At 44.6% G+C, this 288,358-nt stretch overlaps 15 protein-coding genes, 1 long non-coding RNA gene and 1 other non-coding gene across 28 annotated transcripts in view; 12 read left to right on the top strand and 5 right to left on the bottom strand.

Moving 5' to 3' along the window:
- Positions 1-5,524: 5,524 nt before the first annotated feature.
- On the top strand, positions 5,525-5,599 carry trnaa-ugc. Its single transcript has one exon. It is a non-coding gene; the product is annotated as a tRNA-Ala (tRNA).
- A 36,609-nt stretch (positions 5,600-42,208) lies between these two features.
- On the bottom strand, positions 42,209-54,321 carry LOC120048718 (DNA-binding death effector domain-containing protein 2-like). Of its 2 annotated transcripts, none has more exons than XM_038994888.1 (5): positions 53,523-54,321; positions 53,233-53,361; positions 52,961-53,107; positions 43,962-44,349; positions 42,209-43,505 (listed from the first exon to the last, which is right to left on the bottom strand). In XM_038994888.1, exons 1-5 carry the CDS (start codon positions 54,007-54,009, stop codon positions 43,499-43,501), a joined length of 1,158 nt encoding a protein of 385 aa, XP_038850816.1. In that variant the 5' UTR covers positions 54,010-54,321; the 3' UTR covers positions 42,209-43,498. The 2 variants fall into 2 exon arrangements, with proteins under 2 accessions (XP_038850816.1, XP_038850815.1); XM_038994887.1 differs by lacking the exon at positions 42,209-43,505 and adding an exon at positions 43,512-43,733.
- A 5,234-nt stretch (positions 54,322-59,555) lies between these two features.
- On the top strand, positions 59,556-61,799 carry LOC120048715 (zinc finger protein OZF-like). The gene is made up of 2 exons (XM_038994884.1): positions 59,556-59,812; positions 60,023-61,799. Exons 1-2 carry the CDS (start codon positions 59,641-59,643, stop codon positions 61,228-61,230), a joined length of 1,380 nt encoding a protein of 459 aa, XP_038850812.1. The 5' UTR covers positions 59,556-59,640; the 3' UTR covers positions 61,231-61,799.
- Positions 61,800-62,322: 523 nt separating this feature from the next.
- On the top strand, positions 62,323-66,884 carry LOC120048717 (zinc finger protein 33B-like). The gene is made up of 2 exons (XM_038994886.1): positions 62,323-62,626; positions 65,266-66,884. The coding sequence occupies exons 1-2, from the start codon at positions 62,434-62,436 to the stop codon at positions 66,273-66,275; spliced, it is 1,203 nt and encodes a 400-aa protein (XP_038850814.1). The 5' UTR covers positions 62,323-62,433; the 3' UTR covers positions 66,276-66,884.
- A 3,581-nt stretch (positions 66,885-70,465) lies between these two features.
- Positions 70,466-72,979, top strand: LOC120048716 (zinc finger protein 23-like). Its single transcript, XM_038994885.1, has 2 exons — positions 70,466-71,116; positions 71,284-72,979. The coding sequence occupies exons 1-2, from the start codon at positions 70,921-70,923 to the stop codon at positions 72,429-72,431; spliced, it is 1,344 nt and encodes a 447-aa protein (XP_038850813.1). The 5' UTR covers positions 70,466-70,920; the 3' UTR covers positions 72,432-72,979.
- Positions 72,980-74,906: 1,927 nt separating this feature from the next.
- Positions 74,907-78,881, top strand: LOC120048725. Its single transcript, XR_005477037.1, has 4 exons — positions 74,907-75,094; positions 77,638-77,804; positions 78,127-78,234; positions 78,324-78,881. It is a non-coding gene; the product is annotated as an uncharacterized LOC120048725 (long non-coding RNA).
- Positions 78,882-109,003: 30,122 nt separating this feature from the next.
- On the bottom strand, positions 109,004-117,689 carry LOC120048719 (gamma-enolase-like). Of its 2 annotated transcripts, XM_038994889.1 has the most exons (10): positions 117,605-117,689; positions 117,290-117,385; positions 116,789-116,847; positions 116,587-116,656; positions 116,303-116,436; positions 114,237-114,459; positions 112,295-112,492; positions 110,983-111,184; positions 109,833-110,000; positions 109,004-109,708 (listed from the first exon to the last, which is right to left on the bottom strand). In XM_038994889.1, the coding sequence occupies exons 1-10, from the start codon at positions 117,687-117,689 to the stop codon at positions 109,639-109,641; spliced, it is 1,305 nt and encodes a 434-aa protein (XP_038850817.1). In that variant the 3' UTR covers positions 109,004-109,638. The 2 variants fall into 2 exon arrangements, with proteins under 2 accessions (XP_038850817.1, XP_038850818.1); XM_038994890.1 differs by lacking the exons at positions 116,587-116,656; positions 116,789-116,847.
- Positions 117,690-122,561: 4,872 nt separating this feature from the next.
- Positions 122,562-126,977, bottom strand: LOC120048722 (myeloid leukemia factor 2-like). 2 transcript variants are annotated; one of them, XM_038994894.1, is made up of 8 exons: positions 126,305-126,977; positions 125,778-125,889; positions 125,425-125,460; positions 125,237-125,290; positions 124,872-125,000; positions 124,577-124,736; positions 123,629-123,836; positions 122,562-123,046 (listed from the first exon to the last, which is right to left on the bottom strand). In XM_038994894.1, the coding sequence occupies exons 1-8, from the start codon at positions 126,346-126,348 to the stop codon at positions 123,034-123,036; spliced, it is 756 nt and encodes a 251-aa protein (XP_038850822.1). In that variant the 5' UTR covers positions 126,349-126,977; the 3' UTR covers positions 122,562-123,033. The 2 variants fall into 2 exon arrangements, with proteins under 2 accessions (XP_038850822.1, XP_038850823.1); XM_038994895.1 differs by having other exon boundaries at positions 122,567-123,046; positions 123,622-123,836; positions 126,305-126,949.
- A 5,450-nt stretch (positions 126,978-132,427) lies between these two features.
- Positions 132,428-137,988, top strand: LOC120048723 (cell division control protein 42 homolog). The gene is made up of 6 exons (XM_038994896.1): positions 132,428-132,482; positions 134,782-134,886; positions 135,162-135,234; positions 135,438-135,547; positions 136,681-136,878; positions 137,039-137,988. The coding sequence occupies exons 2-6, from the start codon at positions 134,782-134,784 to the stop codon at positions 137,126-137,128; spliced, it is 576 nt and encodes a 191-aa protein (XP_038850824.1). The 5' UTR covers positions 132,428-132,482; the 3' UTR covers positions 137,129-137,988.
- Positions 137,989-139,725: 1,737 nt separating this feature from the next.
- On the bottom strand, positions 139,726-143,695 carry LOC120048721 (protein Wnt-4-like). The gene is made up of 8 exons (XM_038994893.1): positions 143,607-143,695; positions 141,566-141,719; positions 141,188-141,272; positions 140,880-141,011; positions 140,568-140,710; positions 140,317-140,457; positions 140,021-140,183; positions 139,726-139,895 (listed from the first exon to the last, which is right to left on the bottom strand). The coding sequence occupies exons 1-8, from the start codon at positions 143,693-143,695 to the stop codon at positions 139,726-139,728; spliced, it is 1,077 nt and encodes a 358-aa protein (XP_038850821.1).
- An 8,072-nt stretch (positions 143,696-151,767) lies between these two features.
- Positions 151,768-189,828, top strand: LOC120048713 (chromodomain-helicase-DNA-binding protein 4-like). 3 transcript variants are annotated; one of them, XM_038994878.1, is made up of 41 exons: positions 151,768-151,947; positions 152,279-152,469; positions 152,999-153,120; positions 153,351-153,638; positions 153,799-153,917; positions 154,306-154,405; positions 154,586-154,793; positions 154,900-155,021; positions 155,143-155,269; positions 155,650-155,819; positions 156,297-156,545; positions 156,903-157,106; positions 165,303-165,514; positions 167,726-167,857; positions 168,106-168,205; positions 168,321-168,512; positions 168,991-169,191; positions 169,344-169,481; positions 170,961-171,082; positions 171,317-171,490; positions 171,775-171,916; positions 172,164-172,295; positions 172,381-172,498; positions 172,652-172,776; positions 172,877-172,969; positions 173,066-173,207; positions 173,407-173,582; positions 174,333-174,510; positions 175,100-175,186; positions 179,575-179,666; positions 179,882-180,015; positions 180,120-180,264; positions 180,346-180,502; positions 180,694-180,797; positions 180,894-181,140; positions 181,232-181,288; positions 181,377-181,544; positions 181,682-181,790; positions 182,526-182,658; positions 188,147-188,342; positions 188,512-189,828. In XM_038994878.1, exons 2-41 carry the CDS (start codon positions 152,415-152,417, stop codon positions 188,712-188,714), a joined length of 5,973 nt encoding a protein of 1,990 aa, XP_038850806.1. In that variant the 5' UTR covers positions 151,768-151,947; positions 152,279-152,414; the 3' UTR covers positions 188,715-189,828. The 3 variants fall into 3 exon arrangements, with proteins under 3 accessions (XP_038850806.1, XP_038850805.1, XP_038850804.1); XM_038994877.1 differs by having other exon boundaries at positions 175,097-175,186; XM_038994876.1 differs by having other exon boundaries at positions 174,333-174,522.
- A 961-nt stretch (positions 189,829-190,789) lies between these two features.
- Positions 190,790-223,963, top strand: LOC120048714 (tyrosine-protein phosphatase non-receptor type 6-like). 5 transcript variants are annotated; one of them, XM_038994882.1, is made up of 16 exons: positions 194,715-194,744; positions 195,728-195,749; positions 198,339-198,461; positions 200,499-200,693; positions 202,427-202,616; positions 206,760-206,876; positions 207,093-207,218; positions 209,665-209,761; positions 209,920-209,999; positions 210,185-210,331; positions 210,464-210,595; positions 211,034-211,188; positions 214,454-214,521; positions 214,689-214,831; positions 215,268-215,332; positions 223,620-223,963. In XM_038994882.1, exons 2-16 carry the CDS (start codon positions 195,742-195,744, stop codon positions 223,720-223,722), a joined length of 1,749 nt encoding a protein of 582 aa, XP_038850810.1. In that variant the 5' UTR covers positions 194,715-194,744; positions 195,728-195,741; the 3' UTR covers positions 223,723-223,963. The 5 variants fall into 5 exon arrangements, with proteins under 5 accessions (XP_038850811.1, XP_038850807.1, XP_038850810.1 ...); XM_038994880.1 differs by lacking the exon at positions 194,715-194,744 and adding an exon at positions 195,354-195,436; XM_038994881.1 differs by lacking the exon at positions 194,715-194,744 and adding an exon at positions 195,369-195,436 and having other exon boundaries at positions 195,725-195,749.
- Positions 213,895-236,890, bottom strand: LOC120048720 (tumor necrosis factor receptor superfamily member 5-like). 3 transcript variants are annotated; one of them, XR_005477036.1, is made up of 9 exons: positions 236,503-236,890; positions 234,283-234,408; positions 233,366-233,512; positions 232,836-232,929; positions 232,589-232,665; positions 232,159-232,269; positions 229,836-229,973; positions 215,216-215,433; positions 213,895-214,821 (listed from the first exon to the last, which is right to left on the bottom strand). XR_005477036.1 is itself a non-coding variant. In XM_038994891.1 (8 exons), the coding sequence occupies exons 1-8, from the start codon at positions 236,582-236,584 to the stop codon at positions 228,820-228,822; spliced, it is 957 nt and encodes a 318-aa protein (XP_038850819.1). In that variant the 5' UTR covers positions 236,585-236,890; the 3' UTR covers positions 228,573-228,819. The 3 variants fall into 3 exon arrangements, 2 of the variants coding, with proteins under 2 accessions (XP_038850819.1, XP_038850820.1); XM_038994891.1 differs by lacking the exons at positions 213,895-214,821; positions 215,216-215,433 and adding an exon at positions 228,573-229,001; XM_038994892.1 differs by lacking the exons at positions 213,895-214,821; positions 215,216-215,433; positions 233,366-233,512 and adding an exon at positions 228,573-229,001 and having other exon boundaries at positions 236,503-236,888.
- On the top strand, positions 224,634-227,875 carry LOC120048724 (retinol-binding protein 1-like). The gene is made up of 4 exons (XM_038994897.1): positions 224,634-225,046; positions 225,559-225,743; positions 226,316-226,417; positions 227,451-227,875. The coding sequence occupies exons 1-4, from the start codon at positions 224,971-224,973 to the stop codon at positions 227,502-227,504; spliced, it is 417 nt and encodes a 138-aa protein (XP_038850825.1). The 5' UTR covers positions 224,634-224,970; the 3' UTR covers positions 227,505-227,875.
- Positions 236,891-237,527: 637 nt separating the features above from the next.
- Positions 237,528-248,660, top strand: LOC120048711 (complement C1s subcomponent-like). The gene is made up of 11 exons (XM_038994874.1): positions 237,528-237,636; positions 238,658-238,856; positions 239,439-239,619; positions 239,767-239,892; positions 240,543-240,736; positions 241,188-241,338; positions 242,757-242,872; positions 243,060-243,126; positions 246,521-246,652; positions 246,863-246,937; positions 247,512-248,660. Exons 1-11 carry the CDS (start codon positions 237,623-237,625, stop codon positions 248,342-248,344), a joined length of 2,088 nt encoding a protein of 695 aa, XP_038850802.1. The 5' UTR covers positions 237,528-237,622; the 3' UTR covers positions 248,345-248,660.
- Positions 248,661-256,434: 7,774 nt separating this feature from the next.
- LOC120048712 (complement C1r subcomponent-like) lies at positions 256,435-272,954 on the top strand. Its single transcript, XM_038994875.1, has 9 exons — positions 256,435-256,560; positions 256,816-257,000; positions 257,152-257,226; positions 257,357-257,547; positions 257,707-257,924; positions 258,086-258,447; positions 269,738-269,949; positions 270,214-270,431; positions 272,460-272,954. The coding sequence occupies exons 1-9, from the start codon at positions 256,535-256,537 to the stop codon at positions 272,812-272,814; spliced, it is 1,842 nt and encodes a 613-aa protein (XP_038850803.1). The 5' UTR covers positions 256,435-256,534; the 3' UTR covers positions 272,815-272,954.
- Positions 272,955-285,869: 12,915 nt separating this feature from the next.
- Positions 285,870-288,358, top strand: part of LOC120048709 (complement C1r-A subcomponent-like) — a 9,025-nt gene continuing 6,536 nt past the window's right edge. The window contains exons 1-3 of the mRNA XM_038994873.1: positions 285,870-286,099; positions 286,563-286,776; positions 286,864-287,047. Coding sequence (XP_038850801.1) covers positions 286,074-286,099; positions 286,563-286,776; positions 286,864-287,047 — 424 coding nt within the window. The 5' untranslated portion in view covers positions 285,870-286,073. The remainder of the gene's footprint in view (positions 286,100-286,562; positions 286,777-286,863; positions 287,048-288,358) is intronic.

Below are 288,358 nucleotides of genomic sequence, written 5' to 3'. Positions count from 1 at the left end.
GGTGTTGGAGGGGATGGGAGGATGAGGGGGGCTCTAACACCTTCAGCATCCCCCCATCCTCCTCGCACTCCTCCGTCCAACTCTTCTCTTTCCTTTATCTGGAAATGTCATCGGATGTCATCTGTCATATGTGGAGCTGACAGCCAACCAAATAAACTCTGTGTCCTACCCAAAGCTGTACCCCAAATACCCACTCCCATATGCACCTTACTAAAACATTTATCTCATTTTTTAAACATAGGATTACATTTGGGCACTTGCTTTTTCAGTAATTACCTGCAAACAAACTTTTGCAAGACAAATTATACAAACGCAAGTAGCCAGCCAGCTAGCAAGACAGACAGACACTAATTTCCTACTTTGCAATTCATCTAAGAACTATACTGTGTATTGTTCTTGCCATGGCAAACAGTAGTCGAGCCTCAGGGCTATACCCAACCATACTATACACCTGATCCAGGGCTATACCCAACCATACTATACACCTGGTCCAGGGCTATACCCAACCATACTATACACCTGGTCCAGGGCTATACCCAACCATACTATACACCTGGTCCAGGGCTATACCCAACCATACTATACACCTGGTCCAGGGCTATACCCAACCATACTATACACCTGGTCCAGGGCTATACCCAACCATACTATACACCTGGTCCAGGGCTATACCCAACCATACTATACACCTGGTCCAGGGCTATACCCAACCATACTATACACCTGGTCCAAATACAAAACTCCTCTCTCTGTAAATCTTTGTGCCTCCCCTCTCTCTCTATGTGATAATGCCCAGGCAGGGAGCCTGCAGGGAGGCTGCTCCAGACTTCCCCTCCCCAGTGGCCTCCATGGACCCCTGGAGCCCAGAGAGAAAACCCCTGGGGGGCCTCACCACCCCTGGGGGGCCTCACCATCCAATAACCCCTGCTGCTCTGGACCATTCTCACCAGGGGCCCGGACGGCCTGGGACAGATTTTCCACTGATGGGACTGGTACTTCGTCAAACAGAGGAAATAGAGAGGCTCTTCTCACCCCCTTTTTTAATGAAGAAGGAAAGGGGGACACCTAGTTAGTTGTACAACTGAATGCATTCAACTGAAACGTGTCTTCCGCATTTAACCCAACTCCTCTGAATCAGAGAGGTGTAGGGGGCTGCCTTAATCGTCATCCACGTCATCGGCATAACAACAGATGTTTACCTTGTCAGCTCGGGGATTCGATCCAGCAACCTTTCGGTTACAGGCCCAATGCTCCTACCCACCAGGCTACCTCTGAGATAGAGATGGAATGGAGTCATTGTCACTGTTATTATTCTGTACTGTTATGTTATTGCATGGTACTGTATGGTAATGGCTATATGGATGCTTGATAATCAATAAAATTGTTTTAATTTACGTTTGTTTGATCATTAATAAGAAAGCATTACACTCATAGCCTGAAGAAAATTACATCAAATTGGCATATTTTCTCCTAACATGATATGTTGCATATTTTGAGGTATAGTTCATTTTAGATGATTGTACAATCTATATAAAACAATAGTATTAGCACACTTCCTTATGGTTATTCCAAACCTGCCTGTACATTTATTGAACGTATTCTTGTTACACGTTTCACCATCTGAAGCCAATTTCAATATTGGGGATTACCAGATTATTGGCCCCATTGTGGTAAAAATGGGATCTCAGATATTTTTTTATTTCATTACAATTGTATGACAATGTTATTACAAATACATAGATTTTATTGCTTAATTTGTGCAAAAATCTTACATTTTCTCTCCATTTAAATAGGCAGTAATGGATAGAAATAAAATGCCCAGGCTGATTACAAGGTTGTTGTTTTTTAATAGATGTTGCACACTTTATTGTGTGTGATAACATGTTCTGATTAACGGTTAGTTCATCTGCCATTTTCTCTGTAGAACGATATATTGCTATTTATAATCTTGATTTTGATTTCCAAAAAATAAATGAGATATTTTTAAACAATAAATCAAAGCTTCATCTATGCATTCAGGAAAAACAAATAACATCCAACAAAATTGACAACAAATTCTATCAATCACCAATGACATTCATAGAATGCAGAATGTTCCTAAAAATTTCAAAATGGTATATCCTTCTTGAAATATTCCAACAGGAAGCTGGGTGTTTAGAACCCATGAGCCTTCCAAAAGAAGTGTGTAACTATGTACGAGCTGTGTGTGAGTGTGTACTGCATGTGTGCATGATGTGTGTTTGACTATGTATTTGTCTGTGTCTACTGTCCATGTGCATGCCATGTCATGGTTATTGTTAAATGGTGATGTCACACTGACAAATGAGCTGGTTGAATTCAATTCTCACTCATCAATAACACCCATGTCCCCAAATCAATATCAGGCAACAGCTGTGTTACTGTCGCCGTCAAAGTGGTAACAAGACCACATTACAATGAACAATACTCTCTCACTGTGACACTGCCTAGATTCAATCCAATACCACCTAGCACCAACCCAGACCTCTCACATCCTCTATCACTACACTGTCACTCCAATACCACCTAGCACCAACGACGACCTCTCACACCCTCTATCACTACACTGTCACTCCAATACCACCTAGCACCAACGACGACCTCTCACATCCTCTATCACTACACTGTCACTCCAATACCACCTAGCACCAACCCAGACCTCTCACATCCTCTATCACTACACTGTCACTCCATTACCATCTAGCACCAACCCATACCTCTCACATCCTCTATCACTACACTGTCAGTCCAATACCACCTAGCACCAACCCAGACCTCTCACATCCTCTATCACTACACTGTCACTCCAATACCACCTAGCACCAACCCAGACCTCTCACACCCTCTATCACTACACTGTCACTCCATTACCATCTAGCACCAACCCAGACCTCTCACATCCTCTATCACTACACTGTGTCACTCCAATACCATCTAGCACAAACCGAGACCTCTCACACCCTCTATCACTACACTGTCACTCCATTACCATCTAGCACAAACCGAGACCTCTCACACCCTCTATCACTACACTGTCACTCCATTACCACCTAGCACCAACCCAGACCTCTCACATCCTCTATCACTACACTGTGTCACTCCAATACCACCTAGCACCAACCCAGACCTCTCACATCCTCTATCACTACACTGTCACTCCAATACCACCTAGCACCAACCAAGACCTCTCACATCCTCTATCACTACACTGTCACTCCATTACCACCTAGCACCAACCCATACCTCTCACATCCTCTATCACTACACTGTCACTCCAATACCACCTAGCACCAACCCAGACCTCTCACATCCTCTATCACTACACGGTCACTCCAATACCACCTAGCACCAACCCAGACCTCTCACATCCTCTATCACTACACTGTCACTCCAATACCACCTAGCACCAACCCAGACCTCTCACATCCTCTATCACTACACTGTCACTCCAATACCACCTAGCACCAACCCAGACCTCTCACATCCTCTATCACTACACTGTCACTCCAATACCACCTAGCACCAACCCATACCTCTCACATCCTCTATCACTACACTGTGTCACTCCAATACCACCTAGCACCAACCCAGACCTCTCACATCCTCTATCACTACACTGTCACTCCAATACCACCTAGCACCAACCCAGACCTCTCACATCCTCTATCACTACACTGTGTCACTCCAATACCACCTAGCACCAACCCAGACCTCTCACATCCTCTATCACTACACTGTGTCACTCCATTACCACCTAGCACCAACCCAAACCTCTCACATCCTCTATCACTACACTGTCACTCCAATACCACCTAGCACCAACCCAGACTGCTCACATCCTCTATCACTACACTGTCACTCCAAAACCACCTAGCACCAACCCAGACCTCTCACATCCTCTATCACTACACTGTCACTCCAATACCACCTAGCACAAACCGAGACCTCTCACACCCTCTATCACTACACTGTCACTCCATTACCATCTAGCACAAACCGAGACCTCTCACACCCTCTATCACTACACTGTCACTCCATTACCACCTAGCACCAACCCAGACCTCTCACATCCTCTATCACTACACTGTCACTCCAATACCACCTAGCACAAACCGAGACCTCTCACACCCTCTATCACTACACTGTCACTCCATTACCATCTAGCACCAACCAAGACCTCTCACATCCTCTATCACTACACTGTCACTCCATTACCACCTAGCACCAACCAAGACCTCTCACATCCTCTATCACTACACTGTCACTCCAATACCACCTAGCACCAACCAAGACCTCTCACATCCTCTATCACTACACTGTCACTCCATTACCACCTAGCACCAACCCATACCTCTCACATCCTCTATCACTACACTGTCACTCCAATACCACCTAGCACCAACCCAGACCTCTCACATCCTCTATCACTACACGGTCACTCCAATACCACCTAGCACCAACCCATACCTCTCACATCCTCTATCACTACACTGTGTCACTCCAATACCACCTAGCACCAACCCAGACCTCTCACATCCTCTATCACTACACTGTCACTCCAATACCACCTAGCACCAACCCAGACCTCTCACATCCTCTATCACTACACTGTGTCACTCCAATACCACCTAGCACCAACCCAGACCTCTCACATCCTCTATCACTACACTGTGTCACTCCATTACCACCTAGCACCAACCCAAACCTCTCACATCCTCTATCACTACACTGTCACTCCAATACCACCTAGCACCAACCCAGACTGCTCACATCCTCTATCACTACACTGTCACTCCAAAACCACCTAGCACCAACCCAGACCTCTCACATCCTCTATCACTACACTGTCACTCCAAAACCACCTAGCACAAACCCAGACCTCTCACATCCTATATCACTACACTGTCACTCCAATACCACCTAGCACCAACCCAGACCTCTCACATCCTCTATCACTACACTGTGTCACTCCAATACCACCTAGCACCAACCCAGACCTCTCACATCCTCTATCACTACACTGTCACTCCAATACCACCTAGCACCAACCCAGACCTCTCACATCCTCTATCACTACACTGTGTAGGACATACACACAAAAGAATTTGGGTTCTTCTAAGATCCTCAAAGTTCTTTGAAGAACCTTAGGGTTCTTGATACTGAAAATGGCCCCCAAAAGGATCTTCCAAGAAACCCATAGGAGGTGGGGTTCTTCGAGGAACCTCCTTAGTTGGCTGGGGTTCTTGTAGAAACCTGACTGCCCAACTGAAATACTTGGATTTGAATTTGAAATGACAGCAGGTGCAGGCACTTAACTGAAAAATGTAATGATCTCCTCAATGTAAGGTAAGGTTTGTCCCTTGTATGATCTAAATGTATATTGTTTTATGATGATACCATCTATCTTTTCATATTTGTGCAAATATTTCTAAAACAGAAAATAGACACAATTCAATGGATATCAATCAACAAAGAGGTGAGAATATGTAGGCTATAAGAATATGTTGGCCCCGTGTGGCTCAGTTGGTAGAGCATGGCGCTTGCAACGCCAGGGTTGTGGGTTCGATTCCCACGGGGGCCAGTACAAAAAAAGTATGAATGTATGTACTTGTAAGTCGCTCTGGATAAGAGCGTCTGCTAAATTACTTAAATGTAAATGTTGAAGGCTAGCTGTATTGGGTACAGATGACTGAACTGCTCACTTGTGTGTCTGTGTCTGCAGGTATACAGACGAGGAGTTATACAACGGTATGTCAATTGGTATTGGTATGTAATACAGATCACATGTACCATCCTCCTCCCTTACCTCGTCAGTGAATATCCCATAGGCCTCTACATTATGGACAAGGTGTGTGTATGAAAACCATTATCAAAACAGTTTTTTTCATTCACATTCACCACAAAAACCAAGGTATGAATTCTGTCGTGTGCATATTTTGTTAATCATTTGTAAAATGACAATTTTTTCTTCGCCCTCCCTACATCTCTGATGAATATAACAGGAAACCTGTTCGATCCCCATGCACTGCTAAATCATTCTGTCTATGGATACAGAGAACATCAACACATGAACATCAACAGGCCAGAGGATAAACCCATTAGACTTGGGGGCTGCGGGGAGTTTACCTCATATTGAGATCTTTATTCTGCTTTGCCACTAAAATCATAATAAACACTGAGAACTAAAATATTGTTGTTATTGTTTCGCATATTATTATTAATAATACTAACAGAGGAGGGGGGTACAATAACAGAGAGAAGATGCAAAATTCACACAAATCCATATGCTGACCTGATGTATAGATTTATCAAGATAATATGGACATGATGGATGGTGTTATGTTGTGTGTGTGTAGGTGGGGTCCATGTGTTGATCTACAGTATCTCGCGTTAGTGTACTTTGCAGAACTGAAGACACAAAGCAAACACTGGGAAAGAAATAATGTGTGAGCATACAGCAGACTTACATACTCCATGTAGACACACACACACACACACACACACACACACACACACACACACACACACACACACACACACACACACACACACACACACACACACACACACACACACACACACACACACACACACACACACACACACACACTCCTGATCCCTATCTCTGTCTCCCCTCCTCCTTCTATAGTGAATAAGCAGCCAGTCCATCTTAAGACCTTGTTCTTCCTGTATTTCTTGTCTTTTTTTATTAGTTTTTATTAACTTTGCCTCCCTCTCTCTGTCAGCACTTTCAATAATCAATGCTGATATATTACCAATATCCAGCCAAGTCCCTGGTGTCATCTTTCACTGAGGCTGCGTTATTGGGGGAGATTGGCCCAATAATAATGATATTTATTACGGATATTTATTATCTGGATCTTGGCAGTACTGAGGGCCACACCCTGCTGCTGACTTACATAGTCACACTCTCTCCTCTGACTCCACGCACTCTCCTCTCTGACTCCACACACACTCTTCTCAAACTCCACACACACTCTCCTCTGACTCCACACATTCTCCTCTTTGACTCCACACACACTCTCCTCTCAGACTCCACACACACTCTCCTCTCTGACTCCACACACACACTCTCCTCTCAGACTCCACACACACACTCTCCTCTCTGACTCCACAAACACACTCTCCTCTCTGACTCCACACACACACTCTCCTCTCTGACTCCACACACACTCTCCTCTCTGACTCCACACACACACTCTCCTCTCTGATTCCACACACACACTCTCCTCTCTGACTCCACACACACACTCTCCTCTCTGACTCCACACACACTCTCCTCTCTGACTCCACACACACTCTCCTCTCTGACTCCACACACACTCTCCTCTCAGACTCCACACACACACTCTCCTCTCTGACTCCAAACACTCTCTCCTCTGACTCCACACACACTCTCCTCTGTGACTCCACACACACTCTCCTCTCAGACTCCACACACACACTCTCCTCTCTGACTCCAAACACTCTCCTCTCTGACTCCACACACACTCTTCTCAAACTCCACACACACTCTCCTCTGACTCCACACATTCTCCTCTTTGACTCCACACACACTCTCCTCTCAGACTCCACACACACTCTCCTCTCTGACTCCACACACACACTCTCCTCTCAGACTCCACACACACACTCTCCTCTCTGACTCCACAAACACACTCTCCTCTCTGACTCCACACACACACTCTCCTCTCTGACTCCACACACACTCTCCTCTCTGACTCCACACACACACTCTCCTCTCTGACTCCACACACACACTCTCCTCTCTGACTCCACACACACACTCTCCTCTCTGACTCCACACACACTCTCCTCTCTGACTCCACACACACTCTCCTCTCTGACTCCACACACACTCTCCTCTCAGACTCCACACACACACTCTCCTCTCTGACTCCAAACACTCTCTCCTCTGACTCCACACACACTCTCCTCTGTGACTCCACACACACTCTCCTCTCAGACTCCAGACACACTCTCCTCTCTGACTCCACACACACACTCTCCTCTCTGACTCCAAACACACTCTCCTCTCTGACTCCACACACACTCTCCTCTCTGACTCCACACACACTCTCCTCTCTGACTCCACACACACTCTCCTCTCTGACTCCAAACACTCTCTTCTCAGACTCCACATACACACTCTCCTCTCTGACTCCACACACACTCTCCTCTCTGACTCCACACACACTCTCCTCTCTGACTCCACACACACACTCTCCTCTCTGACTCCACACACACACTCTCCTCTCTGACTCCACACACACTCTCCTCTCTGACTCCACACACACTCTCCTCTCTGACTCCACACACACTCTCCTCTCTGACTCCACACACACTCTCCTCTCAGACTCCACACACACACTCTCCTCTCTGACTCCAAACACTCTCTCCTCTGACTCCACACACACTCTCCTCTGTGACTCCACACACACTCTCCTCTCAGACTCCAGACACACTCTCCTCTCTGACTCCACACACACACTCTCCTCTCTGACTCCAAACACACTCTCCTCTCTGACTCCACACACACTCTCCTCTCTGACTCCACACACACTCTCCTCTCTGACTCCAAACACTCTCTTCTCAGACTCCACACACACACTCTCCTCTCTGACTCCACACACACTCTCCTCTGACTCCACACACACTCTCCTCTCAGACTCCACACACACACTCTCCTCTCAGACTCCACACACACACTCTCCTCTCTGACTCCACACACACACACACTCTCCTCTCTGACTCCACACACACTCTCCTCTCTGACTCCACACACACTCTCCTCTCAGACTCCACACACACTCTCCTCTCAGACTCCACACACACTCTCCTCTCAGACTCCACACACACTCTCCTCTCAGACTCCACACACACTCTCCTCTCAGACTCCACACACACTCTCCTCTCAGACTCCACACACACTCTCCTCTCAGACTCCACACACACTCTCCTCTCAGACTCCACACACACACTCTCCTCTCAGACTCCACACACACACTCTCCTCTCTGACTCCACACACACTCTCCTCTCTGACTCCACACACACTCTCCTCTCAGACTCCACACACACTCTCCTCTCAGACTCCACACACACTCTCCTCTCAGACTCCACACACACTCTCCTCTGTGACTCCACACACACTCTCCTCTCAGACTCCACACACACACTCTCCTCTCAGACTCCACACACACACTCTCCTCTCAGACTCCACACACACTCTCCTCTCAGACTCCACACACACTCTCCTCTCAGACTCCACACACACTCTCCTCTCTGACTCCACACACACTCTCTCCTCTCTGACTCCACACACACTCTCTTCTCTGACTCCACACACACTCTCTTCTCAGACTCCACACACACTCTCCTCTCAGACTCCACACACACTCTCCTCTCAGACTCCACACACTCTCTCCTCTCTGACTCCACACACACACTCTCCTCTCTGACTCCACACACACACTCTCCTCTCTGACTCCACACACACACTCTCCTCTCTGACTCCACACACACACTCTCCTCTCAGACTCCACACACACACTCTCCTCTCAGACTCCACACACACACTCTCCTCTCAGACTCCACACACACTCTCCTCTCTGACTCCACACACACTCTCCTCTCTGACTCCACACACACTCTCCTCTCTGACTCCACACACACTCTCCTCTCTGACTCCACACACACTCTCCTCTCTGACTCCACACACACTCTCCTCTCTGACTCCACACACACACTCTCCTCTCTGACTCCACACACACTCTCCTCTCTGACTCCACACACACTCTCCTCTCTGACTCCACACACACTCTCCTCTCTGACTCCACACACACTCTCCTCTCTGACTCCACACACACTCTCCTCTCAGACTCCACACACACTCTCCTCTCTGACTCCACACACACTCTCCTCTCTGACTCCACACACACACACTCTCCTCTCTGACTCCACACACACACACTCTCCTCTCTGACTCCACACACACACACTCTCCTCTCTGACTCCACACACACACACTCTCCTCTCTGACTCCACACACTCTCTCCTCTCTGGGGAAAGTTAGACAGAGAAGGCAGGGAGATATTAGTAGTTCACTAGCTGTTTCTATCCTAACCATATACAGTGGCATTTTTCTATAACACTTCTATATTGGCCTATTTGGGACCAGCAGTTAATCTGTGTAGTTGGTCCTGGTAGTGATACACATTTGAACAACTAAAGGAAAGACAGAGAGAGGACCGGTGTACACTGGGACCTGGTCTGAGGACTTGAGGCTGAGGACTGTACATCTTGCCCAATTTGTCTTCCCCCTCCCCATACCTTAGGTCGCCCAACCTCAAATCTCCAGTCCAAGGCCCCCAAAGCACCCCCCCAAACCCCCCTGGCCTGCTTGGCCCCCTGACGTTAATCCAGCCCAGCCCAGCGCCCCTCATCGTTTCAGTTATTGATTTCCTCTCCAGTGCCACGGTTACATGTCGCACCACGTCATTGGTCCAGGCTGCTGCTCCAGCCAGCCCCCCCTAACCTAACCTATCCACACGGGAACCAGGGAATGGGAGAGAGAAGGGGGAGAGGGAGGAGGAGGAGATGGGAGAGGAGAGGGCAGTGTCGTTGGACAAAATCGAGAGGGGGAGAGAGGGGGAAAAAAAGAGAGAGATGGGGAGACAAAATGGGGGAGAGACGGGGGGGGGGAGAAGAGAGAAGGGGGAAGAGAGGAGGAGAGAGGGGGAGCCGTAATAAACACTGCAGTATTTCAGCAAAGCAACCAGCGTTTTACAGGGATAGAAACAATCGGAAGCAACTAAATAAAAAATCTGCCCGGGGTGTAGCAGGAGAAATTGTGGAAATGATCAGAATGCGACACTAGAGTTCAGGGCGACAGATTTGTCTTGGGAAATGTATAACTGTTTGTCTTGCAGTTGTATACACATAATTATAAACTGGCTGGTTTGAGCCCTGAATGCTGATTGGCTGAAAGACGTGGTTTATGAGACCGTATACCACGGGAATGACAAAACATGTATTTTTACTGTTCTAAATATATTTGTAACCAGTTTATAATAGCAATAAGGCACCTCAGGGGTTTGTGGTATATGTCCAATATACCACGGCTAAGGGCTGTATCCAGGCACTCCGCGTTGCGTCCTGCATAAGACCATATACCACAAACCTCAGAGATGCCTTATTACTTAATTACACAGAATGAAAACGTATTGTGCTGCATGTAAGTGCATATATGCAAAGACAGGTATATTACAGTTTTTTACAATCACTTTGTCACTAATTTCAGAACCTTGATGTCATTTTTCAAAACTCTAGACACAAAACTCACAACCAATGTGTCACGTTCCTGACCTGTTTTCTGTTGTTTTGTATGTGCTTAGTTGGTCAGGGCGTGAGTTGGGGTGGGCATTCTATGTGTTGTGTTTCTATGTTGGGGTTAATGTGTTGCCTGATATGGTTCTCAATTAGAGGCAGGTGTTTGACGTTTCCTCTGATTGAGAACCATATTAAGGTAGGCTGTTCTCACTGTTTGTTTGTGGGTGATTGTCTTCCGTGTCTGTGTATGTCACACCACACGGGACTGTTTCGTTGTCGTTCGTGTATGTAGTCTGTTCCTGTTCGTGCGTTCTTCGTGTTAGATTGTAAGTTCTCAAGTCCAGGTCTGTCTACATCGTTTATTTGTTTTGTAGTTTGTTGAAGTGTTTTCGTGTTTCGTCTTTGCTTTAATAAACATCATTATGTCTACATTCCACGCTGCGCTTTGGTCCAATCCCTACTCCTCCTCTTCAGACGAAGAGGAGGAGAATGACCGTTACACAATGATCGAAATGCACATTTTTCAAAACTCTAACACTTTTTCCAATTGCTTGGATACAATACACATAAAGTGAAGACCATTTGTTCATTGAACTAAAATCACCTGTTCAAAATGACACAACTTAAAATCAAAGTATTACCATTTCAAAATGCAATTCACACCTTACATCTGAGAAGACTGTCTATTCACTTCATTACAATGATCTAACTATCAATTGATACAACTGCTCAAAATGATAAGTAACTGTTGCATTACTCTTAATGCATAGTTTTATGGAAACTGACAAACAATATTCCATGTTTAGATCATGAAAGTTTCAGGATAACGAGATCCATTGACCCAAATTACCGTGGAACATGAACCAATTGTACTATGGATGTAATATTTCATCATCATTCTTTATCAGACACTGTTTCTATGTACCACTCATGTACCACTTTTCCAGACCATGTTTTCTGATTTGACATTACTGTACACTCACCGGCCACTTCATTACGTACACCTATCTAGTACTGGGTAGGACCCCCTTTTGCCTCCACAACAGCCTGAATTATTCACGGTGTTGTACGTTAAGAGATGCCCTTCTGCACACCACTGTTTTAAACAGCTGTTATTTGAGCATTTGTGGCCTTTCTGTTATCTTGAATGAGTCTGGACATTCTCCTCTGACCTCTCTCATTAACAAGGTGGTTTTGCCCACAGAACTGCCACTCACTGAATGTGTTTTGTTTATCTCACCATTCTCTGTAAACTCTAGAGACTGTAGTGTGTAAAAATCCCAGGAAGGCAGCTGATTCTGAGATGCTGGAATCACCATGTGTGGCATCAACAATCATTCCACGGTCAAAGTTGCTTAGATTACTAATCTTGACTGTTCTAATGTTTGGTCGAACAACATCTAAAGCTCTCTACTCTATATACTGTATATATTGAGTTGCAGGCAGCCACATGATTCGCTGTTCGAATGTAACCTTCCTTGATGAGCTAAATCAGGTCTGTAGAGCTGATGGCATGGCCTATGTCATTGTGTGGGATAATGTCAGGTTCCACCATGCTCAAATGGTGCAAGCATGGTTTCAGGCCCAACCACAATTTACCACCCTGTACTTACCCCCATACTCTCCTTTCCTTAACCCGATTGAGGAATTTTTCTCCACATGGAGTTGGACGGTATATGATAGGCGCCCTCACGAACAAGCCACCATTCTCCAGGCCATGGAAGATGCATGCAATGACATCACGCAGACCAGTGTCAGGCCTGGATTCGCCCAAAGATTCTTCCCAAGATGTTTGGCTAATGAAAACATCCATTGTGATGTGGATGAGAACCTATGGCCAAATCCACAAGACAGGGTTGATGGAAATATAGAAGTACAGTAATCAATCCTTTGTTTTGCTTTTTACAGTAAGCCAGGTGAGGAACACTGCAGTTGATGTTTTACAGTAAGCCAGGTGAGGAACACTGCAGTTGATTTTTTACAGTAAGCCAGGTGAGGAACACTGCAGTTGATGTTTTACAGTAGTGTTTTTCTTTTTTGTAGCTAATTATTTTTGCTTTGATTCATAGAAACCTATGTTGTGATTTTATTGCATTTCATCAATACATTTCATATTTTGTTCAATGATTCCACTGTGTCTGTAGTTTTCTCTCTACTAGTCCTTTTACATTGATATATTTACGTGTAGTACCATAATGAAACATGCATCACATATTTTGTACTACAATATTTAATGATTGTACAAACAACTACACAGTGAAACTGTCGGTATCTTGTGTGTGGGTGATCTAAATTAATGTTCCTATGGTATTTCATGATAAATGAGTTATTTGAACCAATGATTCTGCAAGTGCAAGGTTTCATTAAAGATATGAATGCACAATGCAATGTATTGAACATTGGACAGCCTGTGTGTGTGTGTGTGTGTGTGTGTGTGTGTGTGTGTGTGTGTGTGTGTGTGTGTGTGTGTGTGTGTGTGTGTGTGTGTGTGCATGTGTGTATGCGTGTGTGATGAGGTGTGTGTGTGTGTGTGTGTGTGTGTGTGTGTGTGTGTGTGTGTGTGTGTGTGTGCGTGTGCGTATAAGTGAGTGTGTGTGTGCTGAGTCTGCATGTTCTCAGTTCTCATCTTGGAAGAGCGGTCAGGGATAGGTCTCTAATCACATCGTCTGTGTGTGTTTGTTGTAATCTTGGCAGCAGAGCAAACAAAAGTCCTGTCACCATCACCACAATGTAAAAAGCAGCTACAGCATTCTACACACTGACTGACTCCACACATTCAAGACAGACTGACTCCATGCCATATAGACAGCCTGACTCCATGCCATATAGACAGCCTGACTCCATGCCATATAGACAGCCTGACTCCATGCCATATAGACAGACTGACTCCATGCCATATAGACAGACTGACTCCATGCCATCAAGACAGACTGACTCCATGCCATCAAGACAGACTGACTCCATGCCATCAAGACAGACTGACTCCATGCCATCAAGACAGACTGACTCCATGCCATCAAGACAGACTGACTCCATGCCATCAAGACAGACTGACTCCATGTCATCAAGACAGACTGACTCCATGCCATAAAGACAGACTGACTCCATGCCATCAAGACAGACTGACTCCATGCCACAAAGACAGTCTGACTCCATGCCATAAAGACAGACTGACTCCATGCCATATAGACAGACTGACTCCATGCCATAAATACAGACTGACTCCATGCCATCAAGACAGACTGACTCCATGCCACAAAGACAGTCTGACTCCATGCCATAAATACAGACTGACTCCATGCCATAAAGACAGACTGACTCCATGCCATCAAGACAGACTGACTCCATGCCATCAAGACAGACTGACTCCATGCCATCAAGACAGACTGACTCTATGCCATATAGACAGACTGACTCCATGCCATCAAGACAGACTGACTCTATGCCATCAAGACAGACTGACTCCATGCCATCAAGACAGACTGACTCCATGCCATATAGACAGACTGACTCCATGCCATCAAGACAGACTGACTCCATGCCATCAAGACAGACTGACTCCATGCCATATAGACAGACTGACTCCATGCCATCAAGACAGACTGACTCCATGCCATATAGACAGACTGACTCCATGCCATATAGACAGACTGACTCCATGCCATCAAGACAGACTGACTCCATGCCATCAAGACAGACTGACTCCATGCCATCAAGACAGACTGACTCCATGCCATCAAGACAGACTGACTCCATGCCATTAAGACAGACTGACTCCATGCCATATAGACAGACTGACTCCATGCCATCAAGACAGACTGACTCCATGCCATCAAGACAGACTGACTCCATGCCATCAAGACAGACTGACTCCATGCCATCAAGACAGACTGACTCCATGCCATATAGACAGACTGACTCCATGCCATCAAGACAGACTGACTCCATGCCATATAGACAGACTGACTCCATGCCATAAAGACAGACTGACTCCATGCCATAAAGACAGACTGACTCCATGCCATCAAGACAGACTGACTCCATGCCATCAAGACAGACTGACTCCATGCCATCAAGACAGACTGACTCCATGCCATCAAGACAGACTGACTCCATGCCATCAAGACAGACTGACTCCATGCCACAAAGACAGTCTGACTCCATGCCATAAAGACAGACTGACTCCATGCCATAAAGACAGACTGACTCCATGCCATCAAGACAGACTGACTCCATGCCATCAAGACAGACTGACTCTATGCCATATAGACAGACTGACTCCATGCCATCAAGACAGACTGACTCTATGCCATCAAGACAGACTGACTCCATGCCATCAAGACAGACTGACTCCATGCCATCAAGACAGACTGACTCCATGCCATCAAGACAGACTGACTCCATGCCATTAAGACAGACTGACTCCATGCCATATAGACAGACTGACTCCATGCCATCAAGACAGACTGACTCCATGCCATCAAGACAGACTGACTCCATGCCATCAAGACAGACTGACTCCATGCCATCAAGACAGACTGACTCCATGCCATCAAGACAGACTGACTCCATGCCATCAAGACAGACTGACTCCATGCCATATAGACAGACTGACTCCATGCCATCAAGACAGACTGACTCCATGCCATATAGACAGACTGACTCCATGCCATCAAGACAGACTGACTCCATGCCATCAAGACAGACTGACTCCATGCCATATAGACAGACTGACTCCATGCCATATAGACAGACTGACTCCATGCCATAAAGACAGACTGACTCCATGCCATATAGACAGACTGACTCCATGCCATAAAGACAGACTGACTCCATGCCATAAAGACAGACTGACTCCATGCCATCAAGACAGACTGACTCCATGCCATCAAGACAGACTGACTCCATGCCATCAAGACAGACTGACTCCATGCCATCAAGACAGACTGACTCCATGCCATCAAGACAGACTGACTCCATGCCATCAAGACAGACTGACTCCATGCCATCAAGATGGCGTAGCAGTGTAGACGGTTTGTCATTGTCCCGTGTAAATTTAGTTTTTTTCGTCTTTTTTTGTATATATTTCAATATATTTCAATCTCTTTTTCCATTTTTAAATTAAATATACCTTCCGGCAACCCGCCTCACCCAATGTGATATGGCCTATTTATTGCCTCACCTCCTTACTCCATTTGCACAGACTGTATATAGATTTTTCTATTGTTATTGACTGTATGTTTGTTTATCCCATGTGTAACTCTGTGTTGTTGTTTTTTGTCGCACTGCTTTGCTTTATCTTGGCCAGGGCGCAGTTGTAAATGAGAACTTGTTCTCAACTGGCCTACCTGGTTAAATAAAATCCATCCGTCCATCCATCCATCCATCCATCCATCCATCCATCCATCCATCCATCCATCCATCCATCCATCCATCCATCCATCCATCCATCCATCCATCCATCTACCATATAGTTGTGCCCACTCATGAAATGTCGGTCTCTAGGTTAAATGGAATCTCTCTCGTTCTCTCTCGTTTCCCAGTTCATCCTCACATTCTCTCTCTGTTTCTCTCACTTTTAATGCACTGTAGTGTCTCTGGCCAGTCTGTGTACCTAACCCTCTCTCTCTTCCCCTCTCTCCTCTCTTCTTCACTCCCTCGTTCCCTCTGCGAGCAGCCAGGCTGTGTGTGAGTGAATGTGTGGGAGATTTAGAGCAGGGATCAATAAGAAATGTAAAAATCAATGCACTTAGTGCCAGGAAATCAATGGGACTAATCGGGATGCCAATCAGCCCAGTCAAAACAATTAGGGGGAAGAAAAATGTTTAACAACCTCCTCTCTCTTGCTTACACACAGAGGCAGGAAGAGAGGGATGGAGGGAAGAGAGGAATGGGGATATCAGAGGCAGACAGAGAGGGATGAGATGAAGTGATAGATGGGAAGGAAAGGATCAGGAGGGAGAGCCCCAAGCTTAGTCTGGGGGAAGAGAGGAGAGAGGGATGGGTGGAGCGAGGCTGGGAGGAGTGAGGGATGGGTGGAGCGAGGCTGGGAGGAGTGAGGGATGGGTGGAGCGAGGCTGGGAGGAGTGAGGGATGGGTGGAGCGAGGCTGGGAGGAGTGAGGGATGGGTGGAGCGAGGCTGGGAGGAGTGAGGGATGGGTGGAGCGAGGCTGTGAGGAGTGAGGGATGGGTGGAGCGAGGCTGGGAGGAGTGAGGGATGGGTGGAGCGAGGCTGGGAGGAGTGAGGGATGGGTGGAGCGAGGCTGGGAGGAGTGAGGGATGGGTGGAGCGAGGCTGGGAGGAGTGAGGGATGGGTGGAGCGAGGCTGGGAGGAGAGAGGGATGGGTGGAGCGAGGCTGGGAGGAGTGAGGGATGGGTGGAGCGAGGCTGGGAGGAGTGAGGGATGGGTGGAGCGAGGCTGGGAGGAGTGAGGGATGGGTGGAGCGAGGCTGGGAGGAGTGAGGGATGGGTGGAGCGAGGCTGGGAGGAGTGAGGGATGGGTGGAGCGAGGCTGGGAGGAGAGAGGGATGGGTGGAGCGAGGCTGGGAGGAGTGAGGGATGGGTGGAGCGAGGCTGGGAGGAGTGAGGGATGGGTGGAGCGAGGCTGGGAGGAGTGAGGGATGGGAATGGAAATAAACAGAAGTCAACAGGGAACAGATGAAGTGGTCACACCAAAGACAACTGGGTTCTGGCATGCATCAAGTATCAGTCTTTTACGATGAATTCATGTTAAATGTATCTTCTTGGCTTTTTCTAACTCTCGTGTAATGCTAGACGAAACCAAACAATAAAAATATGATCATAAAAGCTGATGCTTTTATCCAAAGCAAATATCCAGAATACTGTATGTGGCCAATGTCAGACACAAGCCCACAACTGTGGTGTAGTGAGAACCAAGCACAGGGCTCCACAGTGTCATCAATGGGATCATTCTCTTATCAAATGGTTTGATTCCTAAATCAGATCACAACCTGATCCCCCAAGTCATCAAATACAGTCAGGGTGGAGGAAGGCAACAATATACACGACTGGTTGGATTCTGACATACAGACAATTCTGACCTTCATTCAGTTGAGTCAATCTTCCAGGAAATCCAGAAATTCCCACTGTCTTTAATCCAACACAACAACACACTGAACCCCATGACACGATCCATCAACAACACACTGAACCCCATGACACGATCCATCAACAACACACTGAACCCCATGACACGATCCATCAACAACACACTGAACCCCATGACACGATCCATCAACAACACACTGAACCCCATGACACGATCCATCAACAACACACTGAACCCCATGACACGATCCATCAACAACACACTGAACCCCATAACACGATCCATCAACAACACACTGAACCCCATGACACGATCCATCAACAACACACTGAACCCCATGACACGATCCATCAACAACACACTGAACCCCATGACACGATCCATCAACAACACACTGAACACCAACAACACACTGAACCCCATGACACAATCCATCAACAACACACTGAACCCCATGACACGATCCATCAACAACACACTGAACCCCATGACACGATCCATCAACAACACACTGAACCCCATGACACGATCCATCAACAACACACTGAACCCCATGACACGATCCATCAACAACACCTGACTCACCTCCAAAAACAACCAGCTCTTTACAAGTCTGGTAGATCCAACCAAGAAACTCTACCTCACTGAACCGTCCAATCAGATTGAGTGTTTTTCAGGCCAGACGTCCAATAAGGAGGCAGGAATTGAGCGAGGAGACGTTGATGGGGGGGTGGGGGGTAATTTGGGGTCAATCAATAGAGCTGGCCTCCCTCTATCTTGTGGCTGCTCACTGTGCTAAAATCAATAGGGAGCCAATAGTTCCCAGGCTGGGTCTAGATTAGTGAGCACACAACTAATCAGGCAGTCTGTGACACTGACACCACGGCTATTAACCTATTGATACGCCAGGAGACACCAGTTGAAAATACACAGATGCACCAACACTGACACACGCATTCCACCACAGATTGACATTCTGTCAGACTCTGATTCCCTGTAAGAGAACTTCATACAATAGTTCAGTTTAAAGTGGCACTCCAGTCTCCTTTTCAGCTCATTTAACACCTGATCTTCTTAACAAAAGGCACATCTCAATAGGTGGTACAGGTAAGTCGTGACATGGTACAAGTGGGGGGGGCCTTCCTCTTTTGTTCCTCAAGAAAGGAGGGAGGCTGATGACATCAGAGGGCTTCATCAGACAAACTCCTTGAATGGCCTAATCCATAAAGTTACCACTTTCCTTGCTCAACACTATTTTTCACCCCTGGGTGTGTGTACATTACTGTATTTGCACGCGAGATAGTGTTTTTCAACAAGAAAAGTTCCAAAATAGCTGGAGTGCATCTTTAATACAGGTCCCATGTGGCTCAGTTGGTAGAGCATGGTGTTTGCAACACCAGTGTGGTGGGTTTGATTCCCACAGGGGACCAGTATGGGTGGAGTAAGAAAATGTATGCACTCACTACTACACGTTGTTCTGGATAAGAGCGTCAGCTAAATGACTGAGATGTTTAAGTAGATCTAATGTATGTCTCCAACCCCCCCACTGCTGTGCTCTGTATTCAGGCCTCATTGTCTCTCTAGTCAGAAACAGGATAGCATGGATGTTACCTCTGGAGCTAGACCGCAGGGTCAGAGAGGGGACTCAAAATGGCTGTGAGTAGATGGCAGTTTCACTCTAATGCAGGTGTCTCTGATTGGTGCACTGGCCTCCATTAAGGGGAGTGAGTGAGTGTGGACCGTAAATGTCTTCTCATAAATAGATATCCATGGGTTATATTTCTATGGTAGTAACTCTATCAATGGTAATTCACATAGACCACTGAAATAAATATTTAGACATTAATTATGTAATTGTCATTGACCATCATACCACATAGACCTATATTTTAATCAAACGGATAGAAATGATGGTCATGACATACAAATTGCTCTGAAAAACTGGAAAAATAGCATGTTTCAAATGTGTTACTACTGTGTTATTCAGTCTTCAGCCAAAACTAGCCACAGTGTTCTCAAGTAGCAAAACATTATGTACCACTACCTGTCTCTTTAGGGCTGCACCACACAAGGATCATTTGTCAAAAATAACAGCCGGACTAGCTTTCATCCTTTACTTTTGAAAGACCTCTTGTTTTTATAGATTGCCTCTCCTTCCTCTGTTCCTCTTCCTCTCCTTCCTCTCCTCCCCCTCTCTCTCTCTCTCTCTCCTCTCTGTCATGTTTTAGTTTTCATATGTTGCTTTTATTCTCTTCCTCATTTTCCCCTTGTGTAAAAAATGAAAGGCTGAAAACAGGATGAGTTACAACAAACACAGCAGCTAGCCGCAGTACATCAGTGAGATCGCTCTGACAGACAGCTACAGGCTACATCTAACAGTACAGCCCTGAATCAAACTCATATACATGATATTTAAAAAGCTCAATATTGATGTGCATGATATTTAAAAAGCTCAATATTGATGTGCATGATATTTAAAAAGCTCAATATTGATGTGCATGATATTTAAAAAGCTCAATATTGATGTGCATGATATTTAAGAAGCTCTATATTGATGTGCATGATATTTAAAAAGCTCAATCATATTCATATGCATGGTATTCAAAGGCCTAGCTATCTCCAGATAAACAGGGATCATTTATGAATTAGTTTCAATCTACTGCATTAAATACATCCTACATATCATATCTTCAAAGCTAAGTAGGATTCATGCATGTTTGGAAATAGATTTTCTGCAGATCTGTCAAATCATATTGATATTCATGATAAAGACAAACATAAATCATTTAAAAACATGATATCTCCAAAACGCAATAGGATCTGTGCATTTGTGTTGGGAATTTGATAATCATACAAACACATTGGACTGTGACAGCTCAGCCAAAGCACCCAACAGAACTCTCTCTTTCTTTCTGACATCCTTTTCACCAATCCCTTTTCAGACGTTTAACACACAGGGAAAATGAAAGTGAGAGGCGTATGAATTGAACTGGATTTATTTTCCAGTCAGATATCCTTCCATGGTGTTGTCTATCCAGCATAGGTCCATCATGGACAGCATGCAGCCAGGGCATAGCAAACATGATTCTGCTTTACAGCCTAATCATAACCCTTCCCTCTACGCTGCCATGGCTATGATGGGGAAGGAGACGTCAGGGAAAAGGGAAGAAGGAGAGAGAGAGAAAGGAGACAGGCAGGGGAGAGAGGGAGAGGGAGAAATGGTGGGGAGGCAGAGAAATGGAGAGAAAGAGAGAGATGGAAAAAGGGCCTACTGAGAGGAAGGGTAGAGTAGTCTAGAAGCATTGGTTCCGTATAACAGACCTATTTCAGTCTGACAGACACATGTTGCCATTATAAGGAAACGGAATCCCAATTTCTCGCTTTAGGTCCAATATCTGCACCATACAAAGTAGGAGGATATGGGGAAATGATCCAGACTCAGTATTTGGCTCTCTCATCCCTCTCAGAGATATTTTCCCCTTAAGCGTCTTTCTCCGAAGCTCTTTCGTCTCGAGTCTTTCATTGCTTGCTTTACACAATGAAATGCTGCACTATTGAAACCATTGACAGGTTTTAAAAACAACATTCCATTTGATATGATAACCTATGACTGACAGAGCCATGGATCCCACCAAATCAATTTAAAAAGAGCTGAGGTATATGTTTAAATCCAGTGTATTGTCACTAACCATAACCCTAACCCTTTTGAAGTGGCCATTTAGAAGATTTAATCCCAATGACACATCTCTTATGTTCACATAATTGATTATATAAAGGTAAGAACACTGTAATATCAATAGTTACGTATCTTTGTACCACAACAGAATCCAAACACAATAGAAAGCAACACTGGCCAACTGGAGAGACTGACGACTGCAGACAAATCACAGAAAATTGAACACATTCTACAAAATGGCTGCAGAGTCTAAAATGGGTGTGAGCTCGATATTGCCAGGCCAAGACAAAAACACTCTCCCCTAGCAGGTACACTGAAGAGAATGAGGTTCAGACTCTGGTAACAAACTCTGTAATAATTTATAAATGTTATAATTGGTTTGATTTAATTCACTTAAATAGCAACTGAGTCAATGGTGATTGTGGCATTTTTGTCACAGCCTAACAGAGTAATATGAACTACACATAGAGAAACAGAAGAATACGAGAGGTAAGCAGCGGGTGAGAAGAGACCAAAACAGTATGGATGGATGATGACAAAGAAGAAAATAATGAAAGACTGAAAGGAGTAGACGGCAGAAGAGAGAGAAAGAAAAATAAAGAAATGTGGAAAAAATAGACAAATGAGTTTAGTACAGCAACATTAACTGCTGCTACACTACTAGTATAACTACCAGAAAAAAAACATCATAATAACATATATGCAGTACTTGTACTATCCAATCATCAGCATCACTATATCTGAAGTGTTTAAAAGGGGTTATACTGAGAGGTGGCATGTTTGGGAGTGATAGAGGAGGAGTAGAGAGAGGCAGAAGCAGAACAATTGAGAGAGGGGTAGTGAGAGAGATATATTTGGGATTAAGGAACAAGTGTGTGGAAAAGGACGAGGATTGGGGGAGTGAGAAAGAGAAGGACAACGTAAGAGGAGGAGTGAAGGAAGAGACAGACAAAGAGCTTTGACAGAGAGGGCAGGGATAAAAATAGGTATTTTTCTGCTTCATCTGTTTTCCTTCCTCTCCTCTGTGCTGCTCCCTACCTCTTTACTCCCTTCCTCCTCTGTCTAACTGGGAAGATCGTTAGGAAACCTAACCGAGCCAGACCACCTGCTCTCTACTGCCACTCACAGGTCAGAGGCCGGTACTGCACCATGTAATGACCGAGGGACCATTGGACTGTTTATCACACAGTGTAACCATCAGTCCAGCAGAAGACAATGAGGTTAGGAGACTGGACTGTACTGGGGTTGGAGCAAGGGCATATTGAACCCAGGGCTTGAGCAAGGGACGGGACTTGGTCTAGTGCTAGGAGTGAGTCTGGGGATGGGTTTGGGCTGGGGCTAGGGTTTGAGCTGGGGCTAGGGATGGGTCTGGGGCTAGGGATGGGTCTGGGGTTGGTTTGTGGGGGTGACAGCTGCTTTACCTCTCTGGTCATTGCGTGGAGATAAGATTATTATTTTATGGCCATTATGGTCTAAGGCAGTGACACTGAGATCTCTCAGGATTGTGACTGTGGGATTGGAAGGCAGGATCAGGGGTTGTGACTGTGGGATTGGAAGGCAGGATCTGGGGTTGTGACTGTGGGATTAGAAGGCAGGATCTGGGGTTGTGACTGTGGGATTGGAAGGCAGGATCAGGGGTTGTGACTGTGGGATTAGAAGGCAGGATCTGGGGTTGTGACTGTGGGATTAGAAGGCAGGATCTGGGGTTGTGACTGTGGGATTAGAAGGCAGGATCTGGGGTTGTGACTGTGGGATTGGAAGGCAGGATCTGGGGTTGTGACTGTGGGATTAGAAGGCAGGATCTGGGGTTGTGTCTGTGGGATTGGAAGGCAGGATCTGGGGTTGTGACTGTGGGATTAGAAGGCAGGATCTGGGGTTGTGACTGTGGGATTGGAAGGCAGGATCTGGGGTTGTGACTGTGGGATTGGAAGGCAGGATCTGGGGTTGTGACTGTGGGATTGGAAGGCAGGATCTGGGGTTGTGACTGTGGGATTAGAAGGCATGATCTGGGGTTGTGACTGTGGGATTAGAAGGCAGGATCTGGGGTTGTGACTGTGGGATTGGAAGGCAGGATCTGGGGTTGTGACTGTGGGATTGGAAGGCAGGATCTGGGGTTGTGACTGTGGGATTGGAAGGCAGGATCTGGGGTTGTGACTGTGGGATTGGAAGGCAGGATCTGGGGTTGTGACTGTGGGATTGGAAGGCAGGATCTGGGGTTGTGTGTAAAGAGAACCCTCCTCTCAATCCACTTCCTCATATATTCACTATATAATTCACTACATTGGACAGCATGTGTGTGTGTGTGTGTGTGTGTGTGTGTGTGTGTGTGTGTGTGTGTGTGTGTGTGTGTGTGTGTGTGTGTGTGTGTGTGTGTGTGTGTGTGTGTGTGTGTGTGTGTGTGTGTGTGTGTGTGTGTGTGTGTGTGTGTCCAGGCTAGATAACACACTTTTGCTGCTGCTGCTGGGGGTAGCTGTGTGTAGCAGTGGGAAGGGGAGTGGGGTCAGAAGCCAGGGTCAGGTGTTAATTCACTGCATCTAGCAGCAGGAGCAGGAGGGACCACATCTAGACCAGACCGCTGCTGGAACATACATGGACAAACCAAGTTATATTCAATGATCATCCCTGTGGGTGGATCTCTCTGTGTGTCTCTGTGTGTCTCTGTGTGTCTCTGTGTGTCTCTGTGTGTCTCTGTGTGTCTCTGTGTGTCTCTCTCTCTCTCTCTCTCTCTCTCTCTCTCTCTCTCTCTCTCTCTCTCTCTCTCTCTCAACTCCCCATGAACTCCCCATCTCGCTTCTTCCTCCCTTTCTTGCCACCTTTCAGTCCCTAACTCACTCCTTCCCCCCTCTCTCCTCATCTCCTTCACCCTGTCCCTCGGTCTCCTACCCTTTCCTCCTTCTCCTGTCCCTCTCTCCTTTCCCTGTCCATCTCTCTTTCCCTGTTGTCTTCTCTCTCTCCTCCCACACCCCAGTTTAAACGCAGAGGTCACTCTGTCTCCCAGGGTCGTGTCTGTCTGGGATGATTCTGAACTCTAACCCCAGGCTTGATCATATTCTAACCACACACAGACCACAGACACACTCACAGAAAGGGCATGTGTGTCCTCACAAGAGCCTTTTCATTGTGGTCATTGTTGATCAATTTATCACTTCTTTCCTGTCACTTATTTAAAACCTATTGGCAGATAAAGCTGGTTTGGCAAGAAAGTCAACGCTTTTGCCAATGCGAAAATGTCGGGTGATTACAAGGATTTATCAAGCCAATCGATAGAGCAATGATCGTGATTTAGTCATGAATTTACTAGGAATCGGATACTATTCAATAGCAACCGACGCTGGAGGGTTCATGACATTTCTATCATGTGGTGTGGAGTGGAAAAATAACGAGCGATATGTTGAACAACCGCAGCATCAAAGTATCACAAAAACAAAAGCACCACGATCAATTACATTAACATATATTACAATAGGCATATAGCTTACATTCCCCCCAAAAATGTGCTTAATATTTCCACAGTTATTCCTTCATCCACTTTACCTATTTAATATTTCCACAGTTATTCCTTCATCCACTTTACCTATTTAATATTTCCACAGTTATTCCTTCATCCACTTTACCTATTTAATATTTCCCGAAAAATATTTCCAACTAAAAGCAATGATAGCCTACTGACTAGGGTATGTAGCAGCTTTTATAAAGGCATAGCCTACAACTTCTAACAAATATATATGCCTCTCTGCAGACATTTTATATTGCTAAATTACTTTATTGTAAAATATGGGCTCTTTATGTTAAATACAATCCAACAAAACGAATTGATTTAACCCATGTTATAATGTATTTTTAAGTCGAACAAAGAGAAGAAGTATGGTGGAAAAAAACCGTATAGCAATATGGCACATATCCCGAGGTCTAACGGTCAACACTAGTCCCTTCTTGTCGCAGAAAGGCTACGACGTGCAATTGCAATTTTTCCGCTTTAATTGAGGGACTGACCAAGCGGCCTTTGACCCGCGGGTCATTACTGCATTGTGCTCCGGGCCGCGGAGAGACCCAACACCATTTGCTGGGAGAATCGTGCGCAGAAAATTGATTCATTTTAGTACGGCCTATGGTGCTGATAATGATCGGAACTATAACGAAAAATCTATAGACAATGTATCCTCGTTTTATAAGTTATCTTAGCCTATAACTTGTAAAGTTGAGACACTGAAAATAGCTGGTGCAATAAACCTATGAGGATTTGTGAAGTACACCTGCCAACTGAGCTCTAATCTATAAGGTCCCAAGAAACGATTTAGGACTTGGTTTCAGATATTAGGCTACATTGCATAGCCCAATCCTTTTAGCCTGTTCGGTTGCATAAAAATATCCTATATAGGCTACTCACCAACCATATCCACCGTTTAAGATCAATTGAGGGTTTAGTTTTGAAACATCAAAAATAGCTTACTATACAATTAAAAGACTGTTTTAAAAACATGTGTAACCTCTAACACAACAGGCTACGTTTACCCTATATTTGGATAGGTAGCCGAAGTATTCTCTGACATACAGTAAGCCTATAGAACATATTTACAAAAGAACAGTCCAGGAAAATAGATTAACAACAGTTTGTTTCACATCAGTTTGATTGAATATTGCATGTCGTATGGTATGTATAACGACGTAGACTTGTAGGCTACACAGCTTTTGCTTATTGGAATTATAATATCGTAGTTCATTTAATTCAGATCATTAGTTCAAGTTCAAAGACATTTGGTCCGATAGCATCTATTGTAAATGACGTATCAACACATTTTAGTTCATGTTTGTGGTATATGTTTGGGGTATATATCTCAGAGATTTTTTTAGATCGATTGACTAGAGAATGAAGACTCTGACATTCCTTCAGAATTTGTATATATTTTTTAATATGCAAGTTTCGTTGCAAAGTGGTTAAAATTTGTCCCGTTATGCATGGTGTATATCTTAAAATTCGAGCAACAATAAATTAGTACAACCTGTGTAATTGTCTCCATGAATATTGCACTGGGAAATATAAAATGAAAGCATTTAAAATATATATATATGTAGATTTGAATATTATGTATAAACAATTCTCCTTTCATTCTCCAAAAATGTTTTCTCTGAAATATCTCTCCTGTGTCATTATGCTAAACTAATGCAGATCCCTTCCGACATGTTATAGGCTTTTTCGCACGTTATATGCTTTTTGCAGCATCTGGGCTTCATGCAATTATTTACGTCATGCAGGCTAAACTTTATAATTATAGGGTAGCCTATGTGAACAATCTGCTTTTTTAAGAGAAGTCCAATGTCTTTGAACGCGTGCGAAAGAATGCACACCAACAAATGGTGCAAAACACCTTCTTGCAGATAGTGTCAAAGTTACAAAACGCAAATGAATAAGCAGAATGAAACGTAATGTTGCCCTGTGCACAAGAACAAATACATATAAATATACAAAATGAATATAGGCCTACATAGCTGATGCTAACGAATATATATATTCATCTAACAGCAATAACATCGTTAAAGTCTTGTTTCATGGTTTTTAAATATTCCAGATATAGACATAAAAACACTGAATCTCAGAACAGCCATACTGTGGTTGGAATAACTCAGAACAGCCATACTGTGGTTGGAATCACTCAGAACAGCCATACTGTGGTTGGAATCAGGGAATTGAATCACATTGCCTAAGCATTTGAAGACATGCTATGTGGAACATTTAGTGTTCCAGCGAAAAGGAGGGCTTTTTAAAGCGCAAATATCGTTCCATATTCACAGATACATGGGTATTTTACATGTCTGCATTAGGAAATACAGCCTATTATAAAAGCATGATAAGGAAATCCTAACGTTCTCTGGTTAAGGGTTAGTTCGTCATTTTAGAGAAGCCTACTTTGTTCCTATGACTTTCCTAAAACCACAATAATATGAACATTCTGAAAATTACCTCTGGAAGTTCTGGGGGTTCTTGAAACTATATTACATTCAATGACTTTCCTTGTCTTAACTCTCATTTGCGTTCAAACAGGCCTATCGTATTAAGAGCATTACATTTTGCATTCAAATATTATTATTATTATTATTTTTTATAATAGGGTAGTGCAATTGTAAGACTTTTCTTTCTTTTTTTGTATTATCAACTGAATTTTGAATGCAAATATGCATATGCTATTACATAACCATATTCAGAAAATCGTGTTTAATTGTATTCCAGTGCACATATTCAGGTGCTTTAACACACACAGACACACACACACACACACACACACACACACACACACACACACACACACACACACACACACACACACACACACCATCGTTTTTCACTTAACGTTTAAACTTGACATATTGTATTCTCACTAGTTAAAGAGAGATGTATAGCATAGTCAAACAACCAACCCTCAAATTATCATCGTTAGTCAATTGACTGGATTAAGAACAGAGCAGAGTGGGTTTCCCCTTTACCGAATTTAAAAGAGATTGGGGGAAAACGCTAACCAGACTTGCTTCATATGCTTATTGAATACATAGCCTATGTATCTGCAGGCTAACTGAATACTTTTAAAACTCATCACCATCACGACTTTGAGATGTAAAAAATGAGAGAGCTATACAGTATAGGCCTACTTTATGTGGAATGTATTAAATCACATTGGAATATTCTAGGTGCACACAATTCTTTCTCCATTTTTACCAAATAACTAATACGCACGGCACCACACACGAACATTCAATATTTTTTACACCACATTATTAGATAATATTGTAGGCCTATGTAGGCAGATATAGAGATGTAAGCCCATAATATTAAAATAGCCTACACTGGACTGTAGACCTGTGTATTGTGTGGACTTTACCGAAATATAGCCCATAGCAGCAAGACCGTTAATATTTAAACATTATATTCCAGCTAACAAACTATCACCCAATATCTGATTGAAAGTGTGTTTGCGTGGTTGACAATTAGGCCTATCCTTAAGCTTCTCTCTGTCTCAGCTCAAACCCTGTCTGAAACATCTATATCTGACCGCTGACCAGTGTCTGTTGCGCATTAACAAGTGGACTACGGTTTGGGGGGGCTTCCTGGGGCATCTGGGGAATATTTTGTGTATCATGTCTTCCTGTCTTTTTCTCTCGAACCTGTCTGTCTGTCCCTCCAAGTCCTTGGTCCCTCTATTTACACCGCAAGTTGTCCGTGAATCAACCACTGCACGTGGAGCCACATAATGACCTCTAAATGGCAATAGGTTCCCCCGAATGTTAGCGGCCCAACACCAGTAATATATGGACACTTGCACATGCACGCACACACATAGCAACTGGGCAGCAGAGGTGTGGTGTGTGTTGTAGGCACACACTGCTGCCCAGTTGCTGTTATGTGTGAGAAGACTGTGTTTCAAATAGCAACGATTCCCAGGATATTGCAATTCTTAATATTACATTACATTACATAAAAACACAAAACATTACTAGCCTACGTGACAATCATCATTTCAACACAGTGATCAACACTGTATTTCATGAATAGATTTTGGTTAAAAGAGATAAGATCACACTGCCTTTGTTCTATTACATCATATGGAACGCTCAGTTTCCTAGAGTCAGGAGCGAGATGGAAGAGCAGAGCCGGGCGGACAGAGGATGAACCTCCGCCAGCCCTGCAGGCTGAGTGTGTCCGCCCGTCCCCAGCTCTCCTCTGCGGGTGCTCTGTCTCAGTGCTCGGCCTTATAAAGGCTCAATTCCCTCCTCTTAATTGATTTTCTCATAATTAACTCACTCTGTCCATCGATTTCCCTTCTGCGGTCTATCTGCCCTACAACCGCACTACCACTCTTACTGGCCGTGTAGGGGCCGTGTTATTGTGGTAGGTAGCCTATTATATGCGGCGATCGGGAAGCTGCCGAACAAATATCGACCACATTGATTAAAAATCCCACCCAATAACACTAAAATACACATAGTCTTTATACTGTCAGAGTCAAGGGCAAATAATAGCCTATTCGTGTCCATTGAGTGGGTGAACATATAGGCTTTTCTCTCATGGCAGACATTTGAAGACTATACACAATTAAACAACAAACGGCATCAAGGGATTCCACTGAATTCGGGTTGTAGCCTATTTCTAAAACGACTTTCAATAACCACTCACGGTTATGTAACGTTCCGGCTGGACATCTGAATCAAATGACTCCTCGCAAACCCCAGTCATGAAAGCAAAGATAAAAGAACTCTTGCTATGTAAATAGACATTATAATCCCAACACACAGCATATCATATCAATAAACGATAAGAGGAAACATTCTGTGCGTAATGTTCGCATTCAACGAATGCAAGCACAGACAGACACATGATGCACGTGCATACATAATGTAGAGCGAACTCATATTCCAAATCAAATATTCGCGCGATTCACAACCAGAAATACAGCATGCAGAGCAGGTGAATGACAGCGCCATTCGCCCACCGAGAGAAGGAACGCGGGGGTATGAGAGGGACAGAGGGAAAGGGTTGCCCACATTAATTTATTTATTTTCTAATCAATAAAAAGAAAATCCCTGCCCGCGCAAGAAATCATTAAGGCCGTTATTTCTCTGTCCATCTCCTTCTCTCTCTCCCTCTCTGTGACACAGGCAAGTTGGCCTCGAAATTGGACTAAAGTCTTTCTGGTTGTGGATTGAAACAGAAAAGCAATATACTTGAGAAGGTGGAGGGTTTAGAGAGGATGGGGAGAGGCAGAGGGGAAACATGGGAAGCAGAATGCAAAGATAAGTTATCACTATGCAAAGTTGAGCCCTTATATGAAATCTTTATATTTTTTTGGAGGTGAAAATTTACCAGTGCTTCCATCGGTGAACGTCTCGATCCCCGCCATGCGAGCTGCCTGTCTGAACACGAGAGGGATGGAGTGCAAAGATGGGGAGAGGTGTGTGTATGGGGGGCCAGGGAAAAAGGGAGGAAGGAAGGGCATAAGGGGAACATAATCTGGGGTGGGGGCTGTGAATTAGAAATTGGGTGAAGGTTAGAGGTGAAGGGGGTTTGGCAGTGTTTTGGGGTGCGGGGGTTGGGAGCACGCGCGCCCTAACACCCTAACCTTCCATGTCTCCCTTGCTGTCCTCATTGTGTCCCCCTCTCTCTCCTCTGCTCTCCTATCTCGCTCTTTCTCCATCTATCCCCACAACTCGCGTTCCCCTTCCCATCTCTCACTCTCGACGTCTCTCAGCGGTTTCCATGGCGACGTGGTGTTTGTGGTGCTGCTGCTGAGGAGAAAGAGGCGCGTGCATGTGAGACCTGGAGAGCAAGAGGGATAGTGTATGTGTGTGTGTGAGAGAGAGAGATGCAGAGATTGTCGTTTAAGAGAGTGTGAGGACAGATTTCAAAATTTCTAAGAAATCTAATTCAAAATGAACATTTCATAATATTGTAATAACACACAGTAAAATCATCAGTGTTGGCTGTATTCTGTATTCTGCGGAATAGTATGATTTCATACAGTATAAAGACGGCATATAGAATAACAGGTATACGAAAAAGGTTTCCTGACATGCTTATGAGAGGTGACACATTTGTTGTCACAGATCATTTTGAAGGACCAGTGGCGCTTAAAAGCTGGTTAATTAATAGACAATAACCTATTAATAGCATATCAATCAATTAATATTAAATTGTCAATATTCATGGACCATCAATTCCTAAAACGCAATGACCTGGAACAGAAGTTAGATCCACAGTTCCTATACCGGACATATAGGCCTAACTCTGGATATTCAGTGAGGCTTTTTCTATATGCAGCTCTCTTCAAATGGACTATTCACCTCATGCTGCCATCTGCAGGCCAGCAACAACATTATTTAACAGAACAGAAAAATAATGAATGAGCACCTTGTTTTCGGTGGATTTACTTATTTTTGTGCAACAAATTCCTTGATAATAATGGTAGACATCTGTGTGCATGAACATAGACACAGCAGAATTTACCGCCCAACTGGATGGGAGACAGCCTAGCCTGCTTCAGGTGGACATACAGTAATCCCTTCCCCAGAGAGCTTCCTGCTCTATTATCTTTAGACCGTTGAAGCCCTAGCCCCCAACAATTGTGAGCGCGGTGTGAAAAAGCACATTAGGAACACCTGCTGTTTCCATGACATTACAGACCAAGTGAATCCAGGTGAAAGCTGTGATCCTTTACTGATGTCACCTGTTAAATCCAGAAGGATTTTTAAGCTTTGAGACAATTGAGACATGGATTGTGTATGTGTGCCATTCAGAGGGTGAATGGGCAAGACAAAAGATTGAAGTGTCATTGAACGGGATTTGGTAGTAGGTGTGATGTGCACCGGTTTGTGTCAAGAACTGCAACGCTGTTGGGTTTTTCACGTTCAACAGTTTCCTGTGTTTATCAAAAATGGTCCACCACCCAAAGGACATCCAGCCAACTTGACACAAGTTTGGCAAGCATTTGAGTCAACATGGTCCAGCATCTCTGTAGAATGCTTTAGACACCTTGTAGAGTCCATGCCCTGGAAAATTGAGGCTGTTATGAGGGCAAAAGGGGGTGCAACTCAATATTAGGAAGGTGTTCCTAATGTTTTGTACACTCAGTGTAAATCATACAGTATAAAAACACACAACAGATAGAAATGTAATAATGAAAACAAATACTGCTTTTTATTCATTGCTCTGTTTTGCTCGACATGCAAGAGAAGAAACAGCACCCTCCACTCCAGCAGCGTCCAGGCTTCTCCTTCTTCTTCTCATCCCCCTCTTCCTCTCTCACTGCATTCTCTGGCTGTTCCATCACCAGCTGGCAGCACGACGACTGGGGCGCCATGGTCATCAGGCTCTGAAGCTCCTCCGCCTCCTCTCCTTCCACCTCGGTCACCATGACAACCACCTCATTGACCCCGGTGACATGGATGTGGATCTGGCCGGCGTCCCTGGTGCTCATTGACAGAGGGCTGCTGGGCTGGGAGAGAAGAGTGGTGGTGTCAGTGGGTTCCATGGGGTCGGAGAGATGCACAGTGGTGGGAGCCTGGGGGGTAGCATCAAACTTCACCATCTGGGGCCAGAGGTGGGATGGGCTAAACCCTGGCTCAAAGATGGAGTCACGGCAGAGCTGAGAGCGCTGAGCCTGTTCCACCTGTGGCAGGGCATGCTGGGATAGTAGCGGTGTTGTCAGGGCTGAGTTCGGGTCCAGACTGAGGTTGTTCATAGAGCCCCTGTTGGGTCCATCATCGCCCTGGGTGGATCCACAGGCTGGTGAGTAACCAGGAGGGGGTGTGCTGGTAGGCAGCAGCAGGTCAGTGCTACTTATACCACAGCCTGGTCCGAACACTTCAGGGAACATCTGTGGCTGGAAGAGCTCCTGAAGGGAAGGGGCAGTCTCAGCGGCCAGGTCCACAGGGAAGACAGTTGGCAGTTGGCTTGGAGAGCCAGGCTCAGGGGTGTTGGTCTCCAGGAGCATGGTGTTGATCACAGCAGGCTGAGGCTCCTCCATGGTTGAACATGTTGCCCCAGAGTTCTCCAGGACTAGATCCCCTAACTCTTTGAAAAAAACATTTTTTAGAGAGACAGGGTCATCTTCACTGTTCAGAGCTGGACCATCGAAGCAGCCTTTCAGTTGACCGTCCAGTTCTCTGCAGAAGTCAGAGTTCGTGCGCATGAGCCTGGGTGTCCCTGGTTCCTGGCTTTGTGTTGAGAAGGACAGGCCTCCAAACATCTCTCTGTTCATCAAGGGATACCTCTGGCAGTCTGGCTGGCCATCAAATAATACCTCCTCTGAGAAAGGCAGTGAAGGCCCAATCAGATTTTTCTCTGGGGGTTGGTCCCCCTTGCTGTTCTCCATGTCTGCTGATCAAACTATGGAGACATTTGAAAATTCCTAGGCTTTATTAAGGGTGGGCGTGGTCAGAACGCAACATTATTACCCATAACATTGTTACATCAACGTTGTGATCCACACTACAACAAGGTAGTCATCATAACTGTGAACCGCGAAGCACGTAATAATGTGTTTCACGGTTCTAAGACTTTTACCGTCGTGGCGGGAATGGAGAACAGGAAAATAATGAATGATGTTTTCACCGCTGCAGAACACACACAACATAGCCTACCTGTTACCCAAATTGCCAGAATATATGTTAATATGGTTGTCTAGGCTATTTTCGTAGCTTCACATTATAATAGCATATAGTTGCACAACTAAATGCTACTTTGGAACAGGCCCATAGAAAGGTGGTTTTAGGCAAAATGCGGAGCTTTTAGCTATTTATATGTAACCAAATTTACACCACATATTTTTTGTACAGTAAGTTTACACACAAAATGGATGGATCTTCCTACCTTTTCAAATTCACTAGTCGCTCGCACAATGACCACAGGCCCACCTGGAATGATGGGTAGTTTATATTTGAACCTAGGTTGTTTATATTTGAACTGTGCATAATATAGATTTCAGTACCTTGAGTTCAGAATGCTGCAATATTATTTGAGTCTTTCTAACTTTAGATAGTAGCCTATGTTGAACATTAGAAACGCCGTGGAACTAATTGACCAATATCAGTGAGTCAGCGCGCGGATTAATTGTATCGTTGTTGGACATCGGATATTATTCCTGCTGGCACCAGTCGAAAACCTAGACCCCTACAATTGTGAGCGCGGGCTGAAAAAGCCCACCTGTCCTTTCCGGAGATGAAAAGCGAGGACCAGAGTGGACAGACAATGCTTAATGTCCAGAATAAGACCAAGAGGTGAGTTATGAAATATACATATACATGTATGTTTAGCTTATCCTTTTTTATACATTGAAAACGTGTTAGCTCCAATTTGCATGCGTCTCGGCTCGGACCAAACATGTCCAGAACTGATTAAACAAAAGAGCAACGCTTCCGTTTCAGTTAAAGTTTGGGTATGAAATTAGAATTTATAAAATGGCAAGTTTGTAGGAAATTGCAGCCAACATTCATGTTTTAAGCACATCTGCTTTTTAAGAAGACGTTTGGACACAGGCGCTCCGGATCCTCTGACGATATCTCATCAAACAGTGGATGCCTTGGCACTAAAGAGTTTCTGTTTTAACTAAATGAGTTATGATTAAAGACCTTTACCTTTAGGTACAGTTGAAGTCGGAAGTTTTCATACACTTGGGTTGGAGTCATTAAAACTCGTTTCACAAATTTCTTGTTAACAAACTATAGTTTTGGCAAGTCGGTTAGGACATCTACTTTGTGCATGACACAAGTAATTTTTCCAACAATTGTTTACGGACAGATTATTTCACTTATAATTCACTGTATTTCAATTCCAGTGGGTCAGAAGTTTACAATCACTAAATTGACTGTGCCTTTAAACAGCTTGGAAAATTCCAGAAAATAATGTTATGGCTTTAGAAGCTTCTGATAGGCTAATTGACATAATTTGAGTCAATTGGAGGTGTACCTGCGGATGTATTTCAAGGCCTACCTTCAAACTCAGTGCCTCTTTGCTTGACATCATGGGAAAATCAAAAGAAATCAGTCAAGACCTCATAAAAAAAATTGTAGACCTCCACAAGTCTGGTTCATCCTTGGGAGCAATTTCCAAACGCCTGAAGGTACCACATTCATCTGTACAAACAATAGTACACAAGTATAAACACCATGGGACCAAGCAGCCGTCATACCGCTCAGGTAGGAGACGCATTCTGTCTCCTAGAGATGTACGTACTTTGGTGCGAAAAGTGCAAATCAATCCGAGAACAACAGCAAAGGACCTTGTGAAGATGCTGGAGGAAACAGGTACAAAAGTATCTATATCCACAGTAAAACGAGTCCTATATCGACATAACCTGAAAGGCCGCTTAGCAAGGAAGAAGCCACTGCTCCAAAACCGCCATAAAGAAGCCAGACAATGGTTTGCAACTTCACATGGGGACAAAGATCGTACTTTTTGGAAAAATGTGCTCTGGTCTGATGAAGCAAAAATAGAACTGTTTGGCCGTAATGACCATCGTTAAGTTTGGAGGATAAATGGGGAGGCTTGCAACCCGAAGAACATCATCCCAACCGTGAAGCACGGGGGTGACAGCATCATGTTGTGGGGGTGCTTTGCTGCAGGAGGGACTGGTGCACTTCACAAAATAGATGGCAACACGAGGAAGGAAAATTATGTGGATATATTGAAGCAACATCTCAAGACATCAGTCAGGAAGATAAAGCATGGTCGCAAATGTGTCTTCCAAATGGACAATGACCCCAAGCATACTTCCAAAGTTGAGGCAAAATGGCTTAAGGACAACAAAGGTTTTAGAGCGGCCATCACAAGGCCCTGACCTCAACCCTATAGGAAATTTGTGGGCAGAACTGAAAAAGCGTGTGCGAGCAAGGAGGCCTACAAACTTGACTCAGTTACACCAGCTCTGTCAGGAGGAATGGGCTAAAATTCACCCAACATATTGTGGGAAGCTTGTGGAATGCTACCCGAAACGTTTGACCTAAGTTAAACAATTTAAAGGCAATGCTACCAAATACTAATTGAGTGTATGTAAACTTCTGACCCACTGGGAATGTGATGAAAGAAACAAATGCTGAAATAAATCTTTCTCTCTACTATCATTCTGACATTTCACATTCTTAAAATAAAGTGGTGATCCTATCTGACCTAAGACAGGGAATTTTTACTAGGATTAAATGTCAGGAATTGTGAAAAACCCGAGTTTAAATGTAGTTGGCTAAGGTGTATGTAAACCCCAGTCCCTCTCTGAGCCAGACCCAGTCCCTCTCTCTGAGCCAGACCCAGTCCCTCTCTCTGAGTCAGACCCAGTCCCTCTCTCTGAGCCAGACCCAGTCCCTCTCTGAGCCAGACCCAGTCCCTCTCTCTGAGTCAGACCCAGTCCCTCTCTCTGAGTCAGACCCAGTCCCTCTCTCTGAGCCAGACCCAGTTCCTCTCTGAGCCAGACCCAGTCCCTCTCTCTGAGCCAGACCCAGTCCCTCTCTCTGAGCCAGACCCAGTCCCTCTCTCTGAGCCAGATCCAGTCCCTCTCTCTGAGCCAGACCCAGTCCCTCTCTGAGCCAGACCCAGTCCCTCTCTCTGAGTCAGACCCAGTCCCTCTCTCTGAGTCAGACCCAGTCCCTCTCTCTGAGTCAGACCCAGTCCCTCTCTCTGAGTCAGACCCAGTCCCTCTCTCTGAGCCAGACCCAGTCCCTCTCTCTGAGCCAGACCCAGTCCCTCTCTCTGAGCCAGACCCAGTCCCTCTCTCTGAGCCAGATCCAGTCCCTCTCTGAGCCAGACCCAGTCCCTCTCTCTGAGCCAGACCCAGTCCCTCTCTCTGAGCCAGACCCAGTCCCTCTCTCTGAGCCAGACCCAGTCCCTCTCTGAGCCAGACCCAGTCCCTCTCTCTGAGCCAGATCCAGTACCTCTCTCTGAGCCAGACCCAGTCCCTCTCTCTGAGCCAGACCCAGTCCCTCTCTCTGAGCCAGACCCAGTCCCTCTCTCTGAGCCAGACCCAGTCCCTCTCTCTGAGCCAGACCCAGTCCCTCTCTCTGAGCCAGATCCAGTCCCTCTCTCTGAGCCAGATCCAGTCCCTCTCTCTGAGCCAGACCCAGTCCCTCTCTCTGAGCCAGACCCAGTCCCTCTCTCTGAGCCAGACTCAGTACCTCTCTCTGAGCCAGACCCAGTACCTCTCTCTGAGCCAGACCCAGTACCTCTCTCTGATCCAGTAGAGTCCATCGAGCCACAGCAGGCGGGAATCTTCAACCCACCTGCCACAAAGCGACTGAAGAGGGACCAGGTCAGGTTACACTTTAGTCATAGTTATTTCATACTATATTCACGCCATTAGTTAGTTGAATCCCAATTTCTAATTCCACATTGTCAATATTGTTTTCTAGTCTAAGATTTTCTTTTGTGTCAATTCTACCTCAGAAAGTTGGAGCCAGACCCAGGCCATCTCTCTGAGCCACCAGAGAGCATGAAGTCAGCGGAAATGGAGATCCCAGGTCCACCTGCCACAAAGAGACTGAAGAGGACCAGGTCACTCTCTAGTTCTCATATTATAGTCACACTATTATGTAGTCAGTTGAATCTCAATTTAATATTTTCAGATTCTATTGTCCACATTGTTTTCTGTTCTAAGATTTCCGTTTAATTTGTGTCTGTTCTATCATGTTCTACTTCAGGAAGTTGGAGCCAGCCCCTCTCTCTGAACCTCCCGACACCAGGAAGTCAAAGAAGAAGAAATAATCCTTGGCCCACCTGCCACTCAGCAGGTGACGAGATCCAGATGTCCTCCCAGCCCCTGGACCCCTAACCTAGTGGAGATTAGACGTAGGCCACCTACAGCCACACCCCCTACCTGTGAGATAGGTGTAACTACATTTACCTTGAGATCTAAGGTAGCGACAAGCCCTACCTTGAAGTCAGGTGTAGCCACATCCCCATCTAGCGGTGAAGCCTTTTCCACATCCCCTGAGAGGAAGAAGATGAGGAAGAAGAACAGGAAGAGGGCCAGGTGCAGTGGTGCGGCCGTTCCCCCCCCCCCCCCCCCCCCCCCCTGAGAGGAAGATGAAGAAGAGGGCGAGGTCCTGCCCTGTCCCACTGAACAACCCCTTGTCTGTCTGTCGGTCGCAGAGGGCCACCCAGGGCAGGAAGGCCTGTGTGTGGTGTAAACAGGAGAAAGAGTGGATGACCATCTGGCAGTGTGAGGCCTGTCAGGTGGCCCTCTGTCTCATACCGGGCAGAAACTGCTTCAGGGCCTGGCACAAGACTCACAAGTGGAACGAGGAAGTCATCTTCAGTCTGTTTTGTTAAAAGTTGTCAAATATGTGGGTCTGGAGCCTCAGCATGAGATGTTAGTGGTTTGTGGTCAAAAAAGCCCACTTTCAGTTCCTGGTTCATATTGTTTTAGTAGAATTCAGGCATACATACATTAAATAAGAAATATTTCCTTTGTGGGTGTTTTTGCAAAAAAAGGAAGTTTGAAAAGTTTGCTACATTTTCTTCAAAGCCCTTTTCCTCATGTTGTTTAAGTTGACATTAAATACATTGTTAAAAAACAAATATGCCTCTTTCAAATGTGTGCACTTTGTACATTACTTTACAGTTCTTGCTCTTACAGCTAACAGTGTTCCAAACAGTATCTTTCAATGCTACTTACAAAGACAAGTGAAACCAAAAAACAACCATGCACAGTGCCTTAAGACTTATTCCACATGTTGTTGTTACAGCCTGAATTCTAAATGGATTACATCGATTTTTCTCACCCATCTACACACAATACCACATAAAGACGAAGGGAAAATGTTAAGACATTTTAGTGAATTTATTGGAAATTAAAAACATATCTCATGGGCTCCCGAGTGGCGCAGTTGTCTAAGGCATTGCATCTCAGTGTTAGAGGCGTCACTACAGACCCTGGTTCAGTTGTCTAAGGCACTGCATCTCAGTGTTAGAGGCATCACTACAGACCCTGGTTCAGTGGTCTGAGGAACTGCATCTCAGTGTTAGAGGCATCACTACAGACCCTGGTTCAGTTGTCTAAGGCACTGCATCTCAGTGTTAGAGGCATCACTACAGACCCTGGTTCAGTTGTCTAAGGCACTGCATCTCAGTGTTAGAGGCATCACTACAGACCCTGGTTCAGTTGTCTAAGGCACTGCATCTCAGTGTTAGAGGCGTCACTACAGACCCTGGTTCAGTGGTCTAAGGCACTGCATCTCAGTGTTAGAGGCGTCACTACAGACCCTGGTTCAGTGGTCTAAGGCACTGCATCTCAGTGTTAGAGGCGTCACTACAGACCCTGGTTCAGTTGTCTAAGGCACTGCATCTCAGTGTTAGAGGCGTCACTACAGACCCTGGTTCAGTGGTCTGAGGAACTGCATCTCAGTGTTAGAGGCGTCACTACAGACCCTGGTTCAGTGGTCTGAGGAACTGCATCTCAGTGTTAGAGGCGTCACTACAGACCCTGGTTCAGTGGTCTGAGGAACTGCATCTCAGTGTTAGAGGCGTCACTACAGACCCTGGTTCAGTGGTCTGAGGAACTGCATCTCAGTGTTAGAGGCATCACTACAGACCCTGGTTCAGTGGTCTGAGGCACTGCATCTCAGTGTTAGAGGCGTCACTACAGACCCTGGTTCAGTGGTCTGAGGCACTGCATCTCAGTGTTAGAGGCATCACTACAGACCCTGGTTCAGTGGTCTGAGGCACTGCATCTCAGTGTTAGAGGCGTCACTACAGACCCTGGTTCAGTGGTCTAAGGCACTGCATCTCAGTGTTAGAGGCATCACTACAGACCCTGGTTCAGTTGTCTAAGGCACTGCATCTCAGTGTTAGAGGCGTCACTACAGACCCTGGTTCAGTGGTCTAAGGCACTGCATCTCAGTGCTAGAGGCATCACTACAGACCCTGGTTCAGCTTTGTACATGTGGATTGTACATTATTTGCACATTATTCTTTAAAAAATTATTCAAGCTCTGTCAGGTTGATTGTTGATCATTGCTAGACAACCATTTAAGTCTTGCCATACATTTTTAAGCTGATTTAAGTTGTCTCCCAGTGTCTGTTGGAAAGCAGACTGAACCAGATTTTCCTCTATCATTTTGCATGTGCTTCGCTCTATTCAGTTTATTTTTATAACAAAAAACTTGCTAGTCCTTCCTAATGACAAGCATGCCCATAACATGATGCAGCCACCACCATGCTTGAAAATATGATAAGTGGTACTCTGTGATGGGTTGGATTTTCCCCAAACATAACGTATTCATGACAAAGTTAATTTCGTTGCCACTTTTACTTAGCCTTATTGCAAACAGGATGCATGTTTTGGAATATTTGTATTCTGTACATGCTTCCTTCTTTGCACTCTGTAATTAATGTTAGTATTGTGGAGTAACTACAATGTCCATACTCAGTTCTCCTATCCCAGCCATTAAACTCAGTAACTGTTTTAAAGTCACCATTGGCCTCATGGTAAAATCCCTGAGTAGCTTCCTTCCTCTCTGGCACCTGAGTTAGGAAGCATATTTGTAGTGACTGGGTGTATTGATACACCGTCCAAAGTGTAATTAATAATCATGCTCAAAGGGATATTCAATGTCTGCTTTTATTTTTATTTTTTTACCCATCTACCAATTGGAAAACCTCCCTGGTCTTTGTGGTTGAATCTCTGCTCGACTGAGGGACCTTACAGATAAATGTGTGTGTGATGCAGAGATGAGGTAGTCATTCAAAAGTCATGTTAAACACTATTATTGAATTATTCTTTTTTATTGTTTTACTCCTTAACTTATTTAGGTCTGCCATAATAAAGGGTTTTAATAGTTATGGACAAGACATTTCAGCTTTTCATTTTTAATACATTTGTAAAAACATTATCCCACTTGGACATTATGGGGTATTGTGTGTAGGCCAGTGACACATCTCAATTTAATACATTTAAAATTCAGGCTGTAACAACAAAATATGGAAAAAGTCAAGGGGTGTGAATATGTTCTGAAGACACGGTTACATCATAGACGCAATAAACCTTTCATAAATCATTTATTTTTATTTGAAATAATTCCAACTTTCCACTAATATACAGCACTTTTGCAGTGCCTAAATAAAAATATCCAGCTACTTAAACAAAAGTTCACCCTAAGTTAATGAACTAGAACACACAGTATTTTTGTTATTTTCTCTTATGGACAATACAAAGCTACACTAACGAATCCATATACCAAAACACGGAAAAAGCAAACACTACTAAGGTTTTCCTGAGTGCCTCCTTAGTCCTCTATCCCTGGTCCTATAGGGCTGTGTGAACCACACAGTGCTGTAGCAGACCAGGCAGCCTGGTTGCATCAGGAGACTTATCCTCCAGAGGATGAGGCGGCTGTCCAGGAGGTCCAGGAGCTGAAAGGCAGGATGGAGGTGGGGATCCTTCTCCCTCTCTTTCCCCTTCTCCTACCTGTCCTCTCTTTCCCCTTCTCCTACCTGTCCTCTCTTTCCCCTTCTCCTACCTGTCCTCTCTTTCCCCTTCTCCTACCTCTCCTCTCTTTCCCCTTCTCCTACCTCTCCTCTCTTTCCCCTTCTCCTACCTCTCCTCTCTTTCCCCTTCTCCTACCTCTCCTCTCTTTCCCCTTCTCCTACCTCTCCTCTCTTTCCCCTTCCTCTCCTCTCCCCCTTCCTCTTTCTCCTCCCACGGTGGTGGTGGAGAGACAGAGGGGGTTATTGATCCCACTCAGACGAGTTCAGGCATTAGTTCCACCAGGGTGACTAGACTAGAGACAGACAGCGCTCTGTGAGCCACTAGTGGGGCCTACAAGGCAGGGCTGAGTGGAACTAGGATGTATCCTTCTGATTTTGATCTCCTCCACATCAGTTTTATTGACTGAAGCACTGTCCTGTGCTCCAGTTCCAATGGGAAAGGCAGTGGCCTTGCTGGAAGCCGGGGTGAGCACAGCCTAGTGTGTGTTATCCCAGCTGCTGTTCAACAACTTGTGGTGATGTGATGAGTTCTCCATGGTTGGCTGAGGTTGAGAGGTAATCACTCCCATCATCTCCTGGCATCTGAGATGAGATGGCCACTGACCACAGCTATCAGGCCCTGGGTTAGCATGGCACAGTGATGGGACTACCAGTGGCTTGTGATCATGGTGTGTGTGTGTGTGTGTGTGTGGACTGGAGTTCTCGAAGGACCAGCAATTTGTCCACTACACTGTCCTCAGGTAGTCTTCCCTTCGCCATCTATTTCTAATTCTCTCCCAAAAGGTCAAAACATAATCTCATGCTTTAGTCATTTCCCCATCATCTCTCCCTCAGTGTCTGAGAGCTGCAGTCTCGCTCATCTTTTCAAAATCATGCATTTCAATGGAAACGCAAACTAATATTTAGATGGGTGAAGTTCGCCTTGCAGGGCATCTCACACGCTCCTCAAACATAACCAGAGATTCTCAGCATTAGCGCACAGTCTAGTTGGTATCTGGGCTGTCACTGTTAGCAAGAAATGTCTCTAGGCTTCAATGAGTCTTACAGGCAGCGCTGATGGTTCATCATGTGGATGATTTTACAGAGCGTGTATGTTTGATACAGTGGTAGTTTGTGTGTGTGTTACAGTGGAAGTTTAGTTTGTCTCTGTGTATGTGTGTGTGTGTAACAAAGGCAGTCTCTTCCTCAGTGCCCTGAGGGCATCTAGGCTCAGCGCAACTTGTGTTATCAATTCCAAACAGAACAGCGTGTCAAGTCTTTTAGTCCAGTTTGCCTTCACTTCAAGTCTGGCTGTTTTCCCTGGGGACTATTCCCCTGACCTAGGAGTGGCTGTATTCTCTGTTCTCAGCATGAGAGACTTAAAAAGGAGAAGAAAAAAAAAAATGTTCCTTTTCATATTTTATTCTCCTTTTCATTCCTCTATCCTTGGGCTCATGACCTGCAGAGGGAACATAGTGGAGGACGGTGGTTAGAATTACAACTATTATTCATTGTCTCTGAGGATTCTAGAACTGTTGTGTGAACTGTCGTGAGCCGAAAATGATTAACACAACCTCGCACAGCTGACTGTCTGTCTGTCAGAGCCGAACGTCCATAACCAGCTCTCTCAGGTTGGGTCTAGGAAGTATGACAACGTGAGACCAGGTAGTGTATATGGCTCTGATGCCTGTGGGCAAAGTTTGCTATCTAGTGGTTATTGGTGGCATTACATAGCCATTCCATGGCTATGTAATGCCACCAATAATGACCACCAGTCAAGTCCACATCTATGACCCCCACCCCTGTAGCGGTCAGCATGGCCCCAGTACATACCACAGAGTAGATAAGTACTTTAAGAAACCAGCTTACTAACACAGTATAACAGAACCAGAATGGAGAGCGCAGTGAGGCTCACCTGTCTCGTCCCCAGCAGCCGGCCTGTTGTTCCTGTGCGTCCAGCAGCAGTCTGCGACCCTCCTCGTAGTCATCCTGGTCCACACTGATCAGCAGCCGGACCCCCTCTCTCCCCGCCGCCCTCCGCAGAGAGTCTGTGATGAACACCCCCTTCAGGGCCTCTAGCAGCGCTCCACTCAGATAGTCCCCCCAGAAGGCCTCCAGGTTGTCCAGCTCTGAGAACTTGATGTCGCATATGATGGAGCCCAGGTCGCGGGCGCGCAGCACGGAGGTGGCACGACTGAACAGCTCAAACTGCCGCTCCAGGGGCTGCTGCTTGTCCGAGGAGACGCCGCCGCGCAGAGCCGACTCATGCTCCCAGTATTCTGCTCGCACACGCAGACGAATGTCTGTAGGGAGGGGGAGGGTGAGGAGATGGAGGTAGGGGAAGAGTGAGGGGAGGAAAGGGGACAGAGAGAGAGAAGAGGAATGGGTAGAAGAGGGAGTGGTGGAGGGGAAGGTGTAGGGGAGGAGAGAAGAGGGGTAGATGTAGAGTAGGAAACGGAGAGGTGGTTTTAGGGTGCAAAGAGGTGAAATAATCAAAAAGAGAGAGGGAAATGGTGGAAGCAGGAGATTGAGTGGGGTGAGATATATCATGTACACATGAGAGTGAAAATCAAAGAGGAGGAGGAGGGTGGGATCATTTAGTCAGAACAAAGGGAAGAGAGAGATGGAGGGACAAAAACACAAAAGAAAATGATAAGAAAACTTTTAAAATAAAGCCTTAATCACAGAATATTATCCGAAAAATTGGCAAGAACAGGCTATGGGAGGGTTGATAGACAAGTGCCAAAGTAAAGAATATTTAAGGGGAGCATACTACTTTCAACAGGACTGTATCTGACATTAAACTAGTAATTAGTGTAGGATACCACATAGAAATACTTACTGGTGTAGGACACTGCTGTATCATTAACTACAGTTGATAACAAAAGTCTGTCTTTAAGAGTGATACAGGTGAGGCAGAACTGAAGACAGCTGTGGAGCACAGAGGTGAATGTAATACCAACCAGGCCGTCTACCATCACTAACCTGACAGTGGGAACAAATATGACCTGGTCCGGTCAAGAAGAGCATCACTGAGGATTTACTGTATGACTAACCAGATCCATTTTTCACAACACCCACTACCAAGAGCTGTTGTTGTAGTAGTAGAGTGAAATCAGAGGATGGATAACAAGCATATTCATCAGGGAAAAACACCACCACACCACTCTGTGCAGTTCTAATAGTCCACCCCCCATCATTATTCGCCCAGGAGATTTCAGCCAGGCACTGTAATCTACACAAAACCTCTACGCACTGAAAGCTAGAGCTATAACTATGTAATCCATTTCTCTGAGTAATTACAAAGCTCGTTACACTGTAATTACAGTAATAATGAGTTATAGGTGGCACAAAACAGGCATAAATAAAATGCTACTTGTTGTGAGGGTTGTAGGATTTTGTTAGGTCACTCTAACACTGTAAACAGCCCTTGGGATGGATAGCAACCTTTCAGTGACATGTTTTTGTTCTGTTTCAGAAACAGGAGAATTAGCGGTCATGCAGCAACAGCACAGTGAGAAGGGTCAGGAGATACATACTGTACTGAGCAAAGGCAAGCAGACCTCTGTCTCATCCTCCTCTACTGCCATTATTCACCAAGCGCCCAGCAGAACCAGCGGCCTTCCGACTTTGCTGCAACAAAAAATCCAAACCTTTCCAGTCCCACACTACCCCACCCCACCAGAGATGTGCATAGATTGGCAAACTTTGTTTGAGATACATTAGTTTCACGGCAACATGTTAGCACCAAGCTTTACAAGAAAAAATATTCAAATTAGAATATTCTTGTCAAAGAATGTTTGTCGCCAACATGGAGGATAGTTTGTCAAACTGTATATCTGGATTTACCCAACCCACCTTGCCCTCCCCAACTTCATGTAACAAAAAATGGAGGAACGATAAAGAGTAGAACTGGATTTAAAAAGAGAGAAGGAATATGGAACGGAAAGGGAAGAAAGGAAAGGATGGGGGGGGGGGGGGGGGTAGTAGTACCATACACAAGGAACTGGGTACCTAAACATACCTTGGTCTCTGAAGACACTGAGCCAGGTTTGGGTAAAGGAGAAACTGACAAATAGTTGCTTCCTCTAACGAGGACACAAGGAATAGAACCAGACAATTTCAACTGGAATGTTGTACCAAATGAACCAGGGACATGACTGTGCCTTAGAATATGTGATTCATTTGAGTTCTTTGTCTCCATCCACATTATTGTTCAGGGCCATGGGGGACAGCCTCTGGAGGGGGCAGCTTTGGAAAATGCCAACATTAGAAATGCAAATGTTGAATTGATTATGAATTTCTTAACATTTGTAAGAGAGAAAACCAAACACTGGATCCTTCTTTCTTTGCTTTATAAGGTTGTAATGAGGAGGCTATACAAACACATACTTGGACCATCGGGGAGGTTAGACGGCAGGTAGCCTAGTGGTTAGAGCGTTGGACTAGTTAACTGTAAGGTTGCAAGATAAATCTCCGAGCTGACAAGGTAAAAATCTGTTGTTCTGCCCCTGAACAAGGCAGTTAACCCACTGTTCCTAGGCCGTCATTGAAAATAAGAATTTGTTCATAACTGACTTGCCTAAAATTAAAAAGACATCCTCAGGTTAGACAGATCTCCTACATTTACTGCCAACATTGAAAGCATGCTCTGATGTACAACACAGTGTAACAAAAATGTATCTTAACTGCAAGTAGATTTGTAGATAGCTAAAATATGTCTTATATCACATTAGGCCAAATATGATAATCATGATCATATTTCATGAAGTTCAACTGTTAGTTTGCACACAAAGAAATCGGATACAGAAGGTGTTTGGAATTTTTTTCTTTTTCTTCCAGGAGGCAAAGTTATGGTACAAGGAACATTTCTGTCTCTATTGATACAGCAGCTCTTAGGACATTTGTCAATGAGGTTGATAGAGAACAGTAAGACGCATACAGTCCCGAAAATAAGACTAAATGCACACAGCCCTATAATCTGACATGTTGTGAAAAATAGTTGAAGGTTTGCCTTCCCTCATCACTACTCCAACATCTCCACATTGTTACTCTGGAGAGATGTTTCTGCATGTAAAATCATGGACCATTTCAGGAAATACAGATACCTCTCGTCTAAATTGTCAATTTGGCGGCATTTCGTATCAGAAAAGACATGGTTTGTTCCTAAGGCAGTGTTTCCAAACTCGATCCAGGGGACCCTGGTTTTGGTTTTTGACCAAGCACTATACAGCTGATACAAATAATCAAAACTTGATGATTAGTTATTATTTGAATCAGCTGTGTAGTGCTAGGGCAGATACCTAAATGTGCACCCAGGGGGGGCCCCAGGACCCAGTTTGGGAAGCCCTGCTTTAGGGGATACATTTATCTCTCCCTGCCAGCAGGGTGTCAAATCAGCTAAAACAGGATGTGCAGCTGACAAGGCACAGTACTGCTCTGAGAGGAAACTGAAAGTCAGCTTCAAACTAATAACATCTGAAAGTTACCAGGACTGCATAATACCCCTGTCAATTGTCGATATGGTAAAACATGTCAGATAAATAATAAACTGAGTAAAACTGTAACAATTGTGCACTTTTGCAATGTACAAGTCTAGCGACATGGGTCACATACTGTGTGGGAACTGTGACATCAACACCTACTACACAATGTCCCCATACTTCTAAATGACTGCTCCTTCCTACCTACTTGTGAAAAATGGACTTGCTGAGAGCACCAGGAAGGCCCTTAAAAACAATGGGAACATAATGATTTTGTTAAGGTTACAGAATACTTTACGCTTCATCAGAGACAGATAGATCCATTTAGACAGAACATTAGGAGGGACAACTTTCATTTTCTCCCTTTAAAACAAGGAGTTGGTTAGATTCTCCATTCACCCCACAGAAAAGTACCCATTTATGAGGAGTCACTTGGTGCGAAGAGCTTCAACTCTTTATCGATCCGTTTTTCTGCTGAACGACAGACCAAGAGAGGGAGGGAGGGAGAGAGGTCGGGATAGAGAGAGACAGGTAGATAGACCTCTCTCTATTCCCCTTTGACCAAAGCTCTCTTTCTTTTTTTGGTTTGTGTGGTTTGAGCGTTTAGTGTTCGTTCTCTCCCTCTCAGTGTGTGTGAGAGGATGTTTTTTCCTGACACACGAGTCGGTCTGTTTTGAACTGCGAACATAGAGAAAGGAGAGAAAGAGAGAGAAAGAGACAAGCACAGTTGGATTGGATATCTGTCAATTTGGTTGTTTCTCAAGATCAAGCAGGCAAGCTTAACACTGGTTCAAAGGCAATCACTTGGAGTTTGAATTGTTTTTGATGCCTCCAAGTCCACTGTTTAACATTACGGCTTACGTGGACAGTTTTACGTCGCTTCTAATCGTAGGTTACAGTTTGGCATAAGAAATTGTAACCACAAATAACTGAAATACTGTAACTGAAACGCTTCAACTGAGAAAAGGAACTGATTATGTGAAAACAAACTGACTGGTAAGAAAGTAGAGGTAGTAATGGGTTTGGTCTGAATGCTGTGAGGCAGCATTGGACTGGACTGCCCCATCTATCTCTGCTCCCCACACTGGGAGCTCATTCAGGGGTCAGAGATGAGATACAGCATGCGGTTACACAGCCCTTAACACAACACTGTTGGGTCATTTTCCTCAGAACTGCTCGAGCAAAGGTTCCAGAGAAGCTGTCGGCGGCCATTTTATGTTCATATAAAGGATAGAATTCGAGTTCAGACTGACAAGAGGACTGAGATCAATGGATCTCTGAGACCAGTTTGACATTTTTTTATTGAGATTCCAGAATGGGTTTGGTCTCTTTTTGTTTTAGTAAACCAGAAATCAATTGTTGTTTGAATTCTGAGAAACGTATTTGTGATCACTGACCAGAGGTATCTACTGAAGTTGATGCCACAAGAACCATTGGGACCCAGTTAAAAGGCTCCATTTTGATGGCTGCTTTAGAAGAGTAGTTTACCCAAAACTAAAGTTAATCAGATGTTTTCGTTATGCATGTAGTGGGATATACACCAGACTAGACAGTGTGGAATATGCACTCAGTTATCACTTTTGAGGAAAACATCTGTCAAACTTTGGCTTTGAAGTGAACTACCCCTTTAAGAAAAAATGTTCAGGTCAGTTTGAGCTTTGAGTCATTTGGAGAGTCAGAGCATGGTATTCAGAAGAGGGGTCAGGTTCAAGGTTGCATTACGGTGATTAAGAAACTTCTGGAATATTCTACGCATATTTCCGAGGACACTTTGGTCAGTTCTGTGAAACACTGAGGCCAACACCCCTCTTTAGAGTAATAGACACAAAAAAAAAATATCATGGAACATTCCAGAACACTTTGTGGAGAGCATACTGTTTTTTTCTGAATGGGGTAAGGAGGAACAGGATAGCTAGAATAATACACAGGCATTGAACACAGAGCATAGTGGCAGCCCCCCCTCGTTCTGAGGGGGAGGGCCTCTTTACCTTGGGCATCGGGCCAGACTGACGAGAGAGCGAGCGACTGAGGTGAGCACACACTGCAGATCGTACGGACAGAGTGAAAGGCCAGACCAGACTTTTTTTTTTGTCCAGCCTTTCTCTCCGCTCTCTAGGTCCGCTCTCTAGGTTACTCGATCTGAGTCACAATCCTGAGTCAACCTGGTGGGGATCAAATGCGGAGTCAAGACAGCAACATGTTCAGAGGCAAAGCAACAACACTGTGTATGGTACATGGCTGGGACTGTGAGGGCAAGGCTACTGCAGAGGGCAAGGGGCAGATATCCCTCGGTAGATTGTTTTGGGTTTGATCACAGGGCACTTAGTGCAGTTGATTTAGAGAAGGCTGTTCTGATCGACGGGGACAAAAATGGCACATTTGAAAGGGTTGCAGTGTTATGTTTGAGCGCTACGAAGCCAGTGTAAAATCATAAACATCTTTGTCTCCCTGAAGAAGAGACTTCATGGATTGCGAAAAGTTGTTCAAATCAAATCATGTTGATAAATAAGCAGTATCATTCATCAGTACGTGTCAGGCTGTGGGAGTGGCTGTGTCTGGGATAGCCACAGTACGAGGGGTTAGTTGGCTGTCAGGTAGGGTAGGTACAGCAACAGAACTGGAAGGGCCAAGGGCCTATTGATCTGGGCCCGGTTTCATGATAGCGATTGAACTTAGGCTTACTAGTGTTTTAACGATGCATCTTTCCTATAACGGCCAAAGATCTAACATGTGTTTCCCAAAACACCATGCAGAGAGAATGGTCGCTAAGCGCGTCGTTGAGGCTTGTGTCGATACTGATAGGATCGAAAGACAGGCAACACTGCTCTCGGATCAGCTTTCTCCATTCAAATCTTACCTTAACATCCAAATTATTCCACAATACTGAAGACGGATCAGCTCCTAGAAGCTTATCACCTATGGCTTCCAATATTTAGGAGGCTGATTCTAATCCTTACCCTGTAATAATGCACTAAATCAAGATATGGCACATTATTGCACACATTAGGCTGCACAGCATGAAATAAATACAGACAAATTACAGACTGTAGCCTACAAGTACAGTAGCAAAATTGAACTAAATAAATGATTCAAATAGCCATTTAGCCTACTGTTTACATATTGTAATGTACACATCTGTTTTAATTTCAAGCATTTTTTATACGCTGCTTGTTTGTATCAATTGCAAAGACATTGCCAACTTGTATTTGTTGTCAACTTTTTTCTGAAGTTATCAGTGGTCACAGAGGCGGATAAGCCATGCGATTCTGTTTAGCGGAGCTCTTCTGTGTATAAAGTGACGCGGGAGGGCAAAAGAAAAGCATCTAACGAACCACTTAGCTGTTCTATGAGTGGTCTGAGACAGGCGTTAGATTACAAGTGTAACGTTAATAACGATGGTTTTGGGAAACAGGTCTGAGATTTAATAATGCCCCGACGAAGGTTCTAACAAACTTAGCTTTAAGATGCTTTTGGGAAACCGGACCCTGGTCTGGGAAGATGTCAGCAAGTGTGAGGCTATCAATTCAACTTATATGTTCAGTACACATTCAGAAATTCAGCAGGACTTTCTCTAAACTTTGTGTTAGGGATAGAAGAAGACAGACAGTACTACCAACATAAGAGACAGGAGACCTACCAGGCAGGGTTCTTAAGAACAGGTGCTGAAAAAAAATGGGTAAGAGAGAGAGAGGGAGATATGTCGGGGGAGATGAAAAGTGAGAGAAGGGAAAGAAAAATGGAGAAAGGGATAGGAATCTCTCTTTTTGGAACACCAGCAGTAGTTACGTAGCCTGGATACCAGTCTGTTTGAGATATCATTCCACTCCTTGTCATGCAAAATGAGTGACAAGGAGTGGCATGATCGCACAAGCAAATCTGGGACCAGGCTAGTAGTTATGCTATATGAAGAAGAAAGACAAGCTCGGCAGACAAGCGTATAGCAGACGTATAAAGTGAAAGACAGGTGGTTTACTGTCTTCTACACTAACTGTCCTTCCCCTGGGCCTCAGTCTGGACCACAGGCTAGTGATTACGAGGCAGCATTCCAACCATGTGTGGCAGCTATGGTATGTAGGTCTAAAGCATACATTTTTCCCACAAGTATTGTCACAAAAGAGCAAGGCAGCTTAACATTATTTTGGTCTGCACAGAACAGACTAAATTGTTCTGTTTAACGAGCTTGTGGGTTGACGCCGAAATGTCCCATTGAAACATAACACGCTTGTGAGTTTAAGGTTGAATGCCACATTGAAATGCCATGTCCCACTACTACACTAAGCCTGCTGTGCTGTGTGGAGCTCAGACAGAAACGCTGACTCACACAGCTGTGCATTGGGTGTGTGAATTCCTCTCAGGGTGCAATAGCCTAAAGAGGCTTCCTTCTATTGTTTCCTCCCCTTTATCTGAATGGCCAGGATAGGTAAAAGGCAAGTAATAAGGCTGGATGCTTATTTAGTTTGAGACACTAGTGGGTAATGGTGAAGACAATGGCTGACATAGGCCTAGTATATTTGATAGATGGGAGTTGTAGGCGAGCCAACCCAATTCCACTCTGTGCTACGGTCATCACGAAACAACAGACCAGATAGATTTCATTTCATTCAGTTTCAGGTTGTTGTTTTTTGCTTGGCCGTGCAAGCAGACTATCCTTGTGTGGACGTCTACAGAATCCCTCCATTGTGAGGATGTTAGTGTGGCAGGAGGCACACAATCAAAGACCCCGAGAATGTGTAAAACGCTGTCTGAAACCCTGGTGATGTTTGAGTGTGAGACAGTTTCACCACCACAGAGAGCATATGATGACCAGGTTGAGGGGTTAAGTCAGGTCAAACACAGCCAGTCAGTATGGGTTGTATTTACTGATGAGCGGTCACTCATTCACACATGCTCTGCTCTCACAGTATCGTTACAGCACAGCCCACTCAGTCCAACATGCCTGCAGGGTAGTATTGATCTCCCAGGAGGCCCATGCAAACCATTCTCAAACCAGCAAGGGTGGGACGGTCAGCTTATGGTCAGGGTATAGGCTGAGCAGAGGGAGCAAACTGAAGTCGTTATCTTATGTGAGGACATGAACACGGCACTGGCTGGATTTAAGGTTGCTTGATATGGACATTTTAAGTTTAAACTTACTGGTGAGACAAGGTGGTGCCTGGGACATTCTGATATGGCAGAGATTTTTAGTATCATCACTGTTATTAAGGGCTGTTGGGGTGATGGTGCTTACAGCTTCTCATTAGAAGTGAAATAGAAAATGGATGTAAGCCAGAGAGAGAGAGAGACTCAGACACATGTATAATGGCAAGAGAGGAACCAAGAGAGAGTGTGGTGAATGAGTAAGTGGGTTAAAGAGAGAGATGGAAAGAAAATAGAGAAAGAGAGATGGAAGGGAAACTAGAGAGAAAAAGAAAGGCATGGAGGCTGGTCTTACCGCAGGTCACTTTCTCAGGTATAGGTGGGGGAGGCGTTTCGGGGATGCCCGTTCTTCTCCTGTGGGCGGTGGGCTTGCTGGTCCAGCGGCGGCCTTTACCCCTCTTCTTCCGTAGGGGGGCGGGCGTTGGCCTGGCAGAGTCAACACCTATTGGACAGACACAAATCCAGCAATGCTTAACTGGTGCAAATCCAGACAATTTCAGAAACAGTTACTGACATTTCTAAGAGACAAGTTCAGGCATGCACAGATTGTACCGGAGTGTAGCTTACCCCCCCTCCATTGCTGTGTGGTGTGTTCGTCATGTGATTCTGTCTGTGCATAGGGGTCAGTCAGTCCAGATGTGCAAACCTGTCTTCTGTCCTCTGTCCCGTAGTCCACTCTGAAACGTTCTGGTGATACTGAGAGGCAGATTAAGGTCAGACACTGACACAGCAGAGTGTAGTCAGACAGGCAGATAACACACTGGGAGAAGTAGGCCTACAGGTGATTATGACAACATTGTCTCCATTACTGCGTGTTGGCTTCCAGTTATGAACAGCACTCTGTTACAGTCCCTTACCTGTCCTCCTTTTCTTGCGGGACACCAAAGGCAGGAGGTCATGCCGCGTCAAGACTCGCAGCAGCTGCAACAGGGGCTCCAGGTTACCCTCACTGAGGTACCCACGTCTCTCCAGCTCCAGCAGCAGTTCTAGACCACTCTTGGGCTTGTGGCGGGCAGCAGTAGGGCAGGCCAAGGCAGGACCCTTGGGCTGTAACCGCCGCCAGGCCTCCAGGAGCACTGGGCTGGGGGAGACTCCTTTACTGGCCTCAGGGTCTTCCTCACCGGGCTCGCTGGTCCAGCCAGCTGGGTCCAAGGGGTGCCCTCCAGCCGGATAGGTCTCATCCAAGAGGAATGACAGCACCTCAACGTCTGTCTCTGTCAGTTGAGAACCGACAACTTCAAACATCTCGTGTAGAGAGAGCATCCCATAGTACGTCAGGCACTCAGTCTCATCCCAGTACAGAGAGTCTCGGAGAGAGTACCTTGGACGACGCATGGTTGCCATTGTTAACAAGCTAGCTGTCTATCCTTTCCCAATGCACAACAGGACTGGCTAGGTTTATCAGGTTATGAAATAACAAGCCAGCCAGCAGCCACAACGCGAATGGACCATAAGATATTGGCATGCACTGTTACAGGCTTTAAAACGAAAGCTGCTGTCTAATAATAAGCGATGTGGAGATGTGAAATACAAAGCTACTTCGTTTTTCTTGTGACTACGTTGGAGAGCTCGAAATCTCGCCGAGCCACCATACCTTGCAAGTACAAACGGTGTTGACAGTGCAACAAATTACGTTACGTAACAGACGTTCCACTGCTGAAAAAAAAAAAAAAAAAGCACTTTACATTTAGATTGACAGCCCTTGAAAACGGTCCCTCATACATTGCTACATTTGTCTCGATTTGATAGCAAGCTAGATGGAAACATCAAAATAATTAGTTGCAGCTGGAGGAACCATTTGGGTAGCTAGCTAGCTAGCTACGAAATTATCGCTAGCTAGCAACAACAACAGCTGACTATACCATGAAGATGAATCAAGACGTTCAAATACATGTAAAGACTAAAAAGGCGGAAATTCATTATCAATATAATATTGTTAATCGTTGCAACAAGCTAAATAATGTGTTATTTTGTGAAACTCGCCTTCGTTGTTCGACGATGGTCAGTGTTGTCAACACAGCTGGGGTGTATTCATTAGTCAGATTCGGTTCTAAAACGTTTTGTCTGTTGCAAAACGGAAACCGTTTACTCTAGGAACCAAACGGAAGCAAACAGAAAAAATGGAACAGAAACGGAACGAAGCGGGGAGGGACCTGCCTAAATGTGTCCAATAGAAACTCTCGTTTTCGTTGCAAAACGTTTATCAACAGACAAAACGTTTTGCAACTGAATCAACTAATGAATACGCCTAGTCTCGCACGTAGAGCTGGCAGTAGAACAACAACAAGCAGTAACCAATCACTGCACTTACTTTTTTAGGACGTGTTGGCGAGGAGACTAAGATGATGCTGTAGTCAGGCCTACTCATTTTATACATGAAGAACGTGAATGAGGCAGTATTGCAGATTCAAAACAGTATAGTGACCTATCAGATCATTTTCCCCACAATATCTAATAAATATCCTCTCATGTACATGTTGTTTTCACCTTGTACTATGAACAGCACCGCTATGCTATTGCCACAAGAAATCCAGCCCTATCGTGTATTAATGCTATTTTATTGGAGGATTTTAAGGCTACATATAAATGTGCTCTATGTATGTGTGTGTCTACAGCTCCGAGAAGGGTTGGTCTCTCTGAGGGTGAAGGCACACACTGTCTCCCCTCACATTCACAGCACTGGGCTCTTTCTACCTGGGGGAGTCCAGAGATACATTGATTTTCTAGACATCCAATGGCCATAATCTATGCGTATTATATCCTGTATTAATACCAGAGTAAAGATTATCTTGGGGCCCAACCACCTTGCACTATAGATCTAACCCACTTCTGCGCATCTCCAACACAATGTCTCTCACCTGTTCCTCTGGAATGTCAATGACCACCAGGTCTCCGCCCTGTTGAACACAGTCGACCCGACCGCTGCTCCAGCTCCTCCTCTCAGTGGAGAAGAAGTAACACCTGGAGGATAAAATCTTCCAGCTCTTAAGACAAGGTGTGTGAGGCGAATATACACAAACACACACACACACACACATAAGAACACATTCATGCACGTTGTACACACACATGCATGTTGCACACACACATGCACAAACATACAGAAACACGCATACACACACAATAACATATTCATGCACATTGCACACACACACACACAAACACGCAGTATATAGTGCATATAGATGTAGAAGGACAGATAAATCAAGACACTGCTGACCTTGGGTGATCTGGTCTCTGAGTGGACAGTGTCGGTCCACAGGCAGGAAGTTGACCAGCTCTGTAGGCATCTTCTGAAGGGAATTTCTTTCCCTCACCGTGACAACAAAGTCTCTGTTCAAAATCGCCTCAGTTTCAAAGAGACTTATGAGATCTAACTGAAGTTGGTTTTTAGTCTCTGCGACCCTCACATGCTCTCACCTCAACTGGTCATAACTTCTTGATCACACCAACAGCGTCTTTGCGCAAAATGGTACGCAGCATCATCTGGATATGTTTGCAACAAAAGTTCAACATTTACCTTCTGCTACCATTTCTGTCGAGCAGTCTAGGCATACAGTTTGATAAATCCAACGTATGCACCACACAGAACGCACTGCAACTGCCTCTGCAATGCTGGATGGCAAACGTAGCATTCCATTGGAAATGAATGTGCTTCTGGTGTACCAAAATGCAATGACGCTGTCGGTGTGATCGAGGCGTTAAGCTGCACTGACGTTCAGGTGTTGTCTCTGTGACCGTTCCCTGGTTTATTTGAGATCTTTTATCTCTCTCTGTAGTTGGTTTTTAGATGCCGTCAGGTCTATGTAGTTTTTTTGCAATTGGTTGTTGGATGTCAGTAGCCCTTCATACTCTCTTTCTAATTGTTTATGAGAAGCAGCATGATCTCTGTGTTGCCTCTCTGACTGGTCCTTGGTTGCGACAAGTTACATGTAGTCTCTCTCAAGTTGGTCCTTAACCACAGCCACATAGCTGTTCATTTTCTGTAGCTCAGCTTGAGTTGAAGTCAAAGCATAATTTTGTCTCCAGAGCTGGTTCTTGGCTGTGAGGACAGTGTCGTAGTTGTCCCTCAGAACCTGAAATTATGCCTTCAGTCAGGTGCAACTGAGAGAAGCTGTGTAATCTGGTGAGATGGACACAAAGTGTGAGTGTTAACAATTAGTGTATAGTATATTGTCTTAGTATATGCTGCGTTTAAGGTTATAGTGTGGCCCAGAGCCATGTATTTAGATATTCTAAATACATGGCTCTGGAGTGGCCAAGGCCCATAAGGATGTGATGAAGAATATGCCTATTGTGTACTCCTGTAATCATAGACCTGAGATGGTTAGGATTGATAAAAGCAGTATCCAGGGGCTTGAGGCGTCACTACAGACCCGGGTTCGATCGGGAATCCCATAGGGTGGCGCACAATTGCCCCAGTGTCGTCCGGGTCGGGAGAGAGTTTGGCCCGGGGGGGGCTTTACTTGCCTCATCCCACTCTAGCAACTCCTTGTGGCGGGCCGGGAGCCTATAGGCTGACTTCGGTCGTCAGTTGAACAGTGTTTCCTCCGACACATTGGTGCGGGTGGCTTCCTGGTTAAGCGGGCGGGTGTTAAAAAGCGCGGTTTGGCAGGTCATGTTTCGGAGGATGCATGACTCGACCTTCGCCTCTCCCGGGCCTGTTGGGGAGTTACAGCGATGAGACAAAATCGTAATTGGATCGCAATTGGATACCACGAAATTGGGGAGAAAAAGGGTGTACATTTAAATTTAAAAAAATGAATAATGCATTATCCAGGGGCAACACTGACCTATTCAAATAAGAATCATTATACAGGTGATTGATTGAAAAATCCAGGTAGCCTAGCTGTTAAGCGGGTTGTTCCAGTACCCCAAAAGGTTGTTGGTTTGAATCCTCGAGCCGGCAAGGTGGGAAAATCTGCTGTTCTGCCCTTGAGCAAGGCAATTAACCCCCAACAACTGCTCCCCCTTACAAAAAATGATTGCGGTTTTGAAATTGTAGAAACTGCAGTTCACTATGGTATTTTGGTTACAGAATAACTGAACTGTAGTTATACAGCATTCTAACTGCAATTACACTGCAACATTTCTGCTGTAAAAAAAAAAAAAGCTGTTATTTTCGACGCAGTACTGCACACTGACTGCAATCTTTTTTCGTAAGTGCCGATGACTAGATGTCGATTAAGGCAGCCCCTCGCACCTCTCTGATTCAGAGGTTGGGTTAAATGGGGAAGACACATTTCGGTTCAATGCATTCAGATGTGCAACTGAATGGGGTCAATTTCACGCCACATGTATTGAGTTCAAAATAAAATAACTCGTTTACATGAAAGATTTAAGTTGAGAATGTAAACATTATATTTTCGAGGACGGGTGAAATAATGGATGTTGAAATGAAAAACAAAACAATTGAAAGCAAAATGTATAGAATTGTAAACAAAGACATCAAAAGCAAAACCCCAAAACTTGTAAGCAAATAATTTTAAAGCGAGAGCAAAACTCTCTGACAAATGATAAAAAAATATATATATTTGAAAACGAACGCAAAAATCGTTTTCGGTTAAACTTTCCCAGCAACCAATTATATTGAATACATTTTGCCTACGCTCTTGCCTGCATGTACTACCTTTTGGTTACGCTACTCGTATCTTTGTTTTCGATGTCTGTTTCTTTGCTTTCACTGCCAGTCTTTTCGATTGCGAGTTTTGGCATTATTTTCCGTGAAGGGCGTAAACAATGAGTCTCCATTGGTCCGCTAGTTTTGGAGTGACGGTTCGTCTTAACCCAATAAATAACATGATAGACAGGCTTACCTGTTGCACAGCGAACTAGTTACCAACACCTGCGCCGAACGTTGTGCAACAGGTAATTAATATGTTTACCGAAGTAGTTAGATGGTTTGTTATTAAACGTATTAGATAGACATGCTTCTAATATCCGTACATTATTGACCCGTGACTGACAATTTTGAAGTACGTTAACTAAAACCCTAAAACGAGGTGACGTCAGACCGTCTACCTAAGTAGGCAATAGGAAAAAAGCCTGTCTATCGTGTTCATTGACTGGGTTAAGACGAACCGTCACTCCAAAACTAGCAGACCAATGGAGACTCATTGTTTAAGCCTTCCTCTAAAACACGCCCTTCACGGAAAAATAATGCCAAAACTCGCAATCGAAAAGACTGGCAGTGAAAGCAAAGATACGAGTAGCGTAACCAAAAGGTAGTACATGCAGGCAAGAGCGTGTAATTGTAATGTGATATTGTACCCCCTAGCTCGATTGTCCATTATATATAATCTATATATACTTGTGTTCCCTTATGTACTTTCTGTATTGATTTGTTGTTAATCAAAATAAAATAATAATAAAATAAATAAATACAAATATTTTAAAAAGAGCGTAGGCAAAATGTATTCAATTTAATTGGTTGCTGGGAAAGTTTAAAAGAAAACGATTTTTGCATTCCTTTTCAAATATATATATATTTTTTTCTCATTTGTCATAGAGTTTTGCTCTCGCTTTAAAATGATTTGCTTACACGTTTTTGGGTTTTGCTTTTAATATCTGATTTTTGTTTACAATGCTATACATTTTGCTTTCAATTGTTTGGTTTTTGATTTCAACATCCATTATTTCACCCGTCCTCGAAAATATAATGTTTACATTCTCAACTTTATTTTTCATGTTCACGATTTATTTTATTTTGAATTCAATACATATGGCGTGAAATTGACCCCATACAACTGACTGACTATGTTTCCCGTTCCAAGCTTTTTGGGCGAGAAAAAGGACAACAATTTGAAGCACCGAAGTCGCATTCCGTTCCAGCAGGTGGCGATAGTGAAAAATGTGTTTGCCGCCGTGCTCAAAGGAACGCCCTCCTTTGTTAACCGCATAGTGTCTACGCTATGTTGTTGTAAATGTTCCTGTGATTATCCGCTAGCAAGCTGACACAACTTTTCTCCTCTAAAAATGTCTAAAATAGAGTTATTGAGAATGTTTCTCAGCCAGAGATTGACAATGGCAGCTGAGGAGATATTCGGCGTCGTTGAAGAAACGATAGCAGAGTACCAGGAAGAGAACAGCCGTCTGCGTAGCATGCTGGATATCGTTATTAAACCAGATATACTATTACACAGAATAGGTGTGTGACTGAGGCTGATAGCTGTTATATTTTAAACGTTCTTTGCATATGTCAAGTGATCAATGTCATGATTTATCGACCAATGACAATGTAGCTAGCTAGCTATGTTAGTATCTATCTAAATACCTAGATAACGTTAGCTGTCTAACTAGAATACTATTCATGTCAACATTTTAGATGTTTTATTTAATTCTCTATCCTTCCCTCCAGACATCCAACAGCCCACTCACCCTGTATCTGAAAAGGAGGTGTTCCCTGAGCAGCAACACTGTGAGCAGGAGTGGAGCCCCAGTCTGGGGCAGGAAGACCCACATTACATACAGATAAAAGAGGAACCGGAGGAACTAGAGTCATCTTTGAAAAATGACTCCAACCACCAGGACCTGACTCAATCCTCACTTCTTTATGAAACCCAAAGTGAAGACTACGAAGAGACGTACTGTCTTCCCAGCACCTCGACTGCACAGAGGAACTACTCTCTACACAGCACCTCCACTGAACAGAACATGATACAGATCAAACCAGAACTTGATGCAGAAGACAATGGAGTATCAGAACCATCCCGTGAGTCTCAGCCCCTCTTTGCAGAAGATACAGAGTCTTCTGCAGCTCAGAGTAAAAACATGAAATGTGTCAAAGGGGTAGAGAGTAGACCTCTGTCAGGTTCAAAGCCACTTAAATCCAAGAGATCACCATCAAAGAGATCACAGACAGTAAGAAAACAAAGTGCCTATATCCACTGTAAATTTTGTGGAATGTATTTCTCCTACTTAGCTTCTTTAGTGAATCATGCAAGAAAGCATGCACAGGACAAAGAATGTGTATGTGGTGTGTGTGGAATACACTTAGAGTCCACAGAAAGCATGTTAGATCATATAGAAACCCACGTTGGAGCTAGAGTTTGTCATGTTTGTGGTACATTTTTCCCTGGGAGTGCTGAGCTGAATGATCATATGAAGGTTCATCCAGGGGAGAAATCGTTTCGCTGTCCTGATTGTGGCAAGTGTTTCAGAAAAAATCCAGATCTCACAGCGCACAAGAGGATTCATACAGGGGAGAGACCGTACCGCTGCCAGTTTTGTGGCAAAGGATTCAGTCAGAGTGGAAACCTGGCTGTGCATATGAAGAGCCACTCTGGGGAGAAACCGCATTGCTGCCCTGTTTGTGGGAAATGTTTCAGCAGTAAATCTTATATGAACACACACATGAAGATTCACACAGGGGAGAGGCCATTTTGCTGTCGTTTATGCGGAAAATGTTTCATAAGAAACCCTGATCTGACAGTGCACATGAGGACTCATACAGGGGTGAAACCATATACGTGCCAATATTGTGGCCAAGGCTTCAAGCAGAATTATCACCGGAAACTACACATGAAGATCCACATGGGAAAAACCATATCATTGCCATCTTTGTGACATGTATTTCAGCACTAGCACCCAGTCAACCTGGCTTGAGATTTCACATGGAAGAGAAGGCGTCACTGCCATGACTGGCAGAGGCTTTGCATAGACTGGAAGTTTGGCAAGGCATAATGACAATGCACAGAATACTTTAGTGTAGAAAATACTGACAGTGGACCTTGTTTGTGATACATGTTTCATTCAGCTGCTTTATTGAGGAAATATTTTTCTTGCAGTTCAACAATTTTGCAACGTTCCTATATGTGGTTGTTTTACCTGTTTTGAATACACTGACTGTAAGTTGCTCTGGGTAAGAGTGTCAACTAAATGACCAAAATGTAAATGCAAGAAATCCAATTGACACAGGAGAGAAACCATACAATTGTTTTATGAAAAACATACATAATGCAATGATTGCTGCTAAATGCTTAAAATGGATGACCTCCCCTAGAAGATACGAGAAGAACATTCACACGAGGGAGAAAACATAATGACAACCCGACAAAAAACCTCATGACAACATGACAGTTGTCCCGTGTAGGGAGAGTCTTTCAGACAATATGAGAAGTGCATTAAAACATCTCATTCCCTAAATCTACTGTCATTCTTTATTTCTAGGAAATATATCCCTCTTTCTTTAATTAATTGCAGACATGAGAATGTTGAATTAGTGATAGCATTATGGTGTATTCTATTTTTAGTGTACTTTTGTGATCTAGGGAGGCAATGATTGATCTAAACTTCAGATTTGCACCAGCTGTGCAGTATACTACATGTAGGTCTATTTGCTGGATTAGATTTGAAATGTACAGACACTGGAGGAACTCCAACAAAAGATTGGGATATACTTATTCAATCTGATCAATGACGAGAGATTAATTAATTTTGCTCAGAAATCAGTGTCCTCTTCTCAAAGGCAGAATAGACTGGTGCAAACTCCAGGAGCTTCACGACCTGCGCCTTCCGCTCCAGCAGGGGACGACAGTGCAAAATGTATTATGTCGTCCACGCACAAAGACTATATAATGACGAGATGCTCATGTCTCCGCCCTAACAATGGGAAGGTAGGCGACGACCTTGGTTAAAAAAAATAAGCCCATGTAAACGCATTGGGCTTGTTTTGGACAGAGTTAGGGGAGAGTGAAACCTCTCGCTTCGCCTCAGCGCTCCTTATATTTTCGACTTGGTAGCTATCTAGCCAACTTTCCTTCTCTACAAATGTCTAAAATAGAGTTATTGAGAATGTTTCTAAACCAGAGATTAATAGCGGCAGCTGAGGAGATATTTGGTGTCGTTGAAGAAACGATAGCAGAGTACCAGGAAGAGGTTTCTCGCACAAGGGAGGAGAACAATCGTCTACGGCTCACGCTCGATATCCGTACTAAGCCAGATATCAAGTTACATAGACAAGGTGTGTTATATTTTCAACATTCATTTCAAATGAGACACGATAAGCCATCAATGAAATAAAATGTTGAGTGTAGATAGTTCCAATATCTGTAAGAAGATTACTCAATCTTAAACCCATCTAACTACCCGGCTAACAATTCTAGGGAGATGACTTTTTTTATTTTTATGTTACTCGTAATCGTCCCATGTTTGATTGTCCAGTTTTCCTTTGGTTATGGAAACATTCTATCTTTGTTATCAAAAACATTCTGAAAACCCGTTTCGCATGTTTTGGTGTTAAAGTTAGAACATTCCCTTTAATGTCACACAGATCTTATCAAGAACGTGGCTACAATGTTATCAGAATATATAACATTAATGTTCTAGACGTGCTTTATGGTACGTTGCAAAAACATTTATGTCCGGTTTTCTGAGGGTTAGGAAACTATTCCAGCAACGTCCCACAAATTATACACAGGACATGGTTGCCAAGTTCTCAGAATGTAAGAGATTCGTGTTCTAGACATATTTCATGGGAACATTGCAATAACATTTCTGTGTATCAGTTGTCAGTATGTCGGAAAGAAACGTTCTCCACCCAAAAACCATTACACCTTGTTACTGTTGCCAAACCCATTAAGACCCTGATTGGTAATCCATTCACAGCTCTTTGTCTGTTGGCAAAGGTTACTCACACACCCACAGTGCTTTTAACACACTGTTTTCAACTACCACATTTGACATACATTGTGCATGTTGATTTATACAGTAATTATTATGCAACATGTCCTCACCTGGGATTTGAACTCACAACCTATTGGTTCACAGCATTCAGATCTTCCTGCTACGCCACCATGTCTGTGTCAGTTATCAGTTAATTGGACTATTCTCTCATTGATTTGATTGACTTCAACAATTGAAGGGCTTTCTATATTATCTAATGTTTGTGCAGCATATTAACCTGTTTTGATGATACTCCTCAATCACTAGGATCAATACGTTTTTCTTGAGTGTACATTTAACAGAACTGAGAGTTACTTCAAAGTTCATTCACCCTCCTGCTTACACATATCAAGTTGTTTCAGGTCTACTCAAGTGTCTAGGGAGGAGGGTTAGGGTTTCTTCTTGACAGGGCCTAACTATTGGTGAGTGTTGGGTCAGTAACCAAAAGGTTGCTGGATCGAATCCCCGAGCTGACATGGTAAAAATCTGTCTTTCTGCCCCTGAGCAAGGCAGATAACCCACTGTTCCCTGGGCGCCAAAGACGTGGATGTCGATTAAGGCAGCCCCCTGCACCTCTCTGATTCAGAGGGGTTGGGTTAAATGCGGAAGACACATTTCAGTTGAAGGCATTCAATTGTACAACTGACTAGGAATCCCCCTTTCCCCAATGAGTTCATGCCCTAGAGCAGGGCTATCCAACTCTGTTCCTAGAGAGCTACCATCCTGTAGGTTTTCACTCCAACCCTAATCTAGCACACCGTATTATCCTAATTAGCTGGTGGATACACTGAATCAGGTTAGTTACAACTGGTCTTGGAATGAAAACCTACAGGAGGGTAGCTCTCCAGGAACAGGGTTGGAGAGCCCTGCCCTAGAAATAACCCTCATTGGGACAGTCGTTAGGTTGTTCGTCATTGGTGCTAGTGGCCTTGGTTTGAGACCCGCAGGAGAGTCGACCTACTCTCACATTCTTAGCAATATGTTAGTCATTATTTGGCAACAGTTACAACACAACAGTGTTTGAAGTAAATCTCTGTTAAAAGTACACCCAAGAAAATATTTTATTGATCATAGTGATTCAGAAGTATCATTAAAACAGGTTAATATGACCCATCAATATTAGGCAACTATAGAGAAAGCCCTTAAATTGCTGGAATAAGAAAATAAAAAATAAATAAGAGAATAATCAGATGAACTGACAGCCTACTTTACACAGACATGATGGCGTAGCAGGAAGATTGGAGTACTGTGAATTAAGGGGTTGAGAGTTCAAATCCCAGGTGTGGACATGTTGAATAATAATTACTGATTAATTGAACATGCACAATGTAATTATGTAGGTCAAATATGGAAGTTGAAAACACAGTATTTTAAAAGCACTCCGTGTAATAGTTTCCCTAACCTTGCCAACAGACAAAGAGTTGTAAATGAATCAGTGGTTTACCAATCAGGGCCTTAATTGGCTTGGCAACAGTAACAAGACGTGATGTGTAAAACATTTTATATTGTGGACACAAATGTTTTTGCAACGTTCCTATTAAACATGTCTCGAACATTAATATCTCATGTTCTGAGAACATGACAACCATGTTCTGTGTATGTTTGGTGGGACATTGATGGAATATTCTCCTAACCAGCAGAAAACTGGAGACATGAATGTTCTTGCAACATTCCCATGAAACATGTCTAGAACATTAATATATTACGTTCTGAGAACATGGTAACCATGTTCTGGGTATGTTCTATTTGACATTAAGGGAATGGTCTCTTGGAAACATGCCTTGCACATCCCGGGAACATTCCTAAGAAAACGTTAGTTAATGACCGAATGAGACGCTTAAGGAAATATTCAAATAAAGTTGTGGGAACATTTTGTTGTTAGCTGGGTACATCAAGTCAGCTCTTGAATTTTCTATTTCATCCCTCTCTCCTCTCCAGATCTCCAGCAGCTAACTGTCACCGTGTCTGATGAGGTGGTGTCCCCTGAGCAGCAGGAGTGGAGCCCCAGTCTGGGGCAGAAGGACCCAGAACCCACACGGATGAAAGATGAACCAAGGACCAGTCAGGAGGATGAGAATCCTTTCAATGAGTTTATAAACTCTTACGGCTGTGTATCAAGTGACTATTATCAGGACCCAACTCAGTCCTCACTTGAAGAGAGATACTCTCTACCCAGCACCTCAACTGAACAGATCAAAACAGAACCTTATGTAGAAGACTATGGTGTATCAGAACCAACCAGAGAGTCTCAGCCCTTCTCTGCAGTAGATAGAGAGTGTTCTGCATCTCAGAGTGAAAACAGAGGACATATTGACAGGATGGAGAGTGGAGGACCTCTGTCAGGTCTAACGTTAAAGCCACTCAAATCAAAGAGAACAAAGACGGTAAAAGGACAAAGTTCTCATAGTGTTCAGGACAGGAAATTGAACCATCTAAAATCACACTCGAGACCCAGTGTAAGCTGGGATGCTGCTCCTAGTTGTAAGGTATGTGGAAAGCAATTTGACTCCATGGCTTCTTTATTAAATCACGTGCAAACGCACACACAGGATAAAGAACATCTTTGTGGTGTGTGTGGAAAACTCTGTCAGTCCACAGAAAGTATGATAAATCACCTACAAACTCACATCGGAGCAAAGTGTTGTCATGTTTGTGGTAAATATTTTGCTTGGGATGCTTTCCTGAAAAGGCATTTGAGGAGTCATACAGGGGAGAAGCCGTTTCGCTGTCATCATTGTGGCAAAGGATTCAGTCAGAGTGGAAACCTGGCTGTGCATATGAAGAGCCACTCTGGGGAGAAACCACATCGCTGCCCTGTTTGTGGCAAATGTTTCAGCAGAAACCCTGATCTGACAGTTCACATGAGGACTCATACAGGGGTGAAACCATATAAGGGCAGTATTGTGGCCAAGGCTTCAAGCAGAATTATCACCGGAAACTACACATGAAGATCCACATGGGAAAAACCATATCATTGCCATCTTTGTGACATGTATTTCAGCACTAGCACCCAGTCAACCTGGCTTGAGATTTCACATGGAAAAGAAGGCGTCACTGCCATGACTGGCAGAGGCTTTGCATAGACTGGAAGTTTGGCAAGGCATAATGACAATGCACAGAATACTTTAGTGTAGAAAATACTGACAGTGGACCTTGTTTGTGATACATGTTTCACTCAGCCGCTTTATTGAGAAAATATTTTTCTTGCAGTGACTTGATATGTGGTTGTTTTACCTGTTTTGAATGTACTGACTGTAAGTTGCTCTGGGTAAGACAGTGCAATTATGTTTCACTGTTAGTCTACACCTGTTCCTTACAAAGCGTGTCACTAAAAGAAAATGGATTTGATTGCTGCTAAATGCTTCAAATGGATGAAGTCCCCTAGAAGGTACGAGAACATTCACAAGAGGGAGAAAACATAATGACAACCTGATGAAAATCCTCCTGGAAACATGGCAGTTGTCCCGTGTAGGGAGAGTCTTTCAGACAATACAAGAAGTGCATTAAAACATGTCGTTCTCTGAATCGACTGGCTTTATTTCTATGAAATACAGTGCCTTCAAAAAGTATTCATACCCCTGGACTTATTCCACATTTTGTTGTGTTACAGCCTGTATTCAAAATTGATTCATTTTTTCTCACCCATCTACACACAATACCCCATAATAACGAAGTGGAAACATGTTTTTAGAAATGTATTGAAAATGAATTACAGAAATATCTCATTGACGTATGCACACCCCTTAGCTCAGGTGCATCCAATTTCCTTTGATCATCCTTGAACTGTCGCTACAACTTGATTGGAGTCCCCCTGTGGCCAATTCAATTGTTCAGACATGATTTAGAAAGAAACACCTGTCTATATAAGGTAACACAGTTGACAGTGCATGTCAGAGAGGGCAGATAGGCAATCTAGGGCACTCAGGATGTGCGATGGTGCATTTAAAACTACACCGGTTGAGGCTTTACAAGTAGATAATGGGGAAATGCCACTATCCCTTAGCGTTAAGTGTACCCTGGCATACTGGGCAAGACTGAAGAGTAGTACGGTAGTGTTAAAGGAATTTCATTCCTATATGTTCATCAACCAATTCAATTAAAACACTCTGCCCATTTCTAAGAATTTGTAAGATACTTATTTGCATAAAATGGACAGAAACCAGTCTCAAAATCAATCAATCAATAGCGTTTATTCTCGAGAGTACTGCCCATAAAATCATGTACATTAGTTTATATACCTCATTATTTCGTCATAACTGTCTCTCCTCCTCTCGGATACAATGGCAATATAGTTCACAAGCCTTCCCACATTGTCTGCCACCTGTTAAACAATCTACTCCTAGCCCAAGGTCTCTCCCCTCCCTGGGTAGAGACAGAATGTCCTGTAAGGAACACAGCATTCCAGCCTGTCTGACGATAGCTCCATTCGTTTCTAACAAGGAACAGAAAGTCCTTGTTCTAATTCTTGACTAAAACTACACACATTATATTCAGTATTATGATTATAATAAGATTCATACATCCATACAGTAACATAGTAGTATTCTGTTTAGTTATAGTTCTAAGTTAAATGTATACATAATTTAGTCATTATTCATAAAAATCCCATAACAGGTAGATCATCCTACACTGACAGTATTGGAAGACTGCTGGTAATATGAAAGATATCAAAAGAGGGGTTTTGACCCAGAGATTTGGAAAAGGGGTTTATAAAGATGGACTCAGGGAGCTTGTTATAGGGCCATCTGTGGCAATAGGAAATGTATCACTGTGGTTTTATACAAGACCACATGTCAATTTTAGCCTGATCGAAGAGAAGAAACGGTGGTGTGAAGAAGATCATGGAGCAACAATAGTGGATCACTATATTACTAATCAGTTTTATTACTGTCTTGCAGTGTATACAGATGGTTCAAAGGATCCCATGAATTGGAAGACAGGAGCAGGTGCATTTATTCCTGAGTTCGATGTTAATCTATGCAAGAGGCTAACAAATGATTTATCTGTAGATTCAACAGAAATGGTTGTGAAAATTGTTGGATTGCAATGGATAGAGGAGGTGCAACCAGGAAGAATAGCAATATGTTCGGACTCTGCATCTGTTTTGTGTAGTTTAAGATCTGGAAAGCATTTCGCTACATCCACAATAACGTGCTAAATGTGTTTGTGACAAATAATATTAGATTTTGATTTGAAAGTCAGAACATGAGGATTTATGGGTAGAAATAATGCTGCTGTTGTTGGGCTTACAAAGAAATGGTATTGAAATTCAGTTCTGTTGGATTCCAGCTCATAAAGGAGTTAATGGAAATTATATAGTAGATATAATAGCCAAAAAAGCAGTGAAATGATATTGTGGATATACAGGTGCAGTTGGGTAGAGAGGAAATTAAAACATTGATTTGGAAAAATGGGTTAGATTGCTGGCAGAGACAATGGGATGAAAGTAGTAAAGGCAGACATTTTTATAGTACAAGGAAATCTGTACAGGAGATAGTGTCATATAATGGGAACAGAAGGGAGGAAGTTATGTTGTGTAGGATGAGATTAGGGCATACGGAATTGAATTCATCTTGGAAATTGATAGGGAAGCATGGTACTGGAATGTGTAATGGCTGTATGGTAGAGGAAATGGAACATATTATTTTGTGAAATGTGTGATGTAGAAAGGGAGAGGTTGTTTGACAGGGTCAGAGAGGTTGGACGGGAATAGGGAGAAGGTGGTATTTTATGTGGAGATGACGGGAGTAGTGAGGTATTTTATTTTATTAGAAATTCAGGGTTAGTTGAGAGAATATAGTGGTGTATATATAGGTCGTGACCGGCCTCACACTCCAGAACAGTAGGTGGTGGTGTATGCACCTGCCAGTTGGTTGCGATTCGCCAATAAAAACTTAAAGAAGAAGTGCATGTCAAAGCAGAATCTATACCATGAAGTCCAAGGAACTCTGTAGTTCTCTGAGATGCAATTGTGATGAGGCATATAGCTGGGGAAGGGTATAAAACAATGTCTAGAGTGTTGAAAGTTTCCCAGAGCTCAGTGGTCTCCATCGTTGGGAAATTGAAAAAAATGTGGAACTACCCAGACTCTGCCTAGAGCTTGCCTTCCGACCAAACGGAGCAACCGGGCAAGAAGGACCTTGGTCAGGGAGGTGACTAAGAACGCAATGACCACTCAGAGTTCCTTGGCTGTGACGGGAGAACCTGCCAGAAGGACAACAGTCTTTACAGCACTTCACCAATCTGGGCTTTATGGGAGAGTGGCCAGACGGAAGCCACTCCTGAGAAAAAGGCACATGACGGCATGCCTGGAGTTTGCAAAAAAAGGAACGTGAAAGACAGATCATAAGGCAAAATATTCTGTGGTCTGGTGAGACAAATTGAACACTTTGGCCTGAATGCAAAGCTCTATGTCTGGAGGAAACCAGACACAGCTCATCACCCGTCTAATACCGTCCCTACTGTGAAGCATGGTGGAGGCAGCATCATGCTATGGGGATGCTTTTCAGCAGCAGGGACTGGAAGACTGGTAAGGATAGATGAAACAATGAATGGAGCCAAATACAGGCAATACTTAATGAGAACCTGATCAGAGTGCAAATGACCTTGGACTGGGGTGAAGATTTGCATTCCAACAGGACAGTGACCCTAAGCAAACAGCCAAAGCAACATTGGAATGGCTTCAGAACAATAAAAGTTATTGAGTCGCTCAGCCGAAGCCCAAACTTGAATCCCATTGAAAATCTGTGGAAAGACTTGAAGATTGCTGTTCATCGCCGCTCCCCATCTAACTTAACAGAGCTTGAGAAAATCCCCAAATCCAGATGTGCAAAGCTGATACAGACATACCCAAGACAACTCAAAGCTGTAATCACCTCCAAAGGTGCTTCTACAAAGTATTGACTCAGTGGTGTGAATACTTATTTAAATGAGATATTTATGTATTTCTAAAAACATATTTTCACTTTGTCATTATGAGGTACTGTGTGTAGATGGGTGAGATTAATTTTTTTTTAAATACATTTTGAATTCAGACTAACAACAAAATGTGGAATAAGTCAAGGGTTATGAATACTTTTTGAAGGCACGGTACATCACTCCTCTTCTCTTTCTTTAATTAATTGCAGACATGAGAATGTTGGATTAGTGATAGCATTATGGTGTATTTTATTTTTTGTGTACTTTAGTGATCTAGGGAGGCATTGATTGATCTAAACTTCAGATTTGCACCAGTAGTGCTGTAGCAGCGCCACCAGCTCTGCAGTCTACTACATGTAGGTCTATGTGCTGGGCTTTAATAGAAATGCACACACTGGAGGACGTCCAAGAATAGATTGGGAAATACTTATTCAGTCTGATCAATGATGAATTAATTTTGCCTATTAATCAGCCCTCTTCTCAAAAGCAGCACAGCTGGCGCCACCTGCAGGATCGCGACGACCTGTGCCTGCCGCTCCAGTAGGGGGCGACAGTGCAAAATGTATTATACCGTGCACGCACAAAGACTGGCAGCGCTCTTTGTCTTGTTGACTTTGTTTATGTTGGTAGCTAGCTGGCTAACTTGGCTAGCTAGACAGCTTTTCTTCAAAAAAAATGTCTAAAATGGAGTACTTGAGAGTGTTTCTCAACCAGAAATTAATAGCTGCAGCTGAAGAGATATTTGGTGTCGTTGAAGAAACGATAGCAGAGTACCAGGAAGAGGTTTCTCACACAAAGGAGGAGAACAGCCGTCTACGGAGCATGCTGGATATTCGTTCTAAGCCACAGATCAAGTTACATAGACGAGCAGGTGTGTATTTCTTTTAATAACGTTAATTTCATATGAATTACGATTAGCTTTCAATTTAATTAATTTTGTACAGTATTTACAAAACCAAGGTCTGTAAAAAGATAATTATTGTAAGCCTAACTACGTCTCAAGTCAGGTTTTGAGTTTTTTCCCCCCATTATCTCCAGACCTCCAGCAGCTCACTGTCACCGTGTCTGATGAGCAGCAGGATTGGAACCCCAGTCTGGGGCAGAAGGACCCAGAACCCACACGGATGAAAGATGAACAGAATGAACCAAGGACCAGTCAGGAGGATGAGAATCCTTTCAATGAGTTTATAAACTCTTACGGCTGTGTATCAAGTGACTATTATCAGGACCCAACTCAGTCCTCACTTGAAGAGAGATACTCTCTACCCAGCACCTCAACTGAACAGATCAAAACAGAACCTTATGTAGAAGACTATGGTGTATCAGAACCAACCAGAGAGTCTCAGCCCTTCTCTGCAGTAGATAGAGAGTGTTCTGCATCTCAGAGTGAAAACAGAGGACATATTGACAGGATGGAGAGTGGAGGACCTCTGTCAGGTCTAACGTTAAAGCCACTCAAATCAAAGAGAACAAAGACGGTAAAAGGACAAAGTTCTCATAGTGTTCAGGACAGGAAATTGAACCATCTAAAATCACACTCGAGACCCAGTGTAAGCTGGGATGCTGCTCCTAGTTGTAAGGTATGTGGAAAGCAATTTGACTCCATGGCTTCTTTATTAAATCACGTGCAAACGCACACACAGGATAAAGAACATCTTTGTGGTGTGTGTGGAAAATTCTGTCAGTCCACAGAAAGTATGATAGATCACCTACAAACTCACATTGGAGCAAAGTGTTGTCATATTTGTGGTAAATATTTTGCTTGGGATACTTTCCTGAAAAGGCATTTGAGGAGTCATACAGGGGAGAAGCCGTTTCACTGTCATGATTGTGGCAAAGGATTTACTCAGCGCGGACACCTAAACTTACATATGAGGAGCCACACAGGGGAGAAACCACATCAATGCCAAGATTGTGGCAAATGTTTCAGCCAGAATACATCTCTGATAGTGCACATGAGGACTCACACAGGGGAGAAGCCATACATGTGTCCTGTGTGTAGGAAATGCTTTACCACATCAAGTATGTTAAAGAAGCATCAGACAGCTCACAAACATGTAGGTGTCGTGAATGTGGCCAATGTCACAATGGATTCAGACCATACCGAGCCACGTGAAGAGGGTTTACAAGGAGGAGAACACATGACTGATCCCTGTGTGGGGGGAGAGAATCAGACAGCAGACTGAGACACGTGAGAGGAGAATCAGGAGATAGCTCTCCTCAGGACACTGCTCTCTGATGAATATCATGTTCTTACAGAGAGCAGTTAGTGGGTTTCTGAGCAACAGGAGTCCCTGCTCATTAGTTATAGGATGACACAGAGGACATGATGTGATCCACTGTTCTCTGTCTGTATATAAACCTTGCATTGGTCTTGAGAGTAATATGTCTTGTTCATATATGGTAATATGTCACAATACATCTGCCCTGATGTTGCAAACAGCCTAGTATTCAGAATGTTTGTTCCCTTGTGTTTAATGTGGCAAGATCTTCCATACACCAAATGTCATACTTTCCTCTGAGCCTAATGCCAAAATGCACCAAGGGGAAAAAATCGATTTCATTTCATGTGTATTTACATGTATAGAGAATTGGTATGATACAGTTACGCTATGTTCAATGGGAACTAAATATACCACCTGAAATGAGAGCTTCTTCTTTCAACCAACCCAGATATTGTACATTCCCAGACATGCATTAAGTACTACAGAATAAATGGCTGATAATGTGTTCATTGAAGTGTCTTTTTTCAGCTTCTCTCTTCTCTGGCAGCGTTGTGGGATCATGTTGGGAACACCAACCATGCAACCATTATCTGATGAAATCAATACAAGTGTTAGGAACATCTTTAAATAAAAGCCCTCTGTAAAGGCAGTGGAAATATCTCTGAGCTGTCTATCAAATGGCTGCATCTACACACTAATCATTTAGAGAGTTATACTGGTGTGGACACAGACCCTGTTGCACGAAGAGTAGTTCCATGGGGTAGGGACGTCCCAAGAGGAGTTCGGTCAGCTAGAGGAGGAAACGCTCGCTTGGAGGTTGTGTTGTGATGCACAAGATTTGAGGTTTGTTTGAATGACTTCGTTCCTGGAGAATTGTGTGGAGTCAGAACTGGGTGAATGAGTTGTTGATGCGTGAGAAGTTTGGAAGTCTGACAGCCGAAAAGGAGGCAAGTAGTGTGGACGAAATGGAGAAAGGTTTGGAGAAGCAACAGCTGTGCTGGAATGTGAACAGAATGGGTGTCAGTTCTGATGGTCTGGAGTGGGAGGATGCGGGTCAAGGAATGGTCAGTAGTGGAAAGACGGGGAGAATAGAGCTGACACTGAAAGCAGTGGATTGTGTTTGATGAGACCACAGGGCCTCATTTACACCCTATCCAACTAACCAATGCAGTACAAAAAGAGATGGTTGAAGTCAGATTAGCCCAGTTCATTGGAAATGGTAGATTGTTCATATTTTGTTGTAGCCTGATGGAAAGCTTAATGGGAAGAATATTAAAAGTAATGTCAGGGGTGCCAATTCTAGGTTGAGGGGAGTCATCACTGCGGTCCCAATATCTATGTTCATAGATGATATTACAGAAATGTGACAGGAAGCAGAGTGATTGAGGCCAAAAGGGTGATCAGTAGGAAAGAGGGTCAAAGAAGTGAAAGCTTATCAGTGCTGCTGAGGTTTGAGAAGGTTTTACCTAGACAAGTACAGAAAGGATTCATCAGTTTCAATGTCAGAGAATTTGTCCCATCCCCATTGCTGTGTTTTAAATGCAGAAGAATGGGACATATAGCTGCTCAGTGTAAAGGACAGAAAATATGTGGGGAACATGGTTACAGTGAATGTGATAGCAATGTGAAGGTAATTGTGGGGGGGGGGGGTGCATATAGTGCAGCATTTGGTGGATCCCAGGTGCAGAGAGAGGCTCAGAGCTATAGAATCAGTCATGATGTATTGTATGCAGAGGCTGTAAAACAGATTGGTGGAACTACAGTGTGGAATGATGGAGCTTCCATGGTTGAGCTTCCATGGTTGAGCTTACTGTACTAAGTGGACCTAATGTCAGGCTGGTGCTTCTACTGGACCTGGCATGGTTTCGAGACCTGTTCATAAATCTTGTGCTTATGAATGTGCTGTGTCAAAGGACACTTTGATAGTAAATAAAGTTAACTTCATAGCTTTCATTGGTAAGGTTATCAACACGACTCAGGTTGTGGAAAGCAGAAATGCCAAGTTGAAGGTTATTGTGGATGCGGCAAAAGTTGTTATTGGGAGTAACATATGTTACTGTTGAAATGGTTGTAGACATGCTGAACAATCTTAAGGGTGGATTGTTTTAGCATGATATAGATCAAGTTTAATGGGTTGTGGTGGAGTGGCAGTTTTTTTGGGGGGGGGTAGAAGTTAGTTGGGATTTATTGTTTTATTTAATTAAATTTGCTTGGTAGTACAGAATTAGGCAGACCATGATTGATCGCATTCTCCAGCACAGTAGGTGGCGACATGCACTTTAAACGTTTGTTTTCGCGGACCGCCATGATATCATAGAAGAAGACTGTCGCATTCCACTCCAGCAGAGGGCGATAGTCAATTAGTGATGCCCTACACAGAGGGGCATGCGCTTCTGTGTTTATATTCTGCAGAAGTGCATGCTAATTTTGCATGGAAGAAAATAAACAATAAAAACTGTCTAAAAGAGAGTTGTTGAGAGAATTTCTCAACCAGAAATTAACAGCGGCTGCTGAGGAGATATTTGGGGTCGTTGAAAAAACGATAGCAGAGTACCAGGTAGACATGTTCCGTACGAAAGAGGAGAACGAACGTCTTCGTGGGCTGTTGATGTTGTACAAAGGAGGTATGTAGCTTCATACAGTCAATTGTTTGTAGCGTCTAACCACATACAAAATGGGAGGGGTAGCTACACGGGTGTCTATCTAATAACGTTAGCAAGCTTTCTACCCAGATCCAAAATGTTTGTCAATGGCGAATCTTCATTGAAGTGCCGGTTACAAAACCTAAATTTATAGTGAAGTCCGGGGAACTGGCCTTAGAGCTGAGATCCTCAAAGTGTGAAGCAGCTCCACTGCATTTGTTCCGGTTTTGTTTTTGAAAAGGAGGAGGGAGACGAGCATCCAGTAACGCAACCTGGTATCAACGTTTCATATTATTCTGTACGTAATTCCGAAACATTCCATTTAGTATTTGTTACGTTTCATATGGTATGTATTAATTTGTGGATGTCCATCATCCATTTTGTGTATGTTACTAATTCCAATTTGTGTGATGTTATGAATTTGCTAAATGTACAATATGTTATGAATTTGCAAAACGTTGTTACGAATTCCAATTTGTTTTGGCTAAAGTAGCTAGGATAGGGATTAGGGTTAAGAGTAAGGTTAGGGGAGGGGTTAGCTAAGTAGTTGCAAAGTAGCAAAAAAGTAGTAAGTAGTTGAAAAGTTGCTAAAATGCTAAAGTTGTCCGTGATGAGATTAGAACACGCTACCTTTGGGTTACCAGACGTTTCCATTATACGCCCATCCATCCACCCTGACCAACCACCCTCCTTTCGTTTTTGCCTGAAGTAACCTTCTGTCTTATGTAACCATACCAAACTTAACATATCATACTCATTTGAACATCCAGGATTTACTTTTACTATGTTACGTCTAGTCTGAGACCAGGCTGAGCAAAGTAATAGAACAAAAATAGTAGTAGTTACACTGCTGTTCTATCGCATGCAATGATGTCTGAGGGAATAAAATATTGTTGTTTGAAGTGACATCTTTGTTGTTGTAATATCTCAAACAGATGTGGCAGTTTTACCAAAACATATTCCAACTTTAACAGATCTACATGTCCAACTGTTTCTCATTCCCTCCAGAGTCAGACTGCCAGCAGCAGGCTGAAGCTACTATCACTTTGGCCATAGTGGAGTTTGGAGTGTGACTGTTTCAGGTTGTGGACAGGTGTCTTTTATACTGATAACAAGTTCAAACAGGTGCCAATAATACAGGTAACGAGTGGAGGACAGAGGAGCCTCTTAAAGAAGAAGTTACAGGTCTGTGAGAGCCAGAAATCTTGCTTGTTTGTAGGTGACCAAATACTTATTTTCCACCATAATTTGCAAATAAATTCATAAAAAATCCTACAATGTGATTTTCTGGATTTTTTCCCCCTCATTTTGTCTGTCATAGTTCAACTATAGTGTACCTATGATGAAAATTACAGGCCTCTCTCATCTTTTTAAGTGGGAGAACTTGCACAATTGGTGGCTGACTAAATACTTTTTTGCCCCACTGTATCACCAAGCCATAATATTGGTCAGTGGGCATATAGCTATGCCTTTCAGCAAACAATTTATTATAACACAGTCGTGCGGTTGTTGTTAGTTGTATTTTAGGTAATACTCTTCGAAATCAAGGGGCATTTTATTAGTGGAAATGATATGGAAATCGTACAGTCTGTGGCTTTAGGCCCTGCTGACGCTGTGTCCTTTCTTCAGATTTCACATTCCAAATGGAGACAGAAGGGTCTGTAAATGAAGCCATCAAACTGAAAGTCATCCTCAACGACAACAGAGTGATTCTGCCCTCTCAACCTGACTCACTGAATGAGCTGATATCAACGCTCAAGGAGAAACTGCATCTGAAGTTTGATTTCAGTCTTCTTTATGAAGACCCTGATTTCAACAATGAGCTCTTCAACTTAGAGACCATTGAAGACTTGCCTTCTCCTAGGGCCTAGTTTTGCAAATACGACGTGATGCAGACCTCAGTTTAGCCGGAGTCTCAGCCACCGAGTTACAGGACGCCCACCAGAGCGGTTAGGCAGGTGACCTGAAGTATTTGTCATACCCATTTTATCGATGGAGGTTGAGTTTGCTCTGAGAGAGGGCAATTGTGCATATCTGAGACATGAAACGGTGCTGAAAATAACAAGGACTCAAAAACACAACATTCTTGATCGGATGGCTTGGACAATCTTCAATTCCAAAGCGTACCCAAGTGACAGAGAAACTGGCTGGAGATGGTCCACGAGATGATGAAAGAAAACAGAGACCTGCCACTCATCAATCAACACATGCAGAAGACATATGCTCTCCGACGCCAAGAAATAGTTAAATCCAGTCCCTCGGTAGAGCATCTCAGAACACGCTGGCCAGCACTCTTCCTTGAAGCCCAGGTTAAGCAGACTAAGAAAAGTTGTCTTTGTCAATTCATGTGCTCATAACAATCTACATTTCCATTGCAGTTCAGACCTTTTTGATGCATGACACATGGTTGTACTCATGGTTGTACTTACAAATCATGGTTATCAGTAACAAAATTCTCAGGGCAGACTCAACTTGCCTGACTGCCATAAATTGGGATTTTCTGTGTGCTTTGTCTTTTGCTTAAGGTACATGCTGAGTTTCAGAGAATCACCAACCAGAGCCTGCAGCAGACGTTCTACGCTGCCTTAGACCACCACACACCCCGCCTGCTGACCCTGTTCAGGGAGAAGGGGGGGAAGTCCACCACCCATGGAGGGAATTCTCAAGCATCCTGAGAGTGTACAATGAGCAGGTCAGTGGGATTCACTTGATCAGGGATGGACAATCTTGGTGTGGCTGCAGACTCTTGTTTCAACCAAGCAGTGACACACCTGATTCAACTTGATCAACTAATCTTCAACCAAGACTTTGTTTACTGCTTGGTTGGAACAAAAGCCTGCAGCTACACCTGCTTTTTGTGCATAAGATTGGCCACCCATGTGCTACATGGACATGTGCTTCACCTATTATCTGTGACTGGAACCAGATTAGATCACTCCTATGTTGGGGTTGACGAGCTCAATTTACTGGATTATTTAAATGCTAAATGACATTGTGAAATGTGCTCTCTTTAGTTCACTTCACAGGGAGAAAAGAACATCACCGTGGCCCGTTCTGCAGTCCTGGCTGGTCTCCCTTTGTTGTTACGAGAGGATAGTTCTGATGTCTTCAAAATCTGCGAGGTAGCCACCTGGTTGTACAGCCTGTACCATTATCAACGCATTCTTTCGTATTGTGTTTTTTAAACTTAGTTTTTTCCTCTGTCATTAAGGTGGGAGAACTCAGCAACCCTGGTATTCTGGATGGAGTTTCCATTCTCTCAGTGGTGGGCCAGCACAATGAGGTGGTGGGTGGTATACCCATCAGACCAGCCCATGTATCCATTGTCCTTGAGGATAAGATCGTCATGACTAACTCCTGCTCCTGGCCAGACGCTCTCATGGTTGTTTTTGGGCTACTCTACTCCCTCCATCTGAACTACCCCAAGGCCCTGGGCAGCACCTTTGAGTTCATGCAGAAAGTCTTCCTGAACCTCGACGATGGAAAGCTGAAGCCCAAGCTGCTAGCACTGAAAAATGAACTGTTGGCCTAATTCAGTGACCTCCTATATGCCGAGTGAGTGGTTTGAAAACAATGGTTGTTTTTGTTTGGTTTGCTTTTTATATTTTTGTACCTTTTTTGTGAATGGATTTGATGTTGTATTTCAATTAACTTATAACCCTTTTATGTGCAAAGAAGACACAGGTCAGTCAACACATTAACTTATCAAATCAAGTTTATTTTATATAGCCCTTCGTACATCAGCTAATATCTCGAAGTGCTGTACAGAAACCCAGCCTAAAACCCCAAACAGCCAGCAATGCAGGTGTAGAAGCACGGTGGCTAGGAAAAACTCCCTAGAAAGGCCAAAACCTAGGAAGAAACCTAGAGAGGAACCAGGCTATGAGGGGTGGCCAGTCCTCTTCTGGCTGTGCCGGGTGGAGATTATAACAGAACATGGCCAAGATGTTCAAATGTTCATAAATGACCAGCATGGTCAAATAATAATAATCACAGTAGTTATCGAGGGTGTAGCAAGTCAGCACCTCAGGAGTAAATGTCAGTTGACATAGCCGATCATAAAGAGTATCTCTACCGCTCCTGCGGTCTCTAGAGAGTTGAAAACAGCAGGTCTGGGACAGGTAGCACGTCCGGTGGACAGGTCAGGGTTCCATAGCCGCAGGCAGAACAGTTGAAACTGGAACAGCAGCAAGGCCAGGTGGACTGGGGACAGCAAGGAGTCATCATGCCCGGTAGTCCTGACGCATGGTCCTAGGGCTCAGGTCCTCCGAGAGAAGGAGAGAATTAGAGAGAGCATACTTAAATTCACACAGGACACCGGATAAGACAGGAGAAGTACTCCAGATATAACCAACTGACCCTAGCCCCCCCCGACACATAAACTACTGCAGCATAAATACTGGAGGCTGAGGCAGGAGGGGTCAGGAGACACTGTGGCCCCATCCAATGATACCCCCGGACAGGGCCAAACAGGAAGGATATAACCCCACCCACTTTGCCAAAGCACAGCCCCCGCACCACTAGAGGGATATCTTCAACCACCAACTTACAATCCTGAGACAAGGCCGAGTATAGCCCACAAAGATCTCCACCACGGCACAATCCAAGGGGGGGCGCCAACCCAGACAGGAAGACCACGTCAGCGACTCAACCCACTCAAGTGACGCACCCCTCCTAGGGACGGCATGGAAGAGCACAAGTAAGCCAGTGACTCAGCCCCTGTAATAGGGTTAGAGGCAGAGAATCCCAGTGGAGAGAGGGGAACCGGCCAGGCAGAGACAGCAAGGGCGGTTCGTTGCTCCAGAGCCTTTCCGTTCACCTTCACACTCCTGGGCCAGACTACACTCAATCATATGACCTACTGAAGAGATAAGTCTTCAGTAAAGACTTAAAGGTTGAGACCGAGTCTGCGTCTCTCACATGGGTAGGCAGACCATTCCATAAAAATGGAGATCTATAGGAGAAAGCCCTGCCTCCAGCTGTTTGCTTAGAAATTCTAGGGACAATTAGGAGGCCTGCGTCTTGTGACCGTAGCGTACGTGTAGGTATGTACGGCAGGACCAACTCGGAAAGCTAGGTAGGAGCAAGCCCATGTAACGCTTTATAGGTTAACAGTAAAACCTTGAAATCAGCCCTTCTGATTTTTGCAATGTTACTTAGATGGAAAAAAGCTGTCCTTGAAACAGTCTTGATATGTTCGTCAAAAGAGAGATCAGGGTCCAGAGTAACGCCGAGGTCCTTCACAGTTTTATTTGAGACGACTTTACAACCATCAAGATTAATTGTCAAATTTAACAGAAGATCTCTTTGTTTCTTGGGACCTAGAACAAGCATCTCTGTTTTGTCTGAGTTTAAAAGTAGAACGTTTTCAGCCATCCACTTCCTTATGTCTGAAACACAGGCTTCTAGCGAGGGCAATTTTGGGGCTTCACCATGTTTCATTGAAATGTACAGCTGTGTGTCATCCGCATAGCAGTGAAAGTTAACATTATGTTTTCGAATGACATCCCCAAGAGGTAAAATATATAGTGAAAACAATAGTGGTCCTAAAACGGAACCTTGAGGAACACCGAAATGTACAGTTGATTTGTCAGAGGACAAACCATTCACAAACCATTCACTGATATCTTTCCGACAGATAAGATCTAAACCAGGCCAGAACTTGTCCGTGTAGACCAATTTGGGTTTCCAGTCTCTCCAAAAGAATGTGGTGATCGATGGTATCAAAGGCAGCACTAAGGTCTAGTAGCACGAGGACAGATGCAGAGCCTCGGTCTGACGCCATTAAAAGGTCATTTACCACCTTCACAAGTGCAGTCTCAGTGCTATGATGGGGTCTAAAACCAGACTGAAGCATTTCATATACATTGTTTGTCTTCAGGAAGGCAGTGAGTTGCTGCGCAACAGCTTTTTCTAAAATTTTTGAGAGGAATGGAAGATTCGATATAGGCTGATAGTTTTTTATATTTTCTGGGTCAAGGTTTGGCTTTTTCAAGAGAGGCTTTATTACTGCCACTTTTAGTGAGTTTGGTACACATCCGGTGGATAGAGAGCCGTTTATTATGTTCAACATAGGAGAGCCAAGCACATGAAGCAGCTCTTTCAGTAGTTTAGTTGGAATAGGATCCAGTATGCAGCTTGAAGGTTTAGAGGCCATGATTATTTTCATCATTGTGTCAAGAGATTTAGTACTAAAACACTTAAGTGTCTCTCTTGATCCTAGGTCCTGGCAGAGTTGTGCAGACTCAGGACAGCTAAGCTTTGGAGGAATACGCAGATTTAAAGAGGAGTCCGTAATTTGCTTTCTAATGATCATGATCTTTTCCTCAAAGAAGTTCATGAATGTATTACTGCTGAAGTGAAAGCCATCCTCACTTGGGGAATGCTGCTTTTTAGTTAGCTTTGCAACAGTATCAAAAAGACATTTTGGATTGTTCTTATTTTCCTCAATTAAGTTGGAAAAGTAGGATGATCGAGCAGCAGTGAGGGCTCTTCGATACTGCACGGTACTGTCTTTCCAAGCTAGTCGGAAGACTTCCAGTTTGGTGTGGCGCCATTTCCGTTCCAATTTTCTGGAAGCTTGCTTCAGAGCTCGGGTATTTTCTGTATACCAGGGAGCTAGTTTCTTATGACAAATGTTTTTAGTTTTTAGGGGTGCAGCTGCATCTAGGGTATTGCGCAAGGTTAAATTGAGTTCCTCAGTTAGGTGGTTAACTGATTTTTGTACTCTGACGTCCTTGGGTAGGCAGAAGGAGTCTGGAAGGGCATCAAGGAATCTTTGTGTTGTCTGAGAATTTATAGCACGACTTTTGATGCTCCTTGGTTGGGGTCTGAGCAGATTATTTGTTGCGATTGCAAACGTAATAAAATGGTGGTCCAATTGTCCAGGATTATAAAATGGTGGTCCAATAGTCCAGGATTATGTGGAAAAACATTAAGATCTACAACATTTATTCCATGGGACAATACTATGTCCAGAGTATGACTGTGGCAGTGAGTAGGTCCAGAGACATGTTGGACAAAACCCACTGAGTCGATGATGGCTCCAAAAGCCTTTTGGAGTGGGTCTGTGGACTTTTCCATATGAATGTTAAAATCACCAAAAATTTGAATATTATCTGCTATGACTACAAGGTCCGATAGGAATTCAGGGAACTCAGTGAGGAACGCTGTATATGGCCCAGGAGGCCTGTAAACAGTAGCTATAAAAAGTGATTGATTAGGCTGCATAGATTTCATGACTAGAAGCTCAAAAGACGAAAACGCCATTTTTTTTTTTGTAAATTGAAATTTGCTATCGTAAATGTTAGCAACACCTCCGCCTTTGCGGGATGCACGGGGGATATGGTCACTAGTGTAACACAGTAAATTCATCAGGCTTAAGCCATGTTTCAGTCAGGCCAATCACATCAAGATTATGATCAGTGATTAGTTCATTGACTATAACTGCCTTTGAAGTGAGGGATCTAACATTAAGTAGCCCTATTTTGAGATGTGAGGTATCACGATCTCTTTCAATAATGGCAGGAATGGAGGTCTTTATTCTAGTGAGATTGCTAAGGCGAACACCGCCATGTTTAGTTTTGCCCAACCTAGGTCGAGGCACAGACACAGTCTCAATGGGGATAGCTGAGCTGACTACACTGACTATGCTAGTGGCAGACTCCACTAAGCTGGCAGGCTGGCTAACAGCCTGCTGCCTGGCCTGCACCCTATTTCATTGTGGAGCTAGAGTTAGAGCCCTGTCTATGTTGGTAGATAAGATGGGAGCACCCCTCCAGCTAGGATGGAGTCTGTCACTCCTCAGCAGGTCAGGCTTGGTCCTGTTTGTGGGTGAGTCCCAGAAAGAGGGCCAATTATCTACAAATTCTATCTTTTGGGAGGGGCAGAAAACAGTTTTCAACCAGCGATTGAGTTGAGACTCTGCTGTAGAGCTCATCACTCCCCCTAACTGGGAGGGGGCCAGAGACAATTACTCGATGCCGACACATCTTTCTAGCTGATTTACACGCTGAAGCTATGTTGCGCTTGGTGACCTCTGACTGTTTCATCCTAACATCGTTGGTGCCGACGTGGATAACAATATCTCTATACTCTCTACACTCGCCAGTTTTAGCTTTAGCCAGCACCATCTTCAGATTAGCCTTAACGTCGGTAGCCCTGCCCCCTGGTAAACAGTGTATGATCGCTGGGTGATTCGTTTTAAGTCTAATACTGCGGGTAATGGAGTCGCCAATGACTAGGGTTTTCAATTTGTCAGAGCTAATGGTGGGAGGCTTCGGCGTCTCTGAGTAGAGGCAAGAGAAGACTCGGCCTCAGACTCCGACTCGCTACTTAATGGGGAAAACCGGTTGAAAGTTTCTGTCGGCTGAATGAGCGACACCAGTTGAGCATTCCTACAGCATTTCCCTCCAGAAACAATGAGAAAGTTGTCCGGCTGCGGGGACTGTGCGAGGGGATTTATACTACTATCTGTACTTACTGGTTGCACAGACGCTGTTTCATCCTTTCCTACACTGAAATCACCCTTGCCTAACGATTGCGTCGGAAGCTGGGCTTGCAGCACAGCTATCCTCGCCATAAGGCGATCGTTCTTCTGTATATTATGAGTACAGCGACTGCAATTAGAAGGCATCATGTTAATGTTACTACTTAGCTTCGGCTGTTGAAGGTGCTGACGAACCATGTCCAGATAAAGCGTCCGGAGTGAAAAAGTTGAATGAGGGAAAAAAGTTGTGGGGGAAAAACTAAAAATATAAACGGTAAGTAAAAAGTAAAAACCGTAAAGTTGTCAGCTAGCAAAGTAAGGTTGGCAACAAAACGCACAGCAACACGTCTTATAACCCTTTTATGTGCAAAGAAGACATAGGTCAGTCAACACATTAACTTATAACCCTTTTATGTGCAAAGAAGACACAGGTCAGTCAACACATTAACTTATAACCCTTTTATGTGCAAAGAAGACACAGGTCAGTCAACACATTAACTTATAACCCTTTTATGTGCAGAGAAGACAGGTCAGTCAACACATTAACTTATAACCCTTTTATGTGCAGAAAAGACAGGTCAGTCAACACATTAACTTATAACCCTTTTATGTGCAAAGAAGACACAGGTCAGTCAACACTAACTTATAACCCTTTTATGTGCAAAGAAGACACAGGTCAGTCAACACATTAACTTATAACCCTTTTATGTGCAAAGAATGCACAGGTCAGTCAACACATTAACTTATAACCCTTTTATGTGCAAAGAATACACAGGTCAGTCAACACATTAACTTATAACCCTTTTATGTGCAGAGAAGACAGGTCAGTCAACACATTAACTTATAACCCTTTTATGTGCAGAGAAGACAGGTCAGTCAACACATTAACTTATAACCCTTTTATGTGCAGAGAAGACAGGTCAGTCAACACATTAACTTATAACCCTTTTATGTGCAAAGAAGACACAGGTCAGTCAACACATTAACTTATAACCCTTTTATGTGCAGAGAAGACAGGTCAGTCAACACATTAACTTATAACCCTTTTATGTGCAAAGAAGACACAGGTCAGTCAACACATTAACTTATAACCCTTTTATGTGCAAAGAATACACAGGTCAGTCAACACATTAACTTATAACCCTTTTATGTGCAAAGAAGACACAGGTCAGTCAACACATTAACTTATAACCCTTTTATGTGCAAAGAAGACACAGGTCAGTCAACACATTAACTTATAACCCTTTTATGTGCAGAGAAGACAGGTCAGTCAACACATTAACTTATAACCCTTTTATGTGCAGAGAAGACAGGTCAGTCAACACATTAACTTATAACCCTTTTATGTGCAGAAAAGACAGGTCAGTCAACACATTAACTTATAACCCTTTTATGTGCAAAGAAGACACAGGTCAGTCAACACATTAACTTATAACCCTTTTATGTGCAGAGAAGACAGGTCAGTCAACACATTAACTTATAACCCTTTTATGTGCAGAGAAGACAGGTCAGTCAACACATTAACTTATAACCCTTTTATGTGCAGAGAAGACAGGTCAGTCAACACATTAACTTATAACCATTTTATGTGCAAAGAAGACACAGGTCAGTCAACACATTAACTTATAACCCTTTTATGTGCAAAGAAGACACAGGTCAGTCAACACATTAACTTATAACCCTTTTATGTGCAGAAAAGACAGGTCAGTCAACACTAACTTATAACCCTTTTATGTGCAGAAAAGACACAGGTCAGTCAACACATTAACTTATAACCCTTTTATGTGCAAAGAAGACACAGGTCAGTCAACACATTAACTTATAACCCTTTTATGTGCAAAGAATACACAGGTCAGTCAACACATTAACTTATAACCCTTTTATGTGCAAAGAATACACAGGTCAGTCAACACATTAACTTATAACCCTTTTATGTGCAAAGAATACACAGGTCAGTCAACACATTAACTTATAACCCTTTTATGTGCAAAGAAGACACAGGTCAGTCAACACATTAACTTATAACCCTTTTATGTGCAAAGAATACACAGGTCAGTCAACACATTAACTTATAACCCTTTTATGTGCAAAGAATACACAGGTCAGTCAACACATTAACTTATAACCCTTTTATGTGCAAAGAAGACACAGGTCAGTCAACACATTAACTTATAACCCTTTTATGTGCAAAGAAGACACAGGTCAGTCAACACATTAACTTATAACCCTTTTATGTGCAAAGAAGACACAGGTCAGTCAACACATTAACTTATAACCCTTTTATGTGCAAAGAAGACACAGGTCAGTCAACACATTAACTTATAACCCTTTTATGTGCAAAGAAGACACAGGTCAGTCAACACATTAACTTATAACCCTTTTATGTGCAAAGAAGACACAGGTCAGTCAACACATTAACTTATAACCCTTTTATGTGCAGAGAAGACAGGTCAGTCAACACTAACTTATAACCCTTTTATGTGCAGAAAAGACACAGGTCAGTCAACACATTAACTTATAACCCTTTTATGTGCAAAGAAGACACAGGTCAGTCAACACATTAACTTATAACCCTTTTATGTGCAAAGAATACACAGGTCAGTCAACACATTAACTTATAACCCTTTTATGTGCAAAGAATACACAGGTCAGTCAACACATTAACTTATAACCCTTTTATGTGCAAAGAATACACAGGTCAGTCAACACATTAACTTATAACCCTTTTATGTGCAAAGAAGACACAGGTCAGTCAACACATTAACTTATAACCCTTTTATGTGCAAAGAAGACACAGGTCAGTCAACACATTAACTTATAACCCTTTTATGTGCAAAGAAGACACAGGTCAGTCAACACATTAACTTATAACCCTTTTATGTGCAAAGAAGACACAGGTCAGTCAACACATTAACTTATAACCCTTTTATGTGCAAAGAAGACACAGGTCAGTCAACACATTAACTTATAACCCTTTTATGTGCAAAGAATACACAGGTCAGTCAACACATTAACTTATAACCCTTTTATGTGCAAAGAAGACAGGTCAGTCAACACATTAACTTATAACCCTTTTATGTGCAAAGAAGACACAGGTCAGTCAACACATTAACTTGCCACATACAGTAGATCTACGACACAGTTCTTTGTTATACAGCTGCAAAACCCCAAAATGTATTCTAGAAGATTTCACCTTTGCAGACATTCCGACTGGCACAAAATAAATGTTGATAAAATGTTTATTAAAGTGTCTTTACCTGTTATTGTCTATCTTCTCTGGCAGTGTTGCGTGATCCTGGCCTTCTATCTGAATTCTAAATGTTCACCAAGACACAGGACTATGTCTTAACTGTTCTAAAAAACTGAATATACACTGAGTGTACAATATTGAGTTGCACCCCCTTTTGCCCTCAGAACAGCCTCAATTCGTCAGGCATGGACTCTACAAGGTGTCAAAGCGTTTCACAGGGATGCTGGACCATGTTGACTCCATTGTGTCCACCAGTTGTGTCAAGTTGGCGCAACTGGCGCGATGTCCTTTAGGTAGTGGACTGTTCAGAGATGACGTCTGTGTGTGTTCTGTCTGACTCCTGTCCAGCTGAGGTTTCTCCACACTGCCGGCACAGCTACATGTCAACTTGATGCAAACACTGGTATCTCTGAGGCGGTTTCTCTGTCAACACAGCTCACTGGTTTGTCTGTCGTTGGTCTGTCTGTCTCTGGTATGTGTGTCTGTCGCTAGTCTGGGAGGTAGTGTTGATCGCCTTCAGGGTTCTCTCAGACACAAAGGTCTCTGTGTGTGTGTTTTTGTGTGTGTGCAAGTGAGTCTGTGTTCTTAATTACATGGCGCAACATGACAGCATATTTCTCAGCTTGTGAATGGATGAGTGAGTTAATGAGTGAGGGTTTATATGTGTGTTTTCCTACGACTAAGGGAGTAGTTATTAGATTTCAGTGTCATGCAGCCTGAGCCCTCCCCCTTTGACTGACACTGAGAATACTTCACCAGATTGGCAAAAACAAGAAACATTGAAACGCCTGTGACTCCAATTAGTATATAATCAAGGCAGCCTGTCAGTCAGTCCATGGCTCTGTGATCACATAAGCAGTTCACTTACCGGTAGAACACACAGCACCATTGGCAGAAAGTCTTGCCTGATTGAACGCCGAGGGAAGCCTGGTACATAAATGTCCATTTACTTAGAAATTACATGATAAAATGGTAATTACACTGTAATAATTTGTTTGGTGAAACTTCTGTGTGTTACACAAGCTGCAATTATGGACAGGCCATGTAAAATTACATCTATTTATTCTATGCAACCTATTTCTACATCTTTGACATTGTCCTTCTCACTTGCCCTGGTGAAGGATGGCTCTAAGAATATCTCCCTGATGTCATCAGAATGGAATGTCAGGATCGTCCTGTAGATGCTACAATACGGAATGCTGCCGACATACTTATCTAAGGTGACTTTAAACGCCACACAACCAACTTACCATGGAATTTCTCAGCTCAACATGAGGGCAGGAGAAGGCTAATAGCACTTGCCAGTTAAACACTGTGTGACACTAATATACCTCTGTTTACTTCTTTACTACTAATGAACTCTTGTTGAATGCATGTTATTCCTATGGTTAATACAGAGTACAGTAGCTTTTCTGAATGGTAACATGGCTGACTATACAGCACTATAAACAGAATATAAGGCAAAGACACACCCTGTCAGTTCCTATCTGTAAATACAGGTCAAAGTAAAATAGTTTTATGTGAATAGTCAGACCGTAGCATGCTAACATAGTACGGTCCAGCTGCATATGCAGTTACCATGTAAATATTGCATGGTTTTAACTTCACTTGGTATAAAGAGGGAATTGTAAGTCACACCATCACATGTACTGTATGAAGAGGATGAAGTTGCCTCTTAGTGGTTGAAACATTATTAATACAAACTATAAGAGCATTTATTCTAAACAGCACAGAGGCATTTGTCACATTTAGCCTAGAACACATTCAGCCCTGAGCTTCTAACAGCATCGGTAAATCATACGCTTCCAGCTCCTATCAGTTCCTTCTTTCTTTTACAGTGTGGTCTGGAATGTTGGCTGTACAGGGCTGGTGCTCACTGGTGCTACACAACTTTCATGTCTCACACTCATCCCATACATATGTCTCCTATTAGCTACACTCACCCAGAGGGAGGGAGGAAAGGGAAGGAGAGAGGGGGGGAAAGAGGAAGGAGGGGAGGGGAAGAGGGAAGAAGAGAAGGAGGGGGAGAGAGGGCGAGGGAAGGTAAGATGAGAGGGAGAGAGAGAGGAGCGATGAGAGGGGAAGGAGAGAGGGAGGAAAGGGAAAGAGAGAGGGGGGGAAAAGAGGAAGGGGGAGAGGGGAAGAAGAGAGGGAGGGAGGGGGCGAGGGAAGGTAAGATGAGAGGGAGGGAGGGAGAGATGAGAGGGGAAGAAGGGAAGGAGAGAGGAGAAGGGAAAGAAAGGGAGTGAGACAGTTGGGTGAGGGAGAAGAAAGGAATTCGATATACAGTACCAGTCAAAAGTTTGGACACCTACTGATTCAAGGGTTTTTCTTTATTTTTTAAATTTTCTACATTGTAGAATAATAGTGAAGACATAAACTATGAAATAACACATGGAATCACGTAGTAACAAAAAAACTGTTAAACAAATCAAAACATATTTTACATTTCTACAAAGCAGCCACTCTTTGCCTTGATGACAGCTTTGCACACTCTTGGCATTCTCTCAACCAGCTTCATCTGGAATGCTTTGCCAACAGTCTTGAAGGAGTTAACCACATATGCTGAGCAATTGTTGGCTGCTTTTCCTTCACTCTGCGGTCCAACTCATCCCTAACCATCTCAATGGGTTGAGGTTGGGTGATTGTGGAGGCCAGGTCATCTGATGCAGCACTCCGTCACTCTCCTTCTTGGTCAAATAGCTCTTACACAGCCTGGAGGTGTGTTTTGGGTCATTGTCCTGTTGAAAAACAAATGATAGTCCCACTAAGCGCAAACCAGATGGGATGATGTATTGCTGCAGAATGCTGTGGTAACCATGCTGGTTAAGTGTGCCTTGAATTCTAAATAAATCACCGACAGTGTCACCAGAAAAGCACCATCACACCTCCTCCTCCATGCTTCACGGTGGAAACCACACATGAGATCATCCGTTCACCTACTCTACACCTCACAAGACACATCGGTTGGAACCAAAAATCTCAAATATGGACTCATGAGACCAAAGGACAGATTTCCATTGGTCTAATGTCAATTGCTTGTGTTTCTTGGCCCAAGCACGTCTTTTCTTCTTATTGGTGTCCTTTAGCAGTGGTTCCTTTGCAGCATTTCAACCACGAAGGCCTGATTCACGCAGTCTTCTCTGAACAGTTGATGTTGAGCTGTGTCTTTTACTTGAACTCTGTGAAGCATTTATTTGGGCTGCAATCTGAGATGCAGTTAAGGACAATAACAATAACTGAACGTATCCTCTGCAGCAGAGATATCTCTGGATCTTCCTTCCCTGTGACGGTCCTCAGGAGAGCCAGTTTCATCATAGCACTTGATGGTTTTTACGACTGAACTTGAAGAAAATTTCAAAGGTCTTGACATTTTTCGGATTGACTGACATTCATGTCTTAGAGTAATGATAGACTGTTGTTTCTCTTTGCGTATTTGAGCTGTTTTGGCCATAATATGGACTTGGTCTTTTACCAAATAGGGCTATCTGCTGTATACCACCCGTACCTTGTCACAACACAACTGATTGGCTCAAACGCATTAAGGAAAGAAATTCCACAAATTAACACCTGTTAATTGAAATGCATTCCAGTTGACTCACTCATGAAGCTGGTTGAGAGAATGCCATGAGTGTGCAAAGCTGTCATCAAGGCAAAGAGTGGCTACTTTGAAGAATCTCAAATATATATTTGATTTGTTTAACACTTTTTTGGTTACTACATGATTTCATGTGTTATTTCATAGTTTTGATGTCTTCATTATTATTCTACAATGTAGAAACTATTACAAATAAAGAAAAACCCTTGAATGAGTAGGTGTGTCCAAACTTTTGACTGTTACTGTATGCTTTATGTGTTTTATATAAAAACCAAGACAGAAATGCACGTGTCTGTGTGTAGAGAGAGAGAGAGAGAACATACTGTACACAACCACAGAGACCCATATATTTTCCCCCAAAATTATGTAGTTTATCTTTTTCCTTCATTTGCATCTCGTTTCACAATAAAAAACTAAAGAAACCGCCATACCATGAAAATGTAATAAAATAACAATACAAATAATATGTATATAGAATTATCAACAAACAGACAATAATAATAACAATACTATTAATCGTTAACATAATATGACACTTCTTAATCGCTGATCTCATGCATACTCATACACCACCCATCCGTTAGGAAAGAGAGGGCGATTACTAAAAATAGAACCAGGAGTTCAACCAGTTCAGAATAAGGGCCTAGCTACATGCAATGACATAAAAGAGAGCCTCATGTACACATTCTTCCTGGCATAAGGTCATTTACACCAGAATGTACTGCATTATATTGCTGCTCCAACCTAGTATACTGTACAGGGCACAATACAAAACTGGAGTTGAACAACATACGCTGTGATGCGCCCAGAGTCTGGGGCTATGGTATAGTACAGACAACACAGACTGTGAGCAACGTTTTCACTCCTCTCATCCCTCTCTCCCTTTTTTCATCTGGTTTCTCAATCAGTTCATTTCTCCTCAGGTTCCTATGGTATGATGCTTCCTTCATTGTTTTAGTGCTTCCGTTTTGTTGTTTTCTTCTTCCTTTGCAGATATTTCTCTCCTTTCTTCCTCCTTTGGGGTTGTCATCCGTGGGCTTGTTCCCCCTCTTTTTCCTCCCTTACAGGGTCTTGTCGCTTTCCTTCTTTAAGTGGCTGAGGAAGAGAGAAGAAACTGTATGAGACAGGGTCAAGGATGACACACACACACACACACACACACACACACACACACACACACACACACACACACACACACACACACACACATATATCTCCACCAGACACAGTCTCCCCACACCCCACCCAGCTCCCCTGGTCCCATTAGTAGCTACCTGTAGTACTCGTCCTGGGTGAGGGAGTGGTGGTGGTGGTGGTGGATCCACTGCTGTTCCAGGGCCAGTCTCTGGATCTGCAGCTCTGCGCTCTGGGCCTGCTGCATGGCCTGGAGCTGGTGGGCCGCTGACATGGAACCTGTCAGAGAGGAGGGCTGGGGCAGCTCACGGAACGGAGCGCCTGGAGGGGGAAGGAAAAGGGAAGAGGAAAGGGAGAAGAGGAGAGAGGAGGAGTGGAGAAGGGGAGAGACAGATGAGAGGAGGAGTGGAGAAGAGGAGAGACAGGTGAGAGGAGGAGTGGAGAAGAGGAAAGACAGGTAAGAGGAGGAGTGGAGAAGAGGAGAGACAGGCGAGAGGAGGAGTGGAGAAGGGGAGAGACAGATGAGAGGAGGAGTGGAGAAGAGGAGAGACAGGTGAGAGGAGGAGTGGAGAAGAGGAGAGACAGGTGAGAGGAGGAGTGGAGAAGAGGAGAGACAGGTGAGAGGAGGAGTGGAGAAGAGGAGAGACAGGCGAGAGGAGGAGTGGAGAAGGGAGAGACAGGTGAGGAGGAGTGGAGAAGAGGGGAGACAGGTGAGAGGAGGAGTGGAGAAGAGGAGAGACAGGCGAGAGGAGGAGTGGAGAGAGGTGAGAGGAAGAGTGTAGAAGAGGAGAGACAGGTGAGAGGAGGAGTGGAGAAGGGAGAGACAGGTGAGAGGAGGAGTGGAGAAGGGGAGAGACAGATGAGAGGAGGAGAAGAGGAGAGACAGGTGAGAGGAGGAGTGGAGAAGGGAGAGAGGTGAGAAGGAGTGGAGAAGAGGAGAGAGGTGAGGAGGAGTGGAGAAGAGGAGAGAGGTGAGGAGGAGTGGAGAAGAGGAGAGACACGTGAGAGGAGGAGTGGAGAAGGGAGAGAGAGGTGAGAGGAGGAGTGGAGAAGTGGAGAAGAGGAGAGACAGGTGAGGGGAGGTGTGGAGAAGGGAAGCAACAGGTGAGAGGAGGAGAGACAGGTGAGAGGAGGAGTGGAGAAGGGAGAGACAGGTGAGAGGAGGAGTGGAGAAGAGGAGACAGGTGAGAGGAGGAGTGGAGAAGAGGAGAGAGGTGAGTGGAGAAGAGGAGAGACAGGTGAGTGGAGAAGAGGAGAGACAGGTGAGAGGAGGAGTGGAGAGACAGGTGAGAGGAGGAGTGGAGAAGGGGAGAGACAGATGAGAGGAGGAGAAGAGGAGAGACAGGTGAGAGGAGGAGTGGAGAAGGGAGAGAGGTGAGGAGGAGTGGAGAAGAGGAGAGACACGTGAGAGGAGGAGTGGAGAAGGGAAGCAACAGGTGAGAGGAGGAGAAGAGGAGAGACAGGTGAGAGAAGGAGTGGAGAAGGGGGAGAAGAGGAGAGACAGGTGAGAGGAGGAGTGGAGAGACAGGTGAGAGGAGGAGTGGAGAAGGGGAGAGACAGATGAGAGGAGGAGAAGAGGAGAGACAGGTGAGAGGAGGAGTGGAGAAGGGAGAGAGGTGAGGAGGAGTGGAGAAGAGGAGAGACACGTGAGAGGAGGAGTGGAGAAGGGAAGCAACAGGTGAGAGGAGGAGAAGAGGAGAGACAGGTGAGAGAAGGAGTGGAGAAGGGAGAGACAGGTGAGAGGAGGAGTGGAGAAGAGGAGAGACAGGTGAGCAGAGGAGTGGAGAAGAGACCGGTGAGAGGAGGAGTGGAGAAGAGGAGAGACAGGTGAGAGGAGGAGTGGAGAAGAGGAGAGAGGTGAGTGGAGAAGAGGAGAGACAGGTGAGAGGAGGAGTGGAGAGACAGGTGAGAGGAGGAGTGGAGAAGGGAGAGACAGGTGAGGTAGATAGTGACAGAAAGATAGTTAGGTATCATATTCATGATACAACACAGACAGACAGGCAGACAGAAAAATAAACAAACAGACTGAAAAAACAAGCCTTTCCTCACCGAAGAGCTGTTGTCGTAGCACCTCGCTTTCAGTGAGGGGGTGTGCCAGGATGGGGGTGCCCAGCGTTGCCCCTGGGTAGGGCAGGCGGGCCAGGGGAGACCCCGACGCCAACGGGTCCATCAGGGGGTGCACCCCGCCCGCCGCTAGGGGCCAATGATGTAACAGGAAACACAAGGAGATATTTAATAAGAGTCACAGAATCAACAACCACGTTAACATCAACATCTGTAACAGACAGGATGAGCTTTCTCAGGCCCAGCTCAAAAGAGCACTAAATAGTAGTGTGTAGATCACAGTACAAGATCACAACTGTGGTAGTGTTAGCAGCAGTGGGTACCTGTGTCTTGCTGGTGCAGGTGCAGGTGGGAGTGGATGTGTGAGTGCTGGTGATGATGAGGCGTGACGTTCAACATCTGAAGACGCCCCGGAATCTCTCCTCCTCCTGTTCCTCCTCCTCCACTTCCACCACTTCCACCACTTCCATTGCTTCCCCCTCTTTCTCTTTCTCTTTCTCTCTCTCGCTCCCTCTCTCGTCCCCTCTCTCCACCGGCTGGCAGCCCCGCTCTGTCTCGCTCTCTTTCTCTCTCCCTCTCTCCACTCCTCTCTCTCTCAGAGGTGGTGGGGGAGCGAGTGGGAGGGGGGTAGGTCTCGGGAGGTGCGGTCACCGGGGCCGGGGCAGGTGGGGGGTGAGATGGGGGGAGGGAGCTGGGAAAGGAGTGCGGTGCGGGGTGATGGAGGGATGAAACAGGGTTGGAGGAGGGTGGAGGAGGAGCGGGCAGAGGTGCAGCTGCGGGGGCCGGGGGTGGAGGGGCTGGTGCAGGGTGAGAGGGTAGCGAGGGAGGAAGCAGGGAGAAGGGGGGAGGGTTGGAGAGGGACTGAGGGGCGGGAGGAGGGTTAGGGAGGCGACTCACTGGGGCTAACGCTGGGTTCTGGAGGGGCGGTGGTGGGGGTGGAGGAGCCTGGGGAGGGGGGGTGCCATAAATGGACACCTCACCTCCACCCCCTCCCCCCAGCAGTAGGGAGTGAGCATGAGCGTGTGCGTGGGCATGCGAGTGGGAATGGGCGAGGGCGAGAGCCGTAGGATCTCCCAAGGAGCCCGGCTGGTACACCCTGTCCTCACTCTTAAACTCAAACCCCGGCTTCATGCGCTCACGGTGGGCTGCCACTGCATGGGGAAACCCCATCCCCCCTAACCCTGCACCACCCATCCCCCCATGTCCTCCTCCATGCCCCCCTGGCCCTCCCTCCATACTGCCCCCATAGAGGAAACCCAAGATGGCTGCCGCTGTGGCTGCATCAGCAGGCATGTGATGTGGGTGGGCCAGAGCATGGTTCTGGAACTGGGGGAGGAAGAAGGAGGGGTGGACATGGGGGTGGCCATGAGGGTGGCCATGATGGTGAACATGTGGGTGTTGGTGTTGGCGACTAGCCCCGAGGGGGGACATGGCGTGGGGCCGGGCGTACTCGCTCAGGGTCCGCAGTGCCGGGGTGTCAGGGCCCAGGTACGGCCCTCCTAACCCTATCCCCAGAGCCCCCTGTGGGCCAACCACCGTTGAACCCCCCATTGACTGCATGAGGAGGGAGTGTGGGATGTGTTGAGAGAGGGAGGGGTGGAGGTGGGAGGGGTGGAGGTGAGCGTGGGGGTGAGGGTGGGAGTGGTGCTGCTGGGGGTGAGGTTGAGGGTGAGACCCAGGGTTAGAAGAAGAGGAGTTATGGTCTAGGAGGATGGAGGAGGAGGAGGGGAAGAAGAGAGAGGATCCCTGGCGTTGTATATTTGCATTGTTATTGTCCTTCTGTTGCTGCAGGGAGAGAGGGAACGGGAGAGAGGTAGCATTTAAAGAGACAAAAAGGAGAAGGAAATTGAGCATTGTGTCCGTCTCCCTCGCTCATCGCCTCCCCCTCCCTGCCTCATTATACTCACTTGTAGATGCCTCTCCAGGTCCCGCTCCCTCTCTCTCTCCCTCTCTCGTTCCCGCTCTTTCTCCCTCAGGTCTCTGGCCCTCTGCTCCACCTCTCTCCGGGCTCTCTCGATCACCTCGTTCCTCTTCTTCCACAGTTTGGAGCCGTCCAGGGGGACGAAGAGAACGTCGCTGCGGGCACAGGAGTTTCCACTGCCCCGATCTAGAACCCTGTGGAACCTAGAACCACATCAGCAAAATATAACCAGTTTATGCATCAGATTTTGTTCCCATATGATGATACTATCTTTATTATCTGGCAATGTCTTCTGTGATAGGTGCTGTTGTCTTTGATATACTGTAGGCCTATCTACAAAACATCTTCTGTGATGTGTGCTGTTGTCTTTGATATACTGTAGGCCTATCTACAAAACATCTTCTGTGACAGGAATACATTTCTCAGCCCCTTTATCTAGAAATAATAGCTGACATATTATGATAAGTTCCAGCGACAAAAACTGTTGTTAGAGTGACATATGATGGAGCCCTTCTGTTGCTATGACACCTATCCCATCTCACCGTGCTGATTGGCTGGCGTGGATCGGAATGTCCACCGGCTTGGGCTCAGGGGAGGGACTTCTCAAAACAGGAGGTGGGCTTTCACTCTCCTCCCTCTCCTCTATTGGTTCCTCCTTGATGACAGGTGGGGGAGGTGGACCTGTGGACGAATCAGAATGCCCATCTCTAGGAAGTGAGGAGCTACAGCCAGGGGCCGAAGTGCCAGTGTTGTTGCCGGGGTTACTAAGAGGTGGGGGTCCTTTTGAGGCGTTTTGAGGTGAGAGGGACTGAGAGAGAGAGTTGGTATGGCTGCTGCCACTGCTACTGTTACTATTGCTGTTAGTCGGGACCAGGTTGTTCCCACTGTTCCCATTGGAGTGGTAGGGGCCGCTGAAGGGGGCGTGGCTGTTCAAAGTGCTGTGGAAGGGTGAGGGCCGACAGCCAGGTGACACACCAGAACCAGGAAGTGACATGTTGGCCCCGGAGGAGGAGCCTGGCGGGTAGGAAGGAAACCCTCCCATCTGATTGGTCGAGGGGTTTAGTAAAGGAGAGAGGGGTGTTGCAGGAGTCTGATTGGAGGAAGGGTAATTTGCCGGACGAACGTGATTGGGTCCCAGGCCAGAGGGAGGTTGGGGCTGAGCGAGGGAGGTTTGGGGAGTGGGGAGAGGGGGAGGAGGTGGTGGAGGAGGGTAAGGAGCATTCGGAGGGTGTCCATGAGGAGTGGAGGAGGAAGAGGAGGGAGAAAGGGATGGGGGTTGGGGGGGACCGCCACGGTTTTGGTACAGAGACGACTCTCGCTGGTTGGTGTCCCTCTCTCGGTCCCTGTCTCTGGGCTGCTGGGCTGGAAAGTGGGGGTGGGGCAGGTGGGGTATCTGAGGTCCACCTGGGTAGTCTCGGCCCAGGTTTGGAGTCATACCGGGAGGGCTGGGGTACTCACGGGCTGGGCCGGTGGAGGGTGGACCACCAGGGGGATAGTCCTTGGCCCCAGGAGGGTACTCTCTGTGGAAGTGTTCTGGTCCAGAGGGGGGACTGTGCCTTGTCTGTGCCTGGTCCATCGATGGGGGGTAGTCTCGTTTGGAGGTGCTTTGAGGATGTGGGTGGGGGGGTAGGGTAGGGTGGCTGGGGTTGTTTTGGGGTGAGGAGGGGGGGTCGCGGTTTAGCATGGGGGCTGCAGGTAACCCACTGGTCGAGCTTGGGGGGTTTCCTAGGGGGAGGGGGTTATTATTGGGGTTACCATTGCCCCCCGCCTCTCTCATCTGGCCTCCAAACTCGCCCCACCGCCCCCCGTCTTTGTCTCTGGGGTGCCCCCTTCCTCCCCCAGCACCGGTGGGTCCAAACTCTCTGTTCTGATTCTCATTACGATTCTGTAAAGGAAACTCCCTTCCTCCTACATCCCTCTCTCCCTCCCTCTCTCTATCTCTATCCCTCTCTCTTTCTCTGAACCCCCCTGGTCCAAATTCTCTTCCCCCAGGACCCATGGGGGGGTCTCTCCCAGAGCCCTGAGGTCCCAGGCCTGGGTACTCCCGGTTCTGACCCCCAAACTCCCTCCCTTGGACCCCATTAGGACCCCCCATCCCACCAGAAGTGCTGCTGTTACTACCACTACCAGCCGAGAAATCCCTACCTATCTCCCTCCCCCCATACTCCACCCTCACTCCCCCCCTCTCCCTCTCGCCGGCCGCCCCCCTCTCCCTTTCCCCTCCCCCAGAAGCGTACCTGGGGAGGTACTCCTTGTGGGGGTGGGGGAGGTAAGGGGGGTGGGAGGAGGACGAATGACGGGAGGAAGGGGGGTTGTAGACGGATGGCAGTTGCTGCTGCTGCACTGGGGGTTGGTGCTGCGGCTGGTGAGCGTGGTGGTTACCAGAGTAACGGTTGTAGCCCCAGCTCCCCTGGCAACCGGTTGCGGTGCCTCCCTGCCATCCGGTGGGGCTGTAGTGGTGGGGGTGGGGCGGGGGCTGGGAGGGTGGTAAGGGGCTGGTTTGGGGTAACAGAGAGGGAGGAGCCGTCTTGTTGTCCATCAGTTTCTCACCTTTCTCCATTTTCTCTCTCTCTACCTTGACTTCTGAGGGCAGGTTCTGCCCCCCTAGTTCTAAGGGTTTCAGCGCTGGTGGAGGAGGAAGGGGTGGTGGAGGGGGGTGTGGAATGTTGGGGTTGCCGTGGGGATAGTCTCCCCCGGCGACAGTTGCCTTGGTCACGCACTGCGCTTTAGCTTTGGAGTTCATTCGATTGCCACTGTGCACAGTCTCAGCGCTGGCCGGTCCATACTCCATCTTGCTCACCAGTTTGGAGTCCTGTGAGAAATAGGACTTCCTGACACTATTGTTGTCATTGGCTGAATCCCCTGCTCCGCGGAGAGAGGGAACAGGAGCAGAGGAAGAGATGGAGGAGGATGGCAGCTTCAGAGAAGGGCTGTCCTCTATTCCTCCATCCTTCCTTTCTCCATCTCCGCAAGACTCATCCCCTCTCCCCTCTCTGGCTGCTCTCCTTTCCTCTCCTCCTGTCTTCCCCACTCCTCCCTCTTTCCTTTTCTCCCGTTCCCCCTCTCCTTGCTTTGGTGAGTCTGGACCATCAGAGTCAGAGTCTAAACTGGCTGGAGGGGAGGCAGAGAGACTCGGGGAGGAAGATCGATTGTCCTGGTCGATGTCCCGCCCACTGCTCAGACTATTGGCCAAGCTCCCTACAACTGAGCTCCTACTGCCCTGGGATTGGCCATCCTCGTTGTCACTGTCACGTGACTGTCTGGGAGCCGAGGGTGGGGGCGGTATAGTGGGGGGAGTACTGTCAGTTGAATGAGTTGAAGTCGGTGGGTTGGTGGCAGAGGAAGAATCCTGATGACATAAGGTGAATATGAGGAAAGTATATATTAATTAAATGTTGACATTAAAACATCCTAATTCAACCTAGTGGTGCAGTTCAACATCACGTTACACTAACCTGGACTTTCTGCCTCTTTGGTGGAGGCACAAGTTCCTCCCCTTCACTCTCTGACGAATCATGGCCTTGCGATCTGTGATTGAAGCGACTGACAGCCAATTCCTCGCCAGCAGCTCTTTGCTACGATACAGAATATGCATGCATATAATTTTTTAAAGTAAGAAAGACAAACTCACAGAGATGACACTGCAGGTAAAGCAGTATAAAACACACCACATTGGCACTACAATTGTACGTATAAGGCAACCATGGTGGTGATGACTCATACAGGCACGCAGACACACGACTTCATTAAGGCTTATATGTAGATCAATATCTAATGACTGACAGCCTCTTCTCACTCACTCACTCACACACACACACACACACACACACACACACACACACACACACACACACACACACACACACACACACACACACACACACACACACACACTTTCCTATAGACAAATATAGATGGAAAGACTACATGACAAACACAGCCATAAGGAGAAAGAGACTGCCATTACTAGAGACGGAGGGACAACATAACAAGAGTTTCTTAGGGAGAACACAAAAAAAAAACAGACATAAAACATGATCGGCTCTCACCGTCTGCCTGTCGTTTCGTTCTGCACGAGAAGGGCTGGGATGCGGGCGTCTACCCCTCCTCTCCTCGTTGCTTCCCCCCCGTCTCCGCCCACTGCGCATTGGCATCTGACCCGCCAGGGGTGGAAGGGGCAAGAAGGAGGAGAAAAGGAGAGAGGAGGAACAAACGAAGAGCAAGAAGGGGAAATGGGGTATGAGGGGGGTAAAGCAGGGTAAAGGGAGGTAGAGGGTGGTTAAAGGGGGGTAGAGGTGGGTAAAGGTGGTAGAGTGGGTACAGGTGGGTAAAGGGGGGTAGAGAGAGGTAAAGGGGGGTCGAGGGGGGTAGAGGGAGGTAAAGGGGGGTCGAGGGGGGTAAAGGGGTCAAAACAATAAGTAAAGAGAACAGTAGAGGACAAAACCAAGGAGGAGGAGGGGAAAATAAAAATGTGAGGGATAGAGAGGGCAGAAAGGAGGGGAAAGGGGATCAGGAAGGGTAAGGGGGAACGAAGGATGATGAAATATGGAGGGGGCAGGAATGAGGGAGAAAGGAGAGAGGATCAGTAATGGGTGGGGGAGGTAAGAGCATGATGAGGGAAAGGAGAGAGGATCAGTAATGGGTGGGGGAGGTAAGAGCATGATGAGGGAAAGGAGAGAGGATCAGTAATGGGTGGGGGAGGTAAGAGCATGATGAGGGAAAGGAGAGAGGATCAGTAATGGGTGGGGGAGGTAAGAGCATGATGAGGGAAAGGATCAGTAATGGGTGGGGGAGGTAAGAGCATGATGAGGGAAAGGAGAGAGGAGAAGAGGAATTGGGAGGGTAGAAGGCGGCAAGAACGAGGAGAAAAGAGAACAGAGAGAGGAATAATTATGACATCAATGTCCAGACAGAATATACACACAGAATATACACACAGAATATACACACAGAATATCTTAACTTCAAAAGTCTTATTCATTATAAATTATGTCAAATATAACATCACTATCCATCTCTGTGCAATATAATACAACATATTAACAATAAAGACATCTGCAATCTGAGCCACACATGCACACTCAGCTACACAGGGGAACAAGGTTGAGATGAAGGAAGCCATTGAAACAGTTCATACCGATTCTTTGTGAGTTCGAGTTTTCATCGTTACTCCTTTATGATGTCCATCCCTCCCCACAGGCCATAGCAGTGAATGAAGTGGTGTCCTTGTCTTTCTCTGTAGGACTGAAAATCACCTCACCACCATCTGAGCTTCTACAACCTGGAAAAAACACCACAATGATGAATTCTCTACCTAACCAGGCCAGTCCCATTGAATTAGGTAGCATCAGAAAACACATACAAGTAAAATACAATGATACAACAACCATAAAACAACACATTATTTTACAGGACACGTTACAGTGCACCATCAATCATAATAACACATGCTGTACACATATCGAAGGATAAATATTGAATAATCAATATCGAACAGTAACATCAACATTACAACTACAGTTATAGGCAATTCATTGCAATGGTGGACTGATTAACTAGGCATGGCTTTGAGTGCATGTACAAGTCAAGGATCCTCAACACAGCGATGCTACAGGAAAAACGATATCTGACTCATATCACACTTCAATACTGAATGGATGCTTTGATGAGTAATACACCGCAGTTCAGTTCATTCTGAAGAATCACAGTTAAAGGAAAACTCCACACAAAACAATATTTTGATATTTGTTTCATTAGTCCATTGTTGATATAGTCCCAAAATGTTTTGCATGTCAGAAATCAAGTTTTCAAGATATATAACTTTAAAAAACAGAAATACAGCCGGTATGATGCATTTTGATTCATACTGCCTATATCAACAATGGACTAATGAAAATAATACCAAAATATAGTTTTGTGTGGTTTTCCTTTAAGGACATGGAATCTGTACACAGATGTATAGATACTGTTGTGTATCACAATAAACACATTTGGAAGAAAATATTGTGTGCACAGATTATTCCCTTATGTTGATGAACATTGGTACTTGGATAATGTACAGCACCTTCCCAAAGCAATTGGATGTGTGTTTGAGTTCAGAATCCACTCAGTTGTTGTTTAAGCCTGGGTCAGAAAGGGTTTAAGCTGTTATAGCCATCTCTATTCGATACTGAACCTCAGGTAACCAGCGGGGCTATACCAGAACCACATTAGCTCCTTACCTACCCTACAGGAGCCCAGCCCCAGACTAGAGGTCCACCGATTAATCGGAATGGCCGATTAATTAGGGCCGATTTCAAGTTTTCATAACAATCGGAAATCGGTATTTTTGGACACCTTTATTAGATCTTTATTTAACTAGGCAAGTCAGTGAAGAACACATTTTCAATGACGGCCTAGGAACGGTGGGTTAACTGCCTTGTTCAGGGGCAGAACGACAGATTTTTACCTTGTCAGCTCGGGGATTCAATCTTGCAACCTTACAGTTAACTAGTCCAACGCTCTAACCACCTGCCTCTCATTGCACTCCACGAGGAGCCTGCCTGTTACGCGAATGCAGTAAGCCAAGGTAAGTTGCTAGCTAGCATTAAACTTATCTTATAAAAAACAATCAATCAATCATAATCACTAGTTAACTACACATGGTTGATGATATTACTAGTTTATCTAGCATGTCCTGCGTTGCATATAATCGATGCAGTGCGTATTCGCGAAAAAGGACTGTCCTTGCTCCAATGTGTACCTAACCATAAACATCAATGCCTTTCTTAAAATCAATACACAGAAGTATATATTTTTAAACCTGCATATTTAGCTAAAAGAAATCCAGGTTAGCAGGCAATATTAACCAGGTGAAATTGTGTCACTTCTCTTGCGTTCATTGCACGCAGAGTCAGGGTATACAGTTTGCAACAGTTTGGGCCACCTAATTTGCCAGAATTTTACGTAATTATGACATAACATTGAAGGTTGTGCAATGTAACAGGAATATTTAGACTTATGGATGCCACCCGTTAGATAAAATACGGAACGGTTCCGTATTTCATTGAAAGAATAAATGTCTTGTTTTCGAGATGATAGTTTCCGGATTCGGCCATATTAATGACCTAAGGCTCGTATTTCTGTGTGTTATTATGTTATAATTAAGTCTATGATTTGATAGAGCAGTCTGACTGAGCGATGGTAGGCACCAGCAGGCTCGTAAGCATTCATTCAAACAGCACTTTCGTGCGTTTTGCCAGCAGCTCTTTGCTGTGCTTCAAGCATTGCGCTGTTTATGACTTCAAGCACATCAACTCCCGAGATTAGGCTGGTGTAGCTGATGTGAAATGGCTAGCTAGTTAGCGGGGTGCGCGCTAATAGCGTTTCAAACGTCACTCGCTCTGAGACTTGGAGTAGTTGTTCCCCTTGCTCTGCATGGGTAACGCTGCTTCGAGGGTGGCTGTTGTCGATGTGTTCCTGGTTCGAGCCCAGGTAGGGGCGAGGAGAGGGACGGAAGCTATACTGTTACACTGGCAATACTAAAGTGCCTATAAGAACATCCAATAGTCAAAGGTATATGAAATACAAATGGTATAGAGAGAAATAGTCCTATAATTCCTATAATAAATACAACCTAAAACTTCTTACCTGGGAATATTGAAGACTCATGTTAAAAGGAACCACCAGCTTTCATATGTTCTCATGTTCTGAGCAAGGAACTTAAATGTTAGCTTTCTTACATGGCACATATTGCACTTTTACTTTCTTCTCCAACACTTTGTTTTTGCAGTATTTAAACCAAATTGAACATGTTTCATTATTTATTTGAGGCTAAATTGATTTTATTGATGTATTACATTAAGTTAAAATAAGTGTTCATTCAGTATTGTTGTAATTGTCATTATTACAAATATATTTAAAAAATCGGCCGATTATTTGGTATCGGATTTTTTTGGTCCTCCAATAATCGGTATCGGCGTTGAAGAATCATAATCGGTCGACCTCTACCCCAGACCCAAACCTGCATGGGGTTAACAGTCTGATAATTCATTCATTCATAGATTTTTGATCAGTCATGGGAAAATAATATTGCAATATTGTCAAAACAATGCGATACAATATATCGTCAAAAATAATATCCCAATATGTAACTGATTTCCCCCCCATCACTAATAGATACAGGTAATTGACCATGACATGCAACATATATGTCCAACTCATTCACCCCTTCATTCATTAGGGTAGTAGACTATGAAATATGACACAGGTTGTACAGGTCCAACTCATTCACCCCTTCATTCATTAGGGTAGTAGACTATGAAATATGACACAGGTTGTACAGGTCCAACTCATTCACCACTTCATTCATTAGGGTAGTAGACTATGAAATATGACACAGGTTGTACAGGTCCAACTCATTCACCCCTTCATTCATTAGGGTAGTAGACTATGAAATATGACACAGGTTTTACATGTCCAACTCATTCACCCCTTCATTCATTAGGGTAGTAGACTATGAAATATGATACAGGTTGTACAGGTCCAACTCATTCACCACTTCATTCATTATGGTAGTAGACTATGAAATATGACACAGGTTGTACAGGTCCAACTCATTCACCACTTCATTCATTAGGGTAGTAGACTATGAAATATGATACAGGTTGTACAGGTCCAACTCATTCACCCCTTCATTCATTAGGGTAGTAGACTATGAAATATAACAGGTTGTACAGGTCCAACTCATTCACCACTTCATTCATTAGGGTAGTAGACTATGAAATATGATACAGGTTGTACAGGTCCAACTCATTCACCCCTTCATTCATTAGGGTAGTAGACTATGAAATATAACAGGTTGTACAGGTCCAACTCATTCACCACTTCATTAATTAGGGTAGTAGACTATGAAATATAACAGGTTGTACAGGTCCAACTCATTCACCCCTTCATTCATTAGGGTAGTAGACTATGAAATATGACACAGGTTGTACAGGTCCAACTCATTCACCCCTTCATTCATTAGGGTAGTAGACTGAAATATGACACAGGTTGTACAGGTCCAACTCATTCACCCCTTCATTCATTAGGGTAGTAGACTATGAAATATGACACAGGTTGTACAGGTCCAACTCATTCACCCCTTCATTCATTAGGGTAGTAGACTATGAAATATGACACAGGTTGTACAGGTCCAACTCATTCACCCCTTCATTCATTAGGGTAATAGACTATGAAATATAACAGGTTGTACAGGTCCAACTCATTCACCCCTTCATTCATTAGGGTAGTAGACTATGAAATATGACACAGGTTGTACAGGTCCAACTCATTCACCCCTTCATTCATTAGGGTAGTAGACTGAAATATGATACAGGTTGTACAGGTCCAACTCATTCACCCCTTCATTCATTAGGGTAGTAGACTGAAATATGACACAGGTTGTACAGGTCCAACTCATTCACCCCTTCATTCATTAGGGTAGTAGACTATGAAATATAACAGGTTGTACAGGTCCAACTCATTCACCCCTTCATTCATTAGGGTAGTAGACTATGAAATATAACAGGTTGTACAGGTCCAACTCATTCACCCCTTCATTCATTAGGGTAGTAGACTATGAAATATGATACAGGTTGTACAGGTCCAACTCATTCACCACTTCATTCATTAGGGTAGTAGACTATGAAATATGACACAGGTTGTACAGGTCCAACTCATTCACCCCTTCATTCATTAGGGTAGTAGACTATGAAATATGACACAGGTTGTACAGGTCCAACTCATTCACCACTTCATTCATTAGGGTAGTAGACTATGAAATATGACACAGGTTGTACAGGTCCAACTCATTCACCACTTCATTCATTAGGGTAGTAGACTATGAAATATGACACAGGTTGTACAGGTCCAACTCATTCACCACTTCATTCATTAGGGTAGTAGACTATGAAATAGGACACAGGTTGTACAGGTCCAACTCATTCACCCATTCACCCAGTCAAGCTCATGTATACTGAATGAGGATATAAATAGAATAGTGACACACTGGGTGAAATGAAGGGATATATTTAGCCAGGTAGTTAGCACTGACAATGAAGGCCCTTGTGTTCAACCCATCGAGCAGTAAACACACAGATTCAGTGTGTGTGGGTGTGTGTGTGTGTTTGAATTATCACAGGTACAGTAAATCCGATGGTGGCACCATTACTACATATATTAATTATTAGTGCATACTGCATATGTTGACTTATTCATACACTCACACACTGTATACAAACAGTTACAGCTGTTAGTTACAGATTCACACACAGACACACACAGTGTATAGTCAGTTAGCATGAATTCAACATCAGGTGAGTGTGTGGGACCGACTGGCTTTGAACCTGGACTAAGTGCCACAAGACTCTGTTATCCTGCTGAGCTAAAGCCTAGGCATTAGCCCGGAGAGCTAACACAAGTCCACGTCTCAGACTAGGCTACTCATCAGTCATCAAGCTATCTTGGTTCACAGAACCCCCTCCTTTACATGTGCAATGTGCATAGCGCTATAGTGACTTTTCCCATAGACATGTTGTCTACTATATTGCAATAGTTAAAGAATTCACAATTCCACACACTCAATGATAAACATTGAGCCATCACTTGTACTACGGAATCAATATTTGGAGAGTGTAGGCCTATGGGCCCAATGTAAAGCAGAGGAGGGAGGCTAAGGATCCCAATGACACATAGATACTGTATACAGTCAGTGTATATCTTAGTCACAGGTGGCTGGCTGCTACTATTCATGGATTCATTTGCTGGTCCCTGGCTGTGGTCCATCAACACTAAAAGCAAACACATTTACCATAGCTTATAATAATCACACAATGTACAGCAATGGTCAAACACAGACACACACATATGTGCACATTAACTGTTTCTCGCTCTCACACACATGAAATCATTCAAATTAAATATGTGATGAATCGCAGCATGTCTTTAGCCCGTGTAAGTATGCAGTTACACAACTCACATCACCGACAGACACCGAGAAGCAGGCACCGCAACGGTTCTCTTTCTTTCTTCTCCCGCTACTGTTATTGATACACAGGCAGATGCGACCGGCTCTGCTATTCTGTACAACAAGCGAGCTACATCGGAATAGACTACACCGACGATGTAGACGCTATGTGCAATAGCACATATTGGCTAACACTGATAATGCAGATTAGAATGGGTCCTGTGTCTATCTATGCCTGTTGTGTTTCTCCCATAGGGTACTATTTTTTTTCTCCATGTCTTGAAAAAATAATTCGGAATAGAATGGCGAATGGCATTCTTTACCAACTCACCGAGACGCCTTTTCTCGTTGGAATGTGAGTACGTCTGTTGTGCGTTGTAACCTAACACACATTTTACCCGGGAATGAATTACACATAACGCATGATTATTAACGCACAAAGAAAGGGGGGAAGACACAAACGTGGCCAACAAGAATAGCAAAAATATATAAGCATCCATTTTCCCTTCTCCTTACCTGATATCCAGCGATGCGTGTTCCCTTTCACTCTCCCTTTCTTTAACCGTCTCTCTCGGTTTATACTGTACGTTGACATACACACATAGGAGCAGCACGCGCACCTATAAACAGAGGCTGCTAGATCATATTGCAACGGTTCCGCATATAATGCAGAATTTTCTCTCTCCTTCCCAAATCGTTGCAGGAAAAAAACGGGGTGCCGCTGAAGACTGTACGAATTGATGCGTACGTTTGCCTCTTCCCCACCCCCTTCTCTTTCTCCCCCTTCCTCCGTCAAGACGACTTGCACTTTTTGCGGTCGGTACAGTCACAAAATCTACTGAGGGCGAGCAAGGGATGCACTTCGAGGGAGAGAGAAAGAGAGGGCGAGATTTGCATATTCTTAAGGAATGGGGGAGCGAGAAGAAAGGGAGGCAGGGAGAACGAAGAGGCGCAGAGAGGGCCAACACTCAGAAGAGGGAGGGGATGGAAGGAGAGAAGTCCCTTTTTCAGTTTTATCTTCCCCCACTCCAATGTAGGATCATTGTGCATTCGCCTACTATAGGCTACTTTTCACTTTAACTGTGCATTAGCCCACTATAGGCTACTTTGCATTGATCCTTTATACACACACTAACTCTCAAGTTACAGAATCTTACCTTTTCTCCCTTTGTTCTGTAACTTCTCCCCATCATTGTATTGATGGGCACATGGCTACAGCATGCAGCCCAACGTGTAGTCAAACAGCATCGAACTGCATCATGCCATTATAGCCTAGATAATAGTGCATTCTCAAAGTTTCCGTATCCATTCTATTCATGCCTAGAACAGGGTTCTTCTTTGTGTATAAACCTTTCCCCTAAAACCTAGGCCGAGGCCTACCCCGTTTCTTCTCCTTCCACCTCTCTCTCGGTCTACCTCTCTCCTTTACTCTGCCCAGTGTCGGGGGAGCTAGCTACAGTGTGTCCAGTCAAGCGGTTCTGCAAACCACCTCCCTACTCTCTCCTTTCGTTTTTTATTCCCCCTTTACACAGCCCCCTGTCCCGTCTCCTATTGTGTAGTAACCATAGTAACCATGTGGAGGAGCGATCTACTGCGCTTGCGCGCCTTTTACCGTGACATAAAAAGGCCACGTCTCGCGCTCCCTCTGCTGCTACATTTAGAACATGCAATTGATATACCTGCAACAATTTATATAACAGTGTAGCTACAGTTGATACATTGTTAATATGATGCAGCTTGTCACTGCATACAGTGCGCATTACACGTGTCAGCCACACCAGGGGTTTATTTAGGAGGATGCAATTTTACAGAGCTTTCAGATATACGAACAAAATCATCTATTTAATTATGAATGGGTAAATGTGGCAGCCCAATGCATTTTTTATTTAACTAGGCAAGTCAGTTAAGAACAAATTGTTATTTACAATGACGGCCTAGGAACGGTGGGTTAACTGCCTTGTTCAGGGGAAGAATGACAGATTTTTTACTTTGGCAGCTCGGGGATTCGATCTAGCAACCTTTCGGTTACTGGCCCAACGCTCTAGGATACTGTGTTGTTATGTGTTAATAACATTTAGACTACGTTACCCAGCAGGCTATGCGGGCGCGGGAGATGGTTAACATAACAAACATAACAGATACCTGCTTCCCCGCATTTCCATCTGCAAAGTTCTCAACGTTCCATCCTATTGATTGTGCCCCGTGTGAAAGTAGTGGCATAGAGAAGATGCAGTAGCCAATATAGCCTATAGCCAGCCTAAAGTAGAGCTTTCATTTGAATGATATCAAATAAAAAATATCCCATACAAAACACACAGACACAATTGTGGATGATGTTTACATCATAAGTGTTCATATCTTTATTGATTGGATGGTTTCTGTGGTAAGCTTTTAGATGTAAGTGGTAACAGACAATTATGTTGCAGGCTTTTACATGTAAGTGGTAACTGAAAGGTGGAAGGAGGGGAGGAAAGAGGAAGGGTTGGGCAATTGAGGAAATTGAGATGGGAAAACGCTTTGAAGTAAAGGGGAGGAGAAAAGAGAGGGATGGAAAAGAACGAGGGAACAGGTAGAGGAATGTGCATGTATGTTTTGAGAGAAACACTGCTTTGTGCAACACACTAATGTCTTGTTTAAAACCAATCAGTCCTTCTGCATTCTGCACCAGCCTCCAACTCATCATCTGATCAAACATATAACCTCCAATACATCAGTGCGTTATAAGTGATATAAAGGCTAATTCATATGAATGTGTTTCTCAGTGCATCTGTCTGTCTGGCTCTCTCTCTTTCTCTCTCTCTCTCTCTGTGTCTGTCTGTCTGTCTCTGCTTTACTTTTTAAGGGGGTAATCGGTAATTGATTATCGGTCTGCTCGCATTCTGTCTGTCAGTCTGTCTGTCTCTCTATCCTTCCAACCATATGTCTGTCCGACCTTCTATCTGTCTGAAGGATTCATTGTAGGTATTTATGTATATCTGTCTGTGTACATCTGTGTCTGTCCATCTATGTCAGTCCGTCTGTGCCCTGCAGTGATGTGATGTATGTCTGTGATTCTGTGTCAGTGTCTGTCAGCCCAAAGGAGTCTTAGAGGGCGGCGGGGTTCCGGAAGTTGTGCCCTGCGAAGCGAGCCTGGTCCCCTAACTCCTCCTCAATCCTAAGAGAGGATAAAGACAGAAAGAGAAAGTGAACGACAGAGAAGAATTCAGAGAGCAACAGACAGAGAGACAGTTATACATACTCATACAGCAACAACCACACACAGTGAGTAGGGTACCAACCTCATGAGTTGATTGTATTTGGCCAGCCGCTCTGATCGACAGGGAGCTCCAGTCTTGATTTGTCCAGTGCAGAGGCCCACCACCAGATCAGCAATGAAGGTGTCCTCTGTCTCACCTGAGCGGTGGCTCACCATCACCCCCCAGCCATTCTCCTGAGCCAACTTACACCTGGAGGACAGACAGAGAGACATACACAGAGAGACAGACAGAGAGGGAGAGAGAGACAGTGACAGATACAGAGATGGAGAGATACACAGAGAGACAGACAGAGAGAGAGAGAGAGAGACAGTCACAGATACAGAGATGGAGAGAGAGGGAGAGATACACAGAGAGAGAGACAGATACAGAGATGGAGAGAGAGGGAGAGATACACAGAGTGACAGAGAGAGAGAGAGAGACAGCGACAGATACAGAGATGGAGAGATACACAGAGAGACAGACAGAGAGAGAGAGAGAGAGACAGCGACAGATATAGAGATGGAGAGAGAGGGAGAGATACTCAGAGAGACAGAGAGAGAGACAGCAACAGATACAGAGATGGAGAGATACACAGAGAGACAGACAGAGATGGAGAGAAAGAGAGAGAGACAGATACAGAGATGGAGAGATACTCAGAGAGACAAAGAGACAGAGAGACAGAGAGAGAGAGAGACAGCGACAGATATAGAGATGGAGAGAGAGGGAGAGATACATAGAGAGAGAGAGAGAGACAGTGACAGATACAGAGATGGAGAGATACACAGAGAGAGAGAGAGAGACAGCGACAGATATAGAGATGGAGAGAGAGGGAGAGATATATAGAGAGAGAGCGAGAGATAGCGACAGATACAGAGATGGAGAGATACACAGAGAGACATACAGAGACGGAGAGACAGAGAGAGAGAGAGAGAGGGAGCGTGGTGGATGAGGTGAGTTCTCACCTTTACAATGTAAAGCACATTGAAAATCACTATATAAAGGTCTGTATATAGGGTTTACAATAACATAAAACCTGCTCTAAAATCAACACACAATCTGCATCGCAAATGGCGATCCCTATATAGTGCACTACTTTTGTACAGGGCCCATATAGCACTATATCAGGAAAAGGGTGCCATTTTGGACACACTCTAAAATACGAATCAGCTCCACACTCCCCTCCCTGACTCACGCCTGAACGGCTTCGGTGACAGAGCCGATCTGGTTGACTTTGAGCAGCAGGCAGTTGCAGGCCCTCTCCTCCAGGGCGCGCTCTATCCTCTTGGGGTTGGTGACGGTCAGGTCGTCTCCCACCACCTGGATCCCCACGGAGGCTGTCATCTGGGACCAGGCCGGCCAGTCATCCTGGTCAAACGGATCCTCAATGGACACCACTGGAGGAGAGAGGGCCAGGAGGAATGTTAGTGAGTGTTTGTGTGTGCTGCAACCATAATGGAGAATAAGGACAGGGGGAGAATGAGGGTAGGCTAAGGGTGACCTTGGGCCATGCCTCTAGACACTGATCTAAGGACAGTTTTGTATTTAAACCCCTAATGGTTAATGTTACAATTTCTGAGCAGTAGATATTCCTAGATCTGTCCCGAAAGGAAAGATCTACCTAGAGTGAAGGAAATGACTCTACCATGTTAAGGAGTTTGTGTGTGTGTGTGTGTGTGTGTGTGTGTGTGTGTGTGTGTGTGTGTGTGTGTGTGTGTGTGTGTGTGTGTGTGTGTGTGTGTGTGTGTGTGTGTGTGTGTGTGTGTGTGTATGTGTGTGTGCTTACTCTAGCGTATTAAGGGGTGTGTGATGGGAGTTGGTTGATTAGCTCAAGACCCACTCATGGCCCACGGTGGATGGGCTCAGAGGTACACTGTGTCAGTCTTAATGGGGATTTCAATTACTGCCTCTGACTGGACACGCGGTACTATCTCCCATATCTGCCATTACACTCTACACTCCTCAGAGAGAGAGAGAGAGAGAGAGAGAGAAAGAACGAGAGAGAGAGAGAGAAAGAAAGAAAGAGAGAGAGAGAGAGATTGGACAGCCTCCCCTCATTTCCTGACACCAGTTAATGAGGTTTTAATTATGCGCTACAGTGCACATTTGGCAAGGTGGGAGCTGCACTGATGTACCCTGTCCCCCATCACTGGTGCTTATCCATGTCTCTATGACTGTGTGTGTGTGTGTGTGTGTGTGTGTGTGTGTGTGTGTGTGTGTGTGTGTGTGTGTGTGTGTGTGTGTGTGTGTGTGTGTGAAACAGAGCTTCAGTACAAGACATCAGGGTTATCGTCGGGAGGGGAGTAGCCTAATCAAACATATCATGGAACAATTGACCATGTTAGGGTGACAGGCACGCACGCACGCACGCACACACACACACACACACACACACACACACACACACACACACACACACACACACACACACACACACACACACACACACACACACACACACACACACACACACACACACACACACACACACACACACACACACAAACCTGGGTAGTCATTGACAAAGCCCTGGTACATGTCGCAGAGCTCTTGGGCGCTGATGTGGCGGTCTGCGTTGGGCGGAGACTTGAAGTCCAGGTCGTACTTGCCCTCTTTGTAGAACTCAGAGGCTGCCACGTCCATCCCGATCACCACCTTGTCTGTGAAACCTGCCTTCTCAATGGCTGTCTTGATCAGCTCCAGTGCTGCACAGGACAGAGGGACAGGACAGAGGGACAAAGGGACAGAGGGACAGGACAAAGGGACAGGACATGACACGGGCAGGTGACAGGACAGAGGGACAGGACAGCGATACAGGACACAGGGACATGACACAGGGACAGGGGGACACAGGGACAGGACACAGGGATAGGACAGGGAAAGGGAGTGTGACAAGAAAGGTGAGCAGGGAGAGGGGGTTGTTATAAAACAGTGAGTGATATTGTGCTTGGGTATATTGGGTATTGTGCTTGTCTTGCTCTGTCTCTGAAAGACAATGTGCTGTGTTTATTTATGAGCCCAGTTCGAAAACAACCACGGGCTCCCACCCCTTCTGTATTTACAGTAATATTGGGAATCTTGCGCATTAAGAAATTATTCATACCCCTTGACTTATTCCACATTTTGTTATATTACAGCCTGAAATCAAAATGGATAAAATAGATTTTTGTTCACACCCATCAACACACAATACCCCAAAATGACAAAGTGAAAACATGTTTTAGACATTTGGCAAATTTATTGAGTCAATACATGTTAGAATCACCTTTGGCAGCGATTACAGCTGTGAGTCTTTCTGGGTAAGTCTCTAAGAGCTTTGCACACCTGGATTGTACGTTGTGTTTTAGGTTATTGTCCTGCTGGAAGGTACATTTATCTCCCACTGTCCGGTGGAAAAGCAGACTGAACCAGGTTTCCTCTAGGATTTTGCATGTGCTTAGCTCTATTTAGTTTATTTTTATATAAAAAAAACTCTCTATTCCTTACCAATGACAATCATGCCCATAACATGATGCAGCCACCACCATGCTTGAAAATATGAAGAGTGATACTCAGTGATGTGTTGCGTTGGATTTGCCCCAAACATAACGCTTTGTATTCAAGTTAATTTCTTTGCCACATTTCTTGCAGTTTTACTTTAGTGCCTTATTGCAAACAGGATTCATGTTTTGGAATATTTGTATTCTGTAAAGGCTTCCTTCTTTTCACTCTGTCATTTAGGTTAGTATTGTGGAGTAACTACAATGTTGTTGATCCATCCTCAGTTTTCTCCTATCACAGCCATTAAACTCTGTAACTGTTTTAAAGTTTCCTTCCTCTCCGGCAACTGAGTTAGGAAGGATACCTGTATCTTTGTAGTGACTGGGTGTATTGATATACCATCCAAAGTGTAATTAATAACTTCACAATGCTCAAAGGGATATTCAATGTCTGCTTTTTATATGTTTACTCATCTACCAATAGGTGCCCTTGTTTGCAAGGCATTGGAAACCCTCCCTGGTCTTTGTGGTTGAATTTGTGTTTGAAATTCACTGCTCGACTGAGGGACCTTACAGATAATTGTATGTGTGGGGTACAGAGATGAGGAAGTCGTTCCAAAATCATGTACAACAAGAGTGAGTCCATGCAACTTATTATATGACTTGTTAAGCAAATTGTTACTCCCAAACTAATTTAGGCTTGCCATAACAAAGGGGTTGAATATTTTTTGACTCAAGACATGTTAATATTTCTAAAAACGTTGACATTATGGGTATTGTGTGTAGGCCAGGCTGTAATGCAATAAAATGTGGAAAGAGTCAAGGGGTGTGAATACTTTCTGAAGGCAATGTAAGCCAATTGGAAGGCTGTTTCCTTCACATCTGAAAACACAAAGCTGAGGGTCTACAGAAGTTGTTTTCGGACCATGCAGTAGTGTCTTTGATATGTCTTTCCTCCTGTCTCTCTCACCTTCAGTGTTCTCCAGTATGTTTGGGGCGAACCCCCCCTCGTCCCCCACGTTGGTGGCGTCCTGGCCATACTTCTCCTTGATCACTTCCCTCAGCGTCTGGTACAGCTCCGCCCCCACACGCACAGCGTCCCTGAAAGACTCCGCCCCTACAGGAAGTACCATGAACTCCTGCATGGCCAGCTTGTTGCCCGCATGAGAGCCCCCGTTGATGACGTTAAATGCCTGAGGGAGAGGGGGACCAGGGGAGGAGAGGGAGACATACATCAGTATTTGTCAATGTACAGCATTTATTCATTCCTTTATCCAGTAGTTCCTTCATTCCTTTATCCAGTTGTTCCTTCATTCCTTTATCCAGTTGTTCCTTCATTCCTTTATCCAGTTGTTCCTTCATTCCTTTATCTAGTTGTTCCTTCATTCCTTTATCTAGTTGTTCCTTCATTCCTTTATCCAGTAGTTCCTTCATTCCTTTATCCAGTAGTTCCTTCATTCCTTTATCCAGTTGTTCCTTCATTCCTTTATCCAGTTGTTCCTTCATTCCTTTATCCAGTTGTTCCTTCATTCCTTTATCCAGTAGTTCCTTCATTCCTTTATCCAGTTGTTCCTTCATTCCTTTATCCAGTAGTTCCTTCATTCCTTTATCCAGTTGTTCCTTCATTCCTTTATCCAGTAGTTCCTTCATTCCTTTATCCAGTAGTTCCTTCATTCCTTTATCCAGTTGTTCATTCATTCCTTTATCCAGTAGTTCCTTCATTCCTTTATCCAGTAGTTCCTTCATTCCTTTATCCAGTTGTTCCTTCATTCCTTTATCCAGTAGTTCCTTCATTCCTTTATCCAGTTGTTCCTTCATTCCTTTATCCAGTTGTTCCTTCATTCCTTTATCCAGTAGTTCCTTCATTCCTTTATCCAGTTGTTCATTCATTCCTTTATCCAGTAGTTCCTTCATTCCTTTATCCAGTAGTTCCTTCATTCCTTTATCCAGTAGTTCCTTCATTCCTTTATCCAGTAGTTCCTTCATTCCTTTATCCAGTTGTTCCTTCATTCCTTTATCCAGTTGTTCCTTCATTCCTTTATCCAGTAGTTCCTTCATTCCTTTATCCAGTTGTTCCTTCATTCCTTTATCCAGTAGTTCCTTCATTCCTTTATCCAGTAGTTCCTTCATTCCTTTATCCAGTTGTTCCTTCATTCCTTTATCCAGTTGTTCCTTCATTCCTTTATCCAGTTGTTCCTTCATTCCTTTATCCAGTTGTTCCTTCATTCCTTTATCCAGTAGTTCCTTCATTCCTTTATCCAGTTGTTCCTTCATTCCTTTATCCAGTTGTTCCTTCATTCCTTTATCCAGTTGTTCCTTCATTCCTTTATCCAGTTGTTCCTTCATTCCTTTATCCAGTTGTTCCTTCATTCCTTTATCCAGTTGTTCCTTCATTCCTTTATCCAGTTGTTCCTTCATTCCTTTATCCAGTTGTTCCTTCATTCCTTTATCCAGTAGTTCCTTCATTCCTTTATCCAGTTGTTCCTTCATTCCTTTATCCAGTAGTTCCTTCATTCATTTATCCAGTTGTTCCTTCATTCCTTTATCCAGTTGTTCCTTCATTCCTTTATCTAGTTTGTCCTTCATTCCTTTATCCAGTTGTTCCTTCATTCCTTTATCCAGTAGTTCCTTCATTCCTTTATCCAGTAGTTCCTTCATTCCTTTATCCAGTTGTTCCTTCATTCCTTTATCCAGTAGTTCCTTCATTCCTTTATCCAGTAGTTCCTTCATTCCTTTATCCAGTTGTTCCTTCATTCCTTTATCCAGTAGTTCCTTCATTCCTTTATCCAGTTGTTCCTTCATTCCTTTATCCATTAGTTCCTTCATTCCTTTATCCAGTTGTTCCTTCATTCCTTTATCCAGTAGTTCCTTCATTCCTTTATTCATTCATTCCTTTATTCATTCATTCAATGACAGAGCCAACTGTCTGAAGCCTTCATCTTATCTTTTTTTACAGAGTAGGTTATGGTTTTTGGTCAAATGTATTCTATGACAGTCAACTGAATACAGGTGAAAATGTAACGGTAATGAACTCACAGGAACTGGAAGCACTAGCTCTGTGTTTCCTGCCAGGTCTGCAATGTGACGGTACAGGGGGACACCTTTCTCTGCGGCACCAGCTTTGCATATGGCCAAGGACACACCCAGAATAGCATTGGCCCCGAACTGAGCTGAAGGGAGCAGAACGAATAGGTATGAATTAAGGGAAAGATCAAATTGAAAAAGCACTAGTTAGAATAAAACGTTCACACGCCAGCTCTTGAGACCAGGACTGGTCCAAGCTGGTGTCTCATATGTGATTCATACAGGTTGTTACTTACACTTGTTCTCAGTGCCGTCCATCTCTATCATCATCTTGTCCAGTTTCTCCTGTTCTACCACACTGACCCCCTGCAACACAGCACATCTTAGAGAGCTGATGAGACATTTTTCTCTCTTTCTCTCAGTTACAAATATGCCCAAACAAACACACAGCAACACAGGGCACAACCCACACACACACACACTCACGACCGTACTCACCGACTGGATGAGGGCAGGACCGATGGTGTCATTGATGTGACCAACAGCCTTGAGCACACCTAGGAGAAGGAGGGATGTAGTGAAGGATGAGAAGAAACAGGATGAAGAAGAGGTGGTGGAGGAGGAGGAGGATACAGAGACAGGACATAAGAATGAAGAAAAGGACACAGAAAAGTAGTTCATTCTGCACCTCACTTAGTGTAGTCATCTTAATTTTCCTCCTCACAGTGCTACCATAAGTCAATATGGCTTACTGCTCATACCTTCTCTAGTACCCATCCATCTCGTAGCACATTTCTCTATCCCCCTTCACCTCCCCTCACACACACACCGACACACACACACACGAACGATCATACACAAACACACACACACACACACACACGAACGTCATTGCACAAACACACGCACACGCACACACACACACACACACACACACACACACACACACACACACACACACACACACACACACACACACACACCTTCCTCAGCCCTCACCTTTGCCCTTGTAGCGGCTCTTGTCTCCGTCTCTCAGCTCCAGGGCTTCATAGATGCCAGTAGACGCTCCGCTAGGCACAGCTGCCCTGAAGACACCTGGAAGGAGGAGGGAGAGATTTGAGGGAATGGAGGGGTGAGGGCATGAGGGAAGGGAAGGTAGGGTGAGGGAGGGGAAGACAGATGGGGGAGGGAATAGAAGGGTTGAGAAAACAAGGGAATGGAGGGGTGAAGGATAAAGTGGAATTAACCAGTTGATAATGGAATATCTCAAATAATCACACCATGTCGTGATGTTGAAAAATACCAGTCTCTCACCTTTGTCAGTGTGCAGGTCCACTTCCACTGTGGGGTTCCCCCTGGAGTCCAGGATCTCCCTGGCAACAATGATCACTATCGACATCCTGTGGGGAACACACACACACACACATACACACGCACAGTCAGAGGCAAATATAATACAGACACAATTCATTCTCACATCCAACAGGCACACATACAAATATACACACACACACACACGTACACACACACACACGTACACACACACACACGTACACACACACACACACACACACACACACACACACACACACACACACACACACACACACACACACACACACACACACACACACACACACGTAGACACACACACAGCACCTTTCATCCTCTCTTCTAGCACATACAGTACACGCACCAACCCTCCTTCTAACACAGCCTTGTTCTAACACAGCCATGTTCTAACACAGCCATGTTCTAACACAGCCATGTTCTAACACAGCCATGTTCTAACACAGCCTTGTTCTAACACAGCCATGTTCTAACACAGCCATGTTTTAACACAGCCATGTTCTAACACAGCCATGTTCTAACACAGCCATGTTTTAACACAGCCATGTTTTAACACAGCCATGTTCTAACACAGCCATGTTTTAACACAGCCATGTTCTAACACAGCCATGTTTAACACAGCCATGTTTAACACAGCCATGTTTTAACACAGCCATGTTCTAACACAGCCATGTTCTAACACAGCCATGTTCTAACACAGCCATGTTCTAACACAGCCTTGTTCTAACTCAGCCATGTTTTAACACAGCCATGTTTTAACACAGCCATGTTCTAACACAGCCATGTTCTAACACAGCCATGTTCTAACACAGCCATGTTTTAACACAGCCATGTTCTAACACAGCCATGTTCTAACACAGCCATGTTTTAACACAGCCATGTTCTAACACAGCCATGTTCTAACACAGCCATGTTTTAACACAGCCATGTTCTAACACAGCCATGTTCTAACACAGCCATGTTCTAACACAGCCTTGTTCTAACTCAGCCATGTTTTAACACAGCCATGTTCTAACACAGCAGAGGGATTTCTGCATGATCAAAACAAGCTTTAGAAGAAGGGAGAGAAAGATGAGAGGAACAAGGGAACGGTGGTAGAGATTCTAAAATGATTAAATCCCCCTTTGGCCAGAAATGATGAATATTCTGAGATGGGGTAAGTGATGTTCACAGAGTGAGAGATAAAAATGACCTCTTAAATGTATTTTCTGGAGACATAAACAGAGAATATAGAGACTAACACAGGCAGACTTCTACTCTCACAGACAGACAGACAGACAGACAGACAGACAGACAGACAGACAGACAGACAGACAGACAGACAGACAGACACAGCAAACTGGCACAAACTGACGCATAGTCAGGAGCAGATGCACTCTAAGCACATACAGCAACACACACCACACCGCAATTGACAGGCCAACCATCAAACACATTCAACATCGAACCATGGACTAGTAGGACACACACACAATGCGCTGTCATTCCTTGACACACACACACCGTCAGTGAGTTTAGACACATAAGCTGATGCAATGGTACCTGTGCTGTGCTGTGCAGTCAAGGACTAATCAGAGGATATGAGCCGGCGGAGGGATGAAATGGTGAGAGAAGAGAGCAAAGAGACAGAGGAGAGGAAACTGAGAAGGATGAGAGGAAGGAAGGAATAGATGTATATTGTTTTCCATTACCTGCAGTGTGTGTGAAGCCTGGTAGGGAAAGTGAGAGAATGTGAGCAAATGAGAGAGAAGGAGAGCGAGAGGGGCACAGGGAGGAGGTAGAAAAGGGGAGGCGGTGAGAACGTGCGACAGACGGGGGAGGGGGAACGCGCAAGTTATTGGAAGATGCAGAGGAAAGGGGAGGGAGCAAGAATGGGTCAAGGAGACAGAAAGAGGAGAGGAGAGAAGGATTCAGCATAGCAGCAGTAACCACCGAAAAAGAGGGGTTGTGTGTGTTCTCTGTTTGGCTTGAGCCCAGAGAAATGTCACAAAATAGAATAGGAGAGAATGCAACATGGAATACAAAACACAATCTCCCACAACCCCCCTGTCCCATCCCATGATGACACAGTCAACACACTGCACCACAGCTACAGCCCTAGGCACTGACGCTCAGTATATTGGCAAACACAACAATTACACATTCATTTATGCATACATTTGCTGGAACAATATTTCCACAGATGTCATGAGTACTAGTCAGTAGTGATGTAAGCCCTGATAAGCTCACATACACAGAGAACAAGCAGAAACAGACGGCAGGGTTGGCAGGAGTATATGCTGGGACATACTGTGGGATGCATGGGCTTAGCTTGCTGTGTGTATCTGCTAGCTAGAACATACTGGAGGATGCATTCACTTAGTTAGCATTAGCATTCATCTTCTAAAACATACTGCTGGCTGCAGAAATCTGTTTGTATGGCTATCAGCTTTGTATAGATACAGTATGTGGATTGGCCTTGTATAGACTGTTGTGACCAAACTGTAGGTTGTATTTGGCTTAGCCTTAGCATGCACAGTATAGGAGGGGAGATATTGAACTCCCTGTAGTCCAGGTTAGATGGCCATATGGAATAGATACAGTGTCTTGCAAAAGTATTCATACCCCTTGGATTTCTTCACATTTTATTGTGCTACAAAGTGGCATTAAACTGGATTTAATTGTAAAAAAAAAAATTCAACAATCTACACAAAATACTCTGTAATGTCAAAATGGAAGAATAAAAAAATAAAATAAAAAAGATTGATAGAAATTAAATATTTTAGTTGTTGCATAAGTATTCAGCTCCCTGAGTCAATATATGTTAGAAACACATTTGGCAGTGATTACACCTGTGAGCCTTCTTGGGTAAGTCTCGGGCTTTACACACCTGGATTGTGCAATATTGAATTTCATAATTCTTCAAGCTCTGTCAAGATGTTAGGGGTCATGGCCAGCAATTTTCAAGACTTGCTATACATTTTCAAGCAGATTTAAGTCAAAACTTTGACTTGGCCACTCAGAAACATTCACTGTCTTATTGGTAAGCAACTCCAGTGTAGGTTTGACCTTGTGTTGTAGGTTATTGTCCTGCTGAGAGGTGAATTCCTCTCCCTGTGTCTGTTGGAAAATAGACTGAACCAGGTTTTCCTTTTGCCTGTGATTAGCTCCATCCTGTTTCTTTTTATCCTGAAAAACTCCCCCGTATTTGCAGATGTCAAGCATACCCATACCTTGATGCAGCCACCACCATGCATGAAAATAAGTAGGCAGTTACTCAGTGAAGTATGTTGGATTTTCCCCAAACATAAGACTTTGCATTTAGGCCAAAAAGTATATTACTTTAGTACCTTGCTGCATACAAGATGGGTGTTTTGGAATATTTTTTATTCTGTATATTTGTATTCTTCATTTCACTTTGTCATTATTGTGGAGTCACTACAATGTTGTTGATCCATCCTCAGTTTTCTCCCATCAGATCCATTGAACCCTGTAACTGCTTTAAAATCACCAATGGCCTCATGGTAACATCCAAGAGCAGTTTAATTCCTGTCCTGTCCTGCACCTCAGTTCAGAAGGATGTCTATCTGGATGTGTCTGGGTGGTTTAATACATAATCCACAGCATAATTATTAACTTGACCATGCTTAAAGAGATATTCAATGTCTGATTTGTTATTGTTATCCATCAACCAATCACAACCCTTCTTTGAGGCTTTCAAAAAGATCCCTGGTCTTTGTAGTTAAATCTGTGCTTGTAATTCAATATTTGACTGAGGGACCTTACAGATATTTCATGCACGGGGGACAGAAGAAGGGTTAGTCATTAAAAAATCATGTCAACCCCTATTATTTCACACAGAGTGAGTCCATGTAACTTATGTGATTTATTAAGCAACATTTTACTCTTGAACTAATTTAGGTTTGCATAAACAAATAAGCTGAATACTTATGCAATGGACATATCTTAGTTATCACATTTTTATTAATCTTTTTTTTTTTAAATTGAATTTTTCTTCCACTTTGACATTACAGAGGAAATTGACAACAAAAAAAGACAATTAAATCAATCAATTCTAATTCCACTTTGTAACAATAAAATGTGAAGCAATCCAAAAGCTCTGAATAATTTTGCAAGGCACTGTATGTGAATGAAGGCGGGTAATAGAGGACCAGGGCCAGTAACTAGTGATGTGTAGCATTTAACAGAATACAGAGATGAAAGATAGAGAACGAACAATAAATCACACAAGGCAGCTATAAAATACAGAGGGAACCTCAGTGATGAAGGTGACAATTATGGAAGAGAGGGGGGAAGAGATATCCAGAGGGAATGTGCCACTGGAATGGGCAGAGGGCAGGGAGGATTTTGATTGGCTTCTTCTCTGGTGTGTTCCAGCTGGATGTCATATGACCATCTGCAGCTATTCTGACACTAGATAGTGAGAGCACGAGTTTACACACACGAGAGAGTGAGTGTGTAGGGATATGAATGTGTTTATTTGTGAGGGAGTATGTATGAAGGGATGGACTGTGCCATAGGACACACTATTTACTGTGGCATTTATAATATAAACAAAGTGTTGGGATGGAAAGGCATGCTGAATATTGAACAGATTCAACAGCAAAACAAAAATACAACCAAGTAACATTTTCACATGTACCAGGGTTGGGATCAATTCCACTTCAATTGTGCCAATTCAGGAAGTAAACTGAAATTCCAATTCTCATGGGTTTACAACAACAAAAATGTGTATTGGAATGTCAGTTTACTTCCTACATGGAAATGGGATTTTCAGACAAGACTGTATAAAAGACAGAAAAACACCAGCAAACTCCATTTCTCCTGTACCACCTTTAGTAATGTCAGTCCTTGTCAGGTCAAAACCTGTTCTAAAAACATAACCCATCCACTCACTATTCCATAACAAACCACAACACAGTGTGCAATTATCTAACAATGTTTAATGTTCGTTTTCATTAATTAGTTTAATTAGTCAACAGTATACAATTCAATTCACAGACACACTAGTGTCTACACAAACATATATGGACTGTACAGCACATGTGTAGTATGTAGTGTGGAAATGTATATATATTTATATAGTGAGGTGGGCAATTAACGCATGTAAAGTTGGAGGGTGGCTCTATATACAACTTGAGTGTGTGTAATCATGTGTGTACATGTGTGTCCGCAGGTGTGTATGTGAACAGTAACAGCAGAGGTTGAACCATAATTGCGGGTATTGAGTGTATTGGGTTCTGATGTGTGTGTGTTAAATGTATAGTTTATATATAGACAGTCCCATCATATCAAATATCTTCACGGTCAGTCGTGACCCTCTCCTCCCTTCTTCGTTCACAGCATCAGGCAGATCCCCTCGGTATCCTCTCCTCCATCCTTCTGCTCACCTTTCACCCTTGACCCCTGGCAGGAGAAAACACATCACTTCATCAGTGGGTGATGTGGATCTCAACTGTCATAGTGTCTTCTTGTCTCTTCTCCTACACTGATCTGAAAACACTGGCTATGTCAAAAGCAACATGGAGAATTCTTAATGGGACTGAGCTTTTGCCTGTCCACTTGTTTAATGTCAGAGCAGATGGAGTGGTGTAACGTAAACCACTGTAGACTATTGAGATCAATCAAATGTATTTATAAAGCCCTTTTTACATCAGCCGAAGTCACAAAGTGCTGTACAGAAACCCAGCCTGAAACCCCAAACAGCAAGCAATGCAGATACACCCATTGATCACAGACAAACTAACAACTGGGACAGGCCCAGTTCCAGACTGATCTCATCTGTTCCCTGGACCTTATTGACTCACCTAGTGGATTTGAAAGGACTGGATCGGGATTGGCGTAAGCAAAGACCCTATATCAGGGTTGATACCTATCCACTACTTTCAGATCAACAAAGGGTACAATAATTGATTTGGGACTGTGCAGTGCTATCCACAGTACACACACTTTTACAAACACACAGGTCATGCTCCTCCTACCTCTCACCAGTCGTAACGGGGGCGAGTTGCAGGTGGGAGGTGTCTGGGAGACTCATGGCGAGGGGCGGGCGGAGACGAGGGGCTGGGTGGGGCGGCGAGGGCCAGCTGTTGCCCACCTGCCCTCCTGTCCCGGCCGTAGTCTATCCCCCGTGCGTTTGGGGGAGGGTACCTTCCGGCTGTGCTCCTCCACTCCTCATCGAAGGCAGCAGCCTCACCTGAGAGAGAGACAGGGGAGGAGGGGGTCAGAAACATGGCCAGACATAACTAACCAGGCAAGTCTAGCAATGGAAACAAACAGTTGCAAATACAGCCATTTAGCATCCATATGCTTTTATACCCAAGGCAAATGGTTTATTATTACTTGGGGGTTAGAAACGTGGGTATAAGTCCTCCCGGGTGGCGCAGTGGTCTAGGGTACTGCATCGCAGCGCTAGCTGTGCCACCAGAGTCTCTGGGTTCGCGCCCAGGCTCTGTCGCAGCCGGCCGCGACCGGGAGGTCCGTGGGGCGACGCACAATTGGCCTAGCATCGTCCGGGTTAGGGAGGGTTTGGCCGGTAGAGATATCCTTGTCTCATCGCGCTCCAGCGACTCCTGTGGCGGGCCGGGCGCAGTGTGCGCTAACCAAGGGGGCCAGGTGCACGGTGTTTCCTCCGACACATTGGTGCGGCTGGGTTCCGGGTTGGAGGCGCGCTGTGTTAAGAAGCAGTGCGGCTTGGTTGGGTTGTGCTTCGGAGGACGCATGGCTTTCGACCTTCGTCTCTCCCGAGCCCGTACTGGAGTTGTAGCGACGAGACAAGATAGTAATTACTAGCGATTGGATACCACGAAAATTGGGGAGAAAAGGGGGTAAAATTTATAAAAAAAATAAATTAAAAAAATTAAAAAAGAAACGTGGGTATGGTCATACTGATTCTGGAGAACCGCAGTGAGTAGCACATGTAGCTCCATGACTTACTCTCCTCCAGGTTGATGTAGTCCTGCCGTTCTTCGCGGTCGCCGGTGTGGCGGTTTCGGGAGCGCTCCATCACGTGACCGCGGTCCCAGATGTGGTGGCCAATGGCCAGGCGCTCCAAGCCACTCTCGCTGTCACGCATCGATTGGCGCGTCTCACGAATCTGAGGGGAGGAGGTAGTGTTCAGCAGGGAGCTGGTAGTAGAGGCCAGTAGCTCTGGAGGATTGGCATTGTAAACCCCTACTGAACAATGTACATGCAATCACAGCAGTAAATTTAATTTGGCCTGCTCTCTTACCCCTCCAGGTGCAGTCCTCAGTTCGCTGGTCTGCTGGTAGACTTTAGGGGCTCCCATGTCTGAGGAGGAGTAGGAGATGACTGTGGAGGAAGAGAACGTCTGACAGTTTGGCGAACCCGACATTCTGTCCTAAAGGGAAAGATAAACATAATCCAGCTAGACAAGATGTGTTAAGTTTCAACCACTGTGAACTCATGTTGGGTCTTTGCTTTAGACTGAGTTGTTGCTGGGTCACAAAACGTTAACTCTAAAATGTGTTTTTTCTGGACACAGAGAATCTCCATTGAGGGTATTTTTTAGCCAAGGAACATGCTTGATCTGGGAAAGCAGGTGAGGGAATACCAGGAATCTCTGAAAATACTCACCATGTTCTCCATCATTCCTCCCATCATCCCAAACATGTCCATGAAGCCTCCCCCCTGGGGAAGGAACACATGAGGAAGTCAGTTATCTGATTTTGAAATTGAGAATTTGTTTTGAACATATTGGAACGGTGCATTCTGGGCTCTAAGAGGCAGAGATAACACCTTAACACACAGGGACAAGGACTCACCATTCCCATCATTCCAAATGGCTGCAGGGCTCCAGCCTGAAAAGCAGTAGGAGGTTATTTAACAGCAGACAACAAATATGCAGTAACAATGCAGTAATATAAAATTTGTCTACACTACATATAATCAAATAGCTATGGTGTGTTGTGGTGTATACCTACCAGGGTTGGGTCGATTCCATTTTAATTACAGTCAATTCAAAAAGTTATCCTAAGTCCAATTCAAATTCCAATGTTTACTCATTGAAGATAATTTGAATTGTAGTGTACTTCCTAAATTTGAAATGGAATTGAACCCAACATCACACACACTTACTAGAGATACTCAGAGTAGTGACACTCTCGCTCACACACACCTGAAGGTGGGGTGCACGGGGAGGCTGAATCTGAGGACTGAGGGGGAAAGGTTCGTAGCCAAACGACCCAAACAGACTCCTCATCTGTTGCCTGTGGGCTGCGAATGGATCCCTGCAAAACAGAAACAACTTATCTCACTGAGGATACAGATCATGAAAAAACCCCAGCAGTGAATAAGGAAAGGGATTGCTGACATCATGATGAAAACTCAGGTGAGAAATCCACCTGTCTCCAGGTGTACACTTGACCATGGTTACTCATCATGGAATGAGAATATAAGGGGTAAACACATACTTATGTAAAAAATAATAAGCTAGACATAACCATGATCCATCCCAGCCGTGATATAGTTAACTATGTGGTGTATGTAGTTACCTAATATATTCTGGCTGCCTGCCTACACATGGTGGCAGGAGATTAGGCCTTTAAATCTCAGAACAAACGACAACGACTGGGTTGATTCATTCAAATGGGTATAAAAGCAAAACATGCAGTTCGCTTGGATAAAAGGCAATACGATACTCACATCATGTAAGGGTTGTCATCCACGTCATTTAAATATCGAAACATGGTGTTTTGCTTAGCTAATTAAGCTAGCTGGGGCTAGCTAAAAACGTAGTTTCTTCGGGCCTCAGTACAAAAAATAATGTAAGAGGACAGTAAATGTACGACCTCTCATTCGGTTATTTCGACACTTCTAGAACAGCGTACCGACGGACAATAGTGAGAAATGTGCAGCAGTATTGTTAGCAAGTTAGCTATCCTTGCTAGCCACCTAGCATCCGTGTAAGGAAACTACCCTGAAAACTAGCTTACAAACCAACGTTGGAAATGAGCCCCTTAAAGCAGACTTATTTGCCGATAGAAAGTTGTATATTGCTCACGCCTAAGTACAACTTAATACATTGGCTAGGGTTTTCCTAGCAAGATAGCTAGCTATTTTTCCACTGTTGATTGCACATGAAAACGGAAGTCAAGCTGACAAAGGAAGCCAAAACGTCAGGAATCCAAAGGAAGAAAGATGTTGATGTCTCTACAATTTTCCAACAACCTGACACCTACAAACGCCTCTCTTTTGTGCAAAACATGCACCTATCCGTTCAGAAGCCGTGGTGCTAAATGTCACCGAATAAAAAACAAATGACCCTGCAAAACGCCTGTAGCCCGCAAGCTAGAATTAAGCGAAATGTCAATAAAAAAAAAGGGGGAGGCAACATCCGGAAATGACGCAGGCTCGTCGTCAATGAGGATAGAATGCAAAAAGCCCAACATGCCTTACCATTGCTAATGTGTAATATCTGTCAACCAATGTCACTTCTTTGGTATCTATTTACATAATTTTTTGTATTTTTTTGTATTGAATGTCATTAAAAAGAGCTGGTGACAGGGTGTCATTATGTCACTGGGTGACATAAGTTATATAGAGCTTAAAATCATCATCAACTATCTTTTTTTCTAAAGCATAGTCTTGATATGACTGTAAAAACAGAACATTTTAAAACAAGACTCAGAAAGAACTTTAGGAATCAAAATATTGCCAGAAGTTACAGAAATGTGAGAACACTGCTCTCTACAGGCCTTGCATTGAGGATCAAACTGCTGTTGCATGCATGCATGCTCAAAAGTTGTGCCAACTGTCAAATATGTTTTTGAAGTTAAGTTTGATTGTCACATGCACAAGTATAGTGAAATGCCTTCTTGCAGTTCCAAACCCAACAATGCAGTAATCAATATCAAAGTAGCACTAAAGATAACACAAGCTAGAACAAAAACGCATGAGAACTGAAAATAAGAACACAAGGTAATAAGCTATATACAGAGTCAGTTCCAATACCATATGTACAATGTGCAGGGTTACTGGAGTGATAGAGGTAGACACAGTGCATTCCGAAAGTATTCAGACTCCTTGACTTTTTCCACATTTTGGGACGTTACAGCCTTATTCTAAAATGGATTTAAAAAAATATATACATTTTCACAAAACACACCATAATAACAAAGCAAAAACAGGTTAAGACATTTTTGCAAATGTATTATAAAATAAAACACTACGTAAGTATTCAGACCCTTTACTCAGTACTATGTTGAAGCACCTTTGGCAGCGATTAGAGCCATCCAGGACCTCTACACCAGGCGGTGTCAGAGGAAGGCCCTAAAAATTGTCAAAGACCCCAGCCACCCGAGTCATAGACTGTTCTCTCTACTACCGCATGGCAAGCGGTACCGGAGAGCCAAGTCTAGGACAAAACGTTTTCTCAACAGTTTTTACCCCCAAGCCATAAGACTCTTGAACAGGTAATCAGGTCTCTCCAGAGATGTTTGATCAGGTTCAAGTCCAGGCTCTGGCTGGGACACTCAAGGACATTCAGAGACTTGTCCTGAAGCCACTCCTGCGTTGTCTTGGCTGTGTGCTTAGGATTGTCGTCCTGTTGGAAGGTCTGAGGTCCTGAGTGCTCTGGAGCAGGTTTTCATCAAGGATCTCTGTACTTTGCTCTGTTCATCTTTTCCTCGATCCTGACTAGTCTCCCAGTCCCTGCAGCTGACAAACGTCCACACAGTATGATGCTGCCACCACCATGCTTCACCGTAGGGATGGTGCCAGGTTTCCTCCAGACGTGACGCTTGGCATTCAGGCCAAAGAGTTCAATCTTGGTTTCATCAGAGGAATTCTGGAGCTCTGTCAGAGTGACCATCAGGTTCTTGGTCACCTCCCTGACCAAGGCCCTTATCCCCGATTGCTCTGTTTTGCCAGGCAGCCAGCTCTAGGAAGAGTCTTGGTGGTTCCAAACTTCTTCCATTTAAGAATGATGGAGGCCACTGTGTTCTTGGGGATCTTCAATGCTGCAGAAATGTTTTGGTACCCTTCCCCAGATCTGAGCCTCGACACAATCCTGTCTTAAAGCTCTACGGACAATTCCTTCGACCCCATGGCTTGGTTTTTGCTCTGACATGCACTGTCAACTGTGGGACCTTATATAGACAGGTGTGTGCCTTTCGAATTCATGTCCAATAAACTGAATTTACTACAAGTTGTAGAAGCATCTCAAAGATGATCAATGGAAACAGGGTGCACCTGAGCTCAAATTTGAGTCTCATAGCAAAGGGTCTGAATACTTATGTAAATAATGTATTTCTGTTTTTTCATTTTTCATCAAAACCTATTTTCGCTTTTTCATTATGGGATATTGTGTGTAGATTGATGAGGAACATATTTTATTTATCCATTTTATAATAAGGCTGTAATGTAACAAAATATGGAAAAGTGAAGGGGTCTGAATACTTTCCGAATGGACTGTATGTATAGGGGTAAGGTGAATAGGCATCAAGACTGTCTAAAGTCAGTATAAATGTGTGTGCATGTTACAGTATGTGTGTGTTGGAGTGTCAGTGAGTGTGTAGAATACTGTGACTGTGCAAAACAATTTTTTTTAAATTCAAGGGTCAACTCAGATAGTCCGTGCAGCCATTCTGTTAGCTACAGTTGAGCCAAATACATTTAAACTCAGTTTTTCACAATTCCTGACATTTAATTCAAGTAAAGATTCCCTGTTTTAGGTCAGATAGGATCACCACTTTATTTTAAGTATGTGAAATGTCAGAATAATAGTAGAGAATGATTTATTTCAGCTTTTATTTCTTTCATCACATTCCCAGTGGGTCAGAAGTTTACATACACTCAATTAGTATTTGGTAGCATTGCCTTTAAATTGTTTAACTTGGGTCAAACGGTTCGGGTATCCTTCCACAAGCTTCCCACAATAAGTTGGGTGAATTTTGGCCCATTCCTCCTGATAGAGCTGGTGTAACTGAGTCAGGTTCATAGGCCTCCTTGCTCGCACACGCTTTTTCAGTTCTGCCCACACATTTTCTATAGGATTGAAGTCAGGGCTTTGTGATGGCCACACCAATACCTTGACTTTGCTGTCCTTAAGCCATTTTGACACAACTTTGGAAGTATGCTTGGGGTCATTGTCCATTTGGAAGACCCATTTGCGACCAAACTTTAACTTCCTGACTGATGTCTTAGTTTATGCAGCAGTAGTTTATGTGTTGGGGGGCTAGGGTCAGTCTGTTATATCTGGAGTATTTCTCCTATCTTATCCGTTGTCCTGTGTGAATTTAAGTATGCTCTCTCTAATTCTCTCCTTTCTTTCTCTCTCTCTCTCTCTGAGGACCATGCCTCAGGACTACCTGGCCTGATGACTCCTTGCTGACCCAGTCCACCTGGCCGTGCTGCTGCTCCAGTTTCAACTGTTCTGCCTGCGGCTATGGAACCCTGATCTGTTCACCGAACGTGCTACCTGTCCCAGACCTGCTTTTTTCAACTCTCTAGAGACAGCAGGAGCGGTAGAGATACTCTCAATGTGATCGGCTACAAAAAGCCAACTGACATTTACTCCTGAGGTGCTAACCTGTTGCACCCTTGACAACCACGTGATTATTATTATTTGAACGTGTTAGTCATCTATGAACATTTGAACATCTTGTCCATGTTCTGTTATAATCTCCACCCGGCACAGCCAGAAGAGGGCTGGCCACCCCTCATAGCCTGGTTCATCTCTAGGTTTCCTCCTAGGTTCTGGTTTTTCTAGGGAGTTTTTCCTAGCCACCGTGCTTCTACACCTGCATTGCTTGCTGTTTGGGGTTTTAGGCTGGGTTTCTGTACAGCACTTTGAGATATCAGCTGATGTAAGAAGGGCTTTATAAATAAATTTGATTTGAGATGTTGCTTCAATATATCCACATAAATTTCCTGCCTCATGATGCCAACTATTTTGGGAAGTGCATCAGTCCCTCCTACAGCAAAGCACCCCCACAACATGATGCTGCCACCCCCATGCTTCACGGTTAGGATGGTGTTCTTCGGCTTGCAAACATCCCCATTTTTCCTCCAAACATAACAATGGTCATTATGGCCGAACAGTTCTATTTTTGTTTCATCAGACCAGAGGACAAAAAGTACGATCTTTGTCCCCATGTGCAGTTGCAAACCGTAGTCTGTCTTTTTTATGATGGTTTTGGAGCAGTGGCTTCTTCCTTGCTAAGCGGTCTTTCAGGTCATGTTGATATAGGACTCGTTTTACTGTGGATATAGATACTTTTGTACCTGTTTCCTCCAGCATCTTCACAAGGTCCTTTGCTGTTCCGGGATTGATTTGCACTTTTCGCACCAAAGTACGTTAATCTCTTAGAGACAGAACGTGTCTCCTTCCTGAGCGGTATGACGGCTGCATGGTCCCATGCTGTTTATACTTGCGTACTATTGTTTGTACAGATGAAAGTGGTACCTTCAGGCGTTTGGAAATTGCTCCCAAGGATGAACCAGACTTGTGGAGGGCTACAATTTTTTTTCTGAGCTCTTGGCTGATTTCTTTTGATTTTCCCATGATGTCAAGCAAAGAGACACTGAGTTTAAAGGTAGGCCTTGAAATACATCCACAAGTATACCTCCAATTGACTCAAATGATGTCAATTAGCCTATCAGAAGCTTCTAAAGCCATGACATCATTTTCTGGAATTTTCCAAGCTGTTTAAAGGCACAGTCAACTTAATGTATGTAAACTTCTGGCCCACTGGAATTGTGATACAGTGAAATATAAGTTAAATAATCCATCTGTAAACAAATGTTGTAAAAATTACTTGTGTCATGCACAAAGTACATGTCCTAACCGACTTGCCCAAACTATAGTTTGTTAACAAGAAATTTGTGGAGTGGTTGAAAAACGAGTTTTAATGACTCCAAACTAAGTGTATGTAAACTTCCGACTTCAACTGTATTTAGCAGTCTTATGGCTCGGAGATGGAAGCTGTTTAGGAGCCTGTTGGTTTCAGACATGATGCACTGGTACCGCTTACCGTGCGGAAGCAGAGAGAAAGGTCTATAGCTTAGGTGGCTCAAGTCTAACGATTTCATGGCCCTTCCTTTCACACCGGCTGATATAGAGGTCCTGTATAGCAAGGAGCTCGGCCCCAGTGATGTACTGAACCGCCATACAATCGAGGGTGGTGCTGTTGCCATACCAAGCAGTGATGTAGCCAGTCGAGATGCTCTCAATGGTGCAGCTGTAGTACTTTTTTGAGGATTTTAGATGGTGTGCATTTCCACTGTACTGCTATCCTCGTGGGGTTCAGTTTTCACTCCAGTCCATTCCATCCATTGGATTAAGTCACGTTTATGAAGTTGATTTATTTGTTGTTGATATTATGTTTACAAGTCACTGTCATACATACTACTGGCTAGATGCCGGCTACCACCCGGTCACTCAATCCTGCACCTTAGAGGCTGCTGCCTTATGTACATAGACATGGAATCCCTGGTCACTGTGATAATGGAACACAGTACACTTTATTAATGTTTAGAATATTGTTCTACTCATTTCATATGTATGTATTGTACTGTATTCTAGTCAATGTCACTCTGACATTGCTCGTCCTAATATTTATATAATTCCATTATTTTACTTTTAGATTGTGTGTATTGTTGTTAATTGTTGGATACTACTGCACTGTTGGAGCTAGGAACACAAGCATTTCGCTTCACCCGCAATAACATCTGCTAAATATGTGTATGCGACCATACAATTAGATTTTATTGTATTTATTGTCGGTAGGTGGCAGTACTGTCACAAGGACGGGGGGGGGGAAAAGAAAAAAATCCTCACTCAAACCCGGATGTAACCAACGCCTAATTGCCGGAGAAAACGGTGAGTACTTTTCTGAAAACGGGAATAATGAATTTGTTTTAGTTGAATAAATGTGAAGACAGTTGTAGTATAGATTAAGCCATCGTTATATATTAGTGCCTACTCACGTAAGAAACGTTGAATTGTTAACGACCATAAGCGACTTTTTAGGAAATTAGCAATCACAGGCTAACCGAGGGGCAATGCCTGCCAGCCAACCCACATTGTCATAACTTTGAAAACTTTCATGATATGCGGACTGTACAAAATAACCAACTGTCGGCAATGTTTTATGACAATCTAACTTTACCCAAAAGTATCTGGCTAGTTATATGCTTCACGTTAATGTCTCCCGAGTAGCCGGTAGCTAACGTTTGTTATGAAAGTATTGTTCAATTTTGCCTGACACTTCATACAGTGTAGAACAAATTGTAAGGTTTAACTTTCATTCATTTTTAGACTGACTGACTGAGGCTTTAATGGCTAGCTACAGATTGTTACACCAGATAATGTGTGAAACCAAATATTGTTGGTATCCATTACTGGGAGTTACAGGTTACTGTATGGTGTAACGTTAGCACAGAGAATTTGACCAACCTTATTGATATAACCTTTACAAACTTCGTTGTCAATTCGGCCAAACATGTATATTCTAAAATGTCTGTGTCCAGTTGCAGGTAGTGCGTTTGAATTTAGAAAATGCTCAGTTAATGTGTACGGCGCCATCTTAGTGTTGCCAAATTAAGGTTGGTCGAAATTTCTCTGTGCTACGCCAAACAGTACCTAACCTATAACTAACTCCCAGTAATGAATCCCCAACATCTGGTTAAATCGCATTATCTGGTGTAACAATCTGTAGCTATGCAATGCCATGCTTGCGGTCCTTGCATTTTTTTCTTCTGGGAAATATGGGTGCATTTAGACAAGCAGGTCCACTTTTTCCTATACTAATTGGTCGTTTGACCAGTCACATCAGATTTTCTTTTTTCCATTGCTGATCTGATTGGTCTAAAGATCAGAATTAGTCAGCCTGTCTAAGCGCAGCCTATGTCCGGTGCCCCGCAGTCCAGTTTACTTGCTGTCTGCCGAAGTTAGTTAAGCCATAACGGTAGAGCCGATTGTTTATTCACAATAAGAGATGCCATTTCCTTTCACATGTTTAGGTATAGACTAGCTGCTTTTAGCAACGCTAGCATTTACACACTAGCGTTGCTGGGAATTAGCTTGTAAAAAACCCGCCTAGTTCGCCAGAAGTTATACAATTAATTTCAATTTACTCTATCGATTGTCTGTAGGCTTGATCCTTATGCAGGGTTGAATTTGTAAGTGAAAAAAAACATCTATTCGAACGTATAATTAATCAGCATTTCCAAACGTGGGTCTGTTGTAGACCCATGTAGTTCCTCAGCGAGGTCAGTTTCTCTCTGCTTACATCATGTCAAAATAAAAATCCCCAACAAGATCTTGCTTTTTTTGTGCATGTATGGCACACGTGCATGACTTTTATTTTGACATGAAGTAAGCGGAGAGAAAGTGGTCTACAATTTTAATGTATGTTCTAGTGGATGTTTTATCTCAATTACCCCCAGCATAAGGACTAACCCTAAGGACAATCGGCAGAGTAAGTTTAAAATAATGTTATTTAACCTCTGTCTTCCGGTGGACTATCGCGTTTTTTTGCAAGATAATTCCCAGCGTCACAAGTGTGGAATACTAGCGTTGCTAAAAGCAGATAGGTATAGAGTAGCCTTTACTAATGTGTTAATCTAATTATTCAGCAGAAGTAACGATTTGAAATTAGAATCTTAAATCAGGCAAAACGGAACAAGTCATGACTGTACATCATGTCGCTTCCCTGTCCCTGTCATGTCTTTGCTATGCAAGTATGCGGACGTTGTCTAGCAGTAACTGGAAATAACTTTTTATTACATAAAACCAAGTGTGTCACAGAGACACATTTTTTGGGGTAGTCCAGGCATATTTTGATTTGTCTGGACCCCTGTCTGTTTACCTGTCTGTCTCTCCATCCTTCCGTTGACTAGTAGAAGTTCTTCCTCCCCACAATGAACATGTTTCCATTGTTTGTGGTTTGATGATCAATAGATGCCCTTGTTTTGAGCATTAGCCTAACACACCATGTACATGGCCTGAATGTACATCAATAGACTGCAGGCCAGGCAGACAGTGTTATTGCTAATCGGGGTGCTGTTGTTTGGTTGTTTTTAGTTTGTGGAGTCACAAGCAAGGTCTTAAATATGTCCTTCATGAGATAGTAACTCTACTTTGTTATGTCTGTCTTTCTCTTTCTCTCTCTGAGTAGATGCAGACAATAAAGTGTGTAGTGGTGGGGGACGGAGCTGTAGGAAAGACCTGTCTACTTATCTCCTACACAACCAACAAGTTCCCCTCAGAATACGTGCCTACGGTAAGAGGTGGGCAGGGGAGGGTGTAAGTAGGGTCAGACAAGTCACACCCTAAACACTGTGGAGGTCAGTGGGGTGATGTCCAGAGAGCTGAGTGGGAGGGTAGAATGGGCTTTAACACCATAACCAGCCAGTTGGGGTAATGTTTGATTTGAACCCTTTTTTATTTTTAATACGTTTATCTTATTGATTTTACATTTGCTTCATGAAATAATTTTTGATGGGTAACATCCCTTGAACTATTTTACTCATTATTTTGTGTGTCTCATGTGTGCAGGTGTTTGATAATTATGCAGTGACGGTGATGATCGGAGGGGAACCCTACACACTTGGGCTTTTCGACACCGCAGGTAATCTGTCTCTGTCTGTCAATTTATGCTTTTGTCTATATATCCTTTTAAGCAGTCTGTGTGCTACAACTAAATCCTAGTCTGCCTTTGTTCATTCTTGAGAACATATGTTGTCTTGTAAATGCAACTCAACCAGTTGAATCGTTCAATATCACATTAGTTTCATTGTCACCGCGTTCTCTCCCTCTGGTTGGTCGTCTCAGGTCAGGAGGATTACGATAGGCTGCGACCTCTCAGCTACCCGCAGACGGATGTCTTCCTCGTCTGTTTCTCCTGCGTCTCACCCTCATCCTTTGAGAACGTCCGAGAGAAGGTCAGTGTTGGTCTCTGAATCGACACACCTCAATTTTTTACCTTGTATTATTACCCATAGAGAAACTTCTAGATGACGGATCTGAACCCTTTCCTTAGCCTCTTCACCTTCTGTTATGGCAGAAGATCTCCCAAAGCCCATTGGAAGGCTAGGTGAAGTTCTCCTCATATTGCTTACATCAGGAATGGGCAACTTTGATGGGGCCGCAGTGGCACACGGGTCTGTGTACCCACATCCATTCCCACACATGCAGTCAGAACCGACCTAAGAGCCGGCCATAGCCTTTCGGGGGCCCTAAGTTTTCTTGCGAGCGAAACATTGAAGTTTTAGTTAAGTTCCTGCAATTCTACACATTTTGCCATGGAGTGTAGAGAAAATGTTGCAGTTTTAAAGTAAGTTTGCTTCAATTCTATACATTTTGCCATGGGGCGGAGAGAAGATTTTACAATTTTAGAACATTTCATGCAATTCTACTAATTTTGCCATAGGGTGGAGAGAAATGTGTAGTTTTACAGCAAAGGTTCTTAAATTCTACACGCTGCCGTAGTGTAGAGAGAAATGTTTGCAAAATGAATGGGGGCCTCCCGGTCGACCATGATTACTACAAGTTTAGATGGCTAGACTAACTTACCAATCTAAAAAATCTTAGCTGACATGGCTAATTAAGTGACTGTCAGTGACTAACATAACACAAGAAACTCCTGATTCACAACCACATTTAAAAATTGCAAATTGTATTATACTATTGTAACTCTCAACAGTAAGTTGAGTTCCAATTGTTTTGTTTTTTTTAAAACACATTTTGGGAAATTGATCCGCGGCACTCCAGTTGCCCATTCCTGGCTTACATCTATCTCTGTTGATATCTGCAAACAGAATGGCTAGGGGCTAGCTCAGGGTAAAAAAAAAATAAGAGCATGTACTACTAGCACTCACTTTGCTGAAAAATGTACTTACTACAACTGGGGTATGTAGTTGTCTCACCATGCTATCTTAAGATGAATGCACTAACTGTAAGTCGCTCTGGATAAGAGTGTCTGCTGAATGACTAACATGTAAAAATTATTTTGAATTGAGCATATGAACTGATTCTGTACACACTCTGACCTCTGTGTATCCTTTGACCCCTGTAGTGGGTTCCAGAGATTTCCCATCACTGTCCTCGTACACCCTTTCTGTTGGTGGGCACCCAGGTGGATCTGAGGGACGATAGCAACACTGTGGAGAAGCTGGCCAAGAACAAACAGCGCCCCCTGTCCCCTGAGAGCGGAGACAAGCTGGCCCGGGACCTCCGGGCCGTCAAATATGTGGAGTGCTCCGCCCTCACGCAGGTAAGAGGCCAAGGATTATGATGATGTTACATTGTTAGAGGGAAAAAGAGCTGATAAGGACTCATGGTGGCTGAAACATTGCTGTACTTCACAAAATAGGTTAGAATACATTTATAAACCATGAAAAGTCAATGCAAACTCCCTCTCTCCTCTCTCTCAGAGGGGGCTGAAGAACGTGTTTGACGAGGCCATCCTGGCAGCTTTGGAACCTCCTGAGACTAAACCCAAGAAACGCTGTGTCCTGCTATAAAGGGAGGAGGAGAGAGGGAGCGGTAGAGGGGCAGGGTTAAGAATGGGCGAGTTGGTTACAAATAAGAGAAGCAGATCAACAGCTTGAAAAAGGACAAAAAAGAGTGAAAAGGAAGGAGATGAAATGACATCGAGACTCCAATACATTCATGCACTGTGCCTTCTTAATATGTATTGAAAAAAGGAGAGGAGAGCGATTTGGTCTTTCAAGTAAAGAATACAAGAGGGGAAGGAATCAACAGAACTTTCATCTAGTCTCCTTCTCCAGATACACTTTAGACATCTGCAGTGTTTACCCTAACATTACTTCTGTGGGGCGGGCTCTCCTACCTGCCTGTCATGTTGCCTTTGTGCCTCGCTTAAATGAAATAAATACCTTGGGGAAACACTTAATTGACATTATTTTCTTTTGTTGCTACTTTGAGGAGGGAGGGGGAGAACACAAGATTTGTTTCCACTCCCGACCAGGCTAGCATGCTAGAATGGTCACTTTTCCTTTTGGGACACACCAAGTGCATTTTCGCCTCAGATTTTACTGTCTTCTGCAGGCGACACAGAGAACTGAATTTATATTATTTTTTATCTCTTTTTGTGTCATGTACGATGTATTCATTTTATGATTTTCTTTGGGGAAATTCTTAGCGTATATTATTTTTTTGTGCGTAATAAAAAAAGTTATTTGCTTGACTACCAACTTGATTGTGATTGGTTGATAGTATAACACATTAAGCTGTAGTATTTTGAATAGCTGATCTTAATCTTGAAAAAAACAATGATGGTGAGATTATAACCTTTTCCTAGTCAACTTCTGGATGTTTGTAATTGCAGAATGTTTGTAATAAAATAGTTTAACTGACACAGTTGGTCATTGAGTTAGTGTGTGGTTCTTATTATTCTATATGTTTCACGTGACGTATACAGCACACATCATAGAATAAACTGTAGTCAAAACAAGTTTATTTGATCAAGTCGACTGCAGAACACTGTAGCAACATGCATCACAATTGTTTCACATCAGCGTTGGACTAAAGCAACATGGATGTAGATGGACTAGGCGGAGAGGACAGGTATTCTTACTGGTGGAATCTGAAGGGTAGGAGGAGGGGCCACAGGATGATTGATGCACAAATAAATAAAAGAATAGGGGCACAAGACTCATACAGTAAATGTATAAAGACTGCAACTACCTACTACACTGAAATCAAACCGATTTTAAGAAAAGAGCTGTAATAATTTCCCTGTTAGTGGTTAATTTCGGCTTTAAATGCTTTGTCAGTTTAAGTTAATTGTGTGTGTGTGCTCGCTGTAGGCTGTGTGCCATTATGATCTAGACAATCACCTACACAGTGTAGGATGCTGACTTGCAATGCTGCGTTATAGTTCCTTTTAGGTTGAACGAGTACATCATGAGTGTAATATGTTCCATGGGAGTGTGAATATTGCTCTATGCAGTGAGTTTCCTTCCTTCCATGCTTGTTAGTATATCTCTCTACTTTCTGGCATTAGAGGTAATGGGAGAGGTCATTCCACCCTTTCTGCCTTCCCTTGCAGAGGTTTCTGTCATGCGTAGGTCCTCACTCTCATAATGCACTGGCTTATACTATCCACACGGTTCTTGCCAGAGTCTTAAAGTGTATGTCAGGTCAGTTTTGTAGAACATGTTATCAAAGTGTTGTTCTACAATGTCTGGACAGTGTTCTACAGCAGCGGTTCCCAACCTTTCCCCCAGGGCCCCACTTTTCACATTTGAAAAATGTAACTTTGTTTAGTTTCAGGGACCTAGGATTTTAGGTAGGCTCTTTAATGGTTATAATAATAATGGATAAGGAAAATAAAGCCTTGACCCGATTTTCCACAATGTTATTCCGCTACCAAATATGTTTTGTTTTACATGTATATGAACCTCAATTTAATTATAGCTATTCTCATTTACAGAAAGTGAATAGATCAATTGATAGCAACAGAGTCACACATTGTATAAGATTACTTCCCAAGCAAAGTCCAATTTCTTTGACTCCTTGACTTTAGGTCATAACTCAGATTCTGAATGTCATAGAGACAAACTAAAGATATTCCCAGAGTCGCATCTTCCTCGGGAATTTTACCCCTTGTTTCTAGCCTAAAGCATCACAGATTTATGCGTTGTTTTAGGTGTAAACAAAAAATAAATAATTACCCCTTAGGTCAAGGAAGGTCCTGTCCCCCCCAAAGAAACATTGGCGCCTCCTAGGTTGGGAACCCTGGTTCTAGAGTGTCTGGTCCACAGGAGGTTGGTGGCACCTGAATTGGGGAGGACAGGCTCGTGGTAATGGCTGGAGCGGAATAAGTGGACTAGTATAAAATACATCAAACACATGCCATTCCATTTACTTCGGTCCAGCCATTATTATGAACCGTCCTCCCCTCAGCAGCCTCCACTGGTCTGGTCATTGTAGTGTTCCAGAATGTCTGGGTAGTGTTGTGTTTTAGAGTGTCTGGGTAGTGTTGTGTTCTAGAGTGTCTGGACAGTGTTGTGTCTGGGCTGTGTTCTAGAGTGTCTGGACAGGTGTAAGGTTCTTGCGTGTCTTCTCAGTGCTCTGGGTTCTGCGTAGACTGGGTTCACTCTCGGCAGGTGTGGATCATCACTGTGTTCTTGCACTGCTGGCAGCGGACCGAGCAGCACCAGGAGAACTTACAGGAGCAGCGCTGCACCATCTCAGCCCGGCCTGCCCGGTACCCTGGCCCACAACACACCAGCTCACAGCCATCTGGGGCCAGCCGGGAGGTGCCTGGGAGGGGAGGATGGTGACGAGGTAGAGGAAAGGAAATAAGGATGTGAACATACAAAACAGCCTGATCACCTAATAAAACGTAAATGCTTTATCCCAGTGCTGCTGATGTGACTGAATCTCACCGTTACAGCGTCGGCCGGCCGTCCCGGGGATCCCATTGTTGGGGTCGAGACGGCAGAAGTCTGGCGAGACAGCGAGGTACACCAGGTCCCTGGCGGCGGGAGGTTTGACCTGGGGGTCCCGGGGCAGCAGGGCTGTCCTGGAGCCGATACGGGACAGACGCACCTGGGTGAGTGGGGGTATTTGTTGAATGTTAGAGATTTTGAAAAGACTGGAAGCAGTAAAAAACACTAATTTCCAATGGTTTGTCACCTATTAAATGAATAAGGAAGATGATATCCCAAATATTTGGCTGTACCTCTGTGGCTCCATCAAAGCGTTCCTTCAGCACGGCGCCGACGCGCCGAAATGGGGGCATGACTTTCCAGCAGGTCCTCAGCTCACAGGATCCCGAGACACCATGACACTTACACTCCACCTGCATGTTATGGAGGATAGCCTGGGGATGGAGGAATGTAAAAGAACGATCAGGAAGTCAAAGGAAACGAAGAAAAAAGATGATAGAAGTGAAGATTGATGATGTCAGCAGAGTGCCCCACCGCCACCAACCTTCCGTCCAGCCTCATGGTTATGGACATTCATGAGGGGTCGCCCTGCTGACATCCCCTTGGCACGCTCCGTCTCATCCACGAAGGTCTGGGAGAAGGCCACACCATAGGAAAGGTTATCACTGCACCCAGACCACTGGAAACCTGCGTGACAGAAAGAAAGATGTTGATAGCATCTGCACATTTTCCAATTATGTATTTCAAGACAATAGAGACAAAGTTTAACTGACAGACAGCAAGAGAGACAGACATATTGACCGATGTCTAGACACAAGCGTAGACAGAGGATCAGAGGCCCACACCCCAGACTCACCCTCGGGACTGACCCCTCTGACCTTCCTGTCGCAGCCACACCGCTCTAGCTCCCCCCGGCTGCAGCCTCGCGTCACTGCAACCGCCACCGCCGCCGAGGACAGGGCGTGCACAAAAGCCGCCTCACGCGTGCCTGGTTTTTAGAAGAGTTCAAGACAGCAATTGACTAATTTACCATGTCATCACATGTCCTTAGTCCTTCTGATTTCAGCCATGTGGAATCAACGGCCAGCATGTTACCAGCATGTTAATGACTGTGGTACAACCACAGAGTTCCACTGGTAACTAGAGAGGCCCTGCTGTCCTCACCTTGGCTCATGACTCTACCGAACACGTTGACTCCACGCGGGGTGGTGGAGCAGTTCCAACGGCGATTACGAAACTGGTGCTGGCACTGATCCGACCAACAGCCAAGCCAATGGGACCAAGGGTTCGGGGTTCATATAGACAGGCAGATAGACATTTTACATAGGTGCTGAGGAGAGTAAACTTTGGTCAAACAGGTGCAATTGTTTAATACTTTACTGAGTACAGATGAGGGGGATGTTAATGATGCTGGTTAAAGAGGAAGAAGAAGATGATCCATAATAATAATAAATACAAATGGCTGATCTTAAAAAAACTCTTCCACATGGACTTTACTACTTTTGTAACACAACCGATGACAGATCTGCCCCAGGCTCATACCTCCTCTATGACCATCTCGGCTGCCTTGCGCACAGACTCCATGACTTCTCCCCGCGCCCTGCACACCCCCACCTGCCCCACGGACAGTCCCCTCAGCCGCCCACAGGGGGCAGCACCCGACACGGGCCGCGAGCGCGGCATCCTCGCCAGGGAGCTGAGAGAGAGAAAGAGAGGGGAGGGGCAGAGGGGGAGATAGAGGAAGAGAAAGTGGGGGAAATGGGGATTGAGGGAGAGCGAGGGGGTAAATGGCGAGAAGGGGTGAGATAGAGGATAAGGATAGAGGGAGAGGAAGAGAAGGGGCGAAAGAGCCAATGATGGGTGAAAGAGGAGTGAACACAGGGAACAGGGTTTCAGAGAGAGAAAGAGAAGGATGGAGAAAGACCGGCAGACAAAAGGGACAGAGAAGACACAGTGAAGGAAGGGAGAGAGAGTACAAGAGAAAGACCGGCAGACAAAAGGGACAGAGAAGACACAGTGAAGGGAGGGAGAGAGAGAGAGAGGACAGGAGAAAGACCGGCAGACAAAAGGGACAGAGAAGACACAGTGAAGGGAGGGAGAGAGAGAGAGGACAAGAGAAAGACCAGCAGACCAACGGGACAGAGAAGACACAGTGAAGGAGGGAGAGAGAGAGGACAGGAGAAAGACCAGCAGACAAAAGGGACAGAGAAGACACAGTGAAGGAGGGAGAGAGAGAGGACAAGAGAAAGACCAGCAGACCAAAGGGACAGAGAAGACACAGTGAAGGGAGAGAGAGAGAGGACAAGAGAAAGACCAGCAGACCAAAGGGACAGAAAATACACAGTGAAGGAGGGAGAGAGAGAGGACAAGAGAAAGACCGGCAGACCAAAGGAACAGAGAAGACAGAGTGAAGGGAGAGAGAGAGAGGACAAGAGAAAGACCAGCAGACCAAAGGGACAGAGAAGATACAGTGAAGGGAGGGAGAGAGAGGACAAGAGAAAGACCAGCAGACAAAAGGGACAGAGAAGATACAGTGAAGGGAGGGAGAGAGAGGACAAGAGAAAGACCAGCAGACCAAAGGGACAGAGAAGATACAGTGAAGGGAGGGAGAGAGAGGACAAGAGAAGGACCAGCAGACAAAAGGGACAGAGAAGATACAGTGAAGGGAGGGAGAGAGAGGACAAGAGAAAGACCAGCAGACCAAAGGGACAGAGAAGATACAGTGAAGGGAGGGAGAGAGAGGACAAGAGAAAGACCAGCAGACCAAAGGAACAGAGAAGACAGAGTGAAGGGAGGGAGAGAGAGGACAAGAGAAAGACCAGCAGACAAAAGGGACAGAGAAGATACAGTGAAGGGAGGGAGAGAGAGGACAAGAGAAAGACCAGCAGACCAAAGGGACAGAGAAGACACAGTGAAGGGAGAGAGAGAGAGGACAAGAGAAAGACCAGCAGACCAAAGGGACAGAAAATACACAGTGAAGGAGGGAGAGAGAGAGGACAAGAGAAAGACCGGCAGACCAAAGGAACAGAGAAGACAGAGTGAAGGGAGAGAGAGAGAGGACAAGAGAAAGACCAGCAGACCAAAGGGACAGAGAAGATACAGTGAAGGGAGGGAGAGAGAGGACAAGAGAAAGACCAGCAGACAAAAGGGACAGAGAAGATACAGTGAAGGGAGGGAGAGAGAGGACAAGAGAAAGACCAGCAGACCAAAGGGACAGAGAAGATACAGTGAAGGGAGGGAGAGAGAGGACAAGAGAAAGACCAGCAGACAAAAGGGACAGAGAAGATACAGTGAAGGGAGGGAGAGAGAGGACAAGAGAAAGACCAGCAGACCAAAGGGACAGAGAAGATACAGTGAAGGGAGGGAGAGAGAGGACAAGAGAAAGACCAGCAGACCAAAGGAACAGAGAAGACAGAGTGAAGGGAGGGAGAGAGAGGACAAGAGAGAAAAGGTCAGCAAGGGAGAGACAAAGAGTGAAAGGGGAGCGACAGAAAGAGATTTAGAGGCACGTCACCATCTTTTAAAAGTTATAGCATGACAAACAAACTCTCTCTTTCTCTCCCTCCCAGGACGCCAGACTTACAGCCAGTTGGTTGCCATGGTCGGGTGGGTTGCCCATAGCAACAGCAGGAGGAGTTGTGCCGTGAGATTGACAGAGGAGACAGTTGGCATCAGACTGTCTGTCTGTCCGTCTCCGTGGGTCAGTGAGTGTACTTGGGCGGCAGTCTGCCCGTTTCCACGGTTATGCCTCGTTGTCCGTCAGTGTGTCAGTTAGTTCTATGTTTCTGGTTCCGAGCTTGGGGATGATCCCCTCATATCTGCAGATAGGAGAAGGACGACCTGGTTAGTTAAGTAATGTGTTCTGTCTGAGAAGCTCATCTCTCCCTCTTACAACTTATTCACAACCATCAGGTCTGTGATCAAGACTGTAGATGAGGGAGCTATTTCATTTTCTTTGAAAAATGCTATGTATAATACATAACAAGTTCTCTGGGTGAGTACAGCTTAGTAATAAACGTGGGTTCTTACCAGTTCATGTCCAGCACTGTCCAGTAGTTTTTCTCTTTGGAAATGTGTCTGACCAGATTGAAAATGAAATCAAATTTCTTAGTGAACGGTATCAATCTTATAGATGAACAATTTGCACCTCTGTAATAGCAGAGACATGCCTATAGGAAGGTATTGTCATGTCAGGTTATCCAGGTACACGTCTAAACAAACTCAGTTAGGAAAATAAAAATGGTCAAATCCAAATAGTATCGTTCTGGACCAAATCAAATGACTTTTTAGAATGATTTGGCAGACAGTGATCAAAATTATGACACTTTTTGTTTGTCTGTTTCCCGTCTCTCTATCTATCTCTCTCTCTATCTCTCTCTCTCTATAAAATTTTTGAGAGCGAGAAAGAGACTAATATTATAACACAAAGGACAAAAGTGAGGGAAACTCAACATCCAAAAAATACCCTAAAAGTTTGGTAGGTAAATATGTAAAAAAGCATTTTTCCTCTCTGCTGTTTGTCCCTTGGTTGCTTCCCCTTGTTAAGAAAACAAATGTGTGTCCAGTCCCGTAAAAGACCGAAAGAAAGAGTGAGAATGGTGAGATGGGAGTGATGGGTTATAAAGGAGAGAGCGAGGGAGGGCGGGAGGGAGAGAGAAGGGGTGTAGGGTGGCAGTCAGAGGGAGGGGACACTGTGTAATGGTTACACTACAGTACATTAACATTGACACTGATGAATGGCATGGGTTCCATTGTGCATGTTAAGTACAAGACATAGTATGTGACCCGGACCGTGTGTGTGCGTGTGCGCGTGCGTTCGTTCGTGCGTTCATGCGTACCCACCAGTTTCCAAGAACTTTAAAAGCACTTGTCAGAATATGTCTCTGTTCGTTCAGTGGCCCTAGCTACAGGTTCTTACTGATGCCACATTGTGTGTCTGACTGAAGCGTGCAGTGGTTACAGTGGCCTGTATGAAATACCCAGCAGAAGATGAAGGACCCTGGGACTAAACACCTCCCTCTGCAACTGGACTTCCTGACGGGCCGCCCCCAGGTGGTAATTGTAGGAATTAACACATCCGCCACGATGATCCTCAACACAGGGGCTCCTCAGGGGTGCGTGTTCAGTCCCCTCCTGTACTCCCTGTTCACTCATGAATGCACGGCCAGGCACGACTCCAACCTCATCATTAAGTTTGCTGATGACTCAACAGTGGTAGACCTGATCACCGACAACAATGAGACAGCCTATATGGAGGAGGTCAGGAGACCTGATCGTGTGGTGCAAGGACAACAACCTCTCCCTCAACGTGATCAACAACCTCGCCCTCAACGTGATCAAGACAAAGGAGATGATTGTGGACTACAGGAAAAGGAGGACCGAGCACGCCCCCATTCTCATCGACGGGGCTGTAGTGGAGCAGGTTGAGAGATTCAAGTTCCTTGGCGTCCACATCACCAACAAACTAACATGGTCCAAGCAAACAAAGACAGTCGTGAAGAGGGCACGACAAAACCTCTTCCTCCTAAGGAGACTAAAAAGATTTTACAGCTGCAGCATCTAGCGCATCCTGATCCGGGTTGCATCACCGCCTGGTTTGGCAACTGCTCAGCCACCGACCGTAAGGCACTACAGAGGGTAGTGCGTACGGCCCAGTACATCACCGTGGCCAAGGTTCCTGCCATCCAGGACATCTATACCAGGCGGTGTCAGAGGAAGGCCCTAAAAAATGTCAAAGACTCCAGCCACTGTAGTCATAGACTGTTCTCTCGGCTTCTAAACATCTTTTACCCCCAAGCCATAAGACTCCTGAACAGCTAATCAAATGGCTACCCAGACTATTTGCATTGCCCCCCCCCCCTTACTTTGCTGCTACTCTGTTATTATCTATGCATAGTCACTTTAACAACTCTACCTACATGTACATATTAACTCAATTACCTCGACACTGGTGCCCCTGCACATTGACACATTGACTCTGTACCGGTACCCCCTGTATATAGCCCCACTATTGTTATTTACTGCTGCTCTTTAATTATTTGTTATTCTTATCTCTTACTCTTTGGGTGGTATTTTCTTAAAACTGCATTGGTTAAGGGCTTGTAAGTAAGAATTTCACTGTAAGGTCGGCGCATGTGAAAAATAAAATTTGATTTGATTTGAAATAGAGATGACTACACCCACCTCTTGTCCAGGAATTGCGACACTAAGCTTTTTTGTGTATATATGTATGTGAGAAAGTGTCTTACCTAATGTTTAATCTTCCCAAACTTTGTTGCTCTTTTTACGAGTTCCCCCCCCCCCTCCTCTATCTCCCCCGTACTTGCCCTCTCCTTCGCTCTTTCTCTGCCTCTCTATATTGTCTTAGAAGAAGGGGTGACATTTAGACAAGGGGAAGAAAACACACTGGCAACAAATATTGGAACTGAGGCAAATAAATCACGAAATTGGAGGGGAGGGAGGGAGGGATGGAGTGAGGGATGACGAGAGAAACTACTGGGGTGTTAAACTGAGGTTAAGGGGTAAAGGGAAAGGGGGCAGAAAGGAACATTCAGAGATGTAGAGTAGAAGGAAAGTCTGATATTAGAGTGTACAGGACCATAAGGGAGCACCAACCCCTCTTCCTGAACTCTAATATCAGAGTTTCCCTCTACTCTACATCCCTGAATGTTCCTTTCTGCCCCCTTTCCCTTACGTGCGTGCTTAGGGATACCCCTGCGGCTGGGGTGTATTCCGGCCCAGCGCTGGAACACCTGAGTGAACTAATTTACTACTTGTGTTAGATCTCCAGTAGTTGATTTAGGTGTTTTAGTGCTAGGTAGTAACAAAAACCTGCACACTTTGGCTGTCCAGCCTATGCCCATCACTTATACGCCTATCTAATTAATCTAATAGTGCTGAACAATGTTTGGTTAACTCGTTGAAAGAGGTGTATGAGGCCCTTGTTGCCCATCTGAACCCTGCCCTACGACCTATAATGATATCACTATCTGATGGCATGGCATACCATAGTCTACCTGAACCCAGTGACACAAGGCCCTCTCCAAACAAACAAATAAATAACCTAATTCTGGGTTGGCTCCACCTCCCCCCTCCCACCTCCTCAAACCTCTCTCTCTCTTCGTTTGAACAGTCCCTCTCTCTGTTTCCCTCCTCCCTCCTTTTTTAACTCTACGCCATGTCGTATTCCTCCTTTGTGTCCGTCCATTTCTCTCAGTGACGTCTTCCGCTGTATCCCCCAGCAATGCCATGGCGATGGGCTCGTCACTGTCACGTCCGGCGCCTCCGTTGTGCTCATCCCTCCGTCCCTTAACCTCTCTCTCGTAAATAACATCCCCTCTTTTTTTATCTGTCTTTCCTCCTGTTGGAGCCCTTTTTATCATCATAGATGGCCTCACTTACACTCTGATTTTCTATAGTCACGTTGCAGGTGTGAACTAGCTACCTCAACACCTGTGCCTATTTAGTAGTTCTTAGAGGTTTCCTAACATCCAGGTGGGTGGTGCAGTCAGAGTTGTTATGCACGGCGCACCTCAAAGGGGCAACTGTGGCCAAATTCAATATCTTTGAATTAATTCTGTCTATAAAAAACTATATATTGGATACTTTCATCGTACAAAGAAATACAACTGATGGGGCACGAGTACACATTGGTGGTGGATATTGTCGTGAGTTCCAGTGCTTTGAGCATTGAAAAAGTGCTATATAAATTCAGCCCTATAGCATTATGATGTAGCTAGTTTAACAGGTAGGGCTGCACTGCCACTCCATCCAGATATCTCTACTGTATTGTTATATCATAGTGTGCTGATTATTACTGGATGGCCAGCTGACCTCATTCTCCCATGGTCGCCCTTGGTAACCATCAACTCTATCGCAAAGCCTTCTCTTAGGTTATTATGGGATGGAAATGTGATCCCTCCTTTTTTCGACCCTCTCTGGTGATAACTCTTTCTCCTTGTCTCTCGCTCTTTCTCAGGTGGTATCTCTCTCTCTCTCTCTATGGTGGTCTCTCTCTCTCTCTCCCAGGGGAAATGCTAGCTGTTTTCTCAGCCTGAGTATGAACAAAGCAGTCATATCTGACTTAGACTCTACAATATACTGTAAAGGCACACCCACCAGAGAGAGAGATTTCTTCTGAAGCTACCCATTTCCATTGTAAGGACAGGGGCTGAATAGTAAATTAGTACTGCTGAATGTACTACCATATGAAAGTGTGCTTGCGCTCATAACATGTTTCTGTGTATGGGCGGTGGTGAAGGGAGCTGTGAATATTATGGGATGGATGTGTTAGAGGGGTGGGGGGGTGAGCAGCAGAGGTGGGGGCTGTGAGGCTCTGAATATTATGGGATAGATGCGTTGCTAGGCGGTGGGGTGGGGTGGCGGTGGCTGTGAGAGGAAGGGAGGGGATTGTGAGTATTATGGGATAGAGAGGTTGACAGGCAGGGGCCTGAGAGGGGGAAGCTAGGGGAGAGTGTGTGGGTTGTGCGGGTATGGGGGGATAAGAGTGGAATGTGTGTGTGTGTGTGTGTGCGTGCAAGTGAGTGTGCATGTTTGTGTGTATGGTGCTATGAATACTATGGGATTCAGGTGTTATGAAATGGAAGGGGGGGTGTATGGCTTTGGGGGGGTAACAGAGCATGCAATCGCAGACAACAGACAATGGTCTGACATTGGGGCTTGGGGTCATGGCGAGGGGAAATGTTATGAGGTGTGCAGTCAGAAAGACAGAGAGCGTAATGGCTCACTACACCTGGGCTGGACACACTGGCAGACAGGTGTAGAGAGACATTGGGTTCCCTCCAGGTTCGGTGTGGCAACTCCATTTGAACAATAACAGTCATACCTGGAAGACATACACTTTACAGCTAAACAATAAAAACAATCTGAATTTCAATTGACCATTACCCCAGTAGAAACATAACTAATTAAACCCCACCCAGGCAGAGATTATTCTGGTGTAGGGCCTCTTGCATCCAGGGCACAGTCAGTGCACTTGACCTGTAGAGGGAGTAGGATCCCAGGCTATTTAGTACAGCACCAGAAGACATATCTACTGGACAGGTGTTTGTTCAATGTTTTTAAGGATCTGTCTGTCTACCTGTCTGACTTCAGACCGCCTCCTTTGCCCCCATTCCCTCCCCAACCTTCATCTCCAGGGGTTGGCTCAGAGGGCTACTATACATGGGTGCATCTCAATAGTCTAAAAAGGTCTCCTCTCCTAATCTCTGCACTGACCTGAAAACACAGGATAGGTGAAAGCAATGTACTGTAGGTGCATACTAAGGAGTTTCTCTCACCTGTCCATTTCTTGCACATCAATGCAGATCAAGGAAAGAAGACAAAGACAAGAAGGCACACTAGACTATTTACATGTTCCCTTTTATGGTCAGCAGGCTCCTGTTACAGAGACATAGTATTATGGGATGTTGTGCCGCTGTGATTCAGAAGGGGTGGGGAATATGGAGGGGGAAGGACAGAGGAAGGTTTACCCCCCCCCCCCCCCCCCACTAACCAAATTGTGATTGGTTGATACAGGGTCCCCCCCACCCCTCCTCAATCTCCATAGTGACAGAGCACAGGAGAGAAAGAAGGTGAGAGAGTGAGTTAATTCTGTGGGTTTGGCTCAGTAGCTTTTAGGAACTGATTTCCTAAGCATTTTCACCTGTTATTATCAGGGGAATAAAACATGAAAAGTAGAACAAAAAGATACAAGTGTAAATTGCAACAATTGTATTTTCTTTGTCTACTTATTTCCTCTGGGGAAAAAAGCAGGATATAAACTTTACAGTGGTACAAAAGCCTGGTTGATATGCTGATAATGTACTACTGATAAATCAATATCAGCGATACAGTAACAAAGTCACAAAATGAACCGTGTTTGGTTTCAGGAACCCTGGGCCAGGAAAAATTTCCTTGCAGAGACCTGACGGGGATGGTGAGAGAGGGAGGTAAGAAATTCACACACACACACACACACACACACACACACACACACACTACAACATGATACCATTCTATTGTCTGTCATCTAGAAAATGCCACCCCAAAAGGACAGAGTCCAACCATTCAGAGTGATGCATGACAGTCCACAGTCCATCCATGTAAACACAATGCATACATCACACATATCCCAGATGACTTGATTCTTATCACTGATTCAGTACTAACACATTAGGGTATAAATCAATAAATCGATCAAATCTAATTGATAAAGCACTTTTATTACATCTGCAGTTGCCACAAGGCGTTTTAAATGTTTCTGTCTACAGGGCTCCTGAGTGGCGCAGCGGTCTAAGGCACTGCATCTCAGTGCTAGAGGCGTCACTACAGAACCTGGTTAGATTCCAGGCTGTATTACAACCGGTCGTGATTGGGAGTCCCATAGGGCTGCACACAATTGGCCCAGCGTAGCCCGGGTTAGGGTTTGGCTGGGTAGGCCGTCATTGTAAATAAGAATTTGTTCTTAACTGACTTGCATAGTTAAATAAAGGTTAAATAAAATACAAAAACAATATGCTGATGCTGTCAGGTAGTGTGTTTGCAAACACGGCATCAAAACATTAACATCCCTGGTCAATGCAATCTATTGACCATCTGTTGCCCAATTCAAGTCTGAATGCATCTGTGTATACTTTAGATCTGTGGTTTCCAACCTGTTTCAGCTACTGTACCACCAGCTGAATTTTGCTCTGCCCGGAGTACCCCATCATGTGCATTTTTTCCAGTAGGCCTATGGTCTGATGAGTCTTCTGAGTGAAGACATGGTGGATGTCTTTCATGCCCGAGTCCCCCAGCAGCGGAGTCGAGCTCTTGGGTTGATGAGCACCCCCTGTGGATAGGCCAAGTGCCCTCAGGAGTCCTAGTACCCCTGGTTGGGAACCACTGCTTTAGATGCTCTTCTATATGGTTGAATTCTCTGTGGCGGTCAATGCAATTGACCCTGTTTAAAATTCTAGTTTCCTCTACCCTGTCCACAGCACTGCATGCTCTGAGGGCTATGGAGACAATAGACCCCAACTGTACTGTGCCATCCCATAAGTTGTTCTGTTGAGTCCAGAGACAGGTGCCTAACATGTGACACAGCAGTCCATCATTGACACAAGCAGTACATGTTTCTGGTATCCCTGTGTGTCCCGAACAATTACATGTGTGTGGCAAACCTGTTGTGTTGTGTTGATGTGTGTATTTAAGACTAAGCCATGTGTACCATGTACTTCAGTACAGTTGGCCTAGAGTTATTCCCATGCAAGTGTTATAAAGCAGTCCTATACTGTGAGTGCAGTCTGTAAGTACGCACAGTGGTAGCCTAGCCTACGTGTGGGCTTCCATAGGTCTTCTGGGTGCAGTGGTAGACATGCCAGGAGGACAGTCTGTGAATATTATGGTCTGTCACCAGTGGCCTAGAGTTTCCCTGGAGACCATGTGACTGGTATTTTTTCTCCTGTCTTTTTAGGAGTTGTGTTTATTATGGGATGTTGGTGGCTGGAGTATTATGGTCTGCCAGAGAGAGGGCGGGAGGAGGAGTGTCTCCATGACAACGGGGTTGCTAAGGGGCAGGGTGTGTGTGCAGTAGAAGTGTGTGTGTGTGTGTGTAGAGGGGGGAGGTGCGTGAAGGCTGAGTATTATGGTCTGTCCGTTGCGAGGTAACTATGCAGAGTTGTGTGAGTGTTACAGAACGCCGAGGGAGGGGGGATTATTCTGGGATGTCTGCCCCCTTTGTGTGTTTGTGAGGATGTTAGCTAAGCTCTGCTAGCCACTGAGGCTGGGGGAGAGAAGGGGGACGGAGTGTGCAACGTGTTTTGCGGGGTCATTAACGACATATTTTACTGGATATTGTTGCTCATTAATTTATATTAAAGACTAATACCATTGCTGAGAGACAATTATTACACGAAGGAAACCCATATCTAACAGGGACTACAGTAAGTTTCTCACAAGTCTTAGGGGTTTCACTTGAACCCTGACTGTAACTGTAAGTTTGCCTAAATTGAGTTTGTATCGCGAGTGGGGCAGTATTCCAGAGAGTACTATAATGCACCGATCTATTCAATACACGATGATTGACGGGTGCCCATTGCTACAGCTTCCTGTGCGGTGTGGACAGGCATGCCAATTGAAAACAAATGTTTTTCGATTTAATAAGATAGTTAACATGTCACACCGTGACCTGTCAATGTAATATATACTTATTATTATTCGAGAAATACCAATAGGATTGCTAATTCAAGCAAATGTTTTTTTTTCTTCTTACAGCGACCCCCCCTCCCCAGGACACCCCCGTTCCATTCTCCACCACCCACACGTCTTTTGCCCTCCTCCCTCACAAGATCGGGCAGGGTTCGGTGGAGGGATTAGCTCGCTTTTAATTTAAATTAATTATTATTGAAATATGTCTGGAAGCGAGGACGAGCGGGAAGACTTGGAACCTACAGGACTTGCACATGGTAAGACATCGTCAGCGATCTATTTTTTCAGAACAAGCTTGCAGGTTGGTAACGTTAGTTAACGGTACGTTAGCTAGTTAGCTAGCTGATTTGCTAGCTACTCTAGTCTGGTGCTAGTAGTGACAATTTACATTAGGCAGCCCAGTTCGCTAGCTAGCCGAATGTTTTGCTTCTACACTAGCTGGCAAACTTGTTGGCACGCTAGCTAGCTACCAATAGAGAGTGCGTAAATATTTGCACTGCCAATGCATGCGTGTTGTTGTTAGAAGTTGCGTCCACGACCATTTGCTGGCAAAGTCACACGAGTCATGCGTACTGAACTGGCAGCTGGCGTGCAGTGCATATCTTTATATCAAAATGTATCCAAAACACTGTCAATAAAGCTTGTCTGGAGTTGACAGTTTTAGAATTTTATACAAATCCTTCGGTAATCTATGAATATTTTTTATTATTAATATAATTATCTCGTAATTATCTCAATCAATTATGCATTATATTCAATCAATTCCTGTACCCTTTCCATCGGCAGATGAGGAGGAACCAGAAGAGGCTGTGTCTGACGTCGAGGTCCCCACCAAGTCAAAGAAGAAGAAGAAAGCCAAGAAGAGCCGTGAGAGCAGGATCAACAAGAGACCAAGACCTGTCAGAGAGGTAGGATGGGCATCATCCTTCCTTACATGAAGTATCCTAGTCACTGATATCAGGGATTTCTCCAAGGAAGTTGGGAGGGAAGAATGCATTTTGAAGTATATTAATAACAATACGGATAGCCCCTAGCCTTTGACCCTTTTGACCTGTCCTTAGTATAGATTTTCAGCATTTGTGAGATTTTTTTCTTCTTCATATTTGCATCTATGTTGACTCATTTTGTTTCCTCTCAGGAGGTGCCAGTCAGCTCACCAGAACCCTTCTTAGCAGTGGAGCAAGTAGCGAGGGAGGAGGAAGAGGGAGGAGGAGGTAGAGCCAGGTCAGAAAGCGAGGGAAGTGATTACGCCCCGAGGGGGAAGAAGAAGAAGCGCTCCAGCTCCTCCAAAGACAAGAAGAAGGGAGGAGGGACGAGTGGAGAGAAGGAGAAAGGTGGAGGCTCATCCAGCTCCAAGAGTAAACGCAAAGAACCAGAACTAGAGAAAGATGAGGATGATGAGGATGATGATGATGAAGATAGCCAGGTGAGGATGAAGGCTACGAGGATGTGGGTGTTGCAGGTGGGGTGAACGAGGGAGTCGTTGATTCTGTTTTGATTTGAAGCAGCCCCTGCAATGCACTTAATGACCCTGTTGGCTCAGTGACCCTGAATGTAATGATATCCTCACTCCGCCCACTCTCCAGGAGCCCAAGAGCTCGACTCAGCTGCTGGAGGACTGGGGCATGAAAGACATCGACCATGTCTTCACTCAGAAGGACTACACCACCATCACCAACTACAAGGCCTTCAGCCAGTTTGTCAGGTTAACACACCTCTCTCACGTCTCATGTTTTCTACTTGCTTTTTGCTATTCTCCTTCTATTTCTATTTCCACTGTAGCAGGTTTCAGTACCACTTCACCTGGATAGCGCAGCTTTTGTGGATCGGGGAGAAAGTTACTTCATATCTGTGTGTGACTGAGCTAGCTACGACCAGTCTGAAACTGCCCCTACTTCTACCCCAAACTTAAACTAACATAGCAGGCGTAAAAAGATGCTTGAAAGGAGTCCCCAAATCTGTTTTTCAGAGCAAATGGAAGTTATGTTGAAAATACTATATCCCTGAAAACCGCAAACATCCACTTTCTGCCGGCCCCCCTGTAGAGTGCCCCAAACTTAACCTCTGCCTCTCCTTTGCCCTCACTTCCCCAGACCCCTCATCGCAGCCAAGAACCCCAAGATCGCTGTGTCCAGGATGATGACTCTGATGATGGCCAAGTGGAGGGAGTTCAGCACCAACAACCCTCTGAAGGTAACACAACCCAATACAAGGCATTGCTATTACATTACATTGCTATAACATGACATGACATTGTTATTACATGACATTACATTGCTATTGCAATACATTACAAATGTATTTTGACTATGATTGCATGTTCTTTATAGCAACGGTCCTGATTACCATCCTGCCTTGTCTAACCCTCTGTAGGGCTGTGCCAGTGCCAACGCAGCCCTGGCAGCTGCCAACGTGGCTGCGGCCGTGGAAAGTATGGTGGTGGCAGGGACAGAGGCAGGAGGGGATACAGGGGCGGGGGGTAGTGCCGCTAAAGACTCCCCTCCAGCTGCACCCGCTTCTGTAGCTGTGCCCGCTGTGCCTGCACCCCCACTCCGCAAGGCCAAGACCAAAGAGGGCAAAGGTGAGGAACAAGTTAAAGGAATGCTGATGGAGGGAGCATGTATAATATTATTTTTGGGGATTCGTTGTAGAATAAGGGAATAATTGAACTCCATCTCCCTCTGCAGGCCCCAATGCTCGCAGGAGGTCCAAGCCCAACCCTAAGCCTGCCCCCAAGCCCAAAGCCAAGAAGGTGGCTCCGCTCAAGATTAAACTGGGAGGCTTCAACAGCAAGAGGAAGAGATCCTCGGTAAGAACACTAACTTGTCTGAGAATCAACTGATATGCAGTAAGCCTTGCCATACTTCTGTCCCACAATTCTATCATTGTATCTTTGTCTCTGTTTCTCTCTCTCCCTGTGTTGTTGTCAGAGTGAAGAGGATGAGCTTGACGTGGAGAGTGACTTTGACGACGGGACCTTTGAAGTGTCGGACGGCTCCAACAGCCACAGCAGCCGCTCCAAGAAGAAGGTCAAGACCGCCAAGAAGAAGAAGAAAGGTTGGCATGGAAACGCAACTGTCATCTCTTGACCTCTTATTCTATGTAATGGAGGTGTCTACATGCTATACCTTGGGGCTATAGCATGTAGACTAGTGTTCAGTCACATACCTTAGATCAGGAGAGCTATAGGGGTTTCAGGCTTTTGTTCCAGTCTAGCACTAACACACTTGATTCAACTAATTGTGTTGTTGATGATCATGTGATTAGAGGAATCAGAGGATTAGAGGAACCAAGGACCTGGCTCTCAGCCAATCCTTTGATAATATTACATGTTTTTGACAGGACCATCATCATGTACCATCCCCCTCCCTCCTAACTCCTCCTCTTCCCTCCTAACCCCTCCCCCTCCCTCCTAACTCCTCCTCTTCCCATCCCAGTTGAGGAGGATGGTGACGGCTATGAGACAGACCACCAGGACTACTGTGAGGTGTGCCAGCAGGGAGGGGAGATCATCCTGTGTGACACCTGTCCCAGGGCCTACCACATGGTCTGTCTGGACCCCGACATGGAGAAGGCCCCCGAGGGCAAGTGGAGCTGCCCCCACTGTGTAAGTACACAATGTGCCCAGTCTGAAGCCGGCCCATAGTCCAACCCATGGCTAGGTAGAGTTAACACCATATTGCTTGTATACACTGTATGTATTTTCTCTTTAATGACTAAAGATTGATGTGATATCCTATTTCTGATATTGACCTTTTTCTATCCTGGTCCTTCTCTCTTTCACTCCTCCTATCTTTCACTCTCCTTCCATTTGTCCTTCATCACCCCCCCTTCCTCCCCTACTCTCACCTCCCCTCTCTGGTTCTGCCCCCTTTCCCCCACTCTCGCTTCCCCTCCATCATTCCACTCCCCTCTCTTCCCATTTCCTCTCAACACCCCCCCACCTCTTCCCTCCCTCTCCCTCCTCACTCCCCTTCCTGCACTCTCACTACCCCCTCCACCACACCCCTCCCGCATTCTCCCCCCCCCCCCTCCCCCGCCTGCGCTCTCCTCCCACTCTCTTTTTGTTCCTCCCTCCCTGCAGGAGAAAGAGGGGATCCAGTGGGAGGCCAGAGAGGAGCTGTCTGAGGGAGAGGGGGAGGACGAGGAGGTGGGGAGGGATGAGGGATGGGTAGAGGAGGAGGATGACCATCACATAGAGTTCTGCAGGGTGTGTAAGGATGGAGGAGAACTGCTGTGCTGTGACACCTGTACCTCCTCCTACCACATCCACTGTCTCAACCCCCCCCTCCCCGAGATACCCAACGGGGAATGGATCTGCCCACGCTGCATGGTGAGCCCTGCCACCCTGTGTATGTGTATGTCTGTGAGAGAGAGAGAGAATTAATCTCAACGTATGGGTGTTGGATGTACATTATTATTAAAGGGAACATGTTCTGTTATACTTGTGTGGGTGGCTACACCTACATCATATGGAATTCTTGATTTGAGTCAGCTATACAGCTGCCATTTCACTCTCATTTCTGATCTCTCCTCGTATACGCTGGCATTGTTTTTTAAATGTATAATGACGAAAGATTGCAGATAGAGATGCAATATGTAGTGTTGACATGATTGACAAAGAAGGTATTTTTTTACACAAGATATTTCTTTGTGAATGTATATCTGATTGTTCCTGAATTTCCCTCAGTGCCCGGGAATGAAGGGTAAAGTCCAGAAGGTTCTGACCTGGAAGTGGGGTGAACCTCCGCCCCCTACACCTGTGCCCCGCCCACTGGACCTCCCAGCCGAGGCCCCAGACCCTGTCCCATTGGCCGGCCGACCAGAGCGGCAGTTCTTTGTCAAATGGTGCAACATGTCTTACTGGCACTGCTCCTGGGTCCAAGAGCTACAGGTAACATGCACAACCAGCAATATGCCACTGTAATATGCAGGATCAATTAGGGCTGTGGCGGCCATTACATTTTGTCAGACGGTTATTGTCATGCAAAAGACTGCTGGTCTCATGGTAATTGACCGTTAATTAACATAAACACGTTAGGGGACAGAATGCGGTCGGACCATCACATAATTGGCATATATATTACTCTTACAGAATTTCCACATGGGTGAGGATATTGGAAATTTAATCAAAGCCTACTGGATGATTAACTAGGACAGAAGAATTTATAACTGATTTTTTCCGACATAACATAGGTACAGCAGATCCCCTTATTGTATGGGACACTTTTAAATGTGCCTTTAGAGGCCATGCAATTCAGTACTCATCGATAAAACAAAAGACATTTAGATCAAAAGAGTCCATGTTAACAAAGGAAATTGAAGGACTAACAGTACAGATAGATAGCAATAAAAACTGAACCATAGAGGAAAAACAAAAAGAAATGGAGGAACTTATTCTAGAAAGATCCAGTGTAATATATTATAAAAATAAAGCGAACTGGATGGAATATGGGGAAAATGCACCAAATTATTTTTAGATCAAATTTTTTGGTTGAAAAATGTGTTACAAATGATGGATGAGCTGGTGCATGATATCTAAGGAAGTCTCGAGCAATTGCTCGTTTCAGGTAGAGGTAGAGTATCGCCTGAGGTAGAGCATCTCATGATAAGCTGTAGACCACACTACCTACCGAGAGAGTTTTCATCTGTATTCTTCGTAGCTGTTTACATACCACCACAGTCAGTGGGTGGCACTAAGACAGCATTGAATGAGCTGTATTCCGCCATAAGCAAACAAGAAAATGCTCACCCAGAGGCGGCGCTCCTAGTAGCCCGGGGATTTTAATGCAGGGAAACTTAAATCCGTTTTACCAAATTTCTATCAGCATGCTAAATATGCAACTAGAGGAAAAATAACTCTGGACCACCTATACTCCACACACAGAGCCACATACAAGGCTCTCCCTCGTCCTCCATTTGGCAAATATGACCATAATTCTATTCTCCTGATTCCTGCTTACAAGCAAAAATTAAAGCAGGAAGCACCAGTGACTAGATCAATAAAAAAAGTGGTCAGATGAAGCAGATGCTAAGCTACAGGACTGTTTTGCTAGCATAGACTGGAATATGCTCCGGGATTCCTCCGATGGCATTGAGGAGTACACCACATCTGTCTTTGGCTTCATCAATAAGTGCATCGATGATGTTGTCCCCAAAGTGATTGTACGTACATACTCCAACCAGAAGTCATGGATTATAGGCAACATCCGCACTGAGCTAAAGGCTAGAGCTGCCGCTTTCAAGGAGCGGGACTCTAACCGGGAAGCTTATAAGAAATCCCACTAGGCCCTCCGACGAACCATCAAGCAGGCAAAGCATCAATACAGGACTAAGATCGAGTCGTACTACACCGGCTCTGATGCTCGTCGGATGTGGCAGGGCCTGCAAACCATTACAAACTACAAAGGGAAGCACAGCCGAGAGCTGCCCAGTGACACGAGCCTACCAGACGAGCTAAACTACTTCTATGCTCGCTTCGAGGCAAATAACACCGAAACATGCATGAGAGCACCAGCTGTTCCGGAAGACTTGTGCGATCACACTCTCCGCAGCCGATGTGAGTAAGACCTTTAAACAGGTCAACATTCACAAGGCCGCAGGGCCAGACAGATTACCAGGACGTGTACTGCGAGCATGCGCTGACCAACTGGCAAGTGTCTTCGCTGACATTTTCAACCTCTCCCTGTCCGTGTCTGTAATACCAACATGTTTTAAGCAAACCACCATAGTGCTTGTTCCCAAGAACACTAAGGTAACCTGCCTAAATGACTACCAACCCGTAGCACTCACCTCTGTAGCCATTTAAGTGCTTTGAAATGCTGGTCATGGCTCACATCAACACCATCATCCCAGAAACCCGAGACCCACTCCAATTTGCTTCCCGCCACAACAGATCCACAGATGATGCAATCTCTATTGCACTCCACACTGCCCGTTCCCACCTGGACAAAAGGTACACCTATGTGAGAATGCTATTCATTGACTACATCTCAGCGTTCAACACCATAGTGCCCTCAAAGCTCATCAATAAGATAAACCTACAAACCTATTCCCCCTCAGGAGACTGAAAAGATTTGGCATGGGTCCTCAGATCCTCAAAAGTTTCTACACCTGCACCATCGAGAAAATCCTGACTGGTTGCATCACTGCCTGGTATGGCAACTGCTCAGCCTCCGACAGCAAGGCACTACAGAGGGTAGTGCGAACTTCCCAGTACATCACTGGGGCCAAGCTTCCTGCCATCCAGGACCTCTATACCAGGCGGTGTCAGGGGAAGGCCCTAAAAATTGCCAAAGACTCCAGCCACCCTGGTCATAGACTGTTCTATGTGAAGGTGAGGGTGACCGTGACCCCCAGCTTCTCCATAAAGGCTTTCCAGACCCGCAAAGTGAACTGGGGACCACGGTCGGTAACGATGTCCTCTGGAAGACTGTAGTACCGGAAGACCTGCTGGAACAGTGACCTGGAGAGTGGTAGGTAGTCCAGAGAGAGGGATAAAACGGGGGGATTTAGAGAATCTGTCAACAACAACCATAATAGTGGTAAAACCATCAGAAAGGTCGAGATCAGTTACAAAGTTTATGGACAGGTGTGACCAAGGCCGCTGAGGCATGGGAAGGGGAAATAGTTTTCCTGCTGGAGTGTGCCAGGGAGATTTGGATTGAGCGCCAGCTCATTCCATCTACTGGAGGCTGCCACATTCTGAAAGGTGAGGGCATACTCTGCAGTGGTCTGGGCACCCTGCTGGAGTTGGAACAGTCGCTCACTTCCCTCTCTGCCCTCTGGAGGTTGGTCGAAGACCGCCCTGAACAGAGCCATGAACCTCTCATAGTAACCCAGTTCCTCCTCCCATGCGGACCGTGGCAACCTTGGACCTCTCGATGATGGGGGCTCCCGTTTGATAGGTGAAGTAGAGGGAGCACTTGAGTAGGAAGCCACGGCATTTCGATGAAGTTCCGTCATACTTCTCCGGAAGGGATAGTCAGGCATCGCTGACCTGGGCGGACGGCTGGGTGGGCTGGGGGAGTGGCTCACTGTGATGACCCGTGGTAGGAGGCCCTCTGATAGGGGTATGGAGAACCTCGCTGGTGGTGTCGAGGCGGTGGAGAACATGGAAGTTTTCCCTCATGGTTGTACCCAGTTGCGACATTTGGTTGTGGTGTTGGTGGAGTAGATGACCCTGTTCATTGACCGTCTAGAAGAAGGTTTTATCTTCTGCTGCTTCCATATTGTGAGGTGGTATTCTGTAACGTATATGCCGGGAGTCAGGAAACAGGTGCAGAAGGTGAGTTTAATAATCAAATCAAATGTTATTGGTCACATACATGGCTAGCAGATGTTAATGTGAGTGTAGCGAAATGCTTGTGCTTCTAGTTCCGACAGTGCAGTAATATCTAACAAGTAATGTAATAATTCCCCAACTACCTAATACACACAAATCTAAAGAGCTGGAATAAGAATATGTATCATGACACAAGGCGAGCCCCAGATGCAGACACAGGAGGCAGATGGTTGGAGTCTTACAATATTTATTAATCAAATAGGATAAGGCAAGAGAATGGTCGCGGACAGGCAAAAGAGTCAAAACCAGTTCAGAGTCCAAAAGGTACCGAAGGGCAGGCAGAATCAAGGTCAGAGCAGGCAGGATGATCAGGCAGGCGGGAAAGTAGTCCAGAGACAAGCAGGGGTCAAAACCTGGAAGACTAACAAAAAGAGAATAGCAAAAGGAGATCGGGAAAAACACGCTGGCTGACTTGACTAACATACAAGACGAACTGGCACAGAGAGACAGGAATCACAGGGAAAAATACACAGGGAAAAATAAGCGACAGCTGGAGGGGGTGGAGACAATAACAGGAACAGGTGAAACAGATCAGGGCGTGACATATGTACGTATAAATATATGGATGAGCGATGGCCGAACGGCATAGGAAAGGTGCAGTAGATGGTTTAAGGTACAGTATATACATATGAGATGAGTAATGTAAGATATGTTAACATTATTAAAGTGGCATTGTTTAAAGTGACTTGTGATCCATTTATTAAAGTGGCCAGTGATTTGAGTCTCTATGTAGGCAGCAGCCTCTCTGAGTTAGTGATTGCTGTTTAGCAGTCTGATGGCCTTGAGATAGAAGCTGTTTTTCAGTCTCTCGGTCCCAGCATTGATGTACCTGTACTGACCTCGCCTTCTGGATGGTAGCGGGGTGAACAGGCAGTGGCTCGGGTGGTTGTTGTCCTTGATGATCTTTTTGGCCCTCCTGTGACTTTGGGTGCTGTAGGTGTCTTGGAGTGCATGTAGTTTGCCCCCGGTGATGCGTTGTGCAGACTGCACCACTCTCTGGAGAGCCTTACGGTTGCGGGCGGTGCAGTTGCCGTACCAAGCGGTGATACAGCCCGACAGGATGCTCTCGATTGGGCATCTGTAAAAGTTTGTGAGGGTTTTAGGTGACAAGCCAAATTTCTTCAGCCTCCTGAGGTTGAAGTGACTCTCTGACTGGCCACGTAGTCATGAGTGAACAGGGAGTACAGGACGGGGCTGAGCATGCACCCTTGTGGGGCCCCAGTGTTGAGGGTCAGCGAAGTGGAGATGTTGTTTCCTACCTTCACCACCTGGGGGCGGCCAATCAGATAGTCCAGGACCCAATTGCACAGGTCGGGGTTCTGACCCAGGGCCTCCAGCTTAATGATGAGCTTGGAGGGTACTATGGTGTTGAATGCTGAGCTGTAGTCAATGAACAGCATTCTTACATAGGTATTTCTCTTGTCCAGATGGGATAGGGCAGTGTGCAGTGTGATGGCGATTGCATCGTCTGTGGACTTGTTGGGGTGGTATGCAAACTGAAATGGGTCTAGGGTGGCAGGTAAGGTGGAGGTAATATGATCATTGACTAGTCTCTCAAAGCACTTCATGATGACAGAAGTGAGTGCTATGGGGTGGTAGTCATTTAGTTCAGTTGTCTTTGCCTTCTTGGGTACAGGAACAATGGTCTCCATCTTGAAGCATGTGGGGACAGCAGACTGGGATAGGGAGCGATTGAATATGTCTGTAAACACACCAGCCAGCTGGTCTGCGCATGCTCTGAGGCGGCGGCTAGGGATGCCATCTGGGCCAGCAGCCTTGCGAGGGTTAACACTTTTAAATGTCTTACTCATGTTGGCCACGGATAAGGAGAGGGTGGCACTGTATTATCCTCAAAGCGGGCAAAGAAGGTGTTTAGTTTGTCTGGAAGCGAGACGTCGGTGTCCGTGACGTGGCTGGTTTTCTTTTTGTAGTCCGTGATTTCCTGTAGACCCTGCCACATACGTCTCGTGTCTGAGCCATTGAATTGCAACTTCACTTTGTCCCTATACCGACATTTCGCTTGTTTGATTGCCTTGCGGAGGGAATAACTACACTTTGTATTTGGCCATATTCTCAGTCCTCTTTCCATGGTTAAATGCGGTGGTTCGCGCTTTCAGTTTTGCGCGAATGCCGCCATCTATCCACGGTTTCTAGTTAGGGTAGGTTTTAATAGTCACAGTGGGTACAACATCTCCAATGCACTTCCTTATAAACTCACTCACAGAGTCAGTATATATATCGATGTTAATCTCTGAGTCTGCCCGGATCATTTCCCAGTCCGAGTGATCAAAATAATCTTGAAGCGTGGATTCCGATTGGTCAGACCAGTGTTGAATGGTTCTAGTCACGGGTACATCCTGTTTGAGTTTCTGCCTATAAGACGGTCGGAACAAGATGGAGTCGTGGTCGGATTTTCCCGAAGGGAGGGCGAGGAAGGGCCTTGTATGCATTGCAATTGCCTTGTATGCATTCCTAAGGACTCGAAACGAGGCAACCATCTCTGTCGGCGCCATCTTCATGAAACGATACAAAAGAACAAACATGAGAAGCGAACTGAACATGAGAGAAAACAATACCACCTCATGACTGATGACAACTGAGGGCAAAATAAAGGGGGCGAAATTAAGGAGAAAATTATGACCACGTGTGTGTAATGATGAGGAACAGGTGTGCGTAATATAATAGCCTGTACCGGTGGTTGGTAGACCGGCGACGTCGAGCGCTGGAGGGAGGGAGCAGAAGTAGGTGTGACAATATGTTTATAAGTCCCGTGCCATTATTTTATTTTACATGATTTTATAGTAAGAAGGATATAATTGAAATTAGCTGAATAAAATAGAAAGGATATTTTCCCCATTTATGGAGCATATGAAGTGGCAATGTTGAGCGAAAAAGTGATCACTTGAAACAGGTCCTATATGCTAGATTTGAGAGTTATTTGGCAACTTTAGTTGTGAGTGATACAAACCATAGAATGTCTCAGAAATCAGGCTGCTTGGGTTTTATAGCGGAACATGTGCTTAATATGAGCAGCTGAGAAAGAAATATAACAACACTTATTTCACTCAACGCGGCAGGTAGCCTAGTGGTTAGAGTGTTGGGCCAGTAACCGAAAGGTTGCTGGATCAAATCCCGAGCTGACAAGGTAAAAATCTGTCGTTGGGCCCCTGAACAAGGCACTGTTCCCCGGTAGGCTTGCCTAGTTAAATAAAGGTTCAATTATATATAGATTAAAAAATAATAATAATAATGCAGTCCACACTCAAAGGCAATTACTCACATTTGTTAGGCTAGACCCAATATGTTCCAAAGACATCTTAAATCAGTTTGTTTTATGTTTTTCTGCCATGTGTAATATGCGGTAGGCTATGTATTGTAAAGACACAACAATCATCATTTCAATTTGTTGTTTTTGAGCTTGGGCTAATAAGCCTATGCATAAACTCAAATATGCGTTTGGGTGTTTTGAATTAGTCATCATCTGAGAAAGCGCTGTCCATTTTGTTAGGTTAGGCTTTGAAACAACATCCACAACAACCATGTTTTATACTGTTTCAACCTGCTGTTGAACTTGTTTCTTCAAATTGATCATCACAGTGATGTGAGTTTTAAAAGTATGATAGGCCTTCTGTTTTGATGATAAGTGTTTGATGTGATTTTCCATTGCATTTGCTTTGATGTCAGAGTGGTTAGAGGGACAATAGAGCCCTGAGTACCAGACCATTATGACCTGATGGAAGGACAATAGAGCCCTGAGTACCAGACCATTATGACCTGATGGAGGGACAATAGAACCCTGAATTCCAGGCCATTAGCAACCTGATGGAGGGACAATAGAGCCCTGAGTACAAGACCATTAGGACCTGATGGAGGGACAATAGAGCCCTGAGTACCACGCTGTTAGGACCTGATGGAGGGACAATAGAGCCCTGAGTACAAGACCATTAGGACCTGATGGAGGGACAATAGAGCCCTGAGTACCACGCTGTTAGGACCTGATGGAGGGACAATAGAGCCCTGAGTACAAGACCATTAGGACCTGATGGAGGGACAATAGAGCCCTGAGTACCACGCTGTTAGGACCTGATGGAGGGACAATAGAGCCCTGAGTACCAGGCCGTTAGGACCTGATGGAGGGACAATAGAGCCCTGAGTACCACGCTGTTAGGACCTGATGGAGGGACAATAGAGCCCTGAGTACCAGGCCATTAGGACCTGATGGAGGGACAATAGAGCCCTGAGTACAAGACCATTAGGACCTGATGGAGGGACAATAGAGCCCTGAGTACCAGGCCATTATGACCTGATGGAGGGACAATAGAGCCCCGAGTACCAGGCCATTATGACCTGATTGAGGGACAATAGAGCCCTGAGTACCAGACCATTAGGAACTGATGGAGAGACAATAGAGCCCTGCGTACCAGGCCATTAGGAACTGATGGAGGGACAATAGAGCCCTGAGTACCAGGCCATTATGACCTGATGGAGAGACAATAGAGCCCTGAGTACCAGACCATTAGGAGCTGATGGTAGTTAGTAAGTTGGGTACTACCAAAGCATGTCCAGAGTGCATAAAAGGAGATTACCGTGACTCAACGGTCTCGTGGAATTTTTCTGCCGTCATGACTGCCGGTGTGGCGGTAATACGGTCACCGCAACAGCCCTAGGCTCAATGTCTTCATCCTTATGTGCTAAATAGAGAGTAGACTCATCTTTTACCCTCTTCACTTTTTTCCCTCCCTCCAGTTGGAGCTGAACTGCCAGGTGATGTTCCGTAACTACCAGAGGAAGACGGACATGGACGAGCCCCCGCTGGTGGACTTCGGAGGGGAGGGGGACGATGACAAGAGCACTAAGAGGAAGAACAAGGACCCCCTGTACGTCCACATGGAGGAGGAGTTCTACCGTTATGGAGTCAAGATGGAGTGGCTCATGATCCACCGCATCCTCAACCACAGGTAGCGCACACACAGGCACCTGGGATACACACGCTAACACACACGCACACACCTGGGATACACACGCTAACACACCTGGGATACACACGCTAACACACACACGCACACACCTGGGATACACACGCTAACACACACACGCACACACCTGGGATACACACGCTAACACACACACGCACACACCTGGGATACACACGCTAACACACACACACACAGGCACCTGGGATACACACGCTAACACACACACGCACACACCTGGGATACACACGCTAACACACACACGCACACACCTGGGATACACACGCTAACACACACACGCACACACCTGGGATACACACGTAAACACACACACCTACACACCTGGGATACACACCCAAACACACACACGCACACACCTGGGATACACACGCAAACACACACACGCATACACCTGGGATACACACGCTAACACACACACGCACACACCTGGGATACACACGCTAACACACACACACCTGGGATACACACGCACACACCTGGGATACACACGCTAACACACACACGCACACACCTGGGATACACACGCAAACACACACACGCACACACCTGGGATACACACGCAAACACACACACGCACACACCTGGGATACACACGCTAAAACACACACGCACACACCTAGGATACACACGCTAACACACACACGCACACACCTGGGATACACATGCTAACACACACACACACCTGGGATACACACGCTAACACACACACACACACCTGGGATACACACGCTAACGCACACACCTGGGATACACACGCTAACACACACACACCGGGGATACACACGCTAACACACACACGCACACACCTGGGATACACACGCTAACACACACACGCACACACCTGGGATACACACGCTAACACACACACGCACACACCTGGGATACACATGCTAACACACACACGCACACACCTGGGATACACACGCTAACACACACACTCACACACCTGGGATACACACGCTAACACACACACGCCTGGGATACACACGCTAACACACACACACCTGAGATACACACACTAACACACACACACCTGGGATGCACACGCTAACACACACACACACCTGGGATACACACGCTAACACACACACACCTGGATACACACGCTAACACACACACACACCTGGGGTACACACGCTAACACACACACACACACCTGGGATACACACGCTAACACACACACACACACACACCTGGGATACACACACTAACACACACACACCTGGGATACACACGCTAACACACACACACCTGGGATACACACGCTAACACACACACACCTGGGATACACACGCTAACACACACACAAACCTGGGATACACACGCTAACACACACACAAACCTGGGATACACACGCTAACACACACACACACCTGGGATACACACGCTAACACACACACACCTGGGATACACACGCTAACACACACACACACCTGGGATATACACATTAAACACACACACACCTGGGATACACACATTAAACACACACACACCTTGGATACACACACACACCTGGGATACACACATTAAACACACACACACCTGGGATACACACGCTAACACACACACACCTGGGATACACACGCTAACACACACACACCTGGGATACACACGCTAACACACACACACCTGGGATACACACGCTAACACACACACACCTGGGATACACACGCTAACACACACACACCTGGGATACACACGGTAACCCACACACACCTGGGATACACACGCTAACACACACACACCTGGGATACACACGCTAACACACACACACCTGGGATACACACGCTAACACACACACACCTGGGATACACACGCTAACACACACACACCTGGGATACACACGCTAACACACACACACCTGGGATACACACGCTAACACACACACACCTGGGATACACACGCTAACCCACACACACCTGGGATACACACGCTAACCCACACACACCTGGGATACACACGCTAACCCACACACACCTGGGATACACACGCTAACACACACACACACACCTGGGATACACACGCTAACACACACACACACACCTGGGATACACACGCTAACACACCACAGCATAGGTAACATACTACCACCTCCTTACACAGTCAGTTCTGTAAAGGAATACAGATGTAAACCATAATATCATCATTCTCCTTCCCCTCTCCTCCTCTCTCCAGTGTGGATAAGAAGAACAACGTGCACTTCCTGATCAAGTGGAGGGATCTGGCCTACGACCAGGCCTCCTGGGAGAGTGAGGAGATGGACATCCCAGAGTACGACCAATACAAGCAGACCTACTGGAACCACAGGTGCACACACACACACACACACACACACACACACACACACACACACACACACACACACACACACACACACACACATAAAAACATGCACATACTCACCCATGCATGCACACAAAACTCTGACAACTCTGCCTATAGCAACTTATAGTAACCTATAGCAACCTGTAGTAAGTAACCTGAAGCAATAATCTAATCCTCTTCATGTCTTCCATCTTTCTCTACCTACCAACTCTTCCATCTCTCTCTCTCAGAGAGTTGATGTTGGGAGATGAGGGCAGGCCTGGTAAGAAGCTGAAGAAGATAGCTAAAGTGAAGAAGAGTGAGAAACCCCCTGCTAACCCTGTGGTGGATGTAAGTACGGCTACTTCCTTGTTCCTTTTCATGTGAATCTTCCAAATCTCCCATTCACATTGATTCATGATTCTGTGATGTAAATGAAGATGTTTATCTTCCACTTCCCCTCCAGCCCACCATCAAGTTTGACCATCAGCCAGACTACCTGGACACTACACGGGGAACGCTGCACCCCTACCAGCTGGAGGGTCTCAACTGGCTGCGTTTCTCCTGGGCTCAGGCCACTGACACTATACTGGCTGATGAGATGGGTCTAGGCAAGACTGTCCAGACCGCTGTCTTCCTCTACTCACTCTACAAAGAGGTGTGTTGTTAGGGTCTGTATTGGGGTCTGTGTGTGCTGGATAGGCAAAAGGATGTGGTCATCTGATTCCACAGCGATGTGTTTCAGAGAGTGTGTGAGAGAGAGAGCGATATCCTGTGTGTATGTAAGTTTGTGTCTCTCTTCCAGTCTGCCTTCCCTTATCAATAATTTCAGTGGGGGTACTGCCAAACCCTGGACAAACAATAAAACCGCCCATCAAAGTGGAAAAAGAGTCCAAAAAGAGGGACTCTGTCCTAAAGGCAGGCTGGGACAAATACAAGCAAAGTCCACATAGTCTTATCAGAAGGCTAGGTTGAGTTATTACTCTTCTGCTAAATACCTAGTGACGTGAATGATCAGTCCAGTGTTAGGGGATAAGGGCAGAGCATCTAAATCGGACTTAGGCACTTCTCTTTTCTGATTCACCTGAAGTGTTTTACTCACTCACCTATTAACCCCTGACCTTCCACCTCTCCAGGGTCATTCAAAGGGCCCGTTCCTGGTGAGCGCCCCCCTGTCCACCATCATTAACTGGGAGAGAGAGTTTGAGTTGTGGGCCCCGGACATGTACGTGGTGACCTACGTAGGAGACAAGGACAGCAGAGCCGTCATCAGAGAGAACGAGTTCTCCTTCGAGGGCAATGCCATCCGGGGGGGCAAGAAGGCCTCTAAGATGAAGGTGAGAGACGAGTGGGATGGGAGGATGGGGAAAGACTGATAAGGTGCGGTCATGGTTGTTATTGTTGTTGATTTTTTTCTATCTCCCTCATTATATCTTTATTGTTACCCCCTAATCCTCTGCCCCCTCCCTCTCGCTCTGTCCCCCTGCAGAAAGACTCATCCGTGAAGTTCCATGTCCTGCTGACGTCCTATGAGCTGATCACTATAGACCAGGCTGTGCTGGGCTCCATAGACTGGGCCTGTCTGGTGGTGGATGAGGCCCACAGGCTGAAGAACAACCAGTCAAAGGTCAGACACACACCAGTACAATAACCATTATAGTCATAACCAGTACCGTAACCATTATAGTCATAACCAGTACCGTAACCATTATAGTCATAACCAGTACCGTAACCATTATAGTCATAACCAGTACCGTAACCATTATAGTCATAACCAGTACCGTAACCATTATATAATCATCCCGAGTGGCGCAGCAGTCTAAGGCACTGCATCTCAGTACAAGAGGCGTCACTACAGTCCCTGATTCGAACCCAGGCTGTATCACATCCAGCCGTGATTGGGAGTCCCATAGGGCAGCGCACAATTGGCCCAGCGTCGTCCGGGTTTGACCGGGGTAGGCCATCATTGTAAATAAGAATTTGTTCTTAACTAACTTGCCTAGTTAAATAAAGGTTAAATAAATAAAATCAGAACCAGTACCATAACCGTTATAGTCATAACCATTATAGTCATAACCAGTACCATAACCATTATAGTCATAACCAGTACCATAACCATTATAGTCATAACCATTATAGTCATAACCAGTACCATAACCATTATAGTCATAACCATTATAGTCATAACCAGTACCATAACCATTATAGTCATAACCATTGTAGTCATAACCAGTACCGTAACTATTGTAGTCATAACCAGTACCGTAACCATTATAGTCATAACCAGTACCGTAACCATTATAGTCATAACCAGTACCGTAACCATTATAGTCATAACCAGTACCGTAACCATTATAGTCATAACCAGTACCGTAACCATTATAGTCATAGTCATAACCAGTACCATAACCATTATAGTCATAACCATTAAAGTAATATCCATTATTGTCATAACCATTATACTCATAACCATTATAGTCATAACCAGTACCATAACCATTATAGTCATAACCAGTACCATAACCATTATAGTCATAACCAGTACCATAACCATTATAGTCATAACCAGTATAGTCATAACCAGTACCATAACCATTATAGCCATTACCAGTACCATAACCATTATAGTCATAACCAGTACCATAACCATTATAGTCATAACCAGTACCATAACCATTATAGACATAACCAGTACCATGACCATTATAGTCATAACCAGTACCATAACCATTATAGACATAACCAGTACCATAACCATTATAGTCATAACCAGTACCATAACCATTAAAGTCATATCCATTATAGTCATAACCATTATAGTCATAACCAGTACCATAACCATTATAGTCATAACCAGCACCATAACCATTATAGCCATAACCAGTACCATAACCACTATAATAATAAGCAGTACCATAACCATTATAGTCATAACCATTACAGTCATAACCAGTACCATAAACATTATAATATGACATATCCTTACATACTGAATACAGTGTTTATTAGTATAGTTATGGTTATAACCAGTCAAAGATGAGAGATCACCCTGTTTTGTGAAGAGGACAGCTGAAGTATAAAACGCTGTCTCTCTCTCTCTGTGTAGTTCTTTAGGATTCTGAATAACTACCCTCTCCAGCACAAGCTGCTGCTGACTGGTACACCTCTACAGAACAACCTGGAGGAACTCTTCCACCTGCTCAACTTCCTCACCCCAGTGAGATTCAAGTCAGTATGCCTACACTACTGTGTGTCTGTGTGTGTGTGTGTCTTTGTGTGTGTGTGTCTGTGTGTGTGTGTGTGTCTGTGTGTGTGTGTGTGTGTGTGTGTGTGTGTGTGTGTGTGTGTGAGTGCTGCTATTGCTTAGTGTTTTGTAGTCCTGATGTTTCTTTTTGAACAAATCCAGTAACCAAAACAATAACAAAAGTCCCCCCTCCTCTTCTCTTGCTCTCTGCTCTGCAGTAACCTAGAGGGGTTCCTGGAAGAGTTTGCTGACATCGCCAAAGAAGACCAGATCAAGAAGTTGCATGACATGCTGGGACCACACATGCTCAGGAGACTGAAGGCCGACGTCTTCAAACACATGCCCTCCAAGACAGAGCTCATCCTACGAGTGGAGCTCAGCCCCATGCAGAAGTAAGTGATGAGGAGGACGAGGGGAGGGTGGGGAGGATGGTGGTAGCAATCAAATCAAATTGGATTCGTCACGTACACAGTTTACAGCAGGTATAAAAGGTGCAGTGAAATGCTTACTTGCTATCTCCCTCAACAGTGCAGTACAATCAGTGCTAGCACATGCTAATGAGAGGAGAAGTATAGAGAATAAGGAAATAGAGGATTGAATGTCAGTAGTGTAGTGTTGCAGAAGTCTCATGTTGGCTTCTATTTATTGTTTTCTGGTATTGAATTGTGTGATGCAGGAAGTACTACAAGTTCATCTTGACGCGTAACTTTGACGCCCTGAACACCCGCGGAGGAGGAAACCAAGTGTCCCTGCTCAACGTGGTCATGGACCTCAAGAAGTGTTGCAACCACCCCTACCTCTTTCCCGGAGCCGCAATGGTACGATCCCAACCCATTCTCTGAGACGTGGGCCATACCATTGATTCGGTGCTTGAAGGAGGGCATCAATCTGTGTGTTTGTATACGAGAAAATGTTGTCTTGAATGTATATGATTTTGTTGGTTATATTTCTAAACCTAACAGACTAAACAGAATGTGTTAAGATGCTTTGATCTGGATGCAGTCTGCTTGATGATGAGCTTTAATTCATTAATTGACTGATGTTTGATTGATTGATCTCCTGCAGGAGGCGCCAAAGATTCCAAACGGAATGTACGAGGGCAGTGCCCTCACAAGGGCTTCTGGGAAACTGACTCTGCTGCAAAAGATGATGGTTAAACTCAAGGAGGGAGGACATAGAGTGCTCGTCTTCTCTCAGGTACCCACACACACACACACACACACACACACACACACACACACACACACACACACACACACTAACTGTCTCTGTCTCCTGGTAGATGACTAAGATGTTGGACCTGCTGGAGGACTTCCTGGAGAACGAGGGTTATAAGTACGAGAGGATTGATGGAAGTGTAACGGGGGGCATGAGACAGGAGGCCATCGACCGCTTCAACGGTGAGACACACACGCATGGGTTCATGGATACACTAACAACAGCACAATTGGAACACTAACTTTAACTGTGAAAAAATATGAAATGGAAGTATCTATTTGTCTTTTGTCTCCTCCCTCCCTCTTTCTCTCCCTTCTCCTCTATCTCTCTCTCAGCTCCTGGCGCCCCTCAGTTTGCCTTCCTGCTCTCTACCAGAGCGGGAGGTTTGGGCATCAATCTGGCAACCGCCGACACTGTCGTCATCTACGACTCCGACTGGAACCCCCACAACGACATCCAGGTACACACACACACACACACACACACACACACACACACACACACACACACACACACACACCCCTTCTCTTCCAATCTCTTCCCGTCTCTCTCTCTCTCAGGCATTCAGCAGAGCTCACAGGATTGGTCAGAATAAGAAGGTTATGATCTACCGCTTCGTTACCAAGGCGTCTGTGGAAGAGAGGATCACTCAGGTAAACCCAGTATACCAAGGCCTACCAGACTCATACAGAGTGGTAGGTAAAAGACAGACACTAACTCTCCTCTCATCCTCCCCTCCTCTCCTCCAGGTGGCTAAGAAGAAGATGATGTTGACCCACCTGGTGGTACGTCCTGGGCTGGGCAGTAAGACAGGTTCCATGTCCAAACAGGAGCTGGATGACATCCTCAAGTTTGGAACAGAGGAGCTGTTCAAGGACGAGCTGGGAGAGGGTGAGTCACTAACTACTAACCATAACCAGATCAGTCCACTCCAAACAGGTAGTCATTCCCGTTGTCGGGGGCCGTAATGTCCGCTGGTTTTCCTTCAAACTAACAACCTGGGAACTATGTGTGTGGCCTCTCCAGTCTTTCTTTCTTACACACTCTTTCATTGTACGCCACTCTCTTTCCTTGTCCCTTTCCGTCTCAGGGGACAACAAGGAGGATGACAGCCAGGTCATCCACTATGATGACAAGGCCATAGACAGACTGCTGGACAGGAACCAGGAGTCAGAGTCCACTGAGGACACAGAGATCCAGAGCATGAACGAGTACCTCAGCTCCTTCAAAGTGGCCCAATACGTCGTCAAGGACGAGGAGGAGGAGGTGTGTGTGTGTGAGAGATACTGTGGAAGGTGATGAACAGGAGAGATGACCCATACTTCTGAGTCTGTGTTATTACACTTGAATGTGTTTTTATACAAGTTCTTCCATCATTGCTAACCTGTGTGTGTGTGTGTGTGTGTGTGTGTGTGTGTGTGTGTGTGTGTGTGTGTGTGTGTGTGTGTGTGTGTGTGTGTGTGTGTGTGTGTGTGTGTGTGTGTGTGTGTGTGTGTGTGTGTGTGTGTATACAAGTTCTTCCATCATTGCTAACATGTGTGTGTGTTAGTTCGTATATAAGTTCTTCCATCATTGCAAACCTGTGTGTGCATGTTAGTTAGTATACAAATTCTTCCATCACTGCAAACCTGTGTGGGTGTTAGTTAGTATACGAGTTCTTCCATCATTGATAAGGTGTGTAGGTGTGTGTTAGTATACGAGTTCTTCCATCATTGCTAACCTGTGTGAGTGTTAGGTAGTATACGAGTTCTTCCATCATTGCTAACCTGTGTGGGTATGTTAGTATACGAGTTCTTCCATCATTGCTAACCTGTGTGGGTGTTAGGTAGTATACGAGTTCTTCCATCATTGCTAACCTGTGTGTGTGTGTGTGTGTTAGTATACGAGTCCTTCCATCATTGCTAACCTTTGTGGGTGTTAGGTAGTATACGGGTTCTTCCATCATTGCTAACCTGTGTGGGTGTGTTAGTATACGAGTCCTTCCATCATTGCTAACCTGTGTGTGTGTGTGTCCAGGAGGAGGAGGTGCAGCGGGAGGTGATTAAACAGGAGGAGTCAGTAGACCCAGACTACTGGGAGAAACTGCTGAGACACCACTATGAGCAGCAGCAGGAGGACCTGGCCCGTAACCTGGGAAAGGGCAAGAGGACCCGCAAGCCTGTCAACTACAACGACGGCTCTCAGGAGGAACGAGGTAGTAGACGGGGTACAGAACAGCGCTGCACAATGCAACCTTTTTTTACCTACTCTGTGTGTGTGGATGTGGACGTGTGTTTATGTGTGTGGTAGGTAGGGTGTGTGGGATAGGAGTGTGTATCTTTTGTGTTATATTGGAGCGTGTGTGTGTGTGTGTTAATGGTTTGTGTTCGTACTACATGTTTGTCTATGTCCCATCTCTGTCTTCTGTGTTTTTTAGCTGTTTCTACTAGTATTCTATGATTAAGCATGGGCATGATGTTTCCTTCCTACGGTCTCAGTACTCTCTCCTATCTGTCTCTAACAAGATTGGGGTCAATTCCAATTCAGGAAGTGAATTGGAATTCAATTCATGTTTGACAATTTCCCATTGACAAGAAAGTGACCCCAACCTTGTTAATGATTTTGGTATTGACTAGTTTAGTTTTCTTGTGAAGTTGGTTGAAGTGAATTTCTGTCTATGTGATTGTATCTGTTCTTCACTCTCTCTTCCTTCTCCCCTGAAAACAGAGGGGTCTGTGTCCTAAAACTCTCTGATTGGCTAATCCTGTCTCTTCCCCGTACCTCTCTCTCCATTCTATAAGCAGATTGGCAGGAGGATCAGTCTGACAACAACTCAGATTACTCTGTGGCCTCAGAGGAGGGAGATGAGGACTTTGATGAGCGATCAGAAGGTAACAAACACTATTGTCATGAATTCAAATTGATTACAGTGCATTCGGAAAGTATTCAGACCCCTTCATCTTTTCCCCAAAATTTTATGTTACAGCCTAATTCTAAAATGGATTAAATAAAACATTTTGCTCATCAATCTACACACAACACTCCATAATGACAAAGCGAAAACAGTTTTTTAAAAACATTTTTGCAGAAATACATTATTTACATAAGTATTCAGACCCTTTGCTATGAGACTCGAAATTGAGCTCAGGTGCATCCTATTTCCATTGATCATCCTTGAGATGTTTCTACAACTTGATTGGAGTCCACCTGTGGTAAATTCACTTGATTGGACATGATTTGGAAAGGCACACACCTGTCTATACAGTGCATTTGTAAAGTATTCAGACCCCTTCACATTTTGTTATGTTACAGCCTTATTCTAAAATTGATTAAATCGTTTTTTTCTCTCATCAATCTACACACAATACCCCATAATGACAAAGCAAAAACAGGTTTTTAGAAATTTTAGCAAATTTATATATATATATATATATATATATATATATATATATATATATATATATATATATATATAAAAAGAATGAAATATCACATTTACATAAGTATTCAGACCCTTTACTCAGTACTTTGTTGAAGCACCTTTGGCAGCGATTACAGCCTCGAGTCTTCTTGGGTATGACGCTCCAGGTTTGGCGCACCTGTATTTGGGGAGTTTCTCCCATTCTTCTCTGCAGATCCTCTCAAGCTCTGTCAGGTTGGATGGGGAGCATCGCTGCACAGCTATTTTCAGGTCTCTCCAGAGATGTTTGGTCAGGTCCGGGCTCTGGCTGGGCCACTTAAGGACATTCAGAGACTTGTCCTGAAGCCACTCCTGCATTGTCTTGGCTGTGTGTGTAACAGTATAACTTTAAACCGTCCCCTCGCCCCGACACGGGCGCGAACCAGGGACCCTCTGCACACATCAACAACTGACACCCACGAAGCATCGTTACCCATCGCTCCACAAAAGCCGCGGCCCTTGCAGAGCAAGGGGCAACACTACATCTAGGTTTCAGAGCAAGTGACGTAACTGATTGAAACGCTACTAGCGCGTACCCGCTAACTAGCTAGCCATTTCACATCCGTTACATGTGCTTAGGGTCGTTGTCTGGTTGGAAGGTCTGAGGTCCTAAGTGCTCTGGAGCAGGTTTTCATCAAGGATCTCTGTCCTTTGCTCTGTTGATTTTTCCCTCGATCCTGACTAGTCTCCCAGTCCCTGCAGCTGAAAAACATCCCCACGACATGATGTTGCACCACCATGCTTCACCGTAGGGATGGTATTGGCCAGGTGATGAGCGGACCTGGTTTCTTCCAGATGTGACGCTTGGCATTCAGGCCAAAGAGTTCAATCTTGGTTTCATCAGACCAGAGAATCTTGTTTCTTATGGTCTGAGAGTCCTTTAGGTGCCTTTTGGCAGGCTGCCATATGACTTTTACTGATGAGTGCTTCCGTCTGGCCACTCTACCATAAAGGCCAGATTTTTTTTCCATTGATGAAATTCACACAAAAATCATCCAGGACATTTATGTGTGTATGTATTATGTAAGAAAGACAATATATATTCTTTATAAAGAAGCGTTTTGGTGGCAAAACAATAATTCATACAATGTTGGTCAGAAATGTGACATGATATGGTCTGGGTTCGAACCATTGATCTATTGATTGAACGGCAGATGAGTTACCGATTGCGCCGCCGTGGTAAATAAAATATTAATGACTGCAGATTTCACCCTGAATGAGCGACTCAAAATCTTGTCATAATCGTAAATATTTCCATGCTAAACGGTAAACACATTGTCAGAAGATTAATCTGGTGATGTTCACTTGCCTCAGTTGACGTTCGCGTCACAGAACATTCAGAGCGGATTTTATTACAGCGCGACAGATACAGTAGCTACTCGCGGTTACGTTTTTCGTTATTGAGGTGTTCATTTCGATCATCCGCCCGTTTCAATTGCGACAGTCAGTGAGTGAGTGCTCTTTCAAGATCAGATATATCGAGGAGTAGCAGCAGCATCGTCTGTGAATACGATAGCTACTAATTCAATTCAATTTGAAGGGCTGTATTGGCATGAGAAACATATGTTTACATTGCCAAAGCAAGTGAAATAGATAATAAACACAAGTGAAATAAACAATATAAAATCAAAAATCAAAAGTTCCAAAGAAATAGAGACATTTCAAATGTAATAGTATGGCTACATACTGCTGTTAGCTAACTTTCGCTAATATCAGGGATGTATTCACTAGGAACAAAACGGGGAGGTACCTATCTGAGTTTTTTCAATATAAACTTTTTTTTGTGCTACATTGCAAACCGTTTTCCGTTTGCAACTGTTTGCTGAGGTGTGAACTAATTATACACACCGTTGCCTCCTTGCAATTCGTTTTTTCAGCAAGTTCACTGATGATGCAGCAACAATGTATCAATATATGTCTTTCAGACAATACAGGGTTTGAATCCCTTATCATGTCACATTTTATGGTACACTATTTCAAATAGGTCTGTCTGCAACTTGTATCTGCAATTGGTTGTAAAAATTGCAAAGGCTTGCTAAAACAACATCCGGTAGAGGTAAAATAGCACACAATTCCATGCTGTTTTGAGGGGTCATTCAATCAAAATCTCATACAGTGATGTAGGGAGTTTACCCCAACTCTATTGCAGGATGAATTGTGTGTGTGTCAGTACACATTAATATGTGTGTATTTTCTGTGTGTGGGTGTACAGTCGTGGCCAAAAGTTTTGAGAATGACACAAATATTAAAGTCTGCTGCCTCAGTTTGTATGATGGCAATTTGCATATACTCCAGAATGTTATGAAGAGTGATCAGTTGAATAGCAATTAATTGCAAAGTCCCTCTTTGTCATGCAAATGAACTGAATCCCCCCCCCAAAAAATCCGCTGCATTTCAGCCCTGCCACAAAAGGACCAGCTGACATCATGTCAGTGATTCTCTCGTTAACACAGGTGTGAGTGTTGACGAGGACAAGGCTGGAGATCACTCTGTCATGCTGATTGAGTTTGAATAACAGACTGGAAGCTTCAAAAGGAGGGTGGTGTTTGGAATCATTGTTCTTCCTCTGTCAACCATGGTTACCTGCAAGGAAACACGTGCCTTCATCATTGCTTTGCACAGAAAGGGCTTCACAGGCAAGGATATTGCTGCCAGTAAGATTGCATCTAAATCAACCATTTATCGGATCATCAAGAACTTCAAGGAGAGCGGTTCAATTGTTCTGAAGAAGGCTTCAGGGCACCCAAGAAAGTCCAGCATGCGCCAGGACCGTCTCCTAAAGTTGATTCAGCTGCGGGATCAGGGCACCACCAGTACAGAGCTTGCTCAGGAATGGCAGCAGGCAGGTGTGAGTACATCTGCATGCACAGTGAAGCAAACACTTTTGGAGGATGGCCTGGTGTCAAGAAGGGCAGCAAAGAAACCACTTCTCTCCAGGAAAAACATCAGGGATACTGATATTCTGCAAAAGGTACAGGGATTTGACTGCTGAGGACTGGGGTAAAGTCCATTTTCTCTGATGAATCCCCTTTCCGATTGTTTGTGGCATCCGGAATAAAAGCTTGTCTGGGGAAGACAAGGTGAGTGCTACCATCAGTCCTGTGTCATGGCAACAGTAAAGCATCCTGAGACCATTCATGTGTGGGGTTGCTTCTCAGCCAAGGGCGTGGGCTCACTCACAATTTTGCCTAAGAACACAGCCATGAATAAAAAATGGTACCAACACATCCTCTGAGAGAAACTTCTCCCAACCATCCAGGAACAGTTTGGTGACGAACAATGCCTTTTCCAGCATGATGGAGCACCTTGCCATAAGGCAAAAGTGACAACTAAGTGGCTCGGGGAACAAAACATTGATATTTTGGGTCCATGGCCAGGAAACTCCCCAGACCTTAATCCCATTGAGAACTTGTGGTCAATCCTCAAGAGGCGGGTGGACAAACAAAAACACACAAATTCTGACAAACTCCAAGCATTGATTATGCAAGAATGGGCTGCCATCAGTCAGGATGTGGCCCAGAAGTTAATTGACAGCATGCCAGGGCGAAGGCGAATTGCAGAAAAAGAAGGGTCAACACGGCAAATATTGACTCTTTGCATCAACTTCATGTAATTGTCAATAAAAGCCTTTGACACTTATGAAATGCTTGTAATTATACTTCAGTATTCCGTAGTAACATCTGACAAAAATATCTAAAGACACTGAGGCAGCAGACTTTGTGAAAATTTATATTTGTGTCATTCTCAAAACTTTTGGCCACGACTGTAGTGTGTGTGTGAGACTAACATGACATGACCTGTGTTTCTCCCTCCAACCAGCCAACTCCCGCAGGCCAAGCCGCAAGGGGCTGAGGAACGAAAGGGACAAACCGCTGCCCCCCCTGTTGGCCAGAGTGGGAGGCAACATTGAGGTCAGACTGCAGCTCCTATCAGTCTCTCTCACTGTCTGTCACTCAAAAGAAAAATCGACATTGTTCTCTTCATATCTTCCTCTACAAGCAGTCTTTTCTTTCGCCATGTCTACTTCTGCCTGCACATTTTCCTCTCTCTCTTTACCACTTGTCTTTTGTCTCTTTCAGTGTGTATGTTGCTCTAACCCCCCCCCTCCCCTCTCTCTCTCTCTCAGGTGTTGGGCTTCAATGCGCGCCAGAGGAAGGCATTCCTGAATGCAGTGATGCGCTATGGGATGCCTCCTCAGGATGCCTTCACCACCCAGTGGCTGGTCAGAGACCTCAGGGGGAAGTCTGAGAAAGAGTTCAAGTGAGTCTGTGTGTTAATGTCTATGGTCTATCTATTTGTGTGTGTGCAGTCTTTATGTGTGTGTTCCCAGGGGTCCGTATAACAATATTCTCTCTCCCTCTCAGGGCGTATGTCTCTCTCTTCATGCGTCATCTCTGTGAGCCGGGGGCTGACGGAGCGGAGACCTTCGCTGACGGAGTTCCACGGGAGGGGTTGTCACGACAACATGTCCTTACTCGCATCGGCGTGATGTCATTGATCAGGAAGAAAGTAAGCAATGTGTTATCAATTGATCATTTGTTGTTTTGTTTTCATTTAATTGATGTATGTATTGATTGTATTGATGTCCAGGTGCAGGAGTTTGAGCATGTGAACGGCCAGTGGTCCATGCCCTGGATGATGGAGCTGGAGGAGAACAGGAGGCTGGCAGCCATCGCTGCTGGAGAGGACGTCAAAACACCTTCTACTGGAACCCCCGCTGACACACAGCCCAACACCCCCGCCCCAGGTACACACACACACACACACACACACACACACACACACACACACACACACACACACACACACACACACACACACACACACACACACACACACACACACACACAGACAGCCCAACATCCCCACCCCAGGTACAAACACAGTAAAATGGAAATATACTCAATCATTCTCTCACGCTCTCTCTGTCGCTAACAGAGGACCTCACTAAGTCTGAAGACACTGGCAAGGAGACGGAGGTAAAGAAGGAGGGAGAGGTAGAAAAGGACGGCAGGGTGCACAGCAAGACAGAAGACCCAGAGGTGAACATTCTTTATTACATTATACTGCACCCTCCGCTCAGATTGTGATGTCATCCCAACACTACCTGAATCTTCACCCCTTTTTCCTCCTCACAGATTATTGAAATCCCAGACGAGATGGAAAAACGCTCTGAAAGGAAAGAGGCAGAGGGAGAGTCCTCCACCACAAAGAACGACAAAGAAAAGGACAAAGACACAGAAGAGAAGGAGAATAAAGAGACTGAAGAGAAGGAAACCAAGGAAACCCAAAAGGAGATGGTAGACGAGGTGAAGGATTCCCCCACTGAGGTCAAAGGTGAAGGGTCAGAGGCCACAGCAATGTCAGAGGAGGCCAAGCCTAAAGGTCAGTCGGGACAGTCAGGGTGACACAGATACTGTATTAAGGTCATGTCTCCTGTGGTTGTGACCCCTGACCTGTGTTCTCTCTGTTATAGTGGAGGAGAGCAAAGAGGAGAAGATGGACACCAGTTCTCCTGCACAGGACAAGAAAGGTAGGTTCTTCCGTTCCATACACACATTTATGCACACACACACACACAAACAAACATGGTGCTAACCCAGTATTCTTCCTCCCTTCAGAGCAAAAAGAGGAGAAAGATGGTTTGAAGACCGAGGAGTCTGGCAAGCTGCAGAATGGAGAGAACACTAAAGAAGGAGTGGCAGCAGCAGCGGTGAATGTGAGTGAGGAGAAGAAGAAGGCTACCAAGCAGAGGTTCATGTTCAACATCGCAGACGGAGGATTCACAGGTACACACACAGATCTAGGATCAGCTAACCCTCCCCAACTCCCTAACCTTAACTAGTAACCATTGGGGGGCAGGGGGATGCAAAACTGTCCTTTGTTCATTTTCAGTCTCTCTTAACATCTCTCTCTCTCTCTCCAGAGCTCCACTCTCTGTGGCAGAACGAGGAGAGGGCGGCGACCGTCACCAAGAAGACATTTGAGATCTGGCACCGTCGCCATGACTACTGGCTGCTGGCTGGCATCATACAGTATCCTTTCACTCTGTACCAACGTCACTCTGTACCAACGTCTCTCTGTACCAACGTCACTCTGTACCAACCTCGCTCTGTACCAACATCGCTCTGTACCAACCTCGCTCTGTACCAACATCACTCTGTACCAACCTCGCTCTGTACCAACATCACTCTGTACCAACGTCACTCTGTACCAACGTCACTCTGTACCAACGTCACTCTGTACCAACGTCAGTCTGTACCAACGTCAGTCTGTACCAACGTCTCTCTGTACCAACGTCACTCTGTGCCAACCTCGCTCTGTACCAACCTCGCTCTGTACCAACATCGATCTGTACCAACATCACTCTGTACCAACCTCGCTCTGTACCAACGTCACTCTGTACCAACGTCACTCTGTACCAACCTCACTCTGTACCAACGTCAGTCTGTACCAACCTCACTCTGTACCAACGTCTCTCTGTACCAACGTCACTCTGTGCCAACCTCACTCTGTACCAACCTCACTCTGTACCAACGTCTCTCTGTACCAACGTCACTCTGTGCCAACCTCACTCTGTACCAACGTCACTCTGCTAATCAAAGTGTGGAGGAGTAGGTTATTAGTTGGATCAGGTATGTTAGTGCAGGGATGGAACTAAAACCTATAGGACCAGGGTTGGAGACCACTACTCAGCAGGATGTCAGAGGTTTGGTGGGAGAACTGTGAATCATTATGATGTCATGACCTTTGACCGTGGCACCTCTCAGACACGGTTACGCTCGCTGGCAGGATGTGCAGAGCGATGTGAAATATGCTATCCTCAACGAGCCCTTCAAGGGGGAGATGAGCAGAGGAAACTTCCTGGAGATCAAGAACAAGTTCCTGGCCAGGAGGTTTAAGGTGCGCTGGGCTGGCGGGATGTTTCTGGCTGCTTCTGTCTATTGAACCACTCTCTGTGTTCTGTTGAGACATCCCTCTCTCCCACTCTCTTCCTTTCTGTTAATCACTCTGTTTACCTCTTCCCTCTCTCCCACTCTCTTCCTTTCTGTTAATCACTCTGTTTACCTCTTCCCTCTCTCCCACTCTCTTCCTTTCTGTTAATCACTCTGTTTACCTCTTCCCTCTCTCCCACTCTCTTCATTTCTGTTAATCACTCTGTTTACCTCTTCCCTCTCTCCCACTCTCTTCCTTTCTGTTAATCACTCTGTTTACCTCTTCCCTCTCTCCCACTCTCTTCCTTTCTGTTAATCACTATGTTTACCTCTTCCCTCTCTCCCACTCTCTTCCTTTCTGTTAATCACTCTGTTTACCTCTTCCCTCTCTCCCACTCTCTTCCTTTCTGTTAATCACTCTGTTTACCTCTTCCCTCTCTCCCACTCTCTTCCTTTCTGTTAATCACTCTGTTTACCTCTTCCCTCTCTCCCACTCTCTTCCTTTCTGTTAATCACTCTGTTTACCTCTTCCCTCTCTCCCACTCTCTTCCTTTCTGTTAATCACTCTGTTTACCTCTTCCCTCTCTCCCACTCTCTTCCTTTCTGTTAATCACTCTGTTTACCTCTTCCCTCTCTCCCACTCTCTTCCTTTCTGTTAATCACTCTGTTTACCTCTTCCCTCTCTCCCACTGTCTCTTCCTTTCTGTTAATCACTATGTTTACCTCTTCCCTCTCTCCCACTCTCTTCCTTTCTGTTAATCACTATGTTTACCTCTTCCCTCTCTCCCACTCTCTTCCTTTCTGTTAATCACTATGTTTACCTCTTCCCTCTCTCCCACTCTCTTCCTTTCTGTTAATCACTCTGTTTACCTCTTCCCTCTCTCCCACTCTCTTCCTTTCTGTTAATCACTCTGTTTACCTCTTCCCTCTCTCCCACTCTCTTCCTTTCTGTTAATCACTCTGTTTACCTCTTCCCTCTCTCCCACTCTCTTCCTTTCTGTTAATCACTCTGTTTACCTCTTCCCTCTCTCCCACTCTCTTCCTTTCTGTTAATCACTCTGTTTACCTCTTCCCTCTCTCCCACTCTCTTCCTTTCTGTTAATCACTCTGTTTACCTCTTCCCCACTCTCTTCCTTTCTGTTAATCACTATGTTTACCTCTTCCCTCTCTCCCACTCTCTTCCTTTCTGTTAATCACTATGTTTACCTCTTCCCTCTCTCCCACTCTCTTCCTTTCTGTTAATCACTCTGTTTACCTCTTCCCCACTCTCTTCCTTTCTGTTAATCACTCTGTTTACCTCTTCCCTCTCTCCCACTCTCTTCCTTTCTGTTAATCACTCTGTTTACCTCTTCCCTCTCTCCCACTCTCTTCCTTTCTGTTAATCACTATGTTTACCTCTTCCCTCTCTCCCACTCTCTTCCTTTCTGTTAATCACTCTGTTTACCTCTTCCCTCTCTCCCACTCTCTTCCTTTCTGTTAATCACTCTGTTTACCTCTTCCCTCTCTCCCACTGTCTCTTCCTTTCTGTTAATCACTCTGTTTACCTCTTCCCTCTCTCCCACTCTCTTCCTTTCTGTTAATCACTATGTTTACCTCTTCCCTCTCTCCCACTCTCTTCATTTCTGTTAATCACTCTGTTTACCTCTTCCCTCTCTCCCACTCTCTTCCTTTCTGTTAATCACTCTGTTTACCTCTTCCCTCTCCCCCACTCTCTTCCTTTCTGTTAATCACTCTGTTTACCTCTTCCCTCTCTCCCACTCTCTTCCTTTCTGTTAATCACTCTGTTTACCTCTTCCCTCTCTCCCACTCTCTTCCTTTCTGTTAATCACTCTGTTTACCTCTTCCCTCTCTCCCACTCTCTTCCTTTCTGTTAATCACTATGTTTACCTCTTCCCTCTCTCCCACTCTCTTCCTTTCTGTTAATCACTATGTTTACCTCTTCCCTCTCTCCCACTCTCTTCCTTTCTGTTAATCACTCTGTTTACCTCTTCCCTCTCTCCCACTGTCTCTTCCTTTCTGTTAATCACTCTGTTTACCTCTTCCCTCTCTCCCACTGTCTCTTCCTTTCTGTTAATCACTCTGTTTACCTCTTCCCTCTCTCCCACTCTCTTCCTTTCTGTTAATCACTATGTTTACCTCTTCCCTCTCTCCCACTCTCTTCCTTTCTGTTAATCACTCTGTTTACCTCTTCCCTCTCTCCCACTCTCTTCCTTTCTGTTAATCACTCTGTTTACCTCTTCCCTCTCTCCCACTGTCTCTTCCTTTCTGTTAATCACTCTGTTTACCTCTTCCCTCTCTCCCACTCTCTTCCTTTCTGTTAATCACTCTGTTTACCTCTTCCCTCTCTCCCACTCTCTTCCTTTCTGTTAATCACTATGTTTACCTTTTCCCTCTCTCCCACTGTCTCTTCCTTTCTGTTAATCACTCTGTTTACCTCTTCCCTCTCTCCCACTCTCTTCCTTTCTGTTAATCACTATGTTTACCTCTTCCCTCTCTCCCACTCTCTTCCTTTCTGTTAATCACTCTGTTTACCTCTTCCCTCTCTCCCACTGTCTCTTCCTTTCTGTTAATCACTCTGTTTACCTCTTCCCTCTCTCCCACTCTCTTCCTTTCTGTTAATCACTCTGTTTACCTCTTCCCTCTCTCCCACTCTCTTCCTTTCTGTTAATCACTCTGTTTACCTCTTCCCTCTCTCCCACTCTCTTCCTTTCTGTTAATCACTATGTTTACCTCTTCCCTCTCTCCCACTGTCTCTTCCTTTCTGTTAATCACTCTGTTTACCTCTTCCCTCTCTCCCACTGTCTCTTCATTTCTGTAAATCACTCTGTTTACCTCTTCCCTCTCTCCCACTGTCTCGTCCTTTCTGTTAATCACTCTGTTTACCTCTTCCCTCTCTCCCACTGTCTCTTCCTTTCTGTTAATCACTCTGTTTACCTCTTCCCTCTCTCCCACTCTCTTCCTTTCTGTTAATCACTCTGTTTACCTCTTCCCTCTCTCCCACTCTCTTCCTTTCTGTTAATCACTCTGTTTACCTCTTCCCTCTCTCCCACTGTCTCTTCCTTTCTGTTAATCACTCTGTTTACCTCTTCCCTCTCTCCCACTCTTCATTTCTGTAAATCACTCTGTTTACCTCTTCCCTCTCTCCCACTGTCTCTTCCTTTCTGTAAATCACTCTGTTTACCTCTTCCCTCTCTCCCACTCTCTTCCTTTCTGTTAATCACTCTGTTTACCTCTTCCCTCTCTCCCACTCTCTTCCTTTCTGTTAATCACTCTGTTTACCTCTTCCCTCTCTCCCACTGTCTCGTCCTTTCTGTTAATCACTATGTTTACCTCTTCCCTCTCTCCCACTCTCTTCCTTTCTGTTAATCACTCTGTTTACCTCTTCCCTCTCTCCCACTCTCTTCCTTTCTGTTAATCACTATGTTTACCTCTTCCCTCTCTCCCACTCTCTTCCTTTCTGTTAATCGCTATGTTTACCTCTTCCCTCTCTCCCACTGTCTCTTCCTTTCTGTTAATCGCTCTGTTTACCTCTTCCCTCTCTCCCACTCTCTTCATTTCTGTTAATCGCTCTGTTTACCTCTTCCCTCTCTCCCACTCTCTTCCTTTCTGTTAATCACTCTGTTTACCTCTTCCCTCTCTCCCACTCTCTTCCTTTCTGTTAATCACTCTGTTTACCTCTTCCCTCTCTCCCACTCTCTTCCTTTCTGTTAATCACTATGTTTACCTCTTCCCTCTCTCCCACTCTCTTCCTTTCTGTTAATCACTATGTTTACCTCTTCCCTCTCTCCCACTCTCTTCATTTCTGTTAATCACTATGTTTACCTCTTCCCTCTCTCCCACTCTCTTCCTTTCTGTTAATCACTCTGTTTACCTCTTCCCTCTCTCCCACTCTCTTCCTTTCTGTTAATCACTCTGTTTACCTCTTCCCTCTCTCCCACTGTCTCTTCCTTTCTGTTAATCACTCTGTTTACCTCTTCCCTCTCTCCCACTCTCTTCCTTTCTGTTAATCACTATGTTTACCTCTTCCCTCTCTCCCACTGTCTCTTCCTTTCTGTTAATCACTCTGTTTACCTCTTCCCTCTCTCCCACTCTCTTCCTTTCTGTTAATCACTATGTTTACCTCTTCCCTCTCTCCCACTCTCTTCCTTTCTGTTAATCACTCTGTTTACCTCTTCCCTCTCTCCCACTGTCTCTTCCTTTCTGTTAATCACTCTGTTTACCTCTTCCCTCTCTCCCACTGTCTCTTCCTTTCTGTTAATCACTCTGTTTACCTCTTCCCTCTCTCCCACTCTCTTCATTTCTGTTAATCACTATGTTTACCTCTTCCCTCTCTCCCACTCTCTTCATTTCTGTTAATCACTATGTTTACCTCTTCCCTCTCTCCCACTCTCTTCCTTTCTGTTAATCACTCTGTTTACCTCTTCCCTCTCTCCCACTCTCTTCCTTTCTGTTAATCACTCTGTTTACCTCTCTCCCACTCTCTTCCTTTCTGTTAATCACTATGTTTACCTCTTCCCTCTCTCCCACTGTCTCTTCCTTTCTGTTAATCACTCTGTTTACCTCTTCCCTCTCTCCCACTGTCTCTTCCTTTCTGTTAATCACTCTGTTTACCTCTTCCCTCTCTCCCACTGTCTCTTCCTTTCTGTTAATCACTCTGTTTACCTCTTCCCTCTCTCCCACTGTCTCGTCCTTTCTGTTAATCACTATGTTTACCTCTTCCCTCTCTCCCACTCTCTTCCTTTCTGTTAATCACTCTGTTTACCTCTTCCCTCTCTCCCACTCTCTCCCTTTCTGTTAATCACTCTGTTTACCTCTTCCCTCTCTCCCACTCTCTTCCTTTCTGTTAATCACTCTGTTTACCTCTTCCCTCTCTCCCACTCTCTTCCTTTCTGTTAATCACTATGTTTACCTCTTCCCTCTCTCCCACTCTCTTCCTTTCTGTTAATCACTCTGTTTACCTCTTCCCTCTCTCCCACTCTCTTCCTTTCTGTTAATCACTCTGTTTACCTCTTCCCTCTCTCCCACTCTCGTCCTTTCTGTTAATCACTATGTTTACCTCTTCCCTCTCTCCCACTCTCTTCCTTTCTGTTAATCACTCTGTTTACCTCTTCCCTCTCTCCCACTGTCTCTTCCTTTCTGTTAATCACTCTGTTTACCTTTTCCCTCTCTCCCACTCTCTTCCTTTCTGTTAATCACTCTGTTTACCTCTTCCCTCTCTCCCACTCTCTTCCTTTCTGTTAATCACTCTGTTTACCTCTTCCCTCTCTCCCACTCTCTCCCTTTCTGTTAATCACTCTGTTTACCTCTTCCCTCTCTCCCACTCTCTTCCTTTCTGTTAATCACTCTGTTTACCTCTTCCCTCTCTCCTCTCTACACCTGTCATATCCCTTCCCTCTCTCTCTCTGCCTCTCTCATCTCTGTACCCCCCCCCCCCCCCCCCCCCCATCTGACTCTAGTTGTTGGAGCAGGCATTGGTGATTGAGGAGCAGCTTCGCAGAGCAGCCTACCTGAACATGTCTGAGGACCCGGCCCACCCCTCCATGGCCCTCAACACCCGCTTCAGTGAGGTGGAGTGTCTGGCTGAGTCCCACCAACACCTCAGCAAGGAGTCCATGTCAGGGAACAAGCCTGCCAACGCAGTACTGCACAAAGGTAGACTACACACACACAGACTCACTCTCTTTCTTTCTCATTGTCTCTTTTCTGTGTCTGCTTTTCTTACCCACTTCCATCATCTCTTTTTCTTATTTCTCCCTCTTTTCATTGTTTCCTAAATGGTCAGTTGGACTTTGGTGGTGGTAACTCTGTCTCTCTCCTTCAGTTCTCAAACAGCTTGAGGAGCTTCTGAGCGACATGAAGGCCGATGTCACCCGTCTCCCGGCAACCATCGCCCGTATACCACCCGTCGCCGTGAGGCTGCAGATGTCGGAGAGGAACATCCTCAGCCGATTGGCCAGCCGCGGGTCCGAGGTCACAGGGCAAAGCCAATCACAGACCACGCAGCAGATGCAGGTGCCACGCTGACCAATTCCGCCAGTCCTCCCCTAGGCGTTCTCCCACTCGTGTTTTGCAATCGGAGAGTGACCCTCATCTCACCCCCGCTCTGCACCTCTCCTGTCCCCAAACCAAAACTCACTCTCTGGACAGTAGAGTAAGGTCTCTACCCACCAACACCTCTTCTCTGGACACACAGCAGACTACAAATGTTCTGCTTCCTCTTCCCCCAAAGACACCTGGAGGAACACAGTCTGTTCTCCACTGGGATCTCACAGCTTCTCTACAGTATCTACCTAATGAACTGCAGCACTGTCTCTGTGTCTGTCTGTTATGTGTCTAACTTTCACACAGAGGTTGTTTTCGCTGTATCTTTCCCCAAGCCTGTCTCTAAAATAGACAGCCTTGTACCTGGCTCTGTCCCATAGAATTAGAATGGGTCAAATGGACTTTTCCACTCCAAGTGAAGGTTCTATAATATGTGGACTCGTCGTTCTATGGGTGTGCAGAATTAAATTCGATATGCAACATGTACAATTCAATTGGGTAAATATGAAATCATGTGGAATTTAGAACTATGTCTGTTCTGCCAATTCCATTTCTGGGTGTGTACCTCTTCTCAGTGTGTGTGTGTGTGCACGCTTGTGAGTGTGTGTGTGCGCTTGTGTGTGTGTAGGTGGGCACACTGCTCTATACTTCCCACAGAGAGACTGTTAATAACTATTAACTGATGAGGATGCTTTAGTAGAATAATATTGGTTCTGTGTTACACTCCTGCCCCTCCCCCCTCTTCACTGCTCCCTTCACCTGTACACTCAGGTGGTCCATAACACTAGCCTGTTATTGGCTCTCCCCGCTCCTCAGCCACGCCCCGTCCTGCAGCTCTACATTCCTGAACGATTGCGTCACAAATGTTCCCGGAGGCCTCGCCCCCTTTTTGCCCAAATAAGGACATGCAATAGCTCCACTAGTGTAGACACACGGGGCTGCATTGAGAATGATGGCAATCTCTAAATTAATTAAATGTCTTAGTCTAATGTTATGTTCTTTTACATTTTGGAATATTATTATGGTTACCAGCTTGTTGTTTTTATCGTTACAGTTTCTTCTGAGAACTCCAATAAAAAGGGTAACAGTTTGTGAAGCTTGTTTCTTTGCCCTTTATTATGTGAGGGCATTATTACCTGGGCACATTGCAATGTATTATAATCTGGGTGGGGTCGAGCCCTGAATGCTGATTGGCAGACAGCCGTGGTATATCAGACCGTATACCACGGGTATGACAAAACGTGTATTTCTACTGCTCTAATTACGTTTATAAGTTTATAATAGAAATAAGGCACCTCGGGGGTTTGTGGTATATGGCCAATATACCACGGCTAAGGGTTGTGTCCAGGCACTACACGTTTCATAGTGCTTAAGAACAGCCCTTAGCTGTGGTATATTGGCCAAATACCACACCTCCTCGGGCCTTATTGCTTAAATGACCAATGGTACGTGTCATCATTTGACCTACAAGGTCTGTGGAAGGACATCATCTGATTTAACTGCTTCTATAAAGTAATAAAACCATAGAACACAGGTACAGGAAGAGGAGGGAGTGTGGCTGTAAATATATCCCGGGAAAGGTGAAAAAGCTCATTTCCTTTTGCAGGAGAGGGAAGGAGAACACATGGACAGTTAGAGGGAGTCGGGCAGACAGTTAGAGGGAGAGAAGAAGAGAGAGACAGGAACAGACTTGTTTTCCCAGACAGAGAGAGGTGCAATTAAGAAAATTGCGGGAAATTACAGGGCGGGACAAAATACTGCGTTGTAATAGAGCCTGCTGATAACTTATCAGGACAGAGACAGGGACGGAGGGATAGAGAGGGAGGGAGGGAGGGATAGAGAGAGGGAGGGAGGGTTAGAGAGAGGGAGGGAGGGAGGGATGGATAGAGAGATAGGGAGGAATAGAGTGAGAGGGAGGGAGGGAGGGAGGGATAGAGGGAGGGAGGGAGGGAGGGATGGATAGAGAGATAGGGAGGAATAGAGTGAGGGCAGTCAGGAATTGTAGAGAGCAAGAAGGAAAACAGAGGGGGAACAACAGGGAGAGAGAGGAAATGAGTGAAAAAGAGGAGGTAGATAGAGAGAAGCAGCTGGAACAGCATAGTATACGCTAGTTAACTGGACAGTGGACAGACCACACTGCACTAACCTCTAGCTCATCTCCGTTCTGTTGTAAAGACTGGATCTATGAGACTGGACTGCTGTCTAGAACACCTGAGCAAAAGTCCATTCAATGTCTTGTGGGTAAGTACTATCTATAAACACAGTTAGCATGTGAAGCTCACAGGTGTGAAAGGGGAAGAGAGCCCAACTCAAACTGCTGCAGGCGTTTTGTTTCACTAACCTGTATGTTTGTGTGTCTGCAATTCCTGGTGTTAACCACTGTTCTAACACCTGCAGTACAAACGTCTGTTAGTCTGTGCATGTGTGTGCGTGCTCGCTCGCTCGCTCGCATGCTTGTGTACGTATACTCTAGCCTTCTGTAATGTTTGTATTTAAAATCACACGTGGGAGAACTAATTATGTTCTCATTGGCTGATCATTCTGTGTACCCCTTCCTATTTTTGAGTTGCACCTGCTTTTGCCCTAAGAAAAGCCTCAATTGGACTCTTGAACTCTACAAGGTGTCGAAAGCATTCTACAGGGATGTTGGCCCATGTTGACTTCCCACAGTTGTATCAAGTTGGATGGATTTTCTTTTGGGTGGTGGACCATTTTTGATACACACAGGAAACTGTTGAACGTGAAAAACCCAACAGCGTTGCAGTTCTTGACACAAACCGGTGCGCCTGACACCTACTACCGTATCGAGTTCAAAGGCACTTCAATCTTTTGTCTTGTCATTCACTCTCTGAATGGCACACATACACAGTCCATGTCTCAATTGTCTCAAGGCTTAAAAACCCTTCATTAACCTGTCTCATCCCCTTCATCTACACTTCAAGTGGATTTAACAGGTGACATCAATAAGGGATCATAGCTTCACCTGGATTCACCTGGTCAGTCTATGTCACAGAAAGCTTTTGTATACTCAGTGTATTTACATACATTTAAATCTCACTGTTAAATGTCCAGGCAAGAGAAATACGATTTGCAAGTCAAAATGATAGCCCTGGAAGATTCTTGTTGTGACAATAGTTACTGTCAGACAGGGCTCTTACTTTGGCGTCATTTATTAGTATTTATTTCAAACCCATCCCCCACCAGGCTGCTGAGGGGAGGACGGCTCATAATAATGACTGGAACGGATGTGTTGGAAACCATGTGTTTGATGTTGTTGATACTATTCCACTTATTCTGCTCCAGCCATTACCACGGGCCATCCTCCCCAATGAAGGTGCCACCAACCTCCTATGTCCCACACCCCTCCCTTCAGAGGACAAAAGCAACCTTGTTTTACACACTTTTTCCCCCAGATATTTTTCTACATACATGCCACTTTTCCCACACATGACAAAAATGCAGTTCATTATACACTGAGTGTACAAAACGTTATCACAATAGTTAGGTGCCGATATGATTAGTATTGCGGTACTTACGATTCTCACGATTCTATATGTATTGAGATACGATATTGTGATTTTACTGCGATTCGATTTTCCAAACATTGCTCACCAAATGTCTGCTGTAGAGGGACAAGAGAGAGCCATGGTAAAACATGTATTGATCAGTCATGGAAATAAAAGTGCTGAAAACAAATTGGTTCCCTATTTAAAAAGAAGATGTAAAACAAGATATGAAGGGAAAATAATGGAGTTTTGGTGCAAGTACAGCCTACTATAGCAAAAATAGTATTACAATATTGTCAAAACGATACGATATATCGTCAAAAATAATATCCCAATATGTAAATGTATCAATGTTTTCCCCCATCACTATTAATCAGTGTGAGAGTGTGTACATACGCTGAAGGAGTTACTGGATGAAGGCATGTCATCACTTGTATGTGTGTGTTAGTCAGTGTGTGTGAGAGTGTGTACATACCCTGAAGGAGTTACTGGATGAAGGCATGTCATCACTTGTATGTGTGTGTTAGTCAGTGTGTGTGAGAGTGTGTACATACCCTGAAGGAGTTACTGGATGAAGGCATGTCATCACTTGTATGTGTGTGTTAGTCAGTGTGTGTGAGAGTGTGTACATACCCTGAAGGAGTTACTGGATGAAGGCATGTCATCACTTGTATGTGTGTGTTAGTCAGTGTGTGTGAGAGTGTGTACATACCCTGAATGAGTTACTGGATGAAGGCATGTCATCACTTGTATGTGTGTGTTAGTCAGTGTGTGTGAGAGTGTGTACATACCCTGAAGGAGTTACTGGATGAAGGCATGTCATCACTTGTATGTGTGTGTTAGTCAGTGTGTGTGAGAGTGTGTACATACCCTGAAGGAGTTACTGGATGAAGGCATGTCATCACTTGTATGTGTGTGTTAGTCAGTGTGTGTGAGAGTGTGTACATACCCTGAATGAGTTACTGGATGAAGGCATGTCATCACTTGTATGTGTGTGTTAGTCAGTGTGTGTGAGAGTGTGTACATACCCTGAAGGAGTTACTGGATGAAGGCATGTCATCACTTGTATGTGTGTGTTAGTCAGTGTGTGTGAGAGTGTGTACATACCCTGAAGGAGTTACTGGATGAAGGCATGTCATCACTTGTATGTGTGTGTTAGTCAGTGTGTGTGAGAGTGTGTACATACCCTGAATGAGTTACTGGATGAAGGCATGTCATCACTTGTATGTGTGTGTTAGTCAGTGTGTGTGAATCTTTGTGAAAGGTGGTCATCACTTTTGGGTGTTAGAAATGATACACAACAGCAATATGACTGAACAGGGAAAGCCATTCTCACCATCAGCTCTCAGCTCTGTACATGTATCATCAGAGCCTGAAAAGCAGAGAGAAAGATGGACAATTTCACAGCTGTCTTCCCGTGTAACAAACTTCACAGGTTCATCAGCCTCCACCTCTAGTGTTCAGATCGTAGATTTTACAGTGTGAAAAACACAATGGGGTTCTGACGTTCCTCTCTCAGCTCCTACGTCTCAGATTTAATCAGTCCCCACAAACCCCAGAAAAGTGGGTTTGTCTCTGTCTCTCACTTCCTCTCCCATTGGTGGGGCTCTGTCCAAAAAACAAATGTATTTAACCTTTATGTGGTATTATTTGATAATAATGCATATTATATATAACACCACACACAAAAAGGCATTCAGACATATGCAGCCCCAGCCACTACAGATCAGGATCTTTAAATCACACCTCTCACCTTTTTTTTATTTTCTATACATTGAATTAGGCAAGTCAGTTAAGAACAAATTCTTATTTTCAATGATGGCCTAGGAACAGTGGGTTAACTGACTGTTCAAGGGCAGAACGACAGATTGTACCTTGTCAGCTCGGGGATTTGAACTTGCAACCTTTCGGTTACTAATCCAACGCTCTAACCACTAGGCTACCCTGCCGCCCCACCTACGCTCTGCTGCTTTGCATGTTGGTTGTATTGAAATTTGTAACACTAACTTGAACAGGCAGTCAGACTGTAACATCAAGCTGTAAACAGCCCTGCTTGGTTGCTATGCCGCTTCTGTAGCCACACCAGCTGGCTGTTGCATTGTGGGAAGAGTAGTTTCAGTTTCAAGCTCTAACAGACTTCTGTGGACAAGCCTTTAGTATACATGTAGCCCACCTCTTCTTGTAGCTCACATGTCTTGTATTGCTGCTCACATGAACAGTGTTTTCTAGTTGCTATCCTGACTGTAGTTATGTGTGTGTGTTGCTTGTTGTTAGTTTGTAAGTTTGTTGTCATGACCTCACAGTTGTAAATGGTTTGAGAGCGACACACGGGGGGAAGGTCGCACTCTGAAAATAAGGAAGTGTAATGTGAGCATGACCTTTGTGCATCAAACACAAACGGCACACAAAAGGTTAGACACACACACACGTGCACACACACACGTGCACACACACAGCTGAAAGAAGATAACAGACACTCAGACAAGAGGGGAGGAGTGGAGGACAGGTGGGTTAGAAGGAAAGAGAGAGAATGAGAAGGACAGAGAAAAATGTATGATTAGTTTAACCAGTATATACTGGAGGGACTAGTGTGTTTTTCATTCCTGATAGTGGTGGTGTGCAGATGTGCAGCTCCTTAGTTTACCTTTACCTTACCCCTCTCTCTCTCTCTCTCTCTCTCTCTCTCTCTCTCTCTCTCTCTCTCTCTCTCTCTCTCTCTCTCTCTCTCTCTCTCTCTCTCTCTCTCTCTCTCTCTCTCTCTTGTTCATTATCTCATTGAAGAACAGTGTATGGTATGACATATTCAGAGTAATCTCACTGGACTGTGTCTGTTTGCAAAACACTAATGGTGCTATGATCCTTCTGAAGGGATAGAGAGAGAGATGTCACATTAGATTGAGGCAAGGAGAGAGAAAGAATTATAGTTTAATTTTAAAGATGAATACTAAGCTTTTTTATTGCGTTGACATTTATGAAGTATCTCTATCAGTAAGAGATTCCGGCCTGTCAGCTTTTTTTGTTCCTGTCTGTCTCTTGCTTTCACTGTTTTGTGAAAAGAGACACAAAAAGGAAGGAAGGAGTGAGAGAGTGTCACAGAACGACAGAGAGAAAAATAAAAAAGAGGGGAGGGACGGAGGGTAAGACATAGACAAGCCTGTCAGCAAGAGTGTCGCTTGTTTTCAGAAGGAGCTGAGAACAGTAAGATTGTTTACTTATCTACCTAACGTGAGATATATAGAAAAGGGTAAGGGAGGAAAGAGGGTTTGATGAACAGATGAGCGTGGGTGTAAAAGAGGAAGAGAAGATAGGTTGTTTAGAATGGTGTTCTTTGCGTATGTGATGTTGAATGAGATAAATGGAGGAAGAAATACAGCAAACTAATGTGTGGAGGAGGGCAGTTAGAGAAAGGGATGATAATGGAAGTAAAACATGATTTGTACCTGTAAGTGTACCCTCACTATCCTGTCTCCTTCTCTTTTGGCCCAGAAGAAGTGAAGGTGAAAATGGTTCGGTGAGTTGAGCTCTCCCCTCTCAAGACTCTTACACCCAGTTGCTCAACCATGGTCTGGATCTGCCTTTACCTAACGCGTGATGTCAACTTCTCTCTTTCTTTTACTGGTTCTCTCTGTTTCTTTACCATCAGTACTTTGTTCTTTAGTCTTTTCTGCTGTCTTGTGTGTTTGTAGTTCACACGTAACGTTTTGTTTTTAAACTCTGTAAGAATTCCCAGCTATTTTGCAGTAGTTTTTCAAAATCTTGAAATGTTCCCCCAATTCTGACCAATTCTGACTATCAATATCTTTACCATGTCTTGTGTAGCTACAACTACACTAGCTTTACCATGCCGTGTGTAGCTACAACTACACTAGCTTTACCATGCCGTGTGTAGCTACAACTACACTAGCTTTACCATGTCTTGTGTAGCTACAACTACACTAGCTTTACCATGCCGTGTGTAGCTACAACTACACTAGCTTTACCATGCCGTGTGTAGCTACAACTACACTAGCTTTACCATGCCGTGTGTAGCTACAACTACACTAGCTTTACCATGCCGTGTGTAGCTACAACTACACTAGCTTTACCATGCCGTGTGTAGCTACAACTACACTAGCTTTACCATGCCGTGTGTAGCTACAACTACACTAGCTTTACCATGCCGTGTGTAGCTACAACTACACTAGCTTTACCATGCCGTGTGTAGCTACAACTACACTAGCTTTACCATGCCGTGTGTAGCTACAACTACACTAGCTTTACCATGCCGTGTGTAGCTACAACTACACTAGCTTTACCATGCCGTGTGTAGCTACAACTACACTAGCTTTACCATGCCGTGTGTAGCTACAACTACACTAGCTTTACCATGCCGTGTGTAGCTACAACTACACTAGCTTTACCATGCCGTGTGTAGCTACAACTACACTAGCTTTACCATGCCGTGTGTAGCTACAACTACACTAGCTTTACCATGCCGTGTGTAGCTACAACTACACTAGCTTTACCATGCCGTGTGTAGCTACAACTACACTGACACTTGGCAACAGATATCGTTAGCAGCAGGTTGTTCTGTAGAATAGTATCCATTGAATGAATAGTTGGTGCTTTGTGGTGAGGTGGGTTTGTGGGTAGGTGGTCTGTTTGTCATCTCTTAGGCCTTAGTCAGACTTTACCATTCAAATGCTATGCTAGTTCTTTTTCTTGAAACAATATTGTATACTTGTATACTAGCGTATACTTAAAAAAGGTTGCAATAATGCTGTGTAGACTGCTCTCTACCTAGTACTGTGTTAATCTATGACCTGGTAATGGAAGGCAGGGATTTGAAATGCGATTTAACAGACACATTGGGATTTAACTCATCTTTATTACCACGTCTCATATAATTTCCCATCGAGGGAAGAACTGAGTATCAAAGAGATGATGTGGCTCAGTGGACAGGTGCGGCAGGGCCAGATCATAACCATTTGTGTGTGCATGTGCTTATGTGCGTGGTCTGATCTGTGTGTGTGTGGTTTGTATATACTGTATGTATACACTACCGTTCAAAAGTTTGGGGTCACTTAGAAATGTCCTTGTTTTTAAAAGAAAAGCAAATTTTTTGTCCATTAAAATAACATCAAATTAATCAGAAATACAGTGTAGACATTGATAATGTTGTAAATTACTATTGTAGCAGGAAACGGCAGATTTTTTATGGAATATCTACATAGGCGTACAGAGGCCCATTATCAGCAACCATCACTCCTGTGTTCCAATGGCATTTTGTGTTATCTAATCCAAGTTTATCATTTTAAAAGGCTAATTGATCATTAGAAAACCCTTTTGCAAACTGTTGCTTGATTAAAGAAGCAATAAAACGGGCCTTCTTTAGACTAGTTGAGTATCTGGAGCATCAGCATTTGTGGGTTCGATTACAGGGTCAAAATGGCCAGAAACAAAGAACTTTCTTCTGAAACTCGTCAGTCTATTCTTGTTCTGAGAAATAAAGGCTATTCAATGCGAGAACTTGCCAAGAAACTGATCTCGTACAACGCTGTGTACTACTCCCTTTACAGAACAGCGCAAACTGGCTCTAACCAGAATAGAAAGAGGAGTGGGAGGCCCCGGTGCACAACTGAGCAAGAGGACAAGTACGTTAGAGTGTCTAGTTTGAGAAACAGACACCTCACAAGTCCTCAACTGACAGCTTCATTAAATAGTACCCGCAAAACACCAGTCTCAATGTCAACAGTGAAGAGGCGACTCCGGGATGCTGGCCTTCTAGGCAGAGTTGTAAAGAAAAAGCCATATCTCAGACTGGCCAATAAAAAGAAAAGATTAAGATGGGCAAAAGAACACAGAGACTGGACAGAGGAACTCTGCTCTTACCAGAATACAAAGAGGAGTGAGAGGCCCCGGTGCACATCTGAGCAAAAGGACAAGTACATTAGAGTGTCTAGTTTGAGAAACAGACGCCTCACTGGCAGCTTCATCAATTTTATGCTATTTTAATAGACAAAAAATTAGCTTTTCTTTCAAAAACAAGGACATTTCTAAGTGACCCCAAACTTTTGAACGGTAGTGTATGTGTGTAATGTGTTTCTCTCTGTGTATCCAGGTGGTTCCACAGGGATATCTCTGGCTTGGATGCTGAGTCTGTTTTGAAGAGCCGGGGCGTCCATGGCAGCTTCCTGGCCCGACCCAGCAGGAAGAACCAGGGAGACTTCTCTCTCTCTGTCAGGTAGGAATACACTCCATCTCTTTCTTTGTCCTTATCTCTCTCTTTCTCTGTCAGCTAGGATATCCTCTATCTCTCTCTCTCTCCATCAGCTAGGACATCCTCCATCTCTTTCTCCTCCTTTCTCTCCATCAGGTGGAGATACTCCATCTCTTTCTCTTCTTCTTTGTCTCTCCTTCTCTCCCCTTTTCTCGACCTACAGCGCCTTCGGAAAGTATTCAAATCCCTTGACTTTTTCCACATTTTGTTGTGGTACAAAGTGGGATTGTAATTTTTTGTCAACGATCTACACAAAATAATCTGGAATATCAAAGTGGAAGAAAAATTAAAACATTTGCAAAAACGAAGAAAAAAAGAAAAGTAAAACACTAATATACTGTAACTTGATTAGATAAGTATTCAACCCCCTGAGTCAATGCAGTGATTACAGCTGTGAGTCTTTCTGGGTAAGTCTCTAGGAGCTGGCCAGGTTTGGCCAGGGTAGGCTGTCATTGTAAATAAGAATTTGTTCTTTAAATAAATGTTAAATTAAATTAAAAATGTAAATAAGTCAAAATCAAGCAGATTTAAGCCAAAACTGTAACAAGGCCACTCAGGAACATTCACTGTCTTTTTTTCAGTGTAGATTTGGTCTTGTAGTTTAGGTTATTGTACTTCTGAAAGCTGAATTCATCTCCCAGTGTCTGGTAGAAAGCACACTGAACCAGGCATTCCTCTAGGATTTTGCCTGTGCTTAGCTCCATTCTGTTTCTTTTTTATCCTGAAAAACTCCCCAGTCCTTAATGATTACAAGCATACCCATAACATAATGCAGCCAACACTATGCTTGAAAATATGGAGAGTGGTACTCAGTAATGTGTTGTTTTGGATTTGCCCCAAACATAACACTTTGTTTTCAGGACATAAAGTGAATTGCTTTGCCACATTTTTTGCAGTGTTACTTTATTTAGTGCCTTGTTGCAAACAAGATGCATGTTTTTCTGTACAGGCTTCCTTGTTTTCACTCTGCCAATTAGTTAAGTATTGTGAAATAACTACAATGTTGTTGATCCATCCTCCGTTTTCTCCTATCATAGCCATTAAACTCTATAACTGTTATAAAGTTACCATTGGCCTCATGGTGAAATCCCTGAGCGGTTTCCTTCCTCTCTGGCAACTGAGTTAGGAAGGATGCTTGTATCTTTGTAGTGACTGGGTGTTTTGATACACCATCCAAAGTGTAATTAATAACTTCACAATGCTCAAAGGAATATTCAATGTCTGCTTTTTATATTTTTAGGCATCAACCAATAGGTGCCATTCTTTGTAAGCCATTGAAAAACCTCCCTGGTCTTTGTGGTTGAATCTGTGTTTGAAATTCACTGCCAGACTGAGGGACCTTACAGATAATTGTGTGTGTGGGTTACAGAGATGATGTAGTCATTAAAAAATCGTGTTAAACACTATTATTGCACACAGAGTGAGTCCATGCAACTTATTATGTGACTTGGTAAGCACATTTTACTCCTGAACTTATTTAGGCTTGCCATAACAAAGGGGTTGAATACTTATTGACTCAAGACCTTTCAGCTATTTATTTGTAATTCATTTGTCAAACATTTGAAAAACATAATTCCACTTTGACATTATGGGGTATTGTGTGCATACCAGTGACCCAAAAATCAAAATGTTATCAATTTGAATTTCAGGATCTAACAATAAAATGTGGAAAAAGTCAAGGGGTGTGAATACTTGCTGAAGGCACTGTATGTTAACCTACAGAATTTCACTACACCTGCAATAACATCTGCTAGATGTGTATGTGACCAATAACATTTGATTTGAAAATGTGATTTTATTAAATTTGATTTATAGTATATCATCTCTCCTCACTCGTCCTTTCCTCTCTCCTTTTCTTGCCCTCTGTCAGGTACAGATACACTGCATCTCTCTTTCGCTACTTTACTTTAAAATGTTTTACTTAAAACTAGCTTAGGAAGAATTGTCTCCTGTCACTGACTGGCCCATGAATGTCCCCTCTCCCCTGATCTTTGACCCCAGGGTGGGTGAGCTGGTGACCCACATCCGTATCCAAAACACAGGGGACTTCTACGACCTGTATGGAGGGGAGAAGTTTGCCACGCTGTCCGAGCTGGTGGAGTACTACACTGCAGAGAACGGGATCCTGCAGGACAAAGACGGCACCATCATCGAGCTTAAATACCCCTTCAACTGCTCTGACCCCACCACCGAGAGGTCAGTGCACTCTAACCTTTACCCCTAACCCTTAATTCCACCAGAGTCAGTCAGTCAAGTCCGTGTACTCTTGCCTGAAATCTCTATCCCCGAACTTCACCATTCAGAGGCCTGTGCTCTGCTTTCACTGTTCTGCTGAATTTCAAATGTTATTTATCAAACTGAAGCAGATCATATAAAATGCTCCTGAGACATCCAGACATTTTGTAATTTCATACTTTCTTCATCTAAACGCTTTATGTTGAGGATCATAAAGCTTTCAGAAGGAAAGGTCATTCTATGGCCTTTACTTTGAGGCGTGTGTGTGCGTGTGTGTGTGTGTGTAAATCCCTAATGTTCTGCCCTCACTGCCCCTCCTTTCCACGCTCTCTTTTCTCTCTCTCTCACTGTCAGTTTAACTTCCCTTTCTTGCTGCGGTTGGAAACTTTAGGTTTTGACACATTTGAAAACAGTGACCAGACCCTCAATATCTTCCTCTCTCCTAACCTCCATCTCACTCTTGCTCTGTTTCAGTCTTTCTGATCTCTTTCTTGATACCAATATCACAGGTACTGCTGTGATGGTATGCTCTATGGTCTCATTTTAATGCAGAGGTGTCATACTATGATATTTATGCCTCTGTAATTTTCCCACTCATCATTATTCACAGTCCATTCATGATTATCCGTAATCATGGTAGCATCCACATTAATGCAGAAGTGTTTAGAAACATATTGTATTCTTATTTACAATAAAAGTGACTCCACAAAATAATCTGAAACACAACCAAAACTAACTGAAAATGCATCTAACAAGTTAGTAGAGCCATAAGCTTGATGTAGTCATTGCGTGCTAGGAATATGGGGCCAAATATTTGGGGGGACTATGTACAAAAAGTGCTGCAATTTCTAAACGTTGAAAGTACCCTCAAATTCTGCACTTTGGGGTGAGGTATGGGGGGGTTTGGTGATATGGGGTGAGGAATGGGGGTGGGGTGATATGGGGTGAGGAATGGGGGTGGGGTGATATGGGGTGAGGAAGGGGGGATTGGTGATATGGGGTGAGGAAGGGGGGGTGATGTGGGATGAGGAGGGGGGGTAGTTTGTGTGGGGCTCAGGCTATTAATATCATGCTGTCTTGAGCCACGAAATCTTGTCATCAGAATTTTCCGACCGCAATGCAGGAAGTTCAGATGAAGAAATTGAGAACTGCGCCTAAATTTAAACAGCAGGCAGCACTCAGAGACGATCCCCATACCAACGAGTGTAAACTCCCCCACACACACAGACGCATGCACGCAAACACACACTCACACACACTATACTCGCAGGACAGAAATACCTTGCATAAACCCACATACAGTGCATCGGTACAGGCCGTAAATACACATTAGTAACCAAAATGTCCTCAACCATTTATTAAAGTCCTCTACTACTTTCCATTCCAACGCAAAACAGTTACAGAACATTACATTTACATTCACTTTCACTGTCTGTCCGGTAGCACTGAACAAGCTGCAAACCATACTTTTACAGAATAGTACTATACAGCCCTGTTCTAACACACTGGCTTCTACTTTATGAGCTGCTTATTACAACCATGATTAGCTGAATCAGATGTGTTAGAGCAGGGCTGGAGCAAAAGCCTGTACTCACAGCAGCTCTCCAGGAGGAGGGTTGGCCAGCCCTGGTGTAGGGCATAGTGATGTTTCCATTAGAGCTTCATTGACCCCTTCTCTGTCATACACCATACAGGTGGTATCACGGACACCTGTCAGGCCCCAACGCAGAGAAGTTGCTATGGGAACGGGACGAGCCGGGTACCTTCCTGGTGCGGGAGTCTCTGTCCAAACCTGGAGACTTTGTTCTGTCTGTTCTGACTGAGGAGAAGAGCAAGGCATCCAGTGGAGGGAGGAGGGTCTCACACATCAAGATCATGTGCCAGGTGTGTGTGTTTGTGTGTGTGTGCATGCGTGCATGAGTGTGTGTGCATGAGTGTGTGCGAGCATGTGAAAGTGTTCGTGTGTTTTTCTCTAACTCACATTCACACATTCACTCACATTCCCTATTGTAATTCACATTGTAATCTTTGCTATAGTTTTTCTCATATCTGAGTACATCTTGTTATGAAACCAGACCAATTTTCAGTTTCCCCAAAATGTTTATTCTTATGCAACGAATGACCTTCCTGCTTCCAACATCTAGGAGAAAACCTGACAAACATCAAACACACCACCACTACTGTCTCAGCACAGAAACAGTTATGCAAAGTCCAGTCAATATGAACATGGAGGTTTGAGTTTGATAGATATCACTGACCACTTCCGGGTTACAAAAGTTTTACTTAAAAAACAAGTATGCCAAGCGGTTATGTTTTAATTAGTTAGTTACGTATTTATTTGGACCCTTAGGTGATGTGTGAAAATGCATATACGATTCCGATAAAATACATGAGAATTGGTATTCACAATTAAATACTTTATATTCATGTGTGTACAGTAACTACCACTAGAAATAAAAAATAGCATAGTTATTTCCAAGTGCAGAGCTAGACTGTAACTAACTGCGTTCATTCCCAAACCTCCTTTTCGTAGATTCAACATGATCAGCAGCACCATCATGGTTAGGTTATTTTTAGCTGTGGTTCATCTCATTGCAGACATGAGGCGGATTTGAATGAGAAGCATTGTAGGGCTGGAGTCTGGAGAATTCAGGGTCAGAAGATTATCACAGAGGTCATTGAGTCCTGGCACAGGCCCTACCAGGAGCAAGCATCAGGTGCATTTCTTAATAGCTAATAGGAAGTACATTAAAGATATTTTCCGGGTACTTTTGTTTACTTTTTAACTAGTGGTTCTGAAAGTAGCGCCCATGAGCCAAAAGGGGTCCTGGAAATTGCATACTATGTCGCAAATGGGCAGATATGTGCACCATGTCATTGCTCTCTCTCTCTCTCTCTCTCTCTCTAATGTGTATGTGAGTCTTGTTAGCTGTCACTCAAATGGCAAGGGGCTGAAGCTCATTGACTGAAACTTGAATTGCTAGGGGGTTTGCCCACGTGGGTTGTAAATGTATGGAAATTGGTGCAGCACAGCTTCCAGAAAACAGTCTCTTTCAAACTAGAAATTTCGTAGCTAATTGAGGTAAAACGCAATTTTGCTCATAGATTATGCATGAACTACAGATTGACACATCCAGCCCAAAGCGCGAGGTTTAAAAAATACTTACTAGTCACCAAAGTACCAGCGCATGCCTTTAAATGCATGAAGTACACTGGCTGTATCATATTAGATAACATTTATTTCCCTCTTATGTGGAAATTTGTTTTCACGTGCTAAACATAACCAAAGACCCAAAACCACAGTTACCAACAGAACATTATTACTGTGTATTATTGACAGTTTCTATATTCTATATTGTCCCGTGTGTGTGGTGTGTGTGTGTGTGTGTGTGTGTGTGTGTGTGTGTGTGTGTGTGTGTGTGTGTGTGTGTGTGTGTGTGTGTGTGTGTGTGTGTGTGAGAGAGTGTGTGTTTATATACAGTAACAGTCAAAAGTTTGGACACACCAACTCATTCAAGGGTTTTTCCTTATTTTTACTATTTTCATTGTAGAATAATATTGAAGACATAAATGAGGAAATAACACATATTGAATCATGTAGTAACCAAAACAGTGTTGAACAAATCAACATCTATTTTAGATTTTAGATTCTTCAAAGTAACCACCCTTTGCCTTGATGACTGCTTTGCGCGTTCTTTGCATTCTCTCAACCAGCTTCACCTGGAATTCTTTCCCAACAGTCTTGAAGGAGTTCCCACAGGTGCTGAGCACTTGTTGGCTGCTTTTCCTTCACTCTGCGGTCCAACTCATCCTAAACCATCTCAATTGGGTTAAGGTCGGGTGATTGTGGAGGCCAGGCCATCTGATGCAGCACTCCATCACTCCCTTTCTTGGTCAAATAGCCCTTACACAGCCTGGATGTGGGTTGGGTCATTGTCCTGTTGAAAAACAAATGATAGTCCCACTAAGCACAAACCAGACGGGATGGCGTATCGCTGCAGAATGCTGTGGTAGCCATGCTGGTTCAGTGTGCCTTGAATTCTAAATAAATCACTGACAGTGTCACCAGCAAAGCACCCCCACACCATCCACTTCCTTCTCCGTGCTTCACGGTGGGAACCACACATGCGGAGATCATCCATTCACCTGCGTCTCACAAAGACAAGGTGGTTGGAACCAAAAATCTCAAATTTGGACTAATGTCCATTGCTCGTGTTTCTTGGCCTAAGCAAGTCTCTTTAGTAGTGATTTCTTTGCAGCAATTCAACCATGAAGGCCTGATTCACGTGATCTCCTCTGAACAGTTGATGTTGAGATGTGTCTGTTACTTGAACTCTGTGAAGCATTTATTTGGGCTGCAATTTCTGAGGCTGGTAACTAAAATGAACTTATCCTCTGCAGCAGAGGTAACTCTGGATCTTCCTTTCTTGTGGCAGTCCTCATGAGAGGCAGTTGATGGTTTTTGCGACTGCACTTGAAGAAACTTTCAAAGTTCTTGAAATGTTTCTGATTTGACTGACCTTCATGTCTTAAAGTAATGGACTGTCATATCTTTTTGCTTATTTGGGCTGTTCTTGCCATAATATGGACTTGGTCTTTTACCAAATAGGGCTATCTTCTGTATACCAACCCTACCATTTCACAACACAACTGATTGGCTCAAACGCATTAGGAAGGAAAGAAATTCCACAAATTAACTTTTAACAAAGCACACCTGTTAATTGAAATGCATTGCAGGTGACTACCTCATGAAGCTGGATGAGAGAATGCCAAGAGTGTTTAAATGTAACGAGTGTGCTGAGAGTCGGGAAGCAAGTTCAGGGAGTGAGTGTTTTAATAAATAAAATAAACTATGAACACGAAACACAAACGCATCGGCATGAAAACAGAGTCAATAACACCTGAGGAAAGAACCAAGGGGAGTGACAGATATAGGGAAGATAATCAAGGAGGTGATGGAGTCCAGGTGAGTGTCATGAGGCGCAGGTTCGCGAGACGATGGTGACAGGTGTGCGGGATAATCAGCAGCCTGATGACCTAGAGGCCGGAGAGGGAGTATACGTGACAGCAAAGTTGTCATCAAGGCAAAGGGTGGTTACTTTGAAGAATATAAAATATAAAATATATTTTGATTTTGCGCAACACTTTTTTTGTTACTACATGATTCCATATGTGTAATGTCATAGTTTTGATGTCTTCACAATTGTTCTACAATGTAGAAAACAGTAAAAATAAAGAAAAACTGGAATGAGTAGGTGTGTCCAAACTTTTGATTGGTACTGTATATATACATATATATATACTGCCGTGAAAAAGTATTTGCCCCATTTCTGATTTTCTCTATTTTTACATATTTTTGACATTGAATGCTATCAGATCTTCAACCAATACCTAATATTAGATAACGGAAACCTGAGTTTACAAATTAGAAAACAAATTGATACTTATTTTATTTATTTAATTGACATAGTTATGCATCACCCTTACACTCAATAACTGGTTGTGCCACCTTTAGCCGCAATGACTGCAACCAAATTCCACCTGTAGTTGTTGATCAGTCTCACATCGCTGTGGAGGAATTTTGGCCCACTCTTGCATACAGAACTACTTTAACTCAGTAACATTTGTGGGTTATCAAGCATCAACTGCTCGTTTCAAGTTCTTCCACAACATCCCAATTGAGATTAGGTCTGGACTTTGACTAGGCCATTCCAAAACTTCAAATGTGTTGCTTTTTAGCCATTTTCATGCCTTGATTGTTAGTATTGGATCATTGTCTTGCTGCATGACCCAGCTGCACTTCAGCTCACACATTCTCCAGTATAATTCTCTGATACAGAACAGAATTCATGGTTCCTTCTATTAATAAGGCAAGTGGTCCAGGTCCTGAGGCAGCAAAGTATCCCCAAACCATCACACTACCACCACCATGCTTGACCGTTGGTATAGGGTTCTTACTGTGGAATGCAGTGTTTGGTTTTCGCCAGGCATAATGGGACCCATTTTGTCATATATTTATATAAATAGAATGACCAGTACACGGTGGGAGGCACAGGGATGTTTGACACCCTGGCTGACCTGATGGAGCACTACAAACGCAAAGGCATCGAGGAGATGTCTGGAACCTGGGTGCACCTCAAACAGGTAAAGACTTACAGGACTTACAGTTGTAACGCCATGCAGGTCACAAAGTCACCGTGAGTGTTGCAGTCAAGTTACAACCTTACACAGGTCGGAGATACTGTATCTTATAATGGGTTAAAGATCACCTGAATGACAAGTTAGAGCCATATCCGAACAAATCTTGACTTCTTCTCCTCTCCTTCTCTTTCCTGTCCACTCCATCCTTCTCTCCTTCAGCCCTACTTCTCCACCAGAGTGAATGCAGCAGACATTGACAGCAGAGTGAGGCTGCTGGACCAGACGGCTGAGAGAGAGAACGAGGGAGACAAGAAGAGCAAAGCAGGATTCTGGGAGGAGTTTGATGTAAGTCGATGAAGTTTTTGATGGAAGGAAGATGTGATGTTTTGAACAACCCTTCTTAACCTCTTCCTCTCTTTACTCAACCTGGTCTCAGAGCATTTCATATTATTATGTATGTAAATTCCAGACACTCCATTTAGTATGAGATTCGAAGTTTCTTATGGTATGTATTCATTTGTGGGTGACCATCACCCATTTTATATGATATGTTATGAATTACAATTATTATTACATTTTACGAATTTGCAAAACGTACTACATGTTATGAATTTTCAAAAAGTATGATATGTAACGAATTCTAGCAAGGTGGCTAAAAGTGGTCTATGGTTCTTGCAGTCTACTTCCTATGGCTGTAGTTGTGAGACCTTTAACCATTTGATTATAGTTTTTCCTTGCAACACTCTCACTTTGACTTGTCCAACGGAACATGTTTCAAAATGTTTCACCATGTTGCACAAGAGTAAAGGCACATTACATACACAGCTTATATGACCAACCAAATGGTCAAACACAGACACACTAACATTCTGACTACACCGGGCACGCGCGTTCACCATTTTTTATACATTTGCAAAAATGTTCACTGTAGGGATGGTGCCAGGTTTCCTTCAGACGTGACGCTTGGCATTCAGGCCTAAGAGTTCAATCTTGGTTTCATCAGACTCATAGTCTGAGAGTCTTTAGGTGCAAACTCCAAGCGGGCTGTCATGTGCCTTTTACTGAGGGTGAGAGTGCAGAGTGCTGCAGAGATGGTTGTCCTTCTGGAAGGTTCTCCCATCTCCACAGAGGAACTCTGGAGCTCTGTCAGAGCGACCATCGGGTTCTTGGTCACCTCCCTGACCAAGGCCCTTCACCCCCGATTGCTCAGTTTTCCTGGGCGGCCAGTTCTAGGACGAGTCTTGGTGGTTCCAAACTTCTTCTTTTATGGAGGGCACTGTGTTCTTGGGGACGCTCAATGCTGCAGAAACGTTTAAGTACCCTTCCCCAGATCTGTGCCTCGACACAATCCTGTCAAACTCCCATCCTGTAGTCAAGATTACTCTCAAACTCCCATCCTGTAGTCAGGATTACTCTCAAACTCCCATCCTGTGGTCAGGATTACTCTCAAACTCCCATCCTGTAGTCAGGATTACTCTCAAACTCCCATCCTGTAGTCAGGATTACTCTCAAACTCCCATCCTGTAGTCAGGATTACTCTCAAACTCCCATCCTGTAGTCAGGATTACTCTCAAACTCCCATCCTGTAGTCAGGATTACTCTCAAACTCCCATCCTGTAGTCAGGATTACTCTCAAACTCCCATCCTGTAATCAGGATTACTCTCAAACTCCCATCCTGTAGTCAGGATTACTCTCAAACTCCCATCCTGTAGTCAGGATTACTCTCAAACTCCCATCCTGTAGTCAGGATTACTCTCAAACTCCCATCCTGTGCTCATCACTCTCACTTTGATGACCTGAAATCGCTCAAGGTAAAAACAACTGAAGTCACCCAGATCAAGATGGGGCTTATCCACTAAACTGTATAGCCTGTCCCCAGATATCTATATGTAATTATTTCAGCCACATTAGAGACACCCTCTAGTACTCCACTAGAGGGAGCTCTACTGACTTTATTCCCTGTTGATTCAAGAGCTCCATGGGGAAAAACTCTTTCCTCTAGTCCAGTGGTTCCCAAACTGTGGGGTCGGCATTAAAAAAAACATATATATATATTTAAAGTGAACTCAGTCCAGTTTTAAACTTACTCTTGAAAGAGTCAAGTTCCTCTTGTCGTGTCAGTCATTGCAGACCTTAGAGAGCTATTTATAACTTGTCAGAAATGTCCAGATCAACTAGCCCATGTCAGATATTTTTTAATTTAGTTTTTTTAGCCCATAGATATTGTTGTATTTTTTTTTGTCACTCAAATATCACATAAATACACTGTAGACGTGGCAAAATGTATAGAATTGCAAGAAAAAGTTGCTTTAAAACTGCTACATTTTCTTTGCACCCCATGACAAAATGTGTAGAATTGCAGGAAATAAGCTTTAAACCTGCAAAATTCTCTCCACCAACAAGAGGGGTTTGAACAGTTTGTGTCATGAACAGTGCTTGTGCACATAGAAATAGATGTGGTGTGCGCGCGGGGCTCGGGATGTTCCCAAATGCTGGAAGGGGGGCCCAGAGTGAAAAAGTTTGGGAACCCCTGCTTTAGTCTGTGGCAGTACTGTGGAACAAATTAAACATTTGTCATTAGAGAATAGCTTTAAGGTGTCACTTAAAAATGGTTGAGAAATGTCATGGCTGTTAAAGGGTATTTTTATTTTCAAGAAGTGACCCGTTTAAAGGCCCCTCTATACTGTTGGTTAAGTAATTGAATGCTTGTTGATGTTTTTAAAATTGTATTGAGCTTACAATGACTATCCTTCTCTTTCTCTCCTTCTCTCTCTTTCTTGTTCTTTTCAGGCCCTTCAAAAGCAGGAGACAAAGGTGAAGAAGAGCAGAGAAGAAGGGATGAGACCAGAAAACAAAAGCAAAAACCGATATAAGAACATCCTTCCCTGTAAGAGCATCTACTTCTAAAGTGCAATGATATAGCCTCTTATCTTTTACCCATCTTCTTTACATTTTCTCTTCCATTTATATTATCTCTGTCTGATACATCCCCTCATCTCTCTCTCACATCCTTCCATCTCTACACTCATCCTATTCTCCTCCCAGTTGATGAGACCAGGGTCATTCTGTCATCTGGAGACCCCGATATCATTGGCTCAGATTACATCAATGGCAACTATGTGACAGTAAGTACATGTTATGTCACCTTGTAGTCTCAACATCAAATGATAAACCACTGTTATGAATCCATAACAAGTCTAAACATGATTATGTTTTAATTAATATGATCAGAGACTATAATTGCAATGGGCTTTGTCTCCATGTAGACAATATTTTACATATTTTACTAACTTTCTCCGTCTCGTTGTAGAATAAGCTGCAGGAGCCCGGTGACCAGAAGGTGTACATCGCCTGTCAGGGCTGCCTTGCAACAACTGTCAACGATTTCTGGCAGATGGTGTGGCAGGAGAGGACAAGGGTCATCGTCATGACAACCAGGGAGGTCGAGAAGGGACGGGTTAGTGACTTAAGAGTGTTACTGAGAATTTGAAAGCATTTTCTTTTACATTGTATGATTTTAATATTATAACATAGTATAAACTACCCATCTCATTTTCCTCAAACCATTTCTCCATGTTTGTTTATGCAGAATAAATGCGTGCCATACTGGCCAGAAATGCAGGGCTCCAAAGAGGTGGGGCCGTATGTGGTCACTTGTGTCTCTGAGAGAGATGCCACTGACTACAAGATCAGGGTTATGGAGATCTCCCCTCTGGATCAGGTAGGTACCACTGTTGGCTCCACTCATCATCACCTCTCCTACCTCTGTTACCACTGTCATCATTGTTACCTCTGTCATCATTGTTACTACTGTCATCATTGTTACCTCTGTCATCACTGTTACCTCTGTCATCACTGTTATCTCTGTCATCACTACCATCATTGTCATTACTGTTAACACCTCTGTCATCTCCAATACTGTCATATCATCACTATCACCACTGTTACCATTATCTTCACTGTCATCACTGTTACCATTGTCACCACTGCATCACTGTTACCGTTATCATCACTGTCATCTATGTCATCTCTGTCATCACTGTCATCACTGTTACCTCGGTCATCACTGCAGTCACAGATTAGCTGAGTTTACAGTATTACTCATGTCTCTCCTCTTTGTCTCTTTCCTCTCTCCTCCTCTCCTCCTCGTCTGTCCCAGTCGGACTTGGTCCGTACTATCTGGCACTACCAGTACCTGAGCTGGCCCGACCATGGAGTTCCCGAGGAGCCAGGAGGGGTGCTCAGCTTCCTCACTCAGGTCAACTCAAAACAGGCCGAGTTCACCAACGCCGGGCCAATGATCATCCACTGCAGGTATATTCTAGCTGTCTTCCAGCTGTATTCTTGCTATATTCCAGCTGTATTCAGGAAGATAAGTGTCAGTTCTATCCATTCTCCATTGTCTAGAATACATGATAAGAACTTCAGATGATGTTGTTTTTCCAGGATTAAGATTAGTTGTTAAGATTAGTTGCGGTTAGGGTTGCGAAGTGTCGGAAACGTTCCGGTAAATTTCCAGAATTTTTCCGGAAATTTCCATCGGAAATTAAGCCTGGGAACTTTGCTTAAATTCATCAAAGAAGTTGGCTTATAACAGTGAACCTTTTTTGTGGGATACACATAAGGAAATTCTAGGTCTTGTGGCATATTTTGGTTCTACTATTCCCAATTGAATTGGAACCCTCTGCATGCACAGTGCACTCTTCCATCACATGTACAGCTGATCCTCAAGATCTTACACACTAATGAGATGCTATTGAGCCCACACTACTACACTGTCTGAGCCAAGGACTACATGCTTTCTGGTAAGTTTTGATTACAATACTGGGTGGGGTGAATATATTTTATAGGACATACATGATTTTTTGTTAACTAGTAAATAGTAGCCAACAGAAAGTGTGTTTAAATAATTTCTAACTTGTTAACAATTTCTGCTAGTTAGTTTTTGCTACCATGTGGGTTTTAGCTTGCTTTAGCCTGCTAATTCACCTGTTTCCATACATGTTTCATTTTAAAACATTTATCTTACAAAGGAGTTGTTTAATCTAGCTGCTTAACTATTTATCTGTACATGAAATTGTTTTTTGTTTTTTTTACTCATTTTTTTCTAATCTCTACAGGAAAATGCCACTATCTGATGTGTGGAGACATTTCACTGTAGCTAATGTAGAAGGAAAAGCTGTGTACATTTGCAAATACTGTGCCAAATCATATGTGAAGAATGCAACAAAGATGCAGAACCATCTGGCCAAGTGCATAAAGTTCCCTCAGCACTCACATTAAGCAACCTCTGACAAAAGTCCCTCTACTTCTATTCAAGGTGAAAATGATGAATCAGACACCTTATCGATAGCAACAGCTCATGGTCCTCCTGGAATTAATTTTTTTGACTCAATGGAGGAACGTAGTCAGAGAAATGCTGATGAATGTCTTGCTCGAGCTGTGTATGCAACTGGTTCACCTCTGATGCTTACAGGCAATGTGTATTGGAAGAGATTTCTGAATGTTCTTCGGCCAGCATACACCCCTCCAACCAGACATGCTTTATCTACTAATTTGCTGGATGCAGAGTTCAACAGAGTTCAAGTGAAGGTCAAGCAAATCATTGAGAAAGCAGACTGTATTGCAATCATCTCTGATGGGTGGTCGAATGTTCGTGGGCAAGGAACAATTAACTACATCATCTCCACCCCTCAACCATTATTCTACAAGAGCACAGACACAAAGGACAACAGACACACCGATCTCTACATTGCAGATGAGCTGAAGGCAGTCATCAATGACCTTGGACCACAGAAGGTATTTGCACTAGTGACAGACAATGCTGCGAACATGAAGGCTGCTTGGTCTAAAGTGGAGGAGTCCTACCCTCACATCTCACCCATTGGCTGTGCTGCTCATGCATTGAAAACAATGGATACACTCTACAAGAGAGCAAAGGAAATGGTTAGGTATGTGAAGGGTCAAGTTATAGCAGCAATCTACCTCACCAAGCAAAGTGAGAAGAATAAGAGCACCAAATTGAAGCTGCCCAGCAACACCCGTTGGGGTGGTGTTGTCATCATGTTTGACAGTCTCCTGGAGGGAAGGAGTCTCTCCAAGAAATGGCCATATCATAGTCTGCTGATATGGACAGCCCCATCAAGAGGATCTTCCTGGATGATGTATTTTGGGAAAGAGTGGTAAGCAGCCTGAAACTCCTGAAACCTATAGCAGTAGCCATTACACGGATTGAGGGAGACAATGCCATCCTGTCTGATGTTCCGACTCTGCTTGTAGATGTAAGAGAAGAAATCCGTACTGCCCTGCCCACTTCACTGTTGCTCCAAGCAGAGGAAACTGCAGTTCTGAAATACATCAAAAAGCGTGAAGACTTCTGTCTGAAGCCCATACACGCCACAGCGTACATGTTGGTGCAGAGATCAACCAGGCCTATGGTGTCATCACTACTGTCTCTCGCCACCTTGGCCTGGATGAGGGCAAGGTTCTTGGCAGTCTGGCAAAGTACAATCAATTTTGTTAGGGCTAATTGGAAAAGCTGTTAAAAAGAGGACATTGTATTCCTTTTTCTTTTGTACTCCCTGACGAAGGCCATGCAGCCGAAACGCGTAGGTTTAAAAAAAAAAAAACTTTGTTTCTATTGAACATGCCATACTAATAAAGGCATTTTAATTAATTATATGAAGAGTGCCTTGGTCCTCCTTTCTTTTTTATATGCTTTTTTTTGTTGTTCAGTGAAATCATCCCATGTGAAAAGCCAACTCATTTAATTAAAGTTCAATTCGTAACTAAATCGTTTTTTTATTTCTATTGGAAGGATTTAATAATTTACAATTATGCCTACTTATGATAAGGTAAAAGGTTTATGTTTCTGTCTCCATATGATATGGTAAATATATCCAATGCAAAAAACATCTACATTTAAATGGTATTCATATTGATTTGTATATATTTCCGTTAATTCCAATATATTCCCGTTAATTCCGACGGAAAGTTACCACCTCTGAATATTCCCCAAAATGTGCAACCCTAGTTGCGGTACTCAGCATTTTAAGTCAACTGACAGTTTATACCATAGGAATTTTCCCCTTGTGATATCAAGAATAGGGAGGGTTCTTGTACTCTTGTATGTTGTTGGTCCCGTGACTATTTGTTATGTAAGCAGACATAAGTACAGCACAATAGTGTATAGAGTGTTTACAAGGCTGTTGCAGTACAGTTTAATGACAAAAGCTATTTCCTTTACTTCTTTACACTGAAAGACATCCATAGGGACAAAGTTCTTATCCAATCCACTGGTCTTTATAATATAACCAAACTGTCACAGTCACGTGTGTGTAAAGTGGTCATCCCCTGGCTGAGACATCTGTTAGTGTGACAACATGACAAATCCCTCTCCATTTGTCCATGAACACTTTACACCTCCGATCACAGAATGACTTAGATGATCAATACTGCTCTAGAAATTCTGTTTCAATACAGTTAATTCATTTCAGTGAATTGCATTGAGTCCAATCACATTGTACTGTACTGACAGTTGTCCCTACAACCACTCTGTTTGTGTTGTGTTTCTGTGTAGTGCTGGAATAGGCCGAACTGGCACCATTGTGGTGATCGACATGATCATCGAGACCATCGACACTAAAGGTGAGTCTCTTTCATTACCAAAGTTCCCGCATTTCTTCACATCTTCATGATTTATACTGTATCTTATTATGGCTCTTTTGTCCCATGATCCTTGTAATGCCTGTCATCACTGTAGAATGACAATGTTTTTTTGTTGATTGTGATTCTAACTTCCTGGTTGTCCATAGGTCTGGACTGTGACATAGACATCCAGAAGAGCATCCAGATGGTGCGAGACCAGCGGTCAGGCATGGTGCAGACTGAGGCCCAGTACAAGTTCATCTACCTGGCCGTCTCTGAGTACATAGAGGCATCCAAGACCTACAACAAGGTGAGGGAGAGGGGGGGAGGTTGCAATAGAAGGGAGAGGAATATGGGTAATATGGAATGAAATATATATTGTTCTCTTCTCCCAAGTGCACTGGCTACAATATATGTCTATTGACAAACTGAGTTGAAAAACAACATTCCAGAAAATAACAACAACAAGACAGCAGAGAGACTCAGATATCAGCTGACACAGAGGGATCTGTGTCAATATATACTTTCCACTGTTGTTGTGCATGTTCTTCTGTTCTCCAGACAGATGTCTTATCAGACACTGCTTTGTAAAATATGAACATTGACAGAGAGAGGTTGAAATTGTTAACGGAAATTGCTAAATTTCTGGGAAATTGTTAATAAGACTATGACTTAATTCTGCACATTGACTCACCTTATACCACCCATCATGTCTAACACTCGCTGTCCTCTTCTCCCCTTTCTAGGGAGCTGAGACAGAGTATGGAAATCTGCAGTTCAAACACCAGCCTGCCAGCCGCAAGGTCTCCAAGTGAGTTTGTACAGTGTGTGTCTGTGCACATGCCATTGGAGTCCCGTGCATATTCCCATCTCTCCTCAAAACCACATTGGGTCAAAGTTCTCTGGCGCAGGCTACACAGAGTGAGAGACACACACACAGAGAGAGGAGGTTAGGTAGAGAGACACGGAAGAGAGAGAGAGTGAGAGACACGGAAGAGAGAGAGAGTGAGAGACACACACAGAGAGAGAGGGGTTAGAGAGAGAGAGAGAGAGAGAGAGAGAGAGAGAGAGAGAGAGAGAGAGAGAGAGAGAGAGAGAGAGAGAGAGAGAGAGAGAGAGAGAGAGAGAGAGAGAGAGAGAGAGAGAGAGAGAGAGAGAGAGAGAGAGAGAGAGAGAGAGAGAGAGAGAGAGAGAGAGAGAGAGAGAGAGAGAGAGGAGGTAGAGAGAGACGAAAGAGAGAGAGGAGTGGATGTGGACTTTCTCTCTCAGCTCTGTCTCCTAATGAGCCTAGCTCCTATAAGCCATATTGAAAATGGGACCATTGTTTATCATTGTTGTCCCCAGTGTCTCTCCATCCTTCTGTTGTCCAATTTAGCTGATTGGGCACGTTTGTGTAACCTTTGGAGGCGATACATTTGGCTAGGTAGCCCTACTGTACTCTCTCGCTCTGGAAGGAATGGACCAATTAGAAAAAACTAAACTGGACAACAAAGGAGAGGAGGAATCACTTGACCTGTTTGGATCATCCGGACTGACCAAACTCTGTAAACTTCCACTCGATCAACCCATTCTCTTGTCAGGGTTTGAATTACCCTGATTCCCAGGGATGCTCTGAATACAGTTAAGACAATGTTAGCAGTGTTAACTGCTATGAGAATGTAGGGACACGGGTTCTTCTTGACCGGGAAACACTTTGGACCCTGATTATACAGCAGCCTATAGGGATCACCCTGGTTATACAGCACGGTTCACCCTGGTTATACAGCTGGCTGTAGGGATCACCCTGGTTATACAGCTGGCTATAGGAATCACGCCAGTTTATACAGCATGGTTCACCCTGGTTATACAGTTGGCTGTAGGGATCACCCTGGTTATACAGCTGGCTGTAGGGATCACCCTGGTTATACAGCTGGCTGTAGGGATCACCCTGGTTATACAGCTGGCTGAAGGGATCACCCTGGTTATACAGCTGGCTGTAGGGATCACCCTGGTTATACAGCTGGTTATAGGGATCAGAGTTCTTCCTGGTCAGATGACATGGTCAGGAAAGACTCTGGGCCCTAGTAATGAAAGAGCCCCCGAGGCACCCACCTCATGTATAATCAAACCCCTGTCTCTAGTACAGTATAGTACACCACAGTATAACACCTGTCTCTAGTACAGTATAGTACACCACAGTGTAATCCCTGTCTCTAGTACAGTATAGTACACCACAGTATAACACCTGTCTCTAGTACAGTATAGTACACCACAGTGTAACCCCTGTCTCTAGTACAGTATAGTACACCACAGTGTAACCCCTGTCTCTAGTACAGTATAGTACACCACAGTATAACACCTGTCTCTAGTACAGTATAGTACACCACAGTGTAACCTCTGTCCCTAGTACAGTATAGTACACCACAGTATAACACCTGTCTCTAGTACAGGATAATACACCCCAGTGTAACCCCTGTCTCTAGTACAGTACACCACAGTATAACACCTGTCTCTAGTACAGTACACCACAGTATAACACCTGTCTCTAGTACAGTATAGTACACCACAGTGTAACCCCTGTCCCTAGTACAGTATAATACACCACAGTGTAACCCCTGTCTCTAGTACAGGATAATACACCACAGTGTAACCCCTGTCTCTAGTACAGGATAATACACCACAGTGTAACCCCTGTCTCTAGTACAGGATAATACACCACAGTGTAACCCCTGTCTCTAGTACAGGATAATACAACACAGTGCAACACCTGTCTCTAGTACACTATAGTATACAACAGTGTAACACCTGTCCCTAGTACAATGTAATACACCACAGTGTAACCCCTGTCCCTAGTACAATGTAATACACCACAGTGCAACCCCTGTCTCTAGTACAGGATAATACACCAGTGTAACCCCTGTCTCTAGTACAGGATAATACACCCCAGTGTAACCCCTGTCTCTAGTACAGTATTATACACCACAGTGTAACCACTGTCTCTAGTACCGTATAATACACCACAGTGTAACCCCTGTCTCTAGTACAGTATTATACACCACAGTGTAACCACTGTCTCTAGTGCAGGATAATACACCACAGTGTAACCCCTGTCTCTAGTACAGGATAATACACCACAGTGTAACCCCTGTCTCTAGTGCAGTATAATACACCACAGTGTAACCCCTGTCTCTAGTACAGTATAATACACCACAGTGTAACCCCTGTCTCTAGTGCAGTATAATACACCACAGTGTAACCCCTGTCTCTAGTACAGCATAATACAGCACAGTGTAACCCCTGTCTCTAGTACAGTATAATACACCACAGTGTAACCCCTGTCTCTAGTACAGGATAATACACCACAGTGTAACCCCTGTCTCTAGTACAGGATAATACACCACAGTGTAACCCGTCTCTAGTATAGTATAATACACCACAGTGTAACCCGTCTCTAGTACATGATAAAACACCACAGTGTAACCCCAGTCTCTAGTACAGGAGAATACATCACAGTGTAACCCATCTCTAGTACAGTATAGTACACCACAGTGTAACGCCTGTCTCTAGTACAGTATAATACACCACAGTGTAACCACTGTCTCTAGTACAGTACATCACAGTGTAACCCCTGTCTCTAGTGCAGTATTATACACCACAGTGTAACCATTGTCTCTAGTATAGTATCATACACCACAGTGTAACCCCTGTCTCTAGTACAGTATTATATACCACAGTGTAACCCCTGTCTCTAGTACAGTATAATACACCACAGTGTAACCCATGTCTCTATTACAGTATAGTACACCACAGTGTAACCCCTGTCTCTAGTACAGGATAATACACCACAGTGTAACCCCTGTCTCTAGTACAGTATAATACACCACAGTGTAACCAACTGTCTCTGGTACAGGATAATACACCACAGTGTAACCCCTGTCTCTAGTACAGTATAATACACCACAGTGTAACCAACTGTCTCTGGTACAGGATAATATACCACAGTGTAACCAACTGTCTCTGGTACAGGATAATATACCACAGTGTAACCCCTGTCTCTAGTACAGGATAATACACCACAGTGTAACCCCTGTCTCTAGTACAGGATAATATACCACAGTGTGACCCCTGTCTCTAGTACAGGATAATACACCACAGTGTAACCTGTCTCTAGTACATGATAATACATCACAATGTAACCCCAGTTTCTAGTACAGGAGAATACATCACAGTGTAACCCATCTCTAGTACAGGATAATACACCACAGTGTAACCCCTGTCTTTAGTACAGTATAATACACCACAGTGTAACCCGTCTCTAGTACAGTATAATACACCACAGTGTAACCCGTCTCTAGTACAGTATAATACACCACAGTGTAACCTGTCTCTAGTGCAGTATAATACACCACAGTGTAACCCCTGTCTTTAGTACAGTATAATACACCACAGTGTAACCCGTCTCTAGTACAGTATAATACACCACAGTGTAACCCGTCTCTAGTACAGTATAATACACCACAGTGTAACCTGTCTCTAGTACAGTATAATACACCACAGTGTAACCTGTCTCTAGTGCAGTATAATACACCACAGTGTGAGTCTGGCACTGGCTTGACACGGGTAGCTCAGTGCCCTAAATTGTGTTGGAAAAACTGTTGATTGGTTCATCCATTTATCTAATTACAGTACAATAGAATGGCTTCCCCGCTGGCCTCTAGTGCCCGCCTAGCCAAGGCTACGGCCACTCAAACATGTAGGTAAGCTCACAATCCAGTGTGGTGTGGGTAAGCTCACAATCCAGAGTTCACTGGAGAGCTCTGAGCTGGCTATGTACAGTATGAAATGTGACACTGTCACCACTTCTGAGTGTTTATCTCCTAAGCTAGGCAATACCTGTTTTTACCTGTTGTACATTTGCGAACTATCCTTGTATTGTTAACCTGTCAGGGTACTATCAGGGTAGTGTTTGGTAGGGTCAGGGTACTGTCAGGGTAGTGTCAGGGTAGTGTTTGGTAGGGTCAGGGTACTGTTAGGGTAGTGTTGGTATGGCCAGGGTACTGTTAGGGTAGTGTTTGGTAAGGTCAGGGTAGTGTCAGGGTAGTGTTTGGTACAGTCAGGGTAGTGTTTGGTATGGTCAGGGTAGTGTTTGGTACGGTCAGGGTACTGTCAGTATACTGTCAGGGTAGTGTTTGGTACAGTTAGGGTACTGTCAGGGTAGTGTCAGGGTAGTGTTTGGTACAGTCAGGGTAGTGTCAGGGTAGTGTTTGGTACAGTCAGGGTAGTGTCAGGGTAGTGTTTGGTATGGTCAGGGTAGTGTCAGGGTAGTGTTTGGTACAGTCAGGGTAGTGTCAGGGTACTGTCAGGGTAGTGTCAGGGTAGTGTTTGGTACAGTTAGGGTACTGTCAGGGTAGTGTCAGGGTAGTGTTTGGTATGGTCAGGGTAGTGTCAGGGTACTGTTTGGTACAGTCAGGGTAGTGTTTGTTACAGTCAGGGTAGTGTCAGGGTACTGTCAGGGTAGTGTCAGGGTAGTGTTTGGTACAGTTAGGGTACTGTCAGGGTAGTGTCAGGGTAGTGTTTGGTATGGTCAGGGTAGTGTCAGGGTACTGTTTGGTACAGTCAGGGTAGTGTCAGGGTAGTGTTTGGTATGGTCAGGGTAGTGTCAGGGTAGTGTTTGGTACAGTCAGGGTAGTGTCAGGGTAGTGTTTGGTACGGTCAGGGTAGTGTTTGGTACGGTCAGGGTAGTGTCAAGGTAGTGTTTGGTACTGTCAGGGTAGTGTTAGGGTAGTGTTTGGTACTGTCAGGGTAGTGTTTGGTACGGTCAGGGTACTGTCAGGGTACTGTTTGGTAGGGTAAGGGTAGTGTCAGGGCACTGTTTGGTAGGGTCAGGGTAGTGTCAGGGTAGTGTCATGGTAGTGTTTGGCAGGGTCAGGGTACGGTCAGGGTACTGTCAGGGTACTGTCAGGGTAGTGTTTGGTACGCTCAGGGTACTGTCAGGGTACTGTTTGGTAGGGTAAGGGTACTGTCAGGGTAGTGTTAGGGTAGTGTTTGGTAAGGTCAGGGTACTGTCAGGGTAGAGTTTGGTACGGTCAGGGTAGTGTTTGGTACGGTCAGGGTAGTGTCAGGGTAGTGTTTGGTACGGTCAGGGTACTGTCAGGGTAGTGTTTGGTACGGTCAGGATAGTGTTTGGTACGGTCAGGATAGTGTTTGGTACTGTCAGGGTAGTGTTTGGTAGGGTCAGGGTAGTGTTTGGTAGAGTCAGGGTAGTGTCAGGGTAGGGTCAGGGTAGTGTCAGGTAGGGTCAGGGTAGTGTCAGGGCACTGTTTGGTAGAGTCAGGGTAGTGTCAGGGTACTGTCAGGGTAGTGTTTGGTAGGGTCAGGGTACTGTCAGGGTAGTGTTTGGTACGCTCAGGGTACTGTCAGGGTACTGTTTGGTAGGGTAGGGGTAGTGTCAGGGCACTGTTTGGTATGGTCAGGGTAGTGTCAGGGTAGTGTCAGGGTAGTGTCATGGTAGTGTTTGGTAGGGTCAGGGTACGGTCAGGGTACTGTCAGGGTAGTGTTTGGTACGCTCAGGGTACTGTCAGGGTACTGTTTGGTAGGGTAAGGGTACTGTCAGGGTAGTGTTAGGGTAGTGTTTGGTAAGGTCAGGGTACTGTCAGGGTAGAGTTTGGTACGGTCAGGGTAGTGTTTGGTACGGTCAGGGTACTGTCAGTATACTGTCAGGGTAGTGTTTGGTACAGTTAGGGTACTGTCAGGGTAGTGTCAGGGTAGTGTTTGGTACAGTCAGGGTAGTGTCAGGGTAGTGTTTGGTACGGTCAGGATAGTGTTTGGTACTGTCAGGATAGTGTTTGGTACTGTCAGGGTAGTGTTTGGTAGGGTCAGGGTAGTGTCAGGGTAGTGTTTGGTAGAGTCAGGGTAGTGTCAGGGTAGTGTTTGGTACAGTGAGGGTAGTGTCAGGGTAGTGTCAGGTAGGGTCAGGGTAGTGTCAGGGCACTGTTTGGTAGAGTCAGGGTAGTGTCAGGGTACTGTCAGGGTAGTGTTTGGTAGGGTCAGGGTACTGTCAGGGTAGTATTTGGTAGGGTCAGGGTACTGTCAGGGTACTGTTTGGTAGGGTCAGGTACTGTTTGGTAGGGTCAGGGTACTGTTTGGTAGGGTCAGGGTAGTGTTTGGTAGGGTCAGGGTAGTGTTTGGTAGGGTCAGGGTAGTGTCAGGGTACTGTTTGGTAGGGTCAGGGTAGTGTCAGGGTAGTGTTTGGTAGGGTCAGAGTAGTGTCAGGGTACTGTTTGGTAGGGTCAGGGTAGTGTTTGGTAGGGTCAGGGTAGTGTTTGGTAGGGTCAGGGTAGTGTCAGGGTACTGTTTGGTAGGGTCAGGGTAGTGTCAGGGTAGTGTTTGGTAGGGTCAGAGTAGTGTCAGGGTAGTGTTTGGTAGGGTCAGGGTACTGTTTGGTAGGGTCAGGGTTCTGTCAGGGTAGTATTTGGTAGGGTCAGGGTACTGTTTGGTAGGGTCAGGATACTGTTTGGTAGGGTCAGGGTAGTGTTTGGTAGGGTCAGGGTAGTGTTTGGTAGGGTCAGGGTAGGGTCAGGATACTGTTTGGTAGGGTCAGGGTACTGTTTGGAAGGGTCAGAGTAGGGTCAGGGTACTGTTTGGTAGGGTCAGGGTACTGTTTGGAAGGGTCAGAGTAGGGTCAGGGTACTGTTTGGTAGGGTCAGGGTACTGTTTGGAAGGGTCAGAGTAGGGTCAGGGTACTGTTTGGTAGGGTCAGAGTAGGGTCAGGGTACTGTTTGGTAGGGTCAGGGTACTGTTTGGTAGGGTCAGGGTACTGTTTGGAAGGGTCAGAGTAGGGTCAGGGTACTGTTTGGTAGGGTCAGGGTACTGTTTGGAAGGGTCAGGGTACTGTTTGGAAGGGTCAGAGTAGGGTCAGGGTACTGTTTGGTAGGGTCAGGGTACTGTTTGGAAGGGTCAGAGTAGGGTCAGGGTACTGTTTGGTAGGGTCAGGGTACTGTTTGGAAGGGTCAGAGTGGGGTCAGGGTACTGTTTGGTAGGGTCGGGGTACTGTTTGGAAGGGTCAGGGTAGGGTCAGGGTACTGTTTGGTAGGGTCGGGGTACTGTTTGGAAGGGTCAGGGTACTGTTTGGTAGGGTCGGGGTACTGTTTGGTAGGGTCAGGGTACTGTCAGGGTACTGTTTGGAAGGGTCAGGGTAGGGTCAGGGTACTGTTTGGTAGGGTTAGGATACTGTCAGGGTACTGTTTGGAAGGGTCAGGGTAGGGTCAGGGTACTGTTTGGTAGGGTCGGGGTACTGTTTGGTAGGGTCAGGGTACTGTCAGGGTACTGTTTGGAAGGGTCAGGGTAGGGTCAGGGTACTGTTTGGTAGGGTCGGGGTACTGTTTGGTAGGGTCAGGGTACTGTCAGGGTACTGTTTGGTAGGGTCAGAGTAGGGTCAGGGTACTGTTTGGTAGGGTCGGGGTACTGTTTGGTAGGGTCAGAGTAGGGTCAGGGTACTGTTTGGTAGGGTCAGAGTAGGGTCAGGGTACTGTTTGGTAGGGTCAGGGTACTGTTTGGTAGGGTCAGAGTAGGGTCAGGGTACTGTTTGGTAGGGTCGGGGTACTGTTTGGTAGGGTCAGAGTAGGGTCAGGGTACTGTTTGGTAGGGTCAGAGTAGGGTCAGGGTACTGTTTGGTAGGGTCAGGGTACTGTTTGGTAGGGTCAGAGTAGGGTCAGGGTACTGTTTGGTAGGGTCGGGGTACTGTTTGGTAGGGTCAGAGTAGGGTCAGGGTACTGTTTGGTAGGGTCAGAGTAGGGTCAGGGTACTGTTTGGTAAGGTCAGGGTACTGTTTGGTAGGGTCAGGGTACTGTTTGGTAGGGTCAGAGTAGGGTCAGGGTACTGTTTGGTAGGGTCGGGGTACTGTTTGGTAGGGTCAGAGTAGGGTCAGGGTACTGTTTGGTAGGGTCAGAGTAGGGTCAGGGTACTGTTTGGTAGGGTCAGGGTACTGTTTGGTAGGCTACTAACTGAAGATCTAAAGAGTGCTCCTTTTCTTACACACAAAGAAGCCTCCATTGTTATCTCGTCGCTATTTGAAGCTGCAGGTTTCTAACATGATGTCCTCTCTCTTGTCTCTCTTTTAGGAACAAGGAGCAGGAATTGTATGGAAACCTAGCCAAAGGAAAGAAAGATGTGAAGAAGCAGAAGTCAGAGGAGAAGAAGAGTGGCTCCGTGAGAAAAAGATAGAGGATGAGAGAGCTGTGTCCTGATGATTTAATATTGAATTTGATATTAACTTTTTATTTTAAAAGATTTATCTTTGTGTTTTTTTTTTATATCAAGTGATAAAGTTGATGTCTGTGATATAATTAAGATTATAAAGCAAAGTACTGATAGATTTGGGCCCTGGGCTCCTGCACCATGGAACCATTCTGCACCCATGCAAATGGTAATGGGTTTACATTTTTGCTGACAATAAAGGCTCAGAGTAATATGCATTCATTTCTTTCTTCATCACAAGTGTGTTGTATCCATGGATGCAAAGCCTATAGAATATTCTACAATGAATATATTATAATGCCATGACCACGGGATCTAGCACAGCGGGGACACACTGCCACTCTGCCATTCCAATGAAAGTTTTAGATAAGACATATCTCTATAATGAGCTATTATGTTTATAGACTAACATTGGCAACATCACTGGGCTCCCCCAGAGTCGCCGACGACCCCAAGTGACTGCCCCGAGTGAGAGGAAAACATTGAGCGAGATGAATGAACTTTCCCCCCGCCTCCCTCTCCCTCTTCTCCGCATGTGGTACAGAACAAAGTCTGCTCTCCAAACAGCGATAGTGAAGGAGAGCGAGAGAAACGTTTAACACTTTTGTGTGTGTAATGTTTACTGTTCATATCTGATTGCTTATTTCACTTTTGTTTAATGTTTTTCACATGTTTTGGCAATGTAAGCATATGCCAAAAAAGCCATTCTGAATAGAGAGATGGAGAGAATACCGTTTAATTAACGGCACAGACCTACCCAGTTCCCATTTTAGGAAGAGGATTAGTGGAACAAAAGCTGTTTGCATAAAGCTCCGTGGGGAGGAGTTTACGCTTTCCGTGGGAGAGCAGAGGGAGCGAATAGGGAATTTAAAAGGGTTGTGCAACGTTTGCATCAGGGAATCGATACCCGGGGATTGAAGGAGTGGAGAGAGCAGAGGACAGTCATTGTGGATACGACCGCCGCTCTAAAACATTCCAGCAGCTCAATCATTCCTTTATCGAGTTGCAGTTTTGCGTAAAGCCGCATACCTTCTGACTGACACTAGCAGACAGAAGGTTAGCTCACAGGTTGCACAAGTGTTATTATTATCAAACAATGCGGTAGTGGTGAGAGCAGTGAAAAGAGCAGAGAAGGATAATATCTGTAGAGAAGAGGCAACACTGTAGGTTACAGTTTTCTTTGTTGAGTTCCTCTGCAAAACTAAAGGCTAAAAGATGTCTAAACCAAATTACACAGGAACATTTCACATGGTGTCTCAAGATAACTTCGAGAACTACCTCGCAGCTTTGGGTAAGATTATATGAATCGTAATGTCTTTGTCTGTTACCACATATATTAGCTACAAATGCGTCATTGTTAAAAAGTGTCCAATTCGTGTAGTTGTAATATGTAAAATGACACGTGTTAAGAGCTTACTGTACCTCTGCAACTTGCCTCCTTTAATTTTAATATAACACGATTCATTCATTCTATTTGACTGAACTTAACATCTTTTTTTCCTTTGTTTGCCTGCTGCTTTGAGATTCATTTTAGGGGTAGTGACTCATCCAAAGGCTTGCCATCTCTTCCCAGAGCCGTGTGATAGATCATCATGGCGCCTTAGCCTGTAAATGACCCTGGACACAGACAGGGATGTGTGTGTGTGTCTGTCTGTGCGTGTGTGGTATCTGGAAACATTAACAGGAGATGTAAAAGGACAGACACAGCTGTAGGTCAGAGATGTTGCCTCAGATACACTACCTCATTACTAGAATGGCAAGGTGTTATGTTTGGTTGATTCATTCTCTCTCTCTCTCCATCAGATATTAATTTTGCCCTGCGGAAGATAGTGTGTATGTTGAAGCCCACTAAACAGATAGTCCACGACCCGGCCACGGGCATTATGAAGATCCGCACATTGACCACCTTTAAGAACTTTGATATGGATTTCATACTGGGTCAGGTCTTCACCGAGGACCTGGGACCTGTGGATGGACGAGTCTGTCAGGTGTGTGTGTTTACAGTTCTACATGTATGGTTGGGTGGGGGGTCTCTGTGTTCTTCATCATGTGCTGTTGGTAAAGACAGTGGCTAAATGTATTTCTGTTATCTGGTGATGTTTTCCCTTATGTTTGTCTGTTTCATAGCTTGTTCAGACTTGTACAAATTCTCTCTAATTGGCTTCATATAGGTGTACTTGTCATACTACTTTGCTTTGTTTGGGTGAATAGACTATTTGCCAGCTGTGTGTGTGTGTGTGTGTGTGTGTGTGTGTGTGTGTGTGTGTGTGTGTGTGTGTGTGTGTGTGTGTGTGTGTGTGTGTGTGTGTGTGTGGTGCTATTTTGGCGTGTGTATGTGTGTGTACCTCCTGTTGTTTTCCTGTCATAACCACCCCCTGTTGCTTGTTTTCAGACCGCACCAAACTGAGAGTGGTACAAGGCAGTGGTTGTGTGTGTGTGTGTGCACTTTCATGTTTTTGCAGACCACTGTGTGTGTGTGTGTTAACCCTGTTTTTAGACCACCGTGGGCTGTGTGGGTGATAAACTGGGGTGTGTTAACTCAGTTTTTCTCTGTTTTTAGACCACAGTGGACTGGGAGGGTGATAAGCTGGTGTGTGTTCAGAGAGGAGAGAAGGAGGGAAGAGGATGGACACACTGGCTGGAGGGAGACAAGCTACACCTGGTGAGAATGGAGGGCTGGATTAACAGAGAGGGATAAAGATGGGAAGGGAATAGAGGTGAACACAAGGCCAGAGAAAGGGAGGAAAGCAGGAAAGATTTGGAAGGAAAGAAGATGCTGGGATTGATATACCATTCTGAAAGTGGGGGATATGCAAATCAGATTTGGTGATGGAAGTTATTCACTGCCTACGTTGTATGTCCGTGCACATGTCCGTGCATGTGTTTGTGTGAGAACAAATGAGGTCCTTCTAAAAAAAGAGGGGATGTATGGCCCTCAAACCTCCTTACTTGTTGCCTGTACATGGGAAAGAAATGTGTGGGGCCCGAAGAAGGAGAAAGAAACAGAGGAAAACACTTAAGAGTCTTCAGGGTGAAGGAATGGGCAGGAACAGGAAGAATAAGGAAAGGTTATTGTTTGTTACCGTTTTAATGAGCTAAACTTCAACAAGACTCTTCATAGTGAAGGGATTGGAAGGAGAATCACAAGCTGCTGTTTAGGCCTGTGCTTCAGATGGACTTTAGTTGGGCAATCTGTTTTTGCTTGTGATTACATGCAAATGCTGATTACGATTTCAAACAATCAGCATTGTTTTATTAAACCGCTCCCAAATGCTTCTAATAGAAAACAATACCTCATTGATATTTTGTTCAAATCCGAAAGAGAAGTTTGTAAATAAATACCACTGGGGATCAGGCAGTAAAGGGTGGATTTGGTGAGTAACACAAGAAGAGGGGGAGGGAGGGGCGCGAGGGGGAGTGAGATTGAGAGCGGGGAAGTACATGTGTGGGGGGTAGAGATAAGGAAGGGGAGAGAGCGAGGAAGAGGAGAGAGAGATAGGGGAGATAGGATTACAGTCCGGAGAGAAAAGAGCACAGCGTTTTTATTGTGACTGAGTCCATTAATGATCTTTTCCCACGCATGCACGCACACACTCACTCTCACACACACACACACTCCCACACCCAAACTCACTCATCCAAACTCTTTTCTCTTTCTCCACCCTCTTCTCAACCCGTCCTTTTTTGCCCTCTAGGAGATGAGAGTTGGAGATGTGGTCGCCAGGCAACTCTTCAAGAAGGCAGACTGAAACCACTGCGAAGGATCTCGTTCATCAACTCAACGTTCATGATTCTCATTAGAAAACAGTCTAGGACTTGGTATATAAGTGCCATAGTTTTTTAAATATGATCATCATTGTTTTAAAACCAGTACTTAATGGACAACATTTAAGATATTTTTAATTAGTGTGCTATTTCACTGTGGGAAATATTGTCAATGGTCTGTTTTAAATGTTGTCATGGTACAGTGCAGGGTGAACTGTGTAAACATTCCCAATGTGTTTCCTCATATAGCACTACCAATGTTCCCTTTTGTGTTGTATGTGGCTGTTCTGTGTCCAAATATACCACCTGATGCTCCACACTACAAATACAGACGTTGCCTCTTTATGGGACCCATGTTCTAACTCTTCCCTTCAATGTGTATTTATGTATACGCTGTGATCGAAAGTCAGTTCAGCGTTATTCACTCCGATTGGTTAAGATTCGGGGAAGGTGTGCTTACCCTTGGTCTGTGCCTAAAGGGCTGTGTTTACACAGGCAGCCCAATTCTGATCTTTTTTCAAACTAATTGGTCTTTTGACCAATCCGATCAGCTCCGAAAAATATCTGATGTGTAAAGATCTGATTTTATTGGTCAAAAGACCAATGGAAAACAATATCAGACTTGGGCTGCCTGTGCGAACGCAGTCCGCAACTGATTTCAGTTGGCCTGCATTTAGCTGTAAATGCTAGCTGATAACACTAGAGGGCAGGGTAAAGCAGTTTGAAGTATGGTAGCTGCTGTTACTCCTATCCTACAGGGGGCGAGAAACAATTAATCGGTGTCCACTCTGGTGTTTACATTTAGATTCTGCACTTTGCTAAAGTGTCAACTGTTTTGACAGAATTTTCAATGCTGTGGTTAAAACATCATTGAACAGATGCTGTGATGTCAAAATGAATATCTATATATATACATCTACTTCATCAATCTCTTTTCCACCACAGTGATGTTCATATCAAGCTACTGACAACAACACGTCTTCGTTAGGGAAAGTCCAGCCGCCGGGGGCTTCGAAAGTTCCTTCGAAAAATGTAAAATAGAGAAGCTATGATGACATTTGACCTCAGTGGTTACACTTTATTTAAGCCCTCCCCAACAGTTTTTTCAATGACCTAAGAAACAAAGAATGTTCATTGGATGTTTATAGTTCAGTATATTTATATTGCAGGGATGAGACTTAAAAAAAAGGGATTGTATCCAGGAACTGTCAAGGAGGAATCTGCTCAGTTATTTTCCCATGTAGGTCTTATTCATTGAAAAAAGTAATTAAAAAAATAATATTTAGTTGAAAATCAGAATTAAGTCCCTGGCCACTCATCTTCCTGTGGCTCTGATAGGTAGCGGGAGGCTCTGATGTCATTTCCTCTCATTCCATTACTGTGATCCGATTGGCTGAAAAGCTCTGATGTTGTCATTGTTATGGTGGCGCTATCGGCCTCAACTTCACAGTCTGAGGTATAGCCGTTTACCTGAATAACAGCTGGGATGCACAATGGAAATAGTATGAGCACACAACAATAACCCTCCAACGTCACGTAGTACTGCATTTCTCATTCATGAAGCCTACACAGGCCCCATCTCATCGTGGCCATAGAGGTAACAATACATCTGTATTTTAATGATTTGATTTAGGCTCTTGCAAATGGAGAAATAGCTCATCCTGATGGTTGATTATATGGGCAGCCTCAGTTTAGATTACATTACATCTGATCCATTCTAAGTGAGGAGAGCCATCACATTATTGATCATTGCATCACATTATTGATCATTGGGAAGCTGCAGAACTACTATGAGTGATGGATATGGTGTAATATAGACTAATGAACAGGTTTATCACATATAGCGACTCCACATGGAAACAATGTGTTTTTGGTGATGCGATTTGTCAGGAGATGATTTAAAGGGGTAGTTCATCAAAATGTCAAATGCCATTTATCTTGTGGATACCTTGCACTCGATTCAATCCATATTGCCGAAGTTCAGCGCTATGGCGCTGAATTACGTGCTTGAAATTGAAAGAGATTTTCCAATTGAGCTGACATATACAGCGTTTAGTGGAACATTGCCTTTACATTTCAATCGCTCTATAACGCTAAACCTCAGCGATATGGATTGAATCGAGCCCTTAAACCATGGTAACCAGGGTCCCATCACTCATATTGTTCTGCACTCTATGATGCTAATGCTAACCTGTAGCTCAGTAAACAAACCCAACCTACTCCCTGGGTGTACTGAATACCTCTTTCTTGTGCACTAGAGGAGGTACATTTGTGATTGTGGTGAACTATTCCAACTACCACTGAGGGACTTTCACCTGTGTTGATGAAGAGTGGCTCAGTGGCTTTCTGGTCCAGGCTCCAATGGCTGTTGCACTCCGTGGGGAACTTGAGCTCAGCTGGAGCGAAGGAAGGAGGTGCAGGCTCTACAGGAATACCAGGACCACTGGAGTTAGCTACAGACAGACAGGCAGACAGACAGGCAGACAGACATGAGATCACTGAGTAGCACTATCAACATTCATATACTTGCTGTATCTGACTTTCTGTTATTGTGGGTAAGTCCAACCGCCACTAGTGAAGCATTGATAAAAAGGACAGTCACAAAATGTGTCAACTGGTGACGCCACTGTACTTTACCCAACGCTTTCTTGCTATGAGTTAGCTGGCTGTGAAACGTGTCATGTGGTTTTCCAACAACCGTGTCAAGCTCAACATAGAACAGGATGTGGTTTTGTCCCCAAGTCTCACAAACTCAAGAAGCTACAGTAGAAGCTTGTTTCATGCCTACTATAGTTTCAGAACTGATAATGAGTCGATGTACATGGAATCCGGAGGCAGTTGTTCTTATTTCTACCTTCACAGGGTAGTCCAACTGGTTATTTATTCGGTGGAACCTACATTTAGTTTGATTTGAATTAAATATATATATATGATTGAAATGTCAATGTCAAATAACCTTTAGAAATAACATTTCAAACAACATTTTCCAAAATGGGATATCAGTTTGAGATCACAGATATCCTCTGTGTGGCTACAATGTTCTCTCAACCTCCCATTTTATGCTCAGTCGTTTCTCAACAAACATCTGTTTGTTTGAGATATTAGGCTGAAACATAAATGTTATAACCAGAAGCCAATAGCAGTGTCCCCCCTTATATAAGCTCCTGTGACTTTTAGCTGCACTTGGACTCATATTGGTTGATGTGCTGTGCTCTCAGCTCCTGATCGAGCATAAACATGAGCAATGCATGCGAGTTTCACTATAGCTCATATTGTCTTTGATCTGATTAATCTCTAGAGGAAGTGGCGAGTTCCTACGTCTGACGGTGAAAAGCAATGACCTTGTTTCCTTTCATTCAATCCAAATTACATCTAGCACCTTGACACCTAATACTTTTACAATGTGATGCATATTGTCGCTGTGTAGGAGAGAAAATACACACTAAGAGTTCTCACTGCCTCTGCATCTGTCACCAGGTAATATATACTGTACATGATCTGAAATCTGCTGGCTGGGAAATCACTCAAAGATATGAAAATAGCATTTACTTAACAATTGGTAGGCCTAACTGTCAAATAGGACCAAGAGTGGGGCTTTTTGAATGACTCCCGAAGAAACTAACAAGTTGTTGATAGGTTATAATGATGTATGTACACCAGCCCTCAGAGTGGAGTAGCATACAGCTGAGCTGGACTTGATCAGGCAAGTTGATTTCACCCGTTGACTCGCTCATGCAATCACACACCTGTCAGTAATTATCAGAACTGCCCTGATAGGCTCGTTCACACTTGTTGTTTGTATTTAAAGCCTGTCAAGCCATAGCGCAGTTTCTTTCCAGTTGTGTGTGTTAAGAGTAAGTTTGTTTCCTATTTCAGATGTATTGGTTTAATAGGTTTATCCGTATCACCTTGTATGTTCTGCAACCTGCTCATGATGTCTCTCCTTCGTTGCAGAACCCCACAAATCCAACTTCACCATGTCCAACCACAAGTCCTCAATAAATAGGTGAACTTTGGCACTGTCTCTGTCATTTGCGAGTACTCCTGGTGACATCTATCCAACCAATGACCTATCTAGGTTCCTTAGCTTATTTTTCATGGTCCTTCAAGCTGGATGATGTTTACCAGGTGTACTACAGCAGATTTCCATCTACCACGGCAGAGACAGCGTTTCATTTTCATGTGAAGGACTGTGTAGTGGGTCACTGTAGGGAGTGTCGGAGTGGTTGGTCACCCATCAACCGGACCGGGCTCTAACAGCATGACTTCGTCTCCATTCATCACGTCTTTGGGCTACCCCGTGCTCACCCTAGGGGCCAACCCGCACTCGTCCAAGGGGCCTACCTGAGCCCGTTCAAGAGGTGGCCTACCAGGTACTCATACAAGGGGTCTCATGTGAGCCTGCCCAAGAAGCCTACCCTGCCACACCTACATCGCTCCTGACCAACAACCCTATTTTTCAGTGTTATTAAAATGTTTCATTGTAATGTCTTAGTAAATACCTAAAACTTGTTCTACAGTACAAAGAGAGAGTCCCTGGAATATGGTGGCAACTCCCTCTAGCCAATGCTTACATCAAATCCACGATGAGTGCACAAACACACACTATTTGGGTGTTGGCAGTGATGATATACACACCTGGCATGTATGATTGATGCTTGGCCCTCCAATAGATGCAGATCAAGATTATGATGAGTGAGGTCACCACTAGTCCCGCCCACAGACTGGTAGGTAGTATCCAGGGACACCCTGATGGAGCGGGATGGGGGAGAGAGAGGGATGGGGGAGAGAGGCAGAGGGACAAAGAGGGAGAGAGAGATAGGATCAATCAAAACAACCTAACACCCAGCAAATATATATATATATATATCTGAACCATTTCTGAGGGAGAATGCAATGTGCTCTAATCTTGTTTACAGTATTAGATGTACATTACTTATGTCAAATCATTCAATGAAGAGAGAAAGAGGGGAGGTGGAAGAAATATTGGTAAAATGCCATATATACCATCTAGTTTTCTATATATTCTATACTACTGTGCAATAAAAGGAGATGCTATTAGACCTACGAGATATGAAGGCACCACACACAGCATCGGTCGTCTCAGTCCCAGCACTTTTCACCTCCTTCCCTAGGTCCCCACACCTGAGACAGGAAAGAAAGTGATTGTGAAACAGAGAAAGGAGTTTAACGCCACAGTTAACCCCACTGTCCCACAATTGTATAAAAATGTCAAACGTTTCATGCCAACCAAATGCACCTACTGAGTTGACTTTCGATAGAAATCAAAGCCACTTTGTGTGAAGGGTTCTGACCTGGTGTGTGATTGGCAGTGTGTGATGGCATCGTTGACACTGTTATAGGTCCCAGGTAGGCACGGGGCACAGACTGTGTCATTCTGGCGGGTGGCTGGGGGATTTAGGAACAGGTGTCACATGTCAGCTGCTCAAAGTAAAGTACACACATCCAGCAGATTATACAAGCCCCGTAATAAGATGTTTTGTACTGCCAAAGGCCCACAGTGGTTTAAACATTGACCCTGAGTGCATCTTATTAGACTACAGACTCTGATTTTTTTGTCAGGTGTCTTTTCAATACCAGCCTTAGTATCTCCAACTTATGGTCAGCTCATCAGAGGCAATGGTCTGTCATATTAGAACAGAGTGTAGAGGTGAGGAGGCTGCTGAGGGGAGGACGGCCCTTAATAACGTCTGGAACGGAGCAAATGGAATGGCATCAAACCATCATTCCACTGATTCCACTACAGGCATTATCACGAGCATGTCCTCCCCAATTAAGGTGCCACCAACCTCCTGTGGGGTAGAGGTGAGGAGGCAGTTCTCACCTTGATTCACAACCCCTGAACCCAGAGAGCACAGCTTCACGGGTAGGCAGTGTTCACATTCATTGTCTGTACAGTAGAAACCAGTCTTACACACACATTGCCTGTCACTACTGGCTTCACACTCCCACAATACCCTCTGGTTATTGCCTGAGAGAGGGAGAGAGAGACGGAGAGAAGAGAAGGGAGAGAAAGAGTGGGAGAGAGGACGGTAGAGGGAGAGTTGGGGTATTGAGTGGGAGAGGGCAAAAAAAATTAAGTGAGGTGAAAATAATGATACGTTCAAGAGAGAGATATAGAGAGAGGGGATGGAAAGATGAGGAGAGAGGTGGGATAGAGAGAGGGGATGGCAGATGAGGAGAGAGGTGGGATAGAGAGAGGGGATGGCAAGATGAGGAGAGAGGTGGGATAGAGAGAGGGGATGGCAAGATGAGGAGAGAGGTGGGATAGAGAGAGGGGATGGCAAGATGAGGAGAGAGGTGGGATAGAGAGAGGGGATGGCAAGATGAGGAGAGAGGTGGGATAGAGAGAGGGGATGGCAAGATGAGGAGAGAGGTGGGATGGAGAGAGGTGGGATAGAGAGAGGGGATGGAAAGTGATAGAGAAAGAGAGGGTCGGGGGAGCGAGTGAGAGACAGAGAATGAGAGAGAGAGAGAGAGAGCAGGGGTGGGGGAGAGAGAGAGAGAAAATAATATAGAGAGAGAGAGAGAGAGAGAACAGGGGTGGGGGAGAGAGAGAGAATGAGAGAGAGAGAGCAGGGGTGGGGGAGAGAGAGAGAGAGCAGGAGTGGGAGAGAGAGAGAGAGAATGAGTCAGATCAAAAATTAATGATTTTAAGGAGACAGGAGAACAATGAGTAGAACTGTCAGAATAAGGAGGAGGAAGGGACAGAGGGAGGAGGGAGGAAGAGGGGGGACTTACTGGAATGGCAGACCCTACAGGGTAGACATTTTTTCAAGGAGTTTAATTCAGCAGTGTAGTATTCATGTTGACAGGTTTCACACTCTGTTTTTGTAGACTTGCCACAGTCGGTGCGAACATACTGTCCTGGATTGAGGTTGGGAAAGAGAGAATGACAGAGAAATGTGATCATCCATACCCCCATATATAGGCCACAGTATTATGCTGTCCATAGTAACATGTTCATCACAGGAGGTTGGTGGCACCTTAATTGGGGAGGATGGGCTCGTGGTAATGGCTGGAGCAGAATGAGTGGAATGTTATCATCAACATCAAACAAATGTTTTCCATGTGTTTGATGCCATTCCATTTGTGCCGCTCAAGCCATTATTATGAGCCGTCCTCCCCTCAGCAGCCTCCTCTGGTGTTCATGTAGTGTTGTAGAGATAAAGGGACTGCTGTTTTCCCCTCTATACTGCAGTTCATCATTTGATAATATGGTCATGTTGCAGACAAAGCAATGTACAGTTAATACATACAGTGGGGCAAAAAAGTATTTAGTCAGCCACCAATTGTGCAAGTTCTCCCACTTAAAAAGATGAGAGAGGCCTGTAATTTTCATCATAGGTACACTTCAACTATGACAGACAAAATGAGAAAAAAAATCCAGAAAATCACATTGTAGGAATTGTAATGAATTTATTTGCAAATGATGGTGGAAAATAAGTATTTGGTCACCTACAAACAAGCAAGATTTCTGGCTCTCACAGACCTGTAACTTCTTCTTTAAGAGGCTCCTCTGTCCTCCACTCGTTACCTGTATTAATGGCACCTGTTTGAACTTGTTATCAGTATAAAAGACACCTGTCCACAACCTCAAACAGTCACACTCCAAACTCCACTATGGCCAAGACCAAAGAGCTGTCAAAGGACACCAGAAACAAAATTGTAGACCTGCACCAGGCTGGGAAGACTGAATCTGCAATAGGTAAGCAGCTTGGTTTGAAGAAATCAACTGTGGGAGCAATTATTAGGAAATGGAAGACATACAAGACCACTGATAATCTCCCTCGATCTGGGGCTCCACGCAAGATCTCACCCCGTGGGGTCAAAATGATCACAAGAACGGTGAGCAAAAATCCCAGAACCACACGGGGGGACCTAGTGAATGACCTGCAGAGAGCTGGGACCAAAGTAACAAAGCCTACCATCAGTAACACACTATGCCGCCAGGGACTCAAATCCTGCAGTGCCAGACGTGTCCCCCTGCTTAAGCCAGTACATGTCCAGGCCCGTCTGAAGTTTGCTAGAGAGCATTTGGATGATCCAGAAGAAGATTGGGAGAATGTCATATGGTCAGATGAAACCAAAATATAACTTTTTGGTAAAAACTAAACTCGTCGTGTTTGGAGGACAAAGAATGCTGAGTTGCATCCAAAGAACATCATACCTACTGTGAAGCATGGGGGTGGAAACATCATGCTTTGGGGCTGTTTTTCTGCAAAGGGACCAGGACGACTGATCCGTGTAAAGGAAAGAATGAATGGGGCCATGTATCGTGAGATTTTGAGTGAAAACCTCCTTCCATCAGCAAGGGCATTGAAGATGAAACGTGGCTGGGTCTTTCAGCATGACAATGATCCCAAACACACCGCCCGGGCAACGAAGGAGTGGCTTCGTAAGAAGCATTTCAAGGTCCTGGAGTGGCCTAGCTAGTCTCCAGATCTCAACCCCATAGAAAATCTTTGGAGGGAGTTGAAAGTCCGTGTTGCCCAGCAACAGCCCCAAAACATCACTGCTCTAGAGGAGATCTGCATGGAGGAATGGGCCAAAATACCAGCAACAGTGTGTGAAAACCTTGTGAAGACTTACAGAAAACGTTTGACCTTTGTCATTGCCAACAAAGGGTATATAACAAAGTACAATATTGAGAAACTTTTGTTATTGACCAAATACTTATTTTCCACCATAATTTGCAAATAAATTCATTAAAAATCCTACAATGTAATTTTCTGGATTTTTTTTTTCTCATTTTGTCTGTCATAGTTGAAGTGTACCTATGATGAAAATTACAGGCCTCATCTTAAGTGGGAGAACTTGCACAATTGGTGGCTGACTAAATACTTTTTTGCCCCACTGTATAATATAATGTGTATATGTGGCACATGTATAACGCTGGTCTTTCAGACATCTTGCTCCAACAGCCATCTGAACAACAGAAACACACCAGTAGTCACTGACCTTTACGACAACGCTCACAGCACCTTTCCACCCCAGAAGCATCATGAAGGTATTCCTCAGTTTTGCATCCCAATCCAGTCATCTCTAGTCCATTTGATGATAGTCTCTTTGTTAAAATGTTGACTCTATCATAAAGTTTGTGTTTTTCAGTAATTCTCCTCTGTAAAATCGTTACTATTCAAGTAAAACATTCTTCTTCACCATTAATGTTGTTGATCCACTGGTCTCAGTTGAATGTATATCCTTTCACACTCCGCCTCTCTGTCTCTAGCTCTCTCTTGTTCTCTATCACTATTTCTGACTTTTACTTCTTTCTTCCGCTGAAGTATCACTCACTCTTTGTCTTCTCCTCTGCTGTCTCCTTCGTTCTCTGTGAGAATATAGAGCTGCTTCCCCGCCTCTCTCACCCACCTCTTTCCGCCTCGCTTGCCCTCCACTGCGGAAAGCCCCGATGACCCTCATCTGCCCTGTGCTTCTCTCTCTCTCTCTCCCCCCCTTTCCTTCCTGCCCTCCCTCTCTGGCACGAGGTGCACTGTTCTGGACCATGTAAACTAGCTGTAGAGAGGAGGATTCTAGAGGCTGCTTTTGGCACTGTCTCCAGATCAGTATGTCCAGATGTGGCACACAATACACACCAACACAATAAGATACTTCCCCTGACCACTCCACCCCTTCCCGTCACTCTCTCTCCCTTTATTGCTTTACTGAACCTTTGTCCCGATAGTGTTGTAATGCTGCTGATCTGAGAGATGTGAGATGTGTTTAGATGATGAGTAGATGAAGACAGAAATATATACCCCTGACTCTCTTCCTTCCTCCCTTCTTCTCTCTCTCTCTCCCTCACTCTATGCACTCTCTCTTTCTCTGTCAATTCAATTCATTTTTTTGGCATGGGAAACATGTTTACATTGCCAAAGCACGTGGAAAAGATAATAAACAAAAGTGAAATAAACACTCAAAAATGAACAGTAAAGTTCTCTCTCAACGTGTAATAGATGTTGAATTGACGTCTGTGCCCAGTGGGAGGGGTTAGAGGGAGAGAGTCAAAGTGAAATAGCAAGAAAAGAGAAAGACAGTGAGTTTGTTTAATTGCTGAGGCAGAAGTGATCACTTCCTCACCATGCTAGGAGTGAGGTATGTAATGGTTTTTCATAATCTCTTATCAAACAGAATATAAACACAAATATAATATGTAAGCTCATCTCCCTGCATTTATACAGCACTAAGTGATATTAAAACAAGCAACACATTTTAAGTGACGACCTTATGCAACGATCGTGATTCATAGTTTCCTTCTTGGGATATGTGGTGTAATTTTCTTCTTCCTCAATGGATGTGATTGTGTGAAATGAACCCAGCATTTGTTAATAAGGGCTGATATTATAATATATGTACTGTAAGTCTGAACAGATATTCACATGCATCTCTCACCCTTGTTCTTTCTTTCTGTTTGTCTGACTGTTTCTCTCTCTATTTGTTCATATTATTGATTCTCTCTTTTTCTTCATACTTTCCTTCTCTCTCGGTGTCTCTTTGTTAATCTTCTTGTTCTCCTCTTTGACTGTGTCCCATCTTTCTCTCTGTATCTCTCTCACTTTTTGCCCCCCCTTCTCTCTCGCTTTCTCTCCCTTCTCTCCTCCTCTCTCTCTTTCCGTCTTCGTCCTCTCCCCCCTTTCTATCTTCATCCCCCCTATTTCTGTCTTTGTCCTCTCCCCCTCTCTCTATCTTCATCCTCTCCCCCCTCTCTTTCTTTCTGTCCTCTACCCCTCTCTCTTTCTGTCTTTGTCCTCCCCCCGTTTCTGTCTTCGTCCTCTCCCCACTCTCTTTCTGTCTTCGTCCTCTCCCCCCCACTCTCTTTCTGTCTTTGTCCTCCCCCCGTTTCTGTCTTCGTCCTCTCCCCACTCTCTTTCTGTCTTCGTCCTCTCCCCCCTCTGTTTCTGTCTTCGTCCTCTCCCCCCCACTCTCTTTCTGTCTTTGTCCTCCCCCCGTTTCTGTCTTCGTCCTCTCCCCACTCTCTTTCTGTCTTCGTCCTCTCCCCCCTCTGTTTCTGTCTCCGTCCTGTCCCCTCTCTCTCTTTCTGTCTTCGTCCTCTCCCCCCTCTCTCTTTCTGTCTTCGTCCTCTCCCCCCTCTGTTTCTGTCTTCGTCCTCTCCCAGCCTCTGTCTGTTCCTCCTGCCCCTCTGTGCCATCTCGATGCTCTCGGGGTGGGTGGAGTCTCCAGGCTATCCCCGTGGTTACCCACCTGATGCCAGTCTGAACTGGAGCAGGTGTGCCCCTCCCGGCCACACCCTCGCCCTCAGGCTGACACACCTGGACATGGAGGACAGTGACGGCTGCGAGAACGACGCCCTGGAGGTCAGTGTGAAGGGTTAAAGGCAATTATTTATATATACACTATATGACTGATAGGAGATGTTGTTTTGAAGCCTCCATCTTGGCACTCCCCCACCAGTGTAAAAATTGTTTTGGAAGCTATAGAAATGCATTTATTAATTTCTACATTTGTTTTTGCCATGCTTATTATATTGCAGTCAACTTAATGCATACTTTTAAATTATATTATGTGAACTAAACATAAAAATAAAACATTTTCCTTAAAGCATACTTAAATACATTTTGTCCTTGAAACACCGTAGAATTCTATTCATTCATATGGAGGACTGCTTCTTCTGGGGAGTGCAATTATGGCCGACTGGTAGCTTCAAATCCTCTCATTGGCCAATACATAGCATGAACAATCCATTGGTTAAAGTCAGGTGTCACTGACTCAAGGATGACACTTTTACTGTAATGTAACATACTTTGAGATATGGCAAAAAGTAATCTATTATTACTGTTATTGGGGTGGGAATGGGAGGGATATTAGATGTCACAATTAGTAATCCTAAGGTGTCCATGTGTTTTTTAAAGAGTTCTCTCCTCTCATCCCTCTGTTAGATCTTTGCAGATGGAAAGCACATAGCCCTTCAATGTGGTGAAATGTCGTTTGAGGACCTTGATTCTACCGTCAATCCCTCACTCCTTTCCTCCGTGGAGGGCTGCCTCTCTCTCTCGTTCCGCTCTGACTACTCCAACACCAAGAGACACACTGGCTTCAGAGGCTTTTACATGCTGCAAGGTGAGGAGGAGAAAGGGAGCATTGTTTCATAAAGCATTGCTGTATTTCTCTTCGACTATGATGAAATTGTATTTTTTTGTTGTTGTTGTTGTTGCATTACCTCATGTAACCAATGAACTTAGTCAGACATATGTTGTCTTCTAACAGACTTTGATGAGTGTGAGGAGGACCCAGATAACGGATGTACCCAGTTCTGCCACAACTACATTGGAGGCTACCTCTGCTCCTGTCGCCTTGGTTACCACCTGGACACAGACGGACACACCTGCACAGGTATAGAGAGACAGAGGCGAGGGATAGAGGGAGATAGAGACCGAGAGAGAGAGAGAGAGAGAGAGAGAGAGAGAGAGAGAGAGAGAGAGAGAGAGAGAGAGAGAGAGAGAGAGAGAGAGAGAGAGAGAGAGAGAGAGAGAGAGAGAGAAAGAGAGACAGACAGACAGACGAGAGAGCGAGAGAACACTGTATATATACATAATATGACATTTGTAATGTCTTTATTCTTTTGGAACTTCTATGGGTGTAATGCTTACTGTTCATTTTTATTGTTAATTTCACTTTTATTTATTATCTACTTCACTTGCTTTGGCAATGTTAACATATGTTTCCCATGTCAATAAAGCCCCTTGAATTGAGAGAGAGAGACAGAGAGACGGGAAGGGACGGGGAAAGAGGAAGTGAAAGACAGAATGAAGAGAGGAGAGCAAGAAGGAGAAGCACTAAGGGGAAATGAAAACAAAGAGAGAATGATGAAGAATGAAGTATAATGATGATGCAAATTGTATTAATAACGACAAAGATGCGATGGCGTTACTACTTGTTGCTCGTACAGCTACCGACTTCATGATACAACACCATCCCTCTGTGATGATGATGATGATGATGACAATGAGGGTCATGTTATTGATCATACGTCTCTACCACAGTGAGTTGCACTGAGGACCTGTCCGGCTCGCTGCGTGGTGTGATATCCAGTCCGTCTCGGCCCGGCCCATATGCTGAGCATGCCCACTGCTCCTACATCCTGTCAGTAGAGGACAACCTGGAGCTGCTCCTACACTTCACTGGGGAGTTTGATGTGGAGCAGGGGCCAGACGGACAGTGTGTGGACACACTCATGGTGAGTAGCTGTAGCCTATAAATAGGGCCTAGAGTTTTCCTAGGTCATGTGGTCAAGGAAAACTCTGCTGATTCTCACTATTACTATGTGTAAATTCTGTGAAATTCCTACATTATGCTGTGCACCCTCCCATGAAGGTGACCAATCCCTTTCACAAGATTTGCACCTGACATACGCTGTGAAAGTAACCAGGAAGTGACTACCCCCTCAGCCTTGTAGTTTTTAAAACGTAGTGCAATGGTCTAGAGTAAAAACTTGATAAAAGGCATCTGGTAGCGGAAGTGGCCGTCACCTTCACAGCGAATAGGAGGACATTAAACCAATCAACTACATTTCAAGGTCACTGAATATGCTTCAACAACAATGTCCCCCTCTCACCTTGTAGTCTCACAGTATTTCTGATACAGTACATATCCTGTTTTCCCGGTACAACATATTCTGTTGTTTTCAGGTTGAGACTTCCGCTGGGACTCAGGGGCCATTCTGTGGCCGTGTGCCCCCCTCCCCTCCCCTCCGCACTGGGTCACACCACGCCCGCATTCTCTTCAACTCTGACGGACAGGGCTCCAACAATGGCTTCACTATCCACTACAGAACCACAAGTAAGGCTTTCTATAGGGTCATGTACGCTTTTAGGAAACGACTCATTATCCATTAAATAATATGCACACGATAACTGAAAAACGACAACTTTTATACATAAATAAAGCACATTTCTGGATTAAATCATGTAACATACATACCCTTTAGCAGATGCTTTTATTCTAAGTGACATTTCACGTGTGGATGGCGTTACAAGCACCAAGCTCTACCAACTGAGCTACAAAGGACCACCCTGTACAGTGCCTTCGGAAAGTATTCAACCCCCTTGACTTAAAAAAATTATTATTTAGTTAAAGTGAAATTAAAATGGATTTAATTGTCATTTGAAGAAAAATGTGGGTACATCTCTAAGAGCTTTGTACACCTGGATAAAACAATATTTGCCAATCTTTCTTTTTTAAATTCTCAAAGCTCTGTCAAGTTGGTTGTTGATCATTGCTAGACAGCCATTTTCAAGTGTTGCCATAGATTTTACAGCCAACTTAATTGTATGTGTAGGGTACAGAGATGGGATAGTCGTTCAAAAACCATGTTAACCACTATTACTGCAGACAAAGTGAGTCCAGGTGTAACGGATGTGAAATGGCTAGCCAATTAGCGGTGGTGCGCGCTAATAGCATTTCAATCAGTTACGTCACTTGCTCTGAGACATTAAGTAGGGTTGCACCTTGCTCTGCAAGGGCTGCGGCCTTTGTGGAGCGATGGGTAATGATGCTTCATGGGTGACTGTTGTTGATGTGTGCAGAGGGTCCCTGGCTCACGCCCGGGTCAGGGCGAGGGGACGAACTAAAGTTATACTGTTATATTGGTGCCGTGACCCGGATCACTGGCTGCTGCGGAAAAGGAGGATGTCGAAAGGGGGGTGAGTGTAACGGATGTGAAATGGCTAGCTAGTTAGCGATGGTGCGCGCTAATAGCGTTTCAATCGGTTACGTCACTCGCTTTGAGACCTTGAAGTAGTGGTTCCCCTTGCTCTGCAAGGCCTTTGTGGAGCGATGGGTAACGATGCTTCATGGGTGACTGTTGTTGATGTGTGCAGAGGGTCCCTGGTTCACGCGAGGGGACGAACTAAAGTTATATTGTTACACGGGCAACTTATTATGTGTATTTGTAAGCACATGTTTAACTCCTGAACTTATTTGGGCTTGTCATAACAAAGAGGTTGAATACTTATTGACTCAAGACATTTCAGCTTTTCATTTTTATTTTTAATTTGTATTTTCTAAAAACAACATTCCACTTTGACATTATGGAATATTGTGTGTAGATTAGTGACACGAAATCTAAATGTAATCAATTTTAAATTCATGCTGTAACACAACAAAATGTGGAAAAAGTCAAGGGGGTTGAATCCTTTCTGAAGGCCCTGTATAATGGATCAAAATAAAGTGATGACTTAGGACTTGTTTCATTGCAGCAAAGACCTGCAGAGGGATTGTGACCTCCGACTCCACCTTAGCCCCACAGCAACCTAAATATCACCAAGGTGACACAGTCACAGTGACCTGCGACCTAGGCAGTGTTCTGAACACAGTGAGTAGGCTACAGTACTGTAAGCTCACAAGAGGCAATAAAAGGGTTCAGTTAGCTTTCATATTCAACCTAGAGCTTCGTTTAGTGCTGTAGAAGAACTGAAGACATTTTGACAATTTGAATGTTCTCAAAGACATGACATAATAGATTGTACACTACTAGATACGTGTGTTCTCTCTTCACAAAGGGTGACAACGAGTATGAGTCGACATGCCAGAGGACAGGCGAGTGGAGTCCTGTGTACCGCTGTGAACGTGAGTGAGACGAGACCATCTCTACAATTGTATTTCATAGGATTAAAATAGCCAGCGATTAACACTCTTGATAGATGTAACGCAAAATGTTCTGGTGTAGAAAAATAGCAAAAGTTAAGTATGGATATACGTATGAGGGCCATTCTTGAATTAAGGGGACATTTGAGCTTGCCGCATTTCAAGCTTTCCTTTTGTGAAGGGCAGCCAGGAACTAGTTATGTAGAACTTTGTCTCCACTCTGCATTTAAGCAGTCCTTCACAGCTGATTCTGACTGGGCCAAAGAAATTACAAAAGCGATAGGTATGTTTCAGTGGAGGCTGCTGAGTGGAGGACGGCTCATAATAATGGCTGGAATGGAGCAAATGGAATGACATCAAACACATGGAAACCATATGTTTGATGTATTTGATACAATTCCATTTATTCCTCTCCAGCCATTACCACGAGCCTGTCCTCCCCAATTAAGGTGCCACCAACCTGCTGTGGTATGTTTATAGCCGTGGATATGCGCCCATTCTCCGGGGTTGAGAAGAATAGGGGGTTTCATCACCTTGTGAAAGTGCTCAAGCCTCATAACAAACTTCGCCCTCTCGTACCCATTTCAGCAAACAGGTGGTACTCGCTCTATATAAGCAAGCTAAAGCTGAAGTTGGCACTGTGTTGCACCTACTACAGATGGATGGACCACCAGGGCTACTTATGACATGTTCAAAACAACGGGAACTGGGAAATCTCCGACTTCCAACTTCAGTGTGTTCAAGACAACTGGGAACTCAAAAAAAAAACAAGCTCCGACTGAGAAAAATCCAACCTGAAGTTCAGTGACGTCATGATTTGATCTAGTTTTTTCTTCAGTTGTCTTGAAAGCACCAAGAGAGCTACTTAATGGTGAGAGCCAATCACATTATCCCGGAGTGGGAAATGAGAAGTGATACAGACGCCCCCTTTTTGAGAGTCACACAAGTGTGCATAAGAAAGCATTATAGCATAGGCCTACAGTGGTGGATAAAGTACTCAATTGTCATACTTAAGCAAAAGTAAAGATAACTTAATAGAAAATGACTCCAGTATAAGTGAAAGTCACCAAGTATATACTACTTGAGTAAAAGTCTAAAAGTATTTGGTTTTAAATATACCTCTGTATCAAAAGTAAATGGTATTGTTAAAAAAAACTTAAGTATCAAAAGAAAAAATATAAATGATTTCAAATTCCTTATATTAAGCAAACCAGACGGCACGATTTTCTTGTTTTTTAAATTTACCGATAGCCAGAGGCACACTCCAACACTCAGACATAATTTACAAACAAAGCATTTTTGCTTAGTTAGTCCGCCAGATCAGAGTAGGGAGTAGGGATTAGGGAGTAGGGATTACCAGGGATTTTCATATTGATTTCCCATGCATCTTGCACCTTATGTTAGTGTTGTTGTTGATGAGCAATTGTGTTTTCATTTAAGAAAATACAAAGTGTTTATATTCCTGATGGTGCTCTCATCAGGCATTATATGACTCATGGTCATATATGGAATCAGGTATACTAACACCTTGTATTTTCTTAAATAAACAATAATTTACTACAGTAACTTTTGTAATTGAATTATTCTGCTTTAGCGTAAACCGAACCGTGACCTCAAAGCCGCAATACCTACAGAACCTACTCATTCTAAATAAGATTATCTAAAATTGTCAATGACTGAGATAATACGTAATTATGATAACTAGGTCTATTTAACCTGAAGCGATAGTCATGTTAGCTAGCTAGCTTTTTACTCACCGTCTTTGGTCAGCCACAATGTTTTGCCCATTTGTCTGTCAAAAGTAATTCCACTGAGCGCCTTTTGTCTGGTAAACTTGTTACACAGCTGCAACAATCCTCATTCACGAGCTTGCCGGATCACTTTGATCTTTTGGATTTGGCGAGAGAATTAACCCACCCACTGAGTCATATCATATCTCAATAACCCAGCATCAATAACCCAGCATTAACAATCAAACCTAGCTCTTTTTAAAGAAAACAACCAAACTAAGTGACCCAATGCCTGCAACCCAGCAGTTGGGTCATCCAAACAACCCAGCATTTTTAGTATAGTGATTTTCAAGGTGGTAAAACATACATTACACTAGTAAAAACATTTTTTTACTAGCCTTCTTTGTTTTATTTATCTATATAATATATGAAAATACTTTTGTTCACTGTTTAGCATTACAAAATAATATATAGATATCTCTGAATCTCCAAAACATGTCACTACACCTCTACATCCCCAGTGAGACAAGCCAATTTGTTAGCCCACAGTAGTTTCTAAAATGCAGACACATATTTTGTAGTATAAGGACTTTTTTTAAATAACAAAGTCAAGGGACAGCATTTACCACTGAAATTCAAGAATGAATAAATACCATCCATGTTGATCATCCTTATGAACATTCTTGCTGATCTTGCTTTGAGTAATAATACCCTGGGCCTCGTTTCCCAGTTGTGATGTAATGTAAGCATTACGATGATCGTACCAGTTACATCATTATTTACGAGCCAACTTTGTAAGAGTGTTTCCCAAACAAGCATGTAGAGAGAACGTTCGCTAAGGGACAGGTCGAAATTTACTTGGGGGAGGGGTGGGCACTGGGGAGGGTACAGGGGAGGGTAGTGCGATTTTTCCCTTGGTTTACATTCGCTCCTATACTTGTAGTTTCCATATGAACAATGGCTTGATATTACCCTAATAAAGTTTAGAAACGTTTGTGGTTTGGTATGGTGTGGCTATCATTAAGCTTTAGCTACTGCAGGCCTATGATATGAAGGCAGTGCACCAGGGCGTTTCAACTGGCTCCGACAGTTGAACTTGAGGTGAGGAAGACTGTTTCAGGTCTACCAGAGTTACTCCTGTAATCTAACAATATAATGCTAGTCTTTACAAAATATTTGGATCGAAAATGATCGAATTACCCTCCTTCTGTACGTCTATATGTGTATAGCAGACAGTAACCATCTGACATAAATAAATGCATGTCATGTTGTACCTATATATACATACAGTACCTATCCTAAACATATTGATTCTATGTGTAGTGGAGATATTCGGTGAATAAATTGACTCGGAAGGTCAAAAAACATCAAACGATGCACTTTGGCTGCTCTACAAGTGGTCTGGATCACTTGCAGATGTGCAATGGTTTTTAAGAAGAACGTTACTAATGAAGGTTCTGAGAAATAGATCAGCTACTACAGATACATCTTATGATGGTTCTAACAATGATCTTAACGCTATGAAGGCTCTGGGAAACGATGTCCAGGACTGTTGCATTTTCATAAAGTTATTTTATCTTTTCAAGCAATTTGTTTTGGAATTTGTGTCAAACGTTGGTTTGCTCTGTATGTCTGGTTCACTCTAGCTGTGGATTGTGGAGAACCAGACACTTCTAGTGATGAGGCCCTTCAACTGGTGGACAAGGATCCAAGCACCCTGTTTCGTGACAAGGTCCAGTTCAAGTGTGAATCCAAATACTACACACTGGAGGGAGACGGTTAGTCATTACAGTCTTTTTTACCTACAACTACAACTGCAGCTGTTTTCTTTCACTTTTTATGTAAACCTCCTCCTTTCTTCCATCCCTCCTTCCCTGATCATTTCTATACAGTATCTTCAGTATACCTGCCCTATGCTTTCTGAGCCCGCTACACATGCCATCACTATCTACCCTACCTGTGCTCTTACCTCCCTTCTATTCCTACAGAGAAGTACATCTGTGATGCCAGTGGTACGTGGACATCGGTCAAGGGCCAAGAAAAGTTACCAAAGTGCATCGAAGGTATGCCTCACTATCATTTATCAGGTGTACGCAGTGTTGTGGAGTAATGCACTATATGTAGTTCAACTAGTATTTTAACTACATTTTGCAGTAGCTTGATGGTAGTTTAACTAAATTCAAATCTTGATAGTGTTTACAATATTTTTTTTTTTTACCATGTAGCTGTGTAGCTAACTACTGGAAATACACACAACTTTTTTTGTAAGATTTTTTTTTAGACCTGCTTAATTCTCACTTGAAACTTGTGTTTAATAGGCTTAATTACACATTCTGTTAACATGACTCCAGAGTAAGCTTTTCTTGCAATTTGTAGTTTATGACATTTCACATTTAGTTATGATCATTTTCCACTAAGTTGTTTTTATGTAGTGAACTACTTTTCAAAGTAACTTTAGTTAAGTAAACTAAGGGTAACTTTCGTGTAGCTTACCTTCTTCCAGTGAGAAGTAATTCGTAGCTTGGTAAACTATATTTTCACAGTAGCTTCCCTAACACTGGGTCGATGACAGTACAGTATAACTGGTGTTACACTATCAATGATCCTGTGTATTGTTCTGGATTGTCTATCTTCTAGTGTGTGGGAAGACAGAAACAGATATTTCCAGCTTTGGAAGAATTTTGGGGGGCAGCCAGGCGAAGATGGGAGAGATACCCTGGCAGCTTCTCACTAAACAGCCCAAAAGAGGAGGAGCATCCCTGATCAATGACCGGTGGGCCATCACAGCAGCTCATGTAGTGGATGGCAACGAAGAAAGCAAGCTTACATTTTTCGGGGGGCTGATAGATGGGACAAAAGCAAAAGATACTGATCCTAACGTGGTTATCATGGTAACGGATAAGATTATCATTCACCCTGACTACATAAAGGGCATAGCTGGTGATGAACGCACAAACTACGACAACGACATAGCTCTCATCAGAATGTCTTCCAGGGTGAAGTTAGGGCCCAATGTTCTCCCCATATGCCTGCCTGAGGCTGATGGAGGATTCAAAGAGCGTCAACAAGGCACTGTTTCAGGGTGGGGTGGGACAGAGAATAAACATGAAACCAAAATGTTGGATAAAAGCAAATTCTTGCTTCACACATCTGTGGGAAGATACCCCAAAATTATTTGTGAGGATACACCTGTGTTGTCTATTACCAAGCCAATGGTTTTCACTGAGAACATGTTCTGTGCAGGGGGTGATGTGACAGATAGCTGCAAGGGGGATAGTGGGGGTCCATTATTTCTCCCTATGCTGGGATTAGGGAACAAGAACAACAGAGGGCCATATCGTCTGAGAGGCATTGTGTCCTGGGGTTCCCTTTGTGAACTGGGAAAGGATTCTAAAAAGGGTTACTACACAAAAGTGGAGAATTACTTAGACTGGATCAAGAAGACCATAGAGAGAGAAGAGCAGGGGTAAAAACAGTAAAGAAGACTAAGAATAGTAAAACATACTAGTCAACTCCTAACCTCCATAATCATAATTGCATGCTAATTATTTCCAATACTTTCACTTTTTATAAAACCAGTCTGGTTCTATAAATGACTTGTGTTCTTTTAGTTCAGTGTTAAATGTAACTTCAGTAAACAGACAATACCATCCTGTCATGTCTGAATAAAGTCTCTACTCTGTGGCAAAATCACAAAACATACTGCTGTGCCTTTTATTCATGGTTGTGAATAATGGTTCACAATGTAACCCTGATTGAAAAACCCAAATAAAAATATGATTTATAAAACTCGTCTGAATGTTTGTCTTCAATCAAACTCTCAATTAAATGTTGATACCCTATTTTCTCTCCTCCCCCATTTCTACTGTGCCTCTACGTCTGCATTGCTCGCTCTCTGTGGTTTTAGGCTCGGTTTCTGTATTTTATTTGTATTTGCAGTGGCGACCCGTCATTCAGGGCTGTTTTGAGCCCTTCCTGTCTAGCTTTTTTTTGTAGCCTGTTTTCAAATCAAATCAAATTGTATTATCACATGCGCAGAATACAACAGGTATAGTAGACCTTACAGTGAAATGCTTACTTACGAGCCCCTAACCAACAGTGCAGTTTAAAAAAATACAGATAAGAATAAGAGATAAAAGTAACAAGTAATTAAAGAGCAGCAGTAAAAAATAACAATACATACAGGGCGGTGCCGGTACAGAGTCAATGTGTGGGGGTTAGTTGAGGTAGTATGTACATGTAGGTAGAGTTAATTAAAGTGACTATGCATAGATGACAACAGAGAGTGGCAGTGATGTGGAGAGGGGAGGGGGGCAATGCAAATGGTCTGGGTTCATGTTCAGGGGTCTTATGGCTTGGGGGTAGAAGCTGTTTAGAAGCCTCTTGGACCTAGACTTGTCGCTCCGGTACCATTTGCTGTGTGGTAGCAGAGAGAACAGTCTATGACTAGGTTGGCTGGAGTTTTTGACTATTGTTAGGGCCTTCCTCTGACACCGCCTGGTATAGAGGTCCCGGATGGCAGGAAGCTTGGACCCAATGATGTACTGGGCCGTACGCACTACCCTCTGTAGTGCCTTGTGGTTGGAGGCAGAGAAGTTGCCATACCAAGCGGTGATGCAACCAGTCAGGATGCTCTCGATGGTGCAGCTGTAGAACCTTTTGAGGATCTGAGGACCCATTCCAAATCTTTTCAGTCCCCTGAGGGGGAATAGGTTTTGTCGTGCCCACTTCACGACTGTCATGGTAGGCTTGGACCATGTTAGTTTGTTGGTGACGTGGACACCAAGGAACTTGAAGCCCTCAACCCGCTCCACCGCCCCGTCAATGAGAATGGGGGTGTTCTCGGTCCTCTTTTTCCTGTAGTCCACAATCATCTCCATTGTCTTGATCACATTGAGGGAGAGGTTGTTGACCTGGCACCACACGGCCAGTTCTCTGACCACCTCCCTATAGGCTGTCTCGTTGTTGTCGGTGATCAGGCCTATCACTGTTGTGTCATCTGCAAATTTAATGATGGTGTTGGAGTCATGCCTGGCCATGCAGTCATGAGTGAACAGGGAGTACAGGAGGGGGCTGAGCATGCACCCCTGAGGGGCCCCCTGTGTTGAGGATCAGCGTGGCGGATGTGTTGTTACCTACCCTTACCACCTGGGGGCGCTCCCGTTAGGATGTCCAGGATCCAGTTGCAGAGGGAGGTGTTTAGTCCCAGGGTCCTTAGCTTATTGATGAGCTTTGAGGGCACTTTGGTGTTGAATACTGAGCTGTAGTCAATGAATAGCATTCTCACATAGGTGTTCCTTTTGTCCAGGTGGTGAAGGGCAGTGTGGAGTGCAATAGAGACTGCATCATCTGTGGATCTGTTGGGGTGGTATGCAAATTGGAGTGTGTCTCGGGTTTCTGGGATGATGGTGTTGATGTGAGCCATGACCAGCATTTCAAAGCACTTCATGGCTACAGACGTGAGTGCTACAGGTCGGTAGTCATTTAGGCAGGCTACCTTAGTGTTCTTGGGCACAGGCACTATGGTGGTCTGCTTAAAACATGTTGGCATTACAGACTCAGACAGGGAGAGGTTGAAAATGTCAGTGAAGACACTTTCTAGTTGGTCAGCGCATGCTCACAGTTCACGTCCTGGTATTCCGTCTGGCCCTGCGGCCTTGTGAATGTTGACCTGTCTAAAGGTCTTACTCACAACGACCACACAGTCTTCCGGTACAGCTGGTGCTCTCATGCATGTTTCAGTGTTATTTGCCTCAAAGCGAGCATAGAAGTAGTTTAGCTCGTCTGGTAGGCTCGTGTCACAGGGCAGCTCTCGGCTGTGCTTCCCTTTGTAGTCTGTAATGGTTTGCAGGCCCTGCCACATCCGACAAGCGTCAGAGCCGGTGTAGTACGACTCGATCTTAGTCCTGTATTGATGCTTGCCTGTTTGATGGTTTGTCGGAGGGCATAGCGGGATTTCTTATAAGCTTCCGGGTTAGAGTCCCGCTCCTTGAAAGTAGCAGCTCTAGCCTTTAGCTCAATGCGGATGCTGCCTGTAATCCATGGCTTCTGGTTGGGGTATGTACGTACGGTCATTGTGGGGACGACATCATCGATGCACTTATTGATGAAGCCAATGACAGATGTGGTGTACTCCTCAATGCCATTGGAGGAATCCTGGAACATATTCCAGTCTGTGCTAGCAAAACAGTCCTGTAGCTTAGCATCTGCTTCATCTGACCACTTTTTTATTGATCTAGTCAATGGTGCTTCTTGCTTAAATTTTTGCTTGTAAGCAGGAATCAGGAGGATGGAATTATGGTCAGATTTGCCAAATGGAGGGTGAGGGAGAGCTTTGTATGCATCTCTGTGTGTGAAGTATAGGTGGTCTTGAGTTCTTTTCCCTCTGGTTGCACATTTAACATGCTGATAGAAACTTGGTAAAACCGATTTAAGTTTCTCTGCATTAAAGTCCCCGGCTACTAGGAGCGCCACCTCTGGGTGAGCGTTTTCTTGTTTGCTTATGGCAGAATACAGCTCATTCAATGCTATCTTAGTGCCAGCCTCTGACTGTGGTGGTATGTAAACAGCTACAAAGAATACAGATGAAAACTCTCTCGGTAGGTAGTGTGGTCTGCAGCTTATCATGAGAAACTCTACCTCAGGCGAGCAATAGCTCGAGACTTCCTTAGATATCGTGCACCAGCTGTTGTTTACAAAAATACATAGACCACCGCCCTTTGTCTTACCAGACGCCGCTGTTCTATCCTGCCGGTACATCGTATAACCAACCAGCTTCATGTTGATATTGTCCTCGTTCAGCCACGACTCCGTGAAGCATAAGATGTTACAGTTTTTAATGTCTCGTTGGTAGTTTAATCTTCCCAGTAACTCGTCCATTTTTTGTCCAAAGATTGCATGTTTGCTAGCAGAATTGAGGGAAGTGAGGGTTTATTCGATAGCCTCCGACTTCTCAGAAAGCAGCCCGCTCTCCGGCCTCTCTTTCTCCGCCTCCTCTTCACGCAGATCACTGGGGTTGGGGAAGGTTCCCGAGGGAGCCGTATATCCTCCGCCTCGGGCTCGTCAGAGTCGTAAAAGAAGAAAAATAATTCTGCTAGTCCGTGGTGAGTAATCGCAGTCCTGATGTCTAGAAGTTCTTTTCGATCACAAGAGACGGTAACGGCAACATTATGTACAAAAAGAGTAAAAAAACATGTTACAAACAACGCAGATAAACGAACAAAAAAACAATCGGTTGGGGGCACGTAAAACGTCTGCCTTCTGCTCTGGCGCCATCTATTTTATTATTTTGGCATTAAGACGTGAAACATATCAGTTTCTAAACAATGTAAAAAATATGAATAATTGCGTTAATAAATCCGCATACAAACATGGTCTGTTTTTTGCTTTCTTGAGTAAGGCAGCTCCAAAATGCAGGTGTTTCAGCCTAGCTCAGTGCTTTCTGTGGTGGTGGGGCAGCCAGCGGAAAATACGAGGGGTTGGTAATGTTCTCTAGTTGCACCGTGATTGGCTCAGTGTTGTGTCACTCATGGGGACACTACGTCACCGCAAAATCTACGTGGAGAGCTTGAAAAATCAAGCCCCTTGGGTGCTGCCATAGAGTTACATTAGAAGTGCACAGACAAGATGGCTCAAGGTCATTGGCCAAAGATAAAATGACGTCAAATCACGTTATATCTACCGTAGCTTTGATTGGACTGATGATGTCAACATCATACTTTCAAAATCTTAGCTTGCAAGCTAGACAAGCAGTCATCATCATGAATCATGTCGACAATCTACTGGCAAATCCTTTTCAATCCTTGTCATATGAAGATAAATTATAGATAAAACGTATCGGTGCTCATCGGCCATTGAACATAAACATTACACAATAAGTTGGAAATTGCAAATTCAACAATGAGTGGTTTGGAAGGAATCAATCAATCAATCAAATGTATTTATAAAGCCCTTTCTACATCAGCCAATGTCACAAAGTGCTATACAGAAACGCAGCCTAAAACCCCAAACAGCAAGCAATGCAGATGTAGAAGCATGGTGGCTAGGAAAAACTCCCTGGGAGGCAGGAACCTAGGAAGAAATCTAGAGAGGAACCAGGCTCTGAAGGGTGGCCAGTCCTCTTCTGGCTGTGCCGGGTTGAGATTATAACAGTACATGGCCAAGATGTTCATAGATGACCAGCAGGGTCAAATAATAATAATAATCACAGTGGTTGTAGATTGAGCAACAGGTTGAAACTGGAGCAGCAGCACGACCAGGTGGACTGGGGACAGCAAGGAGTCATTAGGCCAGGTAGTCCTGAGGCGTGGTCCCAGGGCTCAGGTTCTCCAGGAGGGGAGGGAGAGGGAGAGAGAGAGAATTATAGAGAGCATACTTAAATTCACACAGGACACCGGATAAGACAGGATAAATACTCCAGACATAACAGACTGACCCTAGCCCCCTGACACAAACTATTGCAGCATAAATACTGGAGGCTGAGACAGGAGGGGTCGGGAGACACTGTGGTCCTGTCCAACGATACCCCCGGACAGGGCCAACCAGGCAGGATATAACCCCACCCACTTTGCCAAAGCACGGGCCCCACACCACTAGAGGGATATCTTCAACCACCAACTTACTACCCTGAGACAAGGCTGAGTATAGCCCACAAAGATCTCCCCCACGGTATGAACACGAGGGGGCGTCAAATCCGAACAGGAAGATCACGTCAGTGACTCAACCCACTCAAGTGACGCACCACTCCTAGGGACGGGATGGAAGAGCATCAGTAAGCCAGTGACTCAGCCCCCATAATAGGGTTAGAGGCAGAGAATCCCTGTGGAGAGAGGGGAACCGGCCAGGCAGAGACAGCAAGGGCAACTCGTTGCTCCAGTGCCATTCCGTTCACCTTCACACCCCTGAGCCAGACTACACTCAATCATATGACCTACTGAAGAGATCAGTCTTCAATAAAGACTTAAAGGTTGAGACCGAGTCTGCATCTCTCACATGGATAGGCCAAAACAATATAGCCAAAACAATAGTGGTCCTACAACGGAACCTTGAGGAACACCTAAACGTACAGTTGATTTGTCAGAGGACAAACAATCCACAGAGACAAACTGATATCTTACCAACAGATAAGATCTAAACTAGGCCAGAACTTGTCCGTGTAGACCAATTTAGGTTTCCAATCTCTCCAAAAGAATGTGGTGATCGATGGTATCAAAAGCAGCACTAAGGTCTAGGAGCACGAGGACAGATACAGAGCCTTGGTCTGACGCCATTAAAAAGTAATTTACCACCTTCCCGAGTGCAGTCTCAGTGCTATGATGGGGTCTAAAACCATGTTTTATGTTGTCGATTTTGATTCCGATAGCGGGATCCTTGCACTTTTCCAAGCATAAAAAGATAAACATTCAACACCATGGGCCGGAAAAGGTTGAATACATTGCCCATACTGTCAATCAGCATGACTTCTGCTGCGTTCAAAACAACTGGAAACTCGGAACTGGGAAATCGTAGACTTCATTGAGTTCAAGACAACTGGGAACACAGAAAAAACGAGTTCAGACTGAGAAAATACGTTTTGAACAGTCATTTGGAAAGGCACACACCTGTCTATATAAGGTCCCACGGTTGACACTGCATGTCAGAGCAAAAACCATGAGGTCGAAGGAATTGTCTGTAGAGATCCGAGACGGGATTGTGTCGAGCCACAGATCTGGGGAATGTTACCAAAAAAATTCTGCAGCATTGAAGGTCCCCAAGAACACAGTGAACACAGTAAATGGAAGAAGTTTGGAACCCCCAAGACTCTTCCTAGAGCTGGCCGCACTCCACCAATCAGGCCTTTATACAGCCCGCTTGGAGTTTGCCAAAAGGCACCTAAAGACTCTCAGACCATGAGAAACAAGATTCTCTAGTCTGATGAAACAAAGATTTGACTTTTTGGCCTGAATGCCAAGCGTCACGTTTGGAGGAAACCTGGCATCATTTGATTGGGAGAGCTAGCTAAGACAACAACGGGTAAGACAACAACAGCTAATCAGCTAAAACAACAACAACAGGAAAAATGTCGATGAATGGGCAGAGAGGGTCGGTTAACTACACACAGGGTCTGAGTTTGGGGCTAGGGCTGACAGATATATATATTTTTTAAATGGAGTACCATGATAAATGAACAGTCCAGCAGGCATCAGCTATGTAGCCAAGTGATCATAGGGTCCAGTGAACAGCAATAGATGGAACAGGGAAGCCGCGGGGTAGTCGTTACTACACTAGCATGCGGGAGACAGCGTTTAAAGTTAGCAGGCCGGGTATGTAGAAGCGTCTGCTCCGACGTCCAGCAACGGCCGGTTGAGGGCACAGTGGATGGAATTACGTCTGCGGACCAGTCGTGGTGGTACGGCGGGGCGCCGTGTCGACAAAGGGTCCGGGCCATATGGCGAGAGAGGTATTGTAGTTGTAGTAATTTCGTTTGCTAGCCGGGAGATGTGCCTGGCTCGCGGCTAACTGGTGCTAGCTTCGGGGCAGGGGCGTTAGCCACTATAGCCACTCGGTAGCAGCTAGTTAGCAGCGATGATCCGCTTCAAAGGTCCAGAGCTTACTGAAAGTATCCGATGGAGTAGTGGATTCTAGCCGTGTCCGGGAGGCATCGGCTAGCTAGCCAGGTGATCACAGAGTAGTCCGGGAGGTGGGCCTGGCTCAGGGCTAGCTTCGGGTCTGGGTTACTCTGTGGCAGCTAGCTAGCTGTGATGACCAGAAGTAAGGGTCCAGGGTTTACTGCAGGAATCCGGCGTTGTAGTGGAGAATAACAGTCCGAGGCTGGTAGGTATTATCCAGGCTAATAAAAACGGTTGGTGCCTGTGCAGAAGCTAATTAGCTGGTTAGCTTCTGATGACTAGCTTCTGATGGAGGTTCTGGCTATAAGGTCTAAAACAAATAGCGGATCCGTGTCACATTGAGTGAGCCGGGTTACCGGAAGGTATATTTAATTTAAAAATAGAAAAGAGACTTAAAATAAATTCAAATATATACAAAAAAATGAAAAATACAAAAAGTAAACGAGAGGACGACAAACCACGCCTGCACTGCTACGCCATCTTGGAGTGCTGTGCTAGTTGAATGTCCTTCCCTATATGCGCGCTGAAAGTCTGTTGTCAATTTGATTACTGTAAAATAGCATTGTATCTGGTCAACAACAACAAAAATCCCAAAAGTTTACTAACTTGGCAACAGGCTGATTGTTCGGCTATTTGAGCCAGTAAATGGGGCTTTACTATTCTTAAGTAGCGGAATGACTTTTGCTTCCCTCCAGGCCTGAGGGCACACACTTTCTAGTAGGCTTAAATTGAAGATATGGCACTTTGTGACAACTGCTGCTCTATGGATACATTTGATTGTTAATTTTTCTCATCTCATCTGTCCGTCTCTGTTGTCTTTATTCTTGTTTCCGCCACTCTGTCAATCTACTTAGTTTGTCGATATCTTTCTGGGCCAAGTCAAACAGAGACGTTTTTTAACAGGACTTTTAGACTCTTTAGTCAAACTCCCCACTAAAACAAACAGTCAGCTCCAGTACCTGGAAGGCTGAGAGGCTGTGATATACAGAGTGAGGTAATCAGGTTTTACACAGCAGGTTCATTCACCATAGTCTCTCCTGTCCAATCACAGTCATGGACTGGGTCTATTCAACACTCTGGTGAGTCTACTGATGTTGTTTCTATGGTTGTTTATGGCTAATTTTCCATGTCTCCCCTGCTTGGATTCAAGCTGTTGTAATATTATTAAACAGACGTTCAGTTACAGTGATTTACACCCATATTAAGTATGAATTATGAGATCATGACTAATCAGTTATCAAAATACTTTTTGTACGGGATGTCTCAACATGATTATTTTATGATCAGACACACTTAGTCTCAAATCTCCCCTTCCCCATATACTGTGTGTCCAGGCTGCTGGGTGTGTCTGTGTGTGAGTTTTGGGTTCCAGTCTCTTCTGCAGTGATTGGCTGTGGGGAACCTGAACCGTTGCTGAATGGAAGGGTGGCATTCATATTTGGCTCTCAGAACCAGCACCTCTCAGTCATTCAGTACCACTGCAATGAGCAGTTCTACAGTCTTCCTGAAGGACATAACGGTGAGACTAAAATCATCCTTATATTCTTCACTAGAGTGACATCTGTTTTCAACCTGCAGGTCTCTAATCTTTTGTAAATTAAACAACTACAACTATTCAATGCCTAATGCATGTATCGTGTAATGACATCTCTGTCACGCATGTTTACCAGGAAACTTCACATGCTCATCAGACGGACAGTGGAAAGACCGCCTGAACAGCTCACTGATTCCTCAATGTATCCCAGGTAACTCACAGTTTCACCCTTGAGTGTGTGTTTGTGTGTGTGTACTGTGTATTGTATGTTTTCTCTCCCTGTGTGTATCTACAGTCAGTCTGTCCCTGGATGACCAGTAAGGGTCTCTGTCTGTCCATAGTGTGTGGTCGTCCTACAGTGAACCTCCCAGGATTTGGAAGGATTTTGGGGGGAAAGCCAGCTCCAGCTGGATCCTTCCCCTGGCAGGTGTTGCTGATAGTAAATGGTAGAGGAGGAGGGATAGTGATCGGGGACCGCTGGATCATGACTGCAGCACATGTCCTGGGTCAATTTCCCATGCGGTTTCCTATGGTGAGGTGTGTGTGTTAATGAACAGAAACATGGGTTATCTTTCTGACTTGACTCATCTGTTTCTGTGCTAGATATATGATATGATACAATGGAAAAAATATCTGTCTGACTGCTGTTTAAGTGTATATCTTAAGTGTGATTAATTTACCCTGTCCAAAGGTATATGTTGGACACAACAATGTGGAAAACCTCCTCCAGTCTCCTACTCTTGAGGTCGCCTCAGTCCATATTCACCCTGAATACAACAATGTAGATTATGTAAACTATGACCATGACATCGCCCTGATCCATCTCAAACATCCAATCACATTCAACGCTCATATCATGCCACTGTGTCTGCCACCAAAGGATGCTAAATACCCGACTTGGCGGAATGGGTAAGCGTAGGTTTTATGTCTAAAACAGTCAGCTGCAAATATCTGCATGTTAATCTTTTACTCAATTTGTGCATATTTTCAGATTTTCGTATTGATTGTTAAAATTGTTGAGTCGCACAACAGCTTATGTCTATTCCGTTCTCTCTTTCTCTCTGCTTCAGCTTAATTTCAGGATTTGGCCTGAAAGAAAATGAAATGTCTACCAATAACCTCATGTATGTTCCTCTACCTGTGGTAAACCAGACAATCTGTAGAAATTCTATTGACAGAGTGAGAATGGAAAAGAATCTCAGTCTAACAGACAACATGTTCTGTGCTGGGAATTCTGAGGGAGGCAAGGACTCCTGTAGAGGAGACAGTGGAGGAGCGTACGTCCTGAAGGAGGGTAATTATTTCTGGGCAGCAGGGATCGTCAGCTGGGGGATTAACTGTGGAGAGCCTGGTAAATATGGGGTCTACACCCGTGTGGCTAACTACGTAGACTGGATCAAGAAGACCATAGAGGAGGAAGAGCAAAAAACAAGTGAGAAACATTCTAAAATATAACTATTATGTGTTTGTGTGTTTTGTTGTTTTGTGCATGTGCATGTGCTCAACCCAAGATGGCGTAGCAGTGCAGACGTGGTTTGTCGTCCTCTCGTTTACTTTTTGTATTTTTCATCTTTTTTGTATATATTTCAATTTATTTTTCAATCTCTTTTCCATTTTTTTATTAAATATACCTTCCGGTAACCCGCTTCACTTAATGTGACACGGATCCGCAATAAAAAAACAACAACCTTATAGCCAAAACTTTCATCAGAAGCCAGCCATCAGAAGCTAACTAGCTATTTAGTCATTGTTAGCCACTGCTAGCGGCCTTTACCCTCTGCACAGTCACCAGCCATTTTTTAGCCTGGATAAAACCTGCCAGCCTTGGACTGTTTTTCTCCAACGCCGGATTCCTGCCGTAAACCCTGGACCATTACTCCTGGTCATCACAGCTAGCTAGCTGCCACCGAGTGACCCAGCCCCGAAGCTAGCGCTGAGCCAGGCGCATCTCCCGGCTAGAAAACGAAATTACTACAACTACAATACCTCTTTCGCCATCTGGCCCGGTCCCTTCGTCGACACGGCGCCCCGCCGTACCACCACGACTGGTCCGCAGACATAATTCCATCCGCTGTACCCTCAATCGGCCTTTGCCGGACTACTTACCCCGGCCTGCTAACTTTAAAGGCCGTGTCTCCCGCGTACCAGCGTAGTAACGACTACGAATTCCCTGCTCCATCTATTGCAGTTCACTGGACCCTATGATCACTTGGCTACATAGCTGATGCCAGTTGGACCGTTCATTTGTCACGGTACTCCATTTTGTTTATTTTTGGTTTGTTTATCTGTCGGCCCTAGCCCCGAACTCAGGCCCTGTGTGTAGTTAACCGACCCTCTCTGCCCATTCATCGCCATTTTACCTGTTGTTGTTGTCTTAGCTGATTAGCTGTTGTTGTCTTACCCGTTGTTGTCTTAGCTAGCTCTCCCAATCAACACATGTGATTGCTTTATGCCTCGCTTTATGTCTCTCTCAAATGTCAATATGCCTTGTATATTGTTGTTTAGGATAGTTATCATTGTTTTAGTTTACAGTGGAGCCCCTAGCCCCAATCTACATGCCTCAGATTCTGCCTCCTTTGTCCCACCTCCCACACATGCGGTAAACTCACCCAGTATAACCAGCACGTCCAGAGATGTAACCTCTCTTATCACCACTCAGTGCCTGGGATTACCTCCACTGTACCCGCACCCCACCATAGCCCTGTCTGCACATTATGCCCTGAATCTATTCTACCACGCCCAGAAATCTGCTCCTTTTATTCTCTGTCCCCAACGCACTAGACAACCAGTTTTGATAGCCTTTAGCCGTACCCTCATCCTACTCCTCCTCTGTTCCTCGGGTGATGTGGAGGTTAACCCAGGGCCTGCATGTCCCCAGGCACTCTCATTTGTTGACTTCTGTAATTGAAAAAGCCTTGGTTTCATGCATGTTAACATCAGAAGCCTCCTCCCTAAGTTTGTTTTACTCACTGCTTTAGCACACTCCGCCAACCCTGATGTCCTTGCCGTGTCTGAATCCTGGTTTAGGAAGGCCACCAAAAATGCTGAAATTTCCATACCCAGCTACAACATTTTCCATCAAGATAGAACTGCCATAGGGGAGGAGTTTCAATCTACTGCAGAGATAGCCTGCAAAGTTCTGTCATACTTTCCAGGTCTATGCCCAAACAGTTCGAACTTCTAATTTTAAAAATGAATCTCTCCAGAAACAAGTCTCTCACTGTTGCCGCCTGTTATAGACCCCCCTCAGCTCCCAGCTGTGCCCTGGACACCATATGTGAAGTGATTGCCCCTCATCTATCTTCAGAGTTCGTTCTGTAGGCGACCTAAACTGGGATATGCTTAACACCCCAGCAGTCCTACAATCTAAGCTAGATGCCCTCAATCTCACACAAATCATAAAGGAACCCACCAGGTACAACCCTAAATCCGTAAACATGGGCACCCTCATAGATATTATCCTGACCAACTTGCCCTCCAAATACACCTCTGCTGTTTTCAATCAGGATCTCAGCGATCACTGCCTCCTTGCCTGCATCCGCCATGGGTCCGCGGTCAAACGACCACCCCTCATCACTGTCAAACGCTCCCTAAAACACTTCTGCGAGCAGGCCTTTCTAATCAACCTGGCCCGGGTATCCTTGAAGGATATTGACCTCATTCCGTAGAACTAAGAACAGATATAGCCCTTGGTTCACTCCAGACCTGACTGCCCTTGACCAGCACAAAAACATCCTGTGGCGGACTACAATAGCATCGAATAGTCCCCGCGACATGCAACTGTTCAGGGAAGTCAGGAACCAATACACGCAGTCAGTCAGGAAAGCAAAGGCTAGCTTTTTCTAACAGAAATTTGCATCCTGTAGCTCTAACTCCAAAAAGTTTAGGGACACTGTAAAGTCCATGGAGAACAAGAGCACCTCCTCCCAGCTGCCCACTGCACTGAGGCAAGGAAACACTGTCACCACCGATAAATCCATGATAATCGAAAATTTCAATAAGCATTTCTCTACGGCTGGCCATGCTTTCCTCCTGGCTACCCCAACCCCGGCCAACAGCTCTGCCCCCTCCCTCCCCCCGCAACTACTTGCCCGAGCCTCCCCAGCTTCTCTTTCACCCAAATCCAGATAGCAGATGTTCTGAAAGAGCTGCAAAACCTGGACCCGTACAAATCAGCTGGGCTAGACAATTGTGGACTCTCTCTTTCTTAAACTATCCGCCACCATTGTTGCAACCCCTATTACCAGTCTGTTCAACCTCTCTTACGTATCGTCCGAGATCCTTAAAGATTGGAAAGCTTCGCGGTCATCCACATCTTCAAAGGAGGTGACACTCTAGACTCAAACTGTTATAGACCTATATCCATCCTGCCCTGCCTTTCTAAAGTCTTCGAAAGCCAAGTTAATGTTAGTGATCCCTTTAGCGGGATCGATTTGACAACATCCAGTGAAATTGCAGAGCACCAAATTCAAACTAGAGAAATATCATTATTCAAGATTCACGAAAATATAAGTGTAATACATCAAAATGAAGCTTAACTTCTACTTGGTACTCATCCCGGATCCGGGAGCATCCTCATCAGTAAAAAGCTGACTAGCATAGCCTAGCATAGCGCCACAAGTAAATACTAGCATATAAATATCATGAAATCACAAGTCCAATACAGCAAATGAAAGATACACATCTTGTGAATCCAGCCATCATTTCCGATTTTTTAAATGTTTTACAGCGAAAACACAATATGTATTTCTATTAGCTAACCACAATAGCCAAAGACTCAACCGCATATTTTCACAATTTTTTTACCGTATAGGTAGCTATCACAAAACTGACCAAATAGAGATATAATTAGTCACTAACCAAGAAACAACTTCATCAGATGACAGTCTTACAACATGTTATACAATAAATCTATGTTTTGTTCGAAAATGTGCATATTTGAGGTATAAAATCATAGTTTTACATTGCAGATACAATCACAAATAGCACCGAAGCAGCAAGAATAATTACAGAGAGCAACGTGAAATACCTAAATACTCATCATAAAACATTTATGAAAAATACATGGTGTACAGCAAATGAAAGATAAACATCTTATGAATCCAGCCAATATTTCAGATTTTTTAAGTGTTTTACAGCAAAAACACAATATAGCATTATATTAGCTTACCACAATAGCCAAACACACAACCGCATTCATTCACCGCAAAGGTAGCGATCGCAAAAAAACAGCAAAAGATATACAATTATTCACTAACCTTGACAAACTTCATCAGATGACAGTCCTATAACATCAGGTTATACAATACACTTATGTTTTGTTCAAAAATGTGCATATTTAGAGCTGAAATCCGTGGTTATACATTGTGAAAATGTAGCAACTTTTTCCCAGAATCTCCGGATATATTTCTGACACTCACCTAATCTGACCAAATAACTCATCATAAACTTTACTAAAAAATACATGTTGGATAGCAAATGAAAGATACACTAGTTCTTAATGCAATCGCCGTGTTAGATTTTTAAAAATAACTTTACCATAACAAACAGCTTACGTTATAGCGAGACAGCGCCCGCAATAAGGGCGGAAAATAGAACTAAACATTTTCCACAGAAATACGAAATAACATCATAAATGGTTCCTACTTTTGCTGAGCTTCCATCAGAATCTTGTACAAGGAGTCCTTGGTCCAGAATAATCGTTGTTTGGTTTTAGAATGTCCTCTTCTCCTGTCGAATTAGCAACCATAGCTAGCCATGTGGCGCAAACGTGCCCAACTTCACCTCACGCAAAGAAAAGAAAATTCCAAAACTCGCAATTAACATTCAATAAACTGATACAACTCGGTTGAAAAAAACTACTTTATGATGTTTTTATCACATCTATCAAATAAAATCAGAGCCGGAGATATCTACCGTGTATACCGAAAGCTTTTCAGAAGGCAATCTGGGGTTCCTTCTCGCGCCTTCGAAGACAATGACATTTCCAGACACGTCATTCCAAAAGCTCTTGTTCGACCTCAGATCAAGCTAGACACCCCATTCCACCTCCCACTGCCTGTTGACATCTAGTGGAAGGCGTATGAAGTGCATATATATCCATAGATTTCAAGCAAATGAATAGGAAGGCCCTGGAACAGAGCATCGATTTCAGATTTTTCACTTCCTGTCAGGAAGTTTGCTGCAAAATGAGTTCTGTTTTACTCACAGATATAATTCAAACGGTTTTAGAAACTTGAGAGTGTTTTCTATCCAATAGTAGTAATAATATGCATATTGTACGAGCTAGAATAGAGTACAAGGCAGTTTAATTTGGGCACGATTTTTTACAAAGTGAAAACAGCGCCCCCCTATTGAGAAAAGTTCTTGTTAATCCAGCCGCAGTGTCATATTTCAAAAAGGCTTTACGGCGAAAGCAGACCATGTGATTATCTGAGGACAGCGCCACGCATACAAACACATGAAAATCGTTTTCAACCAGGCAGGTGGTGACACAAAAGTCAGAAATAACGATATAATAAATGCCTTACCTTTGAAGATCTTCTTCTGTTGGCACTCCAAAATGTCCCAGAAACATCACAAATGGTCCTGTTGTTCTATAATGTCCTTCTTTATATCCCCAAAATGTCCATTTATTTGGCACGTTTGATTCAGAAATACACTGGTTCCAACTCGCCCAACATGACTAGAAAGTATCTAATAAGTTACCTGTAAACTTGGTCCAAACATTTCAAACAACGTGTCACGTTCTGACCTTTATTTCCTTTGTTTTGTCTTTATTTAGTATGGTCAGGGCGTGAGTTGGGGTGGGCAGTCTATGTGTGTTTTTCTATGTTGGGGTTTTGTGTTCGGCCTGGTATGATTCTCAATCAGAGGCAGCTGTCAATCGTTGTCCCTGATTGAGAATCATACTTAGGTAGCCTGGGTTTCACTGTTGGTTTGTGGGTGTTTGTTTCCTGTGTCTTTGTGTATGTCACCAGACAGGACTGTTTCGTTTCGGTTTATTCTCGTTTATCGTTATTTTGTTGTTTTGTTCGAGTATTTCGGTTTTCATTAAAAGGAATATGAATACTCACCACGCTGCAGTTTGGTCCCCCTCTCTTTCTCCTAACGACGAGCGTTACAGAAACACCCACCACAAAAGGACCAAGCAGCGTGGTAACGGGCAGCAGCAGCGATGTCAGGACTCCTGGACATGGGAAGACGTTTTGGACAGCAAGGGTTGCTACACATGGGAGGAGATCCTGGCTGGAAGGGATCGCCTCCCATGGGAACAGGTGGAGGCAGCTAGGAGAGCAGAGGCAGCCGGAGAGAGGAGCCAGCGATATGAGGAGGAAGCACGGCAGCGTGACAGGTACGAGAGGCAGGGCTCACGGGGAGTGTGGCTAAGCCAGGTAGCAGACCTGAGCTCACTCCTCGTGCTTATTATAAGCAGCGCGTTACTGGTCAGGCACCGTGTTATGCGGTTAAGCGCACGGTGTCGCCAGTACGTGCCCATAGCCCGGTGCGCTATAGGGCAGCCCCCCGAAAGTGTCATGCAAGTGTGGGCATCCAGCCAGGGCGTATTGTGCCTGCTCAGCGTGTCTGGTCTCCGGTACGCCGTTTCGGTCCAGGGTATCCTGCGCCGGCTCTGCGTGCTGTGTCTCCGGGGCGCTTGGAGGGTGCAGTGCGTCCTATGCCTGCGCTCCGCTCGTACCGGCCAAATGTGGGAGTGGAGCCTAAGGGAGAGGTGCGCGTAGTAGGCACTAGATCTCCAGTGCTTACCCACAGCCCGGTTTAACCTGTGCCTGCACTCTGGAGGGTCCGGGCTAGAGTAGTTATCCAGCCTGGGGGAGTGGTGCCAAGGCTGCGCACCAGAGCTCCAGTGCTCCCCCACAGCCCGGTCCTTCAGGTGCCTCCTCCTAACACCAAGCCTCCTGTAGGTCTCCCCAGCCTGGTGGGTCCTGTGGCAGCCCCACGCACCAGGCTGTCTCTCCGTCTCCTCCCTACAGAGCTGCCCGTCTGTCCAGCGCCGCCTGAGCTGCCCGTCTGTCCAGCGCCGCCTGAGCTGCCCGTCTGTCCAGCGCCGCCTGAGCTGCCCGTCTGTCCAGCGCCGCCTGAGCTGCCCGTCTGTCCAGTGCCTCCTGAGCTGCCCGTCTGTCCAGCGCCGCCTGAGCTGCCCGAGCCATCAGTCAGCCAGGAGCTGCCCGAGCCGTCAGTCAGCCAGGAGCTGCCCGAGCCGTCAGTCAGCCAGGAGCTGCCCGAGCCGTCAGTCAGCCAGGAGCTGCCAGAGCCGTCAGCCAGCCAGGAGCTGCCAGAGCCGTCAGTCAGCCAGGAGCTGCCAGAGCCGTCAGTCTGCCAGGAGCTGCCAGAGCTGCCTGTCACGCCGGCGATGCCGGAGTCGTCCTTCACTCCAGTGCTGCCGGAATCTCCCGTCCATTTGGGACCCATGGCTAGGGTCCCCAGTCGGAGGTCGGCGGCAAGGATCGCCGCTCGTAAGAGGCCACGGGGGCGGTTGAGGCGGACAAAAACTATGGTGAAGTGGGGTCCACGTCCCGCGCCAGAGCCGCCACCGCGGACAGACCCAGACCCTCCCAGACCCTCCCCTATAGGTTCAGGTTTTGCGGCCGGAGTCCGCACCTTTGGGGGGGGGGGGTACTGTTACGTTCTGACCTTTATTTCCTTTGTTTTGTCTTTATTTAGTATGGTCAGGGCGTGAGTTGGGGTGGGCAGTCTATGTGTGTTTTTCTATGTTGGGGTTTTGTGTTCGGCCTGGTATGATTCTCAATCAGAGGCAGCTGTCAATCGTTGTCCCTGATTGAGAATCATACTTAGGTAGCCTGGGTTTCACTGTTGGTTTGTGGGTGTTTGTTTCCCGTGTCTTTGTGTATGTCACCAGACAGGACTGTTTCGTTTCGGTTTATTCTCGTTTATCGTTATTTTGTTGTTTTGTTCGAGTATTTCGGTTTTCATTAAAAGGAATATGAATACTCACCACGCTGCAGTTTGGTCCCCCTCTCTTTCTCCTAACGACGAGCGTTACACAACGTTCCTAATCCAACCTCAGATATCCTAAAATGTAAATAATCGATAAAATTTAAGACGGGATAAACTGTTTCCAATACCGGATAAAAACAAAGTGAAGCGCGTTCCAGTTCACGCGCACCAAACAGTAGAATCCATCTGGAGTGACACTTACAAAGAACAGCCGTACTTCTTCATTTCTCAAAAGAAAAACATCAACCAATTTCTAAGACTGTTGACATCTAGTGGAAGTCATAGGAACTGCAACCAGGTTCCTATTAAATAGGGCTTTCAATAGAAACTAATGGGAAATACTATGACCTAATTTTTTCCCCCCGTGGATGGTTTGTCCTTGGGGTTTCGCCTGCCAAATCAGTTCTGTTATACTCACAGACATTATTTTAACAGTTTTAGAAGAGTGTTTTCTATCCAAATCTATTATATGCATATCCTGGCTTCTGGGCCTGAGTAACAGGCAGTTTACTTTGGGCACGCTTTTCATCCGGACGTGAAAATACCGCCCCCTATCCCTAAGAAGTTAATAAACAGATCACTTACCATTTCGAATCCCATCGTACCTTCTCCGCTGTGCAATCCGGTTTCCGAGCTGGTCACGGGTGCACATCAGCCACGCTCAAGGTACTAAACAGTATCATAACCACCATCGATAAAAGACAGTACTGTGCAGCCGTCTTCATCAACCTGGCCAAGGCTTTCGACTCTGTCAATCACCGTGTTCTTATCGGCAGACTCAATAGCCTTGGTTTCTCAAACGACTGCCTCGCCTGGTTCACCAACTACTTTGCAGACAGAGTTCAGTGTGTCAAATCGGAGGGCCTGTTGTCCGGACCTCTGGCAGTCTCTATGGGGGTGCCACAGGGTTCAATTCTCGGGCCGACTCTTTTCTCTGTATATATCAATGATGTTACTCTTGCTGCGGGTGATTCCCTGATCCACCTCTACGCAGACGACACCATTCTGTATACATCTGGCCCTTCTTTGGACACTGTGTTAACTAACCTCCAAACGAGCTTCAATGCCATACAACACTCCTCCGTGGCCTCCAACTGCTCTTAAACGTTAGCAAAACCAAATGTATGCTTTTCAACATTTCGCTGCCGGCACCCGCCCGCCCGACTAGCATCACTACCCTGGACGGTTCTGACCTAGAATATGTGGACAACTACAAATACCTAGGTGTCTGGCTAGACTGTAAACTCTCCTTCCAGACTCATATTAAACATCTCCAATCCAAAATTAAATCTAGAATCGGCTTTCTAATTCGCAACAAAGCCTCCTTCACTCACGCCGCCAAACTTACCCTAGTAAAACTGACTATCCTACCGATCCTCGACTTCGGTGATGTCATCTACCAAATAGCTTCCAACACTCTACTCAGAAAACTGAATGCAGTCTATCACAGTGCCATCCGTTTTGTTACCAAAGCGCCTTATACCACCCACCACTGCGACCTGTAGGCTGTCGTCGGCTGGCCCTCGCTACATATTCATCGCCAGACCCACTGGCTCCAGGTCATCTATAAATCTATGCTAGGTAAAGCTCCGCCTTATCTCAGCTCACTGGTCACGATAACAACACCCACCCGTAGGACGCGCTCCAGCAGGTATATCTCACTGGTCAGCCCCAAAGCCAACACCTGCTTTGACCGCCTTTCCTTACAGTTCTCTGCTGCCAGTGACCGGAACGAATTGCAAAAATCGCTGAAGCAGGAGACTCTTATTTCCCTCATTAACTTTAAACATCAGCTATCTGAGCAGCTAACCGATCGCTGCAGCTGTACATAGTCTATCTGTAAATAGCCCACCCAATCTACCTACCTCATCGCCATATTGTTTTTATTTACTTTTCTGCTCTTTTGCACACCAGTATCTCTACTTGCACATCATCATCTGCTCATTTATCACTCCAGTGTTAATCTGCGAAACTGTAATTACTTCGCTACTATGGCCTATTTATTGCCTACCTCCTCACGCCATTTGCACACTGTATTGTCGTGTCTTTGGCTATGCCGGATTAAGCGATATGACATGCTATTCTATAAAATCCTTTCTCTGTAATTAATATTACCTGATTGAGCTAATCATGTAAATGTAATTAACTAGAAAGTCGGGGCACCACGAAAGAGTGTTTATAGAGCTGTTATCTTCCGAATAAACTCTTAAAGACCTAGTAATATTTTACATCAATAGCAGTCAATATTAATCGTCACCTTGTTTCAGTCTCATCTGAAAGTTGTAAATTCTTGGTTATCTTCACGAACCCTGGCTAACAAGTTGAATCAGCAATACAAACTTTGGTTTAATTATTCATTTACTAAATACCTAAATAATCACACAGAATTACATATACACAGAATGCAAATTATGTCATACAGAAAACGTCCCTGGTGGACGGAGCCGACATGACGGCAGGTTACACAAAGGAAAGGGGGTTGGGTTTGAGTGAAAGAGCGGGAAGACTGAGGAACAAAGGGAGAAGCTATGCTATCGCAAATACAGTATCTTATGCATTCTAAATTACCGCCCATTTGGAAAAGGAAAATGCAATAAATATTTACTCTGAGCTGCGCTTCGGTAGGTTGGTCGTAGATGCTGGCCGTGTTGGCCAAAAGAGATCTTCCTGTCCTCGGAAGAATGTCTCTGGTGTTAAATTGTATACGTTGTAGTATCGTCGTTGTGTGTTAGACTGGATACGTCGTCCGTTCTTTCCTAGCCCACGTTTACAGCGGCCGCTGCTAACTCAACGGCTAGGAGGTATCACTTCTGTAGTGAATAAGCGTTCAAAGTTCATACCATTCGCAACCAAAGCTCACGCTGAGGTTGGATTAGTTCTGTAGTTATTATCTGAATCCTTCTGACATCGGACCGTCACCCTAATGTACCCGGAACAGGAGGTTACATTTTTGTCAAGGGCTTATATAGTGGAGGGAGAGAAGGGTGTGTTTCATAGTTTATAACCAATGTCTCTTCACAGGGGCGGGCCACTGATTGAGTAGAGCTCTAACCTTATGAAAACCCAATTCTCTCATTTGGAAGCTAAAATTACATTTAATCTTTTCACAAATAGTTTCATATTTAAACATTTAAATTACACAACAATTCCATGTGAATCTGATAACTACAATGTGTAGACCTTCCCAGATACAGTTTATGTCGTCCTGTCATCAGTCATAATGTCTCAGATGACACCCGAACTGACATCATATTCATTAAGTACCAACGCATATTTTCAACTGGTTCTATTACCGAAATATGGTTCCTTTCCCCCCACTTGTTTGATGTTCCCAGACTCTCTATGTTTAACAAAGGATATTCAAGAGTCCTTCAGTAGAGTCAGAGAGAGAGGGAAGGGAGAAAGGTATTTATGGGGGGGTCATAAACCTTACCCACAGGCCAACGTCATGACAGTATATATACTTTTTTTTCTATTGTGTTATTGACTGTACGCCTGTTTATTCCATGTGTAACTCTGTGTTGTTGTTTTTGTCACACTGCTTTGCTTTATCTTGGCCAGGTCGCAGTTGTAAATGAGAACTTGTTCTCAACTGGCCTACCTGGTTAAATAAAGGTGAAATAAATAAATAAAAACAAAAACGTGCTTTGGCTGTATGCTTTTCTACAGTAATAATGGACTCAATGTGGAATATGAACTACTGCTGAGAGGAGAAGTGACATTTTGTTCTTTTCCTGATCCACCAGTCTGTGGAAGACCCTTGGTGTCTTTAGAAATACACCAGAGGATTCTGGGAGGAGAGGTAGCTCCAAAAGGAACATTTCCCTGGCAGATGCTTCTCAGTGTGGAAGGAGGGCGATCAGGAGGGATGGTCATCGGGGACAGATGGATCCTGACTGCTGCTCATGGCCTGGTGCATCAACATAACAACCAAGTCATTAAGAAGAGTGAAGTTATGGTAGTGCAATAATGATTATGGCAGTGTTTACATAATGACTAGGGCCAGGAGTTTTTTCTGATTAACTCTGGTTGAGAATTATAGGGTTATCATAGAAAAACTCCTGGCCCTACATCTGAGATGATGACAAAGATTGATGAAGGAGTGGAGAGACAATAAACATGCTTCTGAGTGCTCATAGTTGAGGAAGCTACTATTTCCACCCAGTAGTTAAATGCAGTAACTGACTGAAATTCACACCCATTTTCCTTCACTTCATAACAGGCATACGTTGGCGACAACAATGTGGAAAACCTCCTTCAGTCTCCACCTCTTGAAGTGGCCTCTCTCCATCCTCACCCTGGGTACAACAACACAGACGGGTTATCCTTCAACCACGACATTGCCATGATCAAGCTCCAGCACCCACTCACATTCAGTAGTTCCATCATGCGAGTGTGTCTGCCTGAAAAGGGTGCTGAATACTCCACTGGAAGAGTTGGGTAAGAGTTGGCTCTCCTGTACAGTAAATGTTTGATCTTTGACAGTATAGTTATTGGGCGTTCTCTATTTCTGTTTCCATTGTATTTTTTTTAAATCCTAAAACTACCTCAATGCAATGGAAATGGAAGCTATGATACTGCATTTGTCATTTCTCTCTCTCTAACCCTGTTTATACTTGGTTCTAACTTGCATCCTTTGTCCACATTCTGATTGTGCCCAAATTAGTACACAAGTGTAGACAATCAAAAGACACATTGTGATCTGATTGTGATCAGATCATCCTGCCCACTTCCGGGGGTAGTCAGACATACATTGTATCTGGATATCTTACATTTGTAGACAGATCTGGACAGAGAAATCATTTAAATCATCATCATTATTCCGCCTTCTAAAATCATTGACAGACATTGACCGATTACATCACAATGTGTCTTAGAATAAATAAATATTATTTTGGAAGAATATCTGTGTAATAATTTGAATAAAAGAAGGGACCAGGAAATTTGGTCACAATGCAGACACAGTGGATGGATAACAGACACATTTTAATAGCATGTGTAGCACAGGAGGTTGGCGGCACCTTAATCACTAAGTTAAGGACCCTGGGAATAAACACCTCCCTCTGCAACTGGATCCTGGACTTTCTGATGGGCCGCCCCCAGGTGGTAAGGGTAGGTAACAACACATCCGCCACGCTGATCCTCAACACGGGGGCTCCTCAGGGGTGCATGCTCAGTCCCCTCCTGTGCTCCCAGGTCACTCATGACTGTATGGCCAGGCACGACTCCAACACCATCATTAAGTTTGCCGATGACACAACAGTGGTAGGCCTGATCACAGAGAACGACGAGACAGCCTATAGGGAGTAGGTCAGAGACCTAGCCGTGTGGTGCCAGGATAACAACCTCTCCCTCAACGTGATCAAGACAAACAAGATGATTGTGGACTACAGGAAAAGGAGGGCCAAGCATGCCCCCATTCCCATCGACGGGGCTGTAGTGGAGCAGGTTGAGAGCTTCAAGTTCCTTGGTGTCCATATCCCCAACAAAGTATCATGGTCCAAGCACACCAAGACAGTAGTGAAGAGGGCACGACAAAACCTATTCCCCCTCAGGAGACTGAAAAGATTTGGCATGGGTCCACAGATCCTCAAAAGGTTCTACAGCTGCACCATCGAGAGCATCCGGACGGGTTGCATCACTGCCTGGTATGGCAGCTGCTCAGCCTCCAACTGCAAGGCACTACAGAGGGTAGTGCGTACGGCCCAGATAAACTTGGATTAGCTAACATAATGTGCCATTGGAACAAAGGAGTGATGGTTGCTGGTAATGGGCCTCTGTACGCCTATGTAGATATTCAATAAAGAATCTGCCGTTTCCAGCTACAATAGTAATTTACAACATTAACAATGTCTACACTGTATTTCTGATCAATTTTATGTTCTTTTAATGGACAAAAAATGTGCCTTCCTTTCAAAAACAAGGACATTTCTAAGTGACCCCAAACTTTTGAATGGTAGTGTACATGTACATATTACCTCAATTAACCGGTGCCCCAGCACATTAACTCTGTACCGGTACCCCCTGTATATAGCCTCGTTATTGTTATTTTACTGTGCTCTTTAATTATTTGTTACTTTTATTATCATTTTTGGGGGGGGTATTTTTCTTAAAACTGCATTGTTGTTTAAGGGCTTGTAAGTAAGCATTTCACTGTATTTCACTTGTATTCAGGGCATGTGACAAATAAAATGTGATTTTGATTTGATTTGAGGAGGACGGGCACGTGGTAATGGCTGGAGCGGAATCAGTGGAAAGGTATCAACAACATTAAACACATGGTTTCCATATGTTTGATGTCATTCCCTTCGCTACGTTCCAGCCATTATTATGAGCCGTCCTCCCCTCAGCAGCCTCTGGAAATGTGGGCACAATCTGAATGTAGACAAAATCAGGACAAAGGACCCATGTTAGCACCAGGTATAAACGGGGCTTCTCTCCCTTTCTCTCTCTCCCTCCCTCTCTCAGCTGGGTTTCAGGTTTTGGCCTCAAAGATGATGATGAAATGCCCAGTAACCTCAGGTATGTCCGGATTCCCCTGGTGGACCAGGTGAAGTGCAGAAGCTCTATTGATGAGGCGAGGAAGAAGAAGAGAGAAGCCCCTGATTTGACAGATGGCATGTTCTGTGCCGGGTTACCAGAGGGTGGAAAGGACACCTGTGCAGGGGATGGTGGAGGGCCGTATGTCCTGAAGTATGGGGGAGTTTTCTGGGCAGCAGGGATCGCCAGCTGGGGAATTGACTGTGGAGAGCCAGGCCAATATGGGGTCTACACCCGCGTAGCTAACTACGTAGACTGGATCAAGAAGACCATGGAGAATTGAAATTATGGCTGAAAAATTATGCAAGAAATGTTTGAGTTTGTCGAGGATAGCAGGAAATATAAAAAATAAACATTAGATATGTTTTTTATTGAATTAAGGGTTTTCTGTAACTGGAGCATATTAAATACATTTTAAGTCTGTTTTTTTTTTAAATTACATAATTGTTATTATCAACTGTATAGCTAATTTTAATACACTGAGTGTACAAAACATTAGGACACCTGCTCTTTCCATGACATACAGTGCATTTGGAAAGTATTTAGACCCCTTGACTTTTTCAAAATGTTGTTACGTTACAGCCTTATTCTAAAATGCATAACATATAATACAATTGAAGTGGGAGGTTTACATACACCTTAGCCAAATACATATAAACTCAGTTTTTCACAAATCCTGACATTTAATCCTAGTAAAAATTCCATGTCTTAGGTCAGTTAGGATCACCACTTTATTTTAAAAATGTGAAATGTCAGAATAATAGTAGAGAGAATGATTTATTTCAGCTTTTATTTCTTTCAACACATTCCCAGTGGGTCAGAAGTTTACATACACTCAATTAGTATTTGGTAGCATTGCCTTTAAATTGTTTAACTTGGGTCAAACATTTCGGGTAAACTTCCACAAGCTTCCCACAATAAGTTGGGTGAATTTTGGCCCATTCCTCCTGACAGAGCTGGTGTAACCGAGTCAGGTTTGCAGGCCTCCTTGCTCGCACACACTTTTTCAGATCTGCCTACAAATTTTCTATAGAATTGAGGTCAGGACTTTGTGATGGCCACTCCAATACCTTGACTTTGTTGTCCTTGAGCCATTTTGCCACAACTTTGGTAGTATGCTTGGGGTCAATGTCCATTTGGAAGACCCATTTGCGACCAAGCTTTAACATCCCGACTGATGTCTTGAGATGTTGCTTCAAAATATCCAAATAATTTTCTTTCCTCATGATGCCGTCTATTTTCTGAAGTGCACCAGTCCCTCCTGCAGCAAAACACCCTCACAACATGATGCTGCCACCCCCGTGCTTCACGGTTGGGATGGTGTTCTTCGGCTTGCAAGCATCCTCCTTTTTCCTCCAAACATAACGATGGTCATTATGGCCAAACGGTTCTGTTTTTGTTTCATCAGACCAGAGGACATTTCTCCAAAAAGTACGATCTTTGTCCCCATGTGCAGTTGCAAACCGTAGTCTGGCTTTTTTATGGCGGTTTTGGAGCAGTGGCTTCTTCCTTGCTGAGCGGTCTTTCAGGTTATGTCGATATAGGACTCGTTTTACTGTGGATATAGATACTTTTGTACCTGTTTCCTCCAGCATCTTCACAAGATCCTATGCTGTTGTTCTGGGATTGATTTGCACTTTTCGCACCAGAGTACGTTCATCTCTAGGAGACAGAATGTGTCTCCTTCCTGAGCGGTATGGTGGCTGCGTAGTCCCATGGTGTTTATACTTGCGTACTATTGTTTGTACAGATGAACGTGGCACCTTCAGGCATTTGGAAATTGCTCCCAAGGATGAACCGGACTTGTGGAGGTCTACAATGTTTTTTTGAGCTCTGAGCTGATTTCTTTTGATTTTCCCATGATTTCAAGCAAAGAGACACTGAGTTTGAAGGTAAGCCTTGAAATAAATCCACAGGTACACCTCCAATTGACTCAAATTATGTCAATTAGCCTATCAGAAGCTTCTAAAGCCATGACATAATTTTCTGGAATTTTGCAAGATGTTTAAAGGCACAGTCAACTTAGTGTATGTAAACTTTTGACCCACTGGAATTGTGATACAGTGAATTATAAGTGAAATAATTTGTCTCTCAACAATTGTTGGAATAATTACTTGTGTCATGCACAAAGTAGATGTCTTAACCGACTTGTCAAAACTATAGTTTGTTAACAAGAAATGTGTGAAGTGTTTGAAAAACGAGATTTAATGACTCCAACATAAGTGTATGTTAACTTCTGACTTCAACTGTATATAACTACTGCTGTATACACCTTTTCTATTAATATACTGTCCACAATGTCTACACACACCATCATACCAGACTCTGACAATGCTCCTTATAATATTTCTATATTTCTTAATTATTTTTTTAGGGGTGAGGGGGATTTGGGTGTATTGTTAGGTATTGCTTCCCTGTTGGAGCTAGGAACATACGCATTTCGCTACACCTGTGATACTATCTGCAAAATATATGTACTCAACCAATATATTTTTTTCTCGATTTGTCCATTCATCTAATTGCACTGTTACTATCCTGGAGTTATTTTGGAGTGTACGAACACGCACAGGTAGCCTACTTTTTGAAGTGATTTGTCTTTTGACAATAAGATGAAAACATCATGACTAGTTGTGCTCATGCCAAATTAATAGGTAGTAAAAAAAGTGTTAAATGACTGTTAGGCCCATTAAAAAATGTGTGCAGGTCCTGTGAAAAGAATTGAGAGCCCCTGAAAGTATAATTCACTGTCTGGAAAAGAAGGAGAAGAAAGGGTGTCACGGTAACAGAAGAGTAAAAGAGGAGGGGAGGAGCTAAAGCGCTTAGGGCCATATTGACTTCACTTCATGTATCCCTTTCAGAAGACCTCGTCTGATTAACAGAAAACCCTAGATTCCTACTAGCTACAGTAAGAAGATGCAATCCTGTTGTTTTCCTGTCTCTTATTAAGAGGCAGAGTATATGCAGGAGGCAACCACCTCCTCCGTTCCCCTCATTTTGAGATGGCCTATTTCATCATCACCACAACATTGCCTCCAACACCCACTCACATTCAGTAGTTCCATCATGCGAGTGTGTCTGCCTGCAAAGGGTGCTGAATAATCATTTGGACGAGTTGGTTAAGAATAACATAATACAGTATATCGAATTTAGCAGATGCTTTTATCCAAAGCGACTTACAGTCATGCGTGCATACATTTTTCCTATGGGTGGCCCAAGCTGGAACCGAACCCACTATCCTTGGCATTGTTAGCACCATGCTCTACCAACTGAGCCCCACAGTCTCCTGTGAGAAGGATCTTCAGACGATATTTGACAGAATGTGTCTGTATATCTTGTTATGGAAGGACTTTCTCTCACTCTCTCCTTCTCGGTTTCTATCCCAGCTGGGTTTTGGGGTTCAGTTATTCTAGTGGCAGTTATTCAGATGAGCTCAGGTATGTTCGATTCTCCCTAGTGGACCAGGAGAAGTGCAGCAACACCATTGAGGAGGCGAAAGCAAAGGGAACATCAGACCATTACTCCACATGTAGACCACACATGCTCATATTGTACAGTAGAACTCAGACAAAGAGAAGATCTAACTCTTCAGCACAGGTGAATTGCTTTAGACACCCTTGACTCTCAGACATGGGGCTCTATTTTAACAAACCCAAATGGTCAGGGCAGGCTCCAGGGAAAACTTCATAAGCGGTCGCTTAGGGCCCCTGGCCGCAAGGGGGCCCCTGACCCAAAGGAACTCAGTTGTGGTCTCAAGTTACTTTTGAGAGTTAGAATAGTAGAATGCACAAGGTGCAAGTTCGAATTTGCTTGTGCATCAGCAGTTTTCCTCTAGTTTTGTCAGTCACTGACACTCACTCAATAAGCCATGACAGATAAAAAAAACATTGAATGGTAAATTAGTCTAGCCCATTATCTAAACGTGTAGTTATCAAGGTCAAATACCGACCGGGCACACGCCAAGGGGCCTTGACCTCCAAGGGGCTCCCATTGATTTTGTTAGTCACTCTCACTCAGATATCATTAACATGGCATAAGTCATGGCAAAATGTGTAGAATTGCAGGAAATGTGTTAGAAAATTACAAAATGTTCTCTCCGCCCTATGGCAAAATGTGTACAATTGAAGGAAATTAACTTTAAAACATTTTGCCCGCTTGGTTCTCCAAATTTTGCTTAGGGCCCCCAAAAGGCTAGAGCCGGGCCTGGCAATGGTAAATTAAGTGCTGGTGGTAGCACTATAGGTTCAGGGGTGTGTTAGAAATATTTTGGCTATTTCCACAACCACAATTATGGGTGCAGTTGCTAGCGGTGGCACGAAAGGGCTGGGTTTTGATGAATCAACAAGTTGTGGGTGTGTTGAGGCTTGGCCCCTCACTGCAGTCCACATTGTTCTAGTTGCATTTCTTCAATATGGAAATACGTTGTTAAGCATAGGCTATAGTACTCACACTGATATAGGGGCTATGCCTACTGAAATCTGCAGTCTGCACATGGACATTCCAGACAATCAAAAAGCAAGATTAAATTCACTAGGCTATTGATAAGGCCTAAAAAGACAGTGTATAATTCGAATCAAATTCTAATAAAAATTAAACAACAACTTGCTTTAAGAAGGATATGTCTAAATATAGTTACAGGCATCATAATTCCTCCCCTTGGGTGTATAATACAGGCAAGACAACTGAGAATATGAGGGCTTTACGCACATTCAAACTTCTCACTGGAGCTGAATGAAGAACATACAAACACAGAGCAAAGAACTGAGGAACACTAAGGGTTTAAATACTTTCAAGGGAAATGAGGCACAGGTGCAAATAATAACTGGAACAAGGAAAAAAACAAAAGGGTCAAAAAAGCACAATGGGGGCATCTAGTGACCAAAACCTGAACAATCCTGGCCAAATCCTGACAGCAGACGAAATTGCATTGCGCCATGTAGCCTATGTCATCCGGTTATCCGGTTTATATTTCTAATAAGTTTGGTTCTTAATCAAATTAAACAAAAAACAATCAATCTGATTTTTAAACCAACAACAATATTTCTAAATAAGATTGGGTAATAAGCATTATATCATAAATCACTTTCTCATTCCATGGCAGTGTGCACATGTAAGCCTAAATCTTTATTCAGTACCACTGCAATGATCCGTAATACACTCTTCCTGAAAAGGCTAACGGTGAGACTTTCATTAAAGATCAGGAATGGTGCAGGAAAGTAGTGAATTCTAAGCAAACTATTGCTACTGTCTTGTAAACTACCAATACCGTGTGGAAGAATGTTAATAGAGGGTCGTCCCACCAATTTGGTGCCTTTTGAGTGCTGTAACTTTAAGAAAAGAGTAAAACTAATTTGAACATTCTGTCATAATCCTTAAGAGTCAATTGATGCACCCCATCAAAAACTGTCTGTTTAAACTAGAGATATCAGTTTATTTCTATGGGCTGCGTCTCAATCCATCACATCTGCCTAGGACAAACGGCCTTCCATATCTGAGGTGGAAAGTGTCAGAGCTACTGCACTGTTTGTCAGACAAGGAGACCAAAAATGTGTCTTCCCCCATAACCGTCTGTAGCATCCGAACGGTTTGGCTTACATTTTCATGAACACGGTGGTGGTCTCCACTTTGTCTATGATCCCCACAAGCCCCACGGGACTCGTCTGAAGTCAGTACTGCCAATGTGCCAACTTCTGTCTGTAGCATTCAAACCGTTTGGGCTACAAACTAGTATGACCCAACTATAGAAATGGGAGAGTCTCAGGAACACGACGAGGTTCTCTGTTTTTCTCCCTTACAAGTGTCACGCGACTCGTCTGAAGGTAACCCAGTACCAGTTTTAAAAATGAATGGAAGTATGGAAGTAGTTTTGTGCCAACAAAAAAAGGGGTTAAATATCTGTAAAAAATATACATATTGGCCTCCTGGGTGGCGCAGTGGTCTAGACTCTGTGTTCACGCCCAGGCTCTGTCGCAGCCGACCGGGAGGTCCGTGGGGCGACGCGCAATTGGCCTAGCGTCGTCCGGGTTAGGGAGGGTTTGGCCAGTAGGGATATCCTTGTCTCATCGTGCTCCTGTGGGCCGGGCGCAGTGCACGCTCGCCAGGTGCACGGTGTTTCCTCTGACACATTTGTGGGTTGGATGTGCGCTGTGTTAAGAAGCAGTGTGTCTATGACTTTGTGTTTCGGAGGACGCATGGATTTTGGCCTTTGTCTCTCCCGAGCCCGTACGGGAGTTGTAGCGATGAGACAAGATAGTAACTACTAACAATTGGATACAATTTGTGGCCTGCTGGAGGTCATTTTGCAGGGCTCTGGCAGTGCTACTCCTTGCACTAAGGCGGAGGTAGCGGTCCTGCTGCTGGGTTGTTGCCCTCCTACGGCCTCCTCCACGTCTCCTGATGTACTGGCCTGTCTCCTGGTAGCGCCTCCATGCTCTGGACACTACGCTGACAGACACAGCAAACCTTCTTGCCACAGCTCGCATTGATGTGCCATCCTGGATGAGCTGCACTACCTGAGCCACTTGTGTGGGTTGTAGACTCCGTCTCATGCTACCACTAGAGTGAGAGCACCGCCAGCATTCAAAAGTGACCAAAACATCAGCCAGGAAGCATAGGAACTGAGAAGTGGTCTGTGGTCACCACCTGCAGAATCACTCCTTTATTGGGGGTGTCTTGCTAATTGCCTATAATTTCCAGCTTTTGTCTATTCCATTTGCACAACAGCATGTGAAATTTATTGTCAATCGGTGTTGCTTCCTAAGTGGTCAGTTTGATTTCACAGAAGTGTGATTGACTTGGAGTTACATTATGTTGTTTAAGTGTTCCCTTTATTTTTTTGAGCAGTGTATATTTCCTGTACTTTCTTATATCTCCTAGATATAGGACAGATTTGACACTTCAAAACCGCATTCCATATGATACATTTTTTGACTGTCTTTTTTCCATTTATGAATGTGTTATTGAATGTATTTCTATGGGCTATAGTAGTAAAGACCAAATACACCACGTCTAAGGGCTGAATCCAGGCACTGTGTTGCTTCTTGCAAAATAACAGCTCTTAGTTATGGGTGCATAAGAAAAGCCCTTAGCCATTGTATTTTGGCCATATACCACGCCCCCGTGGGCCTTATTGCTTAAATATAACACAGTTGAAAGAGACCCTCCTCTTCTCCTCTCCTAGTGTGCGGTCATCCAGCGGTGTCCCTGGAAAGTTAGCAGAGGGTTCTGGGTGGGGATGTTGCTCCTAACGCAAACTTGGTATTCCCTGGTATTCTCAGTTCAGAGTCAAAGAGAGAGTAATGAGCGGGCCGCAGTGATCAGAGACCCGTGGGTCATGACTGCAGCTGGCCACCTCTGAACTGACCAAGGAAGACATTAAGGCAATGCTCATCCTACACTGGCTCCAGGTTTAACCTGCTGGGTCATTCCTACACCGGCTCCAGGTTTAACCTGCTGGGTCATTCCTACACCGGCTCCAGGTTTAACCTGCTGGGTCATTCCTACACCGGCTCCAGGTTTAACCTGCTGGGTCATTCCTACACCGGCTCCAGGTTTAACCTGCTGGGTCATTCCTACACCGGCTACAGGTTTAACCTGCTGGGTCATTCCTACACCGGCTCCAGGTTTAACCTGCTGGGTCATTCCTACACCGGCTCCAGGTTTAACCTGCTGGGTCATTCCTACACCGGCTCCAGGTTTAACCTGCTGGGTCATTCCTACACAGGCTCCAGGTTTAACCTGCTGGGTCATTCCTACACCGGCTCCAGGTTTAACCTGCTGGGTCATTCCTACACCGGCTCCAGGTTTAACCTGCTGGGTCATTCCTACACCGGCTCCAGGTTTAACCTGCTGGGTCATTCCTACACCGGCTCCAGGTTTAACCTGCTGGGTCATTCCTACACAGGCTCCAGGTTTAACCTGCTGGGTCATTCCTACACCGGCTCCAGGTTTAACCTGCTGGGTCATTCCTACACCGGCTCCAGGTTTAACCTGCTGGGTCATTCCTACACCGGCTCCAGGTTTAACCTGCTGGGTCATTCCTACACCGGCTCCAGGTTTAACCTGCTGGGTCATTCCTACACCGGCTCCAGGTTTAACCTGCTGGGCCATTCCTACACCGGCTACAGGTTTAACCTGCTGGGTCATTCCTACACCGGCTCCAGGTTTAACCTGCTGGGTCATTCCTACACCGGCTCCAGGTTTAACCTGCTGGGTCATTCCTACACCGGCTCTAGGTTTAACCTGCTGGGTCATTCCTACACCGGCTCCAGGTTTAACCTGCTGGGTCATTCCTACACCGGCTCCAGGTTTAACCTGCTGGGTCATTCCTACACCGGCTCCAGGTTTAACCTGCTGGGTCATTCCTACACCGGCTCCAGGTTTAACCTGCTGGGTCATTCCTACACCGGCTCCAGGTTTAACCTGCTGGGTCATTCCTACACCGGCTCCAGGTTTAACCTGCTGGGTCATTCCTACACCGGCTCCAGGTTTAACCTGCTGGGTCATTCCTACACCGGCTCCAGGTTTAACCTGCTGGGTCATTCCTACACCGGCTCCAGGTTTAACCTGCTGGGTCATTCCTACACCGGCTCTAGGTTTAACCTGCTGGGTCATTCCTACACCGGCTCTAGGTTTAACCTGCTGGGTCATTCCTACACCGGCTCCAGGTTTAACCTGCTGGGTCATTCCTACACCGGCTCCAGGTTTAACCTGCTGGGTCATTCCTACACCGGCTCCAGGTTTAACCTGTGGGTCATTCCTACACTGGCTCCAGGTTTAACCTGCTGGGTCATTCCTACACAGGCTCCAGGTTTAACCTGCTGGGTCATTCCTACACTGCTGTGCAATTTGGAGCTCAAAACTTTTTGAAATGTTAAAATATATATATATATATATTTGTATTCTATCAGAAAACGGACATGTTTGACTTTCAGAAAAACATATTGATCAAGCTCAGGGACTTACAAAATTTTGGGGTGCATTTTCCAATTTGTTAGGTGCACAATCCTAACAGGGTGGAACCTAACAGAACAGAAATGTTGTGCTAACATGAGCCATAGCTCTGTGAGTGAGAAAGATTGAGCTAGCATAATGGTGGACACGAAGTTGATTTTAGCTTCCCTATCAAACATATTAACATTTTGATCTTTATATTTTTTTCTATATAATTTAGTCAGGGTGGACATTTAAGTGGGACATACAGACTAACAAGAAACATGGATAAATAGATACAACTGAGTGTTGTTGTTTTTTAGCTTTGCACCATTGTTTTCCTACCAAAGAAATTGTGGTGCCATGTTTTCTTAAATGGAGAATTACAACACACAGGGTGGAAAGTGATATCAGGGACACGGGAAATCTTAAAATAAAATAACAATGAAAAAAAAAACTGTATTTATGAAAGAGACTAACTAGGACTAAAATGAAGAGGTATTATTTTATGGCTTATATTTCTTGTGGAAGTTGATAAATAACACCTGGGGACATGGCAAAAATGCCTACATCCATTGACAAAGTGTTTAAAATGCATACAATTCACTTTCAGGATCCATATTTTGGTGTTAAGGTAAAGGACACCTGATCTTATATTTAAAGCCTTTTGGAATCCACATTTTACACGAAATAACTTGTTTTTCCTGGGGACAGAAAGGCACCGCACAATATGAATGACCCTGCTAGTTCCATAATGATTCAAACGTCCTAAATTATTGCACAATGTTAGCATAATATTATCAATGAATGCTAGCAACCCTCAGGAACAATTGACAAGAATGTGATCGAGAGAAGAAAGTTAAACTAACGATGTGCGCTGTCGGGAAGCAAGTTCAGGGAGTGAGTGTTAAGAAATAAACACAACATAATACAAAAATAAGAAACACGAACAACGCTCAGAAGTGACACAGGAACAGAAACACCTGGGGAAGGAACCAAAGGAAGTGACATATACAGAGAAGGTAAATCAGGGAGGTGATGGAGTCCAGGTGAGTCTGATGACGTGCAGGTGTGCGCCATAACGAGCAGCCTGGAGACCTAGAGGCCGCACACGTGATAGTACCCCCCCTCTCGACGCGCAGCTCCAGCCGCTGGATGCTGACCAAAAAGTCGATCCTGGGGATCACGAGCGGACCGGTCACCTCTGCAGAGGTGCAGGAAACCTGTCAATCCGGCTGAGATGCAGGAGCATTTGCGACCTAGAGCATCTCAGCCGGTACCCCCTCCTCGGCGCGTTTGGCTCCAGCTGCAAGACGCCAACCCAAGGGACAATCCCGGGGATCAGGAGTGGACCGGTAACCTCTGATGATGCGCAGGAATCTGACAGACCGGCTGAGGCAGGGGAGTCCGGCGATCCAACGGCGGCACGAAAGCCCGACAAGGCACAAAAACCCGAAGTCATTTCACCTGACACAAAAAAACACTAACGGATGCTTCCCGATGTGCGCTGAGAGTCGGGAGTTCCGGGTGTGAGTGTTTTAATAAATAAACACAACATAATACAAAAATAAGAAACATGAACAGAAACAATAACATCTGGGGAAGGGACCAAAGGAAGTGACATATATAGGGAAGGTAATCAGGGAGGTGATGGAGTCCAGGTGAGTCTGATGACGCGCAGGTGCGTGTGATGATGGTGACAGGTGTGCTCCATAACGAGCAGCCTGGAGACCTAGAGGCTGGAGAGGGAGAACATGTGACATAAATGGAATGGAATGATGCAAAAATAAATGTATGGGTATTACTGACGGTGGCTGAAAAAAATATAATAAACGTGGAAAAGCCCGGGCCTATAATCATAACATTGCAAAGCGCATACCTCAACTCGGCAGGTCCAATCCTACAGAAGCCTAGAAACTTGGGTCTCCAAATTTCCTCTACACAAATTGAGGGCACACAAATGGTATCATGTTTATATCAACATGTGGGCTGATCTGTTTTGTGTTTAGCTTACTCACCCCGTCAAACAACCTGAGGCATTGCTGTTTAATCTGAGGCTCGCTAGATGAGTATGCATATAGCTTTTTATCATTCAGTGATGAACGGCACCTTATTTTCTTGGCTTTAAACATTTCCCATGTGCTCTCATCTACTATATTACTCGCAGCCCCAGAGTCAATTAACATGAATAAACTGACCCCTCCCACTGAGAACGTGATCCTGTCTGAGTTACAGTTCTCATTTACCACAAACGCATAGTCTCTGTTTTGTTCCTCTGAATTAACATATTTCACAGTCTGTTTCGAGTATCCTTTGCTCTTGCACATGTTAGCAAAATGGTCCTTCCCATTACATTTCTTGCAGGTCTGCCCATGTGCTGGACAAGCAGGATCCTTTGCAAAATTATCTGCATGTCCACAACGATAGCACACCTTCTCTGATTGGTCTTTCCCTTCTGCATTCTGTCTCAGCCCATTTTTGTGATATTTCCTCTCCTTTTTGAAAACATGATGCACGGTCTCGCCTTTAGCATCTGTACTCACATGCATGGAGACCATTTGCACTTCAATTCTTTCACATTGTGCGGCTAGCTCAAGTGATCCCGCTAATGTTGGACCAGGGCCCTCCTCCAATAGTTTTTGGCGCACATATTCAGTACTACACTTGCTGTATGGCATCACTAATCTGATTGTCCTTATCTCCAGCAAAGTCACAGTCTTTAGCTGCTTGTCTAAGACGAGTAACAAATTGCTGAACTGTCTCACCAGTTTTCTGTGTCAGTTGATAACATTTCTGTCTTGTGAACGCTGTGTTCACCTGTTTCACCCGTAGTCCGTTGGTTCTCCGGTGTCTGCGAGTGTGGAGAAAATGTCCTGCACATCTGTCCCAGCATGATGTAGAAACAAAGCTCTCCTCCGTTGTTTTGTAACCGCATCAACGTCACCGGACAGTATTAATCCTTTACCATCCGCGAACAGCTCAACCACCTGGTCCAGTATGGACCTAGCGTAGCAGGCTCACTGTAGTAGTCAAACTTTGGCACAGTGTTTTCCATCTCGACGACACGAACTCACTTTTCAGATTTAACTATCGTTTTCAGACGTTACCCTCGTCGCCATTGTTCAATCTTATACTTACAACTCGTGCTAAGTTAAGATATTATAGTGAGTTAAACCAACCAGACTCAGAGGTCAACTTCAACACGTCTTTACTCCATCACTGTCGCTGTAACCCCTCACATTCCTTTACTGACGTGGTGACGTCCTATCTCAGTATGTCACATCAATACACGACACTTACATCCTGATGATGTAGCAAGAGCATGATATACCGACCACCAACCACTGGTTTAGAGGTTCATTTCATTCAGCGGATGTTCATTTATTCAGAATTCATCTCTCTCTCTCTCTCTCTCTCTCTCTCTCTCTAGGGATTGGTGTAGGAGTCGTGACAATCTCCAATAAGCTCCAATATGTCCAGCTTCCTCTGGAGGATCAGCAAACGTGCAGAGCTGTTGTTGCCCTGAACAATAGACTAATATGAGTTGTAGTGGCAATCAATGACATCTGTTCTCTCAACGTCTGTCTTTCCGTGTCATTAAACATGAAATCTCAATTTATTTTGCACACTTTCAAATGAATCTCACAATATATTAATAATATTTAATTTATGATGTCAACACACTGTAGGCTTAGAAAAGGAAAGCTGGACACATTTTTGAGGCTCCGATGCAACGAATGCACTAAATACCAACGTTTCCACAGCTAAGCTGCCTTCATCAGGGTCTCATCTATCTAACACACTGTAGGCTGTCATATCCCATAACTACACATGACCAGGGATGTAGTTTAAAAAAGGTAGATCATCTGAATGCCATAGTGGATAGTATTGAGTGTACAGTGTGTTCTTCATGAGAAGGTCAACAGCGTAGCAGCACTACAGTACATCCCTGCATCATGTGACCTGAACTGACATACCCAGGCCAGCATCGAGTTTGTCCCTATGTGTAAACAAAACAAACTATTCAAACAGAATTTACGGGAAGAGTACTGAACACACAACACTTTCCTCCCATTCTCTCTCTCTCTCCTCCTCTTTTCTGCCCCTTCCTCCCCCTCTACCCCCCTTTCCCCTGCGCCCCATCCCCCCTCCAACCTCTGGTAGATATGCATTCTGTCTTTTATAGGTTAACATTTTCAACATTAACGTAAAAAATGTTTTGCCTTTTAAGAACTGGTCAATTGTAGTCTTTTAACTCCACCACCACCACTACTCTGTCTCTCTCCCTCTCTGTCTCTCGGTCTCTTTCCCTCTCTCCCTCTCTGTCTCTCTCCCTCTCTGTCTCTCTCCCTCTCTGTCTCTCTCCCTCTCTGTCTCTCGGAATCTTTCACTCTCTCCCTCTCTCTCTTCCCCCCTTCTCATGCGTCTATTTCAGCCAAGTCAAACAGAGCAGGTTTTAACATGACTTTTAGACTCGTAGTCTAGCATAATACCTCACCATAGGTCTCTATTGGGACACACAGACTGCAGGGAATTCAAGTCTATGCATGTGAGCAATAGCCACACAACAGTAAAACAATAACAACAGAAATATTTGTAGCCAGGACCTTCAACATGGACTGGACCCCTCCGTTCATCTGGTGAGTTTGTTTGGTTACACTGTACTTGAACCCATTGGCTATAGCTAAGTGAACGTAAACAACAACGGCTTAAGTGAGTGTGTAAAGTCAGTTGTCATAATCAGACCAGCTGCCGTGAAGGTGTATGCCATTTATTCCATACTAGTACATTGTGTCATGTGACTAGCACGTGTGAGAAAGAGTTCAAATGAAGTATAACCTGTTTGTTTATATTACGCAGCATCGCCAGTGGTTTTAACCTTTATTGAGCCTTCATCTTGAAGGATGATAAGAACATATGATTCCTACAGCATCATTAGGTTATGTTTTCTTCTGCTTCCTGGTCACAGATCAGAAAATAGCTCTCTTTCTGATCAGTCATCATACAGACATGTTTCAAGGGGCTGTATTTACCTCGTTGTGACACACAACTCCTCCTATACCTCCCATCTCAGCCCTCTCTCCCTGTGTTGCTCTGCTCCAGGCTGCTGTGTGTGTCTGTGTGTGAGTGTTGGCGGTTGGCCCGGTCCCTGCCAGCCCTACATGGGGTGGTCCAGTCCCCCCAGTTCCCCCAGCCGTACCCTGCTGCCCTGTCACAACAGTGGGACCTCAGTGTACCTGAGGGCTACCAGCTCCAGCTCAGCTTCACTCATCTGGACATCGAGCCGTCAGCCGACTGCTACTACGACTCACTCACGGTCAGTGGACTTCAAAATAACACTTCAATACCTTATTATAAAATGTATTAGGGTGTATTAAATGTTTCTTTCACTCCGTCATTCCAGGTTTTATATGACAAGAAGGTCCTTGCAAAGTTCTGTGGTCAGGAGAATTCTGCTGATGGACATCACCCAGGCAACCAGCCACTCTTGTCTCCAGGCAACAGGCTCACCCTGGTCCTTCAGACAGACGACACGAACCCTGAGCCACACAAGCACTTCGGCTTCTCCGCCCATTATCAGGCCAAAGGTAGTGCAGCCCGTACCAACCTGACTGGAGGATCAGATACCCTGCTCACAACGGCACTACGTACATAATCCAAGGCAACCGTACAACACTGTTAAACCAGAAACACCAGGCAAATCTCAGGGAAGGTGACATCACGGTGTAATGCTAAGCTACACCCTCCACCTCTCTTCTCCATCCCTCTCTACATCCCTCCACCTCTCTTCTCCATCCCTCTCTCCATCCTTGCACCTCTCTTCTCTATCCCTCGCTCCTTCCCTCCACCTCTCTTCTCCATCCCTCTCTCCATCCCTGCACCTCTCTTCTCCATCCCTCTCTACATCCCTCCACCTCTCTTCTCCATCCCTCTCTCCATCCCTGCACCTCTCTTCTCCATCCCTCTTTACATCCCTCCACCTCTCTTCTCCATCCCTCTCTCCATCCCTCCAGCTCTCTCCTTCCCTCCACCTCTCTTCTCCATCCATCCACCTCTCTTCTCCATCCCTCTCTCCATCCCTGCACCTCTCTTCTCCATCCCTCTCTCCATCCCTCCACCTCTCTTCTCCATCCGACTCTGCATCCCTTCACCTCTCTTCTCCATCCCTCTCTCCATCCCTCCACCTCTCTTCTCCATCCCTCCACCTCTCTCAATCCCTCCACCTCTCTTCTCCATCCCTCTCTCCATCCCTCCACCTCTCTTCTCCATCCCTCTCTCCATCCCTCTCTCCATCCCTCCACCTCTCTTCTCCATCCCTCTCTCCATCCCTCCACCTCTCTTCTCCATCCCTTCACCTCTCTTCTCCATCCCTCTCTCCATGCCTCCATCTCTCTTCTCCATCCCTCTTTCCATCCCTCCATCTCTCTTATCCATCTCTCTCTTCTCCATCCCTCTCTCCATCCCTCCACCCCTCTCTCCATCCCTCCATCTCTCTTCTCCATCCCTCTCTCCATCCGTCTCTCCATCCCTCCATCTCTCTTCTCCATCCCTCTCGCCATCCCTCCACCTTTCTTCTCCATCCCTCTCTCCATCCGTCTCTCCATCCCTCCATCCCTCTCCTCATCCCTCCACCTCTCTTCTCCATCCTTCTCTCCATCCCTCCACCTCTCTTCTCCATCCCTCTCTCCATCCCTCCATCCCTCTCTCCATCCCTCCATGTATCTTCTCCATCCCTCCACCTCTCTTCTCCATCCCTCTCTCCATCCCTCCATCCCTCTCTCCATCCCTCCACCTCTCTTCTCCATCCCTCTCTCCATCCCTCCATCTCTCTTCTCCATCCCTCCATCTCTCTCTTCTCCATCCCTCTCTCCATCCCTCTTTCCATCCCTCCATCTCTC

Source organism: Salvelinus namaycush, chromosome 5, assembly GCF_016432855.1.
Source record: "Salvelinus namaycush isolate Seneca chromosome 5, SaNama_1.0, whole genome shotgun sequence".
NCBI classification, from domain to species: domain Eukaryota; kingdom Metazoa; phylum Chordata; class Actinopteri; order Salmoniformes; family Salmonidae; genus Salvelinus; species Salvelinus namaycush.
Note: the sequence above shows the minus strand (reverse complement) of the source record. Positions and strands in the feature narration are given on the sequence as shown.

Coding starts and splice junctions, on each gene's coding strand:
- LOC120048718 (XM_038994887.1), bottom strand. CDS start 54,009: ATGGCAACCATGCGTCGTCCAAGGTACTCTCTCCGAGACTCTCTGTAC. Junction 44,350..52,960: donor ACCTGAGAAAGTGACCTGCG/GTAAGACCAGCC, acceptor CCCTCCCTACAG/ACATTCGTCTGCGTGTGCGA. Junction 43,734..43,961: donor GGCTGCTGGGGACGAGACAG/GTGAGCCTCACT, acceptor CTTTGCCCACAG/GCATCAGAGCCATATACACT.
- LOC120048715 (XM_038994884.1), top strand. CDS start 59,641: ATGTCTAAAATAGAGTTATTGAGAATGTTTCTCAGCCAGAGATTGACA. Junction 59,813..60,022: donor TATACTATTACACAGAATAG/GTGTGTGACTGA, acceptor CCTTCCCTCCAG/ACATCCAACAGCCCACTCAC.
- LOC120048717 (XM_038994886.1), top strand. CDS start 62,434: ATGTCTAAAATAGAGTTATTGAGAATGTTTCTAAACCAGAGATTAATA. Junction 62,627..65,265: donor TATCAAGTTACATAGACAAG/GTGTGTTATATT, acceptor TCTCCTCTCCAG/ATCTCCAGCAGCTAACTGTC.
- LOC120048716 (XM_038994885.1), top strand. CDS start 70,921: ATGTCTAAAATGGAGTACTTGAGAGTGTTTCTCAACCAGAAATTAATA. Junction 71,117..71,283: donor CAAGTTACATAGACGAGCAG/GTGTGTATTTCT, acceptor CATTATCTCCAG/ACCTCCAGCAGCTCACTGTC.
- LOC120048719 (XM_038994889.1), bottom strand. CDS start 117,689: ATGTCGATAGTGATCATTGTTGCCAGGGAGATCCTGGACTCCAGGGGG. Junction 116,657..116,788: donor GTCCTGCCCTCATCCAGTCG/GTGAGTACGGTC, acceptor GCTGTGTTGCAG/GGGGTCAGTGTGGTAGAACA. Junction 112,493..114,236: donor CATACTGGAGAACACTGAAG/GTGAGAGAGACA, acceptor TGTCCTGTGCAG/CACTGGAGCTGATCAAGACA.
- LOC120048722 (XM_038994894.1), bottom strand. CDS start 126,348: ATGTTTCGATATTTAAATGACGTGGATGACAACCCTTACATGAT. Junction 125,461..125,777: donor CCCGTGCACCCCACCTTCAG/GTGTGTGTGAGC, acceptor ACTGCTTTTCAG/GCTGGAGCCCTGCAGCCATT. Junction 125,001..125,236: donor GAGGAATGATGGAGAACATG/GTGAGTATTTTC, acceptor CTTTCCCTTTAG/GACAGAATGTCGGGTTCGCC.
- LOC120048723 (XM_038994896.1), top strand. CDS start 134,782: ATGCAGACAATAAAGTGTGTAGTGGTGGGGGACGGAGCTGTAGGAAAG. Junction 135,235..135,437: donor TGGGCTTTTCGACACCGCAG/GTAATCTGTCTC, acceptor TGGTCGTCTCAG/GTCAGGAGGATTACGATAGG. Junction 135,548..136,680: donor TTGAGAACGTCCGAGAGAAG/GTCAGTGTTGGT, acceptor TGACCCCTGTAG/TGGGTTCCAGAGATTTCCCA.
- LOC120048721 (XM_038994893.1), bottom strand. CDS start 143,695: ATGCCAACTGTCTCCTCTGTCAATCTCACGGCACAACTCCTCCTGCTG. Junction 140,711..140,879: donor CAGAGGGGTCAGTCCCGAGG/GTGAGTCTGGGG, acceptor TCTGTCACGCAG/GTTTCCAGTGGTCTGGGTGC. Junction 139,896..140,020: donor GGCCGGCCGACGCTGTAACG/GTGAGATTCAGT, acceptor CTCCCCTCCCAG/GCACCTCCCGGCTGGCCCCA.
- LOC120048713 (XM_038994876.1), top strand. CDS start 152,415: ATGTCTGGAAGCGAGGACGAGCGGGAAGACTTGGAACCTACAGGACTT. Junction 180,503..180,693: donor GCCCAACACCCCCGCCCCAG/GTACACACACAC, acceptor TGTCGCTAACAG/AGGACCTCACTAAGTCTGAA. Junction 180,798..180,893: donor GCAAGACAGAAGACCCAGAG/GTGAACATTCTT, acceptor TCCTCCTCACAG/ATTATTGAAATCCCAGACGA.
- LOC120048714 (XM_038994879.1), top strand. Junction 206,877..207,092: donor CCTGGGTGCACCTCAAACAG/GTAAAGACTTAC, acceptor TCTCTCCTTCAG/CCCTACTTCTCCACCAGAGT. Junction 210,332..210,463: donor GGGAGGTCGAGAAGGGACGG/GTTAGTGACTTA, acceptor TTGTTTATGCAG/AATAAATGCGTGCCATACTG.
- LOC120048724 (XM_038994897.1), top strand. CDS start 224,971: ATGTCTAAACCAAATTACACAGGAACATTTCACATGGTGTCTCAAGAT. Junction 225,744..226,315: donor TGGATGGACGAGTCTGTCAG/GTGTGTGTGTTT, acceptor CTCTGTTTTTAG/ACCACAGTGGACTGGGAGGG. Junction 226,418..227,450: donor AGGGAGACAAGCTACACCTG/GTGAGAATGGAG, acceptor TTTGCCCTCTAG/GAGATGAGAGTTGGAGATGT.
- LOC120048720 (XM_038994891.1), bottom strand. CDS start 236,584: ATGACTGGATTGGGATGCAAAACTGAGGAATACCTTCATGATGCTTCT. Junction 234,409..236,502: donor CTGTGAGCGTTGTCGTAAAG/GTCAGTGACTAC, acceptor ACCTCAATCCAG/GACAGTATGTTCGCACCGAC. Junction 232,666..232,835: donor CACTGCCAATCACACACCAG/GTCAGAACCCTT, acceptor TTCCTGTCTCAG/GTGTGGGGACCTAGGGAAGG.
- LOC120048711 (XM_038994874.1), top strand. Junction 238,857..239,438: donor GCGAGAACGACGCCCTGGAG/GTCAGTGTGAAG, acceptor TCCCTCTGTTAG/ATCTTTGCAGATGGAAAGCA. Junction 239,620..239,766: donor AGGCTTTTACATGCTGCAAG/GTGAGGAGGAGA, acceptor GTCTTCTAACAG/ACTTTGATGAGTGTGAGGAG.
- LOC120048712 (XM_038994875.1), top strand. CDS start 256,535: ATGGACTGGGTCTATTCAACACTCTG. Junction 257,001..257,151: donor TCTTCCTGAAGGACATAACG/GTGAGACTAAAA, acceptor CATGTTTACCAG/GAAACTTCACATGCTCATCA. Junction 270,432..272,459: donor TACTCCACTGGAAGAGTTGG/GTAAGAGTTGGC, acceptor TCCCTCTCTCAG/CTGGGTTTCAGGTTTTGGCC.